The sequence below is a fragment of the Pongo abelii genome, chromosome 18, assembly GCF_028885655.2.
Source record: "Pongo abelii isolate AG06213 chromosome 18, NHGRI_mPonAbe1-v2.0_pri, whole genome shotgun sequence".
Taxonomy (NCBI): Eukaryota; Metazoa; Chordata; class Mammalia; order Primates; family Hominidae; genus Pongo; species Pongo abelii.
Window position 1 is genome coordinate 3,908,331 of NC_072003.2, and position 247,873 is coordinate 4,156,203.

At 46.0% G+C, this 247,873-nt stretch overlaps 1 protein-coding gene across 4 annotated transcripts; it reads right to left on the minus strand.

Moving 5' to 3' along the window:
- Positions 1-11,937: 11,937 nt before the first annotated feature.
- On the minus strand, positions 11,938-166,805 carry CREBBP (CREB binding protein). Of its 4 annotated transcripts, none has more exons than XM_002826060.5 (31): positions 165,922-166,805; positions 136,739-137,451; positions 97,412-97,588; positions 80,236-80,476; positions 78,829-78,942; positions 69,551-69,793; positions 68,077-68,179; positions 67,606-67,752; positions 65,595-65,712; positions 64,909-65,080; positions 64,513-64,557; positions 61,323-61,447; positions 60,508-60,687; positions 57,352-57,768; positions 55,969-56,148; positions 54,522-54,711; positions 45,731-45,849; positions 44,694-44,933; positions 44,175-44,263; positions 38,660-38,740; positions 36,546-36,602; positions 32,160-32,237; positions 31,777-31,844; positions 27,299-27,449; positions 26,479-26,625; positions 25,455-25,568; positions 23,573-23,738; positions 22,960-23,127; positions 18,701-18,862; positions 18,117-18,398; positions 11,938-16,749 (listed from the first exon to the last, which is right to left on the minus strand). In XM_002826060.5, the coding sequence occupies exons 1-31, from the start codon at positions 166,004-166,006 to the stop codon at positions 14,590-14,592; spliced, it is 7,332 nt and encodes a 2,443-aa protein (XP_002826106.3). In that variant the 5' UTR covers positions 166,007-166,805; the 3' UTR covers positions 11,938-14,589. The 4 variants fall into 4 exon arrangements, with proteins under 4 accessions (XP_002826106.3, XP_054389328.1, XP_054389331.1 ...); XM_054533353.2 differs by having other exon boundaries at positions 38,660-38,770; positions 165,922-166,215; XM_054533356.2 differs by lacking the exon at positions 64,513-64,557 and having other exon boundaries at positions 165,922-166,215.
- Positions 166,806-247,873: the final 81,068 nt, after the last annotated feature.

Sequence of the window (247,873 nt, forward strand, 5' to 3'; positions counted from 1 at the left end):
GCCTGTAATCCTAACACTTTGGGAGGCTGAGGTGGACGGATTGCCTGCGGTCAGGAGTCTGAGACCAGCCTGGCCAACATGGTGAAACCCCATCTCTACTAAAATACAAAAAATTAGCTGGACAAGGTGGCACGTGCCTGTAGTCCCAGCTCCTGGGGAGGCTGAGGCGGAAGAATAGCTTGAACCCGGGAGGCTGAGGTTGCAGTGAGCCGAGATCGTGTCACTGGCACTGCAGGCTGGGGGACAGAGCTGTGACTCCGTCTCAAAAAAAAAAAAAAAAAAAAAGAGTTGAGTTATACAGACCTGGAATCAATAAAAAGAGTGTCTGAGTGAAGATAAGGGGTTGTGGGCACGAGCACGGTGACTCACACCTGTAATCCCAGCACTTCAGGATGCTGAGGTGGGCGAATTGCTTGAGGTCAGGAGTTGGAGACCAGTGTGGGCAACGTGGTGAGACCCTGTCTGTACCAAACATACCTGTACTGGATGTGGTGGCAGAGGCCTGTAATCCCAGCTACAAGGGAGGCTGAGGTGGGTGGATTGCTTAAGCCCAGGAGGGAGAGTTGCAGTGAGCCAAGTTCATGCCATTGAACTCCAGCGTGGGCAACAGAGCCACACCCTGTCTCAAAAAAAAACAGGTGTGGAAACTAAGGTTCTTATTATGTAGAGGAAGTCTCATAGATGACCACCCTTACAGGTAATAGATGGCAAATGTTTTTGCAAATATTTTCTATTCAGACCGTTAAAAATTCCTAAACCCTCAGGATCAGGAAAAGACCTGGAAAGGTGGCCTGGCGTGGTGGCTTACACATGTAATTCCAGCTAAAGGAGGCCAAGGTGGTCTTATCATTTGAGGTCAGGAGGTTGAGACCAGCCTGGCCAACATGGCAAAACCTCATCTCTACTAAAAATACAAAAATTACGCCAAGAGCAGTGGCTCATGCCTGTAATCCTAGCACTTTGGGAGGCTGAGGCGGGCAGATCACCTGAGGTCGGGAGTTCGAGACCAGCGTGACTGACATGGAGAAACTCCGTCTCTACTAAAAATACAAAAAATCAGTCAGGCGTGGTGGCGGCGGCCTGTAATCCCAGCTACACAGGAGGCTAAGGCAGGAGAATTGCTTGAACCCAGGAGGTGAAGGTTGCAGTGAGCCGATACCGCGCCATTGCACTCCAGCCTGGGCAACAAGAGTGAAAGTCTGTCTCAAAAACAAAAAAATTACCTGGGTGTGGTGGTGTGCGCCTGTGTACAGCTGAGGCTACTCGGGAGGCTGAGGCAGGGGAATCGCTTGAACCCAGGAGGCAGAGATTGCAGTGAGCCAAGATCGCACCACTGCACTCCCACTCCAGCCTGGGCGACAGAACAAGATTCCGTCTCAAAAAATAAAAATTAAAAGTCCTTTGTAATGTTAATGCTGGTCAGTTGTGCCTCATTTCCAAGGGGTGGAGGGTAAAATGAGGCAGGACCGACCCCGTCCTTCCAGTTATGGCCTGAACCAGTTTTTTAGGTTTCTTTGAAATCCCCTTGGCAGAGAGGAATGATCCATTCCATGGGTTGGGGGACTTATTATGTATTTTTGCCGGCCAGGCACGGAGGCTCACGCCTGTAATCCCAGTACTTTGGGAGGCCGAGGCAGACGGATCACCTGATGTCGGGAGTTCGAGACCAGCCTGACCAACATGGAGAAACCCCGTCCCCACTAAAAATACAAAATTATCCGGGCATGGTGGCACATGCCTATAATCCCAGCTACTCGGGAGGCTGAGGCAGGAGAATCGCTTGAACCCGGGAGGCAGAGGTTGCAGTGAGCCGAGATCATGCCACTGCACTCCAGCCTGGGCAACAGAGTGAGACTCTATCTCAAAAAACAACAACAACAAAAAAGAATTTATTTTTGCTTTACACCTTGCTGGAGGTTAGAGTCTAGTTGGAGATTCAGACCATAAACCCTGGTCTAACATTTGGTCCACACCCAGCTGCAGCCTCATAATGCCAATTTCCCGGCACCTCCTCAGTCCTGGAGTGGGGCCCAGGCGTCTCCACTGAGGTTCCCAGGTAATTCGGAGGCACACTGAAGATTCACTGCCACACTCCAATAACTGTACAAAAATAGCAACTCCAGCTCGTAGCAGGTGCTGCAGAGAAGCACAGGAGCCAGGAAAGTGACCTTCAGTGGGGCCGGGACAGAGTTGGGTGGAAGAGGATGTGTCAGGAAGTACTTCCAGGTGGAAAGTGGCAAGTTCCCAGCTTAAGCAATTGAGAAGGGGAATGGAAAGAGGTTGGGCAGATTTGGGTGGAAGAACAGGGTCCTCTCACCTGGACCACTCCAGCAGCCCTGACAGGTCCCCTGCTTCCACTCTTGCCAGCCTCCCATCCTCCACAGCAGCCAGATCATACTCCATCTCTCACATCCTCCAATGGTCCCGCTACCAACACACATGCACATATTTAGAATCATTTCGAAACTCCTTCTGCCTCCTCCTATAGGCCTGCATGGGCCTGCCTGTGTTCCCTGTCACCACACTCCAGGCAGAGCAGAGCCCTTTCCAGCATGTCCTCAGGGAATGGGGGTGGGTGGGGGGGTGTCTCAGCTTCATATTTCATCCATTTTTCGCTCCATTCAGGAAATCATCTCTCTTTTTTTTTTTTTTTTTTTTTGAGACGGAGTCTCGCTCCTGTTGCCCAGGCTGGAGTGCAGCGGTGCGATCTCCACTCACTGCAAGCTCCACCTCCTGGGTTCTCGCCATTCTCCTGCCTCAGCCTCCCGAGTAGCTGGGACTACAGGCGCCCACCACCACACCTGGCTAATTTCTTTTTGTATTTTTAGTAGAGACGGGGTTTCACCATGTTAGCCAGGATGGTCTCGATCTCCTGACCTCATGATCCACCCATCTCGGCCTCCCAAAGTGCTGGGATTACAGGTGTGAGCCACCAAGCCTGGCCAATCCTCTCTTTTGTAACAGCTGTCACATTGGTCCATGGGGCAATATATCTGGCTTAGGCCTTTTATTTCTTTTTGTTTTGTTTTGTTTTTTGTTGTTTGAGACAGAGTTTCGTGCTTGTTGCCCAGGCTTAAGTGCAGTGGTGTGATCTCGGCTCACTGCAACCTCTGCCTCCCATGTTCAAGTTATTCTCCTGCCTCAGCCTCCTGAGTAGCTGGGATTGCAGGCACCCGCCACCATGCCTGGCTGATTTTTGTATTTTTAGTAGAAACGGGGTTTCACCATGTTGGCCAGGCTGGTCTCGAACTCCTGACCTCAAGTGATCCGCCTGCCTCGGCCTCCCAAAATGCTGGGATTACGGGCTTCAGCCACCGCACCAGGCCAATTTCAACAAGGGGAAGTGATATTTGGCAAAAGGAGGGAAACCTGGGCTTTAGTTAAAGGTGGGGGGCCTCTGCCAAGACTGGCAGGCCCCAGGTTCTGTGGAGGGCAAATCTACAAAGTTCCAGACAAACCCCCAGAGCCTTCTGTCCTGTTGGCCTATAGCCTTCAGAGACAAACCCTCAGCCTCAGAGCCTTGTGGTCCTGGGGCCTCTGCTAGCCCAGAGACCTGTGAGTTTTTTAATTTTTTTATTTTTGAGACAGAGTCTCACTCTGTCACCCAGGCTGGAGTTCAGTGGCACGGTCTTGGCTCACTGCAACCTCCGCCTCCCGGGTTCAGGTGATTCTCCTGCCCTAGCCTCCTGAATAGCTGGGACTACAGGCACGTGCCACTATGCCCGGCTAACTTTTTTATATTTTTGGTAGACACAGTATTTCACCCTTTTAGCCAGGATGGTCTTGATCGCCTGACGTCGTGATCCGCCCGCCTTGGCCTCCCAAAGTGGTGGGATGACAGGCGCGAGCCACCGTGCCCCGCCGGACCTGTGGCTTTTTAAGGTACCGAGGGATCCAAGGCGTGTCCTAAGGTGGCCACACATGGATTTCAGGCTCCGCGTAAACCAAGAATCTAGAAAGAGGAAAAAATGTTTACATGCAGACATACTTGACTTGAATTAGTGGAGAATGACTGGGAGCTGCTTGGGGAGGGAAAGGGAAGAACCCCCAAGTCTCCTGCCCCACTCTTTGGCCGATACGAGGCTGCCCATACGAAGCCACTGCCTTCCACTGGGGTCAGCCAAGGGCCGTGAAAAATGCCCGGTGCTTTATTCACAATAGCCAAAATGTGGAAGCAACTCAGGTAACCATGGACTGACGAATGGGTCAGCAAAATGTGGTCTGTTCATACAATGGAATATTACTCAGCCATAAAAACGAAGGAAGTGGCCGGGCGTGGTGGCTCACACCTGTAATCCCGGCACTTTGAGAGGCCGAGGCAGGTGGATCACTTGAGGTCAGAAGTTCAAGGCCAGCCTGGCCAACATGATGAAACCCCATCTATACTAAAAATATAAAAATTAGCCAGGCGTAGGCCGGGCACGGTGGCTCACGCCTGTGATCCCAGCACTTTGGGAGGCCGAGGTGGCCGGATCACAAGGTCAGGAAATCGAGACTATCCTGGCTAACACGGTGAAACCCCGTCTGTACTAAAAATGTAAAAAATTAGCCGGGCGTGGTGGCGGGCACCTGTAGTCCCAGCTACTCTGGAGGCTGAGGCAGGAGAATGGCGTGAACCCGGGAGGCGGAGCTTGCAGTGAGCTGAGATAGCGCCGCTGCACTCTGGCCTGGGCGAAAGAGCAAGAGTCCGTCTCAAAAAAAAAAAAAAAAAAAAAAAAATTAGCCAGGCGTAGTAGTGCATGCCCGTAATCCCAGCTACTCAGGAGGCTGAGGCAGGAGAAACACTTGAACCTGGGAGGTGGAGGTTACAGTGAGCTGAGATTGCGCCATTACAATCCAGCCTGGTGACAGAGCGAGACTCTGTCTCAAAAAAATAAAATAAAATAGGCCGGGCGTTGTGGGTCATGCCTGTAATCCCAGCACTTTGGGAGGCCGAGGTGGGTGGATCAGGCCTGGAGTTCAAGACCAGCCTGACTAGTATGGTGAAACCCTGTCTCTACTAAAAATACAAAAATTAACCAGGCATGGTGGCAGGTGCCTATAATCCCAGCTACTCGGGATGCTGAAGCTGGAGAATTGCTTGAACCTGAGAGGCGGAGGTTGCAGTGAGCGGCGATCGTGCCACTGTACTCCAGCCTGGGCGACAGAGTGAGACTCCATCTCAAAAATAAATAAATAAATAAAATAAAATAAAATAAAGAAGCCAGAAGAGACCCTGTCTCTGCCAAAAACCACAAAGACTAGCCAGGTGGGCCGGGCGTGGTGGCTCACTCCTGCAATCCCAGCACTTTCCAAGGCCAAGGCAGGAAAATCTATTGAGACCAGGAGTTCGAGACCAGCCTAGGCAACATGGCAAAACGCTGTCTCTACAAAAAATACAAAAATTAGCCGGGTGTGGTGGCGCCTGTAGTCCCAGCTACTTGGGAGGCTGAGGTGTGAGCATTGCTTGAGCCCGGGAGGTTGAGACTGCAGTGAGTGGTGATCGCACCACTGCACTCCAGCCTGGCAACAGAGCAAGACTCTGTCTCAAAAAAAAAGGCTGGACGCAGTGGCTCACACCTGTAATCCCAGCACTTTGGGAGGCCGAGGCGGGCGGATCACCAGGTCAAGAGATCGAGACCATTCTGGCCAACATGGTGAAACCCCGTCTCTACTAAAAGTACAAAACTTAGCTGGGCATGGTGTCGCTCACCTGTAGTTCCAGCTACTTGGGAGGCTGAGGCAGGAGAATTGCTTGAACCCGGGAGGCGGAGGTTGCAGTGAGCCAAGATTGTGCCACTGCGCTCCAGCCTGGCAACAGAGCAAGACTCCGTCTCAAAAAAAAACAGAAAAGAAGTGAGGATTGGTTTGGCCTGAAAGAAAAGAGAGTGAAAGGGCAGCTCAGTCCTGTGTGCCCAGGGGAATTGCACAGGCCACTCGGGCAGCTCTGCAACGCCCCCTCCTTGCTGGTGTGGCTGCCTAGTGGCTCTGTCCCCGCCACCCTGCCACCTCAAGACTGCTCCCTCACCTGGGTGCCGTGGGCCTGGATTCCAGACGGTTGGTGTCCTGAGCAGCGCCTGCTATCCCAGGGTCTCCTTGGGTGTAAAGAGGGCCCCTCAGTCCTGGTTCTCACGCTGGTCCCTGGGGCATGGATGGAGGACAGGGCTTCGGGCAGGTAGAAATGCGGACCATCTGTTATCTTCCCTGATGTCTGGCCTTGAAGGTGCCAACTCCCCCAGGCATGAGGTGAAGGGGGATATTGTCCATCGTGCCTGTTAGCCCCATCACTTCTTCATGGTGAGTGCCACGCTGGCCTGCACAGCCTCAGCCCTGCAGCTCATGAAACGTGAAGGATGGCGGAAACTTGTTCCACCTCACCTGGGTGACTGGTCGGGAATGCTAGGCATCCCTAATTATGTCTTTGAAAAGCAAGCACGACTTGATTCTCTTTTCTATTTCCGTCACAACCTGCACTTGTCACAAGTGAACAGCATGAACATCTCCCAGCACCTCTGTATTCCCCGGGGGCAAGCAACACGGTCAGGTCAGGGAGCGCCTTCCAGGTAACTTCGGGTTTCAAGCCCACTGCGGGGGCTGTTGGCTGCCCCTGGTGTTTCTCAGCCTTGGCTCTGCCGAGACTCCTATCCAGAGGACCTGAGGCTGCCACTGGGTGCCACGTCTTTTTTTTTTTTTTTTTTTTGAGAAAGGGTCTCACTCTGTCGCCCAGGCTGGAGTGCAGTGACGCAATCTCGGCTCACTACAACCTCTGCCTCCCGGGTTCAAGCGATTCTCCCACTTCAGCCACCCGCATAGGTGGGACTACAGGCACCACGCCTGGCTAATTTGTGTTTTTTAGTAGAGATAGGGTTTTATCATGTTGGCCAGGCTGGTCTCGAATTCCTGACCCCTAGTGATCCGCCCACCTCAGCCTCCCAAAGTGCTGGGATTATAGGCGTGAGCCACCCCGCTTGGCTAAGAAAAGTCTTTCTTGCTGCTCGTCTGGAGCCATGGGGACTCCGGATCAGACACGATAAAGCTCATCACTCAGCTCCCTTGCATGTGTTGGGTGGGGATGGATCAGTGTCACCCACACCAGGAGCTTGGCGCTGTGGACACTAGGGGTGCCCAGCATGAGGACTGTCAAAGTTTCTTTTTCTCCAATGCCAAAGTTAACCAGTGGGCAATCCAACACAGGCAAGCTGATCCCCAACAGGCCTTTGTAAGGCCTTGGTTACCACTTACTGCCGCCACAATGCTTGAGGGCTATGGTGCATTATAAATGCCTCGCTTTCCCAAGGCACTCCCAAAGTGAGTCCAAGGTGAATGTGTGGAGAGAGGATGAGAGGCGGAGGTGTAGGACAGTTTACCAGTAGAGGGTTAAGGGCCGGCACCCTCTCTTTCTCTTCCTGCTCTGTGAACTTGATGGTTACTTAACCACCTCTGTTTTCCTTCAAGAATACATGTAAACAGTATTTGTCACATGCCGTATTTTCCCATCTCTTCACTTTGTTATCCACAGGAGGAAGGCAGAATTTGGGGAACTCAATCAAAGTTGAGGCTGAGGCCCTTACTCCATCCAGGCCCAGGACTCCCGGCTGGGCGGTTTTCCTTTCTCAGTCCCCTCAGCCTCACAGAGGTGGCAGCTCAGCCTCTATAATCTCACTTGTCCGAGTCTCCTCCTAATCTCCTTAAAAATATCTGCAATACTTACAACTTTTTCTTTCTTTTTTATTTTTTTCTGAGACAGAATCTCGCTCTGTCACCCAGGCTGGAGTGCAGTGGTGTGATCTCAGCTCACTGCAACCTCCACCTCCAGGGTTCAAGCAGTTCTCCTACCTCAGCCTCCCAAGTAGCTGGGACCACAGGTGCATGCCACCATGCCTGGCTAATTTTCATATTTTTAGTAGAGACCGGGTTTTGCCATGTTGGCCAGGCTGGTCTTGAACTCCTGATGTCAGGTGATCTGTCTGCCTTGTCCTCCCAAAGTGCTGGGATTACAGGTGTAAGCTACCGTGCCTGGCCTTTTTTTCTCTTTTTTTTTGAGATGAAGTCTCACTCTGTCACCCAAGCTGGAGTGCAGTCTTGCGATCTTGGCTCACTGCAACCTCCACCTCCTGGGTTCAAGCGATTCTCCTGCCTCAGCCTCCCGAGTAGTTGGGAATACAGGCACACGCCACTAATTTTTGTATTTTTAGTAGAGACAGGGTTTCACTATACTGGCCAGGCTGGTCTTGAGCTCCTGATCTCGTGATCTGCCCGCCTTGGCCTCCCAAAGTGCTGAGATCTTTTTTTAAGAGACAAGAGTGTTGCTCTGTTGCCCAGGCTGGAGTGCAGTGGCGCGATCGTAGCTCACTGCAGCCTCAACCTACTGGGCTCAAGTGATCCTCACACCTCTGCCTCTTCGGTAGCTGGGACTGCAGGTGTGTTGCATCATGCCTGGCTAATTCTTTAAAAAAATTTTATAGGCCGGGCGTGGTGGCTCACTCCTGTAATCCCAGCACTTTGGGAAGCCAACGCAGGAGGATCACTTGAGGTCAGGAGTTAGAGACCAGCCTGGGCAACATGGTGAAACCTTTTATCTACTAAACATACAAAAATTAGCTGGGCCTGGTGGCGGGGAGGGGGCCTGTAATACCAGCTAATCAGGAGGCTGAGGCAGGAGAATCACTTAAACCCGGGAGATCAGCTGGGTGTGGTGGCTCAGGCCTGTAATCCTAGCACTTTCGGAGGCCGAGGTGGGTGGATCACCTGAGGTCAGGGGTTCAAGATCAGCCTGGACAACATGGTCAAACTCTGTCTCTACTAAAAATACAAAAAAATTAGCCAGGCGTGGTGGCAGGTGCCTGTAATCCCAGCTACTTGGGAGGCTGAGGCAGGAGAATTGCTTGAACCCGGGAGGCAGAGGTTGCGGTGAGCCGAGATCGCGCCACTGCACTCCAGCCTGGGCGATAGCGTGAGCCTCCGTCTCCAAAAAAAAAAAAACAACAAAAACAAAAACCCGGGAGGTGGAGGCTTCAGTGAGCCGAGATTGGGAGATTGCGCCACTGCACTCCAGCCTGGGCAACAGAGTGAAACAGTGTCTCAAAATTTTGTGTATGTGTGTGTAGAGGCAGGGGTCTTGCTATGTTCCCAGGCTGGTCTCCAATTCCTGGCCTCTGGCAATCCTCCCAGTTTGGCCTTCCAAAGTGCTGGGATTACAGGCATGAGCCTCTGTGCCCGGCCCATGCAATACTTTCTTGTATCTATTTCTTTATTATTATTTTTTGAGACAGTCTTGCTCTGTCGCCCAGGCTGGAGTGCAGTGGTGCGATCTTGGCTCACTGCATCCTCTGCCTCTCGGTTTCAAGAGATTGTGTCTCAGTCTCCTGAGTAGCTGGGATTACAAGCATGTGCCACCATACCTGGCTAATTTTTGTATTTTCTGTAGAGACAGGGTTTCACCATGTTGGTCAGGCTGATCTCAAACTCCTGGCCTCAGGTGATCCGTCCGCATCAGCCTCCCAAACTGTTGGGATTACAGGCGTGAGCCACTGCGCCCGGCCCTTTTTTTTTTTTTCCCCCTTCATGCAATACTTTCTTAATTGCGGTGTTTTATAGGTATTAGCTCCCGTTGAACTTTTCTATCTGGTGAGTTGATTTAACAGTGGTCTCATAGCCAAAAGATTCCTAGTAAATCCTCTATAAAAAGATGTGAGCCTGTCAAAAGCACCGTTTTATGCACAATTTAGATCAACTGCAAAGCATTGTCATCTACTCATCAAAGCTCCTCAGAATCTACTTTGCTAGTCTGGGCATTACATTCACTTAAATTTCTTCAGTATCTTATAAGGGACCTATGTTTCCCCACCTCTGACTATTTATTATGAAGTATATACAAGTAATTCATGTGAAATTAACACATCAAATCCATACGTCCATGAGGCTGCGATGTCTTCGTGGTCTGAGATGAAGTTATTCTCATGCCTACATACCCCTGCCAATCTGTTATGGCACTGTGGGTATAGCCTCTGCTTCCCGGCACACACTGTCCTGTGCTAAGAACTTCCTGGTAGCAAAATGGCCACTAACGTGCAATCATCTCCTTAATGAAAGACGTGTTTCTTTTTTAAAAACAGTTTATCTCGCCATGCAATGCTCAAAGCATGTTTTGGTTCAAATAAAATCTTTGGTTCCATTTTATAGTAATCAAAAGGACCAGGCATGTTTGCTCACGGCTGTAATCCCAGCACTTTGAGAGGCCAAGGCGGGTGGATCACTTGAGGTCGGGAGTTCAAGACCAGCCTGGCCAACAAGGCAAAATCCTGCCTCTACTAAAAATACAAAAATTAGCTGGGCATAGTGGCACATGCCTCTAGTCCCAGCTACTCAGGAGGCTGAGATAGGAGACTCGCTTGAACCCGGAAGGCAGAGGTTGCAGTGAGCCGAGATCACGTCACTGCACTCCAGCCAGGGTGACAGAGAGAGGCTGTGTCTCAGAAAGAAAAAAAGAAGACAGTTACATGTCTTCAACCTGAGATTTTTTTTTTTTTTTTGTCAGTCGGAGTCTTGCTCTGTTCCCCAGGCTGGAGTGCAGCGGCGTGATCTCGGCTCACTGCAACCTCCGCCTCCTGTGTTCAAGCAATTCTCCCGCTTCATCCTCCCGAGTAGCTGGGACTACAGGAGCACGCTGCCACGCCCAGCTAATTTTTTGTATTTTAGTAGACGGGGTTTCACCATGTTGCCCAGGCTGGTTGTCCACTCCTTAGCTCAGGCAATCTGCCCACCTTGGCCTCCCAAAGTGCTGCGATTACAGGCGTGAGCCACCGTGCCTAGCCCAACCTGAGATCTTAGAAACAGAAGCCTCTCCATGCCACATTATCCAGGGACAGCTCATTCTATGTTTTTAACATGCGAGAATTTCAAAGACAGCATCAAACACATGCTTTGTAGAGAAAAACTCCACTGAACATCTGCAATTGTTTTTTTTTTTCTTTTTGAAATGAAGTCTCACTCTGTTGCCCAGGCTGGAGTGCAGTGGTGCGCTCTTGGCTCGCTGTAACCTCTGCCTCCTGAGTTTAACCGATTTTCCTGCCTCAGCCTCTTTAGTAGCTAGGACTACAGGTGCGCACCACCACGCCCGGCTAAAAATTTTTTTTTTTTTTTTTTTTTTTTTTTTTTGAGACAGAGTCTTGCTCTGTCGCCCAGGCCAGAGTGCAGTGGTGCGATCTTGGCTCACTGCAACCTCCACCTCCCGGGTTTAAGCGATTCTCCTGCCTCAGCCTCCTGAGTAGCTGAGATTACAGGCGTGCGCCACCATGCCCAGCTAATTTTTGTTATGTTTAGTAGAGACGGGGTTTCACCATGCTGGTCAGACTGGTCTTGAACTCCTGACCTCGTGATCCGCCTGCCTTGGCCTCCCAAAGTGTTGGGATTACAGGCGTGAGCCACTGCACCCTGGTCAATTTTTTGTATTTTTTTTAGTAGAGATGGGGTTTCACCACATTGGCCAGGCTCGTCTCAAACTCCTGACCATGTGATCTGCCTGCCTCAGCCTCCCAAAGTGCTGGGATTACAGGCATGAGCCACCAAGCCCAGCCAGCACCACCTACAATCTTTTTTTTTTTTTTTTTTGAGACGAAGTCTCACTGTTGCCCAGGCTGTAGTGTGGTGGCACGATCTCGGCTCACTGCAACCTCCGCCTCCCGGGTTCAAGCAATTCTCTGCCTCAGCCTCCTGAGTAGCTGGGATTCTAGGCGCCTGCCTAGACCACACCCGGCTAATTTTTTTGTATTTTAATAGAGACGGGGTTTCACCATCTTGGCCAGGCTGGTCTCGAACTCCTGACTTCATGATCCACCCGCCTTGGCCTCCCAAAGTGCTGGGATTACAGGCGTGAGCCACCGCACCCGGCCCGCAACTGCAATCCTATAATGACGAGCTGTTGAGCTAACTCTAAGTCATTAGCCAATCTGAACCATCTTTGAATGCAAGTAGTTTTACCATCTTTTATTATAAACACCATCACATTTCAAGTTTCCTCTTTTTGATCACAAATATAGGACTTTTTCTTCTCCTCTTAAGTATACAGCATGAGACACAGCGTTGGGGCTTTCCAGGTTTCTTACAGAAATTTCCTTATGACAAACTTAGGGTTAGCATCCACAGACCATGCTCTCGGTCACATCCTTCGACATCTGGATTGCCCAAGACGGTTGCACAGGATGCAGACTCCAAAGAGGATGAGGTTGGTACATAAAGTTTTGAATTCCAGGATAACCTGAAACAGAGGCCCCTCCACTGCCCACATTAAAAGGCTGCACAACCAGGAGGGCGCCACTTTCTGAGTGTGGGCTTAGAGCTGCTGCTCCCGGGCTCTAGCCCCACTTCTTGTTTGAACACATGGCTCAAGGTTTCCCTATGGGTGGGAAAGATGAAGAGGACGGTGGAGGTGAAGAATCCAGCAGGCCAAGCAGGGGCAGCAATCTCCACCGGAGGCCCGGCCTGTGCTTCCCCTCCTGGGATGGGGTGAATGGGGGCTGGTGGGGGGTGCCAGATGGTGGTCTTATTTTTACTTGGTTTAATTATTCTACATTTTATAACTCAAGGTTCAAAGCTCTGTGCTAAAACTAGATTGGACCTTTCCAATTTCTTAGACAGGTTCCTCGAATTTAGATTCCAAAACCAAGCATTCAAGTATTTAAAAAATATCTGTGAATGTTAAGGGCCCAAATGGAAGCTCTTTGGGGCATGATTTCTAAATTTACCATCACCCCCCACCTAGACCAGCCTTTGTTGGAGGACTAGGGATAAAGTGAGTTCTCTGGGTGTTGGGGGCGGTAGACTAGGGGATGAACTTCAGCTCCCCTGCTGATGGTCCTCCTCTCAGTTTTATGGTTTTTGTGAACTTGTCTCACCCACTCAGTAAGGGAGCCTGGAACTGGACTCCAAAGGAGGCAGGACCATGTGGCTAAATCCAAGTATCCCCCGAAGTGGGGGACCTTTCTCACTGTAACAGGGACTGGAGCTGGTGCTCCAAGGTGTCTGTCCCTCAGCATTTCCTCAAAGGCCACACGGGACATGCTGCGCGGCAGCGGCAGGATGTGGGGGGAAGTCAGGAAGCACCTCGCAAGCCTGGAGCACTCTCTGCCTCAGATTCTGGGAGTTGTGTATGGGGGGAGCCGCCTGAACACGGGAAGAAGCGCCGCCTCTGGGGGTAGCAGCTATGATGGACAGGGAGGATGGAGGAGTGGGTCAAATGCAGTTTCAGACCAACTGACGACCCTAACTTGTGAGCGACAATCACCTGTGAGCCTCGAATGTGTGGGGCCAACACTGAGCCGCCCACCTCAGTCTCCAGGAAGAAAAGCCTCTGGGCGGCCGCTGGGCCTGGGCCACAGTTCCCAGCCACCACCCACACCGCCACAACCACAACTGCAGCCCCAGCCTCTCCGCTATGAGCGAACAACCAGAACCATGTCTTACAAAGAACAGACTCAAAAAATATATATAAATAAATAAAAACCTTAAACATTCTTACAGGGATCTTAAAGAACAGAATACATGTTAAAAACCTCAGTAATTTATATCAATTTTAAGCGGTACTTTATATACAATGGGGAAAAAAACACATGCATAGTCCAAATACAATGTTGAAAACAGCATTTTCATAACAAAAAACCCCGAACACTAAGTGTTAATACCATGTACATGAATTCAAGAAGGACCACCCTTTTTGTCTGTTGCACACAGTTTATTTAACAATATGATATAAGAAATGAGTTGGTATTTTACCATTCTATACAGTGATTGAATCTTCTCGAGTTTCGTATTTATAGTAATTAGAGCGCTTGCATGATTTACACTAGAATTGCTTTTCCTCATTTCAAGTTTCACATAGAAGAAAGAAAAGAAGGCTTCTTCTCTAGTAACATTAGCATGGTCTAAGAGTGATCATCCCTATTTTTTGTCTAAAACCAGTTTTATCAGAGAAACAAAGCAACAATTTCTACATCTGCAAGACAAGAGTTTGGCTTCAGCCATTATGTATAGATAGATGTGTGTGGGTGTGTGTACGTGTGTGCACGCCGGAGTCAATTCCTATCGTCCAGGGGTAATACTGGGAGACGCCCACAGAGTTCACTATAGAAAAAAATCTTCCCGAAACATCACAAAGTTATCGGGATACATTATAAGCTTGCATTATTTCAGGAATCAGTTCTGAATATTATTTTTCTTCTTACTTTTAAACATAAATGTTTAAAGTCTTGAAAATACAAATAAAAAATATGAATATAATGAACTTGTTTTTCCCGTTAAAAAAAGGCATGAGTCACCAGCAATGACGACAAAAAGAATCCAAACAAAACCCCCCTCCCCCCAAACAAAAACAAAACGGAAAAAAAGAACCCCACCCCCCCAAAAAAAAAACCAAAGAGAGAGACCAGATATTTAAATCAACTGGTTTTTAACAAAAAAATATATTCTTTGTATTGTTTCTTTAAACATCAATCCACCCTTCCATGGCTTGGAAGTCGCAGTTCCATCTAGGAGTAAAAAGAACCTAGATGCCTGGATTTTCAGTACAAAAGGTCCAAAAACATGAAAGGGAAAAAAAGTGATGCTCTCACAATGCTACAAGCCCTCCACAAACTTCTCTAGCGTGTCCCCCGTGGTGTCCCCGACCAGGGACAGTTCGCTGGACAGCGCACTCCTGCTGGGGGTGTTCAGCTGGGGGAGCATTGCACTCTGTTCGGGGTTCCCCAAGTGTCCCTGATCTATGGAGCTGGCCATGGTGACTGCGAGTCCGGGGTGGGGGGAACCAGTCTGGGGTGAGACGTGGTGTGGTGAAGGCTGGGGCTGTATCCGTGGTGACGGGCTGGAATGTGGAGGCTGGGACTGGGGCCGTGGAGACTGGACAGGGGCTGGAGACCGCACCTGGTTACTAAGGGATGTGGCGATCTGCTGGCCAGGGAGATGCGAGGCCTGTGGCTGTCCTGAGAGCATGTGTTGCTGGGGGCTCATGGGGTTTGGTTGGCCTGGGGACCCAATCTGCTGCTTCATCTGCTGTTGCTGCAGAATCCGCTGCTGCAGGGCTTGCTGGATGTTGGGGGTGCTGTCTGCCCCCAGCCCCGGCTGCCCCATCTGGCCAAGCTGTCCCATCTGAGCCGCCATCTGGCCCATGGAGCTGCCCTGGAGGGGGAGATGCTGCTGCATGCGCTGCTGCTGCTGCATGGCCGGTGGGTAGCCTCCGGGTCCTTGAGGCTGCTGGAACTGGCCGTGCCCCGCCATGCCCCCAGCCATGCCGGCACTCCCTTGCTGCTGCTGCTGCTGTTGTTGCTGTTGTTGCTGCTGCTGTTGCTGCTGCTGCTGCAGCAGCTGCCTCCGTAGCATTTCTCGGTACTGTGGATTCATACTCGCCATGTTGGGGTTGTGTCCTGGGTTCATGATGTTCAAGGCCTGGCCCTGGGGGTTCAGGCCTCCCATCGCCTGCTGCTGTGGAGGCACACCGGGCCGCGGCACGCCAGCCTGCATGGCATTCAGGTTCTGCAGGCTGGGCTGCTGGTGCATGCCAGGCTGGGGTTGCATGCCGGGCTGGGACTGGAGGCCAGGCTGGGGCTGCATGCCGGGCTGATTGGCCACGTACTTGGCTGTGCGCTGTTTGATGAAAGCTGCCATTAGCTGCGGGTTTGATTTGAGAATGTTCAGCACCTGCTGTTGCTGCTGAGGGGAGCTGGGCGACTTCAGGGTCCGCAGCAGGTCTTGCAGAGCGCTGGGTGAAATGCTCCTGGGCGGCTGCACGCTGGGCATCCGGGGCCCGGCCACGGCCGCCTGGGCCTGCATGGATATCACAGGCCTGGGCAAGCCTGGCATGGGCTGCTGCTGGGGAAGGGGCGCCTGCTGCCACTGCCCGGGAGGCATGCTGGGCATGACCGGCCCGCTCACCTGGTTGGGTCGGGGCACATTCAGGCTCACGGGGGCCATCTGGCTCCCCGGGGTCCCCATGCCCGTGCGTCCTGGGGGCATGCCATTGTTGATGTTCACCCGGTACAGGTGCTGCTGCTGCTGGGCCTCACGTTCGATCTGCCGAGCTGCTTCCACTGCTGCAGGAGGGGGCTGGGCCGGGGGTGGGGGGGCCGGCACCTGGCTGGTAGGCTTCCCTGTGGACACCGTGGTGGGGGGCTGAGTCCGGGCCACGCTGGGGAAGCCAGCTGGTGACATGCTCACGGGTGAGGGTTGGGGCTGGGTGGGGGGCTGCGGCGTCTGGGGCGTGCTGGGCTGCTGTGTGGGGGTCCCGGGCGGTGCTGAGGTAGGAGAAGGCAGACTCTGCTGAGGCACGTTGCGGGTGTTCATGGTGGCCATCCGCCGGCGCATGAGCTGGGCCTGCTGCAGGCGGTGCTGGATCTGCTGCTGGCGGAGCTTGTGTTTGATGTTGAGGCAGAAGGGCACGGGGCATTTGTTTTCTTGGCAGTGCTTGGCGTGGTAGCAGCAGAGGGCGATGAGCTGCTTGCACACCGGGCAGCCCCCATTGGTCTTCCGTTTGCAGCCCTTGGTGTGCTGCACCACCCGCTTCATCTTCTGGCAGGATGGCAGCGAGCAGTTGGCGTTGCGGCACTGGCACGCGTGCACCAGCGACTGGATGCAGCGCTGGATGCTCAGCCGTCGTGACTCCTGGGGGCTCTTTGACTGTGGCTCGCCCTGGCTGCTGCCCTCGTCATCCAGGCCCAGCCCCCACTTCACCATCTTATGGGCATGGCTCTTCGTGTTATAGCAGTTGATGCAGAGGTCGTAGTCCTGCAAGCAAGGAAAGGGGACAGGCCGGTGTCAGCATGGGACCCAGTACCACCAGGCACCCTGGCTGCTTCCCTCCACCGCTAAGTCTGGGTCTGTGCCAGGAGACCCGCGCAGGATAGGAGACCCAGACAGGATGGGAGCACAGACAGGTGGGAGACCTGGACAGGAAGGGAGCACGGACAGGTAGGAGACCCATACAGGACGAGAGCACGGACAGGACAGGAGCACGGACAAAATGGGATCATGGACAGGATGGGATCATGGACAGGATGGGATCAGGGACAGGATGGGGGCATGGGCTGCCTATGTGTTGCTCCCAAGGACCTTCACGCCTGGGAACAGCCCTGAAGGCTCAAAGATAACCTGACCCATGCCCAAGAATCCCTGGCCTGTAAGCTCATGGACAGTAGACACCAGCCCCCTTCCTTCCGACTTCCTCTGACCTGGGAGTCACATTGGCCCTTGCCACAGCCTGTCCAACTCCTGTACTCGAACCATGAAGCCTGACAGTGAAAGGCTGAGGGAGGCTGGTCCCTCCCAAAGCACCGACAGCTGCCGTGAAGTGCCTCTGGGAAGGCCTGGGCTATCCGCAGTGCACCAGTGGGCCTTCCCCAACACGCAAGCCCAAGTTACTGAAAACTGCTCGCACCTGGCAACCTGATGGAGCCCTAAGACCAGATACGATGACTGTATTCACAAAAAGATATGAAAACTGCCGCATTCAGAAACTAGAAAGAGGACAAAGGAGACTGGAGAAAGGTGGAAAGCGGAAGAAGTGTGTGAAGGTTGGGAGAGAAGAAAGGCCCTCACTCTACTGAGGACCCGCTCTGCCCCGCTACAGACACCGCAGCAAGTGAGTAGGCTCTGGGTTGGCAGGTGATGGTGACTGTCCTGGGAGGGGGATGGTGGGATCTGTCACCTGCCTGCCCTGCACAGCCTGACTCAGCCCATGCAAGGGACACCCACGTCATTTCACAGGGGGGTCAAAATTCCTAGAGGGGAGTGAGGGAGCATGACCGTGGGGTCCTTCAGGAACAAGTGACCAGAGGGGCCCAAGCCGCCAACAGGACAGCGGGTGTTTCCAGCCGTTTAGCAAGACTAGAACTGGGCATAGACAGGCCAGACTTCCCAGTAGATCCTCCCTCTGGCTGTCCCCAGGGTCAGGCCTGTGGCTGTGGCTACACAGAGCAGGTTTAGGAAACACACACACAGCAACGCCTTCTGCTGTGTGACGCTGTCCTAGTTCTGGAGGAGTCAGTGCAGCCGCCATCAGGAACAGACGCCAACCCTGGCACCCATGCAAAGGGACAGGATGCTTTGTCAGACCCCGGGCCGGCTGCGGGGGTGGGGGTGGGGGCAGGGCCTACCTCGCACACAGTGCAGTGCCAGCGCGTCTCCACGTGGTGCTTGCACTCGTTGCAGGTGTAGACAAAGCGGTCCTGGCCCTGGGTGTGCAGCTCCACCAGCATGCAGAGCGTGGACCACTTGGAGCGGCGCAAGGAGGAGAACTCCCAGTGCTTGTCTCTGGCGAGTGTGAGGAAGGCGTCGCGCCCATCCATGAGGTCACAGCTGAGCAGGGGGTCGGGGTCGACGATGGGGGGCAGGGTGTTGATGACAGGCCCAGCGTGCAGGTGGATCACGAAGAAGACCTACAGGAGAGGAGGGGCTTTAGTCCCACACAAGCGACATGGCACCTCCAGTGGTGAGCTCAGGGCAGGCGCAGCCACCCAGCCTGCAGAATAGGCAGGTGGCTGAGCCTGATGGCCCTGATGCCTTGGGATGGAACGGAATTGGTGACACGTTGCATGATGTCACCCAACTGGTCCACCTGGTTTCCTGGGGGCCACTTCCCTCCCACCACAGACCTGCACGCGGGCCCACGACCGCCAGCTGCAAGTCTTTCCCTCCTCTCGGCCGGAGGCACGGCTGCAGCACTGCAGCCCGCGCCTACCTCCTTGTGCTTCTCCATGGTGGCATACAGCTTCTGGGATAGGTCATTGGACACGTTGGGCATGCTGGGCTTCTTCTTGTTGGCGCGGCTGATGCTGCTTTTGTTCTTGTTGGTTTTCTTGTTGTTCTTCTTCTTGGCATTCTTGCTGTCGCCCTGACTGCCCTGCAACAACACGCAAGGTTGTGAGACCAGGCAACTGCCCCTCCACACTTGGCATGGATGCCCAGCTCCCAGGCCGTGGGCATCAGAAAGCTCAGGCCAAAGCAGGTCAACACCAGGCAGACCCCATACGTGAACGGCCACAGGTGGCTGTAGGTGCTGCTGCCTTGAGAACAGAGCAGGGCCTGTCCTCGGCCAGGCTGGTGTCATTATCAGCTTTATGCCACGCTGCCTTTAGAGGGGAAAAGAGACCCAGAGTGCGAGTTCAGAAATTAACAAATGAGGGCAGTGGGGACTGTTTCCACTGTGCCACAACCATACGCAGAAGATTCCATGTCACAACTGTGGTCAGCAGCTGTCTGCCTTGAGGAAGGCTCTACATACCCGAGAAAGCATGAGAGCTTCCAGGAGACAGGAAAGCTGCTGATGGGAAAAGCAGCTGCCCCATCAAGAGCCGGGACTCCGAGACCCCTGCAGGGTCCACTCAAGCCCCGCGGAGAGCAGGCTGGCTCCCTGCCGGGGCCATTAGTGCTGCGACTGACTGGCTGAAGGTGGGCTTGCTCTCAGCCCACAGGCTCCTCCTCTGTAAAGAACGCAGGCTTGTCACTCATTTACACTTTAACAGAGAGCTTTATCTTTTTTGAGAGACAGAGTTTTGCTCTTGTTGCCAGGCTGGAGTGCAGTGGTGTGATCTTGGGTTCAAGTGATTCTCCTGCCTCAGCCTCCTGAGTAGCTGGGATTACAGGCACCCACCACCATACCCGGCTACTTATCATTTTTTTTGAGACAGAGTCTCGCTCTTGTAACCCAAGCTGAAGGGCAATAACGCGATCTCAGCTCACTGCAATCTCTGCCTCCAAGGTTCAAGCGATTCTCCTGTCTGAGCCTCCCTAGTACCTGAGATTATAGGTGCAGGCCACAACACCCAGCTAATTTTTGTATTTTTAGTAGAGATGGGATTTCACCATGTTGGTCAGGCTGGTCTTGAACTCCGGACCTCAGGTGATCCGCCCGCCTGGGCCTCCCAAAGTGCTGAGATTACAGGCATGAACCACCGCGCCCAGCCAGAGAGTTTCATTTTTAATAAGATGAGAGAGACTCTTGGTGTTCAAAGAGAGGGGTCAGTCCAGAGAGAATTCAACAATCCAGTCTGGCGGGGTGGCTCACATCTGTAATCCTAGCACTTTGGAAGGCCAAGGCAGGCGGATCTCGAGGTCAGGAGATCAAGACCAACCTGGCTAACACTGTGAAACCCCGTCTCTACTAAAAACACAAAAAATTAGCTGGGCGTGGTGGCGGGTGCCTGTGGTCCCAGCTACTCGGGAGGCTGAGGCAGGAGAATGGTGTGAACCCGGGAGGCGGAGCTTGCAGTGAGCCGAGATGGCGCCACTGCACGCCAGCCTGGGCAACAGAGCGAGAGACTCCATCTCAAAAAAAAAAAAAAAAAAAAAAAAAAAAAAAATTCCCGCCCCACTGACAAGGAGCCCGAGGAGCCCAAATATCACGTGGGTCCTCCGCAGGATCAGAAAAGGGACATAAGGGGAAAACTGAAGAAACTGGAATGAAGTGTGGACTTAATAATAATGCATCAACATCAACAAATGGCTCACTGTGGCAGCAAATGTGCCACACTAAGGTAAGACATTAGTAACAGGAGAAACTGGGTGCTGCAATATACTGGAACTCTCTGCTCAATTTTTGTGTCAGCCTTAAAACAAAGGAAGCCTATTTTTTTTGAGATGGAGTCTCACTCTGTCGCCAGGCTGGAGTGCAGTGGCACAATCTTGGCTTACTGCAACCTGTGCCTCCCGGGTTCAAGTGATTCTCCTGCCTCAGCCTCCCAAGTAGATGGGACTACAGGCGTGTGCCACCACACCTGGCTAATTTTTGTATTTTTAGTAGAGACGAGGTTTCACCATGTTGGCCAAGCTGGTCTCAAACTTCTGACCTCAAGTGATCCACCTGCCTTGGCCTCCCAAAGTGCTGGGATTATAGGCGTGAGCCACCACGCCCGGCCTGGAAGTCTATTTTTACAAAATTATAAAATAAATATGTTCATGAAATTAAGAAAACATAGAGAAGTAATTTTAAAAAGTTTTGTTTTTCTGGTCTTCCCGAGCAGCAGTGTTCTGTGTTCTGGAGCTTTCCCTGGGCACATTTGTCTCCGTGTTTGTGACATTCCTCACGAAGCTGGGACTGCACACAGGGAGCTGGTTCCGTTTCTCGCCCCACCTGACACTATCGCGATCCTTTCCCCATTTCCCAGACTTGACAGCATGATGCAGAGCAGAGCTAATGGCAAAGCAGTGCTTCACCCCACGCACCGGCCCTCACTAAGGCTGACCCCCAGAGCGAGCTCCTGGATGTTGCTGACGAAGGCATGTCCCCTGCCCATTGTTGTCCATGAACCAAACACACAAGGGACAGCAGGTCTACATGCCGACACCTCAGCATCCCGCCTCCTAACACATGCATGTCCCTGATGCACAGAGAAGGCTGCCCCAGCAGGAGCCCCTATCAGGCCTGTCTTCTGGACAACCTGCCACAGGCAGGTGCCCCCTCCTGGGGTGGAACTCAGCTGCGCAAAGCCTGTCTTGGACGCGGTAACCTCCCGTGTCACCCTTAGGAGATGAAACTCAAGCATTAACTCACCAGACACCAGTGAGACCAGCTACACTCCAGCGGGAGCAAGTCCGAAAACAACAGGCCAGGAGCTCTGCTTAGGAGCCACCTGGGGCGCAAACCCACGCCACCCCCTGCCCGCACCTCCTCTGTCCTACGAATGACACTCTGGGGCGCCATCCAGCAGGTGGCTGCCTCTCAACCACCTGTGCAGTGAGCACGAGTGTGTGTGGCGGAAGCGGCCCAGGCCCCACTCTCAGCCTGCAGCCCATCCGGCACCCACCTCACAGACCTGCTCTCATATGGGACAGGCACCAGAGTGGCAATACGTCCCCAGCCGGCTCCCAGCTGCCTCACCCATGGCAGCGGCCCACGAAAGAGCCACCTCCATTCACCGCTTTTCCTCACTGGTCACAATCGCCTGTCCCGAGTTCTGGGGCTGCAGCCTTCAACATTCGTCATCGCTCTCCCTGCACCTACAGCTACAGCCCACACCCACGCCACCATCATCTCTTCCCCAGACAGCCGCACAAACCCGTACACGGCGCGCCTCCTCCCACTGCCTGGCGGGTCCTCTTCCAGCACCTTCCTGTGGTGGGCGGGTCTGGCCCACACGTCACCTCCCCAAGGCTCCTTCCCCTTCAGAGCTCTGCCATGCTCAGAGCACACCATGCTTGGGTCTGGGTTCTTTTTGTTTCACATCCTACCAGGACACAGCCACTCCCTTGGGGGCAGAGATGGGGTTTTGTTTGTTTTGAAACGGAGTCTCGCACTGTCTCCCGGGCTGGAGTGCAATGGCATGATCTAGGCTCACTGCAACCTCTGCCTCCCGGGTTCAAGTGATTCTCCTGCCTCAGCCTCCCTCGTAGCTGGGATTACAGGTGCCCCCTACCACACCCGGCTAAATTTTTGTATTTTTAGTAGAGATGCGGTTTCACTGTGTTAGCCAGGCTGGTCTCCATTTCCTGACCTTGTGATCCGCCTGCCTCGGCCTCCCAAAGTGCGGGGTTACAGGTGTGCGCCACTGTGCCCGGCCAGGGATGGGGTTTTGTTTGGCTCAGTCTGCACTGCCTGGCACTCAGGGGCAGCGCCAAGGAGAGAGGGCAGCAGGGCATGAGCACCACGTGCGGAGTGGCCACCAAACATGGGGACAAGGCCTGGCAACCCTGTGCCTCCTCGACTCACTTTTTACATCAGCGGGTTGTGTCCTGACTGCCACATGTCCCATTTTCTGTCTTCCTCTCTTCCCTCTCCGAGTCTAAGTGGACCCCCAGCTCCCCAGAGCATCCACTGTGCAGAGAGTGCAGAGCCCACACTGCTGCCCACCAACGCCCTGTGCTGCAGGTGGTGTCGATGTACGTGTGTGAATGGAGACACCACCACAGAAAGGACCTAACAGTCGACACGCGCCTCCCAGCCTGCCACCCTGCAGCTCCAACGGGACACGTGGGCAGTGGGGCTCAGAGAAGGGTCTGTACCTCAGTAGTTTCACTGGCTGCAGTGCTCTCTTCCTTTTTCCTCTCCTCTTCTTCTTGTTCTAGTTCCTTAATGCTCTCTTCTAACACATTGGGCCAGAAATCACCTTCAAAATAGGGCAGTTCCTTGGCACTGGTGAGCCTGTCTTCAGTTGCTTGTTTGAAAATATCCTGAGTGGGCAAAGCACAACAGTGACATGAGGGCCATGAACGCGCGCCCCCCACCATGGTGCGACAGACCCCCATGCAAGTGCGCCCCTCACCACGGTGTGGCAGAATCCCATGCATGTGTGCCCCCCCACCACAGTGCAGCAGACCCCCACACATGTGCACCCCCCACCACAGTGCTGGAGCCCCTATGTGTGCAACAGTGATGCACAGGCCCCAATGCCCACTGATGGAAACAGCTCCAACTGTGCTGCTCTCAGACGGCCAGGGGAAAGCCTCAATCAGCTGAAGAAAATGCTTCTAAGTTCTCACTTTAGGCTTTTATTTTTCTGCTTTCTAATCCTCATAAGTGAAGGTAATTAACAAGTATGCGAATGCAAGAAAAAGGCACACAAATATCCTTCACTCAGTTGTGACAAAAGCCACCACCTTCCTTCAGCACCGGTACCTTGTAGTCATGAATGATCCGCTCTGCAAACGCCTTGTCCAGCATCTTTTTGTACCACTCCTGCAGTCGTTTTGGCTTGGGTATTTTTTGATCAGGTGGGTGGCAATGGAAGATGTAATCATCTCCTTCACTTGGAGGACAGGCCCAGATGTGCCCTGTCACGTACCTGCAGGACCCACGCACACACGTCAGATGAAAGTGCCAGTGAAATTGGCCCTGCCTTTAAGGAGTTATAGCAGAGGAGCAAGGACTAAAGCCAGGACAGAAGTAACCAGAGAGAGAGAATGAATGCCCACAAGGCTGGGTGTGGTGGGGGCAAGCCTGGAACTTTATCCTGAGCAAATGCAAGCCTGCAAATTGGCCCTGAAACACTTCTCCCTCGGGGTGCACACACAGGGCAGGGCCAAGGCTGCAAAGGAAACCTGAGGCCTCATTAAAGAACCAGGGAATATGATGGCTCATCAAGGCAATGCCATCCCCTTCCTCCTGTGCACTGTAAAGGCAGTTCAGTTGACTATTTCTCTCCAAGGGTCAATGTCAACATAAACCTCATTCATTCTGTTCAAGATACTTTGATCAAATGCCCCTAACCTTTTCAAGTTTCAGAAGCGAATGGGGCAGGTCTAGAGTACAGAAACCAAGTGCTAGAGAAGGAAGCCAGACCCAAGACAGCATACACTGCAGGGTTCCGTTTACACAAAGGTTTCACAAAAGACAAATTCAGAGAGACAAAGTAGATTAGTGGTCGCCTGGGGCAGGGATGGATTAACAGCAAGGGGCAGGAGGAAAATTTTTTTTCTTTTCTTTTTTTTTGGGGGGCAGAGTTTCATTCTTGTTGCCCAGGGTGGAGTGCAATGGCATGATCTTGACTCACCGCAACCTCCGTCTCCCTGGTTCAAGTGATTCTCCTGCCCCCGCCTCCTGAGTAGCTGGGATTACCCTAGGCACCTGCCACCACGCCCGGCTAATTTTTTGTATTTTTAGTAGAGACAGGGTTTCACCATGTTGGTCAGGCTGGTCTTGAACTCCTGATCTCAGGTGATCCACCTGCCTTGGCCTCCCAAAGTACTAGGATTACAGACTGGGTGAGCCAATTTTTTTGTATTTTTCTTTTTCTTTTTTTTTTTTTGAGATGGAGTCTTGCTCTGTCGCCCACGCTGGAGTGCAGTGGCACAATCTCAGCTCACTGCAACACCCCGCCTCCTGGGTTCAAGCAATTCTCCTGCCTCAGCCTCTTGAGTACCTGGGATTACAGGCTCATGCTACCATGCCCGGCTAACTTTTGTATTTTTAGTAGAGACGGGGTTTCACCATGTTGGTCAGGCTGGTCTCAAACTCCTGACCTTGTGATCTGCCCGCCTCGGCCTCCCAAAGTACTAGGATTACAGGTGTGAGCCACTGCGCCTTGCCTTTTTTTAATTTTTAGTAGAGATGGGGTTTCACCATGTTGGTCAGGCTGGTCTTGAACTCCTGACTTCAGATGATCCACCGCAGCAAGAGGGATCTTATAGGCCAATAACAATGTTCTGAAACTGACTTGTGATAGTTGCACTAATGCGTAAAGTTACTAAAAACCACTGAATCATACATCCAAAAAAGGGGAATTCTATGATATGTAAATTTTGCCTCAATAAAGTTAAAAAAAAAAAAAAAGGGAATGAAAAGGAAGTAAAGGTAGGGAAAGAGCTTGCTACGTGCCCAGGAGCCAGACCTGTGAGGCTCGGGGAGCACCTGGAAAGAGGAGCTTTGGAGATTCTGAATTTATCTTAGGAAGTAAAAATAAAAACACATAAAACTTAAAATACCCATTATTTCACAGAATAAACATACAGTAAAAAATAAAGGGTTTTTACTAGTTCCAAATAATTTAATCCAAACTCACCCCAATTTCTTCACATACTCTAAATATCCAATAAGGATCTCATGGTAAACGGCTGTGCGGAGGCAACGTGGCCGGAAGAAATGAATACTATCCAGATAAGAAATGTACACACGCCTGTGGGAAGGAGGCACATGTTTAACTCAGGGTATCCCTCAAATTTGAAATCAAACACAAGCAACAAAAAACACCCTGGAAGTTTAATTTTTACACAGGGTCTTCCTCTGTCATTCAGGCTGCAATGTGGTGATGTGGTCACAGCTCACTGCAGCCTCAACCTCATGGGCTCAAGCAATTCTCCTGCCTCAGACTCCCACGTAGTTAGGATGACAAGGCATGTACCATCATGCCCAGATAATTTATTTTTTGTAGAGATAGGGTCTCACTTTGTTGCCCAGACTTGTCTCAAACTCCTGTGCTCCAGTGATCCTCCCACCTCGGCCTCCCACAGTGCTGTGATTGGCCAGTTTTTGTTTTGATGGTATTTACACTGGCCACCAAACAGGATGTGATAAACAAACAAACAAACAAACCAAAAACCAAAAACCAACCGGTCACCAACCCTGCTGCCAACCAGTTAAATGGAATTCAGTTTTCATCACTGAACAAAAGGATGAATGGCACCACTCGGCACAGAGAGCCACAGTTAGGGCAAACTGAGAAAAGCCACTTTTAGTTCCCTCTTGCCCAGGTTCCTGACTGCACATGAAGTCCCTCGTGGCAGAGCTACTTCCTCTGTTCAGGTGCCAGGCTGTCCCATCCCAACTCCCCACGTTTACCTGCCTTAGGTAAGAGCGGGTCCCACACAAACTTGCCACACAAAACACACTAACTGCAGTCATCTCAACAGTTCATTTCCCGCTAGTTTAATGGAAAACAAAACTAACTACTTTGGTTAGTTAACTGTGGTTTGATTTACTTTAATCCCCTATGAAGGCTCACAGGCTCCTCTGGGACACTTAAGGGCCCTGGTCTATCCTAACACAGCTCACTGAATGACACACTCCGGAAGGAGCTGGAAAACTACCTTGTGTTTGGAGGGGGGCAATCAGAGCCATATTCTTGGACGTGCATTCCAAAAAAGCAGACATCCACGCCGTCAATTTCCTCAAAAGCAAACAGAGCTTTGGTTCGATATGGGAAAGATTCAGACATTTCCCCAGAATCCACAAACCTGAAACAAAAGCCAGAGCCGGACATTTACAAAGGCTGTTGCTGACAAGGTGCTTCTGCACACCAGGCCTGCTCCTCTAACTCTGGCCACTGCAGATGAGCGGAGGCATAGCCACCTCCTCAGACCGTGGCCTGGAGTCCTCCCTATGGGCCAATCAGCCCCGGAGCAGGGAGCACCTGCTTTCTGACCAGTTTCCCTCACTAGGGAACTGCACCCTGTGAATGAAATACGGGATTCTGAGGAGGACTGGCTATACAGCAGTCCCCCTTATCCACGGGGTGTATGTTCCAAGACCAGCAGTGGATGCTGGAAACCGTGGACAGTATTAACCTCTATGCGTTTTTTCTTATACACCTGTACTGGTCACAAAATTTTAATTTATAAATTAGGCACAGCAAGAGATTAACAGGAATAAGCAATAATAAAACAAGACAATTATAAACAGTATACTGTAATATGTTATGTGGTCTCTCTCTCAAAATAGCTTACTGCACTGTATCGGGTAACTAAAACCCCAGACAGGACAACCGCAGCTGAGGGGGCTACTGCACGCATTCGCTGCTGCAAAGTCTTTGAAGGATGACCTCAAACTCAAGAGCTTTGTAGAGAGCAGGTTCTGGCAAGCAGGCGTGGGGACTGCTCGCAGAGCACTGTAGAGAGCAGGCACACTGACCGTGACTTCATCCCGGGCTTGACCTCCACCGTCTTGTCTGAGCTGGCCACCACTCGGACAAAAACCTCCCCGGCTTCAGGGTGATTCTGTCGCCGCAAAAATTTGTTCACTCGGTCTTCCAAGTGGTTTCCCAGTCTTGTGGTCTGCAGCCCTAGGAAGTCCAGAAGGAGCAGGTGAGAGGGCTTCAACAGCACTGCTGAAACAGTGACTGAGACTAGAGAATCCACCCCACTTTGCAGCACAGGCTGATATTTTAAAGGACTAATGTTCTCTAAACACGGAAGAAATCTAATCTGTCCTGTGACAGTAGTGTTATATAAGGGAAAGGTGGACTCTGGGATCTCAGGCACTCCACTCTTGAAAACCGTTTACGTGCCTAGGTAACCTGCATCTTTTTCTAACAGTACAGGGCAGAAGACCTATAGAGGTGGGTCCAAAATTGACAGGGGCTCTAGGGCACAGCAAAGGGATGTTTCCCTCTTGCTTCCTGCTTTCCCTGGAGGGCAGAGATGGCACACCCTCAGTGGGCTCCTCCTGCCCAGCTCTGAGGAGAAAGTCCCTACTATGGAGTCTGACGTGAGCGTGGAATGTTCTAGGGCTAACAAATTAAGCTCTGGCCAGAGCCTGTCCGGTGCCTCAGGAGCTGGCAAAGTATCGACATCCAAGCCTGCCCTGAGCCATCGCCTCGTGCGGTGCATGAAGTAAGTTTCCGAGCCTTGGCGAGGGCAGCCTTTCCTAGGCTCACCTCCCCGCCGCTACCCCTCCTCACCCAGGGCCAGCCCCGGGTGGCTACTGTCACAGGAGCTACCCAGAGGCAGGACATTACTTCAGGACAGAGAACTCCTCATATACAGGTTAAAAAACTCTAAGGGGAAGTTGCAAAAGGTTCTTAGTGATTACGTATAGACAATGAGATTTTAAAAGATGTTTTCTTCTTTGCTGGCTTTTAAATATTTCCTACATTAGTGAGAAATAGGAAAATTGGGAATTTTAGAAGATTCCTTAGCGAGCTGGAAAATTTAGACCAAACTTCTAAATTTCATTTTTCTGCAATAAACAAACCAGTGGTGCTGATTTTTGGATAAGTTGTACCTGAATAAAAATGATTTAAAAAGAAAAATGTGCCCGGGCACAATGGCTCACGCCTGTAATTCCAGCACTTTGGGAAGCCGAGGCAGGCGGATCACCTGAGGTCAGGAGTTCAAGACCAACCTGACCAAAACGGAGAAACCCCATCTCTACTAAAATACAAAATTAAGCTGGGCACGGTGGCTCACACCTGTAATCCCAGAACTTTGGGAGGCTGAGGCGAGTGGATCACCTGAGGTCAGGAGTTCGAGACCAGCCTGGCCAACATGGTGAAACCCCGTCTCCACTAAAAATGCAAAATTAGGTCGGGCACGATGGCTCATGCCTGTAATCCCAGCATTTTGGGAGGCCGAGGCAGGCGGACCACAAGGTCAGGCGATCGGGACCATCCTGGCTAACACGGTGAAACCCCATCTCTACTAAAAAACAGAAAAAATTAGGACTACAGGCATGGTGGCGGGCGCCTGTAGTCCCAGCTACTCGGGAGGCTGAGGCAGGAGAATGGCATGAACCTGGGAGGCGGAGCTTGCAGTGAGCCGAGATCGCGTGACTGCACTCCAGTGTGGGCGACAGAGCGAGACTCTGTCTCAAAAAACAAAACAAAACAAAACAAAAAAACAAAAAAAATCCCAAAAAACAAACAAAAAAAACTCTTCCAGAGTAACTTCGCTATTTGACACCTGTGATCCATACATGACTCATACACCAGAGGTGGCCTCAGACAGTACAGGGGTCTAGGCGCAGGCTGTGCTCACTGCGGTGCACGCTGCGCCACCTTCCTCACGGTGCAGCCTCCTTTTCTGTTATCACTCGATTTGGCCACTGTTCCTACTTTTTCATCACTCCTTGCCATTGCTGCAGTTATGTCCTTGTATGTGCCTTTATGCATATGTGCAAATATTTTTATAGGATACATGTGTGAAAGTAGACTTGCTAAATCTAAAAATGAACACTTTAAACTGTGCCCCTCGCTTTCTGGCATTCAACTTATATTTTCATCCATGGCGCATGACAGGGGCCTTTTGTGCCTTTTCCTTTCTCATCTCTGGACTGTATCTTTTTAAGGCAGGCTTTTCATAACACAATAAAATTATTATCTTACTTTTATCCTGAATGCATCTGTAGTTTTGTTTACTTTTCTCGCTTTTAATCTACCTGAATTTGGTTTTGCATATGGTGTATGCGAAGGAGGTGGTTTTCAATGCAAGATTAAGGAAGCATACCTTTACTCTCTGATCAGACACCACAACACCTGTGCTGACACACGCTCACACTGAGAGTAGAGCTACCTCTAGTCTCCTAGACCCTTTTCTCCTGTAATGTTCCATTTCTAGATCTTGGGCTCATCCACCGAATGCCCATGGGTCTTTCTGGATGCTGTGGTGGGAGGGGGGCTGGATCTGCTCTGGGGCCACTTGTGCCATTCTGCCCAGTCACCTCCTGCCCCTTTCCGGCAATGACTGTTCTACGGAGGCCTAGTTCTCTGGGTTCTCTGTTTTGGCTACTGAGCCTCTGGCCCAGGGAAGAACTTCCAATTTGCTCAAATGCATTAGTGAACTCACTCAGAATGAATCCTCTGAAGCAGGGCCTCTCAAATGAAGGTAACTGTGCCCCTCCAGGGGACATCTGGCAATGTCTGGAGACATTTCTGACAGACATAATTAATTGTTGAGGAAGGTGTTACTGGCACTGAGTGGGCACAGGCCAGGGATGCTGCTAAAATCCTAGAATGCACAGGATAGCCCCCAAAACAGAGGATTACCTGGCCTGAAATGTCACAGTGGCTCAGCTGAGAAACTGAGCTAAGGAAAAGTATTACAATAGTTTATCAATGAGTGATATTTCAGAAGTTTTTAACAGAGGCAGTGTAAGCTATAGGATAACTTTGGATGTTGGTTAACAACAGAGTTTGAACTTGAATTAAGACTCAGTCTCAAGTCTACAGGGTGGCTTCCTCCTCCCCTTCCCCCAGTGCATGGTCCATCCTAGCATTTCCATCTCTCTTCTACTCTGAGCTCCCCAAATGACCCTGGTTCTGTTGGGGATCTCCTGAGCAACATGCTAGTCACCTGTCCTGCCAGAGAAAGGTGACAGCTGTAGGGAGCAGCAGGCAAGTGAATGTTAGAACACTGCTGCAGTTGCCTTTCTTGTGTGGGTTTGCTGCTTAACTCAGCAAAAGGACAGCCTGGCACGTCAAGCTGCAGAAGGCCATCCCAAGACTTGAGAATTGACTCTATAAAGATTAAATAACCATAAACTTTTGATAACAATGTGGTCTTAAAAAAAAAAAGTCAGCTGGGCGCAGTGGCTAATGGCTGTAATCCCAGCGCTTCGGGAGGCCGAGGCGGGCGGATCACAAGGTCAAGAGATTGAGACCATCCTGGCCAACATGGTGAAACCCGTTTCTACTAAAAATACAAAAATTAGCCGGGCGTGGTGGCGGGCGCCTGTAGTCCCAGCTACTCGGGAGGCTGAGGCAGGAGAATCGCTTGAACCTGGGAGGTGGAGGTTGCAGTGAGCTGAGATTGCACCACTGCACTCCAGCCTGGCGACAGAGCGAGAATGTCTCAAATAAAAAAAAAAGAAAGTCTACTCATGCAAAGTTACTTCTAGCAGTAACAGGTTGTTCTTTCTGTTTCTGCACAGGCACCATCAGCTGCAGTAACATGTCCAGCCAAGTCCACATGCAGGCCAGGCTCTTACCGCTCCCGGGGTGGCAGCTGGTTCCCACAGGCCATGGCTCATGCCCCACTGTAGCAGAACCCAGCACCCACAGGACAGACCCATGGCAGCCCACATAGGGCCCAGGGTTAGAGAGTGCTGGCCAACATTACACCACACATGCACGCACGAGGAGTGAGGGGTCTTAGGTCTAAACCACTTGAGAATAATCTGTTGACAAATTTTCTCAGAATTCACAAAGTTTACTGTACATCTAACCTTTCATCTAAAACATGCGCTGATCATAAACGCTGACTTTCATATAACAATCAGGCCAAATATTCCCTTTAAGGGTGGACTGAGATGTTTTACACTCGATGAAGATCCACAGCCCAAGGCTGCGAGTCCTGCTCTGAGCTCTGTGCTCAGCAGCCCCGTGGCTGAGATGACCATTCTGAGAAGCACAGACTTCAGGGACTCACAGCTGTGCTGCCTATTCTCAGTGAAGCCCCTGAAGAACATTCTTGCACTCTTACCCTCATGACTGGCCTGGCTCTCCTTAAGGATGACACAAGAAAAATACAAAGTACTGGGGAAAAAACTAACGAAAATCTTTGACAAGCAAACCTCAGAACCATGTGTTGAGAGGAACCAAAGAACAATGGGGACAATTTCTACAAGTTTCTAAAATGTGCAGTCCAGGAAACAGAAAGCTTCCCGAAACTTACTCTTAGCACTGAATTTGTTTTCTTTTCGAGGTCTGCCAGTTTTCTTCAAGCAGCTGTCGCACACAAAACTGCAAAATAATAGTGGTATGATGAGACTGTATATAATGATGTAAATTGTCAAACCAACAAAATGCAGCATTCAGATATTTTGTTGGCAGTTTAAATCACATTATTATAAAATTAAAGACTGAAGAGGCAGACTGCTTTGATTCCACAATTCCTAAAGCGGACAAACACTTCGAACTTAAATTTAGAACCAACTGCCATCTCTCTTAATTGCTGAATTCTTGCTGACAACAATGAATGAGATGCAGTAGCCACTGCAACTGCCCCGCCACTGGCTCTGTGCAGAACTGCCCTCCAGGCCAGGGGAAACTACTCACCCTGAAGGCCAAATGATGTCATAGTGCAGAACGCAAATCTGATGCATCTTCCGGCCACACTCCTTGCAATCAACGAAACTAGGAGATAAAGAAGGCGCACTGTTAAAGCACACGGAACCACAAGACCAGAGTCACTTGTAGAAGTCTGTGTGTGCGTCCACACCTTGTTCTCTGGGTTACTTTGAGTAGTGCTGACATTAATGCATGTGTTGGCTGATTCAGCTATATTTTACAATGCATCCATATGATATCTTCTATAGGAAAAAGCTTTCTTCTTTTCTTTGTACAAGCGCTTCATTCCTCTTTTCTCCCAATCTCCCTTTGCAACCAGAAAGGAAACTTTATTTTTAAAAATTGCTGTGACAAATACATATTTCACAGGCTGGTATTTCTGACACTGCTACACATTTTCAAGAACAATGCCTTCTCTAGGTGATTTCACATGCCTAAACTGACTTAAAAAATAGAGAACAATACTTTTAGAGTTCTGAACATGGGCTCTTAAGTCTAAAATTGTTTAGGATACTAATGGGAAACATGGCCAGTTCAGAGCAGCCACGCTAGGCGCAAGGCACAAAAACACCAGTTCTGAGAGGCACAAAAACACCAGTTCTGAGTCAGTTACAAAAGGTGGAATGTGTCAGGCCTACTGGCAAGTTGACAAGGATTTATTCAAGTAAACACTGGTGAAGCGAGAGGATGGACCACCCATTCCCCACGAATCCTCCAGACTGTTCTACGGCAGCCCACAACCACAGCCCACCAGGGCTCCGTCACCTCCAGGAACTGCCTCAACCCAGGAATCTTAAATGCCAAGATGCCTTGAGGTCAAGACCTTGGGTTTTTGTCAGCTCCCTCCCTTGCTGCCACCACAATGCATACCTCCGAGGAGGGGCTGAAGGGACTGGTGAGTAATGCGACTCCCTGTGTGCTCCTGAGGTCTGAGCTACAGCTCCCTCTACAGTGTGCCCCTGCCCTTGTCCCCTTAATCTGTCCATTGCACGTGCTATGCAAGCCCTCAGCCATGGGTCTATCCTCATCTGGCTTCTCTGCCCAGTCTGCTGGAGGGAAAGAAAAGACACACACAAAAAACTGCGAAAAAAACCACACAAAAATGGCGGCACCCGTTCATGGTCCTATGGCACTCTCTGACAGCCCTGCTCTGTCTGGCTCCCTCTCCCTTCCACGTGGCAGCTGCTCTGAATCTGCACTCCTTTCCTCCAGTGCTTATCCTCCACAAGCCCTGGCTTTGAAAACTCAGCCACTGAGCCCATTCCCTATGCTAAGAATTTCAAAGGTTGGGGCCAAGAACTTCCTCAATTCCTGTGCCGTCTTCAAAGGTCCCCTGCTCTCAACTCTTCCCTCCCATGTCAGGGGAAAGGAGTGCCCCCCAAAACTGCACTGGGGACAGGTGCAGTGGCTCACACCTGTAATCCTAGCATGTGGAGAGGCTGAGGTGGAAGGACTGCTTTACTGGGAGTTTGAGACCAGCCTGGGTAAAATATGGAGACCCCGTCTCTACAAAAAATTTAAAAATTAGCTGGGCACGGAGGTGTGTGCCTGTAGTCCCAGTTACTTAGGAGGCTGAGCTGGGAGGACTGCTTGAGTCTGGGAGGTTGTGGCTGCAGTGAGCTATGACTGCACCCCTGCACTCCAGCCTGGGTGACACAGCAAGACCCTGTTTCAAAAACAACAAACAAAATCCAAACAAACAAAAACACTGCATATTCTAGACCCCATGACATCCATTTTGAATTTCTCCCTTTCTCCCACTCCCAATTATTATTGGCCAACTAGGTGTCTCCCCTTCCCTCAGTTCCCCAGCAAGCCCCCCTGCCCAGCTCCAAAAGCTCTTGCTTTAATTGGGGTTTCAGTTTCTTGCATTCTCCTTCTTTGTGTCTCTTAACTAATTTCTCTACTACAGAACAATGTCTTTTCCTCTTCTCATCAGTTCACCTCATAGACCAAAGATGACCCTCTTCCACTAGAACCAATGCTATTCTTCAAAACCTCCTCAGCACATTATAGGATAAAGTCTAAATGTCAAGAGACAGTGTAATGGCCCTTCATGAAGTTAACCTCTGCCTACCAACCACCCACTCCAGGGGCCTTGTAGTTTTATTGAGCAACCTGTGTTCTTTCATGCCTTTGTTTCTAGAATGCTCTGCAGCTTCGACTAAGTGTCACCTTGTCCAGGAAACCAGGCCCAACTGTGGTGATGCCGCTCTGCCCAGGCGGGGTCCCTTCTGTCTGGGACTCACTTGTACTGTCTCCTGCTGCAGGCTGTGCCATTACCCAGCTGTCTCTCTAGACTACAACCAGCAGGAAGGAGACCCCTTCACTCATCCATGTGTTCCCTCTGCCTGGCACCTACTACTTGAATGTAATATATCTTGAAGTTGAAAAGTAGATATAAATTGGCCGGGCACGGTGGCTCACGCCTGTAATCCCAGCACTTTGGGAGGCCGAGGTGGGTAGATCACGAGGTCAGGAGTTCAAGACCAGCCTGGTCAAGATGGTGAAACCTCGTCTCTACTAAAAATACAGGCTGGGCGCGGTGGCTCACACCTGTAATCCCAGCACTTTGGGAGGCCGAGGCGGGTGGATCACGAGGTCAGGAGATTGAGACCATCCTGGCTAACATGGTGAAACCCCGTCTCTACTAAAAATACAAAAAAATTAGCCAGGTGTGGTGGCACATGCCTGTAATCCCAGCTACTCGGGAGGCTGAGGCAGGAGAATCGCTTGAACCAGGGAGATGGAGGTTGCGGTGAGCTGAGATTGTGCCATTGCACTCCAGCCTGGACAACAAGAGTGAAACTCCATCTCAAAAATTAAAAATAAATAAATAAATACATACATACATACATACATACATACATACATAAATTAGCTGGGCGTGGTGGCGGGCACCTGTAATCCCAGCCACTCAGGAGGCCAAGGCAGAGAATTGCTTGAATCTGGGAGGCGGAGGTTGCAGTGAGCCGAGATTGCGCCACTGCACTCCAGCCTGTGGGACAGAGCAAGACTTGTCTTGGGGGGGAAAAAAAAAGGAAAGAAAAGTAGATATAAACCATAATGAAACTATAAAGCCAAGGAGAGAAAGACACAATGTGAAAACAAAGGTGGAAGGTCAGGAAAAACAATCCGATGGTCATGAGAGGGCTGGGCGCTCTGCCCTGGCATCTCGCCAAGACTACAGCTCTAGGATTTCACATCATTGTCCTGTCTGTGTACCAGGTGCTGGTAAAGATGAAGTAACCTGCCAAAAGTCAAGCTAGGTTTCCAGAGGTGCCCTGGGTAGAAATCTGTGCTTGCCACTCTAGCCACTGGCTTCCCTGGAGAGGGTCAGGATAGGGAGAGCAGGATCTGCTGTTCCTTGCCTTGGCTGAGTCACAGCCCACATTTCCCAAGTAGCCAACGCTCCTGGAGCCTGTGCTCACCGTGGGGACAAAAAATAGCCAGTATTGCCATGCCAATTTGGAGTGCCCTCAGAACTTTACATTGGGGACCTGGGAAGAGGCTACCACACTGAAGAAACTCTGAAGTCTCTTTAGGGGCTGTTATGAAGCAAGGTTAGCAAATGCAGCACTCTCACTCATCACTGTAGAAAAGTGCTTAACAGGGCCAGGCGTGGTGGCTCACACCTGTAATCCCAGCACTTTGGGAGGCCGAGACGGGCAGATCATGAGGTCAGGAGATAGAGACCATCCTGGCTAACACAGTGAAACTCCGTCTCTACTAAAAATACAAAAAATCAGCCAGGCGTGGTGGTGGGCACCTGTAGTCCCAGCTACTCGGGAGGCTGAGGCAGGAGAATGGCGTGAACCTGGGAGGCGGAGCCTGCAGTGAGCCGAGATCGTGCCACTGCACTCCAGCCTGGGGGACAGAGCGAGACTGTCTCAAAAAACAAAACAAAACAAAAACAACAACCAAAAAAAGTGCTTAACAATGGCAAGAACATGTGCCAAGCTTTACATTATTTGAGAAAGCAGTTTCCAAGAGGTTTTCTTTCTGGTATCTCCCTTTAAACGATACTACTAGTACTACCCCACCAAATACTCCTACCTTTGGTCTCTAAAGATTCATGCTAAATGGCTTCTTAAAGACACCCATGATCAAATTATTAGAGAGGTTCTCATAGAACGAAAACATCCATTTAATCTTATCATTGTTAAAATCCAGTAACTAGAGAACATGTTACACAGACATACATATTTTGTTTAAGTTTAAAAAGAATCTATATCTAAAAGATAACCTCACACCAGAAATTCCACTTACGGCAACATATTTCCAATGTTTTTACCCACAATCCACTCCATAAGGAGTAACTTTACCGATTTCAAACCAAAACTAAAAGTAAAAAAGAAATAGCTATATACTTACGGTTCCGGGTCTAAGGTATCATTTTTCTTCTTTTCAAACTGATCCTTTGAAATTGTCCTTGTTTTAAAATAAGAAAACACGTTTTATTAACTTAGATTTATCTGTTGAGTATAAACTATAGGGTCTCTGGAATGTTATTTTGTAACTAGTTCCTTCAAACAAAAAGACATGATGGCCCCTTAAAATCTCAAGCACATGTAATAATGGAATGAACAGAAAATTTAATTTCGCAGAACACTACAATGTCTTTTTCCACATATTCCACTATCATTTCTTTTCTTTCTTTTTTTTTCAGAGACAGGGTCTTGCTCTGTTGCCCAGGCTGGAGTGCAGTGGCATGATCATGGCTCATTGCAGCCTTAACCTCCTAGGCTCAAGTGATCCCCCTGGGTAGCTGGGACTAAAGGCATGCACCACCATGACTGGCTAATTTTTTGATTTTTTGTGGAGATGGGGGTCTCATTATGTTGCCAAGGCTGAACTCAAAACTAACCCCGGTTCTGAGTAGCTGGGACTACAGGTACAAACCACCACGCCCTGTTAAGTTTTTTTTTAATTTTTGTAGAGATGGGGGTCTCACTATGTTGCTCAGGCAACAATCCAATTATTAATCACACAACTAGACTAAAGAGAATTAGGATGACAAGGGAAATAAATTGAAAATGTAGAATTTCAGTCACTTTGGTTTGTTTGTCTTACAAGTTAGGTTTTTTCTGCATTTGAACAAAGAAAATGGTAGCGTGTAAGTGCATACACTGCTGGAAACCGCTCCTGTGGCAAAGCCTTCCCTTCTGTTGGGGGAAGTCACACTGTGGGTACGGTGGTAGGAATCATGGAAGACTGGGGAACTCAGTCTGACGAAAAGAGGGAACGGCAGACCTGGGCAGATGTGGTGGGTGGCTGGCAGGTTTTTAGGTATTTAAGCATAGAAATGAGTTGATAACACAATTTGTGCATTTGCTTTTTCTTGCCACACAGTGGCCATTCTATCACTCGAAGGTAACTCTGCCGTATAATAAACACTGGAAATACAAGTTTAACCCCGTGCAGGAATGAACTAACAAAGTCATACCCGTCCACTTCGGAGCTGGTAAACAATAGGTAAAGCACTAGTGAGGGAAGGAGACACATTTAGACTTTAGGCCAAAAAATGGGGCTGGAGAACACTGGAATCCATTAATCTGCATTAGAATTCAGCAACTGAAAGGATGGAGGTTTAAGTGGAGATAAACTAAATGTAAAGGGCAGGGCATGTACACCAAACTCATTTTTTGCTACTGCCAGTTCTGTAAATGGGGCTACCTGGTTTCTCAGGTATAACTGAAAATTTACATGGTTGGGCATGGTGGCCCCAGCACTTTGGAAGGCCAAGGCAGGAGGACTGCTTGAGGCAAGAGTTCGAGACCAGCCTGGGTAACAACAGTGAGACCCCATTTCAAAAAAAAAATTAAAATAAAGAAAATTTATAATTCCCCAAAATGGAAGTTGACAACCACTAGGAAAAAGCAATTATTTTAGAAAAAAAGACAGACCAAGGTCAAGAGAGACCAGTGGTCTCCAGTGGTAGGCCACAGTACCACCTCCTTAAATGATAAAGGCAGAGGTGGCACTGTGGTTCAGCCAAAACACATTTTTCAGTGTAAATGTATATGAATACACATATTCAAATTAAATGTGAGCATAGTTAATATGAAACAAACCCCACAACACAACAGACTGTAATCCCAGCACTTTGGAAAGCCCAGGCAGGTGGATTGTGCTTCAGTCTAGGAGTTTGAGACTAGCCTGGGCAACATGGCGAGACCTCGTCTCTACAAAAAATACAAAAAAATTAGCTGGGTATGGTGGCGTGCACCTGTAATCCCAGCTACTTGAGAGGCTGAGAAAGGAGGATCGCTTGAACCCAAGAGGTCAAGGCTGCAGTGAGTCGAGATAGTGCCACTGCACACCACCCAGGTGACAGAATGAGAACCTGTCTCAAAAACAAAAAACCAAAAAACATTGCATGAAAGTCAAAATGGCACTGGTACTTTCCTTATAGTCATTGGTAAGAGGAAAAAACAATTTAAGGTCACCCTCCCTCACCCCAGAAAAAATGACAGGATGGTACTTACGTCTGGGGCTGTGAAGGGTCGTCACCCAGGGTCACATTCTCGCCCTGGATCTCTGTGAAACACTTCTCACAGAAATGATACCTGTCAGCAAGAAGGCCATACTTGGGTGAACTGGTCCATCATAACACACAGCCACCCAAGCAACGAAGCCACCAATCAGAGCAGGGCAGAGCACCACGACGAAGGGGGGGCGTTGTTGGTTGATTGATGGGTCAGTGAGGACAATGAAAGGAACAGGGGGCAGGTGGGGAAAGGCAAGATTAGAGAACAGGGAAGGGAACAAATAGCACAGACACAGAGGTAAGACGCAGACACCAAGACAACACAGAGCAGAAAGCCAAGGCAAAGCATTGATTAGCATTCGGTCTCATTGCACACATCACAGGCCATCATCACTAACAACGACAGGCTCGGTCCGGCTCCAAGAGGCAAATGTTTTCAAGGAGTTGTTAATACTAGAATTGTATGGAGCCCAAATTTAGGAATCTGAATTTTGTTCTTACTCAGAGAAAGTCAAATATAACTCCAGGGTTTGAGATGGAAAAATTTACTTGAACAAAACAGTCTGACAAAAGGCCTTAAAAAAGCAATTTAAACTGAAATAGCTTTATTTTTCAAAATGGAAAATTTATGCTTGACAGCAATTCAGAGATTTTATTTCCGGTATTAAGCCAGATCTTCAAATGTATGAAAATGCTGAGCACCCAGAACTGATTTTAATTTTTTCCTTTTTTTTCATGTTAATCATTCAGTTAATTGTGTTACAATACAAATGAAACCAAATCCATATTCTAGACAAACATTGAACATAAATGCAGTCAGGGTCAAAGACTTTCCACCCATTTATCAATATGAATATACAGAGTAAGAAATGTGATATATTGTATAAGAAATACAATATATGTAAATCCATCAACAATCTTTGAAAATTCAATTCTAAGCTTTGATTTGACGTTTTTGGTACTGGGACCAATCATTCATCAATCTGAAAGACTTTGCGAATGACTGTTCTGACTTGGGGGCAATCCAAGTTAAGTGAATTTAGAGTTAATCTTTAAAGAACAATCTGCATTTGAGAAATTATCCATCACCCCAATTTCTTGTAAGACAATATAGAGCCTGGGCTCAAGCTATCAAATACAAACAATTAAAATAAAAACTACTAAATGTTTGGAAAGGACATAAATGAGAAATCAACAGAAATGCAGGCTGATGCTGCATAAAACAAGATGAGTACACAAGAATATCGTAAGAATAAACGAGCGGGTGGAGGTGGATCACACAAGCGAGAAGAATGAGTGTCAGGTAGCGACGGCAGCACGAATGCGGTTTAGTGCTCAAAACTATGTCTACAAGATGCCAGGAAGGATTAGTATTAAAAACAGTGCGACAGGACTCGAGCGCCAGGCTGAACCACCAAGTGCAGAATGGGACGCAGCAGCTGCAGTCTCACTCACTTGCGCACTCACACGGCTACAGAAGACTGAGGTGTGGGCCACCGTGTGGCCAGTTCACTACCACTAGGACAGGTCCCCCCACAAGTCCCAAATCTAATCTTAATTCAATACGTTGAGCATTTTGTCTGTTGTATTTCACTAACCACACGCATACAGCAAATTTTAAAGCATACAACTTCAGTGCATGCGCATCTCAAGATGAGCCAATTTTTTGTATTTGGTTGATGAGGAACATGACAGATTCACTGGATTAATGAAGGTTTCTTGCTGGGACTAATTTATTTGGCACTAACTCAATTAATAAATTATGTCAGGATTTAACACTCTGACAGGGAACAGGCAGATTAATGTTTTTCTTTAAATATGTATTTTTTTTTTTCCCTGAATGAACTATATCAATATTCTGGCCATTCACTATTTTGTAAATATCCTAAAATCCTGTATGGAGAAGAACTTCCATGTGCAGGAGGGTATGGTCATCACTGGCAAGAAGGAATTAAAGTACAAAAACTATAAACCAATTCAGTGGCAACCAAAACAATACGCAAAAAAGACATTCCCTCAATCCGCAATACTTCCCTTTTATAAGTAAAACTCTGAATTGAGTGCTCCATTCATGATACAATCAAACACGCAGCACTATGGCCAACTAGAAGGGACCGTTCAAGACATTCTGAAATGAAACTCCCACTGTAATCACAGGTGAGTCTACATGGTTTTAAAATCCTGGAGAAATCCTTTGCTTTTATTTAAGGACAGCAAGCCCAGCAACATCCAGGAAACAACAACCATAAACCCATCTTTTCCCACCGAGGAAAGTGACACAGAGGGAGGCACTGGTGATGGAATGGCAGCCCATGCAGTGGCTGGGAAACTGAGGCTCTTCCTGTATGATTGACTCCCACCCTGGAAAATCCCAGGATCAGAACCGGGGAGGCAAAACATGTCAACAGACTCCTTGTCTGCCCCAAAACTGCTGGAGAAATGGACAATTTAGCCTGTTCGTGTTTAAGAATGGGAGGAAGAGGGGCCCGTGGCTTCACTTTATTACTGTTCTGAGAGAGGAAGACAGCACACAGAAAAGGGAGAAGTCACCCCCAACTAGTAAAATCAGCTAAAGCAACCCTGGCAGTCAATGAGTGATAGATGTTATTGCCAGACTGCCCCTACCTTCTTACCTAGTCCATACTTTATTCTCCCTGGAAACACATAAAAATTTAGAAATTCACTTTTCAACTTAAGCGCCTAGATGACATTTTGCCTGGTGTGAAGGAAGCAGCTTGATGAATATGGAATTGCAAAGGAGAAATACTTCACATAATCCAGTGATGATGCATTTCAGGGTTGCTAAAGTTAGTACAATGTAACTGCATAGTTTATCTGTAAGGGTAATTTAATATATGGACTAAGTTTTCAAATGCAGATTGTTTTAAGTACCATATCAGTACGTATTACTGGGATATCTATAGATGATATTATCTATAGATACTAACTGGGAAATCTAAAGAACAGTTTTTCCAACATGAGTTACTTTCAAATTTGCGAAGTATGAAAACAAGTGAAAATGTAACCATACGCTCGCTTATATATTACGGTTTCACTTGTTTAAATGATCTGTAGGATTTTTTATTGTTCTAAGTGCCCAGTTTAGGACTACAAGTGCCAAGACAATTATTCATAAGAACACTGCAGTGTTCATAAATAGTCAAAGTTGAAAATAAAAACATGAGCAGTTAAAGTATTTGTTACAGAATCAGGCCACTGCTTTCTTAGGATTATAACATGCTAACCTACTCAGATACACTGTTCTAGAGAGCATGCCTGTGAACAGCTGAGGAATGCTAAGCCTACGCTTTAAAAATTATCACTAATAAAATGGTACTCCTTTATTTGCATTTCCACTCTTAAAAATACATTACTTTTGTTTAGTAAAAATGAAGTTCTATACAGAAATAAAATCAGATGTTTCAGAACTTTCATGCCATCAATGACTCGTTGATCCTACCAATTCCATTTAACTTTAATTGCTCTCAATGTAAAAGACCAAAATCTGTGCAAATCAGCAAAGGCAGGGTACCAACGGACCCAGGAACAGGCCCCAGGAACAGGCCCCACAACACTTTAGAGACAGTGGTAAACAATCTACCTTCCTTCTAGACCAAAACTGTGTTGGACAACGTAGCAGGGGTGGCATTTTTCTGGGTATAGTTAATATTAACCTTTCTCTTAAGATATCATTAACTTTATTTTGCTTGGCACAAATGGTTTTTAAAGTGCATTCCTATTCATCATTTCATCGAGGACTTGACAAAATGAGGCTGCCAGGGAAGACGCTATTGTCTCTATCACAGACAAGGCTAAGCTTAATACATTAATACATCATGGGGTCTGCTGAAGGTCATGGGGCTAAAAGCATAAATGGAGTGGCCAGAACTTCCAAAAGAGCAGCAAGTCACTATGGGAGAGATCCCATTAGGAAGGGGCTATGGTATCATTTTAAACTTGATCATAAAATGTTTCTATTGATAAAGGGGAAGTTGAGATGGAAATCAGACTCTGAATGTTAAACTATTTTCAGCAGGACAATTGCACACACTGCACTTCCAGCAGGGATGCAGTTTAGGGTCTGTCCTTCCCCCTTGCACCAGTGTTTCACTACATTGAACAGTATTAGGAATAAGCAGGCCAGGCTTATTCCTAATAGAAAAGGCTTAGGAATCTTTTTTTGAGACATTTTTGTGTCAAAAGGATTTTTTTAAAAATAGGATTTTGATGGGAGTTACTGCTTATCTTGAATACGGATTTTTTTTTAAAACATAAAAGAATTAAAACACATAACCATAAAATTCCAAAATTTTCAGGCCTGTGAACAAATAACAAAAAGCCTTCTGTCTTCTTTGAAGTATAGGACATAATTACTACGACCAAACAAGAGTAAAATAATAAAAAATGCCAAACACCAGTGTTGACACTTAATATTTGAACCTAAAGACAAAAAACAGGCACCAAGCTCTATCTTGGCCACAGAGAATCCAGCTGCTGCCTCATAAAACGGAGGCAACGTCACAGTTTGAGCAAGATTCCTGACCTGTGCCTCCACGCGTGGTGCGCTCACACTGCAGCCACACATGGACACTTACACGCTGTGGTACAGATAAGCTGACTTCTCAAACAACCCCAAAACTACGCAAGCTGTATTTTGTGGGAAATCACAACAAAAAATACTATTTTCACTCTCCATCTATTTTAAGACAGGAGATCTATTCTTTAGCCATCTTCATATTCCAAAAGAATGGCAAGTATTTCTTAAGCAGATCCACCACTCACAAAACCCTGAAATGGCCATCTTATAATAGGAGGGTGATTCTTGAACTCAATTAAAACACCAGATCTCATTTTGTATCGTGCTGCTAGTGTAAAATTTAAAAATAAAGATCATGGACCCTTTTCCTCTGCCTTAAAGGAAGTAGCACTCGTGCAAATCTTTCCATGAGACTGATCAGGCCAAATTACCCAGCAAATATTTGCAGGCAGAATAGTAAAATCCACATTTTGTACTCTATGAACATCTTGAAAAAGGCATGCCAGCCTTTATCAGAGTTACTCTCAACTTCAGACGCTTGCTTCTAGGGCTGCGTTTTAGAACGGGCATGGCTGAAGAAATAATGTACCTAATCCAAGTAGTACGGCAAGACTTGGCTCTGAGGTTACAGTTTTTACATGGTAAAAGTATGCTTTATAACTAACTAAGAGGCCATGGGCCTAAGTGACTAACAAGACACTGAAACCGAGCCACTTCTTCTTTTTTTTTTTTTTTTTTTCAAATAGAGATGGGGTCTCACTATGTTGCCAAGGCTGATAACATAACTCCTGGGCTCAAGCGATCCTCCCACCTCAGCCTCCCAAAGTGCTGGGATTACAGGCGTGAGCCACCACACCCGGCCTGAAACTGGGCCACTTTTTATTGGAACTTCAGGAAAGAAATAATGTACACGGACTATAACCAGATGAACGTGCCTTGCCCTAAGACATAATGCAGGATGCTGCTTGATGCTTACCTATTCTGATAGCTGTAGTAGGCAGCATCGCGAGGAATGGTACACAGCTGCTTCCCATAGCAGCACAAAGTCTGCGGGGAAAACTCATACTGCAAAAATAAAGGAGAAATACTTTTATATAAAAATACATTCCATTTACTGTCCTATAATGTTCTAGTCTACTATAGAGACTAGTAAATTATTTGTTAGTATATTAGACAGTTTTCTAACAATTTTAGTAGCTTTAAATACATTTTGGGATAGCATGTGATAGAACTGGCTGTAAGAGATATTTACTACAGACAGGTACCACAGGCGGAGAGGGGCAGCCAGAAACGCTTCCCCATGGCCTCCCTCAGTAAGTGCCTGTACACTCAGCTCTGATCACCCATCACATCACTTCAGGCATCAACTGTGTCACCAGACAGCAGACTGCACATATGCACTCCCAGTACACAGGTGTGGTCTCATATTAGTATAACACCCCTCTGGCTGGATTAACCAGGAAAATTCACTTTCCAGAAAAACTTAAAACTGTACCTTGCGTCCACAGCAATATCCAAGGGACTGCATGACAGGGTCAATTTCCTGCTCAAAGACCTCTGCAAGCTTACTGCAAAACTTATAGACTCGGGATGTCTTGCGATTATAGAGCCAGGCATTGTTGAACATGAGCCAGACGTCGTCCACATACTGCCAGGGCTCTTGGTATTGCCCTGTGTCCAGCTTCCGCTTGATGGTGGAGAGGTCCATGGGATTCTTTACGATGTCAAAATAGTCCTTAAAAAAAAAAAAAGGTCTCAGTATAGGGAATCCCCCAATATCCAAATGCCAGTCTTATCTGGCAGCTTTGTTTTAAAATAATAGAAACAGAAAGTACCAAAATAACTTCCATTCCCAACAGTAAGAAATGGGAAATGAAAAGAAAATCACCTCTGACGCAACTGATTTTACTCACTAAAAGTGTAATTAATATTTTCAGGTATGATCACATTATAATACTTCAAAAGGCAAAGTAAAGAAAAATTGTTAAAAGATACTTCTAACAAAAAATTTTAAAAATAGATCTTTAATCCACTGAATTAAAATAGTGAACAAGTTTATCAGTGTGTATTTCTAGATATTCACTCTTGATCCTAGCAAGCAAAATGAAATTCCAAGACAAATATAAACACAAAGCTAGTAATGACTGCTACGCAGAATCGGCTGGGTCACCACGGCCTTTGCAAGGCTATCCAGGAATATAAAAGAGAGAAGCCCAAATATTTTTTTACAGTTCATGTTCACAAATTCTTTCAGACAAAAGTGACACAAGGCCCCAAATATAAAGTGAAGTCTCAGGGGCATGTGCCTCCCTTGCTTCAGTACACCCCTCCAAGGACCAGGGCTTCATGAACAGGTGAAATCAAACAAAATAAACACTTTCGTTGATAACTGTTAACAGACAACAGTTTTTTATATTAGGAGAACAATCTTCAAGGCAGGGGGATTATTTTATCTAATTTCAAGAGATAAAACAATGGACACTCAGAAGTCACACCGGCAAAGTTATAATCTATTTTTATGAATTAACTTACTGGAATTCCGAGGAGCTGGGGATCTACAGGCTGCCGGAAAGGTAACGACTCTGGGTCCTGTCGATACAGTGCTTCTAGGGTTGGCATGAGGGCCTGGCGTAACTCCTCTGGTTTAAAGACTGCAGAGAAAACATCAAGAAAAGACACTTTGTAAAAGGTGCTCAGATCCCTCCTACCTCACATTTAAAACAGAATCCTGGCTGCTGTGACGTCCCAGGCACGATGCTCCTAAGGCACTCGAGGAGCTCTCGTCCATCATCGTTAAGGACTAAAGCTTCTGAAAATGCACTAGCGTCAGAACTGCATTCAGCTTCTGAGGCAAAATACAACACTGAGAAGTTTGCTTCTTCCACGAAAGGTTTCCAACATTAAAAACTTGCTGAAAAAGAAAGTAAAGCTAACTCCCAAACCTGTCTCATTCATCAAACTGGGTGGCAAATAAAGCCATTTCAGGCTGGGCATGGTGGCTCACACATGTAATCCCAGCACTTTGGGAGACTGAGTCGGGCAGATCACCTGAGGTCAGGAGTTCAAGACCAGCCTGACCAACGTAGTGAAACCTCGTCTCTACTAAACACAAAATTAGCCTGGTGTGTGTCGGGGGTGCCTATAAGCCCTGCTACTTGAGAGGCTCAGACAGGAAAATTGCTTGAACCCAGGAGATGGAGGTTGCAGTGAGCCGAGATTGCGCCACTGCACTCCAGCCTGGGCAACAAAAGCAAAACTCTGTCTCAAAAAAAAGACCATTTCATTGGAAGGGACCTTAAAAGATCCTCTGAGGAAAGTTTTTTTATCCTTGGCTAAATTAAATTCAGGCCACTGGAGACAAACAGTTTTGAATCTCATAAATGTAAATAGTAACAGAGCTACAAAATAAAGCATTTTTATAAAAAGTTCCATATTGCTTACTCCCACATTTACTAATGCCAATTTCTCCAACCCCTCAGCCACCTTACTGCCTACTACACTTTCTGTTGTCACTAATACAAACATAAAATACTGGCTGCCAAACACATTCAAGATGGTACATTCATACAAACCCTCAACGAGTATGGGAACAGGTGCCGGGGAAGCTGTTCAGTGTGGGAGGCCGGCCAGTCAGCAGTCAGCGTGTCATGACCCCACCTGGCTCATGTTCACTCACACAGAGAAGAAACTGGAGGCAAAGATGTCTCAGGCATTCTGATGCCTTAGCTTATAAGTGATATATTTTTTCTTTGTGTTCTTTAATTTTTAATTTAATTATTATTTTTGAGACAAGGTCTCACTCTGTTGCCCAGGTTGGGGGACACTGGCATCATCCTGGCTCACTGTAGCTTCAACCTCCCAGGCTCAAGCCACCCTCCTGCCTCAGCCTCAGGAGTAACTGGGACTACAGGTGTGTGCTACCATGCGTGACTCATTTTTAAATTTTTTGTGGAGATGAGGTCTCACTATGTTGTCCAAGCTGGTCTCGAAATCCTGAGCTCAAGCGTTCCCCCTGCCTCAGCCTTACAAAGTGCTGAGATTATGGGCACTAAGCTATCATGCCCAGGTTTTTTTTTTTTTTTTTTTTTTGAGACAGAGTCTTGCTCTGTCACCCAGGCTGGAGTGCAGTGGTACGATCTCGGCTCACAGCAACCTCTGCCTCCTGAGTTCAACTGATTCTCCTGCCTCAGCCTCCCAAGTAGCTGGAATTACAGGTGCCCAGCACCACGCACAGCTGATTTTTGTATTTTTAGTAGAGACAGGGTTTCATCATGTTGGCCAGACTGGTCTCGAACTCTTGACCTCAAATGATCCACCCGCCCTGGCCTTCCAAAGTGCTGGGACTACAGGCATGAGCCACTGTGCCCAGCCATCATGCCCATCTCATTTTATATTTTTAGAGACAGAGTCCTGCTCCATCGCCCAGGCTGGAGGGCAATGTGGTGGCGCCATCATAGCCACTGCAGCTGCAAACTCCTGGGCTCAAGTGATCTTGTGGTATCACTATGTTGCCCAGGCTGGTATTGAACTCTCGGCCTCAAGTGACTCTCCTGCCTCAGCCTCTCAAAGCAATAACATTATAGGTGTGAGCCACTGGGCCTGGTCTGTTTTTTGTATCTTGAAAAGATTTTTTTTTTTTTTTGAGATGGACTTCCGCTCTTGTTGCCTAGGCTGGAGTGCAATGGCGTGATCTTGGCTCACTGCAATTTCCGCCTCCCGGGTTCAAGCGATTCTCCTGCCTCAGCCTTCCGAGTAGTTGGGATTACAGGCATGCACCACCACACCCAGCTAATTTTGTATTTTTAGTAGAGACTGGGTTTCTCCATGTTGGTCAGGCTGGTCTCAAACTCCTGACCTCAGGTGATGTGATCTGCTCGCCTCAGCCTCCCAAAGTGCTGAGATTACAGGTGTGAGCCACCATGCCCGGCTGAAAAGATTTCTTACAACAGATAAGTGGTAAACTGTAATTTAAAAATCAGATTAAAATATGATAAACATTTAAAGTTCCAGTTGGGAAGTGGCAAGCATCAGGTACATGGACCTGCCATCAATTTTGTGTGGGGTGGGGATGGTCTAACTTGACAAATTCTGGAAAGCGCCATCAGATTCCTAACTGGTGAAAGCAAAAGTTAAAAGTTGGAAGGAAAAACCCATGTGTTTAACAGGCTCACTTTAGAGATGAAAACAGGCACACCAAGGACATGCCTCAGGGCTCATTCTCATCAGAGCCCAGCATCCAGACTCTTGACCAACCTCCGCAGACACTGCCTCCTCTCCAGGGCACCTGGCTGCTTCAGACCTCCAACAGCGGCCTGAGGTCTGGGCAACCAGGTAAAAACCCCAATGCAGCACTCCCCACGCACACGGTCCCCAGGACTTGAAGGTGCAAAGGCCTGGTCTAGGGTGCAGATGTGCCCTTCAGAAGCGTCAGAAACACACATCCTTGCTTCCCACTAACTCCTTTCTTCTGTTTTATGCAGAGACGAAGCAGCATTTGGTAGTCTTTGAATAACTCTTTATGAGAAAACAATTATGTAACGAATAGCCTTTTGATTTCTCTAAATGAGGGGTTGGCAAATTATGACCAAGAGGCCAAATGTGGCTTGCTTTTCTGTATGGCCCAAGAGCTAACAATGGATTTCATATTCTTTAATGTTTGGCAGAAAAAAAAGAAAAGAATACTATTTCATGACATGTGAAAATCACACAAAATTCAAGTGTTAGTCTCCAAAAATACAGCTTTACTGGCACATAGCTGTGCTCATTCGTGTATATAGGATCTGTAGCTGCCTCCGCGCCACAGTGGCAGCACTGAGGAGTGGTAACAGAGGCCTCAGGACGCACAAAGCCCACAGCGTGGACCACTGGGCCTCTGCATGGAGAAGGCCTGCAGACCCTGTCACCGCCCCAGTGGTAATCGGGAGTGACAGGGCCTGAAACAAGTGTCACTTTGGTTGATCATTTATTCATTCATTAAATAACTATATAATTCTGTGCTGAGGAGAGCATTTTCTTTTCTTTTTTTTTTTTTTTTGAGACGGAGTCTCGCTCTGTCACCCAGGCTGGAGTGCAGTGGTGCAATCTCGGCCCCCGAAGTGCTGGGATTACAGGCGTGAGCCACCGTGCCCAGCCGAGGAGAGCATTTTCAAACTCCTGTCTTCACCAGCACCTTTCTGTAAGGAGATCCCATATGCGCAGAAGTGAAGTCAGGAGTGTATGTGAACTGCGCCGCTCCCCTCCTCTGGCCCGAGGACCTGCTCCACGCAGCAGGGCTGTTGCAGGGCACCAGCATCTCCCAAAAACGCGGCTCTCGAGCCCTTGGAGGCTGCTGTCTCATATCGTAGTCCCCAGCCCCTGTGACTACTGAAATTTCAGCAAATGAATAATATTACAAAAAATAAAAAACTCAGTTCCTCGGTCACCCTGGTCACATTTTTTTTTTTTTTTTTTTTGAGACGGAGTCTTGCTCTGTCGCCCAGGCTGGAGTGCAGTGGTGCGATCTCGGCTCACTGCAAGCTCCGCCTCCTGGGTTCACGCCATTCTCCTGCCTCAGCCTCCCGAGTAGCTGGGACTACAGGCGCCTGCCACCATGGCCGGCTAATTTTTTGTATTTTTAGTAGAGACGGGGTTTCACTGTATTAGCCAGGATGGTCTCGATCTCCTGACCTCGTGATCCGCCCGCCTCGGCCTCCCAAAGTGCTGGAATTATAGGCGTGAGCCACCACGCCTGGCCACCCTGGTCACATTTTAGGTGCTCAAGTTATAGCACTGCCCTAGGCCCTTTTATGTGCTGTAAGATGAAGATTATTTCACCAAAACTGAAACCAATTTTTTTTTTTCTGAGACGAGGTCTTCTGGAGTGCAGTAGCGTAATCACAGCTCACTGCATGCAAACTTGACCTCCTAGGCTCAAGCAACCCTCCTAATTCAGTCTCATGAGTAGTGAGGACTATAAGCATGTACCACCATAACCAGCTGTTTTTTTATTTTTTTCTATAGAGACAGGGTCTCACCATGTTGCCCAGGCTGGTCTTGAACTCTGGGCCTCAAGTGATCTTCCCACCTCAGCCTCCAAAAGTGCTGGAATTGCAGGTGTGAACCCCAATGCCCAGCTTGAAACAATTCTGTTTTGAGACGAAGTTTCTCTCTTGTTGCCTAGGCTGGAGTGCAATGGCACGATCTCAGCTCACTGCAACCTCCGACGCCTCCCGGATTCAAGTGATTCTTCTGCCTCAGCCTCCTGAGTAGCTGGGATTACAGGCATGCGCCACCAGGCCCGACTAATTTTTGTATTTTTAGTAGAGACGGGGTTTCGCCATGTTGGCCAGGCTGGTCTGGAACTCCTGACCTCAGGTGATCCACCTGCCTCAGCCTCCCAAAGTGTTGGGATTACAGGTGTGAGCCACTGTGCCCGGCCTGAAACAATTTTTATAACACTAAATTATCATTTGCCTTTTGCACTATGTTGGACATCTGCACAGATGGGAAAAAAGCAATCTTTTTTTTTTTTTTGAGAAGGAGTCTCACTCTGTTGCCCAGGCTGGAGTGCAGTGGCGTAATCTCGGCTCACTGCAACCTCCACCTCCGGGGTTCAAGTGATTCTCCTGCCTCAGCCTCCCGAGTAGCTGGGACTACAGGCGCATGCTGCCACACCCGGCTAAAAAGCAAAAACAAAGGAAAAGAAAGCCAACATCACCAAACTCTACGTTATCACACACTGCTGCTGCTGCACAGTCACAAGAAAAAAAATACCAGCCATGCTTAAGAAAATTTGTTTAAAATTTTTTTTCTTTTTTTTTTTGGTAGAGATGGGTTCTTGCTATTTTGCACAGGCTGGCTTGAACTCCTGGCCTCAAGTATTCCTCCTGCCTTAGCCTCCCAAAGTCCTTGGATTATAGGCATAAGCCACTGCTCCCGGCCAAGAAAAAATATTCTTTAAGACATGGTCTCACTCTCTCATCCAGGCTAGAATGCACTGGCACAATCATGGTTCACTACAGCCTCAACCTCCTGGGCTCAAGCAATCCTCCCACCTCAGCCTCCTGAGCCACTGGGACCACAGGTGCACCACCACACCTGGCTAATTTTTAAATTGTTTTGTAGAGACAGGGTCTCACTACGTTGCCCAGGCTGGTCTTGAACTCCTGACCATAAGTGGTCCTCCTGTGTTCGCCTCCCAAAGTGCTGGGATTATAGGTGGGAGCCGCTGTGCCCACTCATTTCTTAATTAATTAATTTATTTATTTTTGAGATAGGGCCTTGCCCTATTGTCCAGGCTGGAGTCCAACAGTGGCATCACAGCTTGCTGCAGCCTTGGATCCCTAAGCTCAAGTGATCCTGCTGCCTCAACCTCCTGAGTAGCCAGGACTACAGGCATGCACCACCACACTTGGCTGATTTTTAATTTTTTGTAGACAGGGTCTTACTATGTTGCCCAGGCTGGTCTTGAACTCCTGGCTTCAAGTGATCCTCCCACTCTGGCCTTCCAAAGTGCTGAGATTACAGATGTGAACCACCACACCTGGCTGAAAAAATATTCTTGATGAGGTAGTAAAAAGTATTCCTTGTATTAAATCTTAAGCCTTTGGTACATGCCTTTTTTTTTTTTTTTTTTTTTTTAGACGGCGTCTGGCTCTGTCTCCCAGGCTGGAGTGCAGTATCTCAGCTCACTACAAGCTCCGCCTCCCGGGTTCACGCCATTCTCCTGCCTCAGCCTCCCGAGCAGCTGGGACTACAGGCGCCCGCCACCACGCCCGGATAATTTTGTGTATTTTGTTTAGTAGAGACGGGGTTTCAACGTATTAGCCAGGATGGTCTCGATCTGCTGACCTCGTGATCCGTCTGCCTTGGCCTCCGAAAGTGCTGGGATTACAGGCGTGAGCCACCGCGTCTGGCCTCCTGGTCCATGTCTTTTATTCTGTGTGATGAAACATTCTGTGTATCTCATCACAGAATAAAAGATGTGTGCTGCATATGCACAGTGGCCACAATAGGATGCAGTACTTGTGCAAGTGTCGGAATTTACAGCTGAAGTAGCTGCTTGCCCTCATGGAACACATTAAAACTTTCAAGAATGACTGAGAGATAAGCTATAGTTACTAAGCTCTGATTATATGTCAGACATTTTCTCCGAAATGAAAGAGGGCCAGTTACTTCAAGGACAACTGACAGTATTTGTTGCCAATGATAAAATTTGGGCTTTCATAAAAAAATCAAATGTTTTGGAAAACTTGTACATGGGCTTGACAGCTTCTCAAAATTTATTATTAGTATTATTTTTTGAGACAGGGCCTCACTCTGTCACTTAGGCTGGAGTACAGTGACATGATCATGGCTCAGTGCATCTTTGACCTCCCAGGCTCAGGCGATTCTCCCACCTCAACCTCTCGAGTAGCTGCAGCTACAGGCATGCACTACCATGCCCAGCTAATTTTTTTTTTAATAGAGATTAGGTTTTGCCATGTTGCCTAGGCTGGTCTTGAACTCCTGAGCTCCAGGCTAGAGTGCAGTGGTGCAATCATAGACCCTGAATTCCAGGGCTCAAGCAATCCTTCCCCCTCAGCCTCCCAAAATGTGAGCCATCATGCATGCCCTGCTTTTCAAAGTTGGTAAGACTTGTTTGAAGAGACTGATGGTGGTATTAACAAATGTTGATTTTTTTTTTGACACTGTATAGTGAAATATGTCAACATATGGAAAATCTGCAGAACTTAAGTGTCAATGGAAAAAAAAATCATGCAAGCACAAAAGATCCATTCCAAGTACAAGATGGATCAATGGATTCTAATGTCACAGAGTATGAAAAATCCAGTGCTATAGATTCTGGTTCAATGTCGCAACTAACCTTTAAGAAACTTTCACTGGTTGAATTTTGGTAAAGTATCAAAGAATATCCACAATCAGCTGAAAGGGCTATGAAGATACTTCTCCCTTTACCAGCTACAGGATTTTCTTCATACACTTCAACCAAAATAACCAATCACAACACAGTAAATGTAGAGGCAGATGCCCTTAATAACATCACTATTCTTACTTATTTTTGTTTTGGAAAAATCATTTTTCATATACATGTTTTCTGTGGGTGCCATGTAACAGACTATTTTAAATGAACTAAATATTTAAAAATTTTTCTGTTTTTTTTGAGACAATAATCTCACTTTTGTCTCCCAGGCTAGAGTGCAGTGATGTGATCCAGGCTCACTGCAGCCTCAAACTCCTAGGACCAGGCAATCCTGACGCTTCGGCTTCTCGAGTAGCTAGAATTACAGGCGTGCACCACCACACCTAGCTAGTTTTATTTTAGTTTTGTAGCGATGGAGTCTTGCTATGTTGCTCAGGCTGGTTTTGAACTCCCAGCATCAAGCAAGCCTCCCATCTCAGCCTCCCAAAGTGCTGGGATTAAAGGTGTGAGCCACTGTACTCAAACTTCTCAATTTTAGTTTCCTAAAGACTAAGCAATGATAGATAATCCACACAAACAACAACTCTCTGGGGCCCTCAATTTCTAAGAGTATGAAGAGCCCTGAGATTCACTGTACTCCACTCTCTCCAGGGTCCCTTCCAGCTGCAGAGTAACATGGTCTCAGTCTCTAACACTTCTCTGCAATCTTTCCCAAAAGTGTCATCTGCAGCCTTGAACTTTCTGAGTCCCATCTCCCATTTCTAAGGTTCACTTGACAATTTTCTGACACCCTGTTATCTCTTTAATTTGGATACATCTCAAATGGATTCCATCCAACTTCCACTGTGAGGCGGGCTTACCCCACACATCTCAGACCCCAAAGCTGCCTAATCTAGCCCTCCCCGATGTCTCACTACACGGGGTTCCTAGGCGCCACCCTGCCCCTCACTCTGCATGCTCAGCTTCCTCACTGTACCGGCAGAAACCTGCTGCCTCCAGGTCACCCTGTGCTATCATAATGATCATTTTCCTTAAATTATGGCTTTTTTGGTTATTCTCCTACTCACATACATCACTGGTTCTTTATACTTTTATGAGTAAAGCCAAGCTCCTTAACCTGCTCAAGGACCCAGACACATTTCAACCCGGCCCCTGCCAGCACCATCAGAAGACAGCTCTGCAGCCTGGGTGCCCTCGGAGCTGCAGCTCATCTCTCACTCCTACCATGAGCCCCACAGGCACAGGGCAGGGGTCCTGCTCAGCCTCAGTGTTTCTGCAGGGGAAAGTCTGGAGAATGGCAGGCAAGAAAGGTAAAAGGGCAGATAGAATTATGTTTCTACTCTAGCTTTTAATCCTCCACGTGGAATCCTAACACTGTGGAAAAGCAGCATGGTTTAATAAGGTAATGAATAAATGGCCTACTTTTTTTGCGTGGTTGCGAAGGAGATGTTGACTGAGAGGCTGTGCCGTTAGTGCTACTCTCTTCTTCCTCTTTAACTTCTACTTTCACTTCAGGTTTCTTTTCATCCACTTCCATTGGTTCTGATTTCTGCTCTGCTGTGTCTGTTTCTTCTTTAACTTGGGAAGCTCCTTGCAAATCCTCCTCCATCATCTTGAGAAAAACATTACAGATAACATATGAATATCAAACACCTTTATGTTACCGCAACCTCACTGGAAGACTCTTACAAGCCTAAAACAGGTTTGTTAAAACCTTCTTCTAGTCAGAGTTGCATTTATGATTCCTCTTCTCTTCCGGAAGAAGAAATAAAGTACTTGGTGTTCATTAAGTCACTTCAATACAGAGTCAGTGCAATTATGGTCCTAAATTTAGAAGTGTTTTTTTTTTTTTTTTTTTGAGACAGAGTCTGACACCCAGGCTGGAGTGCAGTGGCAAGATCTTGGCTCACTGCAATCTCCCCCTCCTGGGTTCAAGCAATTCTCCTGCCTCAGCCTCCCGAGTAGCTGGGATTACTTGTGCATACCAGCACACTCGGCTAATTTTTTATATTTTTGGTAGATATGGGATTTCATCATGTTGGCCAGGCTGGTCTCGAACTCCTGACCTCAAGTGATCCACCTGCCTCGGCCTCCCAAAGTGCTGGGATTACAGGTGTGAGCCATAGCTCCCAGACTAATTTACAAGTTTTTAAATGTAAAAGTGCTTTAAAAATTGCACATACTCAGATTTTTGACATACACACATTTCTAATTTGGAATAAGAATCTCCTTGAAAATTGGGGCAGGGACCAAAAGTCCTTCTCAGAGGCAGGAGGTGTGGTATGAGACAGGAAGGAGCAGTGGGGACTGTGGCTAATTGGAGAGCCCGCTACAGTTGGTGCTCACAACCAGACTGCTGTCACACAGGGATGCAGGCACAATGCTGAAAGCATCTCATTTTTCAAGAAAAGCCAGAAATCTAGAGTTTTATTTGCAATTTCCTGATTTTTAAGGTACTGTGTGGGCCAAACACATTTACAGGCTGGATCCAGCCCACGGTCTGCCAGTTTTCAGCTTCTGCCATAGGTTAATTAGTAAATGAATCCACCACCCCTTCTGTAGTCTACCTCTGCAGAACTAGAAATGAATGGAGAACATAAAATAAAAGGCTGTTGGATGATTCAAATATTTCAAATATAAGCCAGTATTCTTCATTTCAGGCAAAATAAACCCACCACTCATATTTAAAAATGAAAAACCAAGCTGTTTTAAATCAATTTCCTACACACTGAACCCTGAACCCACATTCAAACAGAATATTTTAACTAAAGTCAGGGATACCCACGGCAGGCTCCAAGCCTCGCCCGAGGACACCTGGGTGAAGCTGCGATACGCAGTCATCAACGCATTCCTAGGGAGCGGCACCCACCTCAGACCTGGGCTCCCCTTTGGATTCACCAGGATCGGGCTCAGTGTCCTCTGTCTGGGTCTCCGTCTTCATTTCCAGCACAGGTACGTCAGGTCCCGGCTGCTGGGAATTGGTTTCTGCGCTGGCCACCGAGGAGGGGGTAGGGACTCTGTTATCAATGCTGGCTGCTGCCTGGGAAAGCTGTGAAAAAACCGAAAGCACTGACTTCAGTAAGCAAGGCAACATAAACGATCTTCAACTATGCCGCTCATGCAACCTACAATTTCCCGTTAACATTTCTCAATACTGATCCAGCAGGTACCCTTCTGTGAAACCGAAGAACGGAGGTTAAAGTAGGAATGAGTTCTAGAGGGAGGTAACAGCAGCCAGAGGAACAACTCAGGTCTTGCCACTAAGGCAGAGGAAACAGCAGAGCTTTTCAAAGTTTGACATAAAATTATTTTCTCAAAGTTTTCTAGCTAAATCATGAAATCTCGTATTTTGAAATTAATTCCCTTCAGTATGGTGGTTAACGTGTATGGTAAAAGACTGAATTATGAATGTCTAAGCACATCTGTAGGGAGGGAAATCAAGTGCCTACCCAAAGACAGAGTGTTACCCGGCCTGTGTGAACGGTAGGAACATGGGTGCTGGTGGAGTAAATGAACATTACAAGAAGGAACCACTAAAAGAATTCCTAATTTGCAAATTCTTTTTTTTTTTTTTTTTCCCAGATGGAGTCTCACTCTGTCACCTAGGCTGGAGTACAATGTTGCAATCTCGGCTCAATACAATTTCTGCCTCCCAGGCTCAAGCGATTCTCCCGCCTCAGCCCCCCGAGTAGCTGGGAATACAGGCACCCGCCATCATGCCCGGCTAATTTTTGTATTTTTGTAGAGACAAGGTTTCACAACTTTGGCCAGGCTGGTCTCCAACTCCTGACCTCCGGTGATCTGCCCGCCTCAGCCTCCCAAAGTGGTGGGATTATAGGCGTGAACCACCGCGCCCAGCCTCAATGGATTTTTAAGTAAACAAACAAAAGATGACAATGTCTCGCTCTGTTGCCCAGGCTGGAGTACAGGGGCGTGATCTTGGCTCACTGTAACCTGTACCTCCTAGGCTCAAGTGATCTTCCCACCTAGGCTTTCCGAGTGGCTGGGACTACAGGCACACATCACCATGCTTGTCTAGTTAAAAAAAAATTTTTTTTTGTAGAGACGAGGTCTCACTATGTTGCCCAGGCTGGTCTTGAACTCATGGGCTCAAGTGATTCTCCCACCTTGGCCTCCCAAAGTGCTGAAATTACAGGTGTGAACCACCGTGCCTGGCCTGACAAACAATTTTTATGGGAAAATTATCTTCTAAGAGTCTTGGCCCAAAAACAGCAGAGAGAGAGAGGCTTACCGGTGTGCCAGGAGGCTGGGCGTGCACGGGCGTCGGCTGTTGCTGTGATGACTGAGGGGTAGCCACAGACGGGGGCTGAACTGGGGTTTGAGGCTGCGGGGTCACCTGGGCCTGGGCTGCTGCTTGGACTGTAGGGGTGCTCTGGGTTTGGGTAGCACTGGGCACTGAGCCAGGAGTCGGGGTGGGAGTCTGCCCGGAAGACGACACAGGAGTTGATGGCTGAGTGGGAGCTGCTGGCTGGGGAGGAGTCATCCCAGGTGGTGTCGTGTGCTGGAGAGATGGCATGCCAGCAGCCGTGGAAGCAGGAGGCGGTGTTGGGTGCAGTGGTGACTGTGTCACTGGAGGGCAAGGCAGCTGGCTGGCCTGAGGCCCCAGCATGTTGAGAGGGTTAGGAAGAGCAGCACCAGGCACCTGTCCCTACCAGAAATGGACAGAGTATGTTAAAATTATTTCTCTCATTTTAAAATGTAGCAAAACATTTGAAAAATTAAATGTATGAAAAAAAAAATTTTTTTTTTTGAGACAGAGTTTCACTCTTGTCGCCCAGGCTGGAATGCAATGGTGCGATCTCGGCGCACCACAGCCTCTGCCTCCCGGGTTCAAGCAATTCTCCTGTCTCAGCTTCTCAAGTAGCAGGGATTACAGGTGCCCGCCACCACACCCAGCTAATTTTTCTGCTTTTAGTAGAGATCGGGTTTTGCCATGTTGGCCAGGCTCGTCTCAAACTCCTGACCTCAAGTGATCCTCCCCCCTCGGCCTCCCAAAGTACTGGGATTACAGGCGTGAGCCACTGCGCCCAGACAAATGTATGGGAATTTAATCACATTTTCTTGGGAGTGTTCTGCTTGTGAAAATTCATCGAGCTATACACTTGTAATGGCCACTCCTGAATAACGGTAAAACTACACACATTTCTTATAGTCTGATTTATATAATTAAAACAACCATTGCAACTTATGGCTTAAACAAACACATCTACAGCAGTCCCCTCATAGCCACTCGGATACATTCCAAGACCCCCAGTCTTGGAATGCCTGAAACTGTGCATAGTACTGAACCCAATATTTACCAAGATTTTTGGATCTGACAACCAAGGTGGAGACTCAGTGACTAACAGGTGGGTAGTGTCTACAGTGTGGAAATGCTGGACAAATAAATGATTCACATCCCTGGTGGCACAGAGTGGGATGGTGAGGGAATTCATCATGCAACTTGGAATGGCACTCAATTTAAAACCTTTTTTTTTTTTTTTTTTTTTTTTTTATTAAAAGACAAGAGTCTCGCTCTGTCACCCAGTCTGGAGTGCAATGGCGTAATCTTGGCTCACTGCAACCTCCATCTCCCGGGTTCAAGTGATTCTCCTGCCTCAGCCTCCTCAGTAGCTGGGATTACAGGCGTGCAACACCATGCCTGGCTAATTAATTTAAAACTGATGAATTGTTTATTCCCAGAATTTTCCACTTAATATTTTTGGACCACAGTTGACCCCAGGTAACTGAAACCTCAGAAAGTGAAATGACAGATTGGGGGGGACACTGTACATTGACCCAGCCTATAAGCTTCATGTTCTGTAACATGTACCCAATGTTCTTTAACATTTTCTAAGCTTAGCTTAGAAAAAGGTTTTTTTTTTTTTTTTAAGTTGCTTCTTCCCTGGGGACTATAAAATAAATAAATAAAAATAAGAATAAAAGTTATTGACCATAAATATATACATCCATAAATACCCTTAACAATTAAAAATTTAAAAAAAAAATTCTCTCTGACACACATACACACACGTTAGTTACTGAAAGAGAACTGTTTCAGTGCAGTGGTTCTATACTGGGGAGACACTTCAGAATTATTTGTGAACATTTTAAAAATGATTCTGAATCACTGTTCTAGAGCAGGGGTTGGCAATCTCCCAGGGCCAAACACACTGAGCTGCTTGTTTCTGTAAATAAAGCTTTATTGGCACACAGCCACCTCATTTATGTACCACAGCAGCTTCTGCACTACAAGAACAGAAGTAAATGATGAAAACCAAGACTGAATGGCCTGCGAAGCTGAAAATATTTAGTATCTGGCCCTTTACACGAAGTTTGCTAATCCTTGTTCCAGAGAAATGAAATGTTATAGAAAGTTAAGAATAATCATTTAGTGAGGAAATCTAATATATAATAATGACTTATGCAGCATTATTTCACATTAAAAACTCAAAACGAGGCTGGGTGCGGTAGCTTACTCCTGTAATCCCAGCACTTTGGGAGGCCGAGGTGGGTGGATCACCTGAGGTCAGGAGATCGAGATCAGCCTGGCCAACACGGTGAAACCCTGTCTCTACTAAAAATACAAAAAAAAAAAAATTAGCTGGGTGTGGTGGCGGGCGTCTGTAAACCCAGGTACTTGGCAGGCTTAGGCAGGAGAACCGCTTGAACCTGGGAGGCGGAGGTTGCAGAGCTGAGATTATACCACTGCACTCCAGTCTGGGCAACAAAACAAGATCCTGTCTCAAAACAGACAAACAAACAAAGAAAACTTAAAACAAGAATTTTACCTTTTAGGGAGGATTTTGTCTGTTTTAAATACATGTATATTTTGTATACAGTAGCAATCATATGCACTACAACTAACAAAAGAGGAAAAAAGGAAGGAATAAATGGAAAATCATTTTCTTCAGCTCTAGATTGAGAAATTAAAAACATTTAACAAGAAGGGAACTACTGAAATGATTCTGTTAGCTTGATTTCACCTGGCAGTGGAGACAGGTCAAAAGATATGAAAACCAAATCATTAAGAGTGAATTCATGGGTCCTTCTCACTCCCTTTTTAAAATCCGAATGCCTCTCAGGGTCACGTTAAACTTAGAATTTAAAATACACAAACAAAAAATAAGAAAACAAAAACCCAAAGATCAAAACACAAAAGCATACAAACCAAAAATTCTAAATCCATTCCCACTTTTGCATATAGTTAACCCAGAAAGGATAAGAGAAATTCCAAACGAGGTAAGGACTACAGGACAAAGGTGGGGAAAATAAAGAGAAGCTGATACAAAGAAATGAAATCTGTATTCTGGAATTTTAATTTCCACGAAGGAACACAGAAAAATAACAAAATTTAAAACAAGAATTTTATTTCTTAGGGAGCCATGGTCCCAGTGGGGCACAGTACCTGTGACACGCCTGTTTGGGCTGGCGGCTGCCCCATGCCCACACTCATCGCCCCGCTGGATGATGGGAACTGGTTCTGTGGCAGAAACTGGCTCTGAGCAGGTGCCTGGGCCATCATGTTGTTGGTGTGTGCGCCCATCATGTTCGGAGGCTGAGGCATTCGGGAAGGAGAAATGGCCATCTACGAGACAAGCACCACCAGAGCTGTAGTTCGGAAGCTGACGGCCAGAGTTTTCAAGGTGAGCCAGAATGACCCAAGGCTTCACAACCCCAGAGGATGGCAAGCACAGGGCTCACATCCCGCCCTTCCTCATGGGAAGAGACCACCACTTGCTAAGAACTCCCGGGCTCCTGGACACCTTACACACTTTCTCAGGCAATCTCTCAAATGAGCCAGCTTCAAAATGTCCTCTGAATAGAAATCAATAGCAGGCTATAATTTAAAGTTTAAGACATGCCTATGAGTTCTCTAAAGTGTTTAGAAAGCAGCCTCGGAAGAGCGAGCTCTCAGTCAACAGATGCTGACAATTCCCTGCTGGCCACATATCTGAGGCTGCCTTCTCCAGCCTTGGAACTCCCACATTCTCACAAAGCCACACATTCCTATGAATTTGTTATTCTAATAAAATAACTAACAGTCAAATAATTCTGTGTAGTAATGGTTTTTTTTAAATGAGAGATGAAAGAAATAAAGCATAACCCAAATTCAAAGGAACAAGAACCACAGGATTCTCAAGTGACATGAATTCTGCTGCTTAGATAATGTTCCATGTGAGAGGGAGGGCTATGTGCAGCACAGCGAAAGAGAACACTTACCCCTGGCACTGAGCTCATGCTGTTCATCTGGACAGAGTGGTTCATTGGGGAGGCTGCACGAGGTCCCATGGGTGCTTGTGGCAACTGGACGTTCCCCAAGGACATGGGGTTAAATGAATTCATCCCTGTAAATGTACCCACAACGGTTCATTAGGAAACGCACCCACAGGAAAACAGAATTACAACTTGCTAAATAAACTCTAAGTAAAATAAGATGGAACACACAGGCAACAGAAAACTGAAAAGAAAGCACCCAATTAATCAATGAAGATGATGAAGGAACATACTTCTCCATATCCAGAGAAAATGGCATCAATGTAGGGGTGGTGATGGTGGCATGGTGAGGGGTACCAGGGAAGGACGAGGACATGAAGGCATAAGGTTGGGTAAGACAGGAACAAGTAAGTGAGACATTAAACGAGGCTGTGGTAGAGCTGAGCCAGAGGGCAGAGTATCAAAGTATCATAGCAACAAAGAGGATGAGGAGGTGCCCTGAAAGAAGAACAGCACCCCCACAATCTACAGAAGAGATGTTTCCAGAGACCAGGGCAAGCTTCTGTGTACACCCATACCTAATGCCTCTGGAGCAGCTGGCGCCCATCATCCGAGGATTCCCAGCTCCTTGCTGGGTTTACATTCATTGTTAGAATCTGTGCTAAGACTCCAAACGTTCTTTTAATTTTGCAAGCACCTTAAGCATAAGAAGTGCCCAAGGGTCAGCCGTCCTCAACCTTAGCCTCCTGTAGTTTATAGGAACACCACATCACCGAAAGACACTTCACAGCCGGTAAGTATCTCCAGACTGCGGTGTCTAGTTCCTTCCAATTTCCAATAATACTCTGTAAACTCTGAGTTCTAAAGAAGCACCAGTTCAAATAAGTCTTAGGACCAACACTAGAATCTGACAGAACCCTTTAGAGAATTTCTGGAAGTTGTTGCCTTAGCGCTGCTGTAGTCATGAGAAGGCTCAAAGGATGAGTCACGGAGCACTACCTTCAATGACTACTTAGAAATGGTACCCTCAACTGAGTGCCAACGCAGACCAGGAAGACCTTCCAGGGAGTCTATAATGTAAGCTTCCCCTCTCCCTGAGAATTTTTTTTAAACAAAATGAAAAACAATTACTAAGGAACAGCACTTAAAAGAAATCTGTATTTACCCAGATGTGCTGGTAGGGAGGTTGCTAAGTGCATAACTAGAAAACATCTATTCCAATATTCTGCTGGTAAACAGCAGGCTCATCATACCCCACACCAGCAGCATCTGCCTATCCAGGCCGAAGTCCTGGACCAATCCCCAACACAGCATCCAGCCACTTTCCTAAGGCTCAATTTCTCTGACTCCTTGATTTCTTTCTTTTTTTTTTTTTTTTTGAGATGGGGTTTCGCTCTTGTTGCCCAGGCTGGAGTGCAGTGGTGCAATTTCAACTCACTGCAGCCTCCACCTCCTGGGTTCAAGTGACTCTCCTGCCTCAGCCTCCCGTGTAGCTGGGATTACAGGTGAGCACCACCATGCCCAGCTAAATTTTGTATTTTTAATAGAGATGGGGTTTCACTATGTTGGCTAGGCTGGTCTCCAACTCCTGACCTCAAGTGATCCTCCTGCTTTGGCCTCCCAAAGTGCTGGGATTACAGGTGTGAGCCACTGCACGCAGCCTGACTCCTTGATTTCTTTCACCCCTCAAATCTAGTCCATCAAAACAAGTCCCTGATTAAGTTTTTTTCCATAATATCAGCTTATCTACTATGTCTTTTCCAGGAGGCAATACGAACACAACTTTTAAAATGATCTCTTCTACCTTCCCTCCCAAACTACTCTGCAAATCACAGCAAAGCCTCTTTCCTCAGAGTCTTTGGGATAATGTCACCACCTTGTTTCACAACCTGGAAAAATGTCCTCCTGCTTGGGTCTCAATGGTCAAGAGCTACAAGGTTTTCAAATGCTCCCTGCCCCAAAATAAAAATCACTGCTTCAACCAACCAAAAACCAGAGGCTCTCTACTTAAGAACCTTTCAAGGTTGTTGAGACAGCTGCTGCCACCCCAACCTGGCACAGGACCTGTGTGTAACACTCTCTCCAGAAGCTGACATCCAGCCAGCTGGGCTTAACCCTAGGGCCAAGAGCAGCCCGTGCCGTCCCCATTTCAGCCTCTGCAAGTGCTCAGCAGTCTAGGACTGTCTTGCATGCTTCTCCTTCTCAGCATTCAGAAGCACTCCCTCCCCACATCTAGGGTGCTTCTTTCTCAGACTCTTCCTAAGAGTAATGTACCATGCCCCCTTCACCATCCATTAAAAAAAATAAAAAGTTGGCCGGGCGCGGTGGCTCACGCCTGTAATCCCAGCACTTTGGAAGCCAAGGTGGGCGGATCACAAGGTAAGGAGATTGAGACCATCCTGGCTAACATGGTGAAACCCCATCTCTACTAAAAAAAAAGATACAAAAAATTAGCCGGGCGTGGTGGCGGGCGCCTGTAGTCCCAACTACTATGGAGGCTGAGGCAGGAGAATGGTGTGAACCCGGGAGGCGGAGCCTGCAGTGAGCTGAGATCGTGCCACTGCACTCCAGCCTGGGCAACAGAGTGAGACTCCGCCTCAAAAAAATAAAATAAAATAAAGTAAAATAAAAAGCTAAGGCCGGGCGCGGTGGCTCACGCCTGTAATCCCAGCACTTTGGGAGGCTGAGGTGGACGGATCACGAGGTCAGGAGATCGAGACCACCCTGGCTAACATGGTGAAACCCCGTCTCTATTAAAAATACAAAATATTAGCCACACATGGTGGTGGGCGCCTGTAGTCCCAGCTACTCAGGAGGCTGAGGCAGCAGAATGGTGTGAACCCAGGAGGCGGAGCTTGCAGTGAGCCGAGATCGCGCCACTGCACTCCAGCCTGGGCGACAGAGTGAGACTCCATCTCAAAACAATAAAAATAAAATAAAATAAAATAGAAATAAATAAATAAATAAATAGCTAAATACTACTTCTTATCTCTTGGTAGATCTTTCCTATAATCTCCAAACTTCATACTATAAACATATCCATACTACCTGTAGAACTGAATTCTGCTCATCAGCAAAAAGGAATGGAAAGAAGAAACGGTTAGAAAGAAATATACAGGGGGAGAGGAAAAAACAGTGAAAGTTATGGCTGTTGAATGTTAAACTAAAATATGATTCACCACAAACAGGTCAATACCTTGAGAAACTTGCATGCGATTCACTGGCAGGGACAGGGGTCCATCTATGGTGGCAAAACAAAAACAAAAACAAAACCACCCTAGTTATTTAATATGATCCTTGATTCAGGAATAGGAAATTTCTTATTAGGACTTCAAACTTAAACGGGAAAACAGCCAATAGCTCCAAAAGCACGTGTGTTCCAATGCCAGCGCACCCTGTAAAGGGTCTTCCCAAGAGAGAAACTCAGTGTCCCAACACAGCCTGAGGCAGGTGGTCAGGGCCACTGCCACATCAACAGCTTCTGCAGGGCACGCATCAGATATTCTAATTCTCTGTTTAGAAATACACCCCAAACACGAAGGAAAACCAAGGAAACAGGCTAAGGGATGGCAGTAGGAAATAAAATCCTTACTTGGAGGTCTCACAGGTTGTGCCTGTGGAATCACAGGTGGCTGAGCCCCCGGGGCTGGTAAGGCTGGCTGGTTCCCCAAGATGCCTTGTTTATGTAAACGCGACCTCCGTTTTTCTTCTAGTTCTTTTTGTATCTTGTAGATTTTCTCTGCTAATAAGTGATAATATTCATCCTAAAAAGCAATAATATTCAATATGAAACAGTTAAAACTGTAAAAAGCAACTGAATGATCTGTGTTGTAGGTTCTAACTAATGAACTTCCTCATTGAGTACACTGGCAAAAGCAGTATGCAAATACCCGATACACCAGAAGCCCACATTCTTGCTAAATTCCCAATGACTTTATAGGACATATCAAATAGTAGGTACTTAATACATGTTCCATTTCATTCAAATGAACTTCCTGAATATTCACTGATGCTAGCAATATTACAACACACCTACTATGAAAAATATATCCCATGGATATAATGTAAATTTATATACTCCATGTACCAATGTAGCTAATCAAGAGTTCTGCAAGAAATGTGTGTCTTATCTGGGAAGTCTCCTTGGCCAGTGGCCTCAAGGTGAGGAGTCTGTCCCAACTACCCAGATTCCACTATTTTCAGATAACAAAGCAGACAAATGTAGTGCTGTCTACTAAAGATGCTGTAGAGGCCAGAGCACGGTAAGCAGCAACCTACCCTGCTGTTGGCAGACTCGTACATGTCCCCTTCCACTTTCTTAGCATAGGCTACCAGGTTTTCCATGCGGCGATCCTTTAGAGCTGCGGGATCAGGTGTTGGGAAGATGGCTTGGACGCTGAAAGGATAACACATCTATCAAACTACTTTTTTTCTTTCTTCTTTTTTTAAAGACATGGGGTTTCGGCCAGGCGCGGTGGCTCACGCTTGTAATCCCAGCACTTTGGGAGGCTGACGGGGGAGAATCACCTGAGGTCAGGAGTTTGAGATCCGCCTGGCCAATGTGGTGAAATCCCGTCTCACTAAAAATACAAAAATTAGCTGGGCATGGTGGTGGGTGCCTGTAATCCCAGCTACTCAGGAGGCTGAGGCAAGAGAATTGCTTGAACCCGGGAGGCAGAGGTTGCAGTGAGCTGAGATCGTGCCATTGCACTCCAGCCTGGGCGACAGAGTGAGACTCCTTATCAAAAAAAAAGAAAAAAAAAAAAAGACACAGGGTCTTGCTCTATCGCCCAGGCTGGAGTACAGTGGCATGATCATAGCTCACTGCAACTCTGAACTCCTGGGCTCAATGATCTTCCCACCTCAGCCTCTAAAGTAAGCTGGGAAGTACAGGTGCACACCACCACGCCTGGCTACTTTTTAAATTTTCTGTAGAGATGGAGTTTTATTATGTTGCCCCGGTTGGCCTGAACTCCTCCTGGGCTCACGCAATCCTCCCACCTCAGCCTCCCAAAGCACTGGAATTACAGGTGGGGGCCACTGCACCTGCCCTGAAGCTACTTCCAATGCCGTCAAATAAGCACTACAAAATCAGGATCATGTATCTCTGGTGGCAATACAGTGTGGAGAGAAATGCCAAGCCTCTCTTGCCTAGCATATCAATACATGAATGAAATAACTCCCTGGAGACAATCCTGACCCATCAACTTATCTACACATCAAACACATCAATATTTTGCTATTAATACGTATGTGCTGGGTCATTTCCAGAATAACACGATTTTCAAATCCCTAATTTTTAAACTACTTATTACTAAAAAAAATTTGATCAAAATAAGAAAGGGAAAAAACTCAAAGAGAATGTAAGTCTAGCTCATTTAAAATAACTAGCTCAACAAAGTTAGGCTTGGTGTGGTGGCTCATGCCACCCAGCACTTTGGGAGGCCAAGAGTTTGAGACCAGCCTGGGGAACCTGGCAAGACTCCGTCTCTCTCTCTCAACAACAACAAAAAGGCCAGGTGCGGTGTCTCATAATCCCAGCACTTCGGGAGGCTGAGGTGGGCAGATCACTTGAGGTCAGGAGTTTGAGACCAGCCTGGCCAACGTGGTGAAACCCTGTCTCTACCAAAAACACAAAAACTAGCTGGGAGTGGTGGCACATGCTTGTAATCCCAGCTACTCGGGAGGCTGAGGCAGGAGAATCACTTGAACCTGGGAGGCAGAGGTTGCAGTGAGCTAAGATTGTGCCACTGCACTCCAGTCTAGGCAACATAGGCAACAGAGTGAGACTCTGTCTCAAAAAATTAAAAAAAAAAAAAAAGTTAACTGTTAATTTTCTGTTATGTTAACTAACTGTAAGGTGATAATGACATGCCATCTATACTCTAAACTTTTCCAATTCTGAGGGGTCTCCACAACTAGAATCTGGAACTACAAAATAAGGTGAGGCTCTTGAGCTAACCCCAGCCCCCTCATGCAGCCTAAAGTGCAGAAGCACATTAAGGCCAGGCTACACTGAGGGTCTTTGCCTCGGTGATAGGGGCTGCAAGTCAGTGCCCCTCGGCAGTACAGAGCCACCAATGCTCTCTTTGTCACCCCCGCTCACCGATGACATAGAGTGTGGGAATCTCTGGCCTGCCTAGGGCTGCCAGAACTCTACCAGCAGTGAGAGTGGCTCCCTAAATAAGCACGTGACTTGTATAGGCTCCTAGGGTACTGTCATCTGGCAGCCAATGGGCAACACAGGAATAAAATCAAACATCTATGAAACTGCAAAACTGTTACATACAGTTTATGCACTAGATGGCTCCGCAGGTCCTGAGTGACATGTTCGTGCCAGCCTTTCCTTACACCGGTGCTAGAAGGAGGAGCTGCTGTTGGTATAGTGCTGAGGGTTCCAATGTTACCAGAGTTGGAGCCATCGTTCATCAGTGGGCTAAGGAGGAAATAAAGACACTTCATCCATCTACTGAAGCGACTCAAACACACTCTGTCTAATAAGGTTCTTCTACCACCACATGTGACTTTTAAAAGTTTAAGTCAGGAGAGCCAAGTGATGTAAATAAATAAAACTTAAAGTATGTTTAATCTATTATCTGCTCTACATTTATAATTAAAGAAAAAAAGGAAAACAGCATTCACCCCTCACCACCCCATTTAAACTATTTTCTCTGCCACACATTTAGAAAGAAGCAGTTTTGCGTGGTTCTCAGTTCATGCTCCTGTTGGACTGTCACTCAGAACTGAAACAGGTTCTTACTTTGTGGCCCCCAGGGAAGTCGGAAGAGCTGATTCTGAAATCAAGTTTGGGGGCTGCTGATCTGTTGTTATTCCTCCTGCTGGAATGTTCATTGGATTATTTCCTTTAAAGACAGAAAAGAAATCAATCAACAGTTAAATTTTAACATATACTTCAAAGTTTTGATGACAGACATCCAACATGTCACCATATAAACAATTGGTGATTATTTAAATAAGTGATTCTGGCCAGTTATAGTAAGCACTGAGGTAGGAACTCTGAGTGTCATATTTTCAATAATGGTAATCAACGTGCACAAATAATCAGTAGACACCCTCCCCACTCTACTTTGTAACCAAAGTAAGGTGTGTTTATGGAGGTTAGCTGGTATCTAAGTGAAAAAGTTATAAATGACCCATATGCGGCCTCTTACTTTCATTCGGCTTCATTAGTATCACTCCTGAGTGACTCAGCTGCACTGACACATACCTCTGTGTCTCCACCCCCAATATCAGAAAATAAAATCATAGAAATTAAGCTCAGGAAAAAAATGTAGAGGTCAATTTGTCTACAATCTTCATATTAAAGGAAAGGAAAGCTGAGACGAAAAAAGGTTAAGCTAGTCCCAAATTATACCATCAACAGGAGAGGAGTTAAATTAACACTTGGGTCTCAGGATTCTAACTCAGTCTCCTGGCCAGTATTAGTTAGACATTCATTAGGGCAGTTGTTTTCCAAAAAGCAACAAGTAAGATGACTTTAGCTGGGCATATTTTAAGGAGTAATTTTTAAGTGCAAAATAGTTATTCTATTAGGGAAAGAACAAAACTAGCACAACTAGTCAGCCAGTCTTGACTTCACAGACATCACTGCTTAGCTTAAGCCTAAACGTAAAGGGACTGTGTCCACTTAAAGAAAAATATTAAGGAAACCATATGCAGAAATGGCAAAATCATGGCGATGTGTGGGCAAATGATCAAAGGCTGGCAAATAATGGGCTGGGGTGACAAAAGAAATGCTGACATGTCCAGCAGTCTGAGCCAAGAGTTTCCAGGACTCCTGTCATTAACCTGCCGAAGTCCAGGCTGGTCACTTCCAACTGAGGGGCAGACCCTAACCAAGATGTGTGAGAAAGTGGCAAACACAAGTTCTCCATCAAATAAATGACAACAGTCAGCACAAGGCGTCTAGTCAGCATCCTGACTTGTGAGATCTGCATTCTGAGCCACATGGCACATTCTTTATGAAAACTCTCCAGACAGAAGTGGCACAGCAAGCAACAAAAACATTGCTTCATTTGCAAATGCTGCTCTTTTTATAAGCATGTAACCTTTTCCTTGCATCAGATACTTCAGCTTTTTCCTGGGAGATTTTTTATTTCAACCACTGTAGTAAAAAACACAAAACAAACTGAAAACTGCCTTGGGTTCCATCACTCCATTCCCTTTGCTGCATTTGGACAAGTAAGAATGAAGTTGAGAGTTCCTTCACCTACCCAGGGGGTTGAGAGTCCTCATCTGCTGGTGGGTTTGAGGCTGTGCTGGTTGCTGGCCAGGAACCTGAGGCTGCAGCTGCGTCTGGGGCTGGTTCATGTAGGGGAGTCCGAGAGCAGCATAGGCTCGCTGCATGGAGCTGGGGTCTATGGGATTTGGGTTACTTAAAGAAGTAGCATTCTGTTGCCCTGTGCCAACAGAACCAATTGTGTTTTGAATTCCACTAGCTGGAGACCCCAGGATGGCTATAACGACAAACAGACAGACAGACAAACAAGAAAGGTAAGTAAAAGGGAGAAGCCCACAAATGATTTAAAAACTATTGAGAAGCAAATACATTTCATCAAAATACTATACATGAATATCATAAAGCGGTAAACAAGGCTAGGGAGAAAGGAACTGTGCTGAAGGACTCATTTATTCTGCCTAGCAGTAAGTGAGGAACAAAAAGTTAAAGAAAAGTCAAGTTTCTATCTTAGCATGCAACAGATCATAAAATCTCACAGATATCACTTGAAAAAAATTAGTATGTCTTAAAACCTAGAGACTCCTCAAGAAGTCAGTTCCAGGGAGTGGCAAATGTATGACAAGGGAAATGTCTGATTCTCTGGGGACCAGTAGACACCTCTGAGATGAACAGAGGAGCCCCCTCCTGTTGACTCCAACCCTGTCCTTCACTGCTCACCTGCACAGGTACAGAGGGCTTAAGAGAAGGAGCAGAGATGATACCTGGTCGGTCGGTTTTGATTAATAAATCTATAATGTGCTCTTCTAAATCACATAATTGCAAGTCCTTGAAACTTACACAAACAATGACAGCATGAACATATCCTCCTGATGGGATTCCTATGCAGCAGAGCACCACGCTGAGCTCTCTGGCTACATGAAGCTGTTCAAGAAATACTGTACTTGATTGACTGACTGAGCTGTTTGAAATTAAGGTTGGAGTGAGGCTTCGCAATTCCGCATGGGTCTTATTATCCAGGGGCCACCTCAGCACCTCTGATATTCAGGAGGTGGCTCTGCCTTACGTAGCCAACGTCAGCTTCTGCAACCCAGACCCACCGGTGGCTGGCAGGGAAGCTGCCCCATCCAGCTAGCTAACCCCAGGAGACTAAAGGAAAAACTAGTGTCAACATAAGGAGCTCCATCCCAAAGGGCTTCCAAGGTAATGGAGAGACAACTCCAAACTTGCATCAACTTGGACATTTCAAGTCAATTCATCTACCCACCTATCTACCCACCTGTTATGTGTTTGCCTGCCCACTCATCTGTCGCAACAACCCAAATGTTGTTGTGTGAAAATTTATCATATGGCAGAAGTTCTATATCATACTATTTATTCTTATTTTTGAGTTCCTTTCTAACTTCCACAAATTTGAGAGTCATGTTAAAAATACCATCTTATAGTGTTGCTGCTATAACACACCATTTTTGATACATAAAACATGACCACAAAGCCTTTCTTTCAAATTCCAACCACTATGTATAACAGTAATAGTCTCACATTCAACCATCAGCGCACCTATAATAACCCCAATACTTACCAGAGCAACTTAATTAAACTAAAATGTGTGAAAAAAAATTCCTGGTAATTATACATTCCATACTATTAACTTTTCTAATAATGATATTCAGATCAACTCATTAACACTCATCAGACACAATTACACACACCAAGCACTCATTAACATAAATGAAAAGCAACTCCCAAGGTGCACTTTATGGCAAGTGTGTAGCTGAAGTCAGTCATGCACAATACCTTTAAAAGTATTCTAATACTTACTACTCCCCAAAACTTTAAACGTGTCCACCATACTTCTGAAAGCGACATCCTACATTTTTAAGAAGCACTATGGTATAGAAATCAAAGTTAACAGTGGTAGGATAGTTTATTTTTCTATCACCTTGCGATGTAAGGAAGAACAGGGCTACACTATATTTAACACACATGGTGATGGACTGTGGAGAGGAACTTAAAAGAAACAAAGTATGGAGCCTTCCATTTCCCATGAACGCTTTATCGACTTCTTCCTACTACATTTCCCTTTTATCCACACCTCCCCAAGTGCCATCTACTTAACTAAAATGCCCCACCTTACAGTGAATGCCACTCCTAAGCCCACAGCCACTGAGAGGGCAGCCAATGCCTCATACTCACACTGGCCTCCCATGCAAGCTGCTGACATGGTCACTGCATTTTGTGTTACAGGCATTCATTTTCTAAATGTAAACATTATTATATTTTTATTTTAAAAGAAAATATACCTATGAGAAGCATTCGGAACTCATTTCTAAAATTCAGAAGCAAAGGAAATTAATTATGAACAAATAAAGAAGGTCTCTGCCATTTAAGCATGGCTGAATTTGAAGTCCAAATGATGCTATTAGATGAAATGATACAAATACTGAAGGGTAAGGGTGCTCAGGCATTCACTGCAGGGTGATGGCTGACTGAAAGGGGAGTCATTATGTACAAGCCACCATCAACTGTACTGCAACCTCAAGGTGCTCCACGTGTTCCATGGTGGTATTCCCAATCCCTCTCTGAAATCCCACAGTGCCTCCTGTACCCCTGCTTGTCTTTAGACACTGACCCTTCGTGTATTCACTCACTCACATGACAGACTCAGTGAGCACACTCTGCCAGGCTCCCAGATACGGTGTGGGCACAATCTCTGCATTCCCTGAGCCTAGGGACAACAGATTATCTAATAATCACCTAACGCACCCAAACTGCACCTTGGAACCCTGGGACAGGGAAAATCAGGCTCATGTCACGTTTCATGTGCATCCCTGAAAGCTGGGATTAACGTCAAACTCGGTTTTGCTCTTCACCACCTGCCACATGGGCCACGTAACCTGCTGTGCAGAGTCCAGGGGACGTGCCAGGTATAGCGCAGCGGCCAAGCACACTGTGGGCCCTCGCAGCGCAGCCCATGGAGTGCCTTGGAACTGAAAAGAAATGCACGGAGATTGGTCCATCTACCTGGCATCCCTAAGGATGAAGTTTCTCTATTTATCCTTTCTGCATTATTGCCACTTAACCTCTTCCAATGTCAAGGCCGTGTGCTCATTTGGCCATTTTTACATCTTTTTTCCTTGCTAGAGCATAAAGCTCTAACTTTTAGGAAGTCACAACACACCTGCAGTGCACTAACACACTGGATGGGTTCTTCTGGGCCCATCAAGCAACACTCCTGTCCCGGATATTTACCTCTTTAAAGCTCCCCAACATCCCCCAGTCTCACCACCCCTTCTGATGTTGCTGAAGAAGGAGCCTATGACCTATGAACAAAAGGCCAAGTTTTATAGCAGGCTCTTGCTTGGACTCACCTGCCACTCTTCACGCACAATGTTCCACTAAGAGGCCGGGTACGGCCAGGTGCAGCTGGGTGCAGTGGCTCACGCCTGTAATCCCAGCACTTTGGGAGGCCGAGGCAGGTGGATCACTTGAGGTCAGGAGTTCGAGACCAGCCTGGCTAATAACATGGTGAAACCCCATCTCTATTAAAAATACAAAAATTAGCTGGGTGTGGTGGTGTGCGCCTATAATCTCAGCTACTTGGGAGGCTGAGGCAGGAGAACCGCTTGAACCTAGGAGGTGGAGGTTGCAGCGAGCTGAGATCACATCACTACACTCCAGCCAGGGCAACAGAGAGACTCTGTCTCAAAAAAAAAAAAGAAAAAAGGAATGTTCCACTAAGAGGTTCCCTGTACAGTCTATGTTGCTGATGCAAAGCACTCAGTTATTCAGACAACTTCAGCCCCTAATCATTCTCAATAAAACTGAACTCCATTTGGAAATTCAGTGAAAACGGACACGAATCAAATCTCCAAACTTTGTGAGGGTAGGGGGAGATACACCATGAAGCAGAGCAGTAGTTGCTACAGCTGATCCTTCAGCAGCACGAGAGTGAGCCACGGGGTCACCCAACGCAGGCCAGAAACACAGTGCTTGCGGGAGGCGAAACTTGTGTACGGGAAGGGCCAGCTGCGGGGCTTGAGTACGCCTGGTTTTGGTATACTTGGGGGGTCCTGGAGCCAGTTTCCCGAGGATACCAAGACACTTAGATTTCTACTAAAAAAGCAATGCTAGAATTTATTCAGGTGGCTCACACCTGTAATCCCAGCACTTTGGGAGGCTGAGGGTGGGGGGATCACCTGAGGTCAGGAGTTCAAGACCAGCTTGGACAACATGGTGAAACCCCATCTCTACTAAAAATACATAAAGTAGCCAGGCATGGCAGCACGTGCCTGTAATCCCAGCTACTCGGGGGGCTGAGGCAGGAATCACTTGAACTAGGGAGATGGAGGTGCGGTGAGCTAAGATCATGCCACTGCACTCCAGCCTGGGCGACAGAGTGAGACTTTGTCTCCAAAAAAAAAAAAAAAAAAAAAGAATTTTTTCAGACCTGCAGACATCTCTACAAAGTTGCTGGTGGCACCACCGTACCTTGCAGGCATTGTGTGGGCCAGGACCTACTTCCTACCTGGCACCTTCCTATGCACAGCGTGGGGTACGACAGTGAAGAGAAGCACTGAGGGGGACCCAGGCACTGCCAGGCTGGAGACTCAGCCTCCTATCAGGCACGGCCACAAGCCCTCAAGCCAAAGGCTTTCTTCAGAAGCCAAGCGACACTGGCGCAGTGACACTGCTCCTTGCTAGCAAGGAGCAAAGCTGTTCAGATGAAACACATCACCCACGACCCTTTGGTGCTCAAGTCAGGGTCAATCAAGCCCACCATTCTCTCTACAGCCTTCAGATTCTGCTCCTTGCTGTCCCCCATCCCACTACAGTCTGTCAAAAGAGATGAAAATCTCTGAAGGGCCCTCAAGTGAACAACGGGCCTGCTCCACACACACTCACTGGGCACCTGATGGGCTATTCGATGAGTGGCAGTTCAAAGGAGGGAGATCTTGATTCCATATAATAAAAGGAGGTTTTTTTTTTTTTTTGGTTTTTTGCTTTGTTTTGTTTTGTTTTTTGAGACGTAGTCTCGCTCTGTTGCCCAGGCTGGAGTGCAGTGGTGCGATCTTGGCTCACTGCAACCTCTGCCTCCTGGGTTCATCAAGTGATTCTCCTGCCTCAGCCTCCCACCTCAGGATACCGCGTAGCTGGGACTACAGGCGCATGCTGCCATGCCCAGCTAATTATTTGTATTTTAGTAGAGACAGGGTTTCACTGTGTTGCTACTCAGGCTGGTCTTGAACCTGAGCTCAGGCAATCCGCCTGCCTCACTCAGCCTCCCAAAGTGCAAGGATTACAGACGTTAGCCACTGCGTCCGGCCAAAAGGAGGTGTTTTAAACAATCTGAGGCACCTACAGATGGAACATGTTGCCAGGTGAAGCAGTGGGAGCTACACTCATGGAGATGCCCAGCAGCAGCTGGGGCCATGGCTGACGCAGTTGGGACAGTGCGTGCATTAGGCTGGCTCTGGGGCCGACCCTGCGCACTTGTTTTAACAGTCCCTGGGGGACTCTGGGTTGGAAAACCCGTGGTCTCTCTCTCAGAGAATGACTCAAACCCTCTCACCAGCACTGGCCCAGATACCTCGTCTTTCAAGGCATCCAGAGCAGCGCATCTCAGATTTTAATGTGCACACTAATCACCCGGGATTTTTATAAAAGTGCAGGTTTTAATACAAGAGGTCTGAAATGGGGGCCCAATTTCTTTATTGCCTACAAGCAACCTGGGAGCACCTCCATGTCTTGCCTGAGGCCTACACTTTGAGCAGCAAGAACTTCACAAATGAGGCAACATAAGCCCCAAGAGGGGAACCTGGTCACGGGTCCCATAGCCCAGTCAGTCCTCCATGCCACTCTGTACACTGAATTTACTGAAGGTCAGATGCCAGGACTGATGTAAGATACACATCTTGGAAAGTCCTAATTATTCAACAAAAATTGAATATTGCTATAAGGGATGGTTAACTCGAGATCAGTGATTATAGAATCTTTAAAAAACAATTCAAGGAAAAATCGAATGAGGCTAGGAGCAGTGGCTCACGCCTGTAATCCCAGGACTTTTGGGAGGCCAAGGTGGGAAGATCACTTGAGCTCAGGAGTTCGAGACAAGCCTGGGCAACATGGTGAAACCCCATCTCTACAAAAATTACAAAAATTAGCCAGGTATGGTGGCAGATGCCTGCAGTCCCAGGTACTCAGGAGGCTGAAGTGGAATGACTGCTTGAGCCCGAGGTTGAGGCTGCAGTGAGACGTGGCTACGCCACTGCACGCCAGTCTGGGTGACAGAGCAAGACTCCGTCTCAAAACCAACCAAACAAACAAAACACAGGCCAAAAAGGTAATCAATGGTCTGGGCTTCATTTCAAAGAACCTCAGATTAGCTCCACAGGTGATTCTGGAAGGTTCTCTCAGTAGAGACATTAATCACAGAAGTTAAGAGAGTGGAGCATGTGCTGACCAAGGAAGTGTTCATCAGGTAAGACCAGCGCTGGCCTGTGGGAAACACTGCCTAAAAAGCAGAGTCCCGGAGCCCCCAAGGCGGTCGCCACAGAACGAGCACAGGTGGGTCTCGTCAGAGTCCCTGAGGCTTCCAGGAGCTCATCACAGTCCACCTTTCCGTTCACCTCGTTTGCACAGGAACCCCAGTCCAGTCAAATGCATGCCCTCACAAGCTGCGCACTGTGCAGACACTGTCCCCACTGTCTGAAATGTTCTTCCTTCGTTATTTTGTTTGCACTGGGCTCCACCAAGTCCCACCTTTCTCTATAAAGTAGTCAGGTGCGCTCCAATTCTCCTCGAAAAGAATGCCGATTGCACTGACTTGCCTCTACCTCAGTCCTTTGAGGGAGGTCACCCTTACATTATTTTTAACATATATACTGTCTTCGAAACCCAACGTTAAGCCAATGTAGGGTCGGATTCACATTTTCCTCTCTGGGTTCCTAACTCAAGAGTTCACACACCATAAGCATAATTTGCTTTGGGAGAAGAGAAAAAACAACAACATTTACAGAAAGGATATTGCTGAAACCTTGTCAATCATACTTTTGTAAAAAACTACCAAAGTCTTGCAGCAAGTTAATCTAAATCTTCCTTGTGACTTTATAAAATCATCCTGGTAATATCTTACATTATGACTAGTAGAAAACCTGTGGTTTACCACTTGAGAGAGCATGCACAGAATCAATTTTCACAACACTCAGGCAGTTATAAGGATGGTTAAAAAAAAAAAAAAACCACATACGCTTTTTTCTTTTAAAACAAAAACCACATAAGTGTTCTTAAAAAGAGAAATCACCAAAGTTTACAACTGTCATGGTAGTATGTACTAAAAACAAGATCCTCAAAAAGCCACACCCCCAAATTAAAGTTAAGAATAAAATTCTAGCTCATTATTCATGGAATACTGTATAACTACAAACTTGACAATGAATATTTTGGCACTTAAAGAGCCTATTACTGAAATGTGCCCTAAAACACAAGAAATTTAGCCATCACAATATACTAAAGAAAAAACTTTTACAGTAACGTGAGAGGAAAAACAGACTGTATTCCATTAGAACTACTGTCCCACATATCTGGTTCTACAAGACCCAGGATTCCAGAATGTCACTTTATATAAGAAATGTCCAGGGAAATTGATTAATTCAAATTTTAGTCAATCAAAGAATAATTTAACTGACTTTTAGGAAACTGGCTTTTTTTTTTTTTTTTTGAGACAGAGTTTCGCCCTTGTTGCCCAGGCTGGAGTGCACTGGCGTGATCTCGGCTCACTGCAACCTCTGCCTCCCAGGTTTAAGTGATTCTCCTGCCTTAGCCTCCCAAGTAGCTGGAATTACAGGCATGCGCCACCACGCCCGGCTAATTCTGTGTTTTTAGTAGAGACTGGTCTCGAACTCCCAACCTCAGGTGATCTGCCCGCCTCGGCCTCCCAAAGTGTTGGGATTACAGGCGTGAGCCATCGCGCCTGGCCAGGAAACTGGCTTTTAAAGGAAACTCGTTGTGGTTCTTCTGTAGGGAGGCAGATAACAGGCCCCATTACCCTGGCATTTCTCTTCTCTGTGACAGGGACACCCTGCTTTAAATGAAGCAGGGTCAGCGTCAGCTCGCTGCCTACTCCCTCGCCGCCAGAGGGAGGTGGGCTGGACTCAGTAAAAGGATTGGCACGCCACTCCACAGTACTCTTAGGAACAAAGCACTTTTTCCATCTTTCCCTGGGCCACTCAGAAACAACCAGAAAGAAAAGCAGCACATGTTCTCCAGGCAGCTGCGGGGTCTTGAGGAAGGATGATGAAGAAGAATGAGAGGAATGAACACGTAATACACAAAACAGGGGAGGGTGGCAAGATGGCACAGATGAGATGGAGGAAGATGAGGAAGACTGTGCTGTGCTGGAAGGGTCGCTACGGGTACAGCTCCAGCCAGAGGGGACAGGAGATTGAAGGGCACTTCCTAGCTGTCCGAAACTGAAGGACACACCCAAAGACCACAGTTTTACCTCTAAAATGACAGGAAGATGGTTGAAAAACGGGAGGGAGGTTCATCCTTCTTACTGCCTGAAGCCTACAAATGGCAGGGAGCCCCAGAGCCCCAGGTGGACCTCCCAACAAGCAGGGATCGCTGCGTAACCAGCCGTGCCGAGGGCTACAGACAACCTAGACAACGGCAAAATGACTGGGGTGACCAGGATGCAGCAGCCCTAGGGCAGAGGCTCTCACTGCGAAGCAGAGTGAATGGTTAGTTATACAAAGAGGTCTGGGGACCATAGCTCCACGTAGAGGGAAACCTTCACAAATGTCTGTGTGGGATTTTATACTGACCCAGACTGACTGACAGAGCCTTCAAAATTTACTTCAGGATAAGGGCTTTCCAATTCCGAAAGAAGTATCCCCTCTATCCCCCTCCCCAAGACGTCACCGCCATTATAGCGACATGGAATTTAAATTCTCATGTATGGAGTAACTGTCAGGAAATACCATATCTTCGTGTTGGCTCAGTGAACAAAGTGATTCTGCTGTTCCATGCTGCTTCAAGTGCGTGTATGCAGGGGGCAGGGAGAGGGAGAGGCAGTGAGTGAGTCAGGGTCCAACATTATCACAGCCATTCCTGACACGGAAAGCCCGCCTGCCCTCTGAGCTTGGCTGTACCTTGGGCTGCTGTCCGCCCTACCTCACCCTGCACTCCGTGGCTCATAACCCCTGCCCACTCCCTACCTACTCCCCTTGCCCACTCCCTACCTACTCTCTGAAGTTTCTTTAGAAACAACTTCTATTCTCATCTCCAAGCTTCTCTGCCCCCGTGCTCACTTACTTTGTTGGTTTCGCTTGTCACTGGCATTTTTCAAAGGGAGGCAAACAGGACAGTCATGTCGTGTGCAGTTCTTCCAATGAGAGATGATTTGTCGTGAAGATGCACAATGGGCAACTATGACCAGAAAAACAACGAGATGTTATTTTTCTATCCAAATCGTCACACTTTCAATTATACCTAAATTATAATGCCAGATTCCATAAGAAAATGGTAACAAGTGTAACCATAACACAGTATAGGCAGTCCTCAACTTACAAACAGGCTGTTTTCCAAAAAGTTTGTAAGTTGACTGTTGAGAAATCCAAACAAAACTTCCCCTAGAAGCAATGTTATGAAGGATGGGTGATTAAGGGCAGCCCACAAAACAAAACAAAAAAACTATTCAACCTGGAATAGCGAACAACTGCAATGAAAGGTAGAACAAATAATAGTTCTGTGATGTCACTACTTAAAATAAAAATGTTCAACTATGTTTCAAGATAAAACCACCTAAATACTACAGTGAAGAAATACAGATAGAGAAGCAAATGAGAAGTCTGTAGAGATTCTGAAAGCGACTCTGGGCACTTGGTGAAGAAGTACTCGAGAGGGTAACTGACCCCGGTTATTCCGTCTTCATCTTCTAAAGGTCTAACCTTACCCTTCTCTGCTTCTCTGTTACGACAGGGTTATTCTGGGGACTCACAAATATCACAACGGGAGACGGGGAGACCAGGGGGAGATTCCCCTAAAGTTTACGAACATAGTAAGAGAAGGAAAGAGAATAAAGATTAAAGGAAAGTACAGCTGTTAATAGGAAACACTTCATTCGGTAGAAATGAGGTGTTTGCAGTAAAAGGGGAGACAGAGGGCACGTGAAGTGCCTACTTCACCACCTCCCCTGGGATGATACAGTGCACAGTTCCCCATGTCACTGCCAGTCACCCAGGACAACTTCGCTGTCATCCGCACTTGCCTCAAGACACAGGACAGAGGAGCAAGGCCGCAGGCCACCAAGACAGATGCTGGGGTGCAAGAAGGGCGTGTGCCTGCACGTGCGTGTGCTATGTTCATTGCCCAAAAGAAAACCACAATCTAGACATCCACAACAAAGACAGTGCTCAAGAAGTGACCAATGTCTTCCGTGACAGAGGAAGGAGGAAAAGAACAAATACGGGGCACAGCTTCAAGCAGCAGAAGTTCACAGAGTATCAGAAAACCAAATCGCCTTTCTCTTCAGCAGATATGACTTCCTGGAGCACGTGACTGCCGTCGCGTGGGGAACGTGAGCGCAACATGTCTTGCCACACCCAATGAAAGGTAGCACTCAGGCTGCTGGAGCCTTATGAACCAGAGAGCTGCTGTAAGAACAATAAAGGCAAATTCTTCCTAACCTCCGCCACTAGGAGTTCCAAAAACAGCACTTACCTTGGCAGGCTTTCCCAGCCTGACAATGCGTCATGTGATTCAAAACGTTTTTCATGGTTCGACAATGTGGGAGCGAGCAGGCCCGAACCTCTCCGTTTGCTTGCTCTCGTCTCTGACACTTATGAGCATGAAGCAGTAGAACCAGCTGCTGCTGTATCAGTTTGCGTTTTTCAGGATCTGCAGTGGGGCCTGTTGCAATTGCTTGTGTGGGTACAATTCCCACTGATGTTTGCATCTGAGACTAAAATAAAGCAAAATAATAAAAATACTTTAACCTCTCAGAGTTCCAAGTCATATTCATTAATTATTTCTCAAACAAAAGCAAAAGCTGATGGATAATACTGACCACAGAGAGAAGGCTGGTGTAGTTCTCTAACCCACTGATGACTTTAAGATGATCCAGAAGCACACAAATCAACCCAACTCAGCAGCAAGGCTGATTCAAGTTCACTTGTATACAATTATCAACCAAGCAAGACAATGGCTAGCTCTTCACTGTAGCAACAGAAATCCAACTCACTCTACGATATACACAACTACAGGAAAAGCTATGTATTATACCAACTGGACCATATAAAACTGCTGTTTCTGTAGGTCCCAAATCGCCAAACACTGGCAATTTCATAGTGTACAACCTAATTAAAAAGACTGCCAAGGCCTGGCTGAGTGCATTGGCTCACACCTGTAATCTCAGCACTTTGGGAGGCCGAGGCAGGTGGATCACGAGGTCAGGAGATCAGGACCACCCTGGCTAACACGATGAGACCTCATCTCTACTAAAAAACAGAAAAAATTAGGACTACAGGCGTGGTGGCGGGCGCCTGTAGTCCCACCTACTCGGGAGGCTGAGGCAGGAGAATGGTGTGAACCCGGGTGGCGGAGCTTGCAGTGAGCTGAGATGGCACCACTGCACTCCAGCCTGGGCGACAGATCGAGACTCCGTCTCAAAAAAAAAAAAGATTGCCAAGGCCTGACCAATTGCAATGTACTACAAACATCTGATGTAGCAGAAAGAATCAGAGCCACCTTTTGGATTTCATTATCACATGACTAGAAGGACAATGCCTGCAGCTTGATTTCACAGCAAACATTACCTCTCCTAAAAGACTAATGACACTTAGCCTTAATACAACCACCCAGTGCAATGGGAAATGCATTCTTCTCCTATGCTTTGTTTTTCCTTAAAATTTCCACTCAGACAGCTGACAATTTTTAAAGATTTGGTGATCTGCTAAAAATACAGAAAGGGTTTGCTTTCAGTTGCCTGAAATAACAAGCCAGACCAAACAAACCTTTTAACAGCAAGGGAAATGGAAAAGGGGACCCACAGAGTCTTATTCTTTACAAACTACAAGCATTCTTCGGATAAACTTACTAAAAAAGACTTAGGCAATAAGAGAAGTATTCCTAATGTGCAACAGTATCATCCGCAGTTCCGGGATTTTCCATTTTCTCTAGTACTCTGATATTTCCAGCTTGCTTCCACAACCCTCATTACCTCCCCTAAAGTACGCCACTCGGATTTTTTAAAAATGTATGAATCAAAACTGTATATTCACAAAGAGGAGAGAAAACTATAAAAATAATTTTTAATGAATCAAAGCTCACTTTTAAAAGGTTATAGAGTTTTCTGTTTTGATTTTACCTTTATGAGACCTAGAAAGTAAGTGCGTAGAAAAGCTGGGTGGCTGGGCTTGGGAGCAAAACTCTTGGAAGTCTGAGAAGGACCCAAAGCAATTCTGAGAAGGACCCAAAGCAAAATCAGCATCCTAGCTGAGAAGCAGAACATCATGAATGCAGGGCTCAACTCCTAAGAGAAAACAGCCTCTTATGTTTATTTTTTCCTGATTATAAAAGTATATATATACACTGCAGGAAATTTGGAAAGCTGGAGAACTACTACAGAAATAATTAACAACAATTAAAATCCCATTATCCAGGAGTCCACTATTAAAGTGTTGATAGGTTTTTTTCCCTTCTTTTTTCTACATAAATGCTTACGTATGAACCATAATCAATAGAGCCTCATATCTCCCCTGCAACACACATGTTTCGCTTAGTGTTTTTTCCATGTTCTGCCCCATACCACTAAACTGTCTCAGATAGTGGGCTGGAATGACTTGTAATGAACGGCATGTTACTCTTTTAACTTTACACTCATTTAACTACTTCTTGTTATGGGGCATAAACTGGAATCCCTGGCCCCCTCCTTTATTTTTTATAATTGTAAATAAAGTTTCAGTAAGCAAACAGCCCTTAAGCTGCCCCTGCAAGCATGCAGTACTGGTGTTATGTCCACTGCTCAACTGGCTTATCCCTGTGGAATGGAAGGTCCATCGAGAAATCAACAGGAATGGAGATATGGAGGAATGGGAGAAACACAAAATGAGCCTCATTTAGGTCTCTTTCTTTTACGTTTATGAAAATTTCAAACATACAGAAAAATGGAAAGGAAAGGATATCATCATTACACCTAAGAAAAAGAACAATCCTTCTTGGGTATCAGCTAATACTGAGTCACATCCCAATTTCTCTGGTTGTCCAAAACATGTCTTTTATAGCTGGTTTGCACAAATCAGGACTCCATGAAGGCCCACATCCTGTATTTGGTTGTTTTTAAGGTTCTTAATCTATTGTGTCTTCCCTTTTTTTTACTCCTGACACCACCTTGTTGAAGAGACCACACAGTTGTACTCTCACTGTTTCTTAAAGTACAGAAATATCACATACCAAAAAAATTATATAAAAATTAGGCAAAAAATTTAGCTCTACAAGTAAATTATAAGCAGACTGTTCTTAATTCACCAAAAATTAACACACTGATTTCATCTGGGACTTAAAAATATTCTTTTTTTAAAATTTCAGAGACAAGGTCTTGCTATGTTGCCCAGGCTGGCCTCCTGGGCTCAAGTGATCTTCCCACCTCAGCCTCCCATGTAGCTGGGATCACAGATGTGTGGTGCCATCCAACTGGCTTGTATTTTTTTTTTTTTTGAGACGGGAGTCTCACTCTATTGCCTAAGCTGGAGTGCAGTGGCGCCATCTCAGCTTACTGCAACCTCTGCCTCCTGGGTTCAAGCGATTCCCCTGCCTCAGCCTCCCAAGTAGCTGGGATTACAGATGCCCACTACCACGCCTGGCTAATTTTTGTATTTTTAGTAGAGATGGGGTTTCACCATGTTGGCTAAGCTGGTCTCAAACTCCTGACCTCAACAGACCGGCACGCCTCAGCCTCCCAAAGTGCTGGGATTACAGGCATGAGCCACCACGCCCAGCCTGGCGTGTATTTTTATTAGTGTCTTTTGCACTACACCTGACCATATGTCAAAACAGAATGGTTGGAAACTATATGGCAAATTTAAAATTTGGTCTGTTATTTGTCTACCTCCGGATGGAGGACAAATGCACAGTTTAATGAGCTCTACATATTGTTTACAACATGTATCTCAAAAGCCATTCTGAGGGTGAAGCTGAGTCAACAAGTCAACAGTGAAATGGAAAATGTCTTACGTCCCTGTGTCTGTCCTTCCTCATGGAATTCTGTATATTTGTCTGGGACTAGCTTAGTTTTGCAAAGTACTTACAAATACAGGGGCACACTTAATTTCCTCCTCTCCTAGGCTGGTGTTCAATGAGCCATGAGAGTTAGATGTGAACTGCAGGTGGCCCCCAAATCTGTCACAAGCATCCTTCAGACTTTCCCAACCTCCCTGCCCAGTTCCCACTGGCAGGCAGACACTGAGGATGGAGGGAGAGTACTTCGGAACCTCCCTTTAAAGCACAGAACAAAGCCATCGTGGTGGAAGCTGCCCCAAAAGTAATCTACATTTTGTGTGATTTTGTTTTTCTAAGAGCCAAGAAAATTTTGAAAAACAGTAAAAATAAAGGGGCAATCTATATTGCCAGATACTGAAACATACTATAAAGCTAATTTCTTTACATAAGTCCAGAAACAGACACATGTGTACATCAAATTAGCATACAGAAGTCCCCCCTTATCCTCAGAGTTCAGGTTCCAACTCCCAGTGGATGCCTGAAACTTCAGATAGTACTGAATCCTATATATACTGTATTATTTCCTATACACACATCTATGATAAAGTTTAATTTATAAATTAGGTATAGTAAGAGATTAACATTAACTAATAATGAAATAGAACCATTATTAACAATACACTGTAATAAAAGCTACATGAATGTGGTCTCTCTCTCTCTCTAAACACCTTATTGTACTGCACTCACTTATTTTGGGATTGCTGGTAAGTGGAACCCCAGAAAGTGAAACCCCAGATAAGAGAGGACGATTGTCTCCTAAAGGTGGTGCTTTACATTCAAGAGTGGTGCGGCATCTTTGATCCTTATCTTCCCATTAAAAAAAAAAAAAAAAAAATTCATATGAACTAAAGTGAATAAAAATGGATTAAAATGGAGAAAAAAATTTAAAATACTTTTAGGACATGAGGATGAGAAAGCCTTCTTAACATAAACACATAATGGAGTTTAAAAAGTGAAAAACTGCGAGCAAATTGATTGGTCTTCTTTTATGCAAATGCTCTCAGGAAAGAAAGGATACTATCCCACTAAAAAGTTGGGCAAAGAAAATGCAGACACCTCACAAAATACAAAGAAACAACAAATACAAAAATGTTCTACACCTTGGTGCTGAGGCAACACAAGGGAGGGCGGGATCATTTCTCAATGACAATGAGGAGGAGCTCAGACACTGGACAGCGCAGGCAGCCTCCTCTCTACCTCCCACTCGAAAATGAACTCAAGGTGGAGCAAAGACTTCAACGTAAGAGTGACAATCGTATCATTCATAGAAGAAAACCAAGAATAAATCTTCACAACCTTGGATTAGGCAGTTTCTTACTATGTCACCAAAAGTGCAAGTGATAAAAGAAAAATAAACTGATTTCATAAAAAATTAAAAACTTTTATGCTTCAAAGGATACCATTACAAAATAATGAACTGTGAAAGTGGAAAGTAAAAGAGAAAATATTTGCAAATCATAGGTCTGATAAAGCACTTGCATCTAGAACATATTTTAAAAACTCTTACAACTCAGTAATAAAAAGACAAATAGCCCAATTAAAAAATGAGTGAAAGCTCTGAATAGATATTTATGCAAAGAAGATACACGAACGGCCAATAAGCACATGAAAAGATATTGAACCTTATTAGCCATTAGGGAAATGCAAGTTAAGACCACAGTGAGATACCACTTCACACCTACCACATGGCTATAATAAAAAGTCAAATGCTAACCAATAGCAACAGGGTGGCCAGGACGTGGAGAACTTGGAATCCTCATACATTAGTGTGGGAATGTAGAAAGCAGCAGCCACTCTGGAAAACAGTCTGGCAATTCCTCAAAAGGTCAAACATAAAATTACCATATGACCTCTGCAATTCCTATTTTAGGTATATAACCAAAAGAATTGAATATGCATGTTCACACGAAAACTGTAAAAAATGTTCACAACAGCCTTTTACAAATAGCCAAAAAGTGGATACAATTCAAATGCCCATCAAGTGATGAAGGGAAAAACAAAACACGGTATATATCCAAAATGGAATATTATTCAACCGTAAAAAGGGAAGTAACCACACATACTACAACATGAACTCTGAAAACATACTTCGTAAAAGAAGCCAGTCATAAAAGACCACATATTGTGTGATTCAATTTCTAGGAAATGCCCAGAATAGATACATCCATGCGGGTAGAAAGACTAGCGGTTGGCTGGAGATGGGGGTTCAGGGGAAATGGGGAATAATTGCTAATGGTACTAGGTTTCTTTTTGGAGTGGTGAAAATGTTTCAGAATGGACTGTGGTGATGGTTACACAATACACTAAATACCACTCAACTGTACACTTTAAAGCAAGGACTATATGGTACATGAATGATATCTTAAAAAGCTGTTTTAAAAAAGTTCTTACTAATCACTAAAGAAATAGAAATAAAACAATGAGGCATGTTTAATCTATCAATATGGCCAAGATTTAAAAAATGCTAATTGGTATTGATGAGGATATAAAGAAATGGCAATTCTCAAGTACTCTGGCAATTCGGTATAATTTTGGAAAGCAACATGTATCAAAAAGAAAAATATGCACTTCTTTTGACAGTAACTCCACTTCTCATTATTTATTATTAAGGAAGTAATTGGACAAGTATGTGAAAATATGTGTGCAAAGATAATGCATCACATTCTGATTAAATATTGAAAACTGGAAAAAATTCTAAATGTCTATTAAAGGTGGACTAATTAAACATCCTATGGCTACAGACTTATAATGAAATAAGAGGCAGCCACGAAAAATAAGGCAGACCTCAAATAACCCCTGTCAAAGCCATGTGGAGCAGGGGAATGGGCCAGCCAAGCCCTGTCTCAATTTGTGGGAGAAAACATCCAATGACTGTTATTTAAGGCAACAAATTAGTAACAACAATAAGGTAGACCTTTATGCTTTAACAAAAAGCTGTTTAAGTGACTACTATTTTAATACCAAAAAGCATTCCGTTTTGGGGGGAAATTCCTGAGAAAACAAAATCAGAAGAATCAGTTAGAAAATGATGAGGAATTAAATATAAAAAATTAAATTGTAAAAGTATGGGAAGGTAACTAAGGTGAGTGCTTTGTTATGCAAAGGCGGTAAAGGCTTTAGTCACAGAACATAAAGCAGTGTTCCTCACTATTACCAGTAAAAATTCTTTTTATTTTTGGAGACAGGGTCTCACTGCTACCCAGGCTGAAGTGAAGTAGTGCAATCATGGCTCACACAGTCTCACCCTCCTGGGCTCAAGCAATCCTCTCACCTCAGCTTCCTGAGTAGCTGAGATCACAGAAGTGTGCATCACAACACCCAGCTAAGTTTTAAAATTTTTTGTACAGACACAGTCTTGCCATGTTGTTTGAGCTGGTCTTGAACTCCTAGGCAGAAGCAATTCTCTCCCCTTGGCCTCCCAAGGTGCTGGGATTATAGCTATGAGCCATTGCACCCAGCCTTCCAGTAAAAATTCTTAAAATACAGATCCTCTCATTTTTCCCCTAAGAGACAAGCCTGCTTTGTTTTTTTAATTTAGACTTTTCCCAGTTTTTCCAAAACTAACATATATGTACCTTTACAATCAGAATAAAGACATTTAAGAAGCCAGGAGTGGTGGTACACCTGTAGTCCCAGCTACTCAGGAGGTGAAGGTGGGAGAACTGCTGGAGTCCAGGAGATCAAGCCTATAGTGTCCCATGATTGTGCTTGTGAATTGCCACTGTACCCCAGCCTGGGCAACATAGCAAGACCCTGTTGCTAAAAAAAGACAAAAACAAAATAAAAAACATTGAGTAAGGAGAAAAAAGAACAAAAGCCCCATGGGCGATTCCAATGCAGGAGAAGACTGTACCATTAAATAGGTGTGAGAGGCCAGATTACATAAAGACTGGCATTCTTTCTATGACTAAAATCACTAGGAACAAGTGTAAGGGCCATTGATGAACTAGGAAAAATTAAATCTGAAAGACACAACACAAAACAAATCATGATGGAGCTATTATTTTTTCTCCTCCCAGTCCATCTTTATTCTTCACTCTGTGCCAGGCTCTGTGTTCAGGGTCCAAGGTACAGCAGCTCATTGAAGACACACACATCCCTGAGGGAAGAGTACTCTGGGGACTAGCCACACACGACAGGTGAAGTAACTGAGGCCCCAAGGAAAGGGCCTTGCCTGGGTGATGAGCCAGCCACCTAGCAGCAAAGCCCCAATCCTGCAGCTCTCTGTGCCTCTCCTCCACAGAGGGCTGACCACCTTGCTTTATAAAGTGTTCTAAGAGAATCTGACAGGAAAACTGGTGAACAACAGGACCAAAGCAACTCAAATAAATGCCTATGTCTCTAAACATAAGCACTTTAAACCTTACTCGTGAGAGAAATGCTCATCAAAGTAAGATGACATCATTTTCTCCTATTAAAGGACAGGGTGGGCTGGGTGCAGTAGCTCACGCCTGTAATCCAGCACTTTGGGAGGCCGAGGTGGGCAGATCACTTGAGGTCAGCAGTTTGAGACCAGCCTAACTAACATGGTGAAACCTCATTTCTACTAAAAATATTAAAAATTAGCTGGGTGTGGTGGCACGCACCTATAATCCCAGCTACTCAGGAGGCGGAGGCAAAAGAATCCCTTGAACCCGGGAAGCGGAGGTGTCAGTGAGCAGAGATTGAGCCATTGCACTCCAGCTTGCGCAACAACAGCAACATTCTGTCTAAAAAAAAAAAACAAAAGGACGGGGTGACAGTCCCTAGCCTTGGGAAGATGGTGTGAGGCTGGTAATCGGGTACATGGCTTTTGTTGGAAGGCACTATAACGGTATCTGTCAAAAGCCTTAAAATATATGCAATATGTGTTTCTGGAGGGAGGATCATTTCACATGCAATTTGTAATGTGGAAGGAGGAGGTGAGTATGGTGTGAGAGCCATACTGGTTTAAACCTTAGTCTCCCCTGCCTGTTACTATTTTGAGCCACTGAGTAACGGCAGGTTAACACAAAGCTCACTGAGCCCACTCACCCCACCCGTCATCTTCACTCAGTTTAGCCACAGGCTCTTTGCATGTGTTGCTTATTACGTAATTGGCAGCCTCAACCACTGTGTATACTCCACTGTCAAACCACCTTTAAAAGCAAACTCTTTATATTTACTCTGGTATTCCTTAATTTTTTTTTTTTTTTGTGATCGAGTCTCGCTCTGTCACCCAGGCTGGAGTGCAATGGCATGATCTCGGCTCACTGCAACCTCTGCCTCCCAGATTCAAGCAATTCTCCTGTCTCACCCTCCCAAGTAGCTGGGCTTACAGACATGTGCCACCATACCCAATTAATTTTTATATTTTTAGTAGAAATGGGGCTTTACCGTGTTTGCCAGACTGGTCTCAAACTACTGACTTCAAGTGATCCGCCCGCCTTGGCCTCCCAAAGTGCTGGGATTACAGGAGTGAGCCACTGCGCCCAGCCTATTCCTTAATTTTTAAAAGAATCTAACATGCATTTTTATTAGGACTGTTATTGCTACATAGGTTTTAGGTAATTTAGCCCCAATGCCATTTTTCCTATAGTGCCTGTATTCTATGCCAAGGACATAACAGAGATGTGCATACAGAATGTGGATAATAACGCTTATCCTCACATTCCTCACAAAAAAATAAGTCATTTTTTACTGTGTGTCCAAGAGTAGGTTATCATGTCTTCAAAGGACCCTGTGTTCCAAACAGCAAGAGACTGACCAAGAAAGAACAAGGAAGGACAGTGTCGCCCCTCTGTGCAGCCACTGCCCCGGATCCACACCCCGGATCCACACCACACAGGCTGGGATTCCTGCTGCTCGTCCTCAAACTTCCACATCGCAACAGGGTCCAAACCTATGCTCCTCGGATGCTCCCCCACCCACCTAGAAACCTGACTCCTCCACAACCTCCACCTAGAATCAGAAAACGACACCAAAGCGAACATCAGGCAGAACAAGGGCTGGCTCTGCAATAACTGCTTGCTCAGGTTCCCTCATAAGGACCTACAACAGCTGGGTATGCAAAGCTGTGGCGCCATAAAACAAAGAAAATGCTCATTAAATGTACATAGCTGCCAACCTGGGAAGAAGTGATAATCACCTCTGAGGTGATAAACTGGTAAGAAACACAACATAGCTATTTTTATAGAGGAAATGTTTCTTGTGTTTTCTTCTCTTTGCTTTGTGTTTATTGATTTTTTTAAAAAATAAGATTATCTTAAAATTTAAGATCTAAATTCAGGCCGGGCACGGTGGCTCACGCCTGTAATCCCAGCAACTCTGGGAGGCTGAGGTGGGTGGATCATGAGGTCAGGAGTTCAAGACCAGCCTGGCCAACATGGTGAAACCCTGTCTCCACTAAAAATACAAAAATTAGCCAGGTGCGGTGGCAGGCGCCTGTAATCCCAACTACTCGGAAGGCTGAGGCAGGAGAATAGCTTGAACCTGGGAGGTGGAGGTGGCAGCGAGCCAAGATCACGCCACTGCACTCTAGCCTGGGTGACAGATCGAGATTCTGTCTCAACAACAACAACAACAAAACAAAACATCTAAATTCAACAGGGAAATAATCCAGAATGATTTATAAGTAATCTTAAAGCTGTGATTTAAAGTAGAAAGCAAATGGCTAAGGGGAGCAGGAGAGCCTGAGCCCAAGGCCAAGGCTCAGTGTAAGAAATGTGGCCAAGGGCGGCAGACTTGCCACTCCCTCCCCACTCTCTTCCTGGACCCACAGCCACAGCCTTCAGAACCCAGCAGTCTACCTAGAAGGGGTTGGAGTTACTCGTTACAGCACAAAGAAAACCTATAAGGTGGCCGGGAGAGGTGGCTCACACCTGTGATGCTAGCACTTTGGGAGGCCCAGGTGGGTGGATCTCCTGAACTCAGGAGTTTGAGACCAGCCTCAGCAACATGGCGAAACCTGTCTCCACCAAAAAAATACAAAAAATTTGCTGTGCATGGTGGCACGTGCCTGTGGTCCAAGCTACTCGGGAGGCTGAAGTGGGAGGATCGCTTGAGCCTGGGAGGAAGAGGATGCAGTGAGCTGAGACTACACCACTGCACTCCAAATGGGGTGACAGTGAGACTCCAGCTCAAAAAAAAGAATCACCTGACCAACCAACCAAAGAAACAACAAAAAAGACAACCTGCAAGGTAGAAGGCACCGGATCTATTCCTACGGTCAAAGTGACAGGTGGACCAGACCAGGAGTCGAATGACCAAGTTCGAGAGAATTACCAATTTACTAAAAACTTCAAGTTTTTAGAATACTCTTCTTGAATACTGTTGATATATACATATGTATTCTTCAAGAATACTTACGACATTTACAGGTTCTAAGGATTAGAGGAAAAAAAGGAACATAAACAAAAATTTACACAATAATTTTTTGATAACTTGGCAAATTAGTTACTGGACAGACTGTCTTTTTGGTGACTTGAACCTCAGGGCCATCTCAAAGGGTTGTGGAAAAGGTAAAAGGAAGTTAGGGTGATTTGGGCTGTGCAGAGACTGATGTAGTTCACACCACTCCAGAGAAAGTGAAGTATTATACTCGCATTACTGCTAGCTACGACTGACCTCACCCAGACCCATGACCTGTGCTGTTTACTGAGTTGTTGCTTCTTGCAGGACTATTGCGGTGTATTTACTCGCTTCTTCTAAAAGTCACTTCATTTCTCAGAAATGCCTGCTATCCTCATTATACACTTCCAGCAGGCAGGCAGAGGCTGCAATGCTGGTTGTTAGTAAGTATGCAGTACATCTTGTGTAGACAAAAACAACAAAACAAAAAAAACCTTCTGGCTAGGCCTCCACTTTACATGGGTATCTTTGAGATGATTTATGCTTCCACCTAGGAGGTTTTGCTGAAGAGAGGATTATACTAATCAGACTCTAGAAAAGATACTGCTGGTTAATGGGAAACCCATACTGGAAAGTAAGTTAAATGACCTTGACTGAGCCCTTGTAATATGTGGGGCTACCCCTGATACCAAAGGACTCGCTACTTTCTCTCAATTTATAGTTTCTTCTTATTTGCAACACATCACGTATCATTATTTTGTGCTTAAATTATGTTTCCCAGCTGATACTTACTGCCAAAACCAATGGGGATAAGTTTGAATAGAAGATTTATACTTAGCAGCATTTGAAGGCCCTGCATACATGTTTTCTCAGCGATCTTCAAGATACAGATGGAGTCAATAGACATAAACTCTTAAGAATACACAAACACTTAAATCACTAATAACTGTAGACAAGGGCTTACTTCCAAACTTTCCCCATGTTTTCCAATTCAATTAGTGAGACACAATTCGTAATCATGGTGTAATTTTTCTATGGACACTGTTATGGTGAAGAGATGACATGACTATTCACCTGCCGTCTCCACAGAACTCTATAAGGACTCTCTTTAGTCCTAGGATAGAGGGAGGTATTAGACAAACAGTGATTTTACAATTTCTACTTGTGCAGTGAAAGGAGCTTGTGTATAACGTTAGGGAACATAGGCATTTGTGCAAGGAAACCAAAACTGAGAGGAGCTCCTCAAAGATGACAACAAAGACAGAGATCCTCGCGTTCACGAAGCTTAACCCTATGCAGCCAGTTTAAGTCTTGCTCCCTCAATGATCACAATCTAGACACGGGACAGAAAATTATGAAAATATGACAAACAAGGTTGGGGGGTAGGGGAAGATTAGTGAAGCCTTCTGAAGTACTAAAGTGGACATGAAGACCAACAAAGTAAGTCCACTCCACAGTGGGCCAGCTGGTCACGATGCCAATGGCTCATGGCGTCAGTGGACAGTGGCTTTCATGATCTTTATTCCACATCAGAATCACTAGAGCAGCTCATGTAAAACCACGAGTTCCAGCAGAACACAAAGAACCGCAAGCCCATGTGTTTAAGAATTATCTGAGTTATATTAGAGGGAATTAGGTGGAATTGGGAAATTGAGAAAGAAAAAAGCTGAAGTTTCACAAGTTAAGAGTACAAGACACAGATTCTGCACCTTCGTCCTAAGAGATTGTGAATTGGGAGGACTGGGTGAGGCCCAGGAACTGCCCGTCACTCGGATGCAGGTGGGGCCATGGACAGGTGCTGAGACACAGCAATGGAATGAACCCCTGGATACAGGGGGCCCTGGAGGGCATCCTAGCACACGGCTTGCCACTCAGGTGCTACCAGTGTCACTGCCGCAGCTGTGATATTCTGGCAGGACACAGAAGACCACTCTCCCATCCTCCCGTCTACACAGTCTTCCAGCCACACCGCCCTTCCATTCAGAGACGTAGATCAGCAGCTGCCGTGGGCCCTGTCCACAACCTCCACTCCAAAATTCTGAAACTCAATCACAACAAATCGTAACATCACTCTCATGAGCAATTTTAAATAAGCAGCACTACTGATGAATCTCCTGCATCTCAACTTTAAGAATGGTGAAGTCTCCATAATGCAGTTCTTTAAAAAAAAAAAAAATTAACACCTACAAACTTCACATTAGAAATAACTCTTGCAGGATACCACGTGGGAGAACCTGAAGATGAGGGCCCTCTGGTCACTGAATGTTCTCAGTCTAAGACGTATCCCACTACTACACGGCATTTTGTGAAAATGTCAGAAAGCCCAATCCAAAGCTTAAGCAAGACGTCACCAAGAAACAGGTGGGTTCTACTTCCAGAAGGATAGCCCTTGAACTTCTCCTCCTCACTCAACTAAAGTGGCTTCAACTTCCTGCATCACACCCTACCCTGTAAGCCAATGGCCCACCTTCCCTGCAAGGCCCCCTGAACTGGTTCCTGCTCAGCCCCCAACTTCCACTCACGCCCTGCTCCCTTTCCTCATGGTGGCCTTTCTGGACTTCTACCAGTTCCTATGCAAGCCAGTGCTCTCCCAATACCCTGAGGTCTCTGTGGCTTCTTCTCAACTTTCCAATCTTGCCTTTAAATCTCCTTCCTCAATGTGGCCTTCTCTGATGGCTCCATCTAAAGAGATCCCTGTGACAATCTGAACCGCTGAGTGCTACGTAGACCTCTTGGAGCAGTTTGTAATGATTTGTTTTCCGTGGCCACTACACCTTCCATTTCACAAAAGTGGAGTGAGCTCTGTGTCACTCCCAGTTGCCTTCTGGGGAGCCGACTCCCAGCACCTGAGCCCACAAAAGGCTTTCAACACATGTGACAAATTAATTGAATGATCATATCCTTCCCTTCCTCAATGCTACCCAGTGTTGGACTCCTATAGAAACTAGGAGGGGAGAGGAACAAGAGCTCCCTGGCCGCGTGGCTGAATCACTCCAGGAAAGAGCTGCAGAGGGCACCAGGTGATTTGGCACTGGAGTTCTGACTGGGATTGTTTGGGACACCAAATTTAGTTGGGTACCCCCTAAAGCATGACAATAAATGCAAATATGTTTGACACCTCATTTTTTCAGTAAATAGACCTAGATTTCTTTCTAAGTGTTTACCCTCAGTATGCAAAAGTCTGTGGGTTTTGAGGCCAGATATAATTTTGAAAATTCAAAAAGACTACAAAACACATCTGAGGAAGTGCAGACAAACTGTTTAAGCACGGGCTGGTGAAGCATTCCCGGCAGGCTCAGGGCTGCAAAAACATGACCTCAGAACATAACTGAAGAGTTTTAGGCTTTGCAAACAGGAAGCTACATAGCTTTGAACAACCCAAACTCCTCAGAGTCTCAACTTGCTCAGCTGTAAAATGGGACCTGGAATGATGTCTCTTAAGAGGCTATTGCAGAAATAGGGTAAAAATTACCTAGAAAGATGTTGGGGAGACCATGTGTGCTGGTACCCCACTTTCCCACCAGTCCCCTCTGGTTCCTACCACCATGTGGAGCACTGAAGGCTGTTCCTGGGTCAGGCTGCCTCACAAAGGCACACGTGGGCACAGCCCCATCTGATCTGTGACCTCCAGGGTCAGTGGTGTCATTCAGTTTACCCCCAACAGGCATCTGTGGATCTGTCTCAAAGTACACAGGGGTTCTTGTGAGACAGTGGCCACCAGGCAAGTAATGCAGTTCCCATGGACAAAAATGCTTTCTCAGTTTACCCTGAGAAGACCAGAGAGAGACGGAGAAACAGGAAGAGAGGGAGAGAGAAAGAGAGGGGGTGGGGAGAGAAGGGGAGAGGGAGGGATGAAAGAAAGGGGGGGCGGGGGGGGGGAAGAGAGACAGGCAGAGAGGAAAAGAAGTGGTTCTACTTCTGTCAGATGTCTAGAAGACAGGCAAAAGGATGAGATGCTGTTGCTACTGCTTCTCCCAATTACTCTCCAGTTCTCCAGAGCAGGAGTTTTTAACTAGGGGCGACTATGCCCTGGAGAACATATATTGGTGCCTAGAGCCATTTTTGATTATCATGGCTTAGGGGAGAAGGCTGTAAGCACCCAGTGGGTAGGGCCAGGGATGCTGGCCAACATCCTCTGGGGCACAACTGGCTCACAGCAGAGAACTACCATCAGTGCAGAGGCAGAGGGGAGCCTGCCCCGGACCAAATGGCTCCAGCCCTGCTGCAGGTGAAGGGAATGAGCAGCCTCTTTGCAGTCCCGGGCAGAAACTGCCCTTGACAAGCATACATCTGCCAAGTTCAGCCCTCTGGAGCAGCAGTGGAGGCAGCAGAGGGGCCCGGAGCACAGACTCTGTCACTGAGTTGTAGATAAAGGAGAGGGGATGGGGAAGTGGGGCTGGAGAATATTTTTAAAGAGAAAAGGGAGGAAAATGTTAGGTCAGCGTTTCCCTGTCTGTAAAACACAAGAAGTCTTGGAAAAAGCAAATGCTTTCACTATGAAGCCAAAATGTGCTCCTGGTTACTGAGCAGGCATAATCGATGACAACCAACCCCAGAGTCCACACTACTGTCCTTTCGGTGAGGACTGGAAAAGGAAGCACAGAAAAGAACAGGATCTGTGTGGTGCCAGAGCCCAGCATTATGCAGGTCAGTACCGCTCCCTGAACTTGAGGGGCTGACCTAGGGTCCTCTGGGCTCTGTTTCAGGTTCTGGACCTGTACTATCAGGAACAGGACAATCCTGGCAACAAAAAGTTATTGGAAAGAAAGAAGCATATCAAGGAAAGTTACAAGGGGATTATCAGAAGAAATAAAGAAGTCCTAAGAACTTTAGGTTGTTTTCACAGTTTTGAGAGCAAGTTTTGTTACTTGTACATACCCAACCACCTTTTTTTTTTTTTTGAGACACAGTCTTGCTCTGCCACCCAGGCTAGAGTGCAGTGGCGCAATCTCGGCTCACTGCAACCTCCACCTCCCAGGTTCAAGCGATTCTCTTGCCTCAGCCTCCTGAGTAGCTGGGATTACAGGTGTCCACCACCACGCCCGGCTAATTTTTGTATTTTTAGTAGAGACGGGGTTTCATCATCTTGGCCAGCCTGGTCTCGAACTCCTGACCTCACGATCCACCCGACTCAGCCTCCCAAAGTGCTGGCATTACAGGTGTGAGCCACCACGCCCGGCCTCAACCACCTTTTTAAATGGAGGTACCATACCAGCAGGGAGCCAGCACCTGACAGGACACCTCATTATTCTCATTTCCTGATTTTATCAAACAAGTAGAGAAAGCGATCTGGCTCTCTCTGCTTCCCAGCAACCTCAAAACTTCTAAGCACTGTAAGCAATGCTAATTACTTAGTTTTGAGAAATGACCAAGGTTATGTAAGATGCATCAGAGGAAGCTGGATGAGGTGAAGGATATATAGGAATTCTCTGTGCTGTCTTTACAACAAATACTTCAAAATAAAAAGCGTAAAAAACTGAAAGACAAAAAGCAAATTTTTCTGAACATAATCCTCTCACTTTCTTGTGATCTTCCCAAATCACTACGGCAGCTGGGAAGGTCAGGCTCCCAGCAACAAGCACAGTGGGGAGAGATGGCTGCTTGTGGTCTTCACCCACCACCAAGAGCACACCAGACACGCAGCAGCGGGGGTGAGCAAGAGAGGCTGGACAAAAGAACGCACTACCCCTCAATGTTTTGAAATGAAAGAGATTCTATTATTTGGTGGTGCAAAAGGAGATATTTTCCCATTAATATCTTGGTTCATCAGGTTGAGAAGTGATAAGGATAGTTCCTATTTTATAGATTTCCCATCTATAAAATCCCTTCAAACCTCAGGGAGGATGAAGACATGTGGAATCATCTATTGTGTTGGACATAATACGCATCTCATCAACAGAGTAGTGTCTTTGGAAGATAAAATGTCTATCATCTGACAGTAATACAAATCAATGGGCTTCTACTGACATCATCAAGCCACTAACAAACAGGAAGTGTAAGAAAAGCCAGTATCTCTGGTTCTCATGATTCTGGAGAGAAAGGTAAAGTGATTCGTGCACGTGAATTCTCTCCATCAACAAAAGGAGCCTGGGAGGAGCGGCTGAATCATCCTCACCTATCTCTCCTGTTGCTAGCTCATCACAGAAAATGTTAAACTCATTTAGAGAGCTACTCATGAGAAATCTGAGTTCTCTTCCTATCACCTACTGACACACTTTTAGTTATAGACTTTCACTGTGAGAACGGTAAAAACCCACAGACCACGGCACCCACCGGAGAGCCATAACACTGACGTCAGCCAAGGGTAACTTACCATATTTGGCACGTTGGTGACTGAAGTATTCTTGATGTCTGTAGGGAAGGTGGGCAAACTGTTGACCATGCTCTGTTTGCTGGCTAACTGGGGGTTCACTCCAGTGGCTCCCATTGGCTGCCCTCCAGCTTGACTAAAGGGCTGTCCAAATGGACTTGTGTTCCCAGTTATTCCCATCTGAAACAAAAAACAGGTAACATCAGCTGTGGTGATGCAGTCAATATAAAAGGAACGGCCTGGGAAATGCTCACATGGTTTCCTACGAAATACTCATTGCAATGATAAATTCAAGGTTCATTATCAGGTTCACATGCTCCAAGCAGAAGGCTCATGAAGCAGCTCCCAGCAGCCACTCTCTCCTCACCCTAAACCCCATCCCGCAAGTAGACGAGCTGTTTCCCCCCACCCTCAGCCACTCTCCTCACTCAATCCCTCCTGCCCCGACAATGGCACCAACACCCGAAGAAAGTCATTAGGAAAACAAAACCTTCCAAAGCTGCTACCCAAGGGGAATTCTTTCTGTTTAATCCTTAATTACTCCATAGGTATCTAGTTTCTGTTAGATTCCCCATCAGATTTGAACAAAGTTTCCATTAGTTCAAAACACACAGTGGAAATATTGCAATGAAATGATACAACACCTGGGATCACCTTTAAAATACACTTGACCCATGAACAACATGGGTTTGAACTGCATGGGTCTACATATACGGAAATATTTTTCAGTCTCTCCTGCTCCTCTTCAACCTCCTCAGCCTCTGCCAACCAAGAGATCAAGATCAGCACCTCCTCATCCTCCTCAACGTGAAGACAACGAGGATGAAGACCTTGATGATGACCCACTTTCACTTAATGAATGGTACATATATTTTCTTTTCCTTACGGTTTTATTTATTTTTTTTTAATAGAGACAGCGTCTTGCTCTGTCGCCTAGGCTGGATTGCAGTGGAGCGGTCTCGGCTCACTGCCAACCTCTGCCACCTGGGTTCAAGTGATTCTCTTGCCTCAGCCTCCTGAGTAGCTGGTACTACAGGCACACGCCACCATGTCCGGCTAATTTTTTTGTATTTTTAGTAGAGACACGGTTTCATCATGCTGGCCAGGCTGTTCTCAAACTCCTGACCTCAGGTGATCCGTCCACCTTGGCCTCCCAAAGTGCTCGGATTACAGGCATGAGCCACCGTGCCCGGCCCCTTACGGTTTTCCTAATAACGTTTTCTTTTCTCTAGCTTACTTCACTGTAAAAATACAGCATATAATACATAAAACATGAAATTTGTGTTAAGCAAATGTGTATGCTATTGGTAAGGCTTCTGATCAACAGCAGGGGATTAGCAGTAGTTAAACTTTTATGGAGTCAAAAGGTTACAAGCAGATTTTCGACTGGCAGGGTCAGCACCCATAACCCCTGAGTTGCTTAAGGGTCACCTCTAATCCACTGGGCAGGAGGAGGTAGCAGGAAAAGGGCACAGATGGAGAGAGCCTGGTAAGGTACTGATAATCACTAACGAAGCAGTAGGCGATGGGTACACAGAGGTTATAGTATCCTCTCTACCACTGTACAGGTGTAAAATTTATTTATTTATTTATTTTTTTGAGAGTGTCTCACTCTGTCACCCAGGCTGGAGTGCAGTGGCGTGATCTCGGCTCACTGAAACCTCCCCCTCCCAGGTTCAAGCAATTCTCCTGCCTCAGCCTCCTGAGTAGCTGGGATTATGGGCTCGTGCCACCACACCCAGCTAATTTTTGCATTTTTAGTAGAGACAAGGTTTCATCATGTTGGCCAAGCTGGTCTCAAACTCCTGACCTCAGGTGATCCGCCCACCTTGGCCTCCCAACGTACTAGGATTACAGGTGTGAGCCACTGCGCCCGGCCTAAAATTTTCCATAATAAAGTTTTTTACAAAATTAAAGTGGACTGAAATCAAATATATACTAGATAAAGGCAGGAATGGGAAAGAGGAACCCTCAGCTATGCTTCCGTGAGGGCCTGCAACCAACTGGAATTCCTTCCATCAACAGACGTGGGCCAAGTTCCCTGATGACCCCCAGCTCCAGCCTCCACAGGTCAATTCAGGAATTGCCATGGCAATATCCCAGTGCTTATCCTTCTCCCTGTGGAGGAACGAAGACTAATTAAGAAACTGGATGCTTGGGCTGCCTGTCTTTGCCTTTTTGCAAAGCTCTAATATTCCACCTTCTGTCTATTGTGTGTTCTCCATTTCTGGTGTAGTGGTCACAGCTTGATGGACTGGGAAGGTCCCCGCATAGGGAAAACCTCCCTGGGGTGAGTTTCCAGTCAAGAAATCATAGCTCAGTTCTCTCCATCCGCCTCACCTGGTGACTGCCACGCCAACATGTCCACTCTGGGTAACTTACATTCCTTCTGTGGACTTCAAACTCCTTGCCTGTAAGATGAGTGTCTTGAACAAGATGGATCGTATTATTTCTTTCAGCTCTAAAAGTCTAGGCTACAAACAAATCAACACTCAACACAACTGGCCCTTTCTGCTGAATGCCTGTACAAAAACACAAATAAAAACCAAAGGAGTATAACCAGAAAGTTCTAGCTCTGTGCATTTCACACGCAGGTGATCTCCTTCCGCATGTAGTCCTCCTAGGTGACATTTCTCACCTTTTTGAAAGCAATCACATTCTTGCCACCACTAGGTGCTCTACTTAAGTGAACTGAGACACTAATTCTTCACCAAGTCCACAAACCAGACTCAATTTCTAGTTCAAATGACTTAATCTAGGCAAGGTGGTAGCTCGATAAATATTAAGCACATTTCTGATTTGCAAGAAGCTTCCTTCAACTGTCACCTGAAATTTAATTGAAGCAGGAATTTATATTTTCAGAAACTACTATACCAAATTAATTCCATGGAACAATTACCACTCTCAGAATTTGTCTTATTACATATAACCAAACCGCTGAAACATTGTTCTTAGAAGCCTAGAATTTGAATACAACAACACGAACAACAACAAAAAATACGTTTGTTTTTTTTTTTCCCAGTTTCTAAATTTCTCACTTTGGACAAAATATGACAGAACACCCGCACTCATTTCCCTTGATCAATTCATCCTCGAAGTCACCAAGTGCCTGCTATGAGCCAAGCCCAGTTCTGAGGCTGCGTAGATGCACATCCCACTTGTCACGGAGCTCACACCTTATGTCAACCAATTTGACAAACAAACAAAAAAAAATCAACGTCTTTTGGAAGTTTCTAATTAATTAGGCCCAGCATTGACAAACCAAAGTGGGTGACAGCTGATGGGGTGGGGAAGGGGACAGGTAACCATCTTCCTTCCACACCAAATGCCCAGGCACCCTGGCTCCAGAGAAGAGGGGACATAAGTACCAAGAGGCCAGCGCGCTCTGAAAGGGGTCCCATGGACCTCAAAGTTCACCTGACTTGCTTCAGAAAGTTTATTTCCAAAACTTCCCAGATATTTTGACAATTTTCCTAAGATAGCCCTGCTAGGGTGAGTATGAGTGTGTGATCAGGTCGATAATACTTGCCTGGCCTGGGGCCCTTTTCTAACTGGTCAATGTTGTTGTTGTTGGTGTGTGTGTGTGTGTGTGTGTGTGTGTGTTTGTTTTTGAGACAGAGTCTCGTTCTGTTGTTGGTGTGTGTGTGTGTGTGTGTGTTTGTTTTTGAGACAGAGTCTCGTTCTGTTGCCTAGGCTGGAGTGCAGTGGCACGATTTCAGCTCACTGCAACCTCCACCTCCCAGATTCAAGCAATTCTCGTGTCTCAGCCTCCCAAGTAGTTGAGTTTACAGGCATGTGCCACCACACCCGGCAAATTTTTGTATTTTTTAGTAGAAACAGGGTTTCACCATGTTGGCCACACTGGCCTCGAACTCCTGGCCTCAAGTGATCCATGCACCTCAAGACTCCCCAAGTGTTGGAATTACAGGTATAAGCCACCACGCCTGGCCATAACTGGTCAATTTCAAAGGGTAACCCAGTGTTTGGAAGCACTTTGACAGATTTCATCAAGAAATGTGTTTGTACCTTTTCTTCCTGGCCATCAGATAAAAGAGTGAAGGAAACAGTCTCAACAAGTTTTTACCTTGATTCTCACAAAGTAAAAAACATGGCAAGTCAAAGATCATGAACGGTATGTAAGGAACGTCCAGCTCATAGGGATCTACACAATTCTCAAAAATAGGGAAAAAAAATCCCGTCCTTAGCCTATGATAAAAACAAAACCCAGGCTACATGCAGGAGGTTAGCGTTCAAATCTCTGGCACCAGGGCCAGCCCCAGCCTCTCCTTATCAGATAAAGTTAATAACCAGGCTAAAGAGGTCAGTTCTCTCACAGGGTATCACTGCTCATAGCCCAGGCAAGCTACCTCCTGGTGCCAAACCATCTCCTGGCAGAACTCAAGAGCCATACACTGGTCCTAGGCTGCAGTTATGAATAAAAACCATTTGCTTCTAGAGATTCTAGATTTCTGAATTCCTAGTCTGTATCTATTCTCCATTAATCAAACTGAGCACTGTGGTCCCCCACTCTAGGCTAACATACTTTTTAGGACCAATGCCCAAAATGAAATATTAAAATCAAGATGTCTAACTCTAATCAATGAAAATCTACATTTCTTTAAATGTCCTAACAGTTACTTGATAATAAGTTGGTAGGCCGGGTGCTCATGCCTGTAATTCCAGCACTTTGGGAGGCTAAGGCAGGTGGATCACTTGAGGTCAGCAGTTCGAGACCAGCCTGGCCAACATGGTGAAACCCCATCCCTACTAAAAATACAAAAAATTAGCTAGGCATGGTGGTGCATGCCTATAATCCCAGGATGAGCCAGAATAAACTGCTTGAACCCGGGAGGCAGAAAATGCAGTGAGCCGAGATCTTGCCACTGCACTCCAGCCTGGATGACAGAGGGAGACTCCAACTCAAAAAAAAAAAAAAATTTTTTTTTGTAAAGCTGGCTTTATTTTCAATGGAGGTTCATCAGGATTTGGTTTAATGCTACTAGAGAACCTCTATATAATCTTTTAAAAAGTTTTTTTCATTTTTAATTTTGGGAGGTACATAGTAGGTATATATATTTATGGGTTACATGAGATGTTTTTACACGCATGTACTGTAAATCACACCCAGGTAAATGGGGTGTCCATCACCTCAAGCACTTATCCTTTGTGTTATAAACAATCCAATTACAGTCTTTCAGTTATTTAAAAATGTACAATTAAATTATTTTTGAATAGTCACCCTGTTGTGCTAGCAAATATAGTCTTATTCATTCTTTTTTTTTTTTGTATTCCATACACTCTTTTAAATAAAATTCAAAAAGCAGAACAGAGCAGAATAGGCAACTGTTCAGTTAATAGTAAAATTTATATATTAACAAATTAAAACCCATAAAGTATTTATATTCTGCCTCATTCAACAACAGCCCATACATATTAAAAGTTTCTTTTACTCTATTCTTCCTAACAGAACTCATTTAAGCATTTAATTCAAGTTTAATCTCAGAAAATAGGAAAAGTTAACTATAGTAAGTACCCAAAAAAAGAACAAGAGCTTCCATAATGAAACTAAATTAAACAATGCCTCACAGCTCTCCCAGGTTTCCCATGAAAAAGCATTGTGACCAAGCGTATCAATCAATTAACTGTTTGAGAACCTACTTCTGTTTTCTATCACTTCACTCAGAGAGTAAAAATACATAATCCATAGTCCCTGTGTATGATAAGAAAAATATTGAAGCCAGATCCTGAGGTTTCCCCAACTCCAACCACTGCCCCCAAGAAAGAATGGGAGTGAAACTGGATTAGCCTTAACATGACTGCAGTGTGAGCTCTAATGAGGAAATTCCTCTTTAAGCTCAGCTCAAAACCCAAGAACAATACAAAGAGGCACCTGCAGCAAATCCTGGTGCTGAGCCTAGCCCATCCATCAAATCCTGTGGCTGCGGGCCTGAACTGTCTGGCAAGTAGGTGAGTGACCATCATCAACAAAGGGGAGGGAAAAGGCAGACTGTGACTGTCCATCTACTCCAGCAGACATGGGTACCACGGAAAGTACAAAGTACCACACAGCTCTAGAGGATTATCTGTCACATAAATGCTTATAATAATCTATCCTGAACCTGTTTCGGTTACAAAACTGGGATAAAACTTCTCACTTTCCTGGAACATTCTCTACATCCCCTGCAACATACCAGGGATGCAGCGGAAGGACCCAAATGAATGAACACGCCAAAGCACCACCATGCCACGCAGCCCCTAGGAATAGAGCCAGGAAGGAGGTGGTCAAAGAACCACGAACAGGTGACCAAAGTCAAGACACAAAGAGGGTCAGCACTGGCTGGAGGGGGCATCGGAAGAGGCAGCAGGAACAGTCCCCTTTCTATCTTCAAAACTGCCAAACCAGGATCTCAGCTACCAGTTGGAGTGGACAGGAGTGGAGAGCTACTTTCCCATGCTGAAAAGTCGGGCAGAATGAGAACAGGCCCTCGGAGTTGGTTTTCAGAATGGTGAAACGTGTGTGTGTGATCACAGCAGATACAAAAGTCCAGTCTGGCTATAAAATGGGTCCTCTGTGCTACATCTTTGGGCCAGGAAAACCCTGGCTTTGGTATAAGGCCCCACTCATGCCCTTACCCAGAGCTTTCCACTTGCACACAGAATTACTGACCCATCAGCCTCCATGGTCACTTCTGGCTGCCAACAGCCTCCTCTGTTTACCTCAGTGTGTGGGACAAATACTATCATTTTTCTACTTGTAATGATATGACAGCTATCAAAACATTAGTAAGAAAACAAGTTCCAGGCTCAGAAAGACCAGAAAGATTCTCTCCACTCACTAACCAGGAGAATATCTCTACTACTCACCTAACTCCTCCTTCTCTCAAGTGAGATCTAGTCTCGTAAAAAAGTTAGTAAATGGAAATCCAAGAACTAATTAAGGAGTTTAAGGAGAGAGAAAAGTCAGGTTAAGTCCTTCAATATCATCAGAAAAACTCCTGATATTGAAAAGGTGTTTAGACTGAAAGGTTATAGAAGAAATCATCAAAATAGAAGTATTTCCCCAGAACAGGTTTCTACAATAGTAGCAAGCCAAGCATCCATTTTCTGGCTCTTCTGTCAAACAAGGTCAGATAAACACGTTCTTTGCAGGCCAAACTCCACTGAGAGGAGGCAATGGGCCAGGCAGTCCACGGCGGCAGGGGAGGGAGCATTTGGGTGGGCACCAGTTCACAATTTTGTGTGATGTTCATTTTTGAGGGTCACTCTAAGATCTCCTAAAGATTAAGAATACCTGTCCTTGGGGGAAGGAAACTTCCTCCATGCCCCTCATTTTCAGGGAAGGGCAAGCTGGTTCCTGCTCTCACACAACCTTGAGTCACGTATGGAAGCCTTTGCAAATAGTCCACTTCCAGAGACATCAACCACTCATAAAAACAACCACTCTGACACACAAACTCCCCCAGTTTTCATCTCCAAACATCCTTTTGAAGCGCACACTCACAAGAAGGGGTTGACCATAACCACTTATGAGTATGCACCCGAGGGGGCCACCATGTGACCAATGGGGGGTCGGGGAGGAGGACGGCCAGAAATGGCACCGCGACGCAGAACTTGACCTACAGTCGGCCAGGCCATCAGAAACTCTCAGTGCAACAAGTGCCGAGTTTGATGTTTGGGTTTTCTTTTCTTTCTTTTTTTTTTTTTTTTTGAGATGGAGTCTCACTCTGTCGCCCAGGCTGGAGTGTAGTGGCACCATACCAGGTCACTGCAACCTCTGCCTCCCTAGTTCAAGCAATTCTCCCGTCTCAGCCTCCTCAGTAGCTGGGACTACAGGTGCATGTCACCACGCCTGGCTAATTTTTGTATTTTTAGTAGAGACGGGGTTTCACTACATTGGCCAAGCTGGTCTCAAACTCCTGACCTCAAGTGGTCCGCCTGCCTTGGCCTCCCAAAGGGCTGGGATTGCAGGCGTGACCCACCGCACCTGGCCTTAAGGTGGTTCCGAGGAGCCCACTAAGTCCGTTTTTGCAGCAGCTGACTACTTCAGCAGTTTTCCTCACACCTCAAGACATGCCTCAAGCCACAATACACAGCAGAGCACTCAGAGGAAGTGGGCTTTGTGGGGGGTCACTGATGCTGGTCAGAAACACAAAAAGGAACCAAAATATGATGTTCAGTAATAAGCTTTGCAAAGACAAGTGGAGAAATAAGACTAGTTAAAATCTACCACTTCATAGGTGAGGAAAGGGTCCCCAGAAAAGCGCAGGGACACACTAAATCAGCCTGAGAACTCAGCAGACGCTCCCCACAGCCCCCACTAGAGGCTTTGCCCTTGCACGGGGGCTCATCACCTCCCTGCTTAACGGAACTCTGTCTCCTTCAAGTTCACCGGCCTCACACCAGTAGCCGGGACAGAGACAGGATCTGTCTATGAAAACAGGGTGGCAAAGTGCGGCCTGGGGGCCAAAGGCAGCCCAATGCCTCTTTTTGAAAAAACAAAATTTTTCTTATTGGAACACAGCCACAAATACAATTTCATTCATAGAGGCAGTATGCCATTGTGGTCAACTATGTGGGCTCTGGGGATATCTGAATGGCGACTACACCACTTGCTAGGGATTTACTTAAACCTCTCTGCACCTTGGTTTTATCATCTGTAAAATGGAGATCACAGCACCTCCTCTAAGGGTTGCGTGAGAACTAAACAAGTTCCTATATGCGAAGCACTAAGATGAGCAGCTGCCACAGTGAGTACTAGGGGTGAGGAGATGAGAGACAGCTTTGGGAGCAATCATTCTACACTACATATGATTTCTTTCCTGACCATGCTCAAACAGTAATGAAATAAAGGAATGCTTTTCAGAGAACGTGTGATGATGGAGAGTGGTTCCAACATGTAGGATGATAGGGAGAGGCCGGCTGGGATTATTGGCATTTGATTATGACACATTTTCAGAAAAACATTTGTGACAACAACAATCTTGTGCATTTGCTATTTGTAGAAATACTCTGAAGAGGCCATTATTTTCCAATTGTCCCGGTAAATCATAAGCGTTTCCAGTTTTCATTCTACATTGTTTTTTAGCTTTAAAAACAATAAACTCAGGGTGTTTATTTCAAACTTAAATCATAAGCAATAATGACATATGATTAAAATACCCTAGCCTAACATTCTTGGGTTGAAATTTAAACCAAAACATAGAAGAATTGAACATGAAAGAACACTCCCACGAAAAAAGAAATGGATGCAACTACCACTCATAAGCCAGCCACGACACAGCAACAAACTTCCATTTGATGTGGCTTCAGCCTAACCTGACATATTTTTCAAGCTGGAGTTTTTTAAGCATCTTTCTCCACAAGTTGGTATACATGTAAAACCACAAATTCATATAAGGTGTAAAAAAAACAACACAGTTCAGTACATCAAGAGCAAAAGTTTGCTAAATAATTTAATAGCCAGAAATATTTATCGTTTTCAATGACATAAAGAACCAGAACTACCCCAGACTACGGCCAGATCATTTGTAAAGCCAAAAGCATTTTCTCTTGGCAACCTACTATTGTTGGAAGAAAGCCAAGAAAAGCAGTTTTCATGGAAAGACATGACTGCATTCAGTTGTCTGCTATCACCCGCTTGCTCCTGGAATCCTTCCAGTATATCAACTTGGTAAATATAGAGTAAGGAGAAATATGCCACTGATTACAGTGCCATAGACAGCACTTGGCTGTCCAGGGTGCGCCTGGGGAAGGAGAGTTGGGCTAAAGCACCTGGGCAGGTGAGCAGCCCACCTTCCCCCTCAATTGAAGTCTTAGGTGCCGCCAACTTGGAATGCATTCAGGAAAATGTGCGGCCCCCAGGTCTGAACATTTGCCCTGGAAGGATAAGTCCTAACTGGAAGACTAGTAACAAAATATTTAGCAACTCTCACTGTATTTCATTTGGATAATGTCTTTCAAGAAGCATTCCCGTCTTCTTGGGTTAAGATCCTCCCAGGCACGAGGATCGCTTGAGGCCAGGAGTTTGAGACCAACCTGGGCAATGTAGCAAAACCCCCTTCTCTACAAAAAATAATGAGCCAGGTGTGATGGCATGTGCTTGTAGTCCCAGCTATTTTGGAGGCTGAGGTGGGAGGACTGCTTGAACCCAAGAGGTCGAGGATGTAGTGATCCATAACTGAGCCACTGTGTACACACACACACAGCCACGACCAGAATGTGACTTAGAAGAAGAGTGGAAATGCAGGCCTGTATCCTCACTATTAGTCACTCAACTGCTCCAGAAACTTCTAGCAGTGAAACCGGCACCCTAATACTATTGGTACACCTTGGCAGGTCCCTACAGTTAGAGACGCTGGTTCCCCAGGGCGCAGTCTGCATTAATGCATAAGCAAAAACAACGGGTCAGGGTCACTGGAGAAACTATTTCTAATCCTGTTTCCGCCCCTCATCAGCCATGTAACTGGGACAAACTCTTGGTCCCTTAGTTTTCCTTATATATAAAATAGGAATCATTTAGATTATCATTAGGTGATCTTTAAAGTTCTTTCTGATTCTAAAAATCTGATGACATTTTTTATTTCAAACCATCAGTGCTTGATTCACATAAAGGCTACACTCCTGGGAGATGGAGCTACTCACAGTGAGTGACAACTGAGGGTTCTCAGTCTGCAGAGTTAACTGTCAACCCCTGGACTGGGAGGCCCTCACCACGGCAGTCGTCCCTGTGGGGCCCAGAGTGGATGACCAGCAGCCTTTCCAGGAGACTGGGGAGTTCGTGGAGCAAGGTCTTCCATCCCCACTGCCCAGGGACCGGGATTCCATAGGCCCGCACCCTGGACACCACTTCCCAGAGTATTTTACACAAAGAACAGCTAATCTGAGGCAAAATAATCCAAGAAAAGGGAGATAAAATTTGAATGCATTGTTTCCCCTAATTCTTTTAAGTCCTAATATTTTTTTTTTTTTAGGTAGAAGAGTAGACTCTCTTCAGGATTAAGTACCCCTTTCATGCCAATCCAAGCCAACTTCACACGGGCAATGGAAAAAGAGGAAAAAAGAAGAAAAGGTGATAAAAAATGTGAGAAAAAATTTATTCTATAAGGACTGAATCTTGGCTGGGCATGGTGGCTCATGCCTGTAATCCCAGCATTTTGAAAAGGCCAAGGCGGGTGGATCACCTGAGGTCAGGAGTTGGAGACGAGCCTGGCCAATATGGTGAAACCCTGTCTCTACTAAAAATACAAAAATTAGCCAGGCATGGTGGCACACACCTGTAGTCCCAGCTACAGGCTTAGGCAGGAGAATCGCTTAAGGAGAGGCTTAGGCAGGAGAATCACTTGAACCCTGGGAGGCGGAGGTTGCAGTGAGCCAAGATTGCACCACTGCATTCCAGCCTGGGTAACAGAGCAAGACTCTGTCACACACACACACACACACACAAAAGAGTGAATCTTTGTAAAAACAAAGTTAATTTATACTGCAATTCAACTATGGCACAGTGGGACAGAGGGCCTCAATAAGTCACCTGACAAAGTCACCCAATGTTCTCCCCAGACCTTCCACATAGAGCACTCATGCAAGGCAGAGAAGCCCCTTTTTCCAGGGATCTACACTCCACTCACTGATAAAAAGTGACGTCAAGAACGCACAGTAAAGGAGGCGGCAACAAAGGAAGGCATGAATGTGTATAGGTAACGCAACGGTTCAGAGAAAAGGAGAAATAAAGATGGGACAGAACTCACAAAGAAGGCTTTAAGACAGACAGCCGCTGACTATTTCTAGTAAAATTTAAAGGAGAAAGAAAGATGGCATTTCAGAAGAATGTGTTCCTCCTCTACTTTGGGGCAGGAAAACAGAACTAATTCTTGAACTGGGCAGGCCGTCAGCTCTACTGTGCAAGCAGGAAGAACAGCTCGCGGGATGAGCCCTGGGAGGTGACGTGAGGCTGCCTCAAGGTTCTGTGTCATCTCCTCATGGCAAACCTCCTGGACCTCAGTGGCAAGAGGAGGACTGCAGCGGCCAAAGAAGATCTTGCCCAGCTTATTAAATGCCATAAATCTAAAAGTGTAAAGCACACTCAAAGATATATTGTTATCAAAAATATGTGGCTCTACCTCTTACCAAAAGCTGAGGTGTAAAGAGTCCTAACAAAAACATAATTAGCAAAGTAAAGTGCTCTTAAATACAGTCGTCCCTCCTGACTGGTGATGTCAGCGAGGAGACAAAACAGGGAAGGGTGCTGAGGGAGCGAGCCGGGAGCTGGCTCAGTCCGCTGCAGTCTCTGTGCCTTGTTTCGAGAGAATACACGGGAAGCGCCTAGAAGAGCGAGAGGGGCGAGGTCAACATAGGGACCGCTGGTACCACAAAGGTGACTGATTACTGACAGAGAAAACGTTCCTTGTAAGTTACAAAATTAAAAAGAAAAAAAGGACACAAATGTATAATCCCCATAAAACACACACCTATACACAGCAAGGAGGACAGAATACCAAAATATTTCATAGTGATTTCTCTGGATGGCTTGTAAGCAAATGTTCTTTCTTAATACTTTCTATTATGACTCAAATTCTCTATACAAAGCATTATTTTAAGGAGGAAAAGTTGTTTCTTAAAGTCATTCTCTACTCAAACATTCTGACTGCCCAAAATGGCAAGACGACCCTGTTAGGCTGCACAACTGTATTTAAAACATTAATTTAAACTGTCATTAAACACTGAATAAAAATAGGTAGATCAAACTGTTGGTGACAGAGATTACCGCTGAGTGGTAACTGAAATCAAATTTGCCCTGGTCACAAAGTGGCCCCGTAACCCGTCAGGCTTTGCTCTAATGCCTTATATGCGTGGCTAGAAGACATTTCAAGGAGCCTCAGGACAGGCCCACCACTCTCTGCAGGGAGGGCAGGAGGAAAGAAAACAGAAACAAACAAGGTCCACACCTACTCAGGACACAAAAAACCAGGCGTGGCTCTAACAGCTTCTGCTTTTTCTCCTCAGAAATCCCACGTTTGGCTCTTGGTACCACAAAGGTACAATGATCCCTGCTGTTTGAACTCTGTTTCAAAGTTCAGGCAGCAAGGGATGCCCCTTCATCCTGATCTATCTGGCCTGAGCTTCAGGGAGCAGCAAGCAAGAGACTGGAACATGAGGGATGGACCTGACTGCATTTTGTTCCCAAGTTTCCATGGCAAGGCACACTTCTAGTCAGACAGTTCCTATTCGAGCAGCAGACCTTTCCAGCAAGGAGACCACTAGGCAGCTATCACGTCGCCACCTGCCCCCAGCTCTCTTCAGCAGTGATGCTCTTATCTTTAGGACACTGGAAGTTGAAAAGGCTGTGGCAACACACACACACACACACACACACACACACACACACACACACACACACACACACACACTCTCTCTCTCTCTCTCTCTCTCTCTCTCTCTCTCTCTCTCTCTCTCTCTCTGTCTCTCTGTCTCTCTCTCTCTCTCTCTCATCTACGAACGCGAAGTGTGTTAAGGTCTTCCAGGAGGGAGGTACTGTGCAGTGGTGACGCACACAGGGCCATGTTCTCCCAAGCCAAAGGTAAGAGACACAAGCCACAAGGAAATCAGACGTGTGCTGTTAACAGGTGCCACCAACATCGACTGCTAAATGGAGTTTCAAGAGGGAGAGGGGTCCTGACTGGGAGGCAAACAAGGGGGTCAAGAGCTGGGCCTGCAAAGGCAAGCTAAATGGTAACGGACACAGTTGACCGCAGCTACGCCTCTGCAACCTCACCATAAACAGGAATGGGGAAAAACACCTCTGGGATGGGCCTGGATAGCCATGAATCTTGCAGTTTCAAAGTCTATCTCTAATCAAATAATCTAAATGTCCACAAAAAAGTGGTAGGCTGTGCAGCCATCTGGCTGGGGGTTAACTGACAGGGCTAACGTGTTAATTAAAATGAACACGGAAACCGGAAAGCTCAGGAGAGAGCTGGTTATTCATGCTGATGGTTAGTCACAAAAGGCAAGCACTGTCTCAGAAGAGCATCACTCATAACATCGACAGACAGGAACAAACGCTGCTGTGATCTCTCCACTCAAATCCTGATGGACTCAAGTCAAGAGTGACGGCCTCCCACCTCTGGCCACTCCCATCCCCACACGCCTCTGCCTCACCGAGCCCACATGTGGCGGCAGCATGCCTAGGCTGAACCATACCCGGACAACTTGGAGACTACAACTGCCAAGCAGGCCAGTGCCTCTCGTTCTACAGTAACTCTCCAAGCAAAATGTGCTAGGTTTTTAGGGGAGAAAACACACTCCGTCCCCTCCTTGGACTGTCCCCAATCTCTATGCCTCAATCACTCCCTGTGCCTCAACAGTGCGCCCACTCATCGCTGATATATACACTCCTGTTTGCCATTCACGCAGGGCCGCTCTAACTTCCGGTTTCTGGTTTAAATGGGATAGCACATGGGAAAATGCTCTGAAAACCACAAAGCACTGTGCAATCTTGAGGTGACTCTAAGATCTCTTTCCAAAAATAGAGCACAGAAAATCTCTAACATGAGACAGGACTCTATAAAATGAACAGACTTTCTACAGTACTGAAAACAGGCATGCATCCTTACTACAATAATTTAAAGTCAATAACTGCAAGACAATGTCTAAAGTTGGCATTTCTCAGTATTATCTATCTCTTGCTTTGTTCTAGGAAGGATTTCAGGTGGCTTGTTTTCCAGTTCATTCTTCATTACTTGGTAGAAAAACATGAAATGAATAATATGACTCACTGCTAAGGGCATTAAGTTTTTACTTAGTAAATAAAAATGCAATCCCTGCAATCACACTACTTCAGACCATGCGCCATTTTTTGAAAGCCACAAACCACAGGGCCACATTCTTATCCAAAAATATGTAATAATTACACAGATGTATATCTATGGAAGTATGGCCTTGGAATTGCAATTAGTTGATAAGCATTTATACTTCCTGACAAGAAAATGTCACTGACATTCAGTTCCTAGCTCTAAATGGAGGGCTCTGGATACTTGCCTCAGTAGAGCACTCAGAAAAGGGGCTCAGTCCTCTTCTGACAACAAAAAAGAAAATGGGATCTACATCACAGTTAGAAGGCATTTTTTATTAAGTAATCAAAGAGGACTAAAGATGCCGGGGGGAAACCTAATTTGTGAGTAACTTTGCCCTTATTTTAAAAATTACTAAGACAAAATCTCTTGTTTCTGAGATTCAGCCACACCATTTGAACTTCTTATAAGAGACAAAGTTTTCATTGATGTCACTGTCTATCTTCAAAAGCATAAAGAAAACTGTAATAGAAAAAAATACAAGGAAGAATTCATAATCATATGAACAGGTTAGACTAAACGAATCAAATCTTTGTGTATGAATTTTAATATTGTTCTTAAAAAAGCAAGATGAGGCCAGGCGTGGTGGCTCACGCCTGTAATCCCAGCACTTTGGGAGCCTGAGGCAGGTGGACTGCTTGAGCTCAGGAGTTTGAGACCGGCCTAGGCCACATGGCAAATCTCCATCTCTACAAAAAACAGCCAGGTGCAGTGGCATACACCTGTAGTCCCAGCTCCTCAGGAGGCTGGGGTAGGAGGATTGCTTGTGCCCCAGAGGCAGAGGTTGCAGTGAGCCAAGATAACATCACTGCACTCCAGCCTGGGTGACAGAGCCAGACCTACTCTCGGCGGGTGGGGAGCAAGATAAATACATATCACGTAAAAGACACTTTCATTTTTCCTGTTAAAATTGATTTCATTTAGTAAAAAAGTATGAAGAGACAGATCTCCCACACTGAAGAAGTCTAAATAAATTATGTAGACACTTTGCCTAAAGAAGGTAGAGTATAAACCCCCTATCCTTAAACCTAGTGACTCTTTCCAAAGAGGATGGCATGGAGGAGGGAAGCAGAGCATTACAGGGAAGAAACCTGAGAGGCACGACCTCAACCAGGTGGCTATGGGCAGCACTGACCATAGTGGTAAGTCACTATGACACAATGCGCCCTCAACGTGACGTGGTAAAAATGGCCCTTGGCTGCTAAGATCTTCCCTTCAAAAACCCATAAGCCCAGTCTTACCATGAGAAAAACATCAGACAAATCTGTACAGAGGGGCATCCTATAATACACCTGACTCGTTCTCCTCAAAACTGTCAAGGTCATTAAAAACCAAGGAAAGTCTGAGAAAACATCACAACCAAGAGGTGCCTAAGGAGACAGGACGATTAAAAGTAATGGGGTATCATGGATGGTATCCTAAAACAGAAGGACATTAGGGAAAATTTAAGGGAATTTGATTAAAGTACGGACTTCAGTTAATCACAAGTATCAGTATTGGTTCATTACTTGTGACGAACACAACACAGGAAAGGTGAGACGCTAACAATAGGAAGTGCGTGGACGGTGGGGAGGAGATATAGAACCCTGTTGTACTATCTTTTAATTTTTCTGTAAATCTAAAACTGTTCTCAACATAGAGTCTACTCAGTCAGTTGCACCGCCTGTAGTTTCATCTGCTGAGAAAGTTGAGGCTTGAGGATCACTTGAACCCAGGAATTCAAGGCGGCAGTACACTATAAATGAGCCTGTGAACGGCCACTGCTTGAGCAACATAATAGCAAGATTTCTCTAAAAAAAATTTAAGTCTACTTAAAAAGTGAAATGAAAAAAAAAACTATGAAGGAAATGTGATAAATATCAACAGGCATTAATTCTAATGAAAACACAGGTGTTGGTTACACTATCCTTTGTTCTTGTGTTGAAAATTTAAAAAACTCAGAACATAAAAATCAAACCTTTTCTTGCTACCATAATGTAAGAAAAATATTTTTCAAGAAGTGAAAAATTGATTGACTGAGACAGAGTCTCACTCTGTTGCCCAGGCTGGAGTGCAGTGACACAATCTCGGCTCACTGCAACCTCCCCCTTCCAGGTTCACGAGATTCTTCTGCCTCAGACTCCCGAGTAGCTGGGACTACAGGCGGCCGCCACCACGCCCGGCTAATTTTTTGTGTTTTTAGAAGAGACGGGGTTTCACCATGTTAGCTAGGATGGTCTTGATCTCCTGACCTCATGATCCACCTACCTCAGCTTCCCAAAGTGCTGGGATTACAGGCGTGAGCCACCATGCCCGGCTGCTTACTTTTTATTTTTTTAGAGACAGGGTCTCACTCTGTCGCCCAAGCTGGAGTACAGTGGTGCAGTGATGGCTCACTACAGTCCCAGCCTCCTGAGCTCAAGGGATCTCCCTACCTCAGCCTCCCGAGTAGCTGGGACTACAGGCACGTGCCACCACATCCAGCTAATTTTTAAAATGTTTTGTAGAGATGGAGTCTCACTGTGTTGCCCACACTGGTCTCAACCTCCTTGGCTCAAGCAATCCTCCTGCCTCAACCTCCCAAAGTGTTGGGATTGCAGGTTTGAACCACTGCACCTGGCCAAGATCACTTTAAAAAATAATGTTTAAGAAAATAATTATGCTGGCCTCTTGCACATAGGTCAAGGCACATTTTTCTAGCCAGAAAAGCAGACTTCTTTTTTTTGTTTTGTTTTTGAGACAGTCTCTTGCTCTGTCACCCAGGCTAGAGTGCAATGGCGCAACCTCGGCTCACTGCAACCTCTGCCTCCTGGGTTCAAGCTATTCTCCTGCCTCAGCCTCCCGAGCAGCTGAGATTACAGGCATGTGCCACCATACCCAGCTAATTTTGTATTTTTAGTAGAGATGAGGTTTCCCCATGTTGATCAGGCTGGTCTCGAACTCACGACCTCAGGTGATCCACCCGCCTAGGCCTCCCAAAGTACTGGGATTACAAGCATGAGCCACCACGCCCGGCCAAAACTGACTTCTTTATGAGTCTTACAAAAATTGCTTGGCTGAATTAGTATTTCAGATTAAGAGCCATAACCCAATCAGAACACAGGCAAAGCTTACAGCATACAAGGGTATGTTTCTAGAAAGGAATAAGCAATAAATTCTTTCATTTGACAAAAATACTCCCAGGAAATTAGACTCACTCTCAAGCTTATCTGTTCTATAAATTTTGTGTATGGGGGAAAACCTGACCCACACACAGAAAATAAGGTCTTATGTATTTCCCCATCATAGTTTGAATACAGCTGTATTACAGACAAAATGATGCAGTAGAAAAAAATACAGGCTTGGAGTCAATCACAGGTGGATTTTAAGTAAAATTCTACCACTTTCAAACATGTGTCATCTTGAATAATTTTCTGGATAGGCAGGAAAGTGGTTCAGAATATTTTACTCCTTGTTATAAAAGACATATGGCACCCACCTCACAGGATTATTAAAAATGAGATAAAGCAAGATCATGTTTGCAAAGCACCCAGCACAGTGCGCAGTACAATAGGCATGTCCTTTTCTGCTCTTCCTCTTACTGTAATTCAGGAAGAATAAATACAGTAATTGTTATCCTTGCTCATAACGGGATCACACTGAAATTTTATGCTATAGTCAAATATATAATTTTGAAAAATGCAAAAAAAAATTACATGGTAATCAACATAAAAGCCCTTAGATGTTTTAACTTGGTGACAGATGGACAGAAAATTACTGTCTATGGTAATTTGTATAAATGTAACTCTTTTTAAAATATAGCAAAAATATTTTGGAAAAGTTGGTCCTTGAAGTTATGATTTGGACCCATTTACATTAAGAATGTTAGATGTGGCACTTCCCAAGTTTCTACAGTAAACTTAATCCTCAGACGATTCAGAAGATGAGAGATAACGTTTAAAGTATGAAATACACAGTCACTACGGGACAACCATTATATACCATAATGTTACGTTCACACCATTAAAATGGAGAGTATCTCCCAGTGCGACCACACACAACAATCACATCACCAACACCTCCTAGGGCTTACTGGAGCTGTAACTAAGTGTGCAGGACTACAAAGTAATTGTGAATTGAACAGATTCCAGAGGTGGCACAGTGCTAGAGACATAGAAGTTCTGATCAGTCAGTTTCAAGATCTTGCTGAACACCCCAGGAATTAAACTGAGACCCCAAAAAAGACCATGTCTAAGGAACAGGGCTTCAAGACCTTGCCCTAAGTAAGTTTAAAAACAAGCTTTGAGAGAATAAACTGATCTGAGTAATAAAGTGCCTGCCAGAACAAAACAAACTAATAAAGGACAATAAAACCCATATTCAACAACATTATCATCCACCATGTCCACTACAGTCTGAAAGTACTGGACATGCCGAGGAGCAGGAAGATGTGACCCATAACCAGGAATTCTATATTTAAACAAACAAAAGACTGCAAATGAAACAGATACAGAGATGACAGAGATGTTGGAATTTGCCTCTAAAAGAAGAGCAGGAAGGGAGAAAAAAAGGAACAAAACACAGAAGCGGCAAACAGAAAACAAATAAGATGAGAAACCTAAACCCAACAATTATCAACATTAAATATAAATAAACTAAACACTACAATTAAAAGACTAAGGTTATCAGAATAAATTAAAACAAGATCTAATGCTACGCTGCTTACAAGAGACACACTTAAGAGACAAAGTTAAGAGTGGGCTGGGTGTGGTGACTCACGCCTGTAATCCCAGCACTTTGGGAGGCCGAGGTAGGCAGATGGCTTGAGCTCAGGAGTTTGAGACCAGCCTGGGAAACATGGCGAGACCCTGTCTCTACTAAAAACACAAAAAAATAGCCAGACATGGTGGTGTGTGCCTGTGGTCCCAGCTACTCAGGAGGCTGAGGTGGGAGGATCACTTGACCCGGGGTGGGAGACAGAGGTTGCAGTGAGCCCAGATTGCGCCACTGGACTGCAGCTTAGGTGAGAGTGACATCCTGTATCAAAACAAAAAGAGTGAAAAAAAAATTGTGAATGCTAATCATAAGGAGTCTACATTAAATATGAGAAAAAGGAGATAAAGACAAAGAATATTAACAAAAACAAATATTTCATAATGATAAAAGGCTAAATTTACCAGAGGCATAACAATCCAAAATACATATTAACCTAATAAAACAGTTTCAAAACATATGAAACAAGTACTTACATTTTGTTCTGACTAAACGAAAAACTAGACAAACCTAAAATTGTAATTGTAGATTTTAATAATCCTCTCTTAGTAACCAATAGAACAAAAAAAATAAGGATTTGAACACCATCAACCAACTTATTCTAATAGACAATTATGAAACATCACATCCCACAACTGTAGGATACACATTCTATTTTTTTGAGACGGAGTCTTGCTCCGAAACCGAGGCTGGAGTGCAGTGGCGCGATCTCAGCTCACTGTAACCTGTACCTCCTGGGGTGAAGCGATTTTTGTATCTCAGCCCCTTCAAGCAGCTGGGACTGCAGATACACACCACCACGTTGGCCAGGCTGGTCTCAAACTCAAGTGATCTGTCTGCCTTGGCCTCCCAAAGTGCTGGGATTACAGGCATGAGCCACTGCGCCTGCTCATTCTTTTCAAGTATAGACAGAATATTTGTCAAGAAAAACCATTTGCTGGGCCGTAAGACAAGTCTCCAATTTCAAAGGACAACAATCATACAAAGCATGTTTTCTGAACACAGTGGAGTTAAAAACCAACAACAAAATATCTGCAAAATTCCTAAATATTTAAAAGCTAAACACACTTCAGCATAATCCATGGGTCAAAGAATACATCACATGTAAAATATAAACATATTTTAAACTAATTTTAAAAATGGATTAAAATTTGAGATGCAATTAACAACAGTATTTGGGGTACTTTTTTATGGTTTTAAAGGATTCAAAGAAATGGGGAAATAAAAAAGATGCATAGGGTTTAAGGAGAAATTTATTGCCCAAATGTTAATATTGGAAAAGTCTAAAATCAGTGATACAAACTTCTACCCCAAAGAAAAGCCAAAATAAGCGGAAGAAAATGAAGACAGAAATAAATGACACAGAAAACAAACAAGAAAAGGCTGACAAAAACAAAAGCTGGCTGTTTGAAAATATTAATAAAATGGACAAACCCCAACCTAGATCAATGAGGGAAAAACAAGAGAGCACACCAGATATTATTATAAATTCTATCCACATTAAGAAAAGACTAGAGAGGCCAGGTGTGGTGGCTCACACCTGTAATCCCAGCACTTTGGGAGGCTGAGGCAGTTGAATCACTTGAGGTCGGGAGTTCGACACCATCCTGGCCAACATGGCAAAACCCCTCCTCTACTAAAAATATGAAACTTAGCCAGACATGGTGGTGTGTGCCTGTAAGCACAGTTACTTGGGAGGCTGAGGTGGGAGAATTGTTTGAACCCAGGAGGTGGAGGTTGCAGTGAGCTGAGATGATGCCACTGCACTCCAGCCTGGGCAACAGAGTGAGACTCTGACTCAGTTAAAAAAAAAAAAAAAAAAAAAAAAAACAGAAAAAAAAGAGTAGAGAAATGTTATGAACACCTTTATGCCACATCAATTCAAGAACTTAAAATGGATATATTACTTAAAAATACAAATTACCAAAATTAGCACAAGAAGCTAATACCTATTAGCTATTCAAATTTAAAGTAATTGAATCATAATTTTAAAACCTTCCCACAAGGAAAACTCCACACCTGGATCGCTTCACTGGTGAATTTTATCAAACATTTAAGGAATAAATAATACTAATCTTAAACGAACTTTCCGAACAGAGGGAACAATTCCCAGGTAACTTCATGAAGCCAGTATATTATTGTTACCAAAAACAAATAAGAACACTCCAAAAAAAACAGAAAGTTATAGACCCATATCACTCATGAATATACCAATCATGCTTCGCCCAAAGACAAGGACATCTTCTGAGAAAAGTGTCATTAGGTGATTCTGGTCACTGTGGGAACTTACACTTTGGTTGTACTTACACAAACCTAGATGGTGCAGCCTACTACACACCTAGGCTATATGGTATAGCCCACTGCTTCCAGGCTACAAACCTGTACAAGCTTGCTACTGTGCTGAATACTGGAGGCAACTGTAACAAAATTGTAAGTATTTGTGTATCTAAACACAGAAAAGGCACAGTAAAAATATATTAGTCTTACGGGACCACTATAGTGTATGTCATCTGCTGTTGACCAAAATTCGTTATGTAGCACATTACTGTGGAAGCATAAATCCTGAACAATATTTTAATAAATCAGATCCAGTAATATATAAAAAAGATAACACTCCACAATCAAGTGGGGTTATCTCACAGGAATGCAAGGCTGGTTCAACATTCAGAAAGATGTAATTCACATTCAAATAAAAAAAAAAACACCCTACGATTCATCTCAATAAATGAAGAAAAGATGTGGCAAAATTCAGTAATCGCTTATGATCAAAAGACTCAGCAAACTAGAAACAGAATTCCTCATCCTAATGAAGGATACCTAAAGCCTACAACTAACATTATATTTAACGAAAGGCTGAATGCTTTTTTCCCACAGATCATGAATAAGACAAGGGAAGAACACTGTCAATGCTTTTATTAAACATTGTGCTGGCCAGGCACGGTGGCTCACACCTATAATCCCGGCACTTTGGAAGGCCAAGACGGGCGGACCACCTGAGGTGAGGAGTTCGAGACTAGCCTGACCAACATGGTGAAACCCCGTCTCTACTAAAAATACAAAATTAGCTGGGTGTGGTGGCGCAAGCCTGTAGTCCCAGTTACTCAGGAGGCTGAGGCACGAGAATTGCTTGAGCCCCAGAGGTGGAGGTTGCAGTGAGCCGACATAGCACCACTGCACTTCAGCTTGGGCTACAGAGTGAGACTCCATCTCAAAAGAAACCCAAAACAAACAAAACATTGTACTAGAGGTCCTAGGCAGAACATTAAAGCCAGAAAAATGAATAAAATGCATACAGATGAAAAAGGAAGACGCAAGCTGTTTTTATTCTCAGACAATATGTCCCAGAAAATTCTAAGACATTTTATAGAATTAATAAGTGAGTTTAGCAGGTTACAAGATACAACATTAATATAGAAAAATTTATTATACTTCTCCATACTAGCAACAAATAATGGTCTAAAACCTAGGAATTAAACAGAAATGAAAACGAGAAACTAAGCAACCTGACCTTAATACCTACTGTAAAACTAAAGTACAACTATGAAAGTTTCATCTATGAAACTTTTGTGATTGATAAAATTGACTTCATTAAAATTAAAACTGCCCCTTCAAAGACAATGTCAAGAGAATGAGAAGACAAGCCACAGACTGGGAGAAAATATGTGCAAGAAACACATCTGATAAAGATCTATTTACAAAAATATATAAAGAACTCTCAAAAATCAACAATAACAACCTGTTTTAAAAATGGGCCAAAGACCTTAACACACACCTCATCAAAGATACACAGATGGCAAATAAGCATATGAAAAGATGACCCACATCTTATCAGAGAAATGCAAATTAAAACAATGGGATACCACTATTTCCCTATTAGAACAGCCAAATCCAGAACACTGTCAACACCAAATGCTGGTGAGGATGTAGTGCAACAGGAACTCTCATTCATCACTGGTGGGAATGCAAAATGATACAGACACTTTGGAAGACATTTTTGCAGTTTCTCACAAAACTAAGCATACTCTTACCATATGATCCAGCAATTGTGCTCACTGGTATTTACCCAAAACACATAAAAACTTATGTCCAGACAAAAACCTGCACATGGATGTTTATGGCAGCTTTATTCATAATTGCCAAAACTTGGAAGCAACCATGAAGTCCTTCAGTAGGTAAAGGGATAATTGCCATGAAAAGACCCAGAGGAACCTTAAATACGTATTATTAAATGAATGAGGCCAATCAGAAAAGGCTACACACTGTATGACTGTAACTTTACAAAAAGGCAAAACTATGGAGACAATCAGTGGTTGCCAGGGTTTTGGAAAGGAGAGAGGGATGAAGAGGTGAAACACAGAGGACTTTTAGGGCAGTGAAAATACTCTGCATGACACTATAATGATGCACATCATTATACATTTGTCCAAGTCCACAGAACGTACAACACCAAGAGTGAACCCTAATGTAAACTACAGACTTCGGATTGATTATGATGTATCAATATAGGTTTATTGATTGTGACAAACTGTACCATTCTAGACAGCGGAGCTGGGGAGGATGTTGATAATGGAGGAGACGATGAACTAGGAGAACAGGGAATAGATGGAAAATCTCTGTACCTTCATTTCATTGTGAAACTCAAACTACTCTAAAAAAAACAAAAATCTTTAAAAGCTTTTCTGGGGCCGGGCGCAGTGGCTCACGCCCGTAATCCCAGCACTTTGGGAGGCCGAGGCAGGCGGATCACGAGGTCACGAGATCGAGACCATCCTGGCTAACACGGTGAAACCCCGTCTCTAGTAAAAATACAAAAAATTGGCCGGGCATGGTGGCGGGCGCCTGTAGTTCCAGCTACTAAGGGAGGCTGAGGCAGGAGAATGGCATGAACCCGGGAGGTGGAGGTTGCAGTGAGCCGGGACCACGCCACTGTACTCCAGCCTGGGCATCAGAGCGAGACTCCTTCTCCTTCTCCAAAACAAAACAAAACAAAACAAACAAAAAAGCTTTTCTTAAAAAACAAACTAAATGAATAGAAAAATAGATCAATTGAACAGACTAGAACAGAGGTACAGGGATTTTTTTCTTTTTCTACGAAGGGCCAGTTAATAAATAATTTAGTCTTTGCAGATGACCTATGGTTTCCATCCCAGATTGTTTTCTTTTTAAACAATCCCTAAAAAATATAAAACCCATCCTTACGTGGCAGGCCATATAAAAACAGGTCATAGGGCTGAATGTGGTCCATGGGCTATGGTTTGCCCTTAAGACTACAGAGTCCAGAAACAGACACCTCCTTGTACAGTCAATTTCATTGCTAGTTATTTATCTAAGAGAAATGAAAACTTCTATGCCCACGAAAAAAGCTGTACAAAAATGTTCACAGAAGATTTATTCTTTTTTTTTTTTTTTTTTTTTGAGACGGAGTCTTGCTCTGTCGCCTAGGCTGGAGTGCAGTAGTGTGATCTCGGCTCACTGCAAGCTCCGCCTCCCAGGTTCACTCCATTCTCCTGCCTCAGCCTCCCGAGTAGCTGGGACTACAAGTGCCTGACACCACACCTGGCTGATTTTTTGTATTTTTAGTAGAGACGAGGATTTCACCACGTTAGCCAGGATGGTCTCGATCTCCTGACCTTGTGATCCGCCCACCTTGGCCTCCCAAAGTGCTGGGATTACAGGTGTGAGCCACCGCGCCCGGCAGAAGATTTATTCTTAATAGCTTCAAACTGGAAACAACCCCAATGTCCATTAATGGGAGAATGGACAAGCAAATTATGCTCTAGTCACAAAACAGAATACCATTTAGCAATAAAAAAGAACTAGTTCATGCCAACAACATGGATGAATCTCAGAAAACAAGTTGTGAACAAAAGAAGCCTTATAAAAAAGCACATACTATAAGTCATCACACTACGTGATTCCATTATGTGAAGTCTGAGAACAGGCAAAACAACTCATGGTTAAAGAAATTAGCAGCCGGGCGCAGTGGCTCATGCCTGTAATCCCAACACTTTGGGAGGCTGAGGTAGGCGGATCACTAGGTCAGGAGTTCGAGACCAGCCTGGCCAACATGGTGAAACCCTATTTCTACTAAAAAGACAAAAGCTAGCTGGGCATGGTGGTGCACACCTGTAGTCCCAGCTACTCAGGAGGCTGAGGTAGGAGAATCGCTTGAACCCGTGAGGTGGAGGTTGCAGTGAGCTGAGATCGTGCCACTGCACTCCAGCCTGGGTGACAGAGCAAGACTCTGTCTCAAAAAAAAAAAAAAAAAAAAAGAAAAGAAAAAAAAGAAATTAGCAGTAATCGTCGGAGGATGAGTGGGGACAGAAAAAGGGAGGCATACAAAGGAACTTTCTGGGCTAAGAGAAATGTCCTGAATCTTGATAGGGGTGTGGGTTACATGAGTAAAGGGTTTTGACAAATATGATCTGTGCATTTCATGCTATGTAAATCCCAACTCCAAAAATAAAGTAAAATAATAAAAATATTTTTAAAATTAATATAGGTAGGTCTTTAACTCCAGATCTTAATAGCTACCTTTAGTTGATAAAGTAACGAAGATAATGGTTTTTCGTACAAGTACAGTCATGTGTTGCATAACAACATTTCAGTCAACTACAGACCTCATATACAGTGGTCCCATAAGATTATCATGGAACTGAAAAATTCCAATGGCCTAGCGACGTAGTAGCTGTTGAAATTGTCATCGCATAAGGCATTACTCAGGTGTCTGTGATGCTGCTGGTGTAAACAAATCTATGCACTACCAGCTGTATAAAAGCATGGCTCAATTATGTATAGTACATAATAGTCGATAATGATAATAAATGACTATGTTACTGGTTTATGTATTTACTACACTTATTAGCGTATAATCCTTCTACTTTTTCTTAACTGTAAAACAGCCTCAAGGCAGGTCCTTCAGGCGGTATTCCAGAAGGCAGCATTGTCATTATAGGAAATGACAGTCTCCCATACATGTTACTGCTTCTGAAGACCTTTCAGTGGGACAAGATATGGAGGTGAAAAACAGTGATATTCATGATCCTGACATGGTACAGGCTTAGGCTAGAGTGTGTGTGTGTGTGTCTGTGTGTATCTGTGTACATTTATGTTTTAGCTTTTAACAAAAAAGTTTAAAAAATTAAAGAACTGGCCGGGCGCGGTGGCTCATGCCTGTAATCCCAGCACTTTGGGAGGCCGAGGCAGGCAGACTGCCTGAGCTCAAGAGTTTGCGACCAGCCTGGGCAACATGATAAAACCTCGTCTCTACTGAAATACAGAAAATCAGGTGGGCATGGCGGCATGCACCTGTAGTCCCAGCTACTCAGGAGGCTGCGGCAGGAGAATTGCTTGAACCCGGGAGACAGAGGTTGCAGTGAGCAGAGAATGCACCACTGCACTCCAGCCTGGAAGACACAGTCAGACTGTCTCAAAAAAATAACAATAAAAAATAAATAATAAAAAATTTTAAAATAAGAAAAAGCTTATAGAATAAGTACAAATACTTTTGTACAGCTGTACAATGTGTTTGTGTTTTAAGCTAAGTGTTAATACAAAAGAATAAAAAAGTTTTTAAAAAGCTGAAGTTTATAAAGTGAAAAGTTACAGTAAGCTAAGGTTAATTTATTACTGAAATTTAAAAATAAATAAATTTAGTTATTACTGAAATTTAAAAATGAATAAATTTAGCGTAGCCTAAGTGTATAGTGTTTATAAAGTCTATAGCAGTGTACAGCAACGTTCTCGGCTGTCACATTCACTCACCACTCATTCACTCATCCACAGCAACCTCCAGTCCTGCAAACACCATTCATAGTAAATGCCTTATACAGGTGTGTTTTACACACACACCCGCTAAGCCCTGCCACACACACCAGGATCTATGCTGCCCAGGCTGTTCTCCAACTCATAGGCTCAAGTGATCCTCCTGCCTCAGCCTCCTAAAGTACTGCGATTGCATGCATGGGACTGAGTGTCTGGTCAGGTGTACTATTTTAAATCTTTTATACAGTATTTTCTACTATACCATTTCTATGTATAGAAATGTTTAGGTTTATAAATACTTAGCATTGTGGCACTGTGTTACAACTGCCCAAGTATTCATTACAGTAACATGATGTACAGATTTATAGTCTAGGAGCAACAGGGTATATTATATAGCCTAGGTGTGTAATAGGCTATGCCATCTAGGTTTGCATAACTACTCTATGATGTTCCTACCATAACATAATCACTTAACGATGCATTTCACCCCCATCATTAAGTGACACATGTCTAAGTTACTCTTCAAGATGGTCACCTGGGAGATATATCAAATAAAAATCTTCATTGTTGTTATTATGCTAAACATTCATTCAGTTTGTGTTACAGAAAATAATCAGCCAAAAAGTTAACTGGAAATACTACTCCAACTTTGACTTTAAAAAAGACACATAATTATAGATAAAAGATTGGTAGAGAAAACATCAGGAGTATGTTTTCTTTAGCGCTAAGTATGACTGGGTGATAGGATTATAGGCAAGATTTTCTTTTCTAGACATTTCTGTGCTAATTTTGTATAACAAACATCAACTTTTTAAAAGTTGATATAGGATTTTGATCTTTTGCCCGGGCTGGTGTCAAATTCCTGGCCTAAAGCAATCCTCCCACCTCTGCCTCCCAAGTAGCTGGGATCACAGGAATGGGCCACCAAGCTCAACAGCTACTTTTACTACCAAAAAATGTTTTTGGAAAACATTAGAAAAGCAGTCTCATTATCACTTCAAATGTTGTGTGGCTATCTCAAATATTTTATGTGGCAAAGCACCTCGCCAGTTCACTACTCAATATTCTCTGAAAGGTTTTCAGTAAATCTATGCACATACTAAGAGTGTTACGTACACCATCTCATTTAATTGGCATGCAATTCTGTAAGACAGAGATTATTATCCATTTTTAATTGACAGAACAATTCTCAATGGCAGCTACTATTATCCTCATTTAAAAGCCAAAAAAACTAAAACCCAGAGAGATTAAATAAGTTTCCCATAGCTAATAATTAGTGAACTCTGGATGTGAACTGAGTCAGCTTATTCCAGAGCCCACGCCAGGCTTGAAAGCAATTAGCCACTACATCTGCAGAAGGCAGTCTGAGCTGCCACTATTACTACTGCTGCTGCAGTAAGTACACTAAGTACTATGTGTGTGTCAATCCGCTTAATATACATATGCAATCTCATTTAATTAAAAAGTTTAAAAAAGAAATTCATAAGGCCGGGTGAGGTGGCTCATGTCTGTAAGCCCAGCACTTTGGGAGGCTGAGGCAGGCGGATCACCTGAGGTCAGGAGTTCAAGACCAGCCTGGCCAACATGGTGAAACCCTGTCTCTACTAAAAATACAAAAAATTAGCTGGGCATGGTGGCGCATTCCTGTAATCCCAGCTACTCAGGAGGCTGAGGCAGGAAAATTGCTGGAACCCAGGAGGCGGAGGTTGCAGTGAGCCGAGATCGCGCCATTGCACTCCCGCCTAGACAACAAGAGTGAAACTATGGGGAAAGAAAGAAAGAAAAAGAAAGGAAGGGAAGGGGAGGGGAAGGAGAGGGGGAGGGAAGGGAGGGAAGGAAAGGAAGGAAAGGGAAGGAAGGGAAGGAAGGAAGGAAAAGGAAAGCAAGGAATGGAAAAGAAAGAAAGAAAAGGAAAGAAAAGAGAAAAGAAAAGAAATTCATGATTAATTATCATGGGAAGGCAGGTACATCCTGGATCATACATTCTATAGGACATCTATGATCATCTTCCATTAGAGTCATAATAAGATCCCTGAGCCAGTCCTAGACTACTTAACATGTCTACTAAACATCTATGGCCACAGGAGTTATATACATCCCACATTACCCTGTAGTAATTCATGGCACTACACAGTTTCATTCTACAAACTATTTTTGTTGTGATCTTTTAAAAGAGGCCAAATTAAGATGTGCTTAATATAAATTAATTCCCTTATTTCTTTGTGTTAAGAATCAGATGACTTCACGTGAAAAAGTGAAAAGCAACAGACAAATGTACAGTATTATTTCTCTTGCTATTAAATATTAGAAATTCCAGCCAGACATGATGGTTTCACACTTGTAATCCCAGCATTTTGGGCAGCCAAGACAGCAGTCGGCTTGAGTTCAGTTCAAGACCAGCCCAGGCAACATAGCAACACCATGTCTGCATTAAAAAGAAAAGAAAAAAATGGTTGGAGTTCGGGTTTTCAGGCTCTTTCTGGTCTACCTTGTGGCAATTTGAGAGTCCAACATCAGTTTCTGCTGGGTTTCAAAGATCCAGGAGAAGCTTAGTGTTGTGTCCAGACAGCCAATGGACCCATCACAAAACTTTAATCCAACCCTGGTCCCAGAGTCTTCAAAAATGCTCACTGAAGAAAATTCCCAGGACGATTCAAGGGCCTCTCAAAACTTCTGCTCTGAGATGTTGATAAAGAACCTTAGTAACTTGACTATCAACCCTAGTACCAAATTCTCTTCCCCTCTACCAGAAGGCTCACCCCAACAACAGTATACGGGAGCAATCATCCTCAGGGAAATCAGAGACGACTTGCTTTACAGAAGATTTAAGAACACTGCTTCTATGCAGAAAGAAAGGATGGTAAAATTGGGATACCTGTTACTCGGCAGAGTTCCTAGGCTTGAAAGAGAACTAACAAACACTGGGCTTAAGGGAGTTCAGAATGAATCAACAAGTGGACATTTCAGATGTTGCTGCAGTTTCTGCGTGTGTAACAGATGGGGTACTTTTGAGAGTGCTAGAATAGGGAATTACAACACTGAGCCACTTCAGCCATAAACCTTATTCTTGTACTTTTTTTTCTTGCTGGTAATTTTATGTAGCAGGCTGAGAAAGCTACTTTATGCTACAATAGACTATATACCAAAAATTTTGATAATGAGTTCTAGGATGTATTTTTCTTGTATCTTTTCCTTTCTACCATGATACTAGAGATGTATAAGGGGTCTGTGTAGTTTGAACGTATCTGAATAACTTCAATATACTTCAGCTCTACTGTTTAATTTGACTCAAAGAAGCCAAGAGGATGTAAGCATCCCCAAGTGTTTTAGAAGCCCAAAGCCAGTGAGATGAAACCCAACATCAAGAATTTGAAGCAAAGTCACTTGTGGGTAAAGAAAGCATTGGGTAGTTTGGCTACAGCGTAATAATAAGAAAAATTTGGGTTGCAGTAAGAGGAAACTTTGTGCTCTTTTTACAATTTTCAGTACAAATAAAGGTGTATATAAGAGAATCAATTTTTTAAAAAAAATCAAAAAAATTAGCCAGGCATGATGGTGCACACCTGTAGTACCAGCTACTTAGGAGGCTGAAGCTGGAGCACTGCTTGAGCCCAGGAGTTCGAAGCTGCAGGGAGCCATGATAATGCCACTATACTCTAGCCTGAGTGACAGAGTGAGGCCTTGTCTCAAAATAAATAAATAATATTAGACATTTCCAATAATCTACCCAAAATAGAGAACGTAGATTAGTCATTTCTTAGCCAACTTGGTTCTATTAATTCTTTACTGACTATATTCTGCTAATCCATTCCTTTAGAGCACAGATTCTCAGAGAGTGGTCCCTGACCACCACACTTAGGGTCACCTGTGAGCTGGTTAGAAATGTAAATTTTCAGATCCCAGCCAAAATCTGCTGAATCAAAAACTTGGTAAGTTGGATGCAGAAATCTGTCTTGACAAGCCTGCAGTGCTCCGCTGAATATTCAAGTTTGGGAACCACTGCTTTATAGTATCTGACCAAAATGATGGCTGACTGAGTCCTGGGAGCTGATCTAATTTAAAACTTTTATTCCAGGAACACCGCCAGTCAAAAATCAAGCCCTGTGTTTTCTGACCACTTTCTAAAAAAGACGAATATTCCAAAAACTTTATTCAAAAAATAAGCCATAATCTGACCCCCTATGAAGATGGATTACCATACAAACTATTTTGGTCACGTTTCAGATTTGTTAGTTAAAAGAAAGTACTTAAAAAATTTCTAAGGTCACAAAAACAAGTTCTTATCAACCTTAAAATCAGAATGCCTCTGGACCCCTTGACCCGAAATTACACCTTCCTCTTTCTACCAGCTTCTGGCTTCCTTCCTTCATCTCTGTGCCGAGCAACATCTCTCAACACCTGTAGCCAGGAGAGAGAGTGTCTGTACGGCTTCTAAATCCTACCTAAATTGGTCTTTTTTGTGTTCTTTCTAGAGGACAAGTGTATGAGTTATTTTCAGTAGAAAACGAGAACATGCTCCCCTCATAAGACGAAATGTTAAGTTTTGCTACTATCGAAATAAATTGTTTTGTTTTTTCTTTAAAAAACTCTTATCATGCCTTCTATCACAAGGGTAAACAAAAGAAAAAAATAGTAATATCATGTATTGTTAATATTGCCATGTTGTCAACAAGGGTCATGTTTTTCCTACTGTAAATATTTTCAGAGTCACATAAAATTAGAAATGAGATGGCAGGGCATGGTGGCTCACGCCTGTAACCCCAGCACTTTGGGAGGCTGAGGTGGGCAGATCACATGAGGTCAGGAGTTCAAAACCAGCCTGGCCAACATGGTGAAACGCCGTCTCTACTAAAAATACAAAAAATTAGCCGGGCGTGGTGGCAGGCACCTGTAATCCCAGATACTCAAGAGGCTGAGGCAGGAGAATCGCTTGAACCTGGGAGGCGGAGGTTGCAGTGAGCTGAGATCACACCACCGCATTCCAGCCTAGGCAAAAAGAGTGAAACTCCCATCTCAAAAAAAAAAAAAAAAAAAAAAATTAGGAATGAGAAGAAGAGAAAGAATCACAAACATCAAAAATGACAAAGAACTGCACACATTTTTGCACAGCTTTAAGTTAACAAATTTTAAAGACTAGATGAAAAGAATTTTCTACTAAAACAGAAATTATAAAACTTACGAAAGAACAGGCTGCACTGCATTAGTGTTAACAGGCCCCTGGCCAGACCGTGTGGATGCAAGCCTGGTTCTGCCACTCACTGGCGGCCTCCACTTCTTAATCTGTAACATGGAACTTGCCTACCTCCTATCTTTTTTTTAAACAAAGATTAAAAATTAAGTATCTTTTAGTTTTTCTCAAAATCAAAGCAAATTTAGACTTTACTAAATAAAAACGATATTGACCTAAGAGACTACTAAAAGCCTAAAAGAGCCAATATTTATAGAAAATAGCAATAAAGTTGTCAAAGATCTTTTTTTTTTGAGTCAGAGTCTCACTCTGTTGGTATGCTTGATTGTAGTGGTGTGATCATGGCCCACTGCAACTTTGCACTCCTGGGCTCAAGCAATCCACCTGCTTCAGCCTCCTGAGTAGCTGAGACCACAGACAACATGTGCCACCATGACCAGCTAATTTTTAAATTTTTTTTAAAGATAGGGTCTCCCTATGTTCCCAGGCTGGTCTTGAACTCCTGGGCTCAAGCAATCCTCCCACCTCAGCCTCCCAAAGTGTTGGAATTACAGGTGTGAGCCACCACGCCCGGCACTACTGTCAAAGATCTTCAGTCACTTCCTAGGAAAAAAAAAGGCTTCAGGCCCACATCACTGTAAGCATGAAGTCTTTCAATTCTTCATGTAATAGATAATTCCAAATCGATTTAAATTGTTTCAGAGAATAAATATGAAAGACTTTCACACTCTTTTTGACCAAGTTAACCTAACACTGATATAAAAATTGACAAAGCACAAAAAGAGCTATGGATCAATTTCATCTCTGATAAATGAGAAACAAAATTCTAAATGAAACACTAGCAATTAAAACTCAGCAATACATTAACTTTTGATTTTACAATTACAGAGACGGTTCAATTTGATATTATAAAACCTACACAGCTAATCTGTCACATAAATAAATGGAAAGTGAAAAGCCACAGGTTAATCAACATAGGTAGGTATCAAAAAGAAATTTGATAAAACCCAACATTTAGATTTTATCATTTATTTTATGAGGAACAGATTATGCCCCAATTTTAAAAGAAATATACTACTGACTACAAACCAAAGCTCACATTATTCTTAATAACAGAACACGAAATACACTTCCATTTAAGTCGGATACGAGACAGGGATGCCTAAGAGCATAAACACTGGCAAAAAATATTGGCAAGGAGAAAATAAAAGTATCAATAATGCAAAAGATGACTATCTCCTTGGAAAACTCAAGAGAATCTCCTGAAAATGTATTAGAATAATTAAGATAATCCCATAAAGCAGCTGGATTACCACAGTAGCATATATATAACATCTTTCCTATATTAAAATAGCCAGTTAGATAATGAAATATAACTCATCACCAACAGCAACAAAAACCACATAATACCTCCAGAAATAAACTTAGTAAGAAAGATTTATTACACAGATAAAGAAAACCGCACTATGCTTCCAAGCAACATAAGACCCCCAGAAAAGATAATTTATATGTATAAGAAGACTCAGGAAGTCACAAAACTGTTAAAATGTCACATCCCTACTAAAATGACTTATAAAGTTGTATTGAATCTTATAAATCCAAAATCCCAAAGATTTTTTGTTTTTAAAATGTGAAAAAAAGTCCTAAATTTATCTAACACAGTGGGGTTCTCAACCCTGGCTGCCATGAAAATCATCTGAGGAACTACACACTATACAAATGCTTCTACCATATCCCCCAGATTCTAACTTAATTGCTCTGTAGTGGGGTTCAGGCATCATATTTTTAAAAATTCTCCAGATAAATCTGATAAAGTGTAGACAGAGTTGAGAACTACCTGTGTGAGAAATAACTAGTGAGGTCATATACTAAAATTCATCACACAGCTAGGTTAATAGGCTTCTGGCACAGGAACAAGCAAAGGTCAATGGAACTAAAGAAAAAGAGTTCAGAAATAAGACCCAAATCCTATATATTTGAAAAGAGAATAAAGTATATACCAAAAACAGCACATCATATCAGTGGGAGAAAAGATGGATTACCAATACTAAATAAATGGTACTAAGATGATTATAACATGAAAAAATATATACTGCTGGATCTCTGTGTCTCACTCCTTATGCCAAAATAAATTGAGTTAAAGATTCAAGGAGGCCAGGCACGGTGGCTCACGCCTGTAATCCCAGCACTTTGGGAGGCCGAGGTGGGTGGATCGCTTGAGCTCAGGAGTTCAGGACCAGCCTGGGCAACATGGCGAAACCCCGTCTCCACAAAAAAACACAAAAATTAGGCAGATGTGGTGGTGCGTGCCTGTAGTCCCAGCTACTGGGGAGGCTGAGGCAGGCGGATCACCTGAGACTGGGAGGCGGAGGTTGCAGTGAGCTGAGATCATGTCACCGCACTCTAGCCTGGGCAACAAACTGAGACCCTATCTCAAAAAAAAAAAAAAAGTCATGTAATAAGGAGAAAAATACAGGAAAATATTTCTCAATTTTTTAATAGGAAAAGCACTTCTAAAATGTGACATAAAACCTAAAAGCCATAAAGGAAATAAATGGATAAATGTGTTTCTATATAAACTGAAAACATACGCTTGGTAAAAACATATTGTAAACCTATGTGACCATATTCCTGGTGAAACAGACTATGGCAAGTAACAAAGGGGAAAAACATGTTTTAAGAGACTTAAGAATATAAATTAATGAGAAAAAATGACAAACAATTCAAGAGAAAAATAGACAAAGATTATGAACAATCAGTAAAATACAACTGCCCATGACCTTATGAAAAGACTTAACAAAGAAGACAACTTGCTTAACAGAATGTCAAGTAAGTAAAAGGATGGTAATATTCAGTGTTGGTCAAGATTTGGATAGAGACTCATCTACTCTTGGTGAAGGTGTAATTTGCACAATATTTCTGAAGAGTACCTGAGATTATCTATGCTTATTTAAAATCTCAGTATCTTTTAATTCAGAATTCCACGTCCAATAAATTATCTAGCAGATACGGTCACTCAGCTGTACAAAGATGTATGTACAATGTGTTCAAAGCAAAACTGTGAAAACAGCAAAATACTGGGAATAACCTAAATGCTCAGCCTACATGGCACAAGTCCTTAAATTACGATATACCCAAATCAGGAATTCCTATTGTACCTATGAAGAATGACTGACATCTACGCGGAGCATGGAAGAATTTCCAACTTGTATTGTTAAGTGGTGGGTGGGGAGGGGAACATCTACACTCACAAGAAAATGTTGTGTAATGCTACTCTTTATGTCTGGGGAGATAGCACACACATACCCACACCCCTCTCTCTACGCCTTTATACGCATACACCATCTCTGGCAGGACAGAAAATAAATAATAGTTGCCTTTGGTGAGAATTTGGGAGAACCAAAATTCAAGAATTAAGAATTAACTCTCTGGTTCTTACTCTTAAGAGTATTTTTATGGTTGCTTGTCGTTAAATCATGTGCATGTTTACTTTCTAAAAACAAACTTTAAAGAAGTCTGTGACCCATTAATTTTCCTTTTCAGAATCTAATCCATGACACATGTGGACAGGCATTTTTGTACTAGTAAAAAGTCAGAAACAATCCAAATGTTCATCCTCAGAGAATTAGATCAATAAATTATGATGTATCATATAATGGAATACTTTGCTATCAGTAAGAAAAAAAGTCTCTGTGCAGTGTCACAGAAAGCCATCTAAGGTACACTGCCAAGTAAAACAGCAAGGTGCTTATGTAGTCTGGTTTCATTATGTATTTTAAATCTTTATCTGTAAGGAGGATGCTGCTTTTTTCCTACTATTTTAATTATTTCATAGGATGTACTTCCTGTGTAACAGTTCTTAAAACAGAATTATCTTTAAAAAAGTGCCTTTTCCCTGTGCATTTTAAAATCTAGTTGGCTCTGTTATCGTAAGGTTCTAGAGAGGGAATGGTTTAAAATGGACTTGTCTCTTGCTCTTACTTTCTGCCCACCACTACTTGGTCTTTCATTCCACCCAAAAGCAATGACACATCTTTAAAAAATGCACTCTATCCACCTCTAGTGGGCTGCTTTGAGATACCTATAGGAAACAAGAGACAACTGTCCCCAGCACGCTAACGAGGCTCACTTTCCAAACAGTGACATCCATGAGTTGCTGTTTGAAAGAAAGACCACTCTGTATAAAGCAACCCCAGGATGGAATGAAAAGCCTGGGTGGACAGAGGAGCATGAAGTGTTACAGGTGTAATCAGCAAAGTCCAACTTCTGGAAGACACTCTCCAGGATAAATAGCAGACAACAACCAAAACATGTTTCTTCAATAAATAAATTGTAAGGATCCCACAGATCAACAGAGAACAGATTCTTAAGAGGCATATCAACTAACTGAAATGTAGATTTTGAGTAAAAATCTATAAAAACTAATTATAGGCCGAGCGTGGTGGCTCACGCTTGTAATCCCAGCACTTTGGGAGGCAGAGGCAGGTGGCTCGCTTGAGGTCAGGAGTTCGAGACCAGCTTGGCCAACATGGTGAAACCCCGTCTCTACTAAAAATATAAAGTCAGCCGGGCGCGGTGGCAGGCGCCTGTAATCCCAGCTACTCGGGAGGCTGAGGCAGGACAATCACTTGAACCCAGGAGGTGGAGGTTGCAGTGAGCCCAGATGGCGCCACTGCACTCCAGAGACTGGGGCAACAGTAAAACTCCATCTCAAAAAAAAAAAAATTACAACATATGAGACCACTGGAAACGTGACTATTCTGTGGATACTGGCTGACATGACGTTACTGTTAAATTTGTTAACGTGATAACGGCTTTGCGTTTAGGTGTACAAAGTCTAACTTCTACATACATGTTATCAAAAGCTCTTGAAGTGCAGTCCAGGGTGCCAGACCTTTCAGGGGGACCATGATGTCAAAACTATTTCCATAAAATACTAAGACATGATTTGCCTTTTCCCTCTGATTCTCTCACAAGAACACAGTAGATCTAGTTTTCTAGTTACTTTGTGATGTGTGATGTGATGTGCGATCCGTCCACTGCACTGGACGGATAATGAAATGTGTTTCAAAATTCTGTTTTACTATTTAACATAGTAAATATTGAGAGGTATACTGCACATACTAAAGAAATCTCTTTGGGGTCCTCAGTAATTGTTAAGATTATTCAGGAGTCTTGAGATTAAAAAAAATTTGGGAATCATTGCTTTATACTACTATGTCGACTTCATATGATTTAAACTCTCCAGAATAGACAGAGTTTTAAAAATGGGTAGTAAGGAGTAGAGTGATGAATGAATTGGGAAAAGGAACAAGGATCAATCTCTCCAGGAACCATAAACCCATGAGAAATTCCTTCTCAATCGACACACTCATACAGACTCTTCTTCAAATGCCAGGTACAAGTAAAATTTAAGTTCACGTTCCCCTCTATTAACATTTCAAAAGAGACAAATGCAATTTAAACACTGAGCATTACTTCATCTTCATTTCTTAAGTTAAAAAAAAAATCCTCTCGTTTCCGACAGTCACAGGGTTTTCGATCCGTCACCCAACGCTCTCATCAACCTTGTGGGGAAACTGTGTTCCACTCTTATTCTCCCTCACCCCTACTTGGGACTAAACAAATCCAAAGAACAGCCCAAACTGATTTTCTGTTCTGGGATGTGCTGAATTCTACTGCCTGAAGACGTGCCTGGTGGCTGACGCTGAGAAGCCTCTGGCCGCAGAGCGTCCCCAGTGTTTGTCACTTCAGTGGGAATAGGCTGCGCTTCCTTCTCTGCGCTCCTCCCTGTCAGCCCTGGGCTTTTCCAGCTGTCTCATATCTATCCAGGCATTTGCCTTCCCCCTTCTCCAAGTTCAGTTCCTACTCTAGAAGGCAGCTGCAAGGCTGGTGGCTGCAAATCCCAGTCCAGTCCTTTCCCTAGCAGAGCTCTTGGCTGTGTGTGTGTGTGTGTGTGTTGGGGGGATGTGTGTGTGTGTGTGTGTGTGTGTTGGGGGGATGTGGGTGACCTTGGAACCACCTGGAAGCTGCTGCTTTTTTTTTTTTTTTTTTTTTTTTTAAGAGAGGGTTTCGCCACATTGCCCAGGCTGGTCTCAAACTCCTAGAGTTGAGCTATCCACCCACCTCGGCCTCCCAAAGTGCTGGGATCACAGGCGTGAGTCACTGTGTCCAGTACCCATCTGGAGGCTTCTTAAAGCCCAGGCCCCACCCAGAGCTTCTGAGTCAATAAAGAAGTCTGCATTTCTAACAAGCTTCTAGGGGATGCTGCTGCTGCTGCTGGTCCAGGGGACCCCACCTGAAGAACCACTGCACTGGTGTTTCCTCTGGGACCCGAATGCCTGTGCTTCTCCCCGGCTCTGCCACTTCTCCCTTGTTAACATGGCAGAGAGTGAGTTGACAACCCTGGAACACAGCTTTCTCATTCAGTGAAATGGATACTGTACCAACACATACTTCACTGGGTGGCCATAGAGGAGCACACAGACCAGTGATCACCTCCTCAGTGGGCAGTACACAGGCAGGAAGCAACCTTTACCAGGTTCATGGACACATTAGGCCCTGTATTTTCCAACTGCCTGACCTGCAAGCTGTCCTACTTCTTTAAGAATTCTCATTTTAAAGACAGAAATGGGGCAGAGATCTTTATCCTAGAAAGAAATCTCTCTTCCAAGCATGAGTGGCACGTGGAGAGCCCAAAAGGAAAAACAGGAGTGGGCCACGTGGTCCCATTTTACGCATTACTCGGAGGGAAAGCCCGCGGTTAGGTAGGAAGTATTGAAAGTGCTTCAGTTCACTTACCTTAGCCATGCCTCCTGCCTGTGCGGTGTTCAGTCCCGCGTGACCAGTCATTTGCGGGGAAACCTGCGTTAGGGTCTCAGCCAGCACACTGCTTGTGGCGCCCTGCATGGCTGGAGTAGGGTACGGCATTCCAGCTCCCCTTCCTCTGCCAGCAGCCCCAAGAGATCCATTCATGACTTGCGCCTGCCCTTGTGAAGCCTGATTAATTAAGCTATGGCCAGAGTTACTATTGAGGAGGCCTGGGTGGGTCTGGTTAAAGTTAGCATTCATGCAGATACCAGGTCCAGTCTGTGACGTGGCAGGGCTGCTAGTCGCCAGCCCCACTTGCTTTTGTGCTTGCGGATTCAGTGCTTGGGAGGCAGGGGGGGTGGGCCCAGAGGTGCTGGCTGTCTGTTTGGGCAGGCTGGGGGCTGAAGAATCTCCCTGGCTCAGAGGGCTCTTGCCCATGGCACTGAGGCTGGCCATGTTCGCACTGTTCGGCTGCCCTTGAGCCTGGCCACCCAGGCCCTGCTGCACGGGGCTGCTGGCGCTCACATTTCCTATTCCTGGGTTGATACTAGAGCCGCTGCCTCCTCGTAGAAGCTCCGACAGTTGTTTATGTTTGGAAGCAGCATCTGGAACAAGGTTCCCACTGTTTAAAAGGCCTAATTCTCCTCCATTGGGTATCAGCTCATCAGGAAGATCATTTTCCAAGTCAAACAATGATCCAAAATCTAGAAATTAAACAGAAATGGAAATGAGAAACTAAGCAACCTTTACAGCTCTCCAACTGCCATGTTTCTATGATCTTAACCTAGTGGGGCATTCAGCACGAACATTAGCATGTCTTAAGAGTCATGTCATTAGCTGGGTGTGGTAGCGAATTCCTGTAATCCCAGCTACTCGGGAGGCTAAGGCAGGAGAATAGCTTGAACCCGGGAGGCGGAGGTTGCAGTGAGCCAAGATTGCGCTATTGCACTCCAGCCTGGGCAACAAGAGTGAAACACCGTCTCAAAAAAAAAAAAAAAAAAAAAAGGTAATGTCAAAATGATTTACAAGTTTGTTTGGGAAAATAAAAAAAGAAAAAATATCCTTCAAATTCTGAAGACAGAAAAGTTAAAGAGATGAGAAGGACAGCCCTACTATATTTATCATATTCTAAAACAATAATTAAATAGTGTGGTGCTGAGGGCAAACTCAGATATACAAATTAAAAGAAAACAATGGGAAGACCCCAAACTCACTGAATTATAATTTTAAAATGCTTTTAAGAACATATGTGTGGCCGGGCGTGGTGGCTCACGCCTGTAATCCCAGCACTTTGGGAGGCTGAGGCAGGCGGATCACAAGGTCAGGAGAGCGAGACCATCCTAGCCAACACGGTGAAACTGCGTCTCTAGTAAAAATACAAAAAATTACCCGGGCATGGTGGCGGGCGCCTGTAATCCCAGCTACTCGGGAGGCTTAGGCAGGAGAATGGTGTGAACCTGGGAGGCGGAGCTTGCAGTGAGCTGAGATCATGCCACTGCACTCCAGCCTGGGCAACAGAGCGAGACTCCATCTCCAAAAAAAAAAAAAAAAATGTATGTGTGTAAAAAACTAACTGGGCATTGACTTAGATGAACCGCAATTTGGGGACAGTAAAGCCAATCTTAATTACTTTTTTTTTTTTTGAGACAGTCTCTCTCTCTGTCGCCCAGGCTGGAAGGAGTGCAGTGGCGTGATCTCGGCTCAGTGCAAGCTCCGCCTCCCAGGTTCACGCCACTCTCCTGCCTCAGCCTCCCGAGTAGCTGGGATTATAGGCGCCCACCACCATGCCCGGCTAATTTTTTGTATTTTTAGTAGAGACGGGGTTTCACCGTGTTAGCCAGGATGGTCTCGATCTCCTGACCTCATGATCCACCCGCCTCAGCCTCCCAAAGTGCTGGGATTACAGGTGTGAGCCACTGCAACCGGCCAATTACATTATTTAAAAGTTAAAATACAAGAAATAAACTAGCTTTAACGCAAAATGAAATCAGTGATTTCTTAAAAGTGTTGAAGCTGCAGGAAATGATAATAAAGACATACACAGAAACTACAAAGAGTTGAAAATAAGAGCCTAAAAGTATTTGTAGTATATGAAAGGGGTAAATGTCAATCATACAGGAAGATGACAAGCACAGTGAGTCCCGACTATAAATGGACAAAGGACATAAGCAGGTCTTCACCCCAAAGGGAGATAAAACACTAAACAAAATAATCCGTCCTTCCTGATAAGGAAACAAATAGGAACTAAAACAACCCCTTTTTTCTGGTCCCTTTCAAAGTAACTTTTCTCTGAAGCGTGGTCTACACACGTCATCTCTACCCTCTCATTTCCCATGCACTCTAACACACAACGGCCAGGCTATTCATGTATGTGCAAAGGAAGAGGTATGTAGAAATATGTTCGTCTTAGTATTATCTGTAGCATCCAAAAAAAAAAAAAAGCACAGAAAATACCCAGAGGCAGTTTTTCCTAGTGGTTACAGACTCTAGACTGGGGCTGCCCACACTGGACTCCAGCTCTGCCTCCAGCTCCCCATTCATTAGTGATGTGACCTTCGTTGGTTACTCAGCCTTTCTTTGCCTCAGTTTCCTCATCTGGAAACTAGGGATAACAATGGCCCCTACACCTCATAATGCTGTTGTGAGGACCAAATGAATAAATAAATGTAAAACACAACTGAGAACAAATAGTGCCCATGGGTGGTAAATGCTAAGTACTGTCTATTATTATTACTGCTATCCTTAACAGGAGGTTTAATAAGCTGCTGCATAATACTTTAAAACATCAGGCCAGGCGCGGTGGCTCACGCCTGTAATCCCAGCACTTTGGGAGGCCGAGGCGGGCGGATCACGAGGTCAGGAGATTGAGACCATCCTGGCTAACACAGTGAAACCCCGTCTCTACTAAAAATATAAAAAATCAGCCAGGTGTGGTAGCGGGCGCCTGTAGTCCCACCTACTCGGGAGGCTGAGGCAGGAGAATGGCGTGAACCCGGGAGGCGGAGCTTGCAGTGAGCCGAGATCACGCCACTGCACTCCAGCCTGGGAAACAGAGTGAGACTCCATCTCAAAACAAACAAACAAACAAACAAACAAACAAAAAACACCATACATCGGCCAGGCACAGTGGCTCATGCCTGTAATCCCAGCACTTTGGGAGGCCGAGGCAGGCAGACGATCTAAGGTCAGGAGTTCAAGACCAGCCTGGCTAACATGGTGAAGCCCTATCTCTACTAAAAACACAAAAATGAGCCGGGTGTGGTGGCAGACGCCTGTAATTGCAGCTACTCAGGAGGCTGAGGCAGGAGAGTCGCTTGAACCTGGGAGGTGGAAGTTGCAGTGAACTGAGATATCGCCTAATGTCTACTCACCCAATACCCCTGGCCCCATGCTGCTGGCAACACCCACATGATCTGAGGTGGCTGCTGCCTGGGAGGTTCCTCTGAGGAACCTTCCCTGGCCACAGGAGGGAAAGTGACCAGATAAGCCCACCACCATGATCATGTTCCCCTTTGCAGGTGACACAATCTCAGCTAAGGGAATCTGAAGGTACACTGAACCAGGACCATTGTGGAAAAGGTGTTCCTTCCTCACAGTAAGGGATGCTCAGAAAGAAATCTCCCTCCTCTTCTTCACCAGATCTCGTCATGGGCAGGTGACAACCACCCTATAGCCAGGAAAGCAGACACCACTTGCACGCTAAAGATGGCTGTAGCCAAAAACACAAACACCTGGGGTGGGGAGATCAGCTCTGAACTGCTGAGTGATGCAACCCTAGAACTTCCCCACCTTCAAACTTCATGTTATGTGAGAAAATACACTTACTATCACTTAAGCCATTTTAGCTGGAGTTTAACCTCACCCTAACCCTAACAGACCCATCATGTCTATGGAAGAAGTTCAAACACCTTCTCATGGCACATGAGGCTATCTTCTCGGCCTTCCTTTACAAGACAACACCAGATGCCCCCTACTTTCCAGCCACAACACTGAGAGCTGGCACAGGCATTGGGAATCTTTCTTCTTGAATCTCTTGTTCTAAAACTCACCTCAGTTCCCACTCAGATTAAACATAGCAACTATGAAGACTTTCTTTGGGCTGCCCCTGCAGAACAGACCAGTCCCTCTTGTCAGTCTAGAAAACCATGTCTAACACACACTTGTTATCTTCCTACCTGTCTATAAGGAATGAGGTGTGATTTAGGAGTGTGTACATGCATGCAACAGTTTTTGCAGAAAAACTGAGACTGAGAGTAAGTTGCAGACAAAATAACACTGTTTTCCTAAGTACTTCAGTACGTATCTCCTAAGAACATCCTCTTACATAATCACAGTATGCATGTGCAATTCAGGAAATGTAACACTGATACAATACTGAATATATTGCCCTTACTCAAATTTTGCTGGTTGTCCCAATAATGATCTTTATCACACATCTGTCTCTTCAAAATGACATGCCCTGTAGCCATGAGATTACAAGATCCGAGATCTAACTCAGGATCATGGTGCATTTAATTGTCATGTCTTTGTCACCTTGTTTAATCGAAAAAGGATCAAAGGTTCCCTGGCCTTTGTCTTTCATAACTGACATTTTATTCTTATTTATTTATTTATTTATGAGACAGAGTCTTGCTCTGTTGCCCAGGCTAGATGGAGTGCAGTGGCACGATCTAGGCTCCCTGCAACCTTTGCCTCCCGGGTTCAAGCAATTCTCCAACCTCAGCCACAATAGCTGGGATTACAGGCGTAGGCCACCGCACCCGGTTAACGTTTGTATTTTTAGTAGAGACAGGGTTTCGCCATGTTGGCCAGGCTGGTTTCGAACTCCTGACCTCAGGTGATCCGCCCGCCTAAGCCTCCCAAAGTGCTAGGATTACAGGCGTGAGCCATTGCACCCGGTCATAACTGACATTTTTGAAGAATAGAGGCCAGTTGTTATTGTAGAAGGTCCTTCAATTTGGGGTACCTCCTCATGGTTACAGGACATGTCATTTTGAAGAGACAGGAATCTGATCCCAGATACAGCAGACAGTTCCATGAGGGCACAGGGCCTGCACCTGGTGAAATAAGTCTCAACATGCTTCTGAGAGTTCCAGTCCACAGTTTTCACGCTATTATGCTATCCTAAATTTGGAGATTCACTGAGGTGTCCAGATACAAAGACTGTACAATATTTATTAAATATTTATTAAAAAGTCCTCTCTATCATAACTACTGTTTTGTTTGTTGCCCTCCAGGCTTTGTCCACCTGCACACACACATTTACTCAGTACTCCTTAATAAATATTTTTGTCCAACCCAAATGATAAACGTTTGAGGTGGTGGGTATCCTAATTACTATGATGTGCTCATTATGCATTGCATGTTACAAAATATTCTGTACCCCCTTAATATATACAATTATTACATGTCAACTACAAATAAAAGGAAAAAAGAAAATATGTACCCCCCCAAATAACAACTTTTTATTTTTTAAGTTTTAGAGATAGGGTCTTGCTCTGTTACCTCTGTGCAATGGCACAATCACAGCTCACTGTGTCCTCGAACTCCTGGACTCAACCAGTTCTCCCGCTTCAGCCCCCTATAGCTAGGACCACAGGTGTGCCCCACCACAAACAGCTCACTTTTTATTTTATTTTTAATTAATGAATTAATTAAATAATTATTTTGACAAGGTCTTGCTCTGTCACCCAGGCTGGAGTGCAGTGAAGACGTAGGCTCAATGCAGCTTCCGCCTTGCACCAAAACACCCACCTAATTTTTGTACTGTTTTGTAGAGACAGGGTTTCACCATGTTTCCCAGGCTTGCCGGCTAATTAAAAAAAAATTTCTTTGTAGAGATGGGGTCTTGCTATGTTGCCCAGGCTGGTCTCAAACTCCTGGCCTCAAGAAATACTCCCACTTCAGTCTCCCAAAGCACTGGGATTACAGGCATGAGCCACTGCAGCCCAAAATAACTACTTTTAAAAATGCAGTGTTCCTTAACTGATGAGCATGAAAATGAAACTTCATCTAAACCAGGAAGTGGAGCCATTACATTAGAGATCAGCTCTCCTTCCTTTCTGTCCAGGGCGAGGATGAAGAGACCGTGTCAAGCACTGTAACCCAGAAGCAAACAAGTGCCAAATATTTTATATTTAAGTTTGGAAAAATCTGCAAAAGGCAACCTAACTGGCTATTTCGAACATCCCTAGGCACTCTTCCTAAGAGAGGGAGGCCAGGCCACAGAAGAGCAGACAAACTCAGAGAGTAGTTAGTGAAACCCAGCAGGGCTGGCCTCAGTGTAGGCCAATGGGAACAGAACACCTGGAAGCTGAGCACAGGAGTTGAAATCCTGCATCCTTAGGCAAACTGCTTCATCTCTGCATCTCCATACCCTCACCTGTAAAACAAGGGTACCAACACCCCAGAGTTAAAAAATTCACCCATCATCCTGGCACTCTCAGAGCTATCAGTTTTCATTTGTGGTTTATTCTAGTTCTTATCAAATTCACAGGCAAGTTTCAAAGTTGTAAGCGGGGCTTCTGTCCTGGGCTAGTGTTTTTGTTTTTCACTGGTCTGCTACACTCTGACCACCGTGACCACTTTTTCATCCTATTTCAGTCCAAATACATATACCAGCTGTTTGGGTGAAGGGAGAGTTAGACTAATTCTTCTTCTGTAATTCACCATATGAATATGTGTAAAGCCAAATATACGGGTGTGGCTTTTTAAAAGACAAGACAGGGCGCACACGTAGTCGTACCATCACCCTTCTGTTTACCACTGTCACATTTCCATATTCCCTAGGTGAAAAAAACTGACAAAGGGGAGTGAAGGAGGCAGGCCAGGATATTGCAACACAACACAGCTTTGCTTTCTACACACCAAAGTGTCCCAACACATGGGTTGAGCAAGAGCAATCTGTATCATCGGAAGTTCCTAAGGTTCACGATTGACAGCGATCCAGTCCCAGGTAAGCCCTCTTCTCTCTGACCGTCACCAGGGGGCCCGGGAGAATGCAAAGAAAAGGAGACTGTGGGCACCCTGCACCCAAGGCGTTTGCACCTCAAGGAGACTTCCCCAGCCGATGTCAAATAGCAAACACTGCCTGTCATCCTTCCATAGCTAGGGACAGGAATTTTCTCTTTTGGAGCTTCCTGGCTGCCAACCAGGAGGCTACCCCTTTCATTAAGCTGATGTGAGAGAAAAGAGAGGCTACACACTTCCCCATTTCTATCACACTCATACGAGGCTGGGAAGACCCAGTGAGGAATGAGGAAAATAGTAGGGACTTAGGAAGGAGAAAGTTACGGCCAAACTCAGCCAGCCTCAGGAAAGGCAAGTGTTTACCAAGCAAGGTACAGAGGACATTCACTTCTATACTAGGAAACCCAAGCCGGCAGTCTGCACGCAGAGACTGTTAGGTGGGGATCACTTCTAAACACTGAAAGACAAATGGTACCTACATCTGTTCCAGGATCCATTCTTAATAATGATGATCAGGAATCAGCATTTCACCTTAAGCAAGGAATGAACTACTAGAATCAAACACCAGGTGGGTGGCTAAATCAATCTGTGCAGCCAATAACACTTGAAAACAGTTTTATCTGAAAAAAATTTCAAAGCCATCAGCCAAAGTATCCACAAAACACACCTTTCTTCAGGTTTTCTACAGCCTCCTCTTCCATAACACCTTATTTTCTTTTTTGAATTCCACCTTGGAGCCCCAAATTATTTGTACTGACAGGACTGGTTTATCACACCTTCTCCTGGAAATAAGAACTCTTTTATGCTCCTACAGACACAATGCATTAAAATTATGCTAACAACTTCACGTTATAACGCGCGTGAGGCTGTAAACTCCCTGAAAGAAGGGATCCTGTCTTGCTTATATACTCAGTGCCTAGCATAAAATGCTCTGTATGTACTATAGAGCATTAAACCCACGTGCTGAATGAGTGCACAAATTATAGACGATACACAGTATCAACAAGCTGCTTGTCTAGTCAAAGATATAAAGCAGTTATCTTAATGTTTACTACTACTTTCTGAAAACAGAAACAATAATGAATTCTCTAGAAATATTACACTGGCTCATCTTTCTCTTTAAGACTTTTTCCTATTGCCCTCTTTACCTTTTAGGGGACCACCCAAGTATATTTCACTCTTTGGCTACAAACTCAGCATCAATGAACCCCAACCCTAGAACTGATACACAGATTAAATGGCATAATGTAGAATGAGCAACATTACTGATAAGCATGTAAGACTTCAGATGCTGTTTTGTGATGTGTTCATACTTCTCTGCTTTCCCTCCCACACATATTTTCTCTTCCTCACCCACTCCTAATTTCTCTCTCACATCCCCATTTCCTGTGAAAAAGGTCTCCTTTCTTTAGATTTTTTTTTCATGGTTTCTTTAGATTGTCTTTTGCATTACTTTTGTAATACTGTGACTATGTATCTGGTCTTCCACCCCGTCTCTTGGCATACAACTCCTAAAATCCCTGGAATCTCCAAAACAGAAATTTTTTTTTTTTTTTTTTTGGCTCTGTCGCCTAGGCTGGAGTGCAGTGGCACGATCTTGGCTCACTGCAGCGTCTACTTCCCAGATTCAAACAATTCTCCTGCCTCAGCCTCCCAAGTAGCTGGGATTACAGGCGCATACCACCACACCCGGCTAATTTTTTGTATTTTTAGCAGAGACGGGGTTTCACCATGTTGGCCAGACTGGTCTAGCACTCCCAACTTCAGGTGATCCACCCGCCTTGGCCTCACAAACTGCTGGGATTATAGGTCTGAGCCACCACACCCAGCCAGTAATGTCTTTTCGTATGCTCACGAATTGACTGATGGCTGGCAGCTCCTAGGCTGGAAAGGAGCTGGTCACCAGGAAGACCAAGGCATGACTGACTAGAGGACTGGGACTTTCAGCCCATCCTCAATTTCCAGGGAAGGGAGAGATGCTAAATCTTAAGTTGATCACCAACGGCCAGTGGTTTAATCAATCATGCCTATGTAATGAAGCCTCCATAAAAACCCAAAAGTAGAGGGTTCAGAGAGCTTCCAGATAGCTGAACACATGGAGGTTCCTGAAGAGTGGCACACCTGGACGGGGCAAAAAAGCTACATGGCCCTCTCACATGCCTTGCCCTATCACCTGATATTCAGTGGTATCCTTCATAATATCCTTTATAATAAAAAACCAGTAAACGTTTCCTTGAGCTCTGTCAACCGCTCTAGCAAATTAATTGAACCCAAGGAGGGGCTTGTGGGAACCCCATTTATAGCCAGTCAGAAGCACAGGTAAAACAACTTGGCGCTTGCAAATGGCAGGGGGCGGGGGCAGTCTTGAGGACTGAGCCCTCAACCGTGGGATCTGACACCATCTGCCTGTCAGCTGGAGTCTGCTGCAGCACCGAGTGCCTACTCGGTGTATGTGTGTGGCTGGGGGCATCTCCACAAATCTGGTCCCAGAAGTATTCTGTGTCGACTGTTGACACTGAGTATAGGAATAAATGAGTATAGGAGAAACCTGATTTTTCCCTACATCCTCAGACTTGTACTATAGCCCTGACTACTCAAATGCTTCTATTAAATCTTTCAAAAGGTAAACATTTTTATTCACCTATTTACCTACCCTTGAAAAACTTCCAAAAGGAATTTAAGAGATGGGGTCTCTGTTGCCCAGGCTGGAGCTCAGTGGCCAATCACAAGTGTGATCATGGCTCACTGTAGCCTCAAACTCCTAAACTCCTGGACTCAGGCAGTCCTCCTGCCTCAGCCTCCCAAGTATCCAAGACTGCTGGCATGTGCCACTGTGGCTCCAAAAAGAATTTTTAATTTCTAAGTTAACACTGGACCCAGAAAGAGGTAATGCATATGTTAACTGGCTCAATTTAGCCAATCCACAATGTATAGATATTTCAAAACATCATGTTGTATATGATAAATACATACAATTTTTATTTGTTAATTAAAACAAAATTTGAAGGAAAAAAACTACATACAAAAAACTTGATCCAGCAAGGGCAAAGCATCCTGGAAAAGTTCACTTCTAGAGATGAGGAATCTAGAGAGTGCTGGAAGGATTCACAGTGTTATTATTATTGTTACATGACCCGGAGGCCACACTAGGCTCTCGGTGTGTTTACTGATCTATTACTGATTAGACACTACGGACACAGGAAGTGCAGTCTGGTGTAGTGAGAAGGGTGCTCAACCAAGCCCTGGTTCAGACCACAGCTGTCACCACAGCTACTGCCTCCCTGTGTACCCCTCCTTAGCTCTAAAATGGAAGGACAGCTGGGTGCAGTGGCTCACGCCCGTAATCCCAGCACTTTGGGAGGGAGACGGGTGGGTCACTATGGTCAGGAGTTCGAAACCAGCCTAGCCAACACGGTGAAACCCTGTCTCTACTAAAAATACTGAAAATTACAAAAAATTAGCTGGGCGTGGTAGCAGGTGCCTATAACCCCAGCTACTCGGGAAGCTGAGGCAGGAGAATCACTGGGAGGTGGAGGTTGCAGTGAGCCGAGATCACGTCATTGCACTCCAGCCTGGGCAACAAGGGCAAAACTCTGTCCCAAAAAAATAAATAAATAAAGTTAAATTAAAAAAAGGACAGTAGCACCCGCTTCACAGGATTATTGAAAGAATTAAACCATACAGCATTTAGCACTGAGCCTGGCATGCAGTAAGGACTCAAAAAATATTAGTCATTATTATCACTGTCCCAATCCCATCTCCGAAGGCACCTATGAGGGCTGAACCAGCCAAAGCCTGTAAGAACCTGGCACCCCAGGACTGGTACAGAGCAGGCGCTCAACAGCCACCACTTACCAATGGTAGTGACTTGCTAATCAACTCAACCCTGCTGATCTGTGGCAATTCTAGTAGAATTAAAGGTTACTTTGCTTTGAAAGTTCTTGGGGATTATGCAAATAAATATAATGGAACAACTCTCCATACCAAAAAAAAAAAAAGAAAGAGAAAAGCTGTTTTATTAATATTTATGCCATCGTAAGTAATTTTTATCTAGGCATTTAAACAAGTTCCCAAAAGACATCTAACTTTTTTTTTTTTTTTTACAATGACTATTAGGAAATAATTAAAGCAACCTCCTTCTAAAATCTTCCGTAATTCAGGCTTCTTTTATGCAGACACACCAACCCCTAATTAGAACAGAATAATGAGGTTGTACTTCATTCTGAACAGTGATCTTATCTTGAGTAAGTCTTGCCCCTCCTCAGAATCACTGATCTGCTGAAGAGCCAGAGAGCTTGGGTGGCAGCCCCCTCCCTCCCCTCCCCTGCAGAAGGAAGCAAGTCACTGCTCAGGGGCCCTCACTCGGTGCAGGACCCTTTGGGTTTATTTGAGACTAGAATAGAAGTCGGCCTCCCCAGAGGACTGTACTCTAATTGAGGAAGACAGCCAATAGACACCAAGTCACAAACTTAAATTAACATGTATGTCATATTTTACAGCCAAGTGGAATAAGGTAGTGAACAAAAGTAGGAAAGGCTTCAAATAAGAGGCAAACTCTGAGCAGAGCTTTAGAGGAAAAGGACATTGACAACTCCAAAGAGGCAGGGACAGAAGACAGCAAGGCAGGCAGGCAGAGCTGGCTGCTCTGCCGTGGGGAGCTTCAACGGAAAAACTCCAAGATGGCAGGAGCCCCAGGGTAGGTACAAGTTCCATACGGTGGGAAGGGCCTCACTATGGTAGGCAGGCTTGCTCTGTCGCCCAGGCTGGAGAGCAGTGACAAAATCTCGGGTTATTAAATTTGGGTTTAATAAATCGAACTGTCTTAAAGCCCTCAACACAGCACTTACTTTTATACTAGAGCCTAGAATTTGGGTTTTCTTGTTTTCCTGTCATATGCTGTGTTTTGTATGAATGATATTTAAGTGGACATTAACAATGATCTTCCCCAAGGAGTCGATTCTTCATATACGACATTCTAGTGGGGTTCTTCCTACTGTATCAGATCCACATACCTACCAAAGTGACACCCTTCCCACTGTATAGAATTTGTACCTACCGAGGGGCTCCTGCCATCTTGAAGTTTTTCCCTTGAAGCTCCCCATGGCAGAGCAGCCAGCTTTGCCTGCCTGCCTTGCTGTCTTCCATCCCTGCCTCTTTGGAACTGCCTTTTCTGTGTCCTTTCCCTCTAAAGTTCTGCTCAGAGTTTGCCTCTTATTTGAAAGGTAAATTACAGGATAAATATTCTTCATGTCACAGAAGGGTCCATCCAGGGGGACTCTTTTACATGGAAATCTGCTTACTAAGTACATTTAACATGGAAACATCATGAACTTCAAAGTTTGAAGGAGAAATAAATCAAGCTATGGTATCAGGTTAAACTAACTGAAATAAAAATTACATAGAAACTGTAATGTAAATCAAAAGGGAAATATCTGATTTATCAAAATGCACTTAATACAATATTCAAGAATGCTACCTGGAAAAGGTAAAATCTACTTTGCATAATTGATTATAAAATTTTAGCTTTTTTATTCATTCTCAAATGCACTTCATGGCTGTACTTTGTATCAGGTATCAAAAAACATCCTGCTTCGCTGAATGATTACTATTTACGTTCCATTTAAAGAACCCAAGAAAGACAGGGCCAGGCACAGTAGCTCATGCCTGTAATTCCAGTATTTTAGGAAGCCCAGGCAGGCAGATCACCTGAGGTCAGGAGATCAAGACCAGTCTGGCCAACATGGTGAAACCTCGTCTCTATTAAAAATACAAAAATTAGCCGAGCGTGGTGGTGGGTGCCTGTAATCCTAGCTACCTGGGAGGGTGACACCAGAGAATTGCTGAACTCGGGAGGCAGAGGCTACCGTGAGCCGAGATCGCGCCACTGCACTCCAGCCTGGGCGACAGAGCAAGATTCTGTCTCAAAACAAAAACAAAAACAAAAAACCCTAGACGGTCCTTATTCAAAGTTCTTTGTCACCTGGGACCCTGAACTGTCCTGGAAATTCAGCCAGTCTATTTTTATTTGGTGCACTTAGCAGTCACAGGGAAGTGCCATTCCCAGACAGCCAAGACAACGTTAGTTTCCTCAACACGGTTTGCGTGCTGCCTCCCTCAGCCCTGAAGGGTGGGGACAAGGGTGGAATGGAAGGTGGCTGTCATAGCAGCCAACTGCCACCAGAACACAGTAATGACCCAGCAGCCCCTGCACGTTACCCCAATTATCTGGGACAGGGGAGCAAAAACGGGTTGTTTACCACCACCACAGCTGAGAGGGGCACCAGACCCCGGAGAGGTGATATAGTCAGCTGCCTGACCACCCTGCTTACAGGGAGAGGATTCTCCAGCCAAGAACAGTCCTGGATGAAGAAGAATGTGGGCGCTGAGCTAGGATCTAGCCTTTGCAGAAGCAGCCCCAGACCCCAGATTCCCAGTCACCCCAGATTCCCCAGCCATACCATAAGAACAAGCAAACGGACATCCAGAGACCAGGTCCTTTGCCCCAAATGCTGTGAGATGTAGCTGGCAGGCGGCAACAAGAAGTCAAGAAAGGGGGAAAGAGCATATTCCAGACGTGAAAGCAGACTTGGAAGTGCCAGTCCATGTACAACGCATGGAGGCATGTGGGCTATTTGAGAGCCACAAACAGAAAATGAATGCCTTAAGTCCAAAAAGTATGCCAGGACCAGGTATGGTGGCTCACGCCTATAATCCTGGCACTTTTGGAAGCCGAGGTGGGTGGACTGCTTGTGTCCAGTAGTTCAAGACCAGCCTGGGCAACACAGCAAAACCCAGTCTCTACAAAAAAAGGACAAAAATTAGCCAGGCATGGTGGCACATGCCCGTAGTCCTAGCTGCTCAGGAGGCTGAGGTGGGAGGATTGCTTGAGCCCGGGAGATGGAGGCTACAGTGAGTCAAGATCACGTCACTGCACTCCAACTTGGGTGACAGAGTGAGACCCTGACTCAAAATAATAAGGTACACCATAAAATGAGAGAATTCAGAAACAACTGAGAAGCACAACATGATGGAGAATCACAAGCTGAAGAACAACCTTAGTGTTACTCATCATAGACTATGCTGATAAAGAATATCCGTGGTTGGGCACGGTGGTTCACACCTGTAATCCCAGCACTGTGGGAGGCCGAGGCGGGCAGGTCACCTGAGGCCAGGCGTTCGAGGCCAGCCTGGCCAACATGGCAAAACCCCTCCTCTACTAAAAATACAAAAATTAGTGGGGCATGGTAGTGCATGCCTGTAATCCCAGGAGGCTGAGGCACCAGAATCACTTGAACCTGAGAGGTGGAGGCTGCAGTGAGCCAAGATCGTGCCAATGCACTCCAGCGTGGGCGACAAAGCAAGACTCTGTCTCAAAAAAAAAAAAAAAAAAAAAAAAAAAGAATATCTGCAACACATCTAGCAATGTATACACGGAGAATATATGTGCTGCCTTTCACATTTTAAGACTCTGCCAACACACAGGCTCTTGAAGGAAAATTTGCTATGATCAGAACTATAAATGCATATGCCTTTTAACCACTAATTCCATTTCTATGAATCTGTTCCATAGATTTGCTTGTCCGTATAACTTTACAAGGCTATTCATTAAAACACTGTTTGTGAGAAAACGAGACTGGAAATAACCTAAATGGTCCATCAGTGGGGAGAGGATTAAAGCAATTATGGCACAGCTCACATAATGGAATGGTAGGCAACTATAAGAAGACAATAAAGGTATGCAGCTATGTGTACACTACGCTACCTCAGTTAAGAAGAAAAAGGCAGGAAGGGGGAAGAGAGAACTAAGAGTCAACAGTATCTGCCTGAATACAGATAAACCCTGGAAGACAGCACTACTTCCAGTGGTTACCTGGGAGGAGCTAGGTGGAGGGAGGCTCTCTCTACAGGTTTTGTCCTCTGAGTTTTCTGAGACATGTGAATGAACTACTAGTTGAAGTAATTAAAGAAACTATTTTTTTTTTTTTTTTTTTGAGATGGAGTCTTCATCTGTCACCCAGGCTGGAGTACAGTGGCGCGACCTCAGCTCACTGCAACCTCCACCTTCTGGGTTCAAGCAATTCTCCTGCCTCAGCCTCCTGAGTGGCTGGGACTACAGGTGCACGCCATCACACCCGGCTAATTTTTGTATTTTAGTAGAGACGGGGTTTCACCATGTTGGCCAGGACAGTCTCGATATCCTGACCTCATGATCCACCACTCAGCCTCCCAAAGTGCAAGGATTACAGGCGTGAGCCCACCGCGCCCAGCCAAGAAAATGATTTTTTTTTAAGGCACCCCCATTGGGGATATACCGGCCCAGGTGATTAACTTCAGCACCAGGTCAGAACACCTGGAATGGTTCCCAGTGATGCAGTTTCCAGTTAGGGTGTTTATGATTTGAGGATAAAATCTGAAATGGGTTCACTATTAGTTCAAAATATATTTAGTGTACAAATAAGCTTAAAAGGCTAGAAAAGAGAGGGCGCTTTCAAGAAGAACTTTTCAAAAGTATTTTTTTCTAAAGGGATGTGACAATCGACATGTAACATTTTGTACCCAATGCTCACATAGGGAAATCTGACATTATTTCAAAATACTCAATAATTAGTTGGCTGTCAGGTCTTGTGGCTTCTAGCAAATCAATGGAGAAACCTCTAATATAAAGATGATGTTAAAAACGGAGCTTGTGACAAAGGAAGTGATAATCAGATGCCACACTAAAACACAGTCACATTTTCCTATCTCTGGACGGCACCTCTTAGGGGTAATCTGTACTTTGTTCAAATAATTCTCATTAGAGGTCTAAAGGTTTTGCAACAAGAATTAACCAAAACTTTGCTTCTCACCATTTAACAGATTCTCTTAATCACAAATATAAAAATAAAACAATACAAAAACATATATGCCCCCAAAATGTTTTGAATTTTTTTAGTTTTTCTTTTTTCAGTATGAAAGTAAATACATTTATGGTTTTTTGCTTTGTTTAAAAAAAAAAAAAAAAAACTCAGAAGAATATAAAATGAAAAACAGCCCCCAAAACATCCCTAGCTCAACCCCGAAAAACAATTTCTAGAGATTTCCTTCTAGACATTTCCTACATACACCGTTAGCATATCTCTTTCTACCCCTAAAAGAGATCTAATTATCATTTTTGCTCTCTATCCTTTGTTTATTGATTCTCAATCTTATCTCCCCTCCTAAGTACCCATCACTCTCCCTCAACTGGATCTGCAATGCCAGGGAACTCAGCTACTCTTCTGATGGAACTTCACTGATTTTACCCTTTCTTTTCTAAAGGATTTCTGAGTCATACTCAGTGTTTTACAATCTCTACATTAATCAACTAAATTAATGAAAAGGTCTGGAGTTAATGAGAATGTTCTTAGAAGTCCTACCAATCAAGAAACTTTATCTGCTTGGTGTTGAAGTAGGTTGCTAACCTACAGATATTTCTATTTCAACTACTAAGGTGGGTAATAAAAACCAGAAGTTTTAAGAATCTATTCCAGGAATTGAGAAACAATAAACACAACTTCTGTGTGAGCTGGCTGCATGACATGCATTTTGATGACAGTAGCAAAACCTCTAATACTCTTTGAGATGACATGGAATTAATTTTAAAAAAACTTTAAGCCTAGGCAACATAGCAAGACCCTGTCTGTACAAAAATAATAAAAAATTATCTGGGCATGGTGGTGCGTGCCTGTAGTCCAAGCTACTGTGGAGGCTGAAGTGGGAGGATGGCTTGAGCCCAGGAGTTTGAGGCTACAGTGAGCTATAATCTCACCACTGCACTCCAGCCTAAGTGACAGAGCAAGACTCTCTCTCAAACAAAAAACAAGAAAACTTCAATTATTCCTATTTATATAACATAGTGAAAACATTAAAATTGTTTTGTGTTATTTATCTAAACGCAGCACCAAAACATTTTACCATTAAAAAAGAAGACTTAATTAAAAGAAAGCCTGGGCCGAGCATAGTGGCTCACATCTGTAATCCCTAAACTTTGGGAGGCTGAGGTTGAAGGACTGCTTGAGCCCAGGAGCTCAAGACCAGCCTAGGCAACATAGGAAGACCCCATATCTCTACTAAAAAAAAAAAAATTAGCCAGGCATAGTGCCATGCACCTGTCATCCTAGCTACTTGGGAGGCTGAGGTGGGATTGCTTGAGCCCAGAAGGTGGACGTTGCAGTGAGCTATGATCACATAACTGCACACCAGCCTGGCGGACAGAGTGAGACCCTGTCTCAAAATAAATAAAAATAAAATTTAAAAAAATAGAAGAAATCCTGCATTTCTAATACTAACATTTCCAACAGCTCTGAAATATGTTATCAGTCTGAAAGGCACTGATAGTAGAATTAACATGTAATGGGCTACTTAGGGCAAAAAGAGTAAGAAGACACCATATTTGCCTGGCTACGCACAGTCCGTCTCTAGAATACATAAGAAACAGCTAACACTGGTTGCCTTTACGGAGGGGAATGACCAGTGACCCCAGAAACAGACAGGAGGAAGGGTTTTCACCAATTACTCTGTTTTTTTGGAATTCTGAACCATATGAATATAATTATCTTCTCAAAAGAACTTAAAAAAACTTTTAAAAGAAAATTGTACAAAAATTTCCTAACATCTTAAATAAGAACACTAGTTCCAGTTCTTAAGCTGCTTTTCATGAGGCCCTTTTCCTGCCAAAAACAGGGCTCAGGAGGGGAAAGCATTGTCTACTCTCTCTACAGACCTGAGCTTGGATGAAAAAACACACCTTGAAAAAGCTAATCTAGACTTCTGGAAAATAAATCACAGGAGTTCCCCCAATCACTCTGGACATGGGTTTTTTAAAACTTAATTTTGTTTTATAAGCCCTAAAAAAAATAACCTGGACTCCCTGGTCTGACATTCAAGGCCCTTGGTGACGTTATCTCGCCTTCAGATGCCCAAGCTGATGCTCTACTCACCCTCAATGAGCTCTGGTGTCCTTCCTCCAACAAGCCTCCCTGACCACCCAGCCTGAGGCATCCACTTCCTTCCAGTCAGACATCGAGCTGAGTATGAAATGCTATAGGCAATGGTGGGCACCACGGGACTGCTCACCCACACCACACAACTCAGAGTTCCATGAGAACAGAAGCAGCTTCTGCCACCACTGTTATCACCACAGCCCAGCAGGGTGCCCCACACATAAAATGTGCTTCAATATTTGCTGAATAAAAGAATGAAGTGGTAGGAGTCAAGACTGGATTCCGGGCCCGACCAACCCCCGCAGGGCAGAACCACACCTTCAGTCTCCACCCTCTCAGAAGCAAAACCATGAGGCCTCCTAAATTCTGGTAGCCCAGTGAACATAACCCAAAAACTGTCACAAGAGCCAGCCCTCCACCCTGCTGTGTGTGCTGTTCCCTCTGCCTGGAACAGTACTATCTGCCATCTCCTATTCACCCTCAGGTGTCAGTGCTAACGTCACAGCCCCCAGGGACTCCCAATACCCTTCAAAACAGGCTCAGTCCCTGTCTGGTGCCCCAGTCAATGCACAGTATGTCCCCTCCAAGGTCACACCTGACTGCAGTTACATGTCCAGTATCCATCACCACCCATGAGGGCAGGGATGGGACCTGTCACGTCCCCACTGGATCGCCAGGGCCTACATCACAGCATAACAAATATTTTCTAAATTAGTGAATAATTCTGAACAGTGTGACCTAAGCCGTGAGTATTTTTGAAGGAGTCTTTCATCATTTTTTTTTGAAGTCTTGCATCTTTAAAAGATGATCGTTTTAAAGGAACTTTGTCATAAATATCTAGGTGATACGTATCTTAAAGAGAACTCTACACAAAAAGGATAAGTAAATGTACTTAGAGTTGTGCTGTCCAATACCGTAGCGACTAACTACATGTGGCTATCTTCATTTACTTAAATCAAGTAACATTTAAAATTTAGTTTCTAAGTCACACTAATCACAATTCAAATACTCAAAAGCCACACGTGGCTCGTGGTTCCAGTACTGTGTCATACAGACACAGCATTGAGCCACCCTCCCAATAAGGACCACTGGACAGCGCTGGCTTCGAGGGCATCCGGAGAACACAGGCATCCCAAAACAAGGAAACATCTCAATTCACCCTCTTCCTCCTGGGAAAGAATCCGTTCTCCCCTCAATTTTCAGTGACTGAGAAAGCCATCAGCGAAAGCAAAACACTTGATTCTCTCGCCATCATTCAAATGATTCCCTCAGACACTTCTCAACAGAAGTTCAACTATGGGCAGGTGTGCTCTTCAAACAAAAACCGATTCCCACAGTAGTAGAGGAACAGCCACAATGACACACAAAACCTATCAATATGTTATGCCTTTTTGTTATTTTCAATAAAGGTGACGTACTGAATATGTAAATCAGATTTAAGTAAAGATATCCACAAATTAGGAGAAAAATTCTTTGTCCACCACGGGGTAACTTTTACTTATAAAAAAAAAATAATCACACCAAATCTAAGAGAACAGAAAAACAGTAACCTCCATTAAAAGAACTTCCTATTATAGAATCTGCAGGAGGAGAAAAGTCGCACAGTACAGCACAGAGCTGAGTCTGTTCCTTTCAAGATCTGTGTAGCTGAGCTCGAGAGGAAACTGAGTTTCACTGGTATTCCTTTCAACCAACCTGACTAAACTGAACAGTGATCCCAAGGCCATTTTCTTCCCAACTCTGTTTGCAATAAAATATTATATTTATAATTTCTCTGCATTCACTTTTCCCTTTTCTCTAAGTCCTAATCTAAAGCCCTTGTTCTGAAGCAATAACTAGAAACACAGTTCCATTTAATTAAGAGTTCAATTTTCCAATAAAGAACAGTTGAACTGCAAACACAGACGGAGTAAAATGAGTCAAATGATTATCCATTTTGTAAGATTCTCGAATCTTAGCTCTCAGTTCATTTTCTTACAAACTGGTTCCCAAACTGCACTAGAGCTGGTACTGGAAGCCAAATAGGCAGGGGCAGAAGCTTCCCATGTACTCAGTGAGAAGCGTCCTGATTCTGGGTCAGGCTACATCATCTCAGTCCTCACTGGCCCAAGAGGTAGGTGATTGCTAATATTTTCCCATACAATTAAACAATAATAACAGCTGCCTCAACCTGCTATATGCCAGGCACCCTAGTAGCCCAATGTACCAAGCTAATCAAAGTAAGCAGAAGTAGAGCCAGGCACAGTGGCTCCATCTCACACCTGTAATCCCAGCTACTCAAGAGGCTGAGGCAGGAGGATTGCTGAAGGATGGGAGTTCAAGACCAGCTTGGGCAAGCAAGATCCCACTGGAAAGAAGAAAAGTAATGTAAAGAAGGGGAGGGGAAGGGGAAGGAAGGAAAAGAAAGAAAAGAAGGAAGGAAGGAAGGAAAAGACAGAAAGAAAGAGAAAGAAAGAAAAAAAGAAAAAAAGAAGGAAGGAAGGAAAAGAGAAAGAAAGAAAGAAAGAAAGAAGAGAGAAGAGAAAGAAAAGAAATAAATGGAATATTGCAGGGTAAAAAGCCCCTTTTAGAGATCTCTCTCTCTCTCTCTCTCTCTCTCTCACACACAAACACACAAACACACACACACACACACACACACACACACACACACACACACACACCCCACCCTGCAAAACTCAAATGTGATGTCACCAGCCCAAGTCACAGCGCTGATGAGCTGGGAGCTGGGACTCAGAGTCTACTCTGAGCGGGAGCCAGGGCTCCCTCCTCAGCACCACACTGACCGCCTCCCCGTATAAAAAGGTGACATTTCCTTCAACTGTGACTCATGGTTAGAAGGTTCTACTTTTAATCAGGTGACAAATACTCAAAATATTTTAATCCAAAGCAACTGGGTCAAACTCGTAGAGTCTATAATTGTCTAAGCAAACTCTAATTACCTGATAAATTTCTATAGCTCCTGAATGTCCTCATTCTGTTTGTAATCAAATACCCAAATCTATTTAAATGTTGTACAGGCCTTCTCTACATGTTATCATAGAGAACAGTGACTTATTTTTCTATTTCACTGGTTATTTTAACCATAAAGTTAAAACATGTTTAGGTGGTGCAGTTTTAATAAAAATCCAAACTAGGGGGAGGAGAAGCAGCTTCTGAATTATAAAAAGATTTGCTTTACAACAGAATTGTACAACTCCACTATACAGCTAGTTTTCTCTCCTTATCGCAGATTATGCAAATTTGAAAGGTTGAATTAGGTGCAACTGGAAAATATACCTACTGTATACAGTATAGTACAGGCATATTAGAAAAGCAAATTAAGACATTTTCAAACAACAGCAGACAGTACACCTAGAAATGGGAAAGTAAAGTCAGATTTAATCATGTAGAATTATTTTCCCCATTAGATTTTACTATTCTTAGCGATGGTTCAACTAAACAGTCTTTTGATTAATGGAAATGAAACACGGGGGAAAATGTCACAAGGGATAATAGCCAAATCTTTCTTAAGGGTAAGTTTTAAAAGGAATTCAACTTTTAGAGACAGAGCTCAAAAATAACCTTGCTTCCTAAATTTAGAACCAGAAAACACCCTAAAGGCGGTACTTTAAATACAGCCACAGTCACTGCCCATATTGTCTAGGAACTTAATAAAAAACTTTAAAAAGAGAGGGGCCACTTTTGTTTACTTCCATGCCTTTCACACAGCCTTCCCCAATTTGATTTGTGTGCCCTTGCTCAAATCTCTTCAAGTCACAGCTCAAATGGCAAAGACCTGACCACTCTAGGACGTCCCGGGGACTCTGCTCGTGGCCTATTGTAGCACCCCTGTCAGCAGAGCATGGCCCCAGGGAAAGGAGAACAGGCAAAAGCCCCCACAGGCTCCCCACTGCTCCCAAGGCTTACATTTCTGCATCAAAGACTCATGCAATAGGAGAATTTTCCTGAAAGCCAAGTTTGAGCCGACTGAGAAGAGTAGCATCCTTTTCCATTTAAAGCAAGGAGTGTATCTGGAGGGATGCACTGCAAGGAAAAGACCTCAGAGAGGACTAAAGGGAACGCTGGGCACATGTGCTAAAAAGCAGATGGCACGGCCAGGAGCTTCAGAGCTTAGGAGAGACTGGGGACAACCAGAAGAGTACTCAGATGTGAGCAAGCCATGGGCCTACAACAATACCCCAGGAAACAAACTGTCATGGTCAGGGTGCTTTTCCCAACAACCAGGAATGCATGGAAAACAGGCAGGCATCCCCAGCTCCTGGCTCTGTGCTGGCTCAGCAGAAGGGCTGTCACAGGAGCCCAAGGCTCCTCAACCATCCCAGGGCCTGCCTCCCAGTGGGGCATGCAGCCCCGGACTTCCGCACACGGGCACACTCAGGAAACAGGGGAGGGAGTAAATGAAGCCTTATTCAGATCACCCTTTCTGGTTCCAGAGTTTTTGCACTTGACTGCATTTCTGTATTCTTTCCTTAAGTTTTGCCTCGAGGTTTCATCTTCTCAAGATGGTTCTAAGTTACTCACAGGCATCTATCAGAATCCTGTGTTAAGCACTGCTACTGCTTAACAGGTACCTCAAGATAAATTATACACAGTAAAGAAACAGAATCACATACTTGTCTGCTGCTTAAACAGTCCATGAAATATGCTTCAAAATTATCAATAATTTTCAGTGTATATCCTGATTTGATTTAAAAGAAAAAAATTTTCAGAACACACACCATTTAAGTTTTCGTAATTTTAAAATTTCATGGCCATCACGTTCCTATTTTTAAAAATACAATAAAAAATGGAGACAGAATCAATGGTATAGATGACAGAATTCCCGGCTATGTATCTGCTGAGGTGCTACACTACCACACGCGTGCCTGCACACTGGTTTCTGTGGATACGAGCACATGGCTTCTGTCCTTTCCAGAACTGCTGAGAAACAGGTCTTGGTCCAATCAGACTAGCACCTTCAGTAAGTCCTAGGACTACAAGGTACGACAATGTCCCTGGTTAACGCTAGTGTCAGTTCCCATTAAGCGTCATATGCCAGACACACATTATCTCAGGCTACCCTCATAACCACCTTGAGATGGCAATTGTTATTATCTCCATGTTACACATGAGGAAACTCTGAGCTCACAGAGCTGATGTAACTTGCCCCAAACATGCTCTGGCCTCAGCACTCCTAAGGCCAGCTGGTTTGGTGGCCGGGTGGGAGCCCATGGGTATGGAACTCGGAAGCAAGTAACAGACCCAATTTGAAGATAGGTGGCAATTTGCTTAAAAGTAAAATCTTAACAAGAAAATGATAAGAACTGTAAGGGACAAATACTATATTTCTTTCACTAATTCCCTCAAATATTTCCTCAGGGCCTACTATGTGTCAGGCGCTGCCCCTGGGGAGGGAAGTGCTGGGAAGCGGGCCGTGGAAAAGCTCTGGAGTTCTTACTGATGCTCACCTTCTGGTGTCACAGGAAGGCGAGGAAGCCTAGAGCCTGAGATGACAAAGAGGGATGAGAAATGCCATGTGGGCCACTGGGGTCAACAAAAAGCAAAAGAACAAAGAAAAATGCAATGGGTCACCAGGCTTTCTGATAAACTCGTCTGATTTTAAATCAAGTCATCCATATAACTGTTACAGAGGAACAAAAAAGACAGAGGGAGAGGGCCCTGCTAAGCTCTGAAGTGCTCCAAGACAGGAGACCCACGCTAGCCTGCTGCTCACCTGGGCTCTCCCGGGCTCCACTTCATGCAACTCAGAAAACTTGCCCTGCTGCTGTTTTCCTTAAAGCTGTCTGTGCAGCCGTGGTAGGCCAGTGCTCGCCAACGGGTGCTCAGAGAATGAAGTCCCACGTTATATCAGAGTGATCAAATTGCAGCCCACGGGCCAAGTCCTCAGATGCCAGTCTTTACAACTAGAGTTTTACTGGAACACAGCCATGCCCACTCGCCTATGGCTGCTTTCTTGCTGAAATGGCAGCCTTGAGTAGTTGCAACAAGAGACCATATGGCTCACAAAGCCAAATGCGTGCTCTCTGGCCTTTTGCAGAGGAAGTCTGCGGACCCATAATAGGCTAAAAAGGGTTCTAGGGTCAAACAGGACTGAGAGTGGTGCAACTGCAGCCCCTCTCTCACAGTGCCCAATCAGCACACCAAGGCTCTGGGAAAGTCTGCAGTCAAATTCCTCAGCTACCACCAACAGCATCTGAGCACAAACCCTTTGTTGAGAAACACCTCTTAGCATGCCCTCTAGTTTCTTGGAATACATGTGAAGAGCTGGTTTGAGTAGGGTAAAGAGGGGTGCCCTCACTAATGGGACCCCAAAAACTAAACTGACAAGCTTTTGCAATCTTCAGAAACTCACAATAAGGTACATTTCATCTTAACTAAGGTAAGACACACTTTGGCAAAATCATTCTCCTAACTGTTTTCAAATACATCAAGTAAAAACACAAGTCAGCAATTATGGACCCCCCAAGTAATCACATACTTTGTCACACAATTACAACACACTACTTAAAAGCTGTGAAAACACAGGCTACTAATCTAAGCATCAACTTCCAACTGCAGGACTCAGTCTCTTTGTTATGTTCAATTCTGTTTACAGAATCAAATCTGAATGTTCAGCCAGGAGCAACTTTCCATCTTCTGAAGGCCCTCTAAGGCGCCCTGCACATGACTTGTCCTTGCCTACCTTCATCCCTGAGGACCTTTAAATGGGGCCACCGCTCTCACCCCTCTCAAGTTATTCAAAAGCGAAGCACGGTCATGAAATGTCCTAGTCCTAAAAGTCTCTATGACAACTTTTATTCCTATTTAGCCAGAACTCACTGATGGGGCAACATAACCGTTTCTCATTCTCCCTGAGGTAAACAGGAACACGAGCCCACACACTTCATGCTGAGGATAACATCAGAACCAGAGGGAAAAGGGGGAGTCCCTAACCCAGGAGGAAGAATACACTCCTGGCTGCCCCCACCACAGGTGGTTACAAACCTCCCCCCTAGTGATCTCATTCATGTGCGGGAAGGCCGCTACTGAAACTCACCAAGCTTGGCAGGTTCCTGGGTCGATTCAAGTAAATGCACTGTTTACACATAGAGACTTAGAAAATAAATATATAGAACTACTGACTTTAACAATCTAGTTTGGATCTGGTTTTGACCCCGTATCACCTCTCAAGTCCAGTTCCTCACCTAGAAAATAGCAGTAACAGCATCTTCCCTTCCTCACAGGACGCTGTAAGGATCAAACTGAGGTGACGTGGAGAAAAGCACTCCGATACATAAAATACCAGACATACATAACAGATCATTTGGTTGACAACTGTATTCGCCACCAGCTTTCTTTAAATAAGCTTCCCTATTGCATTTAAAATGATTCACGTCATAAAATGTAATCACAACTACTTAGAGCCACTTATACAGTACAGGATGAAATATAGCTATGTTCAATCTTCAGAATGTAGTTTTTCTTTTCCTTTTTCCCCCAGAGACAGGGTCTCACTCTGTCACCCAGGCCAGAGTGCAGTGGCATGATCACAGCTCACTGCAGCCTCGACCTCCTGGGCTCAAGTGATCCTCCTGCCACAGCCTCCTGAATAGCTGGGATTACAGGATTGTACTATTACACCCAACTAATTTAAAAAATTTTTTGTAGAGATGGGGTCTCACTATGTTGCCCAGGCTGGTCTCCAACTCCTGGCCTCAAGCCATCCTCCTGTCTCAGTCTCCCTAAGCACTGGGATTATAGGCATGAGCCACCACCCTGGCCTGCAATTTCAAAAAACTTTATAAGCAGTCTGTTGTGTGCAAATTTTGCAATAAAGCTGACCAACAAAAAATAAAAAAATAAACCCAGAAAACAAAAATCAAAACAAAAGTCTACTGCTTGCCTGGATACTTGTCTTATACTGTTAAATCATGAATGTCTGCTGTTGAAAGACACAATACGCTATTTTAACTTGGACATATTAAAGAAGTTTCCAAAACACCCAACTAACTATATACTGGTAATATAAAGTCCCCACTTATTGTAAGGGTGCCAAGTAAAGGAAGAAGACCTCATGTATGAGAAAGTGTAAAGGCTTCAACATAATACAAGAAAATGCTACTTAAACATCTGAGGCCATCAAATTCTGTGCCTCTCTGGGGCTGCTGCTTCAGTGGGGTGAAAGGTACTGTTTCTCCTTCTTCCTCTTGCTACCCTCCTTCGCAGCACATTCCGTATTTCTGCATCATCTCTACATAAGCTTCCCAGCCTTCGGCAACTTGTTTGTCATCAGTGGCAGTGACATTCATCACTCTGAGGTGCTGCCTGATCTTAGGGAGTGCTGTTTGCAACATCCATGCCCCCAGATGAGCAGCACCCTGGCTGAGCAGCTCCCCAATGTCGGGGGCATTCTTCTCTCAGCTCACTGTCACCCTCCACAGACACATCTAAGTGACACTGGTGGCCCCACAGGCCAGTCTCTACAGACATGCACTGCAGTCCAAGTAGCTCCTGTTTCTCAGGCTGCCAAGGGCTCCTCCTCCTTTCAACCCCTCAGCTCCTAGACAGAGGTCCCCTCCCTCAAATTTGATCACACGAACCGGGCACACACCCTGCTCCACTAGGCCCAATTTTCCCCTGGGAGCCTCAGAGACACATCCCCTCACTAAAATAAGATTGAGTTCCTCGAGAATGTTATTCTCAGGTCTGTCCCACCTAACCAAATGCCTTCAGTCCTTTGAATGTATTTAATGTAAAAACTCAAGCCATTTATTTGTTTAATACACATCCCTAAGATCTCTGTCCATCTCATTACTCAATTTCTTAGTTGAGTAGTTACACCAGACAAGGTGTCCCTTGTTTCTTTTGGAGACAGCATCTCACTCCGTTACCTAGGCTGGAGTGCAGTGGCGCGATCTTGGCTCACTGCAACCTCTGCCTCCCGAGTTCAAGCAATTCTCATGCCTCAGCCTCTCAAGTAGCTGGAGTTACAGGTGCATGTCACCATGCCTGGCTATTTTTTTGTATTTTTAGTACAGATGGGGTTTCACCATGTTGGCCAGGCTGGTCTTGAACTCCTGACCTGAAGTTGATCCACCAGCCTCCGCCTCCCAAAGTGCTGGGATTACAGGCATAAGCCATGGAGCCCGGCCCCTTGTTTAATGTGCTTGATAATGAGCCCTTCCTTGGACCCCCATGCTAACAGAGTCTTTCACAATAGTGTGATGGTGATGAATGTGTAACGCATGACCCAACTTAAGTATGATGTTGACTTTCTACTTTGGATTAAATCGGAGCCATTTAAAGCTGACTTTTGGTCCCACGAAAGAGCCCCTGTGCCTTACAAGGATCAAAATTGTAAAGGAAGGGGGAAAAGGTGGTTAAGTGTGGAAAATCCTTTCTGATCAACTTATTACGCATCTGATCATCCAATAATGGAAACTACCATGGAAAAAGCTATCTTTTGGGCTCCATCTTGGAAACAGCTGGATGTACATATTAGGACAAGTCTTTTTGTTAAGTCTTGTGTTACTAATTGTCCCCCTTTTTAAGACAAAATCTACAACAAATTCATTCAACAACAGCAAAGCTACAAAGCCATCCAGGTTACCAGTTTCAGAAGACAAGCTTCAAAGCTGAAATCGCCACGTATGACCTACGTCTCACAGAACTGAAGACTACTCAAACACACCAAGATTAATGAAGCAACGGAGATCTGTTTTGCAGTACAACGGCATTTAAACTATTGTTTCCAAATTTCTCACTTCAATAAGTTCATTTTATAAGATTAACGTCAAACTCAACTTTTATCAGCTAAAAAGAAAAGCATTATTAGTGATTTTTATATACCATGAGCACCATTTACTCCTCCCCACTGTTTAAGAAATTTTAACTAGATAAGAATCTCATGATTGATTTTTAAAAATCGCTTTTCACTTCTACATTAATATTAAATGTCGCTTATCATAACTTGATTCCAGGAATTGTATTCAAACTTAAGCCACAAAATTCAAGTTTTGTTTCAACAGCAATAGCAGTTTTTTTAATATGCTAGTGGTCAGTCACAGAACTATTTCCTCAAGTTGAACAGCTGTGTCTAGTGCAAATCTGAAGGCAGCAATGTAATTCAATTTGGACTCATTCATCAGAAACTGATTTTCAGATGCTACCACTGCAACACTACTGGAGAAATGCAAGCTGCGCTGGAGATGGAATTGTTCGCAGCGGCACACAAGTTTTTGCTGCAAAGGAGAGAGCTCTAAAAGAGGAAATACAACTAGTTCATGTTACCATGAACCAGCGCAGTAGGACCCAGAATTAATGAATGAATAGAAAACTAAATACTTCTCTTAAGCAGCTATGATTACTTAAGAAAGTTTCCAGGAAAGCTGTTTAATGAGAGGAAACAAACAAAAGATGATTTATTCAGTATCCTGCTACACTTTTTTGAAAAATTGGAATTCCTACATTCCTTAACATAATTTTTTGTACATCTACACTGTGAAAGCAACACAAACTCAAATGGAGATTGCAGCCCAAATGAACTTAAATCTGCTGTTTTAACTTTCTTTTGAAGTTATACATGGAAATGAAACACACCACAGCAACTCTGATGACATCTTGCTAACGAAGTTTGGGTTTTGAAAAATGGAATGACTAGCTGACTAAACACACACACACACACACACACACAAAACAAGGAGTTTTGAAAATAAGCACTAAGCATCTTTCCAAGGAACTCACTCATTCCAAGAAACTTCGGTTCTAACTCGCAAGCTGGCGGCTGCTGTGAGTGTCCTCTGACTGCAGCCTGGTCAATGTGTCGCCAATCCAGAAAACACACTGCGCTACCTTTGGCCGCGATCTTACTTTCTCTAAGCATCAAAGGTACCCTCCGCTGTCATTCCTCTGGACGGCCACGCGTGTGGACACGGCCGTGGATGGAAGCGTAGGGCATTACCAAACAAACCCACACGCTGCACTTTACTTCTTCCCTCCTGGAGTGCCACTCGGTTCCCCGCGAGGAGGGCTGATCGGGTGCGGGGAAGTCGAGTGCACCGGGCGTGTGCTGCCCAACTCGGGCCCAGTGACAGTCCCGCGACGAACTTCCACCCTCCGGCGCGGGGCGAGGGGAACCGGCTGCGGGGCCTGCTCCGGGCTCCCGGCTCGATGGGTATCCGCGACCACGACCCCCGGACGCTCTCTTTCAGGTGGGGGTGACAGCGCGCCCCGGGCCCCCGCCGCCCCGGACCCCCTCCTCACCTGTGCTGTCATTCGCCGAGAAACCGGGCGAGCTGAGTTTGGCTCTTTTGGGGTTGGGCGGTCCGTCCAGCAAGTTCTCGGCCATTTTCACCTGCTCGCGAAAACAGCCCCGGGCGCGGGCGGCCGGGCCGGCGAGGGCCCGGACGGGGGTCGGGGGCCCTGCCGGCTGCGAGGGAGAGGAGCGAGCGCGGGCCGCGAGCTGGCGGGCGGGCGCCGAGGGAGAGGGAGGGCGCAGGCCGGGTGGGGGAGGCGGCGGCCAAATCTCAGCCACAGCAACAGCGCCCCGCAGCGCTCACCGCCCGCCCCCGGCCGCCGCCGCCGCCGGCCGCGGCCCCCTCATCCCCTGCCCGCCTCCCGAGCGCGACACTCCGCGGTGGGGGCGCCCCGGCGGCCTGGCCGCCCCCCCGGGCCCGGCTGGCAGCGACGGCGCCCGGCCAGGCGGCTCAGGCAGTCCCCGGGAACATGGTGCCGCCGCCGCCGCCGCCGCCTCGCTCCCCCCCCGCGCCCCACTTAATGAATTCGCTCGCGGCCCGACGACGAGGGGGCTCCGGGCTCCGCTCCCCGCCCGCGGCCCGCTGCCGCCGCCGCCGTGAGGAAAAACAATGCGCCGAGCGGGGTCGCCGCCGCCGCCGCGGCCCCCCCACCCCCCGTTCCGCCGCCGCCGCCGCTGCCGCCGCCGCCGCCGCCGGGCTCCGGGAGGCCGAGCCGAGAGGCGAGCGGGGCCGCCGGGGCGGGCGCCGAGGGCCGGGCGGAGCGGGCCGGCCGGGCGGAGCGGGGTGCGCGGGCGGTTGTGGGGCCCGGGACCGACGGGGCCGAGTAGATCGCGCTCGAAGCCCCGGTCGGGTCCGCGACAAGATGGCGGCTGTTGATTCCTCAATTAAAAAAAAAAGAAAGTTTTTTTTCTTCTCTTTCCAGAGCCTGAACGGGGAGGGGGTGGGGGCGGGGCACGCCGGTGCGTCACCCCCCCCGCGGCGTCACCACGCACGGCCCCCGCCCCGCCCCCTCCACCTGCGCCGGCCGTGGCGGAAAGAGCCGAGCGTGCTCGGGCCGAGAGGCTGAAGGCGCGGCCGCCAAGCGTAGGGAAGCGGGCGGCCGGGCGCGGGCCAGGCCTGCGGGGCGCCGGGGCTCCGGGCTGAGCCACAGCTTTTGTTCTGATGGCGACCAGGCGTAGAGGGCCGGGGCTCCGGGCCCCAGCGGGCTCCGGGAGCGGCGGCCTGGCCGTGGGCTGGGCTCTCGGGCGCGGATTCGACGCCAGCCCGGGCCCGCCTGTCCCGCTGGGGCGGCGCTGCGTGTTCCCAGCTCCTCGCGTCCCTGCCCCAGACCCTCCTCGTTGGCGTCGGTCGGGAACGGTCGGGGCGACCCCAGCCCAGGCCGCGCCACTAGCCTTCGCCGCCGGCCAGGGAAGTGGAATGGCCTCTGCAGGTTACAGACCGCCCTTGGGTCTGCCGACGAGGTGGGCGGATGGGGAAACTGAGGCGGGGGGAGAGCAACTGCTCCAAAGTCGTCGAGGCAGGAAGTGGCAGGGCCGGGATTCGGGTCCCGCCTTACCTCGTGACACTAGGGAGTGAGGGGGCCTCACGCCTGTTCCCAGCCCAAGGCGGCGGGGCAGACACCCTCACCTGTGAGAGCTGGGTGGTGAGCGCCGGCCTGGGCGGAGAAGGGCCCGCGCATCGGGGCTTAAGCCTGGACGCCCAGGCCGCACTCCCCGCCCCAGGCAACTCGCCTGGCGCCTCGCAGGTGCCCCAGACAGGGGTGCGGGCCTGGGGAGTCCCCCACGCGAGACCACAGCCCGCGGGACACTTCTACGAACACCCAAGGTGTTCTCATCCCAATTAGTTATCTGCCCCTCCAAACTTCCACGGCTTCCTCATAAAGGTATCAGCAGCTCCACTGTTTCCTAAGCCAGAAACCCGTGAGTCAGCGCGGACTCCTCCCTCTCACCCGCCACGCGCCCCTCTACCCACGGTCTTTACCTGGGAGATGGCTTCTCCCGCACTGTCCGGGTGGCTATGGTGGCAGCTACTCACTTAAGTGTTCTTTGCTCTCCGCGTTTCTCCCCACGCAGCACCAGAGTTAACATCCCGAAAAGAGAGGGAGAAAATCTGTTTAAAACAACTCCCTGGCCAGGTGCGGTGGCAGATCACCTGAGGTCAGGAGCTCAAGACCAGCCTGGCCAACATGGTGAAACCCTATCTCTACTAAAAATAGAAAAATTAGCTGGGTGTGGCGGGATACGCCTGTAATCCCAGCTACTCGGGAGGCTGAGATGGGAGAATCGCTCGAACCGGGGAGGCCAGTAAACCGGGATCTCGCCATTGCACTCCATCCTGGGCGACAAGAGTAAAACTCCGCCTCAAAAACAAAACAAAACAAAATCCCTGACATAGAAAAAGAAAACACTACATATGTAGTCTTTCTTTAAAAAAAGAACACGTATGAATTGTCTTAAAAACATAGGTATATGTACATATGGTGACTGTCCTTGAGTGTCAAGATTGAGTGATCGTTCTGCTTTTCTCTGTTCACCTGTACTGCTCAAAATCTTGGACCGCGACACCCCTCTTGAATCTGTCTCTTCTACTTTACATGGTTCACTTCACCATCATCATCCTACACCCACTTGGCCGATAGGCAGTTCACATCATTCAGGCTTTTTTTTTTTTTTTTCAAATGCTGGTCCCTGTGCTGAGAACACATGCCTGGCAAATTCTAACTCATCCTCCAGAACCCAGTTCAAATGTCACCTACTCCAGGAAGCCCTCCTAGCCCACTCCTTGGCTCCCATATCACTTCTGGGCTCTGTGAGAGAACACATAACACATCCTGCCCCATCTTCCCCCCCTCCACTGCCCCCGAATTAGTTCATGTTTTTACTTATGCATCAAATAGCTCTTGAGAATCCCAAGGGCATTGAGACTGTGCTAATCCCCTTGGCCAAACATAAAGAGATCCCCATATATTCAAGGAGTTTAAATAGCACACCCTGGAAGCCATAAATGGAAGTATTCAAGAAGTCAATTTGCACAGGAATGGTAAGAAGTGTATCAGTGGCACAGGGCAGGCCACACCCTGTATCTGAATGCTCTAGGTGTCTGTCTCACCAAGGGTCTGTGAGCTTTTTGGGGGCAAAGGTGGTGTCTTAGTCACAGAAACAGTGCTCTGCAAGAAGAAGTAGGTTTGCAAAATTGAATGAGTGATGAGCTGTGTCAGGTGCCCTGAGTCCTAGAGGCCTTCAGGCCACTGAAAAGGGTGGGCCCCAGCCTGAGGTGGCTCCAGGCCACTCTTCAAAGGGGACAAGGTGTCCAGCCACCTATAGGCCTTAGGGCCTGCCTTGGGGCAGTGGAGACACCATGCAGCCCCCTAGGGGTCCATTGGTGAGTGGTTTACACAGAAGTGTGCACAGGAGCTTGAGCCATTCCCTGACAGGTTTCCATTTTACAGAGGAAAGCAAGGGAACCCAGTCGCAAGGAATCAGAAGTAAATAACCCGGACATGGCAAGGCTGGGCCTGGAACCCATGTCCTCACTCTCCAAAGCCCCTAGTCTTCCTGTCTCACCATGTTCCACCCTCAAAACATACCGGCTCTGCAGTCCCTTTTTCTGTCTCATTGTTCTCACCTGTATCATTTTGATCAATTCTTGTATTCACTGATACCTGTTTTTTCTTTCCTTTCGATTTCTTCTCCCTTCAGTCTGACTCAAAGAACCCTGAGCTCAGACACTGATGGGGGAATAGCAAGGAGAGAAGCGTGGCTCCTACCCGCACTCACTTAGCTGGGGATCACCACCGATAAGTGAGTGCCTTAGGGATACCAGGCCGCTCTGCCATGCCTCCCATGGATAGCACTTCCTACAATCCTGGGAGGAAAAATTGTCCTCATTTCACAGATGAGGACATAAGGCACAAAGGAGGACAAGCCACCCAGCCACGAAGGGGCTTCACTCCGGTGCACACCTAAGGCTTCCTGCTCTTTCCACAAACCTCACCCTCTCCAGTCTCAGAGACCACATTAAAAAACAATCAAGGGACTGGGCATGATGGCTCATGCCTGTAATCCCAGCACTTTAGGAGGCCGAGGTGGAAGGATCTCTAGAGCCCAGGAGTTTGAGACCAGCCTGGGCAACAGTGAGACCCTCATCTCTACAACAAAATGTTAAAAAATGAACTGGGCGTGGTGGTGTGCACCTGTAGTCCCGGCTGCCTGGGAGACAAAGGCAATAGGATCTCTGGAGCTCAGGAGGTTGAGGCTGCAGTGAGCTATGATCAAACCACTGCACTCCAGTCTGGGCAACAGTGAGATACTGTCTAAAAAACAAACAAAAAAAAAGAAAAGAAAGAGAAAGAAATGGAATTGTTGGAATTGTTGGCCGGATGCGGCGGCTCACGCCTGTAATCCTAGCACTTTGGGAGGCTGAGGTGAGTGGATCACTTGAGGTCAGGAGTTCGAGACCAGCCTGGCCAATATGGTGAAACCCTGTCTCTACTAAAAATACAAGTAAATGGCTGGGCATGGTGAGGGGGCACCTGTAATCCCAGCTACTCGGGAGGCTGAGGCAGGAGAATTGCTTGAGCCCGGGAGGCGGAGGTTGCAGTGAGCCAAGATCGCACTCCAGCCTGGGCAACAAGAATGAAACTTCATCTCAAAAAAGAAAAGAAATGGAATTGTTGCAATTTGATATTGATTGTCCCTTTCTAGGCTTAAATAGATTAAAAGATAGCATCAGGTTTGGACTTTGCCTTCAAGCGATGCAGAGCAGCATTGGGGAGAAAAACACAAACAGGACACACATTGAAAAGATAAGCAGAGAATCCAAGTCAGAATACCACAAAATCATAATAACTGATCCCCCAGGGGTGGGAGTCCTGGGGTTGGGGCGCAGAGGCCTGGGGGAGTAGTCCCAGGAGGGCAGGATTCCAGCCAGTTCCTGGTGGACAGAAGGCAGAATGTGGTCTGGTGGTGTAGAGGGATCCAGACAGAGCTAGGTTCAAGTCCCACACCTACTGCTTTTTCTTAGCTGTGTTGAAAACAAATACCTTGGCCGGGCACGGTGGCTCACGCCTGTAATCCCAGCACTTTAGGAGGCCAAGGCGGGAGGATCACCTGAGGTCAGGAGTTCGAGACCTGCCTGACCAACATGGAGAAACTCCATCTCTACTAAAAATACAAAATTAGCCAGTCTTGGAGGTGCATGCCTGTAATCCCAGCTACTCGGGAGGCTGAGGCAGGATAATTGCCTGAACCCAGGAGGCGGAGGTTGTGGTGAGCCAAGATTGCACCATTGCACTCCAGCCTGGGTAACAGGAGCAAAACTCTGTCTCAAAAAAAAAGAAAAAGAAAAAAACAAATACCTCCTCACCTGCCGAGAGAGTTGAGGTACAGTGGAGATGAGATGGAGGGTGCACGGGGTCCCTGGCACACCAAAGCACCACATAAGGCAGCTGCTATTTGGGGCAGTGGGAAGCAGGCGCTCAAGGGGGAGAGGCCCCTCTCCTCTCTCTGCCTTCCACATGGGAGGCTGCACCCACCCCTCTCGTGGGGGAATTGCTGTTGCTTTTTACCATCACTGCCCCTGAATCTTTTCTCCCTCACTTACCCCAGTACCTCCTTTTCCTTAAACACATTGGCAGTCAGCTTCAGCTTCAGCCCTGATTCCACCCTGTCTCTTCCATTCCCAGCTAAGGAAACTGGAACAAGTTGTCTACAAAGGCTGGGCTCATTTCCTCTTCTCCCATGCCCTGTGTTTATTTTTTATTTTTATTTTTATTTTATTATTATTATTATTATTTTGAGACGGAGTCTCACTCTGTCCCCCTGGCTGGAGTGCCACAGTGGCACGATCTCAGTTCACTACAACCTCTGCCTCCCGAGTTCAAGTGATTCGCCTGCCTCAGCCTCCCAAATAGCTGGGACTACAGGCACCTGCCACCATGCCCAGCTAATTTTTGTATTTTTAGTAGAGTTGGGGGTTTCACCATGTTGGCCAGGCTGGTCTCGAACTCCTGAACTCAGGTGATCTGCCTGCCTTGGCCTCCCAAAGTGCTGGGATTACAGGCGTGAACCATCGTGCCTGGCCTATTTTTATTTTTGAGACATGGTCTTGCTCTGTCACCCAGGCTGGAGTGCAGTGGTGCAGTCATGGCTCAATGCAGCCTTGACGTCTCCTGCTCAAGTGATCCTCCTGCCTCAGCCTCCCAAGTAACTGAGACCACAGGTGTACACCACCATGCCCAGCTAATTTTTTTTATGGAGTCTTGCTGTATTGGCCAGGCTGATCTTGAGCTCCTGGCTTCAAGTGATCCTCCTACCTTAACTTCCCAAAGTGTTGGGTTTACAGGTATGAGCCACCGTGCCTGTAGATAATTTCTTTCCTTATGAACGATGAATATTCCACCGTATGGACGGACCACAGTTTGCTTATCCATTCATCTGTTGACGGACACAGAACTGCTTCCAGCATGCAGCTATCATGATTAATGCTGCAGTGAACGTGGGTGTATTTCTTTTCTTCCAGACCCTGCTTTCAATTCTTTTTTTGTTTGTTTGTTTTTAGATGGAGTCTTGCTCTGTCACCAGGATGCAGTACAGTGACACAATCTCAGCTCACTGCAACCTCTGCCTCTGGGGTTCAAGCGATTCCCCTGCCTCAGCCTCCCGAGTAGCTGGGACTACAGGTGCCCGCCATCACACCCGGCTAATTTTTGTATTTTAGTAGAGATGGGGATTTGCCATGTTACCCAGGCTGGTCTCAAATTCCTGGGCTCAAGTGATCCTCCCACCTCAGCCTCCCAAAGTGCTGGGATTACAGGCATGAGCCACCGCACCTGGCCTGCTTTCAGTTCTTTTGGGTATATACCCAGAAGTGGGATAACTGCTGTCTCATATGGTAATTCTACTTTTGATTCTATGAGGAACTCCCATACTGTTTTCCATAGCAGCTGCATCATTTTACATTCCTACCAGTAGTGTACAAGGGTTCCAATTTCTCCACATCCTCACCAACACTTATGCTGTTTTGTTCTTTTCTTTTCTGATAATAGTCATCCCGATGAGTGCTATGTTTCAGTTCATTCCTTTTAGCCGCTGTCTTGTATTCTATTGCAGGAACAAAGCACATTTTATTTATCTATTCTCTTCCTAAGGGACTGGTAGATTGTTTCTACTTTTTTCCTGTTACAAACAGGGCTGCAATTAATGTTCTTGTATGGGTTTCTTTGTGGACCTAAGAGCATCACTGGATGAACACTGAGAAGTGGATTTCCTGGGTTTGAGGTTATAGCAGGCAGAACCCCCATAGAATCAGCCAACTTATGGAAGGTTTCATAGAGGAACTGCGTACACAGGGCAGGTTGCAAGGAAACCATAAGGGATAGGGTAGCAACCTAGGGCTTATAGCAGCTGAGCTGTTACTGCCACAGGCCCAAAGGGACACAGAAGGGAAAGCTTCCCAGACCCAGAAAGAAAATAATTGTGTAGAGATAGCCATCTTGAGAGGGGTGATCTTTTGCAGAGGGACTCAGCTGACTTGAGGTGACCAAATACCATAACCACTCTTTCGCTTTCTTTTTTTCTCCTTCCCTTCCCTTTCCCTTTCCCTTCCCTTCCTTTCCTTTCCTTTCCTTCTGTCCTTCTTTCTCTCCTTTCTTCTTCTCTCCCCCACCCCTCCCCTCCCCTCCCTTCCCCTTCCTTCTCTCCTTTCTTTCTTCTTCTCTCCCCTTCCCCTCCCCCCCCTCCCCTCCCCCTCTCCTCCCTTCTCCCTCCCTCTCCCCTCCTTTCCCCCCCCTCCCTCCCTCCCTCCCTCCCTTCCTTCCTTCCTTCCTTCCTTCTTTCCTCCCTTCCTTCCTTCCTTTTTTCCTTTTGATGGAGTCTCGTTCTGTTGTCCAGGCTGGAGTGCAGTGGCGCGATCTTGGCTCACTGCAACCCCCACCTCTTAGGTTCAAGAGATTCTTCTGTCTCAGCCTCCTGAGTAACTGACATTACAAGCACATGCCACCATGCCTGGCTAATTTTTGTATTTTTAGTTGAGATGGGGTTTTACCATGTTGGCCAGACTGGTCTCAAACTCCCAGCCTCAGGTGATCTGCCCACCTCGCCTCCCAAAGGGCAGGGATTACAGGCGTGAGCCACCGTGCCTGGCCACTTTCCTTCTTTAAAAATTGTTTTTAAATTTTTTTGTAGAGATAGGTCATGCTTTGTTGCCCAGGCTGATCTTGAACTCCTGGGCTCAAGCAATCCCCTTGCCTCTGCCTCCCAAGATGTTGGGATTACAGGCGTGAGCCCCATGCCTGTCTTTCCTTCTTCCTTCTTTCCTGTCTGTCTTCCTCTGTCTTTCTCTCTTTCTCTCTGTCTTTCTAATAGAGTCTCAGGTTGGAGTGGAGTGGCACGATCACAGCTCCCTGCAGCCTTGACCACCCAGGCTCAAGCAGTTCTCCCACCTCAGCCCACCGAGTAGCTGGGACTACAGGCATGTGCCACCACACCTGGCTATTTTTTTTTTTTACTTTCTGTAGAGACAGGGTCTCACTATGTTGCCCAGACTGGTCTCAAACTCCGGGGCTCAAGCAATCCTCCCACCTCAGCTGCCCAAAGCGCAGAGATGACAGGTGTGAACCACCGCGCCCAGCCTTTCCTTCCTTCTGATCTCCCGCCAGGCTGCCCACTAGGACCCAAGCCCAAGGCATGGTAGCCTGTCCAAGTCAGCCTCCTGAGGCCAGGATAATGTGGAAAGGGGTGAAGGGATCGATTCAAGGGCTATCCAGAAGATGTCTGGCACATAGAGTATAACTATCCTCAACTGTAGGGGGAATTTCCAATTTGCATTTATTTATTTAGTTAGTTAGTTAGTTATTTAGTTTTTGAGATGGAGTCTTGCTTTGTCGCCCAGGCTGGAGTGCAGTGGTACGATCTTGGCTAACTGCAAGCTCTGCCTCCCGGGTTCACTCCATTCTCTTCCCTCAGCCTCCTGAGTAGCTGGGACTACAGGCGCCCACCACCACGCCCGGCTAATTTTTTGCATTTTTAGTAGAGATGGGGTTTCACCATGTTAGCCAGGATGGTCTCGATCTCCTGACGTCGTGATCCACCCACCTCAGCCTCCCAAAGTGCTGGGACTACAGGCGTGAGCCACGCACCCGGCCTATTTATTTTTTTGGGACATAGTCTCATTTTGTCACCCAGGCTAGAGCGCAACGGCGCCATCTTGGCTCACTGCAACCTCCGCCTGCCTGGTACAAGCGATTCTCCTGCCTCGGCCTCCCGAGTAGCTGGGATTACAGGCGTGCATCCCCGTGCCCAGCTAATTTTTTTGTATTTTTAGTAGAGATGGAGTTTCGCTATGTTGGCCAGGCTGGTCTTGAACTCCTGACCTCAGGTGATCCGCCTTCCTTGGCCTCTCAAACTGCTGGCATTACAGGCGTGAGCCACTGCACCCAGCCCAATTTGCTTTCCAAAATGATTTTATCCATTTACATTCCCACCAGCAACTTATGCTATCCATATACCCACATCTTTGCCAACATTAGCTGTTATTTACCAGACTTAATTTTCATTAATTTGAGTTTTTTCCCAGCCTTCGGGGATGAAATGGTGCCTCTTAATTTTAGTTTGCTGTTCCCTAATTACTAATGAGGCTGACTATTTTCACATACTTATTTGTTTAGGGGAGGTTTCATGTACTATGGATTGCCTAATCCTTTGCTCTTTTGCTGTTGGGTTGTTTATCTTTCTCTGATTCATTAATCAGTTTCTTTTTAAATTTTGGATGCTAATCCTTCATAAATAAATTGTCTAACTGTTTGGTCAGGCGTGGTGGCCCACCCCTGTAATCCTAGCATTTTGGGAGGCCGAGGTAGGAGGATCACTTGAGCCCAGGAGTTTGAGATGCACTTGGGCAACACAGTGAGACCCCATCTCTACAAAAAAAAAAAAAAAAATTGGCTGAGCATAATGGCACGCACCTGTAGCCCCAGCCTCTCAGGAGGCGGAGGTGGGAGGATCTCTTGAGCCGAGGACCTGGAGGCTGCAGTGAGCTATAATGGCACCACTGCACTCCAGTATGAGCAACACAGTGAGACCCCATCTCAAAAAAAAAAACTTGTAGCTATTCTCTCCTGTCTGTGACTTATCTTTTCCCTTGCAGTATTTTTTGTTATACAGAACTTCTACATTTTTTTTTTTTTTTGAGACAGGGTCCTGCTTTATTGCCCAGGCTGGAGTGCAGTGGTGCGATCTTGGCTTGCTGCAATCCCCGTCCTGGGTTCAAGCGATTTTCATTCTTCAGCCCCCAAGTAGCTGGGATTATAGGTGCTTGCTACCATGCCCAGCTAATTTTTGTATTTTTAGTAGAGATGGGGTTTCACCATGTTGGTCAGGCTGGTCTTGAACTCCTGAACCTCAGGTGATCCCCCTGCCTTGGCCTCCTAAAGTGCTGAGATTACAGGCTTGAGCCACCACACCTGGCTGGATGTTTACGTTTTCATCTCTTCAAATTGATTACTCTTGCCCTTCATGGTATGTATCTGTGGCTTAGATCTCCTTCCCTACTCTGATGTCATAAAGATGGTCTCCCATGTTTTCTTCTAGAAATTTTAGTTTTGCTTTTTCACATTTGGGTGTTCAGAGCATTCTGGGACTGTGCATGTGGGCATGCGCATGTGTGTGGTTTGAGGTAGGGATTTACTTCTTTTTCCTTACCAATAGCTGGTTCCCTTTATGAAATACTCCATCTTTGTGTTTGATTTCTAATGTCAACTCTTTTATTATACTAAGATCCTCTTTCTCTTTTTTCTTCTTTCTTTCCTTTTATTTTTTTCTTTCCCTTCTTTCCTTCCCTCCCTCCCTCCCTTCCTCTCCTTCCTTCTTTCCTCCCTTCCTTCCTTCCTTCTTTCCTTGCTTTTCTTTCTTCTCTTTCTCCCTCATCTCTCCCTCCCTCCCTCATCCTTTTCCTTTCCCATTCCATTTCCTTTTCCCTTTCCCTTTTCTTTCTTTCGAGGCAGGGTCTTGCTCTGTTGCCCACGCTACAGTACAATGGCACAATCTTGACTCACTGCAATCTCCGTTTTCTGTGTTCAAGCTATTCTCCTGCCTCAGCCTCCTGAGTAGCTCGGATTACAAGCACGTGCCACCACACCTAGCTGATTTTTGTATTTTTAGTAGATATGGGGTTTCATCATGTTGGACAGGCTGGTCTCAAACTCACTCCTGACTTCAAGTGATCTGCCTGCCTCAGCCTCCCTAAGTGCTAGAATTACAGGCGTCAGACACCAAGCCCGGCTCCAACATCCTCTCTCTTCTGTCAATTGGCCTATTTGTATTCCCCTGCACCAATATTACAATGTTTAAAATCTTTCCAAGTAAGGGTAACTCCTGGTCTCTGGAGAGGAGAGTTTCCCCCACCCCTCTTCTCTTTCAAAGTTGTCTTGACTCTTTTGGTCTTCCATGTGAATTTCAGTTTTTCAAGGAGCGTGAAGAAAAAGTTGGGATTTTCATTAGAATTGCTTTGAATTTGTAAATTAACTTGAGGAAAATTGCCATTTAAAAAATAGTGTGTCTTGGCCAGGTGTGGTGGCTCATGCCTGCAATCCCAGCACTTTGGGAGGCCAAGGTGGGTGGATCACTTGAGGTCAGGAGTTCGAGACTAGCCTGGCCAACATGGTGAAACTCCGTCTCTACTAAAATTACAAAAATTAGCCAGGCGTGGTGGTGGGCGCCTGTAGTCCCAGCTACTTAGGAGACTGAGGCTGGAGAATCGCTTGAACCTGGAAGGCAAAGGGTGCAGTGTGCTGAGATCATGGCACTGCACTGCAGCCTGGGTGACAGAGTGAGACTCCATCTCAAAAAAAAAAAAAAAAAAATTGAAACAATGACTGATATGGAATGATACTAAGAAGTTACCATTAATTTTTTATTTTATTTTAATTTTTGTAGAGTTGGGGTCTTGCTATATTGCCCAGGCTGGTCTTGAACTCCTGGACTCAAGCAATCCACCTGCCTTGGCCTCCCAAATTGCTGGGATTACACTTGTGGGCCACTGCCCCCAGCCAATTATTTAAAGTGTGATGGCACCATTGTGATTATGTATTTTTAAATAGTCCTTATCTTTAGAGGCATAGACTGAAATATTTATAATCTATAAACATTACAATATAACATATATAGATGTATATAAAATATAGTATGATAATAGGATGCCTGGGAGGAGGTGGGATAATAGATGAAACAAGATTGGCCAGGAATAGACAGTTATTGAAACTGAGTGATGGGTACCTGAGAATTCATTACTTTATTCTGCATACTTTTGTGTATTTCACAAATTCCTATAATAATAAATTTTTTAAAATATGAGGGCCAGGTGGCTCCTGCCTGTAATCTCAGCACTTTGGGAGGCTGGGGTGGGAGGATTGCTTGAGGCTAGGAAGTCAAGGCCAGCCTGGGCAACACAGCAAGACCCCATCTCTACAAAAAATTAAAAAATTAGCCAGGCATGGTGATATGCACCTGTAGTCTCAGCTACTTGGGAGGCTGAGGCAGGGGGATCACTTGAGCCAAGGAGTTTGAGGCTGCAGTGAGCTGTGATTGTGCCATTTTACTCCAGCCTGGGCTAAAGAGTGATTATTATTAAAACAGTGTATTATTATACAGTATATTATTATAGTATAATAACATATTAGCATTATAGTATAACAATACAAATATTGAAATATTGAGTCTTTCCATCCACAGACATGATATAGCTATTCGTGTATTTACATTTTCTTCTGTCGTGCAATGAAATTTTATAATTTTCTCCATAAGGGCCTGCCCATCTTTTAGCTGATTCAACAAATTTGCCAGACTCTTCTATTACTTCCAATCACATTAATATTTTTTTCTCCAAAATGTCTTGTATTTTTTGTGTAAGCCTTTGAATCATATGTTAAAAAATAAAATAAAGGCTGGGTGAGGTGGCTCATGCCTGTAATCCCAGCACTTTGGGAGGCTGAAGCGGGAGGATCACTTGAGGTCAAGAGTCCGAGTCCAGCCTGGCCAACATGGTGAAACCCGTCTCTATTAAAAATAGGAAAATTAGCCAGTTGTGGTGGTGGGTGCCTGTAATCCCAGCTACTCAGGAGGCTGGGGCACAAGAGTTTCTTGAACTCAGGGGGTGGAGGTTGCAGTGAGCCGAGATCGTGTGACGACACTCTAGCCTGGGTGACAAAGCAAGTCTCCATCTCAAAAAACAAAACAAAACAAAACAAAACTGTAGTTTTGTATGTTTACTGTACCTTTTCTATGTTTAGACATGTTTAGATACATAAATACTTACCACGGGGTTACAATTGCCCACAGTACTCAGTGCAGTAACAAGCTGCACAGGTTTGTAGCCCAGAGAACAATGGGCTGTACCATGTATCCTGGGTGTGTGGTAGGCTGTACCGTCTAGGATTGTGTAAGGGCACCCTGTGATGTTCACACAATGATGATTCCATTGCCTAACGATGCATTTCTCAGAACATATCTCTATTGCTAAGTGACACTTGGCTCCATTGCTAAGTGCAGTGACAAGTGTCCGTATAAGAAGGCGGAGGGATACTTGACACAGAAAGAGGAGACAGACACACAGAGAAGAAAATATGAAGATGGAGGCAGAGATTTAAGTGATGCAGCCACAAGCCAAGGAATGCCGCCGGCAGCCACCAAAAACCAGAGGCAAGTGACAGATTCCTCCTCCAGAGTCTTCAGATTGAATGTGGACCTGATGTCACCTTAATTTCAGACTTCCAGCCTCCAGAACTTTTAGATAATAGACTTTTGTTGTTTGGTTTGTTTGTTGTTTTTGTTGTTGTTTGAGAGTCTTGCTCTGTTGCTCAGGCTGGAGTGCAGTGGCACACGATCTCAGCTCACTGCAATCTCTGCCTCCCAGGTTCAAGCGATTCTTGTGCCTCAGCCTCCTGAGTAGCTGGGATTACAGGCATGCACCCCCACGCCTGGCTAATTTTTGTATTTTTAGTAGAGACAGGGTTTCACCATGTTGGCCAGGCCAGTCTCAAACTCCTGACATCTAGTGATCCGCCTGCCTCGGCCTCCCAAAATGCTGGGATCACAGGCATGAACTACCGCACCTGGCCTGATTTTTGTTGTTTGAAGCCACCAAGTTTGTGGCAATTTCCCACAGCAGCTTCAGCTAGCAAATACATCATTAAAATAGAAAAATCTTATAATCATCTCTTTTGATGAAAAAAACCCATCTGACCAAATTCAATACCTACTCATAATTGTTTTAAAAAAGAAAAAGAGAAAAAAAAAACTCTCAGTAAACTAAAATAGAAGAGGTCTTCTTTGACCTGATAACAGGCATCTGTAGAAAACCTACAACAAAAGCGCAATACATTTTTAAAAATTGATCAGTTGAGGCCAGGTGCGGTGGCTCATGCCTGTAATCCCAGCACTTTGGGAGGCCAAGGCAGGCGGATCATGTGAGGTCAGAAGTTGGAGATCAGCCTGACCAACATGGTGAAACCCTGTCTCTACTAAAAATACAAAATTAGCCAGGCGTGGTGGTACATGCCTGCAATCCCAGCTACTTGGGAGTCTGAGGCAGGAGAATCGCTTGAACCTAGGAGGCGGAAGTTGCAGTGAGCAGACATCACGCCACTGCACTCCAGCCTGGGCGACAAGAGCAAACCAAGCACTTTGGGAGGCTGAGGCGGGCGGATCGCGAGGTCAGGAGATCAAGACCGTCCTGGCTAACACTGTGAAACCCTGTCTCTACTAAAAATACAAAAAATTAGCCGGGCGTGGTTGCAGGCGCCTGTAGTCCCAGCTACTCGGGAGGCTGAGGCAGGAGAATGGCATGAACCTGGGAGGCGGAGCTTTCAGTGAGCCGAGATCACATCACTGCACTCCAGCCTGGGCGACAGAGCCAGACGCCATCTCAAAAAAAAAAAAAAAAGATACCATTTAAAAAATGGCAAAGTAAACAACCCATGGGGAGAAAATATTTCTAAAACACTTACTCATTAAAGCACATGTATCCAGAATACACAAAGAATTCTTCCAACAAAATAAGAAAGCAACCCAACAAATCAATCAAGAAAAGGTTTGATTAGACATTTTTCCAAAAAAAAAAAAATACACATAGCAAATGGGTACATGAAAAGATCCTCAAGGCCGGGTGCGGTGGCTCACATCTCTATTCCCAGCACTTTGGGAGGCTGAGGCAGGCAGATCATTTGAGGCCAGGAGTTTGAAACAAGCCTGGCCAATATGGCAAAACCTGATCTCTACTAAAAGCACAAAAATTAGCCGGCACAGTGGCAGGCATCTGTAATTACAGCTACTGGGGAGGCTGAGGCACAAGAATTGCTTGAACCCAGGAGGCAGAGGTTGCAGTGAGCCAAGATTACGCCACTGCACTCCAGCCTGGGTAACAGAATGAGACTGTCTCAAAAAAAAAAAAAAAAAAAAAAAAAAAAGGAGAAGAAAAGATCCTCAAAATTACTGATCATTTATTTGGTAAGTGCAATTTGAAACCACAATTAGGTAATTTTTTTTTTTTTGAGACGGAGTTTCATTCTTGTCTCCCAGGCTGGAGGGCAATGGCGTGATCTCGGCTCACAGCAACCTCCACCTCCTGGGTTGAAGCAATTCTCCTGCCTCAGCTTCCTGAGTAGCTGGGATTACAGGTGGCTGCCACCATGCCCGGCTAATTTTTGTATTTTTAGTAGAGACGGGGTTTCACCATGTTGGCCAGGCTGGTCTCCAACTCCTGACCTCAGGTGATCTGCCCACATTGGCCTCCCAAAGTGCTGGGATTACAGGCATGAGCCACCACGCCCCGGCTGAGATAATATTTAACAACCACCAGGAATGGCTACAATAAAAATAAATAAATTAATAAATTAATTAAATTAAAATAAATAACAAGTGTTGGCGAGGAGAAACAAAATCACTCATACATTGCTAGTGAGTGTGTAAGATGGTGCTCTTCGGAACAAATAGTTTAGTAATTCTTTAAGAAGTTTAATGTAGCCAAGTGCATGCCTGAAGCCTCAGTTACTTGGGAGGCTAAGTCAGGAGGATCCCTTGAGCCCAGGAGATCAAGACCAGCCTAGTCAACGCAGCAAGACTTCATCTCCATAAATAAATAAATACATACATGTTTAATATATTCTTAGGTATGACACCAGAAGTACAGGGCAACAAAAGAAAAAAAAAGATAAATTGTGCTGGGTGCTGCGGCTCACACCTATAATCCCAGCACTTTGGGAGTCCGAGGCTGGTGGATCACTTGACCTCAGGAGTTTAAGACCAGCCTGGCCAACATGGTGAAAACCTGTCTCTACTAAAAATACAAAAATTAACTGGGCCTGGTGGTGCGCGACTGTAATCCCAGCTACTCGGGAGGCTGAGGCAGAAAAATCGCTTGAACCCAGGAGGCGGAGTTTGCAGTGAGCTGAAATCACGCCAATGCACTCCAGCCTGGGTGACAGAGTGAGATTCTGTCTCAAAAATACACACACACACACACAAAACCCACAATGAGATACCACTTCACACCCACCAGGATGGCTATTATCAAAAAAACAGAAAATAACAACTATGTACATTGCAGGTGGGAAGATAAAACAGTACAGTTGTTGTAGAAACAATATGGTGGTTCCTCAAACATTAACATAAAATTACCATATGATCCAGCAACCCCATGTCAAGGTGAATTCCTTAAAGAAGTCCAAGCAGAGACGTGTTCACAGCAGCATTATTCACAATCGCCAAGTGTTCTTCCATGGGTGAATGGAGAAACAAACTATGGTCCATCCATCCATACAATGGGCTATGATTCAGCCTTCAACAGGAAGTGCGTTCTGACACTTGCTACAACATGGACAACATGGCTGGACCTTGAAGACTTGCTAATAAGCCAGATGCAAAAGGGCCAGTATTGCATGATTCCACTTATATGACGTACCTCGTATAAGTAGAAGAGTCAAAGGGAATAGGTGAATTCAGAGGCCAGGTGCAGTGGCTCACGCCTGTAATCTCAGCACATTGGGAGGCTAAGGCGGGTGGATCACTTGAGGTCAGGAGTTTGAGACCAGCCTGGCCAACATGGTGAAACCCCGTCTCTACCAAAAAAATGAAAAAATTAGCTGGGCGTGGTGGCGCATGCCTGTAGCCCCAGCTGCTCGGGAGGCTGAGGCAGGAGAATCACTTGAACCCGGGAGGCAGAGGTTACGAGAGTGGAGGTCACACCACTGCACTCCAGCCTGGTTGACAGAGCAAGACTCTATCTCAAAAAAATAAAATAAAATAAAATAAAAAGTGGAATTCAGAGACAAAAACTACAATAGTGGTTACAGTAGGTGGGAGGAGGGGAAAATGGCAAGTTCAGGTTTAATGGGGATAATAATTATTCAGTTTACGAAGATGAAAAAGTTCTGGAGAAAAATAGCTGTGATGGTCACACAACAATGTGAATATGGTTAATGCGACTGAACTGCACGCTTAAAGAATGGTTAAGATTGGCCAGGCACGGTGACTCACATCTGTAATGCCAGGACTTTGGGAGGCCAAGGTGGGTGGATCACTTGAGGTCAGGAGTTTGAGACCAGCCTGGCCAACATGGTGAAACCCCCTCTCTACCAAAAAATTAAAAAATTAGCTGGACGTGGTGGTGCGTACCTGTAGCCCCAGCAACTCGGGAGGCTGAGGCAGGAGAATCGCTTGAACCTGGGAGGCAGAGGTTGCAGTGAGCTGAGATTGCGGCATTGCACTCCAGCCTGTGTGACAGTCAGACTCCGTCTAAAACAAAAACAAAAACCAAAACCCAAATTTTCAGACATAACACCAAAACACAAGTAGCAATAAATAAATAAATAAATAAATAAAAGAATTTGACTTCATCAAAATTTAAAACTTTTGTATTTCAAAGGCACTGTCAAGAAAGTGAAAATAATGGGGAAAATATTTGTAAGTCATATGTCTATCAGAGAACTGTATTTAGAATATATAAATAACTCTTACAAGTCAATAATAAAAAGACGGCCAGGCGTGGTGGCTCACGCCTGTAATCCCAACACTTTGGGAAACCGAGGCGGGTGGATCACCTGAGGTCAACAGTTCGAGACCAGCCTGGCCAACATGGCAAAACCCCGTCTCTACTAAAAATACTAACAATTTGCCGGGTGTGGTAGCGGGCGCCTGTAATCCCAGCTACTCAGGAGGCTGAGGCAGAAGAATTTCTTCAACCTAGGAGGTGGAGGTTGCAGTGAGCCGAGATCGTGCCATTGCACTCCAGCTGGGCAACAAGACCAAAACTCCGTTTCAATAATAATAATAATAATAATAATAATAATAAGACAAATAACCCAGTTAAAAATGAACAAAAGGGCCAGGTGTGGTGGCTCAAGCCTGTAATCCCAGCACTTTGGGAGGCCAAGGCGGGTACATCACCTGGGGTCCGGAGTTCAAAACCAGCATGGCCAAAGAGGTGAAAAGAAACCCCACCTCTACTAAAAATACAAAAGTTAGCCGAGCGTAGTACCACGCGCCTGTAATCCCAGCTATTCGAGAGGCTGAGGCAGGAGAATCACTTGAGCCCAGGAGGCAGAGGTTGCAGTGAACTGAGATCAGGCCACTGCACTCCAGCCTGGGCGACAGAGCAAGACCCTATCTCAAAAACAAAAAACAGAAACAAAAACAAAAACAGGACAAAATATCTAAATGGGCATTTCTCTGAAGAAAGTATACAAATGGTCAAAAAGCCCACAAAAACATATAAACATCATTAATCACCAGGGAAAGGCAAATCAAAACCACAGTGAGATACCACTTCACACCCACTAGGGTCGCTATAATTAAAAAAAAGAGAGAGGAAAAAATAACAGGTGTCGGCAAGGATGGAGAGAAATTATAACCCTTGTGGACTGCTGATGGAAATGTAAAATGCTGTAGCCTCTGTGGAAAACAGTCTGGCAATTCCTCAAAATGTTAAATGTTTGATCCACAAATTCTACTCCTAGATATATACCGAAGAGAAATAAAAACCTATGTCTACAAAAAACTTGTACACAAACGTTCTTACCAATGTCACTCATGATGGTCAAAAGGCAGAAACATATCACGTGCCCATTAACTAATGAATGGATGAAGAAAATGTGATCTATATTATACAACCATAGAAAGGAACTGAGTATTGATACACACTACAACATGGGGGAACCTTGAAAACATTCTGTTAGGAGAAAAAAACCAAACATGAAAGCCACATGTTATATGATCCCATTGATATAAAATGTCCATAATAGGCAAATCCATAGAAACAGAAAGTAGATTAGTGTTGCTTAGGGTGGAGGGTGAGGATAAGGGTAGGGGAAAGGGAAGTGATAGTTAAAGGGTATAAGGACTTCTTTTTGCTATAATGAAAATGTTCAAAAATTGATTGTAGCAATGGTGCACAACTCTGTTAGTATATCAAAACCATTCAATTGTCAAAAAAAAAAAAAAGTTAAACAAATTTACTGGCCGGGCGCGGTGGCTCACGCCTGTAATCCCAGCACTTTGGGAGGCCAAGGCAGGAGGATCATGAGGTCAGGAGATCGAGACCACGGTGAAACCCCGTCTCTACTAAAAATACAAAAAAAATTAGCCGGGCGCGATGGCGGGCGCCTGTATTCCCAGCTTCAGGAGGCCGAGGCTGGAGAATGGTGTGAACCCAGGAGGCGGAGCTTGCAGTGAGATTGCGCCACTGTACTCCAGCCTGGGGCGACAGAGTGAGACTCCGTCTCCAAAAAAAAAAAAAAAATTACCATATGACACAGAAATTAGGTATCTACACAAGAAAAATGAAGCATATATCTGCACACAGACTTGCACACAAAGTTCTTAGCATCATTCTTCTTCTTTCTGAGACAGAATCTCACTCTGTCACCCAGCCTGGAGTGCACTGGCATGATCACAGCTCACTGCTCCCTCCCGGGCTCAAGCAATCTTTTTGCCTCAGCCTCCCAAGTAGTTGGGACCAAAGGTGCAGCCTCCATCTCCCAGGCTCCAACAATTCTCCTGCCTCAGCCTCCTGAGTGTCTGGAACTACAGGCATGTGCCACCATGCTTGGCAAATTTTTTTTTTTTTTTAATTTTAGTAGAGACAAGGTCTCATTATTTCGTCCAGGCTGGTCTCAAACTCCTGGCCTCAAGGGATCCTCCTGCCTCAGCCTTCCAAAGTGCTGGCATTACAGATGTGGGCCACTGTGCCTGGCCAGTTTCGTTATTCTTTTTTTCATTGTTTAAGTTCTGTTGCCCAGGCTGCAGTGCAATGGTGCAGTCTTGGCTGACTGCAATCTCCGCCTTCTGGGCTCAAGCAATCCTCTTGCTTCAGCCTCCCAAGTAGTTGGGACCAAAGCTGTGCACCACTACACCTAGCTATTTGCCTAGCTACATTTTTTTTTTTTTTTTTTTTTTTTTTTGAGACCGTCTCACTCTGTCGCCCAGGCTGGAGTACAGTGGTGCAATCTCGGCTCACTGCAACCTCTGCCTCCCAGGTTCAAGTGATTCTCACAACTCAGTCTCCTGAGTAGCTGGGACTACAGGCATGCGCCACAATACCCAGATAATTTTATATATATATATATATAGAGAGAGAGAGAGAGAGAGAGACAGAGAGAGAGAGAGAGACAGAGAGACAGTCACTCTGTCACCCAGGCTGGAGTGCAGTGGCATGATCATGGCTCACTGCAGCCTCAACCTTTCAGGCTCAGGCAATCCTCCCACCTCAGCTTCTAGAGTAGCTGGGACTACAGGCACTTGCCACCACACTCAGCTAATTTTTGTATTTTTTTAGAGATGGAGTTTTGCCATGTTGCCCAGGCTAGTCTCGAATCCTTGGGCTCAAGTGATCCTCCCATCTTGGCCTCCCAGAGTGCTAGGATTACAGACGTGAGCCACTGAACCCAGCTAGCCCAGCTAATTTTTGTATTTTTAGTAGAGATAGGTTTTGCCATCTTGGTCAAGCTGAAATCGAACTCCTGGGCTCAAGTGATCCATCCGCCTCGGCCTCCAAAAGTGCTGGGATTAACCTGCTTTTTGAACAAGGGGCCCTGCATTTTCATTTTGCACTGGCCCCTGCAAAGGATATCACCAGGCCTGAGGCCATGAGTAGATACCGCTTCAGACACCCAGGCTTTAGGGTTTCAAATGACAAAATCCAAACTTGGCTTCTCTCCACACCTCAGACTTGACCTCCTTTCATTGGCTTCAATCTCAGGCCTCCTGCAGAGGCAGGACAGAGACGGTAGCTTCAGAACCAGCAGCAACAATAACAGCTAAAGTCTTTCCTGCAAACCTCAGCAAGCCCTCCTCCTTGAGTTTCAAGGAGCCTCGTGCCCTTCCTGGATCTATTGCTCCTATTGGGAGGGCGATGCCGGAATGGGTTTCGTCCTGATTCATGTACTCAGCCTCATCTGAGCTGAGACTGGAGGAGATGTGGACCTGCAAGCGAAAAGCAGGGGACGGTAGCCAGAGATGAGCAAAGGGGTACTTGGGCAATCACAGCAATGCCTATGCCTTCCTGGATGCCCAATAGCCACAAATCCCCTCCTTCCTTCCTCACAGCTGCAGAAACACATCTGCACACACTGACCATGCATTTACTTCCTCCTTTGGGGGAGCAAACTCAGTTTTTCTTTCTTTCTTTTTTTTTTTTTTTGAGACAGAGTCTCACTCTGTCACCCAGGCTGAAGTGCAATGGCACAATCTCGGCGGCTCACTGCAACCTCCGCCTCCAAGGTTCAACCGATTCTCCTGCCTCAGCCTCCTGAGTAGCTGGGACTATAGGCATGCGTTACCATTGCCTGGTTAATTTTTGTATTTTTAGTAGGGATGGGGTTGGTCTTGAACCAGGCTGGTCTTGAACTCCTGACCTTAAATGGTCCATCTGTCTGGGCCTCCCAAAGTGCTGGGATTACAGGCATGAGCCACTGTACCCAGCCCCAACCCAGTTTTATCCGGCCACAGTTTCCCACTCTAGGACTGGAATCTGTTTTTTTGTTTGTTTGTTTGTTTTTGTTTTGAGACAGAGTCTCACTCTGTCACCCAGGCTGGAGTGCAGTGGCGTGATCTCGGCTCACAGCAACCTCAGCCTCCCAGGTTCAAGTGATTCTCCTGCCTCAGCCTCCCGAGTAGCTGGGATCACAGGCATGCGCCACCACACCTGGCTAATTTTTTTGTATTTTTAGTAGAGATGGGGTTTCACCATGTTGGCCAGACTGGTCTCGAACTCCTGATCTCAGGTGATCCTCCTGTCTTAGCCTCCTAAATCTAGGACTGGTATCTTTGATAACTTGGCATTTCTGCTAAGTCTGGGATGTGGGTCCTCATAGTCTGGCCACCTATGGCTGAATGAGGAATTTGACCAACCAAGCCCATGAAGGGGGTAATTCTAGAAAGAGACCTATAAAACCATCCAAAACCCAGGCCAGGTATGGTGGCTCATGCCTGTAATCCCAGCACTTTGGGAGGCCAAGGCGGGTGGATCACTTGAGGCCAGGAGTTCAAGACCAGCTTGGCCAATGTGGTAAAAGCCTGTCTCTACTAAAAATACAAAAAGTAGCCAGGCGTGGTGGTGGGCGCCTGTAATCCCAGCTACTCTGGAGGCTGAGGCAGGAGAATGGCTTGAACCTGGGAGGTGGAGATTGCAGTGAACTGAGATTGCGCCACTGCATTCCAGCCTGGGCAACAGAACAAGACTCCATCTCGAAAAAAAAAACAAAAAAAACCAAAAGGAAGCTGGGCGTGGTGGCTCACACCTGTAATCCCAGCACTTTGGGAGGTGGAGGCGGGCGGATCACGAGGTCAGGAGATCGAGACCGTCCTGGCTAACACGGTGAAACCCTGTCTCTACCAAAAATACAAAAAATTAGCCGGCCATGGTGGCGGGCACCTGTAGTCCCAGCTACTCGGGAGGCTGAGGCAGGAGAATGGCGTGAATCCGGGAGGCGGAGCTTGCAGTGAGCCGAGATCGCACCACTGCACTCCAGCCTGGGCGACAGAGCAAGACTCTGTATCAAAAAAACACAAAAAACAAAAAACAAAAACAGAAAACATCCAAAACCCCTGTGGAGAGGGGAGACTAGGAGGGCAGTCACCTGCCCATGGCATGTACATTCTGATGTCCAGAGTAATAAGAGGTCCTTTCCCTGATGGTGGAGCATGTCCTTTGGTCAGTAGGTCTGGCCTCACCTCCACCGCCCACCGTCCAGCTCTCCACTAGGATCTGCCACGTCCTTTGTCCCCTCAGACCCTGTTATGAGGTCACAGTGGAAATACCTGCATTGGACGTTGGGGAGAATGTCCCTTCTGGAGGGTCTGCAGTATCTTTGGTAGCCCACTTCATTTTTTTTTTTTTAGACGGAGTCTCGCTCTGTCGCCCAGGCTGGAGTGCAGTGGCGCCATCTCGGCTCACTGCAAGCTCTGCCTCCCGGGTTTATGCCATTCTCCTGCCTCAGCCTCCCGAGTAGCTGGGACTATACAGGCGCCCACCACCACGCCCGGCTAATTTTTTTGTATTTTTAGTAGAGACAGGGTTTCACAGTGTTAGCCAGGATGGTCTCTCGATCTCCTGACCCCTTGATCCGCCCTCCTCGGCCTCCCAAAGTGCTGGGATTACAGGCATGAGCCATCGCGCCCAGCCCATTTGGTAGCCCACTTCTTGTTGGCATGAGAGAAAACCCAGAAAATGAGTGATCACCACTTTCGGTTTGCCAGGATTTTCTAGCTTCACACACCCCCGAAAGCCTTCCTCAGCCTTCTAACTTATTTATTTACTTATTAATAAGAGATAGGATCTCACTCTGTCGCCCAGGCTGGAGCCTAGTGGCACAATCATAGCTCACTGTAGCCTCCAAATCGTAGGCTTAAGCAATCCTCCTGCCTCAGCCTCCCAAAATGCTGGATTACAGGTGTGAGCCACCACGCGTGGCTCAATGATTTCTTTCTCTTAAAAAAAAAAATTAATTAGGCCAGGCACGGTGGCTCATGCCTGTAATCCCAGCACTTCGGGAGGCTGAGGCAGGCGGATCACCTGAGGTTGGGAGTTCGAGACCAGTCTGATCAACATGGAGAAACTCCATCTCTACTAAAAATATAAAATTAGCTAGGCGTGGTGGCAGGCGCCTGTAATCCCAGCTACTTGGGAGGCTGAGGCAGGAGAATGGCTTGAACCCAGGAGGCGGAGGTTGCAGTGAGCTGAGATTGTGCCATTGCACTCCAGCCTGGGCAACAAAAGTGAAATTCTGTCTCAAAAAAAAAAAAAGTAATTAAAAATTTAAAATAGAGACAAGGTCTCACTATGTTGCCCAGCCTGATCTCAAACTCCTGGCCTAAAGCGATTCTAGTGCTCTTCTGGACAGTTCCACAGGTGAGAGTAACTGAAGCCAAACATTGGTCAGGTCAGGGTCTCTGGATAGGAACTGTGCCATGGGAATTCCTGTTCTTAGCAACAGGCCTCCGGCTTGCCTCTGCTGCCAGTGCCACACCATGGCTACCCTGTGAGTCTGTGCTGCCATCTTGGCCACCACTCCCCTGGGGTTTCTGCCCTCAGGCTGCATGCCAGCTACGCTTTACAAAAGAAAAGAGAGGCTTTGCACAGACCAGTGCTGAGATCAATCATGAACCAAGAGGTGAATCACTCAATGCTTGCTGCCTGGGGTCAAAAAACAGACAGAGGAAAAAAAAAAAAGACTAAAAGCAAACAAATTAATTAATTCATGAATCACTTGCAAAAGTTTTCAGAATTTAAAGCTTTCAAATTATATATATATGATTTTATTTTATGTTCTGGGATACACGTGCAGGACGTGCAGGTTTGTTACACAGGTAAATATGTGCCATGGTGGTTTGCTGCAGCTATAGACCCATCACCTAGATATTAAGCCCTACATGCATTAGCTACTTATCCCGATGCTCTTCCTTCCCCCGCCACCTCCAAAATTAAGTTTTTAAAAAATTGTGAGAAAAACTCAAGGACCAAAAGAAAAAAAAATAGACAAATTTAACTTCATGAAAAAACTTTTTTTTTTTTTTTTGAGACAGGGTCCCTCTCTGTCATCCAGGCTAGAACGAGGTGGCACAATCATGGCTCACTGCAGCCTTGATCTACCTGGCTCAACTGGTCCTACTGCCTCAGCCCCCCAAGTAGCTGGGGCTACAGGTGCATGCCACCACATCTGGCTAATTTTTACATTTTTTATTGAGACACGGTCTTGCTATGTTGCCCAGGATGGTCTCAACCTCCTGGCCTCAAGTGATCCTTCTGCCTCAGCTCCCAAAGTGCTGGGATTACAGGGGTGAGCCACCATGCTCAGCTGTTCATGAAAAAATTTAAAATTTGTGCTAAAAGACACTATCAACAGAGTAAAAAAACAACCCACAGAATGGGAGAAATATTTGCAAATCATATATCTGATGAGAGATTGACATCCAGAATATATACACACCTCCTAAAACTAGACAACAAAAAACAAACAACCTGATTCAAATATGGGCAAAGGACTTGAATAGACACTTATCCAAAGAAGGCATACAAAGAACCAAAAGCACATGAAAAGATGTTTAACATCCCTAATCATTAGGGAAATGCAAGTCAAAACCACAATGAGATACCATCTGACACCCCTTAGGATGGCTACTATCCAAAACCCAGAAAATAACAAGTGTAGGTGAGGATGTGAGAAATCGGAATCCTTGTGCACTGCTGGTAGGAATGTACGCTGGTGCAACCACTATGGAAAATGGTATGGTAATTCTTTAAAAAATTAAAAATAGAATTACCATATGATTCAGCAATTCCATTTCTGGCTACATACCCAGAAGAACAAAAAGCAGGATCTGGAAGAAATATTTGTACACCGATGTCCATAGCAGCATTTTTCACAATAGCCAAAATGTAGACGCAACCAGACTGTCCAATGACAGATGAGCGGCTAAACTAAATACAGGCCATGCATGCAATGGAATACTATTCAGCCTTGAAAAGGATGGAAATTCTGACACATGCTACAACATGGATAAACCTTATGCTAAGTGAAATAAGCCAGACACAAAAAGACAGATACTATTAATAGATTATTCCACTTACATAAGGTACCTAGAGGAGTCAAATTCATAGAGACAGAAAGCAGAATGGCAGGCTGGGCACAGTAGCTCACACTTGTAATCTCACTGCTTTGGGAGGCCAAGACGGGAGGATCACGTGAGTCCAGGAGGTCAAGACCAGCTTGGGCATCATAGAGAGACCCCCGTCTCTACAAAAAATAAAAAAAATTAGGTGGCTATCTATGGTGACATGTGCCTGTAGTCCCAGCTATGTGGGAGACTGAGTTGAGAGGATCGCTTGAGCTCAGGAGATCAAGGCTACAGTTAGCTATGATTGTGCCACTGCACTCCAGCCTGGGCAACGGAGTGAGACCCTGTTTTGTTTTAAAAAACAAAACAACAACAACAAAAAAACTCAGCTGGGTACAGTGGCTCATGCCTGTAACCCCAGCACTTTGGGAGGCTGAGGCGAGAAGACTGCTTGCACCCAGGAGTTTGAGACTGCAGTGAGCTATGATGGTGACACTGTACTTGCACTCCAGCCTAGGCAGCAGAGCAAGACCCCATCTCAAAAAAAAAAAAAAAACCCACAATGCTTAAGGAGGAAAAAATAATATAAATGACTAAGATGATCAATTTTATGTTATATGTATTTTACCACAATAAAAAAAGTAGTAAAGTAGTTTAAAAAAAGACCATGAGAGGCCGGGCGCTGTGGCTCATGCCTATAATCCCAGCACTTTGGGAGGCCGAGGCAGGCAGATCATGAGGTCAGGAGTTCTAGACCAGCCTGGCCAACATGGTGAAACCCTGTATCTACTAAAAATACAAAAATTAGCCTGGCATGGTGGTGTATGCCTGTAGTCCCAGCTACTGGGGAGGCTGCAGCAGGAGAATCGCTCGAACCTGGGAGGTGGAGGTTGCAGTGAGTCGAGATCGCACCACTGCACTCCAGCCTGGGAGACAGAGCGAGACTCCATTTAAAAAAAAAAAAAAAAAAAAATCGTGAGAACAATCCAGGGATTAGAGGAACCATTTTCAATTAAGGATCAAAAGGCATCACCAGTTTTAAGGAGGAGCCAAGGGAGTTGCCTGGATGCCTGCAGGTGACTGACAGGTGACTGGGGTGTGGGCAGGGCCTGCAGAGGGCTGAGTAAAGAGGCCGGGGTGGAGCTGAGCTCTGTTTGGCCACTGCGTGGTGAGTCCCCAATTCCCTCAGAGCCATCAGCAGAAGCCCAGGGGACAGAGTGCTTTCTCTTATGGAGGTTTAGAGTGGACAACCACAGCACAGAGGGAGACTGAGTGGCAAGAACTGAGATGTTGGCAAACATGCCTGCAACAAGGTCTGCCCTACCTGTCCTGGGGCAACATCGTGGAACACAGCAATCAACAGCAATCAGGCATCTGTGGCAAGCTTGTGCAAAGGCCCTCTTTTTTTTTTTTTTTTTTTTGCTGAGACGGAGTCTCGCTCTGTTGCCCAGGCTGGAGTGCAGTGGCGGGATCTCAGCTCACTGCAGTCTCCGCCTCCCGGGTTCATGCCATTCTCCTGCCTCAGCCTCCCGAGTAGCTGGAACTACGGGTGCCTGCCACCACGCCCGGCTAATTTTTTTTGTATCTTTAGTAGAGACGGGGTTTCACCGTGTTAGCCAGGATGGTCTTGATCTCCTGACCTTGTAATCCACCCGCCTTGGCCTCCCAAAGTGCTGGGATTACAGGCGTGAGCCACCGTGTCCGGCTTTTTTTTTTTTTTTTTTTTTTTTTGAGATGGTGTCTCGCTCTGTAGCCCAAGCTGGAGTGCAGTTGCGTGATCTCAGCTCACTGCAACCTCCACCTCCTAGGTTCAAGGGATTATCCTGCCTCAGCCTCCCGAGGAGCTGGGACTACAGGTGTGCACCACCACACCTGGCTAATTTTTGTATTTTTAGTAGAGACAGGGTTTCAGCATGTTGGCCGGGCTGGTCTCGAACTCCTGACCTCAGGTGATCCTCCTTCTTCAGCCTCCCAAAGTGCTGGGATTACAGGTGTGAGCCACTGTGCCTGGCATTTTTTTTTTTTTTAAGACTGGGTCTGGCTCTATTGCCCAGGCTGGAGTGCAGTGGTATGATCACGGCTCACTGCAACCTCTGTCTCCTGGGCTCAAGCAATCCTCCCACCTCAGCCTCCTGAGTAGCGGGGACTCATGCCACTGTGCCTGTGAAGGCCCCACTTAAGTCCCTGCAATAATAGCCCAGCGTGACTCAGGCCTGGCCTCCCCCAGCCCCTCACAGGGATACCCACGAATGGCGGGGCACTTCATGCAGACCACCGGGCTGGAACAAGCTACATGGTGGATGCTGAGTTCCAGGTGACACGTGGATCGGGGCCAGGCAGCCCTCTTCCCCCGAAGCAGGGGATCCCTGTGCCCGCTGTTGGCATAAAAGTAATCGGGGCTGTAGGGACAGTGTGATGACCCTCCGCCCTCCCTTCGGGGCTGAATGACTCGGGCTCCGACTGCTGGAATGTCCTGCGAATTGCCCGTGACTGAGGAGAGTTGCCTCATTCAAGGTGAAGGTCACATCCCCTTTCTGGGGTCTACTTTGAGGTGGCTGAGGCAGGGGGAGAATCTCGGCCTGTTCCCTGAACCCAGGTCTGAAGTGGAGGTTGGGTGGCTGAGGCCGTGCTCCAGCCTGGGATGCAGCCCAGCGTCTCCCGGGCATGTCCAGCTTCCGCACTTCCCCACGCGAGCTGACTTCAAGAGCACCCCTGAGAAATCTCTGCATGCTCCTCTCCATCTCAGATTGTGCGTCCTGGGGAGCCCCGTCTTTGGCAATAGCCGCCCTTGTATTCTTTTTTTCTTTTTTCTTTTTTTTTTTTTTTCTGAGACAGAGTCTTGCTCTGTTGCCTAGGCTAGAGTGCAGGGGTACAATCTCGATTCACAGTAACCTCTGCCTCCCGGGTTCAGGTGATTCTCCTGCCTCAGCCTCCTGAGTAGCATGCCACTACACCCAGCTAGTTTTTGTATTTTTAGTAGAGACAGGGTTTCACCATGTTGGCTAGGCTGGTTTTGAACTCCTGACCTCAGGTGATCCACCCACCCCAGCCTCCCAAATTGCTGGGATTATAGGTGTAAGCCACTGCGCCTGGCCGCCTGGTATTCTTTTTTGCAGCTGCCAAAACAAACGACCACAAACTGGATGGCTTAAACCACAGAAATTTATTCTTACACAGTTCTGCAGGCCTGAAGTCCAAAATCAAGGTGTGAGCAGGCCACGCCGCCTGCAGAGGCTCTAGGGGAGGATCCGTCCTGGCTCTCCCAGCTCCAGGCCTTTCTGGGCTTGTGGCTGCATCTCTCCAGTCTCTGCCTCCGTCTTCACAAGGCCTTCTCCTCGGAGTCTCTGTATCTGTCTTTCTCTTCTAAGGACTTGTTATAAGGCCCACTGTAATCCAGGATGATCTCATCTTGAGAGCCTCAGCTTAATCACATCTGCAAAGATTCTTACTCCAATGGGATCGCATCCTGGAGGTTCCAGGTGGACGTATCTTTTAGGGGAGGCCACAACTGAGCCCTCGGCCGCAGTCCAGGCTTCCGTTTCTATGGCAACACTAAGAGCAATCGGTGAGCTCCAGGAAGGGCAGGGTCTTGGTTGCATTTGTCTCTGGGCCTCCAGGAGCTCCTCAGAAAGGGTGGCAACATGAATAGCCCCATCTGCCACTGCCGTGAACTGTCCTCTCTTGATGGTGCTGAGAGCAACATGTGGTGTGCAGGGAAGACGCAGACCCCACCCCCACGCCAGCACCCCCAGTGCTGCAGCCAAGAGAGTTTCCAGCTTGGCCCTGCCCCTCTAGGGTGAGAAGGTGAGCAGGCCAGCTTAGGACAGAAAGGAGGCCTGATGGCTTGGATGTCTTTTGAAACTTTTATTTTTTTAAAACAGAGTCTTGCTCTCTTGCTCAGGCTGGATTGCAGTGGCTCAATCATGGCTCACTGAAGCTTCAACCTTCTAGGCTCAAGCAATCCTCCCACATCAGCCTCCTGAGTGGCTGGGACTACAGGCATGCGCCACCACATCTGGCTAATTAAAAACAAACAAACAAACAAAAAAACCCTGTAGAGATGGGGTCTCACTGTGTTGCCCGGGCTGGTCTCAAACTCCTGGGCTCAAGTGATCCTCCAGCCTTGACCTCCCAAAGCACTGGGATTACAGTTGTGAGCTACCACATCTGGCCATCTTTTGAAACTCTCCACCGAGGATAAAGAGTAATTATTTTCCACCAGGGAAGCTGTCAAGGTTGAAATTTTAAGTGCTTCTGTGTGGGCCAAGCCAGTCACAGGTACCTTCCCAGGAATGTAGGGCCCCGAGATATCAATGGGAGACGGCATATATGAGTCAGTGTTCTTCAGAGAAACAGAGCCAATGGGATGTATATAGATACACTGAAAGAGGTTGAGTATGAGGAACTGGCTCACATGGTTACGGAGGCAGAGAAGTCCCAAGATCTTCCATCTGCAGGCTGGAGGTGTGGTTCCAATCCAAACTCAAGTGACTGGGAATTGCGGGGCCCATGGGTTAAGTCCTTGTCTGAGTCCAAAGGCCTGAGAACCAGAAGCACCAATGTCAGAGAGCAGGAAAAGAAGGATGTCCCAGTTCGAGCTGAGAGAATTCACCCCTCCTCAGCCTTTTTGTGCTATTCAGGATTGTACATGCCCACCTGCATTAGTGAGGGTGATCTTCTGTATTGAGTCTACCCCAATTCAAATGCTAAGCTCTGCCGGACTCAGTGGGTCACACCTGTAATCCCAGCACTTTGGGAGGCTGAGTCGGGCAGATCACTTGAGGCCAGGAGTTCGAGACCAGCCTAGCCAACATGGTGAAACTCTATCTCTACTAAAAATACAAAAACTAGCCTGGTGTGGTGGTGCACGCCTGCAATCCCGGCTACTGGGGGAGGCTGAGGCATGAGAATGGCTTGAACTCGGGAGGCGGAGGCTGCAGTGAGCTGAGATCCCACTACTGTACTCCAGCCTGCGTGACAGAGCAAGACTGTCTCAAAAATGGAAAACAAAACAAAACAAAAAACAAATGCTAATCTCTTCCAGAAACACCTGCACAGACACACCCAGAAATAGGCTCACCAGCTCTCTTCTCTGGGCATCCCTTAGCCCAGGCAAGTTGCCACATAAAAATAATAGTCACACTGCACCTGGTGACACCAGGCTCCTCTGCTGGCAAACTCAGCCATGAAGTGGGGAACCGTGCGAGCCTCAGAGTGTTCTTTCTTATCATCTATATTTTGATATTGTACAATGGGCCCCCATTTGGGCCTGTACTTGGAGTCTGTCCATTCCGCTCTGCTCTAGGGATCACGGGGTGCTCAGAGGGAAAACTCAGCCATGACTGGAGGTGCCATCAGTGTCCTCTTGACTCTGTGCCTTCCAGGAAGCCAAAGGATATTTCCCGGGGCAACCAAAGGGACAATGGCCACTGGACATGAAACCTCAAAAGGCAGTGACTGGCCAGGCATGGTGGTTCATGCCTGTAATCCCAATGTTTCGGATGCCAAGGCAGCAGGATTGCTTGAGCCCAGAAGTTTGAGACAAGCCTGGGCAACATAGCAAGACCCCGTCTCTAAAAAAGTTTTTTTAATTAAAAAAAGATTTACCTGGATGGATGTAGTGGCTTATGCCTGTAATCCCAGCACTTTGGGAGGCCCAGGTGGGCAGATCACTTGAGGCCAGGAGTTTGAGACCAGTCCAGCCGACATGGTGAAACTCCATTTCTACTAAAAATACAAAACTTAGGTGGGCGTGGTGGCATGTGCCTGTGGTCCCAGCTATCCAGGAGGCTGAGGCACAAGAATCACTTGAGCCTGGGAGGCAGAGGTTGCAGTGAGCTGAGATTGTGCCACTGCACTCCAGCCTGGGTGACAGAGCAAGACTCTGTCTCGGAAAAAAAAAAAATTTAGCTGGGTGTGATGGCTCACACTTGTAGTCCCAGCTACTTGGGAGGCTGAAGTTGGAGGATCACTTGAGCTCGGGAGGTCAAGGCTGCAGTGAGCTGTGATTGCATCACTGCACTCCAGCCTCGGCAACAGATCAAGACCCTGTCTCTCAAGTCAAATCAGGCTGGGTGCGGCAGCTCATGCCTGTAATCCCAGAACTTTGGGAGGTGGAGGTGGGCAGATCACCTGAGGTCAGGAGTTCAAGACCAGCCAGGCCAACATGGTGAAATCCCGTGTCTCCAAAAATACAAAACTTAGCTGGGCGTGGTGTTGAGTGCCTGTAATCCCAGCTACTTGGGAGGCTGAAGCAGGAGAATCACTTGAACCCAGGAGGCAGAGGTTACAGTGAGCCAAGATCACACAGGTGACAGAGCAAGATTCCGTCTCAAAAAAAAAAAAAAAAGTCAAACCAAATCAAATCAAAAGGCAGCAACTGAGAAGGACATTCACCTTCAAGGAGGACGCAGGTGGCTGCTGAGAGGGAGGTGGGTTTCAGCACGTGGCCATGTGTGCCTACTCATGGAGGGTCCCCAGAAGACCTTTGTTCTTGGAAGTGATGAGGCTGTGATTCCATTTGTGTGGTGCTTTCTCTCTTTGTCCCATGCCCCGTCTCCCCTCTGTGATGTCCATGGGCATCGGGGGGCCTTGGAAGAACCGGGGAATGAGGCTGAGTCCCAGCCTGGAGCCTGCATCTCATTCATTGCCTGTAGAGCAAGGCCGATCTCGTCACCTCCTGCCAGTTGTCACGAGGCTCAGATGAGGTGATGGGGAGAGAGGATGCAGCACAGCAAAGCAAACTGGGCTTTTGACCTGGGAGTGGCCAGGTGGCTCATCTACAGGCTTTGCCACCACTAGCAGGCAACCCTGGGCAAGCAGGGTTCTCAGAACCTGGATTTCCTCTTGCTAAGATGTCGTGAGCATCTAAGGAACATAGGCGCTGCCCACCGAATGGTGGTTACCAGATCATGGAAAGCAATGAGCTCAGTGCCTAGTGCATAATGGGAGCCCTGCGTGTGAATCCTTTCCCTTCCTTAGGGCCACTCCGTGGTACATGAAGAAGCCATGACAGCAGGGATGAGGCTGCCTTTGAGTGTCCTGGGCTGGGTGGCCATAGGGCAGGCTGCAGGGGGTTCAGGTGGGAACCAGCATCCATGAGCTGTGTCTTGGTCACCAACTCACTGCGAATGTATGGCCTCTACTAACTTTGAGGCACATGGATGTTTAATGACTTGCCCAAGCCCAGCCCCAGCTGAAACCGCAGCGTCCTGTCTACGTGGGCTCTAAATGATGATGAAATCATGTTTGGTCCACATGACTCATGACCCTTAGAATCCTTTAAACTGCAGCGTGCATGGTTTTGTGCATCCATGCACAGATGCGTGGACTGTCTAACAGTTCTCTTTTTGGGATAATTTTTTTTTTTTTTTGAGACAGAGTTTCATTCTGTCACCCAGGCTGGAGTGCAGTGGCGCAATCTCAGCTCACTGCAACCTCTACCTTTTAGGTTCAGGCGATTCTTGGGCCTCAGCCTCCTGAGTAGCTGGGACTACAGACATGCACCACCATGCCCAGATAATTTTTGTGCTTTTTTTTTTTAAGTAGAGATGTGGTTTTGCCACGTTGGCCAGGCTGGTCTTGAACATCTGGCCTCAAGTGATTCACGCGCCTCAGCCTCTCCCAAAGTGCTTGGATTACAGGCGTGAGCCACTGTGCCTGGCCTGGGATAATATTAAAAAAAAAAAAAAAAAAAAAGTAAGACTAGTCAATTGCAGCAGTAAGATTTTTTCTTTTTTTTTTTTTTTTGAGATGGAGTCTCACTCTGTCGCCCAGGCTGGAGTGCAGTGGCATGATCTCAGCTCACTGCAAGCTCCGTCTCCCAGGTTCATGCCGTTCTCCTGCCTCAGCCTCCTGGGTAGCTGGAACTACAGGTGCCCGCCACCATGCCCAGCTAATGTTTTGTATTTTTAGTAGAGACGGGTTTCACCATGTTAGCCAGGATGATCTCGATCTCCTGACCTCGTGATCTGCCCACCTCAGCCTCCCAAAGTGCTGGGATTACAGGCATGAGCCAGCCTCCCGAAGTGCTGGGATTACAGGCATGAGCCACCGCACCCGGCCTTTTTTTTTTTTTTTTTTGAGATGGAGTTTTGCTCTTATCTCCAAGACTGGAGTACAGTGGCATGATCCCAGCTCACTGCAACCTCCGCCTCCCGGGTTCAAGTGATTCTCCTGCCTCAGCCTCCCGAGTAGCTGGGATTACAAGCACGTGCCGCCATGCCCAGCTAATTTTTGTATTTTTAGTAGAGACAGGGTTCTGCTATGTTGGCCAGGCTGATCTCGAACTCCAGACCTCAGGTGTTCCACCGCCTTAGCCTCCCAAATTCCTGGGATTACAGGCATGAGCCACTGTGCCCAGCCAAGATTTTTATTTATTTATTTGATTTTTTTTAGAGACAGTTTCTCTCAGTTATCCAGCCTGGGGTGCAGTGGCATGACCATAGCTCACTGCAGCCTGGAATCCCTGGGCTCAAGCAATCCTCCTGCCTTAGCTTCCTGAGTAGCTATGACTATACATGTGGACCACCACGCCCGGGAAGTTCTAACTTTTTCTCGTAGAGACTGGGCCCTAAGTTGCCCAGGATGGTCTTGAACTTACAGCCTCAGGCAATCCTCCCACCTCTTCTTTCCAAAGTGCTGGGATGACAGTCATGACCCACTGTGCCTGACCAAGATAAATACTGAATGCTTAGTGCCAAATAGCAGATGAATAAGGAGGGCTGATGTCTGCAGGGTTTACCCCATTGAGTTGTACAATAGGCCTTGGCAGCCCTAAAACAAGCAGATGGGTTGTTTGTCACCGGGATCAGGAGACAGCAGAGCTTTGTCAAGCTGTCTTGATGGGGTGAGCTGCAGTGGGAGTGGGACTCCCCCACGACACAGAGATGGATGCAAGATCCAGGACTCACGCCTCCTTGGTGCTCTCCTGCTACCTGGTGGCCTCTTCTTTCCTTTAGTCCTCTGTCCCTCTTCCACTTCTCTCTGCCTCCTCCACCTGTTCCTGCAGGCGTCTGGTCATGACCTTTGATGGGTGCTTCTGTTCCTCTTTACCACTCTGAACCCTCCAAAATAGCCCCCATGCAAACCAGGACGTATATGACCTCCCACGGGCAACAGCAACAGCGGACTTTACCTACTTCAATTGCAAGACGCTCCTTGGAGGGTAGAAACAATTCTGGGACAAACGCATTTGATGTGAATGGGCCCCGCTCTCTCCTGACCCACAAAGCTTCCTGTCCTGCCCTCTTGAGGGCCCTGACCTCATCCTTCCCTCTGAGTCCAGCCCCTCTCGGGAGTCTGACTTGTATGGTGCAAATTGAAGGCTCACGTAGAGTAAGAGTGGATCTTCATGGGGTCACAGCACACCTGGACTGATGGTGAGAAGTCCAGCCCTGTAGAACTAGTCCTAGGGCCACACCATGACAATGAATGTGCAAAACGCGGCCACCCCTCTGAATGGTGACAATGGCGGCCACCCCTCTAACGGTGACAATGGTGACAATAATTGGACCATCCTCCAACAGCAGACACCCATTGAGCGCTTACCCTACCGGGAGGGCTGAGTCAAGCACTCTCTACGCATGATCTTGTTGACTCCTCACAACCACTCTGGGAAGTAGATGCCCCTATTCCCCTTTTACGAATGGATCACCCTAAGCTCAGGAACATATCCAAGCATAGCAGGACACCAAGGCCCATCCGAGCTCACAGTGACAGCATTGAGTCCCACACTGCACAGAGGGCAGGGCTGGCGCACTCCCCACAGCGTGGGGAATCTGCCCTTAATTGCATAGCAGGGAGTGATCAAACAAGTTCTATCACATACCAACACTGCAGGCCCCTCTGGCTCTTCCACCACGAAGCACCTCCTGGTGATGGACGCAGGACAGGGAGAGGAGGAGAGAGGAGACCTTGGGTTCTGCCTTCCCCAGCCCCTCTCTGCTGGGCACATGGAGATCCACTTGGCAGTTGGACCCTCTGGGCCTTGAGCCAGTCTGGCACAGGCAACATACCATTCGGTGGCATCTGGACCCATGTTTGTGCCTTAAGCATGACAGGTGGCCTTGGCTCAAACTTCCTGGGCTCCCTCTCCCTGTTTCCTGATGGGGGAAACCCTAGTTTTGGGCCCAGGCTGGGACCTGGGATGGACTCAGATGTTTTGGAAATGTATGTTGGGCTGGTGGGTCGGGCCTCACCAGAAGCTTGTGCAGAGGCCAAGGAGCTTCCAGGAAATCACTCACCCATGGAAGGGAGGAGCCAGGCCCAGTGAGCTGACCTGGAATAGTTACACGGCCTATCACATACCAACAGCGCATGCCCCTCTGGCTCTTCAAACCCTGTGGTGTACGTAGCCAAGGAGCAGGAGGAACCTGGGAGTACATATATGCCATAAATAAAGATGAGCTGATTTACCCTATAAAACAGGGCACAGGCACTGCTTTGGTGATGATAGTAGCCACCAGTAGTCCAGAGAGAGCAGATGCAGCCTGGTGAAGCCGTAGCGGCCAATTTGTTTGAGTGCACACACAGACACAGCCTTCAGTGACATCTTCTCAGGGGCTGTAGCAAGGTCAGGGTGAGCTGGCCGGGTTATGACTGCCTTCTTCCCATGAGGGCAGCATGCACCAGAGAAAGGACATGGGCTCTGGGAAACTGGGTTCTTTTTTTTTTTTTTGAGACAGAGTCTTACTCCCATTACCCAGATCACCTAGGCAGGACTGCAGTAGCACAATCATGGCTCATTGCAGCCTTGACCTCCTGGTATCAAGCGATCTTCCTGTCTCATTGTTTTTATTTTTGGTAGAGACAAGGTCTAACTATGTTACCCAGGCTGGTTTCAAACTCTTGGACTCAAGCAATCCTCCTGCCTCAGCCTCCCAAAGTGCTGAGATGACAGGCATGAGCCACTATGCCTGGCTGGGAGCTGGATTCTAATCTCATTCTCACCACTTGCTTGTGTGTGATCTGGGGCAAGTTAATTAAAGACTCTTAAACTGGGAGGTGAATGCCGCTGCCTGCTGTGGTTTAAAATATATCCACAACAAACTCTTTGATATTCCTCCCTTTAAGAGGTAGAGCCTCATCCCCTGCCCTTGAATGTGGGATGGAATTAGTGGCTCACTTCTAAATAATAAGGCAGGGGTGACACAGTGTGACCTTGGGGACTGGTCATAAAAGGCCTGCAGGTTCCTACTTTTTCCCTCCCTTGCTCTCAGATCCCTCCTCTGGGGAAAACCAGCTGCTATGTCATTAAAACAGCACTGTGTTGGCCACTGGTGAAGACTGAACACTCCAGCCAGCAGCCACATGAACGTGCCATCTTGGAGGTGGCTCCTCCAGCCCCAGTTGAGCCTTCAGATGATGGCAGCCCCAGCCGACGTCACAACTGCAACCTCACAAGAGACCCTGAGCCAGAACCACCTGGATTAAAATGACCATGATGTTCCTGAATTCCTGACGATAGAAACTGTGAGATAATAAATTTTTGTTGTTTTAAGCTAATATATTTTGGAGGGTAGTTTGTTACACAGCAATAGATAATTGATAGACTTATCTCAAGGTATGTGCCAGGATTTACTGAGCCAATATACACAAGGCACAAGATGCCCAGTGGACCCTCAGTCTGATCAGCTCCTTGCTACACTGAGGTCTCAGCAGCCCCTTCCTCATGGCGGCAAGGTTTGGACTGTGGTTATGCCCACTCAGAGAGGCCAGGTTCCTAGCTTCCTCCTCCTTTTCCCCAGCCTTGCCTTTCCCCTGGCCTTGCCCACTAGAGACCCTGTCACAATGGGGGAGGCCCGTTCTCTCTTCTAAACAAAGGATCAAAGAAATCGGTTTGTATGCTGTTAAACATTAAAAAAAAAATTTTTTTTTAAAGAGATGGGGCTCTTACTATGTTGCTCAGGCTGGACTCGAACTTCTGGCCTCAAGCAATCCTCCCACAGCAGCCTCCCAACTACCTGGGACAACAGGCACACCACTGTGCCTAGATCATATCACTTCTTGCTTAAAACCCTTCCATGGTTTCCCTTATACCCTTACAGTAAAAATCCCAACCCGTGGCTGGGCGTGGTAGCTCACGCCTGTAATCCCAGCACTTTGGGAGGCCAAGATGGGCGGATCACGAGGTCAGGAGATCGAGACCATCCTGGCTAATATGGTGAAACCCCGTCTCTATTAAAAATACAAAAAAAATAGCCAGGCATTGTTGCGGGAAGTCAGGGACCCCAAATGGAGGGACCCGCTGAAGCCATGACAGAAGAACGTGGATTGTGAAGATTTCATGGACATTTATTAGTTCCCCAAAGTAATACTTTTATAATTTCTTATGCCTGTCTTTACTGCAATCTCTAAACATAAATTGTAAAGATTTCATGGACACTTATTACTTCCCCAATCAATACCCTTGTGATTTCCTATACCTGTTTTTAATCTCTTAATCCTGTCAGCTGAGGAGGATGTATATCGCCTCAGGACCCTGTAATAATTGCATTAACTGCACAAATTGTACAGCATGTGTGTTTGAGCAATATGAAATCTGGGAGCTTGAAAAAAGAACAGGATAACAGCAATTGTTCAGGGAATAAGAGAGATAACCTTAAACTCTGACCGCTGGTGAGCTGGATGGAACAGAGCTATATTTTTCTTCTTTCAAAAACAAATGGGAGAAATATCGCTGAATTCTTTTTCTCAGCAAGGAACATCCCTGAGAAAGAGAATACGTGCCTGGAGGTATAGGCCTATGAATGGCCCCTGCAGGTGCACCTGTCTTTTATGGTCGAGACTGCAGGGGTGAAACAGACCCCAGTCTCCCATAGCGCTGTCAGGCTTATTAGGAAGAGGAAATTCCCACCTAATAAATTTTGGTCAGACCGGTTGATCTCAAAACCCTGTCTCCTGATAAGATGTTATCAATGACAATGGTGCCTGAAACTTCATTAGCAATTTTAATTTCGCCCCGGTCCTGTAGTCCTGTGATCTCGGCCCTGCCTCCACTTGCCTTGTGATATTCTATTACCTTGTAAAGTACTTGATGTCTGTGACCCCCACCTATTCACACACTCCCTCCCCTTTTGAAACTCCCTAATAAAAACTTGCTGGTTTTTGTGGCTTGTGGGGCATCACGGAACCTACCAAAAATGTGATGTCTCCCCCAGACGCCCAGCTTTAAAATTTCTCTCTTTTGTACTCTGTCCCTTTATTTCTCAAGCCGGCCGATGCTTAAGAAAAACAGAAAAGAACCTACGTCAATATCGGGACAGGTTCCCTAATGTCTGGTGCCCACGTGGTCTTTCTTTTTTCCTAAGTGCATGAGGGAACCCGATTCCCTTTGGTAGGTGCGGTGAAACGTCAATCGGCTTGGTCCACAGATACACGTGTTCAACTCCCTGACGAGTGGTGAGTAGTCTGTGTAAGGTCTGGGTTAACTGTGCGTCATGTGGAGTCTAAGCTCGAACCCGGGAGGCGGAGCTTGCAGTGAGCTGAGATAGCACCACTGCACTCCAGCCTGGGCTTCAGAGCGAGACTCCGTCTCAAAAAAAAAAAAAAAATCCCAACCCGTGACCATGGCTACAAGACTCCTATAATATACCCCAAACCCCACGATGTGACCATTCATGATGTTCTTCTCTGTGCCCTGCAAACTCACCAGATCACCACACTTTGTTTCTCTGATGCAAACCGTTCTTCCACCCGATCTTCATGGCTGCCTTCTTTCCTGTTGTTCTCATCTTTACTTAGTGTCACCCTCTCAGAGCATGCCCCAACCCAGGTCCTCTTGACCACAACACCTCATCATTTTTAGCACCAGCTAAAATATCCTGTCTGCATGATTATTGTCTGAAGCCAGCCCTTGCATGGAAACTCCTTCAGAGCAGAGCTCTGCTGTGCTTGCTCCAGGGGCTGGGAGAGACACACGGCAGAGACTTGTGAGATAATAAACGTGTGAGACACACAACAGACACTTGACAAATGTTTGCGGGCTGGAGAGCTTTTTGATATCAATCACATTCCCTTTTGAAAGCTTTGGAGGTGCTCCAGGTTCCAGAGGAGCCATCTGGAAAACCCTTCCCTGAAGGAAGTTAATCACTTTCAGCCTTTCTTCCAGTGCAAAGTGCTTACAACCTTTCTTAGTTGCATCATGATCATTTTCATCCAGGAAAGTTCTTACTAGGGGTTTGCAAACGCTGGTGTTCTGAGGGGAGCTACATCTTTCCCTGATTTAGTGCCAGGTAACACACATGGACTGGAACACCATGATTTTTTCCCTTAGATAGGTTTTCATGTCGGGTCTGCCAGGCCAGCTGTCCCTCTGTGCGGAGCAAGGATCCAGTGACTGCATGGCTGTAGGATGCAAACCTCTTCCCCAGGACTGCTGTGGATTTGGGGTCAGTCCAAGGTATATAGGACAGGCACAGCTGGAAACACCTGTAGGGGGACACCCTGGAGGAGCCTTTGACCCAAGGGAGCTGGTGGGACTTGAACGCCAAGTAGGACTCTGAGCAGGGGAAGGCATGGGCTGAGCCACCCAGCAGGGACCCCACCGCCACAGTGGAGCTGGGTCCCAAAGGCTGCCCTGTTACCGGCTGGCTGCAGGGAAGTCCAGGGGTCCCCGGGGTAGGGGATGGAATGGCAGGGAGGCCTATGGGGCCTAGCCACACTGGAGTATTCACAGATTTCAACACCTAAACTAGCTGAACCGGGGCTCACCAGACCTTGCCTTGGCCTCCCCACTGGCCAAAGACCTGGCCGTCCTCTGCCTGCTGCTCCAAGTCCAGCTGTGCTGGCCTCCGATCCACTCCTCGAAGACACTGTGCTCCCTCGGGGCTTCACACACAGTGGCTGTTTTCCCTAGGAGCTTCCTGACCTCAAAACATCCCCCTCTTCCTTCTGCAGACAGTTCCTCGTTCCCTTCCTCAAGGCGGCTTTCCCTGACCCCTAGACAGGTCCAGGGACCCTGCTCCCCACTCTTGGGTCTGGCCTTCCTAGCACATGCCCAGTTGATTGTTTTGTTTTGTTTTGTTTGAGACAGGGTTACGCTCTGTGGCCCAGGCTGGAGTGCAGTGGTGTGATCTCAGCTCACTGTAACCTCTGCCTCCTGGGTTCAAGTGATTCTCCTGCCTCAGCCTCCCAAGTAGCTGGGATTACAGATGTGCACCACCATGCCCAGCTCATTTTTGTATTTTTAGTAGAGATGGGGTTTCACCATGTTGCCCAGGCTGGTCTCGAAATCCTGAGCTCAAATGATCCACCCGCCTCTGCCCGCCTCAGCCTCTGCCTCCCAAAGTGCTGAATGTGTCCATTTCATAATCCCACAGTGAGGAGGTTTCCCTCACTGTGGGAAAATAATTCAGCCGACTCCAGAATTATTTTTCTCACTATTCTCTCACCAACTTCTCATTAAACCGTTGCCGAATGAACATTCGAATGAATGGATGGACCCAAAATTCGCGGCCTCTTGTGTATCCCGTGAATCCTTCTCTGGCTACGCCTCCTGGTAGGGAGTTTACTACTCTTGGGGTATAGAAAAATGGGTTCTGTGTGGATGCTGGGACCTCAGGGGTCCTTCCCATTGTAGCACCAAGAGCCCACGTGGGCTGGCTGTGCCGGACAGGGGATTCTGCCAGAGAACATGAGGGGCCAAGCCGCAAAGCCCCAGTGTGGAGGTCCCGGCTGTTGCAGGGGAAAGTTGCCCAGGAAACGCTTGGTGAGCTGATGAGACCTTTTCTCCCACCGATAAGACCTCCTTCGGCTCACCTGCACCTGTCACGCAGCACAGACGTGAGAGCTACATCTGTGAAACATTGTTGGCGTTGCCTTTACCCAAACAACCAACCTGCTTTGTCTCTCCATCCTGTTTGATTGTTCTACCAGGATTTTTTCCCCTATAGAAATATTTCATCTTTCCTGAGTGGCTGGAAAGGTGCTAAAACAAAGTGTTAAAAGGTGTTTAATGGGCCGGGCGTGGTGCCTCACGCATGTAATTCCAGCACTTTGGGAGGCCAAGGCGGGTGGCTAACCTGAAGTCAGGAGTTCGCGACCAGCCTGACCAACATGGCGAAACCCTGTCTGTACTAAAAATAACAAAAATTAGCTGGGCGTGGTGGTGGGCCCCTGTAATCCCAGCGACCCAGGAGGCTGAGGCAGGAGAATCGCTTGAACCCAGGAGGCGGAAGTTGCTGTGAGCCGAGATCCCGCCATTGCACTCCAGCCTGGGCAACAAGAGCAAAAAAAAAAAAAAAAAAAAAAAAAAAGAAAAGGCGTTTAATGAAAGAGAATACACTAAATAATAAGTTTGTGCTATTTCGTCCTTTTCTTAGAGCCACGGTGAGAGGTGTAGGGGAGAGGGAGGAGAAGTGGTCTTTTCTTATTCAATTCTTCAAATCGCCTAAACTGGGAAGGTATTGGCCAGATAGTTTCCAGAAGGAACTCTCCCGCAGCTGAAGGCAATTCTCCCAGCCTTGGTGGCTGCTTGGAGTAACACGCACACCCTCTTGGTGTTAACCTCCTTTGACTTCGTGCAAATGGCCGATACTTACCTCGTTGCAGTGGGGCCCCTGCCACGCACCGTCCCGGGCAGAGAGGCATCTTTGTCTTGCCGGGTCCATGAACTGCCAATCATCATGCAGGAAACCAACTCGCTGGCCAGACCTCCTGCATAAATGCCCCGGAGCAGCCAGCAGAGCCCAGAACTTGGACAGGGCAGGGAGTAAGCCGCTGGCAGAACGAGGAAAACCTGTTCTGAGGTGGGAGGTGGGAGGTGGGAGGTGGGAGGTGCTGCGCTGGGAAGGGAAACTCCATGGAGGGGTTGGGTGGTCCTGGCTCATCTTGACCCTTGCCTGTCTGGAAGGGGGATTCTTAAAAAACTGGATGGAAATTGGACAAGAAGTACTTGTTTAATGGGGAAAGATGAGGTGAGTGATTTTAAGTGTTAGAGAACAATCTGGGAAATGTGCCCCTTAAGGAAAACCTGATATGGGGGGAAATTCCTACAAAGCTGAGAGGAAGCAGGTGCCAGTCTTGCTGATACAGACTGGGGAGCGTCTTTCTCTCTGCACAGTGTGCTCAGGGGTTCACCCCCAGTCTGTGGTTGAGGGTGAGGCAGGGAAGCTGAAAGCAGCAGCAGCAGAAGGCCACCGAAAGGCAGCTGTGGTTCCAGCCCGGTCAAGAACGGCAGATCCACTCCTCGGCAGGGAACTGCAAGTCAAACCCACCATGAGGCTGGGCTCGGGGGCTCATGCCTGTAATCCCAGCACTTTGGGAGGCTGAGGTGGGTGGATCACCACAAAAGTCAGAAGTTCGAGACCAGCCTGGCCAACATGGTGAAACCCCGTCTCTACTAAAATTACAAAAATTAGCCAGGCGTGGTGGTGCATGCCTGTAATCCCAGCTACCCAGGAGGCTGAGGCAGGAGAATCGCTTGAACCGGGGAGGCGGAGGTTGCAGTGAGCCAAGATCACGCCAGTGCACTCCAGCCTGGGCGAAAGAGTGAGACTCCGTCTCAAAACAAACAAACAGACAAAAAACAAAACCACAATTAGACACCACCTTATGTCCATGAGGATGCCACAGTCAAAACCATGGAGAATGAGAAGTGATGGCAGGGACGTGAAGACACGGGAACCTTTATGCACCTTTGATGGGAATGTAAAATGACGCAGCCATTGTGCAAAATAGCATGGCCGTTCCCCAAAAGTTTAAATACAGGGTTACTAGCAACTCCACTCCTATGTATATACCCAGGAGAAATGAAAACTGCTATCCACACAAAAACGTGTGCAGGCATGCTCACAGCAGCATTGCCTTGAATAGCCCAAAGTGGAAACAACCCAGATGTCCACAAACTGATGAATAGATAAACAAAATGTGGTCTATCCATACAATGGAATATTATTCAACCATAAATAGGACTGAAGCCAGGCACAGTGGCTCATGCCAGTAATCCTAGCACTTTGGGAGGCTGAGGCGGGTGGATCACCTGAGGTCAAGAGTTCGAAACCAGCCTGGCCAACAGGGTGAAACCCAGTCTCTAGTAAAAATACAAAAATTAGCTGGGCATGGTGGTGGGCGCCTGTAATCCCAGCTACTAGGGAGGCTGAGGCAGGAGAATCACTTGAACCTGGTAGGCAGAGGTTGCAGTGAGCTGAGATCATGCCACTGCACATTAGCCTGGGAAACAGAGAAAGACTCTGTCTCCAAAAAAAATAAAAAAGACAGGAAGTAGACGAATAGTTGTCTGGAGTCAGGATTGGAGAATGGCAGGATTAGGGAAGTGATAGTTAAGAGATAATGGTGTTTCTTTTTGGGATAATGAAAATGTCCTAAAGTGGATTGTGGTGATGGTTGTACAACTCTATGAATATATGAAAAGTTATTGAATTGTATACTTACAAGGGTGAATCAGTCCAAGCGCAGTGGCTCATGTCTGTAATTCTAGCATTTTGGGAGGTCAAGATGGGAGGATCACTTGAGCCCAGGAATTTGAGATCAGCCTGGGCAACATGGTGAGACCCCATTTCTATAAAAATAAAAACTAAAAAAAAAAATAGTGAATTATATGGTATGTGAATTATATCTCAGTAAAACTGTTTAAAGAAAAAGAGGCCGGGCGCGGTGGCTCACGCTTGTAATCCCAGCACTTTGGGAGGCCGAGGCGGGCGGATCACAAGGTCAGGAGATCGAGACCACGGTGAAACCCCGTCTCTACTAAAAATACAAAAAATTAGCCGGGCGTGGTGGCGGGCGCCTGTAGTCCCAGCTACTCGGAGAGGCTGAGGCAGGAGAATGGCGTGAACCCGGGAGGCGGAGGTTGCAGTGAGCCGAGATCGTGCCACTGTACTTCAGCGTGGGCGACAGAGCGAGACTCCGTCTCAAAAAAAAAAAAAAAAGAAAAAGAATTTGGGTCAGGGAGTCTTGTTTTTAGTCTGTGTGGTAGGATCTCCTATAATCCCTCCAGCCGTCTGTGAAATGATAGACCTGGACTGGATAGGGCTAACAATAAAGGAATTTCTTGTTATAATAAGTGCATAAGATAAGGGTACAAATTCTACTCTGAGGCACCCATGAAAAGTGAGGACTAGGAAAGAAAATATCACCCTGAACATTCAGACTAAAAACAATCAATACATAATTGATTGTGCAACAATCTGCAGTAATATAAGAGACAGCTTAAAAAGAAACTGCAATAGAGAAGAAATTGAATCAGTAATTAATAACTTTCCAAAACAGAAAGTGCCAGGCCCAGATGGGCTCACTGGTGAATTCTACTAAACACTTAAGGAAGAAATTATACCAATTCTCTACAATCTCTTTCAGAAGAGAGAAACTGAGGGTATACTTCCTAACTCATTCTATGAGGCTAGCATCACCTTAACCAGACATCACCAGAAAGAAAAACTACAAGGTGGGGTACAACGGCTCTTGCCTGTAATCCTAGCACTTTGGGAGGCTGATGCAGAGGACTGCTTGAGCTCAGGGAGTTTAAAACCAGCCTGGGCAACATAGTGAGAGCTCGTCTCTACTAAAATTTAAAAAAAAAAAAAAAAAAAAAAGTTAGCTGAGTATGGTGGGGCACACCTACAGTCCCAGCTATTTGGGAGGCTGAGGTGGGAAGATTGCTTAAGCTCAGGGAGTTTAAAACCAGCCTGGGCAACATACTGAGAACTTGTCTCTACTAAAATTTAAAAAAAAAAAAAAAAAAGGTTGGGCATGGTAGCTCACGCCTGTAATCCCAGCACTTTGGGAGGCCGAGGCGGGCAGATCACCTGAGGTCAGGAGTTCAAAACCAGCCTGGCCAACATGGTGAAACCCCATCTGTACAAAAAATACAAAAATTAGCTGGTCGTGGTGGCTCAGGCCTGTAATCCCAGCTACTCAGGAGGCTGAGGCACAAGAATCCCTTGAACTCGGGAGGTGGAGGTTGCAGTGAGCCAAGATTGTACCACTGCATGCCAGCCTGGGTGACAGAGTGAGACTCAGTCTAAAAAAAAAAAAAAAAAAAAGAAAAATTAGCCAAGAGTGGTGCGGCACACCTATAGTCCCAGCTATTCCGGGGGTTGAGGCAGGAGGATTATTTGAGCCTGGGAGGTTGAGGCTGCAGTGAGCCCTGATTGTGCCACTGCACTCCAGCCTAGGCAACAGAGTGAGACCCTGTCTTAATTTAAGAAAGAAAGAAAATGAAAAGAAAACTACAGACCAATATATCTTATGAACATAGATGCAAAAATTCTCAACAAAATATTAGCAAATAGAATCCAACAAGGTATAAATAGAAGTATACACCACTACCAAGTGGGATTTATCCTAGGTATGCAAGCCTGGTTCAACATTTGGAAATCAATTAATGTAATCCATCACATCGACAGGCTAAGGAAGAAAAATCACATGACCATATCAACAGATGTTGTTACACCCTTCACAAAAATTAACACAAAATGGATCCCAGACCATTTTGAGTTAATGCAGTACTATACAACTCCTAGAAGATAACATAGGAGAAAATCCAGATGACGTTGGGCATGGCAGTGACTTTTAGAAAACAACAAAAAAGATACAATCCATGAAAGAAATAACTGATAAGCTGGATTTCATTAAAATCAAAAATGTCTGCTCTGTGAAAGATACTTTCAAGAGAATGAAAAGACAAACTACAGACTTGGAGAAAATATTTGCAGAAGACTTATCTGATAAAGGACCGTTATCTAAGATATACAAAGAATTCTTAAAACTCAACAATAAGAAAATGAACAGATGGATTGAAAAAATGGGCAAAAGATCTAAACAGACGCCTCACCAGAGAAGACATACAGATGGCAAATAAGCATATGAAAAGATGCTCTATATCATATGTCATTAGGGAAATACAAATTAAAACAACAATGAGCTGGGCGCAGTGGCTCACGCCTGTAATCCCAACACTTTGGGAGGCCAAGGCGGGAGGATCACGAGATCAGGAGATCGAGACCGTCCTGGCTAACACGGTGAAAACCCCATCTCTACTAAAAATACAAAAAATTAGCCAGGCGTGGTGGCACGTGCCTGTAGTTCCAGCTACTCTGGAGGCTGAGGCAAGAGAACTGCTTGAACCCAGGAGGCAGAGGTTGTAGTGAGCGGAGATTGTGCCACTGCACTCCAGCCTGGGCAACAGAACGAGACTACATCTCAAAACATTGTCACAGTTTCTGACAAAGCTAAACATACCCTTACCATATGATCCAGCAATCACACTCCTTCTTATTTACCCACATGAGTTGAAAATTTAGGTCAACACAAGTATCTGCACATAGATGTTTATAGCAGCATTATTCATAATTGTTAAAACTTGGACACACCCAAGATGTTCTTCAGTAGGTGAAGGGATAACTAAACCTTGGCATATCCAGACAACGGAATATTATTCAGTACTAAAATTCAGTGGAATATTATTCAGTGCTAAAAAGTAATCAAGTCATGAAAGGACATGGAGGAACTTTTTTTTAATAAAAATTTTAACTTTATTGAAATAGAGATGGAGTCTTACCATGTTGACCAGGCTGGTCTCGAACTCCTGGGTTCAGGCAATCCTCCAGCCTCAGCCTCCTAAAGTGCTAAGATTATAGACACGAGCCACCACACCCAGCCATTTTATTTATTTATTTATTTATTTATTTATGGAGACGGAGTCTGACTCTGTTGCTCAGGCTGGAGTGCAGTGGCATGATCTCTGCTCACTGCAACCTCTGCTTCCCCGGTTCAAGTGATTCTCCTGTCTCAGCCTTCCAAGTAGCTAGGATTACAGGTATGCGCCACCATGCCTGGCTAATTTTTGTATTTTAGTAGAGATGGGGTTTCACCGTGTTGGTCTGGCTGGTCTCGAACTCCTGACCTCAGATGATCTGCCAACCTTGGCCTCCCAAAGTGTAGGGATTACAGGCACAAGCCACAGTGCCCAGCCATTGATGAACTATAAATGCATGTTACTAAGTGAAAGACACCAATCTGAAAAGGCCACATAGTATATGATTCCAACTATACAACATTCTGGAAAAGGCAAAGCTATGCAGATATGGAGACAGTAAAAGGATCACTAGTTTCTAGGGGTTAAAGGAGAGGGAGGGATGAATAGGTGATGCACAGAGGATTTTTAGGGCAGTGAAACTATTCTGTATGATACTGTAGTGATGGATTCACATCATTATATATTTGTCCAAACCCACAGGATGTACAACACCAAGAGTGAACCCTAATGTTAAATGTGGACTTCATGATGGCGTGTCAGTGTAGACTGATTCTATCTATCTATCTACCTACCTACCTACCTACAAGGTCTTGCTCTGTTGCCCAGGGTGGTCTTGAACTCCTGGGTTCAAGCAATCCTCTTGCCTTGGCCTTCCAAAGTGCTGTCCAGTGTAGATTTATTGACTGTAACAAATATGCCACTCAGGGCAGGATATTGATCGTCAGGGAGGTTGTATGTATGAGGGGAAGTAGGTATGTGAGAATTCTCTCTACTTTCTGCTCAATTTTGCTGTGAACCTAAAACAACAACAAAAAGGAAGGGAAGGAAAGGGAGAGGGAAGGGAGAGGGAGGGGCAGGCTGGGCATGGTGGCTCACGCTTGTAATCCCAGTACTTTGGGAGATTGAGGAGGGTGGATCACTTGAGGTCAGGAGTTCGAGACCAGCCTGGCCAACATGGTGAAACCCTGTCTCTACTAAAAATACAAATAAATTAGCTGGGCATGGTGGTGGGCACCTGTAATCCCAGCTACTTGGGAGGCTGAGGCAGGAGAATTGGTTGAACCTGAGAGGTGGAGGTTGCAGTGAGCCGAGGTCGCACCACTGCACTCCAGCCTGGGCAACAGAGTGAGACTCCGTCTCAAGAAAAAAAAATTAGCCAGGCATGGTGGCGCGTGCCTGTAATCCTAGTGCTCAGGAGGCTGAGGCAGGAGAATCACCTGAACCCGGGAGGTGGTGTGAGCCAAGATTGTGCCACCGTACTCCAGCCTGGGGGACAGAGCAAGACTCTGTATCAAAAAAAAAAAAGAAAAAAGAAAAAAAAGTGCAATTTTTGCTGACTTTCAACAGCAACGATGGAAGCTAGAAGTAGTAGAATAATATCTTCAATCTGTTGGAAAGAAAACTAAACAACACAACAACAGCAAACTTGCCAAACTAGAATTTTACTCAGTGAAAAAGTTCTTCAGTAAAGAGAAGTCTAGGGTGTTCTTCAGGCAGAAGCAAAAATTGTCCCAGAGGGGAGGTTGGGGATAGAGGAAGGAATGAAAAGGGATAAAAATGTCTCACTCTGGCGGAGCTTGCAGTAAGCCAAGATCGCGCCACCTCACTGCAGCCTGGGGCGACAGAGTGAGACTCCTTCTTAAAAATAAAAAAAAAAGTCTCATTCTGTTGCCCAGAGTGGCACGATCTTGGCTCACTTCAAATTCTGCCTCCTGGGTTCAAATGATCCTCCCGCCTCAGCCTCCCAAGTAGCTGGGATTACAAGCATGTGCCACCATGCCCGACTAATTTTTATATTTTTAGTAGAGACAGGGCTTCATCATGTTGGCCAGCCTGGTCTTGAACTCCTGACCTCAAGTGATCTGCCTGTCTCGGCCTCCTAAAGTGCTAATTTTTATATTTTTAGTAGAGACAGGGCTTCATCATGTTGGCCAGCCTGGTCTTGAACTCCTGACCTCAAGTGATCTGCCTGTCTCGGCCTCCTAAAGTGCTAGAATTATAGGTGTGAGCCACCATGCCCAGCCGCTTATTGTAATTTTTAGAATAATTACTAAAAATGGTAAAAAACCAGAATAACTCTCAAACTAACACAGGAACAAAATGAAAATGTAAAAATTCAACCAAACTAAACAAAGCCAAAAATGAGATAAAAGAACAGAGAAGGCCAGGAGCGGGGGCTCATGCCTGTAATCCCAGCAATTTGGGAGGCTGAGGCAGGTGGATCACTTGAGATCGGGAGTTCGAGACCAGCCTGGCCAACATGGTGAAACTGCGTCTCTATTAAACATATAAAAATTAGCTAGGCGTGGTGATGGGTGCCTGTGATCCCAGCTACTCAGGAGGCTGAGGCAGGAGAACTGCTTGAACCCGGAGGCAGAGGTTGCAGTGAGCTGAGATCGCAACATTGCACTCCAGTCTGAGCAACACAGTGAGACTCCGTCTCAAAAAAAAAAAAAAAAAAGGACAGAGAATAGGTGATGAATAGAAAGCCCATTCATGGCAAACTGCATATCAGTAATTACATGAATGGTAAGTGGGTTAAATGCTCCAGCTAAAAGACAAAGATTATCATACTGGATAGACACCAAATCCAACACATATTAAATACAAGAGACACATGTAATACTTAGAGATAAAGCAAGACTGAAAGGAAAATAATAAAAAAGTATATACAATTGAAATAGTATTAGGACAGCCAGTGTACTAAATTCCAATATCAAGCAAACATACTTTAAAGTGGAAAAAAAAAAAAAGCATCTCTAGAATTAAGGAGGGTCACCCTATAATAATAAAAGATTATTCTAAATTTGTATGTACCTAATTACATGATACATACAGCAATGTGAACAGAATTATATGGAGAAATAGACAAGTCCATATTCATAGTGGGATGTTTGACACAGCTTTTTCAGTAGTCAATGGAACAGGCAGACAATAAATCAATAACACTGTAGAAGATTTGAGACATCATAATGAACAATCTTGTTGTATGAACATATGGAGAACTGTGCACTCAACAAGTGCAAAATATGTTATTTTCAAGAAGATATCATCCATTTTAAAATATGATGATCTGCTGGGCCAAAATGCAAGTTTCAACACATTTCAAAGGATTAAAATAAAGCAGATAATGTCATCCTAACATATTGCAAATAGTTTAAGAATCGATAACAAAAATATTAAAAAGTCCCTGCATCTTTGAAAACTATACTTTCCAGTAACATGCTTCTAAAGTATACTTCTAAATAATGCATGGGTTTCAGAACAAATAAAAATGGAAATTTGAAATTACTTTGAACTATACTATATGTAATGAAAAACAAAATACAACAAAACTTATGACGTAAAGCTAACGCAGTGCTTGGAGGGAAATTTATAGCCTTAATTGCATATTTTAGGGAAGAAGAAAGGCTTAAAATATAATGAGCTAAGCACATTCATTTTAAGATGTCAGGAAAAGAACAACTAAAGAAACCCAACAAAAGTAGACAGGAGGAAATGATTTAAATATATAATAAAGTAGAGAGGAGGAAATGATTTCAATGTATAATAAGTATAAAAACAAACACACAACAGAGAGAATCAACAAAGCCAAAACTGAAACCACTAATAAAATTGATTAACCCCTAATAGAATGATTAAAAGGAAACGATTTGACAGTTTTCACAAAAGGCATCTGTGAAAAGAAAAAGAAAACAGAAAAGGAAAAGGCTGGGCGTGGTGGCTCACGCCTGTAATCCCAGCACTTTGGGAGGCTGATGCGGGCGGATCACCTGAGATCAGGAGTTTGGCACCAGCCTGGCTAACATGGTGAAACCCCATTTCTACTAAAAATACAAAAAATTAGCTGTGCGTGGTGGCGTGTGCCTATAATCCCAGCTACTCAGGAGGCTGAGGCAGGAGAATCACTTGAACCCGGGAGGCAGAGGTTGCAGTGAGCTGAGATCGCGCCATTGCACTCCAGCTTGGGCAACAAGAGGGAAACTCTATCTCATAAAAAAAAACCAAAGGAAAAAAAAAAAAGAAAATAAGGCACAAATAACAAATACAAGAAATAAAAAAGGGACTTCACCACAAAATAAGATTATATTATCAAAAACTTTAGGCCAACAGACTTGAAAATTTGGTGAAATGAACAGATTCACAGAAAAATACAACCTAACTGACACAATAAGAAATAGAAAATCTCAGTCCTCAGCCAGGTACGGTGGCTCACACCTGTAATCCCAGCACTTTGGGAGCTGAGGTGGGCGGATCACCTGAGGTCAGGAGTTCAAGACCAGCCTGGCCAACATGATGAAACCCCGTCTCTACTGAAAATAACAAAAATTAGCTGGGCGTGGTGGTGGGCCCCTGTAATCCCAGCAACTTGGGAGGCTGAGGCAGGAGAATCACTTGAACTCAGGAGGTGCAGGTTGCAGGAGCTGAGATCGCACCATTGCACTCCAGCCTGGGGGGACAAGAGTGAGACAAAAAAGAAAATCTTAGTCCTGTAACTATCAAAGAAATTAAACTGTAATTTAAAAACATCCTATGATAAAACTCGGGGCGTAAATTCCCTCATTAGGGAATACTACTAAACATTGAAGAAAGAAATAAAGCTAAGTTATAACATACTTTTTCCAGAAAGCAGAAAAAGAATCACGGACTAATTTTGGGAGACTAGCATAACCTTTATACTAACACCCAACAAGAACAGTTTAAAAAAAAAAGAAAGAAAGAAAAATACAGATTAATTTCACTGCAAAAATCCTGGACAAAATATTAGCAAGTCAAATCAAGCAATATATAAAAGGATTATACATGATGACCATATTGGATTTATTCCGGGAATGCAGCTTTGGTGTAACATTAGGAAATCAATGGATAGAATCCACCATGTTAACAGACTGAAGGAGGAAATTCAGCCGGTGTGGCGCCTCATGCCTGTACTTTGAGAAGCCAAAGTGAAGCCAAGTGTTTTGAGAGGCCACACTCTGAGGACAGCTTGAGGCCAGGAGTTTGAAAAGAGCCTGAGCAACATAGTGAGACCCTGTTTCTACAAAAAATTAGCTGGGTATCATGATGCATGCCTGTAGTCCCAGCTACTCAGGAGGGTGAGGCGGGAGGATCGTTTGAGCTCAGGAGTTCACGGTTACAATAAGCTATGATTGTACCACTGCACTCCAGCCTGGATAGCAAAAGAAGACCCTGTCTCTTAAAAAAAAAAAAAAAAAAAAAAAAAAGGTATAAAGGGTTAGGAAGTTGGGAAAAAAACCACCAAAAGAGTCTTTTTTTTTTTTTTTAAGACGGAGTTTTGCTTTTATTGCCCAGGCTGGAGTACAAGGGCACAATCTCAGCTCACTGCAACCTCCACTTCCCAGGTTCAAGCAATTCTCCTGCCTCAGCCTCCCAAGTAGCTGGGATTACAGGTGCCCGCCACCACGCCCAGCTAATTTTTTTTTTTTTTTTTTTTGAGACGGAGTCTCGCTCTGTCACCCAGGCTGGAGTACAGTGGCGCGATCTCTGCTCACTGCAAGCTCCACCTCCCAGGTTCACGCCATTCTCCTGCCTCAGTCTCCCGAGTAGCTGGGACTACAGGTGCCTACCACCACGCCCAGCTAATTTTTTGTATTTTTAGTAGAGACGGGGTTTCACTGTGTTAGCCAGGATGGTCTCGATCTCCTGACCTTGTGATCCACCTGCCTCAGCCTCCCAAAGTGCTGGGATTACAGGCGTGAGTCACTGTGCCCGGCCAATTTTTATATTTTTAGTAGAGACAGGGTTTCACCATGTTGATCAGGCTGGATGGTCTTGAAATCCTGACCTCAGGTGATGCACCTGCCTTGGCCTCCCAAAGTCCTGCGATTACAGGCGTGAGCCACTGCACCCGGCCCAGAGTCATTATTCTTATATACCAATTCTATATGAAGAAAATCCAAAAGAATCTACTGATAAACATTACAATTAAAAGATTTTAGCAAGGTTAATGGATATAGAGTCAATATACAAAAATCAAGAGCATTCCAATACTAAACAGAAAAATACATTTAAAACAGATTTGATCTACAATACGTTTAAAATATGTCATTGCCTAGGACTAAAACTAGCAAAAGATGTGCAAAGACCTCTAAATAGGAAATAAAAAATTAAGTTATTACAAGAAATTTAAAAAGACCTCAAAAAATGGAGAGATATAATAAAATATCCATTGATAAGAAGTCTCAATAATAAAAGTACATCAATTTTCAGACTGATCTATAGATCCAATGCAACCCCAATGAACATCCCAATAGTTCTTTTAAAAAAAATACAACTTGGCAAACTGACCCCCAAAAACATAAACAGTCAAAAAGTCCAGGCTGGGTGGGGTGGCTCACATCTGTAATCCCAGTACTTTGGGAGCCCGAGGCAGGAGGATTGCTTGAGCCCAGGAGTTTGAGACCAGCCTGGGTAATATAGGAAGACCTCGTCTCTACAAAAAATTTAAAAATTAGCTGGGCTTGGTGGCACATACCTGTGGTACCAGTTACTCAGGAGGCTGAGGTGGGAGGATGGCATGAGCCTGGGAGGTTTGAGTCTACAGCGAGCCATGACCACGCCACTGCACTCCAGCCTGGGTGACAGAGTAATACCCTGCCTCAAAAAAAAAAAAAAAAAAAAAAAAAAGGACTGGATCAATTATCTGTTTTGCCATTTTCTAACTGTGTGACCTTGGATAAGATACTTAACAACTCTGAGCTTGACTGGCACGATCCTTAGGCATAAAGCGTGATATAGTTTTATCTCACAGAGTTTTGGAATGAGTACAGTGGAAAAACAGTAATAACATGGGATTAGGCCAGCCATGGTGGCTCACACCTATAATCCCAGTACTTTGGGAGGCCAAGGCAGGCAGATTGCTAGAGTCCAGGAGTTCGAGACCAGCCTGGGCAACACAGTGAGACACCTATCTCTACAAAAAAATTAAAAAATCATCTGGGCATAGTGGTGTGCACCTCAGCTACTTGGGAGGCTGAGGTGGGAGGATTGCTTGAGCCCAGGAGGTCCAGGCTACAGTGAGCCGTGATTGTGCCACTATACTCCAGCCTGGGTGACAGAGCCAGATCCTGTCTCAGAAAACAAAAACAAAACACCAAAAATACATGAGATTAACTAGATTATGATATGTTTGTACCATGGAATACACAAAGCGGTTAAAATGATAGGATAACTACCTCAAAAATAAAAAGTTCTCACTCTGTCGCCCAGGCTGGAGTGTAGTGGCACCATCTCAGCTCACTGCAGCCTCTGCCTCCTGGGTTCAAGTGATTCTCCTGCCTCAGCCTCCCAGCCTGGGATTACAGGCACCCGCCACCAGGCCTGGCTAATTTTTGTACTTTTTCAGTAGATACGGGGTTTTACCATGTTGGCCAGGCTGGTCTTGAACTCCTGACCTCAGGCAATCCGCCCACCTCGGCCACCCAAAGTGCTGAGATTACAGGCGTAAGGCACCATGCCAGGCCTCAAAAATAAAGTTTTTAAAAATGATAGTGTGGATCTGTATATCCACATATAAGGAAGGAACTCTATGACACATAAGGGAATGAACAAAGCGAATCCCAATTCAGTATCAGTGTGCCTCAACCCTCACGCATCAGAATCGCTGTGTGATTCGCGTGTCATTGTTCTCCAGTGAGACCCAGGCACTGGCATTTAAAAACAACTAAAAACAAACAAAGAAAGCAAACAACAGTTATTGTCATACGCAGCCCTGCGCTGAGAACCCGTGGTAATAAAAACAGCTACAGCTATTATTTTGGACTTACAATGTAGCCGACATGGTTCTGAACACTTTGTCTACAGCAACTCACTGAATCCTTACAACAACTCCAGGAGGAAGGTTCGATTATCCCCCCCCCATTCACAGATAAGAAAAATCAGGCGCAGAGAGTTTACGCAGCTTGTTTATAATCACGCAGCTAGTGGATGGTGGGGGTGGCACTTACGGGATCCAGGCAGAGCGGCTCTAAAAATCTAGCAGAATTCCATGCAGTGGTAGGGAGGGAAGAGGAGAGTGGAATTTAGGGATTTTCAATGTGAGTCGGCAGGGGAGGGGCCCAGGAATCTAATGATCCCCAGATTTGGAAACCTGGGGCATTGGCTCCCAACTCCCTGATAATAACTGCCTGGGGCATTCTTTAACTCTAGGATTCCAGGGCATCTTGGAGATTCTGCTTCCTGGATCTGAGGCAGGACCCAGGAACCGTCATGCTTAGCAAGGGTCCCACGGGGGCCCAGCTTCGCAGACCTGGGCAGCCACAGACAGCTCACCCTCAAGGGGCCATGCTTGCTTCAAACCTCTGTTGTCAACAGCCTGAAATTTTTTTTTTTTTTTTTTTTTTTGAGACAGAGTCTCACTCTGTTGCCCAGGCTGAAGTGCAGTGGTGCGATCTTGGCTCACTGCAACTTGTGCCTCCCAGGTTCAAGCGACTCTCGTGCCTCAGCCTCCCGAGTAGCTGGGACTATAGGCACGCGACACCATCGCGGGCTAATTTTTGTATTTTTAGTAGAGATGGGGTTTCACCGTGTTCGCCAGGCTGGCCTCACACTCCTAACCTCAAGTGATCTGCCCCCCTTGGCCTCCCAAAGTGCTGGATTACAGGTGTGAGCCACCACGCCGGGTTGAAATTCTTAATAATGTAATCTTCGAATGTGATGGGACAGTGTGATGTGCACCAGGGGCTTGGGGTCTAAGTACCTGTGATCTCACCCCCATCCTCTCTCCACCTCCCTGGGAAGGCTCTCCCTGGCAGTCCCCCCACACCTGGATGCCCCAGGCTTGGTTCCCCTACCTGCCCCTGCCTTGTGCACTGCCCTTTATCCTTTGTCCCCAGAGGGCCTGGGCACAAGTGTGGGAAGGACTGGAGTCAGGTGTGCTGCCTGCAACCTTGTGGGGTTGTGGCCATTCCTGCCCCAGGCTGGCAACGCCCAGCACATATGTCTTGGTGGGGTTGGTGAGCCCCGCGCATCTTGGCACAGATGTTTAAAAATCCTGGGGGGGTCCCTGTCTGCAATGCAATGGGGCAGTGAGCATATGGGAGAAGAGATGCCTGGCTCGACCTCCGCAGAGGGTCCCCACACACCCTGCCTGAGCTCCATGCCTGGGGGACCCCCTCTTCCTCCTTCCACCCTCTCTGAGTTAGGCCTGCGTGGGTCTCTTCCAGCGCACCCAAGGACAAAAGCACAACACAAATGGTGTAATTTCTGTGATTCTGCAAGCAAGTTCAATGCTCTCAAATTTGCACTTCAAACTGGCATTGCACAATATATGGATGAACAGTAAAGTTCATGCTGATAATTTACAATTTTATTTTTCTTTACGTAGAACGACATTAAATAAGAATAAAAAAATACACCATGACGAGTCAAGGAAGACAGACCACAGAAAGAAGGAAAAAAGTTTACACGTTAATCTCTTTCACAACACTTCGTTCTAACTTCAAACAAAATTTTTTTTAAGATGGCATCTCCTTCTGTCGCTCAGGCTGGAGTGAGGTGGTGTGATCATAGCTCACTGCAGCCTCAACTGCCCGGGCTCAAGTGATCCTCCCACCTCAGCCTTCCAAGTAGCTGGGACTACAGGCATGCACCACTATGCCTGGCTAATTTAAAAATTTTTTGTAGAGATGGGGTCTCCCTGTGTTGCCCAGGCTGGTCTCGAACTCCTGGGCTCAAGCACTCCTCCTGCCTCATCCTCCCAAAGTGCTAGGATTACAGGTGTGAGCCACTGTACCTAGCCTGATCCAACTTTTTGAACAAGGAGTCCTTCATTTTCGTTTTGCACTGGGCCCCAAAAATTATGCAACTGGCTCCAATCTCAGGGATTCTTATCGTCAGGGAAGTTCAAGAAGCTGTTCAGGAATACGGCCGGGCACGGTGGCTCACGCCTGTAATCCCAGCACTTTCGTTGGCCCAGGTGGGCAGACCCCTTGAAGAGCTCAGGAGTTCGAGACCAGCCTGGCCAACATGGTGAGGCAAAAAATACAAAAAATTAGCTGGGTGTAGTGGTGTGCATTTGAAGTCTTAGTCCCAGCTGCTTGAGAGGCTGAAGCGGGAGGATGGCTTGAGCCCAGGAGGCAGAGGTGGCAGTGAGCTGAGTTCGCTTCACTGAGCTCCAACCTGGGTGACAAAGCCAGACTCTGTTTCAAAAAAAAAAAAAGAAAAAAGAAACAAACTAGAGGAATATGGATTGGAGAAAACTCTAAATTTGTGTCTGTGTTTATGCTGAGCATTTTAGTTAAGGACACTACTGTAGCATCTCAGTTTCCTTGGGCTCCCCCGCTACAAGGGCATGTCCAGGAAGACAACACAGGCTCCAACCACCTTCCTTATGGTCAATGGGCAGCAAGCCAGGCTCTGGAGACAGAGCTGGGGTGGAGGTGTCTCAGGCTAGTGGGCAAGTACTCTCGAAGGGCCAGCCAGGGGTGCTCAGTATTTGGCATGGGTGGACACTGGCCTGGGGAGAAGGGTAGCTGCAGGCCCTGGATAAAAGGCATGGGCAATTTTTAACCAGCCGTATTATTTACATATGTATAAATGGATAGACATAGATGTAATTTTGCCTGAAAAAATACAGTGTACCCTATTTAATTTAATTTTTTTTTTTTTTTTTGAGGCAGACTCTCACTCTGTCATCCAGGCTGGAGTGCAGTAGTACGATCTTGGCTTACAGCAACCTCTACCTCCCAGGTTCAAGCGATTCTGCTGCCTCAGCCTCCCAAGTAGCTGGAATCACAAGCACATGCCACCATGACCGGTTAATTTTTGTATTTTTAGTAGAGATGGGGTTTCACCACGTTGGCCAGGCTGGTCTCAAACTCCTGACCTCAGGTGATCCTCCCGCCTCGGCCTCCCAAAGTGCTGGGATTACAGGCGTGGGCCACTGCGCCCGGCCTAAATTTGAATTTCAAATAATTTCAAAGGCCAAATTATTTTTTTAATGTAAGTATATCCCAACTCATGCACTATTTGGGATATACTTATACTAAAAAATTATTCGTTGTTGATCTGACCCTCATAGTTACATGTACACCCTGTATTTTTATTTGCTAAATCTGGCAACATCCACTGGACAGGAAGTTCAAAGATCCAGATTCTAGTCCTGGCTTTGCGCTAACGAGGAGTTGGAGCAAAGAGGGTACTGCTTCTCAGGCCTCTGGTTAAAAGAAGCCCCTCTCCACCTCCCTCACTGCCTCCACCATCCAGGGTGAGAAAGAGGTACTGTCAGACACGCCAGAGCTAGACCCCAAGCGGATGCTTTCTAGGGCAAGGTGAGATTTTGCAGGAAAGGAGTGCGTGGGTGTGCACAGGGGACGTGCGCTGAGTGTAAGGCGGCATTCTCAATGCTTAGCAGTGCATTGGGATCGCCTGGTGAACGGCAACGATAATGACGCCCAGCGCCCCCACCCTCAATTCGACTGGTCTAAAGTGGGGCCCAGATACTTGTCTTTTTTTTTTTTTTAAAGTTCCACAGTGACTCCGATGTGACCTGCACAGTTAAGAAACTGCAGGAGTCTGGGCGGCTTCCAAGGATGGGTCAGGGGCTGGAGGCGGTCTGTGCAATTGGCCCCGGGCTTGCCGAGCTGGAAGAGCCCCTGAGTGGCACTGGAGCCACTCCCGCCTGCATGAAGAAAGGGGTGACGGGAGGACTGAGGAGGGACTAGGACCCCATCCCTGTTCCTGAGCCAGCGCCCGTCCCACCTCTGGCACGGTGCCTCCAGAAACCCAACAGGGGGAGCGCCTGGACCCCAGGTAGGACGCCGCGTGGGGGACGCTGGCTGTGGACGCCTGTCCCGAGGGCGGCCAGAGGCTGGCTCTGAATCCCAGGATGCCCAGGCCACGCTCGCTCTGTCCCGGAGCCTGGGACTCCTGAAGCCGCGGGGCCTCGTTTGGTGTCGCAAGTCTGAGCGCTCCGGCTCTGGTTGGCGCTAGGTGGCGCCCGAGAGCGCGCCAGGCTCTCCCTGGGGAGACCTGGGGCCCGCTGGGGTCTCCCTGCTCTGGCGCAGGCAGATCATCGACCCCCTGCGTGGCGCAGTTACAGGATCCTTGGGCGGTGCCATGCAATGCCTTCTCAAGGCCCAGCACTTGGCCCGGCCCCAGGGAGGGATGGACAGTCGTGCGCCCCGTAGAGGTTTGGGTCAACAGCCTGCGTATAGGACCGTGGTCCCATAAGATTTTCACGGAGCTGAAAAATTCTTAACATTCTTATGGCCTAGAGACTTCATAGGGGAACGCATTCCTCACGAGTTTGTGGTGGTGCTGGTGTAAACCAACCTACCGTGCTGCCAGTCATAGAAAAGTCTAGCACATGTAATTATGCACCGCACATAATACTCGGTAATGATAATAAACAACTGTGTTACTGGCTTAGGTATTTACTACACTATACTTTTTTCATTTCATTTTGTTTTGTTTTTATAGAGACAGGGTCTCGCTCTGTTGCCTAGGCTGGAGTACAGTGGTGTGACCATAGCTCGCTGCAGCCTCGGCCTCCAGAGCTCAAACAATCCTTCTGCCTCAGCCTCCTGAGTAGCTGAGACTACAGGTGTGCGCCACCACTCCTGGCTATTTTAAAAAAATTTTTAGTAGAGACAAGGTTTCACTAAGTTGCCCAGGCTGGCCTTGAACTCTTGAGCTCAAGTGATCCTCTAACCTTGGCCTCCCAAAGTGCTGGGATTACAGGCCTGAGCCATGGTGCCTGGCCCTTATTGTTCCTTAGAGTGCACTCACATTTTTTTAAAGTTACCTGTAAAACAGCTTCGGGCAGGCCTTTCAGGAGGTATTCTTGAAGAAAGCATTATTATCACAGGAGATGACAGTCTGCATACACATTGCCTCTGAAGACCTTCCAGTGGGACAAGCTGTGGAGGTGGAAGACAGTGACATTCATGATCGTGACCCTGGGTAGGCCTAGGCTAATGTGTGTGTGTGCCTTAGTTTTTAATAAAAAAGTTTTTAAAAAATTAATAGAAAAGGCTGTCCAGGCACAGTGGCTCACGCCTGTAATCCTAACACTTTGGGAGGCCGAGGCGGGCAGATCACCTGAGGTCAGAAGTTTGAGACCAGCCTGGCCAACATAGTGAAACCCCGTCTCCACTAAAAAATACAAAAATTAGCCAGGCATCGTGGTGGGCGCCTGTAATCCCAGCTACTTGGGAGGCTGAGGCAGGGAGAATTAATTGCTTGAACTCAGGAGACGGAGGTTGCCGTGAGTCAAGATCGCGCCACTGCACTCCAGCCTGGGCAACAGAACGAGACCCCGTCTAGAAGAAGAAGAAAAAAGTCAATAGGGCCAGGTGCAGTGGCTCACACCTGTAATCCCAGCACTTTGGGAGGCAGAAGTGGGTGGACTGCTTGAACTCAGGAGTTTGAGACCAGCGTGGGTAAGGTGGCGAAACCCTGTCTCTACAAAAAACACAAAAATTAGCCGGGAGTGGTGATGTGCGTCTGTAGTCCCAGCTATTTGAGAGGCTGAGATGAGAAGATTGCTTGAGCCTGGGAGGTCAAGGCTGCAGTGAGCCGAGATTGTGCCACTGCACTCCAGCCCGGGTGACAGAGTGAGACCTTATCTCAAAAAAAAAAAAAAAAAAAAAAAAAAAAAAAGCTAATAGAATAAAGACATAACGAAAATAAATATCTTTGTACAATGTGTTTGATGTGTTTGTGTTTTAAGCTAAGTGTTATTACAAAAAAGTAAAAAAGTTAAAAAAAATTAAGTTTGTAAAGTAAAAAAATTCTAGTAAGCTAAGATTAATTTATTATTGAAGAGAAAAACCAAATTTTATTTTATTTTTTTGAGATTGAGTCTTGCTCTGTCGCCCAGGTTGGAGTGCACTGGCGAGATCTCGGCTCACTGCAAGCTCTGCCTCCCAGGTTCATGCTATTTTCCTGCCTCAGCCTCCCGAGTAGCTGGGACTACAGGCGTCTGCCACCACGCCCGGCTAATTTTTTGTATTTTTAGTAGAGACGGGGTTTCACCGTGTTAGACAGGATGGTCTCGATCTCCTGACCTCGTGATCCACCTGCCTTGGCCTCCCAAAGTGCTGGGATTACAGGCGTGAGCCACTGTGCCCCGGCAAAAGAACCAAATTTTAAATAAATTTAGTGTGGTCTAAGTGTACAGTGTCTATAGCGTCTACAGTGGTGGACAGTCATGTCCCAGGCCTTCACATTCACTCACCACCCACTCACTAACCAAGAGCAACTTCCAGTCCTGCAAGCTCCATTTATGGTAAGTGCCCTATACGGGTGTGCCATTTTTAATCTTTATTTTTTTGAGATGGAGTCTCACTCTGTTGCCCAGGCTGGGGTGCAGTGGCGCAATCTCGGCTCACCGCAAACTCCGCCTCCCAGGTTCAAGCGATTCTCCTGCCTCAGCCTCCTGAGTAGCAGGGATTACAGGTGCCCACCACCATACCCAGCTAATTTTTGTATTTTTAGTAGAGACAGAGTTTCACTATGTTTGCCAGGCTGGTCTCGAACTCCTGACCTCAGGTGATCCACCTGCCTTGGCCTCCCAATGTTCTGGGATTACAGGCGTGAGCCACCGTGTGGCCCATTTTTAATCTTTTATACTGTATTTGTGCTGTGCATTTTTTGTGTTTAGAAGTGTTTGGTCATCAGAGAAATGCAAATCAAAACCACAATGAGATACCATCTCACACCATTTAGAATGGCGATCATTAAAAAGTCAGGAAACAACAGATGCTGGATAGGATGTGGAGAAATAGGAATGCTTTTACACTGTTGGTGGGACTGTAAACTAGTTCAACTATTGTGGAAGACAGTGTGGCGATTCCTCAAGGATCTAGAACTAGAAATACCACTTGACCCAGCCATCCCATTACTGGGTATATACCCAAAGGATTATAAATCATGCTACTATAAAGACACATGCACACATATGTTTACTGCGGCACTATTCACAATAGCAAAAACTTGGAACCAACCCAAATGTCCATTAATGATAGACTGGATTAAGAAAATGTGGCACACATACACCATGGAATACTATACAGCCATAAAAAAGGAGGAGTTCATGTCCTTTGCAGGGACATGGATGAAGCTGGAAACCATCATTCTGAGCAAACTATCACAAGGACAGAAAACCAAACACTGCATGTTCTCACTCATAGGTGGGAATTGAACAATGAGAACACTTGGACACAGGGCAAGGAACATCACACACCGAGGTCTGTCATGGGGTTGGGGGAGGGGGAGGGATAGCATTAGGAGAAATACCTAATGTAAATGACGAGTTAACGGGTACAGCAAACCAACATGGCACATGTATACTTATGTAACAAACCTGCACATTGTGTACATGTACCCTAGAACTTAAGGTATAATAATAATAAAGAAGTGTTTAGATACAAAATCACTTACCATTTTGTTGCAGTTGCCTACAGTATTCAGTGGGGTAACAAGCTGTACAGGTTGGTAGTGTAGGAGCAATAGATTACACCATGTGGCCTAGGTGTGTGGTAGGCTGGGCCATCTAGGTCTGTGTAAGTGCACCCTGCAATGTTCACACAATGACGGAATTGCCTTATGTCGACTTTCTCAGGTGTGCCCGTCAATAAGCAACACAGAGGCTGGGCACAGTGGCTCACGCCTGTAATCCCAGCACTTTGGGAGTCCGAGTCGGGCAGATCACCTGAGGTCAGGAGTTCAAGACCAGCCTGGCCAACACAGTGAAACCCTGTCCCTATTAAAAGTACAAAATTAGCCAGGCATGGTGGCACGTGCCTGTAGTCCCAGCTACTTGGGAGACTGAGGCAGGAGAATCACTTGAACCCAGGAGGCGGAGATGACAGTGAGCTGAGATTGTACCACTGCACTCCAGCTTGGGTAACAGAGTGAGACTCCACCTCAAAATAAAAAAAATAAATAAAGCAACCCACATCTGCAATTGATCCATATTACCTCCCTTCCCTTCTGTCTGCTCTTGAAAGGGTCCAAATGGCACATCTATCTTGTCAGGTCATCTCTGTTAGGCAAATCTGGAAGATTCTTCAAAGTTTTCCTATGCCTCCCTGTCAATTGGCAACAAAAATCACATATTTTTAAAAACAGGAAATTTATCAGAACAGACTCAAATAAGTGTATTTTCTATGCTAATGTTGAGGCAGGGCAGGTGAGCCCCCAAATTGGGGCTTAGCCCAGGAGGGTTCTTGGCTTCACCCAGGAAAGAATTCAAGGGTGAGCCGGTGGTGTTAGACAGCAACTTATATTGGAGCAGCAGTGTCCAGCAGCAGCAGAGGGACTGCTCCCTGCCACACAGGGCTACTCCATAGGCAGTGTGCCCAGAGTAGCGGCTCAGAGGCAGTGCTGCTGTCATATTTATACCCACTTTTAATTACATGCAAATTAAGGGGCAGATTATGCAGAATCTAGGAAAAGGGAGGTAACTTCTGGGTGCTGGGTCGTTGCCATGGCAATGGTGAACCAACCCAGTGCACTGGTGGGCGTGTTTTGTGAAAATCTGCTTCCACCCAGTCCCTGTTTTCACTGGTCGTCAATTTGGTCTGCATCAGGAATCAAGTCCCGCTTCCTATCTCAATGTGATGGGAAAGGACACTCCCAGTGAGGACTTTGAGACATTACAAAATATTGGCCAGGCGCGGTGGCTCACACCTGTAATCCCAGCACTTTGGGAGGCTGAGGCAGGTGGATCACTTGAGGTCAGGAGTTCGAGACCAGCCTGGGCAACATGGTGAAACCCCGTCTTTACTAAAAATACAAAAATTAGCCAGGCATGGTGGCATGGACCTCAAGTCCCAGCTACTTGGGAGGCTGAGGCAGGAGAATCGCTTGAACCTGGGAGGTGGAGTTTGCAGTGAGCTGAAATCACGCCACTGCACTCCAGCCTGGGCAACAGAGCGAAACTCCGTCTCAGGAAAAAAAAAAAAAAAATTAATCAAGAAGAATCCAGGCTGGGCACGGTGGCTCATGCCTGTAATCCCAACGCTTTGGGAGGCCGAGGCGGACGGATCACCTGAGGTCAGGAGTTTGAGACCAGCCTGGCCAACATGGTGAAATCCTGTCTCTACTAAAAAATAAAAAATTAGTTGGGCATGGTGGTGCACACCTATACTCCCAGCTACTCGGGAGGCTGAGGTTGAACCTGGGAGGTGGAGGTTGCAGTGAGCTGAGATCGTGCCATTGCACCCACAGCCTGGGAGACAAGAGCGAAACTCCATCTGAAAAAAAAAAAAAGAAGAATCCAATTTTCTTCAACATTATCTTCATTTAGAGTGCTTTAATAATTTTTTAAGAATTAGAACGAGGAATCCATTCCTCATGCTTCTACTGATGGCAGCTCTCCCTAAAGCAGGACATTCCAAAACCAAACAAAAAAGCAACAGCCAAACATACATGGAAGTAAGATGGTCTCTCGAAGAGAATTGGAAAGATTTCCTTTCAAGAAACTCGAGTTAGCTTTTGGAAAATGATCTTTTCTATGTTACTAGATATTTCTTTTTTTTTTCTCTCCCCATTTTAGTTAAATAACTTATTCAATTAACATCTATTTGCCAGGCTTCAAAGTCAGATCCTGGAAGAAATACAAAAAAGCAGCAAATAATGGGAAACCATCCCGGCCTGTAGGAAACTCACCAACTCGGTAGAAAGGAAGGCTTGTAAATGACGCCAATACAGTGTGCTTGGGATTTCATGGGATCACATGTATTTTGGTGTTTGGAAGCACAGAGGAGCAAGTATTAATTTTTTAAACTTAGTATAATGAAAAATTTCAAATATAAACAAAAATAACAGTATAATGAATCCTGTTACCCATCACCCAACTTACAAAATGATTATCCTATTGCCAACTGTTTCATCTCGGCCTTACTGCCTTGCAGGTTGGTTTCTTTTATTTTTACAGTGTTATTTAGATATAGTTACATATAGTAAAATTCACCCACTCTCAATGTATAACCAATGCCTTTTAGTAAATTTGTAGAGTCATGTAACCAACATGATCCAATTTTTAGAACATCTCCACCATCCTAAAAATTTTACTCTCAACTTGTGACAGTTCTCCTCCCTTGCCCCAGCAACCATGGATCTTTCTGTCTCTATAGATTTGCCTTTTCTGGACATTTCATATTTCTTTTTTTTTTTTTTTTTGAGACGGAGTCTCACTCTGTCGCCCAGGCTGGAGTACAGTGGCACCATGTCGGCTCACTGCAACCTCCCCCTCCTGGGTTCAAGTGATTCTCCTGCCTCAGCCTCCCGAGTAGCTGAGACTACAGGCACCTGCCACCATGCCTGGCTAATTTTTGTATTTTTAGTAGAGATGGGGTTTCACCATGTTGTCCAGGCTGGTCTCGAACTCCTGACCTCAGGTGATCCACCCAACTCAGCCTCCCAAAAGTGCTTGGATTACAGGTGTGGGCCACTGTGCCTGCCTGGCCTCTTTTTTTCTTTTTTTTTTTTTTGAGACAGGGTCTCACTTTGTCACCCAGGCTGGAGTGCAGCGTCACAAACATGGCTCACTGAAGCCTTAACTTCCTGGGCTCAAGTGATCCTCGTACCTCAGACTCCTGAGTAGCTGGGGCTACAGGTGCACGACGCCCTGCCTGGCTAATTTTTTAGTTTTTGTAGAGATGGGGCCTCACTCTGTTGCCCAGGCTGGTCTCAAACTTCTGGGCTCAAGGGATCTTCCCATCTCAGCCTCCCAAAGTGCTGGGATTACAGGCATGAGCTACTGTGCCCAGACTCGCCTTAATTTTTAAAAATGTTCATGGTGGAGGAAGGGGCAGGAACATCCACCAGCACTAGCCAGGGTTCTCTGAAAAAGGCGCTGAATATTTTGCTCAGCTCTGTGCTTCTGTGCTCGAGCCAACCACATGCATAGTTGAACATGAAGGAATGTGCTTGAGCATTAAGGAACGTAAGCCACAGGCTCATGCCTGGCTGCCTTCCAAGGAGCCATAATAGTCACGGATATCTGCTTCCAGAGGCAGATGTGGCTTGAGCCCTCCCCGAGAAGTGGGCTGTGGGAAGACGACCCTGTTTCTGCTGCAAGTTCTGGAACTGAGGTGGATTCTCTATCAAGGCACAGAGAGGAAAGAAACCTTAGTCTAATTTCCCAGGTTGGCCGTCACTCCCTGTGCGCCTTACATATGCCTGAGCCTTTATTTGCCTTCCTGTAAAATGGGATTCCTTGCATTTTACTGAATTTTAAAACATTTTATTAGAATTCATATACTGGTTGCTGAGGGGTTGTTGGAACTCCAGGAATCCATCATAGCGAGATTTATTCCTTGCAGTTGTAGCACATTTTGATTTAATGAGTATTGCCTGGTGCTTGAGATTAGGTCTGGTGCTGGAGTCGTAGGGGCCGCTTGTGTGTCTGGATGGAGGAGGCGCCAGGACCAGGAGCTGCGGTAGGAGGAGCATGGCCCCGACCCTCGGGGACACCCCTGCAGCAGGGGAGGCAGTGCAGACTCAGGGACGCCGAGCTGCAATCTCCGCTCGGGGTGCAGCGCCTACAGGAATCTCTGGAGGCTCAGCACAGGTCAAGGTCACGCCAGCCAGGGTCCCCGAAGCCCTAAGTCCGTGTGAAGAAACCCGGGAGGCCTTCCAAGCCGGCACGGACGGCCGAAGATCCTCCAGGGCCTGCGGCCACTGCGGTTCCATCTGCCCATGCGGCTCCCACCTCTAACTGTGGCCGCCGTCTTCCCAATGCCCCACAATTTGCTCATGGGGAGATTCCTGGCGATCATAGGTCCTCTGCAGCTATCTGAAGGGTGAGTTGATGAATGAATAGACAGGTGAATGGATGACGACCACGACAGTTTCTGGAGGGCCACAGGTTGGGCTGGGCTGGGCGCCTTGAGAACACGTGGGTTCTTGTTTCTCCCGGAGGTCTGGCATTCCCTGGTAGCATCCAGAAGGCCGAATGCACCTGAGTGTGCTCTGCCTTCCCTCTTAGTCTAAGCCTTCTTATTTAATTATTATTATTATTATATGTTTTTTAGAGACAGGCTCTCACTCTGTCATCCAGGCTGGAGTGTAGTGGTGCCATCATGGCTCACTTCAGCCTCGAACTCCCAGGCTCAAGTGATCCTCCCGCCTCAGCCTCCTGAGCAGCTGGGACTACAGGCGTGCAACACCATGCCTGGTTAATTTTTTTTTTTTTTTAATATACAGATGGAATCTCACTGTTGCTCAAGCTGGTCCTGAACTCCTGGGCTAAAGCGATCCTCCTGCATTAGCTTCCCAAAATGTTGGAATTACATGTGTGAGCCTCCACGCTGGGCCCCATAGCCTAAGTTTTTTTAAATGTAATTTTTTTTTGTTTGTTTATTGAGACAGAGTCTCGCTCTGTTGCCCAGGCTGGAGTGCAGTAGTGTGATTCTGGGCTCACTGCAACCTCTGCCTCCTCCCAGGCTCAAGCAATTCTCCTGCCTCAGCCTTCTGAGTAGCTGGGATTACAAGCATGCCCGCCACCACGCCCAGCTAATTTTTGTATTTTTAGTAGAGACGGGGTTTTACCATGTTGGCCAGGCTGGTCTCAAACTCCTGACTTCAAGCGATCCACCTGCCTCGGACTCCCAAAATGCTGGGATTACAGGCGTGAGCCACCGTGCCCATCCTCAATATACATTTTTCATTGAGATCTAAATCACATACCATAGAATTTTAATGTGTACAGTTCAGTGGTTTTTAGTCTTTTCACAATAAATTGAGTTTTTGAGTAGACAATGCATTCATATGGCTTAAAATTCAATGATTACCAAGGAATATACACGGAAACATCTTCCTTCCCCGCATTCCGCATACATAGATCATATTATCTATTTCTTGACTATACTCATAGATATTTTATGCAAATACAAGCAAATGTATTCCGTCCCTTTTTAATCTACATGGTGGAGAACTATATGTACTGTTCAGCATCTTGCTTTTTTACTTAACTTGGAGGTCCTGCCGGTACCGAGCTTTCTTGTTCCTTCTGGTGCTGCCTGGTATTCTAGTCTATGGATGGATAAATATTTATTGATGGATGTTTAGGTTGTTGCTACACCTCAGCTTTTGCAAATAAATGCTGCAAAGAAGAACCTGGTGCATGAGACATTTTGCATGTTTGGGCAGATCTGTAGAAGTAATTCCCAGAAGGGCACATGTTTTTTAAATTTTGACAGCTCTTGCTAAATGGCCCTTTATAGAGGTTACACCAGTTTTAATTCCCATCAGAATTTATTTCCAAACCTACCATGAGATACGCCAGCACTGACAAGAATGCTCACTGTGGCATTGTTCATCACACCCCAAACTGGAAACAGCTCAAGCAATCCTCAGTGGAATAGAGAAATCATGGCCTCTTCACGCGATGAAATATTATGCTGCAATGAAAAGAAACAAAATTCTGCTGCACACGGCAGGGAGGAATCTCCTAGGCGGATTGATGAGTGAAAGAAGCCAGACACAGAATGGTCCTTGCTGCATGATTTCTGTGATATGACTCAACCCCAAAGTCAAAAGGAAGACGCAATCTAGGATGACCGTGATGGAAACAGAAGGTGACCCTTGGGCGGCAGAGGGAGTCTGCTGAGCGTCTAGAAACATCGTGTATCTTGTTCGGAGTGACAGCTGTATAGGTGCATCAATGTGTGAAAACTCACCGAGCTATGTGCACTTTACTGATGGAAGTTGCACCCCAACAAAAATTTAAAGGGTTTAAAAATATTGTCCACACTGACGCGCAAACAACACGGCTGCCCCAGCAGGCAGACTCCTCCGATGCAAAAGCTTAGGTGACAGGCTGTCTTTCTTTTGTCCAGTCCTGAGCCAGATGTGGGTTCTGGGCCAAGGAGGTGAAGCTCGAGGCTCCCTCTGCTGCCTCCAGAGCTGTCCAGGGTTCCCCTCTGCACCCCCAAAAGTGCAGGGTCACACCTGCCGGGGAGGAAGGACCAGAGCGACTCTGCGCCCTCACCCCACCGCCTCCTTCTCTGTTTGCTCTCTGACCGGTGCTGTTTCATTGTTCCCTTCCTGGACGCCATCCCCTGGTCCAGACAATTCCCTGCACCAGCTGCCAAGCAGCTGCCTGGCTATTTTTAGCCTCGGTCATCAGCCCCTTCCTCCCGCTCTTGGCCCTACTCCTGGGACCACTCTCCCCACCCCCACCCACTTTCCAAGAGTCTGGCTATGTCCAGCCAACCAGGAGAAGAGTGGGGATAGTAGAGGCTGAGTTTGTTGACAAATATCATAGAACACAATTTTTAAAATGTTTCTGGAACATTCCAGGACCTGTTGTTGTGGGGAGGGGCCTGCCCTTGCTGAGCTGATCCCTTGGTCTCCTGAGGTGACCTCAACTGTGTCCATGGCTTTTGGACAAGGTGAGATGAACTTAATTCTTTTTTTTTTTTTTTTTTGAGACAGAGTCTCGCTCTGTCGCCCAGGCTGGAGTACAGTGGCGTGATCTCAGCTCACTGCAACCTCTGCCTCCTGGGTTCAAGCGATTCCTGTGCCTCAGCCTCCTGAGTAGCTGGGATTACAGGTGTGTGCCACCACACCCTGCCTGTTTTTGTATTTTTCAGTAGAGGCGGGATTTCACCATGTTGGCCAGGCTGGTCTTGAACTCCTGACCTCAAATCCAACCCCTTGGCCTCCCAAAGTGCTGGGATTACAGATGTGCGCCACCGCGCCCAGCCTGTAATCCTACGGGCCGTCAAATCCACTTTAAAAGCAGTAAAGGCATTTGACTCTTTCCTCTTTCTCGTTCTTTCTCACCCCCACTCAGTCCATCTCCCTTCCCCCCACCCTTCCTCCCTGCACCTACCTTTCTTCCTTCCTTTCTCGGTGAAGTGAAGGGTCACCTCTCATTGTGGAAGAAGGACTAGTAAAGCCAGCTTTAAATGAACATTACTGGGTGGGCCTATGCCAGGCAGGCGCGAAGTCTCTATTCCCCATGTGACAATCAAGCTGGGTGCGTTCACGCCCAGGATGCTGGGGTTGCCCCACCTCTAGGTTTGGAGTGGGACGACGAGGAGAAGCAGTTTGTTCAGGAGCAGAGAAAGTTCACTTGTGACTCATCGCCTCTCCACTGAGAGTCTTCGGCGGCTCCGTGATCACCGGACACGATCATGATCCGTCCTCAGGCCCTGCCTGCGCAGAGTGCGCGGAGGCCAAGGAGTTATCGGCAGAAAAGCAAGAGCGGAATGAGCTTGCGTACTTGAAGTCTGTGGCCGTCTGCCAACGTCTCCTTCAAATATGAACATTCTTATTTTCACTCTGGAAGTTTCTGTCAGGTTTATTGCAAATGCAAGCGTGGTGAGCAGACAGAAACAAAATGGTATTTACTGAGCTGGAAGGACTGTTTTCTCAACCGTTTCTCAAGCGCACCCAAGTAGACGTGCACTTTCCTGGGTGACATCAGGTTCTCCATGGGGATTTTAATCCAAATCAGATATGGCCTTGTTTTACGACGGATCCTCTTGGGTCTCAGGGTGTGAGTGTTCATAATAAGTACACGTCCATCCAGTACATGGCAAAGACCATCGTAAACCACCCCTGGAAACACATACAAGACAGATGGGCGCGCACTTCACAGGATAGCGCAGAATTCTAATGAATTTCATTGGCATCAAATGTTATGTTCCTGTGAACGGAGAGGCATGAAATTACAATGAGTGCCTCACAATAGTTCAAAAGTGACTCATTTAATTGAAAAAACGTCTCGGAAATAAAAATTGGTAAATCAAAACTAAAACTAGTATCCTTTAAAAAAAAATTGAGAATGATGTCCCTAAGTTTTTTTTTGTTTTTTTTTTTTTTTTTTTGAGATGGAGTTTCGCTCTTGTTGCCCAGGCTGGAGTGCAATGGCGTGATCTCGGCTCACTGCAACCTCCGCCTCTTGGGTTCAACTGATTGTCCTGCCTCAGCCTCCCGAGTCGCTGGGATTACAGGCACCCACCACCACTCCCAGCTAATTTTTGTTATTTTTAGTAAAGGGTGGGTTTCACCACGTGGGTCAGGCTGGTGTCAAACTCCTGGCCTCAAGCAGTCCTCCTGCCTTGGCTTCCCAAAGTGCTGGGATTACAGGCATGAGCCACCGTGCCCGGCTGGGATGACTATTTTCATCTCAGGAGAGCCATCTGGGTCCCTTCCAGGGCACAATTCTATTTAAGGATATACTTTCTTATTTTTACACAAGTTTGATAACTGGATAAAAAAAAAGACGAACTTTTTTTTTTTTTTTTTTTTTTGCATGGACCAGAAAATGTAGCCATAAGAGCATTTGTTAATATGCACATCTAAAATCCTTCTTCCCGCCTTCCTGTGCAGCACAAAGTGGTAAAGAGAGCAAGAATTTTCTTTCTAAACAGTTGGACTGAAATTCAACAACAACAACAACAAAAACCCAAATGCCCATTCTCCTCCCAGCGGAAGTACAACCTCTCTTTGTATTATGTTACTAATCCACTGCACACACCTGTTCACCCAACAACAGCTAACCAAAGTCAGACTCCGAGTTAAGAGATGTACACATCACAGTTTGTGCTGGAAATCTGATCCGAGCACATGGACAGAACTTTCTATGATTCTCGGCGCCTAAGCTTGGCGGCTTGTTTTCAGCGTATTCTTAAAAACCTAGGAAATTGGCAATCGCACTTCTAAGTTAAAAGATTGGGAAATCAGGCCAGTGAATAAATACTTACTTTGGATCTGCACTATTGATGAAAAATAAAAAATCACTGGAAAAAAATGATCCCTTTTCTTCTATTTTTGCTCAAAGCAGTCCAAAGAAAACAAGTTTTGGTTCACTCCTGTCTGTGAGCTCAGTGTTGAACAAATTCCAGCAAAATCACAGAGAAAGTTGGAAACAGATTTGCAGCGCTGTATCTCATACATGTTTCTTCTTCTTTTTTTTTAAGAGACAGGGTCTCACTCTGTTGCCCAGGCTGGAGTGCAATGGCACAATCACAGTTCACTGCAGCCTTGAACTCCTGGGCTCAAGCGATCCTCCTGCCTCAGGCTTCTGAATAGCTGGGACCACAGGCACGTACCACCACCCCCAGGTGCCTTTTATATTATTTGTAGAGATGGGGTCTCACTATGTTGCCCAGGGTGGAGTGCAGTGGCATGATCCTAGCTCACCGCAGCCTCCAACTCCTGTTGGCAAGGCTGGTCCCAAACTCCTGGGCTCAAGTGATCCTCCCACTGTGGTCTCCTAAAGCACTGGGATTATAGACGTGAACCACCGCAGCTACCTCATGGTTCTTAAAAAGGGGTCTCCTTAAAAAGGATGCTTCACCTTCCTTTTTGGTGTGAGGGAGACAGACCGTCAGGGAGAGGGCACTTTGTTCTAACTGCCTTTCTGCAGAGGTTCCTGCTCAAGGAACGGGACGCCTAAACCTCAAATCCCCAGTGGCATTCAAGGCTGCTCGCAGCCACAGGGCGTGTTCTGGCCAATCCTGTTCAAGCAAGGGGAGCTGACAGTGGCCCAGCACAGGCAGGCTGCACAGAGCTGCAGCCCATTCTTCCTGGAAGCGCCTGCATCAGAGCCAAGGACAGGCCACCTAGTAGCAGTGCCCCTGGAGCCTGGTGCTTGGCTCAGTAGATTAAAATGCAACAACCAGGCCGGGTGCAGCAGCTCATGCCTGTAATCCCAGCATTTTGGGAGGCTGAGGTGGGCGGATCACTTGAGGTCAGGAGTTCGAGACCTGGCCAACATGGTGAAACCCCATTTCTACTAAAAATACAAAAATCAGCTGGGCGTGGTGGCATGTGCCTATAGTCCCAGCTACTTGGGAGGCTGAGGCAGAAGAATCACTTGAACCTGGGAGGCAGAGGTTGCAGTGAGCCGAGATCGCACCACTGCACTCCAGCCTGGGTGACAGAGCGAGGCTCCATCTCAAAAAATATATATGTATTTCACAGATACAGTCCTTCCTGGTTTTAGTAATTGACAGAGCATAAGCAGTTTTTAATTTTCTCAAATTTACAATTAGGCTCCTGACCGGCAACTCTCTTCCTGTGAACTGAAGGGAAACTTGGAGTCTCCCTCTCCACAGGGTTTTTGTCTTCTGGAAAAGAGAAGATGGAAAAATACGGATAAGAAGAGGGTTAGAGGGGAGGAAAGAAAGAAAAACTGAGCAATTTCTACAAAACATGATGATTAAAAAAAAAAAAAAAACTACCCACGCTTTTGGAATGGACAGATTCTCTAAAATCTGTGATTTCCTTATTTTATGACTAGCGAGGTCCCATGCCCACAGGTAGGAAGCTTCAGCCAGTGTGTGTGGAAAAAGTGCCAGTTTTGGGATATGACGGACAAGTCAGAAGCCTGCTTGAACCGCCGTCACCCTTTTGCAGCCATCCAACACCAGGAACAGCAAAAACATCACGTTCTGGCAACCCGTCGGGACAAAGTGACCATCAGCATGGGGAGGTCGCTGTCGGAGCCGCGTCACAGCTCTTACGCCTCCCAGAATGTTTTGGTGTGAGGATTGTTGCATGGATTGAGAAGGTGGAATTTGATTGGAATAACTGGATCATCTTCGGGATGGCTAAATCCTAAAATGCCTACAAAGCGTGAAACTGACTCAGGATTTCACAGAGGATGGTAAGGCTCTGATTTTTCCACTTGGCGCTCATGTGGGTGTTATTATTAGCACTTTGGTTTAATGCTGCAGGGTGAGAAGGATGTGCTCAGAGGCCCCACTGGCACATCCCGTCCAATGGCTTCTGACATGCAGAGCTGCAGGCCGGGGGTCGCTGAGCTGGCCGGGGCAGGCTGGGAGCTGAGCTTTGCAGACACTGGGTGCTGGTGAACGACGATGCTTCGACATCCACTCCTCTGGGCATTCCCAGCCTGGTCCTCTGCTCTGTCCCTGCCCTCCCCTAATTCCAATTGGTGGGATTGGGTGGGGCTCTCTGGGCCCCACACTGGCCTGAGAGCCTGGCGTGCTGCTGCTGGGCCAGCCCAGGAGCGAATGGATGAAGTTCCTCTTTCTGAGCCAGGATCAGGCCCAGAACTCCCAGCTCGCAGCTCGGGCAGCTGCCTGGTACTGAAACCAGAAGGGACCTCCAGGACTTAGTGGCAGCTTACAGGCAGTGGCTAGGAGTGTCTCCCTCTAGGCCAGCGCGTAGGGTCCAGACCAGGAAAAGCGTCAGAAATGGAACACGAGGTTCACCAAGAAGCCAAGGGGGCCGGCCGAGGGCCAGCATCGCATGTTGATGCTGGGAGGTTGCTGCTTTGTGGGAGTAAAAGGGAAGGAAGAGGACGTCTCAGAGCACCCGCAACACTGGCGTCCACACAGGGGAGCTCTTGGCAGAGCCACCCACAGCGATGATCGCTGTGGACACGGATGGGGAGGCCCTGTGTGTGAGACAGTGACAGTGCCATTGGTTGGGAACACAGCCAACTCTTTTGGAGTTTTGTTAACTATCCCAAGGTAGAGGCTGAGGGGGACACACATACATGTCATGCCACAAGGTTAGCGTACTAGAACATGCTAGATTTTCTCTCAAAGCACGCAGGTCTGAGCCTGTCATCATTCTGCCAGTATAACAGACAGGTGAATGAAGAGACGGGGGAATTTGGAAATGAGGGACTGAAAAGGAGAGAAAGTGGTCCCTGGTACTGGCTGTGTAAGAAAAGCAAATAGTGACCCAGAAGAATTTGGGTCATGGTCTGATTCATATAATAAATTCATTTTGTCCCATTTGAAATATTTTAGGAAAAAGGCATGCTTTTATCCAAAATTATGTCAAAAATTGCCTCAAATGTCTCTTATTAAAAAAAAAGTAGTTGGACCAGGCGAGGTGGCTCACGCCTGTAATCTCAGCACTTTGGGAGGTGGAGGAGAAAGGATCACCTGAGGTCAGGAGTTTGGGACTAGCCTGAGCAACGTAGTGAGACCTCATTTCTATAAAATAGTTGCACCTTATCTTCTTAGGTCTTAATTGAATTAATGTCCTGAAAGTTCACATAAATGACATTCTTCAATATTCAAAAAAAAGCCAAACAAAACCCAGTCTCCAGGCATCAGGTTGGATAAGGACTTTAGAAGTCTGTGGATGCCCTTCATTTAGGTTTGTTTGTTTGTTTTAGACGGAGTCTTGCTCTGTTGCCCAGGCTGGAGTGCAGTGGCGCGATCTCAGGGCTCACTGCAACCTCTGCCTCCCAGAGGTTCCAAGCACTTTTCCTGTCTCAGCCTCCAGAGTAACTGGGATTACAGGCACGTGCCACCACGCCCAGCTAATTTTTTTTTATTTTTAGTAGAGACGGGGTTTCACCGTATTGGCCAGGCTGGTCTCAAACTCCTGACCTTGTGATCCACCTGCCTCAGCCTCCCAAAGTGCTGGGATTACAGGGATGAGCCACCATACCTGGCCAAAATTTAGTTTTTAAAGTTTTAAAAAAATGTTTTGGAGTCTTGCTCTGTTGCCTAGGCTGGAGTGCAGTAGTGAGATCATAACTCACTACAGCTTTGACCTCCTGCGCCCAAGTGATCCTCCCAACTCAGCCTCCCAAGTAGCTGGGATCATACGAGTACACCACCGTGCCTGGCTAATTTTGAAAAAATTTTTGTAGAAAAAATTTCTACAAAATTTTTTGTAGAAAAATTTGTAGAAACGAGGCCTCACTCACTATGTTACCCAGGTTTCAAACTCCTGGGCTCAAGTGATCTTCCCATCTCAACCCTGCAAAGGGCTGGGATTACACTAATGAGAAACTGCACCCAGGCAAAGTCATATTTTTTTTCACCTGAGAGCTCCAATTGCCACGAAAATCTCAAATTATATTCTATGATAATTCAAGTTAAATGGGCAAGTGATATTTCTTTTCTTTCCTTCTAAGTGCCTGAAATACTGGAAATACACAATAAGCGCTTTTAAAAAACTACCTACCACAATAAAGAATTGTGAAAGAATTTATTGTATAATCAACAAGTTAGGGAAAACTGATTTTGCATTAAAGGTACATCCTCTGTTTCTGTTAAATAGCAGGAAGGACAAGACACCAGCGCAATGAGTTTTTTTTTTTTTTTTTTTTTTTTGGGGATGGAGTCTCCTTCTGTTTCCCAGGCTGGAGTGCAGTGGCATGATCTTGGCTCACTGAAACCTCTGTCTCCCAGGTTCAAGCGATTCTCCTGCCTCAGCCTCCCAAGTAGCTGGGATTACAGGTGCATGCCACCGCGCCTGGCTAATTTTTTTTTTTTTTTTTTTTTTTTAGTAGAAGCTGGATTTCACCATGTTGGCCAGGCTGGACTCAAACTCCTGACCTCAAGTGATCCGCCTGCCTTGGCCTCCCAAAGTGCTGAGACTACAGGCATGAGCCACCGTGCCCGGCCAGCAATTTGTCTTTTCCATGGAGGCACAAACGTGCAGCAAACCTTGCCTCTCTCCTGTGACGATTTGGATAATTTGGTTACTCTGTGGACACCAAGTTGAGGATTTTCAGAGATCAGGCTTATTTGAGCAATTAAACATTTCTCCATTCTAAGCATACACTAGATAATAAATATTCCACACATAATTTAAGCAATAAATCTTATGAAAAGAGTGACGGAGGGAGAAGGGGGAAAATACATTTTTGCTCATGGTCACTTGCTGAACGACTGTCTAAGCCTGCCATTAAACTCACACCCTCCCCCTCCATCTGGGTTCTTCGTTCTTTCCTTGGAAAGGAGGAGGAAGGAAAAGAAACCGTTTGGATGTAATAGCGTGCTCTGTTTCTGGCTCTGCTACCAGCAGAAAGGCTGTGGCCAATGACGGCCAGGTGAGAACCTGGGCTTTCTAACCTGATACACAGAAAAGGCTTCTGCCAACACTTCAATGGGGCATCCTGAGGCCAGAGGAGGCTCCAGGGGTTTTGAGCTCGTTGGCAGAAAAGCATCGCGTAACAGCAGACTATCTTCCAGGTAGAGGCATATTTGCGTATGTGAAAACGGAATTTACCGGCGGAAAAGTCATTCTCTTGAAGTCAAAGCAGTGCCTGATGATCTTGTTGCTAAAGCTTTATCTATAGTCCTAGAGTCAGGGAGGGGAGGGTGACGGCGGAATGGGGATGGAGGCCACAGATGGAGTGCAGAACTGTGGCATCCTGGGGCTTGAGGAAGGCAGGTGTGTCCTTGGAGAGGAATAAATGTCCTAGAGACGCAGAACCAAAGCTGGAGCTGGGCTGAGCTGAGACCCGAGGGTTCCCACAGGCCGGTTCTGGAGGAGACAGAGAAGGCTAGAAAGCCATGGAGAATACGGGATGGGGGTCCTGGGAGGGCAGGGCTAGGGGATGGTTCAGGTGCGTCTTGGCACAAGCATGTCTGTGCCCCCGGGCCTCCTGAGCAGAGCGGGGTGTCAGGGCGGGGCGCGGGCATTTCGCTCCTCTCTCCCTGAACCCTTTCACATCCTTCCCGATCCTGTTTTGCGTTATCCCAGAATCACACGCACAAATCCAAACAAACTCTTTCTGGTCCCGTTCATCTTCCTCTCATCCTAGAGGGCACGGATTTTGTTTGATGAGAAAATAAAGGAGGTCAGAGGGAGACAGGACACAGAAAGAGCAGCTCTGGGGAGGGCTGCTGGAGGCCGGGCTAGTGCTGCCTCCACTGTGCTGGGGCTGGGGGGGATTAGCAGAGACGTCTGGGTCCCCAGCCATCGGCTCTTCCTTCAAAGAGCAGCGGGGGCCCTGCGGGAGGATACACTACCCTGAAAGGCTCTCACCAGCCAACCCAAGCCAGTGTTTGTTCGTTCTGCCTGGCTCTGGGACCTCCTGCCAGGACCCCAAGCACTGCTGAGGGAGGAGTTTTAAAAATAAAATGGGTGGGCCGGGCACGGTGGCTCACGCCTGTAATCCCAGCACTCTGGTAGGCCAAGGCGGGCAGATCACCTGACGTCAGGAGTTCAAGACCAGCCCAGCCATGGTGAAACCCCATCTCTACTAAAAACACAAAAAATTAGCCGGGTGTGGTGGTGCATGCCTGTAATCCCAACTACTTGGGAGGCTGAGGCAGAAGAATCACTTGAACCTGGGAGGTGGAGGGTGCAGTGAGCCGAGATCACGCCATTGCATTCCAGCCTGGGCAACAAGAGTGAAACTCTGTCTCAAAAAAAAAAAAAAAAAAGAAAAAAGAAAAAAGAAAAAAAAAAGATGATCTTATGGGCAGCAGCTGGCATGAGCTCCTTCATCGAGGAACCAACACAGAAGCGGTACAGTTGTTTTCTCTGAATCTTTCTCGTTGGTTACTTTTTTTTTTTGAGAGAGAGAATCTTGCTCTGTGGCCCAGGCTGGAGTGCAGTGGTGCAATCCTGGCTCACTGCAACCTCTGCCTCGTGGGTTCAAGCGATTTTCGTGCCTTAGCTTCCAAGTAGCTGGGACCACAGGCGCCCACCACTATGCCTGGCTGATTTGATTTTTGTATTTTTAGTAGAGACAGGGTTTTACCATGTTGGCCAGGCTGGTCTTCAGCTCCTGACCTCAGGTGATCCTCTTGCCTCGGCCTCCCAAACTGCTGGGACTACAGGCAGGAGCCACCATGCCCGGCCTCGGTTGCTTTTCATTCAGAGGTTGAATTCTCCATAAAGCCATGGACAAAAAAATCATCTCGCATGCGTTAGGGTTGACATTGAGAGCCCTATTTAAAAATGTTGGCCAGGCACGATGGCTCATGTCTGTAATCCCAGCACTTTGGGAGGCTGAGGTGGGTGGATCACTTGAGCCCAGTCCCTTCAGTTTACTAGTGGAATTCATAGTGGTAAAGCCACTGGGACAAGCACAGCTTCTAATCACAGCTGTTTCTCAAATGCTCTCATGTATTGCAGCAAATTTAACAACGTAGGTAAATTAAAAAACCTAAGTAAAGGGAGTTTAGGGCGTTATTTGGCACACAGTAGACACTTAACAAATACTGGCTGGATGTTACTTATCTGTTGGAAATAATTCAACTAACATATTTGTGTACTGAAATGTTTTTTAAGCAGCTCTTCAAATATATTTAGATAACTCACACATTAAATTCTAAAATATAATTTTGATTAAAAATGCATGTATCAAGGCTGGGCGCGGTGGCTCATGGCTGTAATCCTAGCACTCTGGGAGGCCAAGGCAGTTGGATCACCTGAAGTCAGGAGTTCGAGACCAGCCTGGCCAACATGGTGAAACCCCATCTCTATTAAAAATACAAAATTTAGCTAGGTGTGGTGGCGCATGCCTGTAATCCCAGCTACTCAGGAGGCTGAGGCAGAATTGTTTGAACCCAGGAGGTGGAGGTGGTGGTGAGCTAAGATCGTGCCACTGCACTCCAGCCTGGGCAACAGAGTGAGACTCTGTCTCAAAAAAAAATAAAAATAAAAATGCATGTATCAATGAGTACCATTGACATGCCAAATCAGGTTTCCAGCAGAGAGTCCAGAAACGCTAGGAAACCTCATCTGCAGAAAGTTGGAATGAAAAGTCATCTCTCCTCTGCTTACCGTGGATCAGGGGCACTTTATTTGCATTCGTGGACTCCTGAAATTATATATAAAATCAAAAGATTTGGCCAGGCACGGTGGCTCACTTCTGTAATCCCAGCACTTAGGGAGGCTGAGGCAAGTGGATCACCTGAGGTCTGGAGTTTGAGACCAGCCTGGCCAATGTGGTGAAACTCTGTCTCTACTAAAAATACAAAAGTTAGCCAGGCATGATGGCATGAGCGCCTGTAATCCCAGCTACTCAGGTAACTGACGCAGAAGAATCACTTGAACCTGGGAGGCGGAGGTTGCAGTGAGCTGAGATCGCACCACTGCACTCCAGCCTGGGCGAGAGAGCCAGACTCTGTCTCAAAAACACCAAACAAAGGAACAACAACAACAACAACAACAAAAATCAAAAGTTGTTTTTATGTGCATTTTTTCTGGACAAAGGAACCATAACCTTCATCAAATTATCAAAGCCTTTGCGAGCCAAACCCCTCCCCACCCCCGAAAAAAAAAACAATTAAGAATCCCTGCTGTTGAATGAGATTCTAACAGGCAAGCGGATTACTTAAGTCCTTCAGACTTTCAGGCCCAGCAGGGATACGAGAATTCCCCAAGCTTAAATTACTCTAATATTCAGTAACAACTCTTTAGAGTCATGCTATTTAAAAAAACAATTTTTACAAAGGAACTGTATAAAAATAGACACTTGGGAAGATTTTAAATGTACATGTCCATTGCGTGCAAGCGTGTACTTTTTCTTAATCGCTTCCTCTTGGCTTTCTCCAGTTAGTTTCACTTTCCCAGTATGTGGGATCTATTCCAGGTGGCCACAGCGATAGATTCCCACAGTGGGGAAAAGCAACCAGGTGAACAAGATTTCAGATGAAAGAGAAACCGCAAATGATCAGTTCTGGGGCTGATTGCAAAAATTAGAGGCTGCCTTTCTTGGCTGTTTGAGAAATCCTCTAAGTCCCTGGGTGCCCTTTCTAGTAGAAAGACCTACGTTCTGGCTGGGCACGGTGGCTCACGCCTGTAATCACAGCACTTTGGGAGGCTGAGGAGGACGGATCACTTGAACCCAGGAGTTCGAGACCAGCCTGGCCAACATGACAAGACCCCGTCTCTGCAAAAAAATACAAAAATTAGTTGGGCACGGTGTTGCGCACCTGTAGTCCCAGCTACTCAGGAGGCTGAGGTGGGAGGATCACCTGAGCCAGGGCAGGTCGGGGCTGCAGTGAGCCCTGATGGTCACTGCACTCCAGCCTGGGTGACAAAATGAGACCCTGTCTCCAAAAAAAAACCAAACAAAACCTCCGTTCTTACAAGACCCTCAAGGCAGCAAGGATGGTTATTCCCTAAGCTGGAAAGGTGGCCAGGGAGGCCTGCAGTGACGACTCGGGAGGAGAGTGACCTCATCAAATAGCATCCTCATTGACCCCGAGCTCCAGCAGAGAATCACCTGGAGGCGGCACCCCCGCAAGTCCATGAGTAACCACCAGAAGCCGTGAATTCAGCTCCCTTTGCGGAGTCTACAAAAGAATCTTTGTGCCCTAAAGTTGGTCATAAATACTTAACTCACCAGGCCGGGCACAGTGGCTCACGCCAGTAATCCCAGCACTTTGGGAGGCTGAGGCGCACGGATCACTTGAGGCCAGGAGTTCGAGACCAGCCTGGCCAACATGGTGAAACCCAGTCTCTACTAAAAA

Coding starts and splice junctions, on each gene's coding strand:
- CREBBP (XM_054533353.2), bottom strand. CDS start 166,006: ATGGCCGAGAACTTGCTGGACGGACCGCCCAACCCCAAAAGAGCCAAA. Junction 69,794..78,828: donor TGACAAGCGAAACCAACAAA/GTAAGTGAGCAC, acceptor TTGTCGTTATAG/CCATCCTGGGGTCTCCAGCT. Junction 23,128..23,572: donor GGATCATTCATGACTACAAG/GTACCGGTGCTG, acceptor TTGCCCACTCAG/GATATTTTCAAACAAGCAAC.